This window comes from Emydura macquarii, unplaced genomic scaffold (assembly GCF_026122565.2).
Source record: "Emydura macquarii macquarii isolate MOO-44397 ecotype Brisbane River unplaced genomic scaffold, CSIRO-AGI_Emac_v2 contig_2975, whole genome shotgun sequence".
Lineage (NCBI taxonomy): Eukaryota > Metazoa > Chordata > Testudines > Chelidae > Emydura > Emydura macquarii.
In genome coordinates, this window is record NW_027133112.1 from 773,296 (window position 1) to 1,061,653 (window position 288,358).

Consider the following 288,358-nt stretch of genomic DNA (forward strand, 5'->3'; position numbering starts at 1 on the left):
CAGGGTTCTTGATGAAGGGAGGTACATAAATGAAATTCTAAAGGTAATGGACCGGATGATGAACTGACAGCACATACGGGGAGTAGGCACACGCAAGAAATTTGGCAAACCAGGACCAAAATTGGATGGAAAAAAAGATGGTGTTAAAAGACAGCCAGAGGAATTAAAGAATCAAATTTACCGGCACTGGTTTTTAAAAGTTCCTGAATGTTGCTTAAATTGCCAGCTAATTAATCTCTTCCCTTGGCCTCTAGCTACTGCCTGATCACACAGGAGGTGAATAAAGGGAAGCATGAGGATCAGACAAGGAGTTATTACTTTCACAGATCAGACAACAGTAGGCATGGAAGTATTCAACAAAATGTTTTTCTGTTACCTGGGAATTCACCAGCTTACGCAGAAGCCAAAACAGCTGCTGAAGCTTCATATTTGGTCACGGAGGAGTATATGAAAGGTACATTTTCAAAAATTTTCAATGTTTGCATACATATGAATTTAATCCTTCCACTTATACTGACACGTTGTATTGTTCCAACAGGCATAATGGATCTTCAGTTCTTTGAATAGAAAATTATCTGTAGTACTGTGGTGTTCTCCATGTGGGGTATTCGATCCACACAGCTTTTTCCAAGGTTGGGCTCAACAATAATATGTAGTTTCACTAATACAGTAATTCTGTGTGTCTGTCATGTTACAAATTTATTTTTCATTTGTGTTCCTGCAATGAGCTGAAGCGCATACCTGCCACAGATTTACTGAGGGGGATGAACTGGGTTTGGACTTTGCCTGAGTGAGTATTGGTATCCAATAAGCTATTTCCATTCAAAATCCGCAGATGCTGTATTGCACTGTGATGGACATTACATGTTTGTCTTTGCATTTTCTAGATCACCAGATAGCTTCCCTCATTGGAGCTGTATGGCACCAAATGAAGAATTACAGTAAAACAGCTTCAAATCCCAGAGAGGATGAGGAGGATCTCATCACTTATCTTGGAAGGAGGTATTGACAGTCAGTTAGTGCAATAGGTCCATAAACCACCTTCATGAAGTCACACCGAAGGTCAGTCAGTACTAGGGTATGCTAACAGCACGTAAACAGGTAACTTGGGTCCCTGATCCCTTCTGCTGAGCTGAATACACACTGGCCTCTCCACACTGTGTTGCATGTGGCCCCTTATCACCATAGATACGATGTTACCTAGTCCATGTGTTTCTGAAATACAGCTTTACAAAATACTGCTCTGGCCATTGTGCACATTGAGACCTATATTTGTGAAAGTGTATCATGTGGTAGAAGTTCTGCTTCCGCTAGCAGATTCCTGTGCATACTGGCATTATTTGAGCTAGAACTTTATCTTACATCTGGAGACCATCTGGCTCAGTATAAATAAATGGTGACATTGCACACCAGTTGGGAATACATGCTTTTCCTAAGATACTACAAGGGCCTTGAACCGTAATGTGTTGGGTGCAAGTGAACTCAAGTGAAAAACAGCAAGTCTGTGCTCATGAGACAGAATATAAAATGTTTCCAGATCTCTGTACAGGGAAAAGAGAGTGATGCCAAGTCAATGGATATACAGTGCTGTCAGTTACCGTCTCGCCTCGAAAATACAGAAGAGCAGAATAAAACAAGATCAGTGTTCCTGAGAGTGGTAATTTTGTCATGGCAGAGATCCTTGTGATAATTCCATCTGCTGGAAATAGTTATAGTTAATTTCATATGCACAGTTCCTTTTATTCAGAGTTTAAACTATATTCAAAAAGACTTTTTGCATGCATTTGAAGAAAAGGGGAAGATCAAAAAAGAATGACACTTCCCTCTTCTCTCTTTTCTTTTGCTCATCCTTTGTTTTTCTCCTCACTTCCCCCTTGCAATGAAAACATCATGGCAAAATGGGCATTGATAATTCTTTGCGGCTCTGGAAGAGATCATTTTATGACAAGATACAACTAATGATACAGCAAGCAGCTTCCATGCTGAAAGGAATGTGCTCACATCTCTAGGAAAGATTATCCACAGAGAATCACAATTCTGCTTATTTTTCTTCAAAAGCAATGTAGTTATTCTGCTGTGTAACAGATTTTCAAATGAATCCCCTTGAAGTTTACCAGAAAGTGGACTTCTCTTCAGAATGTGTTGGTTAACTTTATTTGGGCTCCTGGTCTCATTTAGTAAGAGCTTTCTAAAATCTAGCAAATTATTGATTCAACAAACTAAATATTCTAGATGAGGAGGACATGTTTGCTGAAGGTACTTTAGCTATGGTAATTCAGTCATACCTCTCAAATTCCAAACTGCTAGTGTGTGAGACGAGCTATCAGAACGTGAGACAAATGGCCAAAATGTGGAACACCTGTATTTTGTGGCGTGTTATATAATAAAAGCCATTTTAACTGGACAATTAATTATTAAAGAAACTATTTTTAACCAGATTGCAAAACTGGCTTGTCTCTCACAGTGAGAAAAACATCCTGAAGAACAGGTTTTATCATTTAAAGGCATCATAATATGTCAGCTACGGGGTGGCATGCAATAAAAACCATCAGCCCTTTTTGTCCTTCCTCCCACACTCTCAATCCATCTGTCCCTGATAACATAGCTCTGAAGAAAAGTAAGGAAGCTATCTGAAGCTTTCAGCAATGGACTCGCTGGGGGAAATGGGGACAGCTTCACTTAATCCACCTTGGCTCCACTCTTCTTTCTGTCTCATTCTCAAAGCAGGCAACAGATGGTCTCTCACACCAGGTCGTTCCTCTGGGAACAGGCCATATTCAAGGGTTTCCTTCTTTGCTCATTCCCTACAGTGGCCACCACTGCTGATTGCTGTTGTCTATAGTACACTTCCAGGCTTGTTGGAAATTCAGAACAGGGGAATCAACATGGGCTCCTAGGCAAAATGTATGGTCGAGAGCTCTGAATGCAATTCTACCTTACCCCTGGTCTTACACTTACCTGGCGATTTGGTGGCATTCAACGGGAGTTACACAAACTACGCAGAGTAGCCTGCGTAACTCCCGTTGACTGCTATGCTTTCATTCTGCATGGTGTCTTCATTGCACAGTGCCAACGGAAACTGCGTTCCCCTCAATGCAGCACTACGCCACTTGAGGAGGTGGTTTAACTAGGTCGACTTCTGGATCAATTGAGTGGGTCTTCACTGACTGCTCAATCAATCCAGAAAGGTCAATCTGACGGCGGCAACTTTGCCACAGTCAGTATAAACATACCCTTAGTTAGCCAATTTCTTCACTAGTATTCCTCATGTTTATTATAATATGTTAACAGCTTAACTGCACCTGGATATAAAAAGAGGCTCTAGGAAATAACAACTAGCTCTTCTATAGCACTTTTCATCAATAGATCTCAAAGCACTTTACAGAAGAGGTCAGTATCATTACCCCACTGGCAGTTGGGGAAATGCAGATTACCTTTTTATCAGGCTATCTGGGGCACCCTACCTATTTTGCAGACCAGAACAACCAAACCAATTACAGATAAAGGGGGGGGAAAGCCTCTAGCCATTGCAAACAAGACAGTGTGAGCTCCCTCCTTCCACACCAACTGTGGGAGAATTCTCAGCAGTGTTCTTAGCCAGGCACAGTTTGGGTGAATGAGTATATGCTTCTAGTTATGTAAAACTTCTCAGAAAAAAAAGGAATGAGGGAGACAAAAGGATTGGACTGTGGGAAAGTGGGCAGAATGGCTTCGCTTTCTGGCTCATAAATGCTGCACAAGTATGAGTTTTTCATGCGTTAGTTGTTGTTCTGGGTTTAAACTTGATTGATGCGTGGAAGTGGTGGCTTGTGGACCAGAAAAATCTTTTCATTTTGCTTGCTTGGAATTCTCTGTCCTCAGATTAAATAAACACAATTCCAGGAAAGGGACATTTGTGTTTGAAATTAAATCAGATGAACTGATATTAGCTGTGTATTGACACACAATTTGGGCCTCCAACGTGTACACAGATTAAGTAGCTGACTTTAGAAGATTCTTTGTTCCACATCACTGTGTAAGTGTGTAATCCAGGCCAACATCTCTAATGTGCTTCTAGTCAATACTCTCAATAAGCTCTTGAATAATGTTTGCATCATTCTTCGTCTCCGTTTTCAGTAACTAAACTTTGTTCTCTTAATGAGCCCAATCTACAAAATTAGAGAAATTTGGGTTGCTGCTTATCGCACTGAGGTCAGGTATGAGTGGCGGATTTTAGATTTGTATAATACACTTTGACTTTGGCTACAGTGTTGTATTATAATGCAGTGCTCTGGATCTTATTCTCAAACACTGAAATGTAAATACTTCATAAATCTAGAATGACAAGATTGTCTCCTGGGTATGTATTGTCTCAAAAAGACAGAGCCTGTTCAGAATTATTCATATTATACTGGCAGATTTGGATATCAATATAACATGACAGACTTGCTAAGCAATACAATGCATATGTTGTTGTGACCCGTCCGTGCCTAGGGTAGCCACCTGAAAATGCCAAGGTCAAGACAGGCTGTAAAAGGAGACCAGATTCTCCCAGCTGGTGGGTGACACTGAAGTTGGACTTCCCAACCAGCCACAGACAGTGCTTCTGATTCCCCACACTGGTTATCAAGAAGCCAAAATAAAAACTTACACAGCCACCTTCACTGCATTTCAGTCTCTGGCTCCCAATCAGTCACTAGGTCCAGTAAAGAGATCAGTTATTTAAAACTCTATGCTCTTTACCAAAAAGGTTTCTCCTGACCCCAAAAGGTCAGCCACAGTACCAGATCAATATATGTTTAGATCTTACCCAAAATACCATGCTGCCAGCCAATCCTTTAGTAAATAAAACTAAAGGTTTATTATAAAAAGAAAGAAACAAACTATAAGAGAAGTGTTAAAGGATTAAAGCAATCACATACATACAAATAACTGGAAAGTCCATATATATCAGGTTTCTAGTAGAATTGTGGAGTTTGCAGGCTTGTATAGTCCCTCTGGTATACATCCAGTACCTGGATGGGTCTCAGTCCTTTGTTTTACAACTTCAGGTCAGTTCAGTTGTAGATGAGTTGATCCAGAGGTAGGTAGGTAGCTGAAGACGGCTGAAGACAGACTGAAGACAAAATGGATATGGTGCAGTTGCCTTTTATGTACTTTGGCCTTTGCCATACTGCTTGTGGAAATTTACAGAAATAAGATGGAGTTCAGGGTCACATGGGTGACTGGTGACTCATCAGAAATATCCCTGGCTTCTCACCCTGGCCCATCATACTTGTGAGTTTCCTTAATGGACCATTAAGCAGGAGCTTTTTCTTCAGCCATCCTGTCAGGGGTGTCTCCCAGACACAGCACAGTTTGAAATACAGATATATCACCCATATCCATAACTTCCATTACACATATAACACATGAACATAAACATTATCATCTTACTTAGCACATTATAGCCTTTCTAACAGTACCTGACACGGCATATCTTATATGAATTATTTTGATTTTGACATACTGATGTTAAATAATATAATAAATGCCTCCCCCCAATCCAGCCAACGTGACAGTTGTATTGTAATGAGTGCCAATAATTGCACATAGTAACTCAAAATCAAGTTGACTGATAGAATGTATGTATATCAATATTTATGAAAAGTCTGAAATGCTCTTCTTCCTTGATATCGCTACACAGGTATGGTCATGGTTTAAGGGAATTGTTTTCTAGTTCCGTGACCTGTTCAAATACATCTACATGCTTGATTTCCAGTGATCCATATTCTGTTAAACAGGTGTTCACACACTTGAGTGTCTTTGTCCTTGTATGAATGTTGGGCCACAGTTGGATCTGAATTTTAAATGGCATATTTATAAACAAAATGTGTTTCTGGTGTTTTGTTTACAAAATGAATGATATTATGCATTTTCTTGATTACTTTTGACCTCGTAATTTTAAGGAGTCCATTTCTCCGGCAACCGGGTCAGTACCTGAATGTGTTTCTTGTTTATTAGCAGATACCAAACATAATGCACTAATACTGTTATAAGACATGCATAATAAACACACATTAAAAAGTTTTTCCATGAAAGTGATAAATACAACTTTACAGTATATAATACATTTTCCCCAAGCAGAAAATATGAAGTGCAGTTTGCAATCAATACTTTTAGTTGATGAATACTTTTTTACTTGAATGGATTAAGGACACATCTGCATTCAAGAAAGGAGGGTAATGAGATGCATACCACCTATAATAAAAAGAGACAACGCTTGTTTGCTATTTGTTTAATTTATTTTTCTTCATTTAATGTTCAAGATGGTGCTAAGCCCAGAAATAGTTTCCACCAAAGCCTTAACTACACAGAGGATAAAATCCTGGACCCAATGAAATCACTGGGAGTTTTGCCATTGACTTCAATGAGACCAGGATTTTGCACCAACAAGTTTGAAAATTCTCAGTACAGACACAACCCAGTGGTCTCTAATATGTATTTTCAACATTCCTTTAATCAATGCCTCCTGAGATGTAGCTTTATCCTTGGAACACCGATTGAATGGGTAAAATTACCGGAGACGATGATTACCAATCAGTTACCCAGAGTGATTCTTTTTGTGCTTTCTTCTGGTCCTGTTTTCTGTAACATTCCATTTCCAGTATTCAGAATATTGGGCTAGCTATATCTAACTGAAAATCAGGATGTGTTAAATCCATAAAGCACAAGTTCTTTAGCTGAAGTTCCTGACCACAGCTAATGCTGTGTAAGGATTGCTATCATTAAGCTTTGTATTATCAATTAGAAAATGTACGGTGTTCACTACACCAACTCAAATAATTACATATCATGACTAGTTACAGAGCTGAAGAAATATTGTATGCAGTCAGTTCAGAATAAACTTATATATGAGCTATTTCACAATAGATTTAATTACATGGATAAAAATTCAGTCAGGTCTTATCCTTTGAATACTCCTCACTAATTAATGTATGTGGTTTGAGATGGTCTTCTTTTGAGCTGGTTTATTTGAGTGATGCTGAACCAGTCGAGTCTGTCAGATGTTGCTCTAGATGCAGTGCTTTGCTTTTTTATTTTTGTTTTTCATTTTTATGCTCTGAAAGTAACATCTTTTTCTTTATCTTTTTTAAAGATAAAGACATTCCCTGCTGATACATCTAATCCTTTTTTCGATCCTTTTACAACAGTACCACAGTTTTCTGTAAGTAGAACATGCAACTGAAAAACTGTGTATTTAACACAACGCTTGTAACTCCAGATTATTTTTTTAACAATGTCAGAAATTTGTGCTTTTAGCAGTGCTAATAAAGATACTTTCCAAATATGACTTAGACTGCAAATCAATCAAATGTGGCCAATACTTATGTCAATCCACTTGTCTGCACTGGTGTGTTGGAGATTACTAGAAGCAGAAATAAGGATTAAAGGTGAAATACTTCAGGGCAGCATGTCACAAAATATGGCTGAACTCCCACAGTTCTACTCTAGAGGGCGTCGGTGAGGCTGCACAGACTCTTTTCGAATGAACAAGAAGGGCAGGGAATGGTGTGGGCATAGCCACCGACCTTAAATTGTATGGAAACCTTGCTGAATTGGCCTGAGTCTCCTTTACAAAGCCTGCCTTTGTCTTCCAGGACAGTGGTTCTCAACCTTTTTGATACCAGGGACCAGCTTGCTGCCTTTCTCAACTGTGTCAAGGAGATCTCAGGGATTAGCACCAGTCCATGGACTGGTTGTTGAGAAATGCTGTTCTAGGAAACCTAATTTTCATGACATTGCATTCTGAATTGAAACGAGGAGTTACAATTAATATCAATATAGTTGTATGTGGATGACTACAATCGCATGCTGCTATAAACTCCCGTGTTAATTAACAGCCTAGAGCTGAATCTTGGAGCCCTTAGTTCTTATTTGAGCCAATCTCCCATTAAACTTCCATGGAAATTTTGCTTGAGAAAGAAGTGAGTTGGGGGCATTAGGACAAATCCCTTTGCATAAGACACATTGCACACAGTACCACATAAACAAGACTAATAACTGAATAACAATGTAAAAATAAGTCTGACAGCTGTGATAGTACCGTGCCCTGAATGCCCAACCTTAGAGCAGCAGTGTCAGTGTGATGGGTAGAAGAAATTAGATATTTAGGCAATTTGGGGACTTGTTAAAATTAGCGTTCAAACTTGAAACAACTAGATATTGTGTATGGGTCTCTGACTGAAACTCTCTGCATGTCCTTCCCAACGTGTGATATGGCTTAACAGCCACAGAGTGGAAACCAACTCACAATTACTAACCTGAAGTTTCTAAATTAAGCTCATAAAATGAAGTCATTCAGAATTAAACCTTAACTTCTGTCCTGAGCCCCAATCTGTTTCTGGTTATAGATATGTAACCTCATTCACAACTGGGACATCTATAATATCTGTCTGCATTTAGTGAGGTAAAGAGGGTTAGTCTTGATGATAAGCCCCATTACTTTGGGATGCTTTCATTTTTCTGTGTATATCTATTTTATAAACTAGATTTTAATGAGAGAAGTTGAAAATTCACCCATCTATTTGTTGCTTTAATTAAAAATATCCAGACAGATGTATCGACACATTTCAAGCCCATCAAAATAGGATTGTTGAAAAAGATATAGCGACAAGTCATCCAGGCTAGATGGTACCACTTTAAATTGTTTTCCCCCTGTAAAGAATGTCAATGAAAATGAAATTTTGGTAGGTTTCACTGAAAACCAAACTGAAAATTTTTGGCTATGGAATGAAAACTTGAAAAATTCCAATGAAAGCTGAAATTTTTTAATAAAAATTTCCATTTAGTGAAAAAGCCATTTTACCATGGAAAAGTTGATGGAAAATGTTTGACCACCTCTACTAATTAGGTTTTGTTGCGTGGTTGAAGAAGGAGGGATATTCAGCATATAAATAAATTCTAACTAACCTTTCCAAAATTCTTCTTTCCCTCTACATAGTATTGGTTCACTGAAAAAACCATAATGCAACATCACAAATATCTGGAATTATATTGCAACCTTGGCAGTCCATGGTATTTGTTTTGTCAAAGACTTATGCATTGTGGGAAATCTTTATGAACCAGAAAGTACGAAGAGGTTTGCAGGGAAGGGAAAAGCAATTAAAGAGGCTGATTACAACTCATTTCTATGCTATGCAATGATCCCTGTCCCACAGCCTGAATAATGGGGATCATTCAACAAAGAAATATCTGCTTCAAGTCCATAGCTTTTCAGTTCACCTTAACACACCAGTTGCGCTAGGTGTCACTCAGTGTTTGGCCTCAACAAAACAACACAAAAAATGCATTGGGAGAAAATTTCCAGGACAGAGCCAAATCTAACTCTGAATGTACCTTAGTCACGCATGTTATGTGGCCGCAAATGTGTTTTGTTCATTTTCCTTTCCCTTCGTTTTCCTTTTCCTTGCTTTCCTTTCATGTTATGAACAGCCTGCAAAGTTGTTGTTTTTATTTTGTTTGTTTTGTTTTTAAGATAGGTTTTTCTTTGAAAATGCTTATTAGAGCCAAAAAGGTCTGTCTTTTTTTTATTTGATAGAAAAACAAAAAATATTACTAAACAGTAAGCCTTGGAGCGTTTTTTTCTGGTTTTGTAATTCTGCAGTTTATAAAGAGCTAAACTGATTTTCTTTAGGGAGGGAAAAGCAAACCTCGCTGATTAAATTTTATCTGAACTGGCTGGTGTAAATCATAAATCTATTGACCCTAGTGGAGCTACTTTGATTCATACCAGGTAAAAATCTGGCACAATATATATAAACATAAGTATGTAAATATATACTGTAGAGAAAAACAGTAATACTACATGTACATCTAAAATAACTATTAAAAATGGGGCGGATCCTCAGATGGTGTCAATTGTCCTAGCTCCATTAACTTCAGTCGGGTTTTGACAATTCATTCCCGCTGAAGATTTGCGCCATGGTGCCCGTATTTCATGATTTAAAGCCTGATCTGACAGTCCTTATGAGATAAAATGCCTGCATCAGGACTGCAAAATTTGCTTACATCTGGACTGTGACATTGAGCTTTATAAGGTAAATGCCAGAGAAGTTTGACAGCTTACCTTTTTTAATGTTTAGGACTATAATTGGTCAGGATTAGATGGGGGGGGGGGGTTGTTTTTTGGTTTTTTCTTGTCAGTTTGTTTGGTTTTGTTTTACGATTTTTCATTTTACTAATTTCATAGAATGACTGGAAAGACTCATCCTTAGTATGTTCATCTGGAATGTACTTTATGCTTTCAGTTAAAAGGTCAGCTGGGAAATGTAAAAAAAGGCACAACAACAGCTTCTTCCTGGATCACCCACTCATTTAACCAATACATTGTATCTAAGGCCATATTTGCACAAGTTTCTACATTCAGTGTTAATTAATTATAAGTGGCTCACATAATTTGAAAAGTGATGAAAAAAGACAAATAGTCAAACAGTTGGATAACAATTCTCTGCTTCACTCTTGTGCTGACTTTTCTTCCTAATGTTATGAAGACTGAATCAAGCTTGAAAGAAAAGGTTGTCAAGAAAGAAACTCCACTGATAATAGTATGAACACTCCTGAAGTACTGAAAAATTGCAGTTTCTATACATTCCTATCAACTCAGTAACACACATACAAGCTGTTCCCTGTTTGCCATTAAATGGTCTTGTGCAAACAGTGGTCAGTATAATTATTTTGCAACGATAGAATGTCCCAGCCTTTGATGTTGCAGGACTTGTGACACTGTAGCCTCAGATGTGCAGTACAGAGGGAGAGTCTGTTATGTTTCTGTACATTTTATACCAATGTGTCAGCTGTATTGTCTGTTGCTAGTTGCCAGGGGGTATTTCTTTTAGGGCATGTTCCATGTCATAGACTTCTTAGATGCAAACTCATGCACACCTGCCTTTAATAAAATGCACAGTTGTCAAGGGACCAATGAGCTAATTTTGACAGGGCTCCATCTAAGAGGACCCTTCTGGTCAGCTCCCCACATTGGGTTTAGACAAAATGAAATAGTGATAAACAGCATTTCATGGTTTATGGCTGCATATTTCATCCAAATGCGCTTGGTGTGGAATGCACTGTGAATTAAGTTCAGTCTCTAAAAGTGGGCTGTATAGTAAGACTTGTCATCAATGTGCAACAGTTGAATCTCTTTCAAAAGAAAAAGTGTCTATTTCATAATCTATGAGGGCTACTGCCTGGTTCTTAAGCCACTGGTAACTAGAATAGCAGTCTCTCATTTTCCTTCTTTATTAGAGGAAAGTTCCTGATTGTAAGTGTTTGAGGGAAAGAGGGCATAAAGTCAAGACTAACTTATCCTTTTTGGTTATTTTCTTCATAGGCAGAATTTATAGACAGCAAATTAGTGTGCTGTGCTGTGCAGTCATCTCCAAAGATGTTACCACCAGCATCTCCATCACCTGCAATGAGGTCCATGGCAGAGACAGTCCCAACCCCAACAGTGCAGACGATATATACATCACACAAACCTATTTCTCTGGCAGACAGGTATTGTGCAGTTCATAGAAATACTATGGGTCTCTCTCTAGGTTCCCAAGAGTTTGATTTCTTTTATTCTCTCATAATTGTAATGGGAAAGAACCCACTTAGCCTGTCATCCTAAACCACGATTTCCATCAATGTCGAAAGTCAGCTGCCATTTGGTACTTACCTCAGGTCAGGTGGACGGCATAAGACACTTCCTCTGATCTTCTCTGAATTGAAAGCCACTCTTAATTGGCAATGCAGCCAGCAGTTGCCCTCCTATAAAGGCCAAATACACCACCTCCATGACCACTAGCCTGGAGAGAAAAGGCTGGGCAGTTTCTTCTGAGCCAGCCACCTTCCCTGAGTTACTAGGTTTGTTTTTAATAACTGCTGTTCCAGTCTGTTTTTCTAAATTCAGTGTCAACTGGGAAGGGCTGAGAAATAGGTACTCTTTCAGATGAATACCAGGCACTGATTTTTCAAAGTAATGTCAGGTTCTTCTTGTAGAGTGAAATAGCAAAAAAGTTCATTCCAGCTTCCCACAGGCAACCTCTTTTTCAGTTCTTTAATTTTACACTTTTTTCTAATGGTAATGATTTCAATCTAATTTCATTTGGCCATTTATTCATATTGCTAGACCACCTAAAAATTTACATTTATGGGCAATCTGTGTTCACAAAACTCCTAACAGTTGTAGAGCAGATGTAACACCAGAGGGTGTGATCCAGCTCCCATTAAATCAATGGAAAGACTCCCATTGACTTCAGTAGGAAATAAATCGTGTCCTTAAATAGCACTTTTGATCTTCATACTGCTTCATAAACATGAACTCATTAATCCTCTAAGCACCCCAATAAAGTGTATGTTTTTCTCCCACTTTAGAAATCAAAAAACTGAGCCACAAAATCTGTGACTCTCTCAGAGCCTCCAAGGTTGTGACTCATCCCCAAAACCAGTTGTCGGAGCTGAGATTAGAACTAAGGAGTCGCAAATTGCAAATCAATAAAACCATGCTTTGTTGATGTATTGCATCTTGTAGGAATACTGGCAGAGCTATGCTGGGATTCTTGTAGTGTCTGCCTGTCAGCACCACATTTAGTGCTAGGGGCCAGTGCTAGCATTCTCTTATTTTCATAAAAATGAACTAAATTCACACACTAAAATTTGTACAAAATGCTTAATCTGAAGAAGAAAAATCCTAACCACTGTGTCTTTCTCCTGCACTGCTAACCAGCTTTACTTCCCAGCGTGCACTTGTGCCGCTTCATAGACTCATGTCAAGGTGTAGAGAATTTATAAATAAATCTATTCATGTGCTGTTAGCGTCTCTAAAGTTACTAGCCATTAACAATGAAAGAATGTGACAGATGCGTCAGACTTAGGGCAGGGCTGGCTCAGGGAGTGCAAGCAGTTTGTGGACTGTGTTTTTTGGGTAGCCCACAAAATATTCAGCAAATGGGTGAGAGAGAGAAACCTTCGTCGAGAGACTCCGAAGCATCCTTTCCTGAGTGAAGGGTTTGAAATTACTAGCCATTTGGTGAAATCTGGTCCAATCCAAAGGCAAACAAATGATCTGGGGCCAGTTTTGCACCAGATAGCTATAAACCTGACACATTCTGAAGGGTAAACTGCAGACATGCCCTCTTCTCTTCTCTCTCCTTCTGCTTGCCCCATTCCTTTCCCTCTCCCCCGTTTCCTTCTCTTCTTATCTCCAGCAATGCCCCTATTTCTCAAATGGGGGTGGTGGCAGAGCCACAGCATGTCTGTATTGGGGTGTGTCATGGCAGCAGTTCCACAAGAGCACTGCAACCCCTGAGACAAAGCTACCCCACAGAGCTCTGGAGAGAGGGTCCCCTCACACACCCCCTATGATCCCTTTGGTGGGTCAGTGCTCAGCCTGGGCTCAGCCATAGTCTCTTTGAGTCTCTTGTCCTTGGGTCCCCTACAGGTGCCTCTCTGTTCCTGCCAGGAGTTCAGTTCACTTGGCCCTTTCTGAGTCCGATTGCTTCTAGTCCCTGGCGATGCTCCCCAGGTACCACCACAGATCACAGTCTGGGAGCAGCTCTCCCAGGCCCTTTGCCCATATCAGGCTTGTAGTGTCAATCTGGCCCCAAAAAAGGGTGTGGGGGAAGGAAAGGCTAGTCACCGCCTCAGGATGGGCTGCCCTTGCTACTGCAATTCACTAACAATCCCGAGCAGCCTCTCTTCCTGGGCTAACTTCCTTCTTCTCAAGGGCAAGTTTCACCTTCCCTTCTTCAAGTGGAGCACGTTCTGCAGGTGCGTCTAACTGGTGCTGCTTGGGTGCAAAAATGCTCACTAGCCTTTCTATCAGCAGGATGCAGGCGTGTCCCATCACAGACCCCTCTAGGGCCTGCCATAAATGTAGAGAAGCAGGAGACTTGGTGGGTCATCAGAGAAGATGGTAACAAAGCTCTCTCCCTCCTTGGCCACAGATAAGAGGCTGCAGTAGCCGTGGGCTACATGGGCACTAGCGCAGTCAAACACTAGGAGCAGTAGTGGACTAAGGGAAAAGACAGGGAGGGGCATGGCTCATCTGAAGGTACAGAGCAGCAGCAGGAGACGGGGGGAAAAGCCTGAGCCCTCTCCAAGACCAAAAGTGGCAGCGGTTTGCGGCCACTTCCCTGTATCTGCTATGTAAAGAGCAGCAGCATCCATCCTTCCTTCCCCATCAGGTCTGGCTGAGCAGGCGGAGTAGCAGTAGGGTGACCAGATAGCAAGTGTAAAAAATCGGGATGGGGGTAGGGAGTAATAGGCACCTATATATCACAAAGCCCCGAAGATTGGGACTGTCCCTATAAAATTGGGACATCAGGTCACCCTAAGTAGCAGTGGTAGCATGACTGGCCAGTCTCCATCCGCAACTGCTCTACCCACCAAAGATCTCCACTTGCGATGGGGGCGTGGTGGGATTTGGGTAGCCTCTTCCTCCGATTCCCCATGTACTGGGGTATGCTTAGCTGCTTTACAGCTGCTCTTTCCTGCTCAGTTCCTCTTCTGGACCGGAATGCTTTATGGAGAAGTCTGCTCCTAGCACTTCCTGACCAGTGTGTGATGACATCACAGCGGCATGATCCGAGGCAGGGCCCCTAGCCCAGCTCGGCTTCCCATTCACCTGTGGGCACATTAAATAATATTGTAGCTGCTGTAGAAACCACCTCTAGGACCACACCACACAGGGAAGCTGAGAACTAAAAGGCGATCTGGGCCCTGAGGAGCAGAGAGCTGCAAAACAAGTCTTTTAAAATGTTTTTTTACATCAGTTAACAAGAAATGGAGCTTCTAATCTTGCTTTCATTGAAGTCAATTGGAACTTTGTCAGTAACTTTGTTGGGAGAAGGAGTAAGCCCTGAAATGTCTCATTATGTCTCATTTGCCCACCCCACCACCACCAGCACCAGTTGCTTTTCTTTACTACTCAAAATCTTAAACAATTTTTCTTCTGACTCAATTATCTATTTTCAGCCTTTTGACTGAATCAAACTGAACCTTTCTCCCTCCCTTCGTACTTTAAAAATGTTAATTATTTTTAATTGAAATAAGTGGCTTTTTGTTGTTCCCATAATTGGCTGTTTGTGCATTAATTACACAGTGCTGAGACTCTGAGGCGTGAACTCGAGAGAGAGAAGATGATGAAAAGACTCCTGATGACTGAATTATGAAATTCTCACTTGGTCACATGGAGACTGGATCGGGGCCTTTCATGTGCCTTCTGTCTGTTTACATTCCTCCACTTCTGTGTACTCAACATAATGCATCATGAAAATGTGTTATGTTCCCAGCTCGCTCAGATTCACCACAGTTGGTTAAAATTAAGTCTCGGATTGACTTTAACTTGGAGGAGTTCCTTTATTCATTGCTGCTGGGAAATGAGCCTACAGTCCTTTCTTTCTCCTGAGTATTAGGATTTTCTACTATTATAAAATGAATTTTAGGTTTGGTTTTGGTAAATCTAAGGTAAAAACGATCAGCAAGGAACATACTGATTTCTACTGAGAAACACTGTTCTGTATATATGTTAATAACTGCACAGAGATTAATGTTATGCAGAATATTTTGATAGTAACATAGAAAATGTCATTTTGTATAACTGAAAATTGCACCAAGTTGCTGCTGTTTGTTAAAGAATCATTTTTAAAGCAGAAGAATGATTATTATATCTAAATCCTAGGACTGTTTGTCTCTGCTGAAAAATAAGTGGCTGTCTTATCAAATTCCAAACTTTAACCTCTACTCAGAGATATGTAAATATATCAGTACTGCCTAAAATCTTGTCATCTTGATTTGACAATAAAATAAATCATATTGTATTCCTGGTAAAGAAAAGCTTCAATAGTTCAAAGTTGTTTGCTGGTGATACCCTTATCATTAAACCAAACCATTGAATCAGAAATCAATTTTAAATAAGGCTCTGATACTACAAACATTTTAATGCATGTATATATACATGTGTACATCAAGCAAGTAGTTCCACTGAAAGTAATAGGACTACTCCCATGCTTAATGATAAGCATGTAATTGTGTGCAGGATTAGAGCCTTAAACAATTGATTTATGGTGTTAAGCTCATACTGTAACAATATAGATCATATTTCCTATAAAACTGTTCTATAGTTTCCCTTTTTCAGTAGTGCAGAATAGTAAATTATTTAAAAAGCTGACAACTGATCATCAGTTACAACACACAATTTTGAACAGAAACCTTGTATGTGTTTTATATGACCTAAGATCTATATTTTTCTGTTGCTCTGTACAGTATTCTCCTGTTTTAAGTATTGTTAAAAATCAAAAGATGCCCTTAATTTGATACCAATGACCATAGATTTATCTAAACTTAACCAGCTGTTTGGCTTCAAAGCGAGGAACTGTGTATAGTAAGATTCAATTTTCTTCAGCGCTAGTTATGGTCATTTAATATGAAAAATCTTGAGTGCATTTTAAGGCTCTTGATTGCAACTTGGAGACAGAAAATTACTTGTCTATTTTATATTCATTGAGGCAGGAAATAAACAGAAGACTCTTCAATTAAAGCCCAATAACTCTCAACCTTTTCTATAGCTATAAAATGTAGCTAAAGTAAATGGCATAAGTGTCAGAAAGAAACCAGTGATGCACCATGTAATGAAATGGCTCAACCCATGGAACTGTACAAGGGCCCAGATGTATAGATTGTGGGTATGTCTTCACTGACGGTGGCAAATTCGCCACCGTCAGATCAATCTATCTGGATTGATTGAGTGAAGACCTGCTCAATCGATCCGGAAGTCGATGCGTTAAAACCACCCCCTCAAGTGGCGCAGCGCAGTGAAGATGCCGTGTAGAAAAGGAGTTACGAAGTCGACGGGAGTTACGCAAGCAACCCTGTGGAGCTTGCATAACTCCCATCAACTGCCGCTGAATTTCAAGGTAATTAGACCAGGCCTGTATGTTTGAGTACTCGACAGACTTCGCTGCATAATTAAATGCAACTGCAACACTGTACAGCTCACTTCCAGTTACAGTGTCAACAAATGTGGTGTCACGCTTTCTGTACAACCATTTCCGTCAATCTGAGGTTACTTAAAAACAATTGGGAACATTAACTCCCTCTAAAGAAATCACAGAGACAAAGAATGCCGCAGGTGTAAGAAAGAGACTGTTCCTTCATTCTGCCGCTATCCTCACCTCCTTCAGAGGTTTTGGGGAGGAAGAAGAGCTACAGTCTAAGGCACGATGGATTAAAATAATTTTTGCCTGGTCGCTAATAGAAGAGAGCAACTTCCAGACCAATAAGAAAACATTCCTATAGCAGCCACCATTTTTGGAAACAGGAAGCAAAAATAATTGAGAATGGTTACCTTTAAACTGCCCGGTTAGCTGCTTCTGGCCTGCCTCCTCTTAGGCAACCATCAGTTGCATGTGAAGTAATCTCAAAGAATGTGTGGCTGGCCACTTCCCAAAAGTGATCAAGGAGAAAGGACCTGCGACAATAGTTCAGTGTTTCAACACTCCTCTGGTTTTTCAGCTGTGCTGATTGCTGTGCGCTCCTTCAAGAGTGCTATCATGGGAACCGGAAATCCTGGAACCTGCTTTGATTGGGGCTACCTGCTCCTGGTGAGCTGCATTAAGCCATGCACACACGAGGGCCAAAGTATTCAGAGAGAATGACGGCCAGACTGGGAATAGCCCGTCAGTTTTTCTGTCACATATTGTAAAGAACAGTCTGGTACTCCTAGTGTATAAGAATTCTCAAGCTGAAACTTTCCAAATGGGAAAACTGAAAACGTGCACTAAGATGCCCTGTCATCATTCTACATCTGAACTGACTGGGCATGCTTTGGAATAGCTGAGAACAGAACAAGGACACCTTCATTTTTAGACTTCTGAAAATTAGAGATGGAATAGACTTACCAGGTCACTGAGCCCCACCCAAAAGCATTTAGGTGTCTAACTCCCATTTATTTCAATGGGAGCTAGGCTCCTAAATGGCTTTGAAAATTGAGGCCTCAGTCCCTACTGATGCAGGATTGTTCTCCATAGTATATTCTCAAGTGCTGTCTAGTCTAATTTTAAACATTTTAAGCAATGCGGCTTCCACACACACAACCCCAGGAGACTGTTCCACAGGCTGTTAGGAATGTTTTCCTGACATTAAACCTCAATTTCCATTTGCACAATTCCATCATATTGATCTTAGCTCCTGCACACTCCATTTAGCCATACTCAGCAATTCCTTGCCCATGTGGGGTCTATCCCTTGACTACACAGCCTTGTCTGGACTAGGATTGAGAGGCGTGTTGTTAGAATGTATTAGCTAAAGCTCTAGTGTAAACGAGGCAGTGAACATGTACTAAACTGGTCCAGTTGAAACCTAGGCTTCCCTGTAGCCTGTAACTCCATGTTTAGCAGGTGTTGAAGTATACCCTATCTTCTCTACACTGCACTTTTAGAACATGTAAGCTAGCACATATTGGCTAACATTTTTGAACAACACACCTTGAAATCCTAGTCTAGGCCAACGCCGTGGTGGTGATAGAGAAAAGTTTGTAGCTGAAGGTTGATTTAATCTCAAATCTCAGTTTTACCAAATGATACTACGGCTTTGTTGTCAGAGCTCAGTTAAGCTTTGAGACCTTACGAGTTTTCCTTGTTTAGGAGCGACCTACAGCTTTCATGTTTGGATGATTGCAGCAAAAGTAAGATTAGTTATTTCAAAAACCAGGCAGTGGCTATGTAATGGCTAAACAAGTATTTTCCCATGTTGCAAACTCTCACAGAGCCCAAATAGGGTGTTTTTATTTTTCTGTGTAGTTCCCCATCTGACCACTCAAAACAAACTGTATATTTCAGGGAGAATGGCCAAAGTGTTCTTTGGAAGCATCGTTTAAGGCCCTCAATCTGTATCAGAAGATACAGTATGTATAGACTTTGACATTACAACCATATTTACTTCCTTAGATCCAATGTTTAAAAAATCAAGACCCCCTTAAAGTCTTCAGTTCAAGAGTTTGTATTTCCCTTGAAAAAAATTTGCCAATTCAGCCACTTCAAACAGTGCAGGCAGCCGGGTGAAATGCTTTGCTGGAGGCAGAATCACGTTTTATTTGTACTGTTTATGGAAATCCTTCGTTTTCATTTTTTTCCCCTGGATATATCTCTGGTCCATTGGTTACTGAAATCTACTCTTTATAATTATACACTGGAATATTGTTATTTCATTTTTGATGTCCTGATGTTCAAGGCGTTTGCAATAAATATACGGAGACTGATCTGTTGATTGCATGTAAGATCAGCACTACAACTGTGTTTTGTAAAGTTAAGTGCCGTAAAGGAATTCTCAGATGACGGGGGGGCGGGGGGAAGGGGACGTTTCTCTGACAGCTGCTACTGTTGCTCCAGTCCAAGGTTGCTGACACACCTTGTTACAGCTGAGCAGCAGCCTGTATCAAGAGACAGAGTAGGATGACATTTTAGTTGAAACAGGGCTTGTGGGAGGCTTTTACGGCTCAGCTGTTTACCTGTTCCTGTATTCATGCCTGCAATAAAAGAAAGAAAAAAATAAATCACCGAGTCCGAGCAATCTGTATTCAAATCAAGGATTTGAATGGCATGCTGTACTGTTCATATTCAAAGAAAACATCTAGTTGCTAATGAAGTGGCTCCACCTCAATTAGGGAACACCTATCTTAAGCAACCATTGAAAAATATCTCCAAGAAATACAGAACCATTTTGTTCAACCTTTTAGTCAAAGATCACCTCTACTGGGCAACAGATATTTGCAAGTCCCTTGGGCTGTTGCTTAAGTCAGACTTTGCTGAATTACCAAAACTGGAACCACTGCCAGAAATGGAGAGGAAAACATAAATCATGGATTTCTGTCTTCCTCAACTTTCATCTCGCAGGGTGACAGATGTCCGTTTGAAAGGATAAATCACAGAACTGTGCCGAGGCTGGAAGTTTCATTTTCCAAAGAATTTTGAAATCTGGCTTCATTCCAAATAGAACAAAGTCCAAACATTTTGAAATTCTCCACAAAGGATAATTCTGAGGGAGAAAATCATTTTGAGTTGAGCTCAATGTTTCAGTTTTGACAAGATTGAAATGTTTCATTTTGATTTCAATTTCTTAAATGTTGTATTCTATCCTAGTATATAATAGATTACAAAATAAAAACAAAAAGTGAAAAATTAAATGTTTCATTCAGAACATGTCAAAATGGGATGTGTCGACATGGTTAGAACTTTTTTTCCCTGTTTTCTTCCAAAAGGAAATTCTGGCAAAACTGAAACACATCCATCTTCGTGGAACTGCATGTTCCAATGAATTATGGTTCCATCAAAATTTCTCTGATCAACTCAAATTTGAAGAGTTCATGTGGGTTTAATCTCTGTTTTGGGAAAATAGACAGTAAAATAATAATCAGCTGCTTCAATTGGCTGGAACTTTGGACCAGGTGGGCTTCAAAGGGATTTAAAGATGAACATTTTTTGAGTTTTTGTTACAAGATGACCGTGACCTATGTGAACGGACAAGGGAGTGCCAAGAAACATTCTGCAACTCAGGAAACACTCTTTCTCCTTTCTGGATCAGAAAATATTCTTCTTTTCTTGTGGGCATTGTACCTTCAGGGAAACAACAAGGTGATAGTTGCAAGATAGTAGATTGGCTGAGCTGCAGAAATCTACTATCAGAATGGAAAGTGAATGACTAGATGTATGGACTTTTTTTTTATAGACACTTGGGGTGAAAGCCAGCCTTCATTCATTGGGGTTGTCCAATGTTGGGTGGAATTTACAACGGTCCTGAAGTGATGTAGCAGCACAAATCCCACTGCAATTCAATGAGATTTGTGCTGACAAACCACCTGGATGCTATTGAAAAATCCCACACATTATTATTATTTGTTTCTGGTTACCATGGTATGCTAGGTGCTGCACAAATACAAAAGTAGTCACAGTATCTGCCACAAAAAACGTACTCTTTACAGAATAAAATAATAAAGAACAAAGAGAGGTTATGGAGAAAGGAACAATAAACAAGTAAGATGGTCAGCTGTTTTTTGACCTCATGCTGGCATTACAGCTCCCTTCAAAGATCTCTGGTCTCAGAGTCCTGCCTCGGTAGAGCACACAGGGAGTGGAAGTTAAATGGAGTGGAATGTAGGTAACAGAACTGAGTGATCTCTCTAACATAACCTTGAATCAGCTTCTTGGCCTTTGTTACCAAGTATCTGGTTCAATCTATGTGCATCGCTCATTATGAGCTAGGCTTAAGGATTTAATTGGATGAAGCTTTTGTTCACTGACTACTTCATGTGTTAATACAGGAGGAGGACCCCTTTTCCTCTAGCACTCTGCTATTTTCAGCTAATTTTAATAGTCCAGATTAATGGCAGTCATCTGAAAAGGCTCGGTTACAGTTTTACCGAGAATGGGATTGGTCATTGATTTTCCTTTCTCTCAATCCATTTCATTAACTCTCCTTGTGCCTAATTCATGTTCTGAATAATATTTCTGTGACTATGGGCACACATTAGGCATGAGATAAATAAAAATAAATAAATTAGCCCCCATATATCTATATTACAGAAAGGTGCTCTTGAGTGAAGTTGTAATCTTCAGCTACATTCATTGCTTCCATGATTTCTTCAGTTATAATTAATGGTCCCAGCTCCACCTGGTTTACCAGGAAATAATTGATCCTGGTCATTATTTAAGTTGCTGCCATAATCATATTGGTACAGTACATAAACTATTTGTATGGGCAAGTTATTCCATAACTACCTCCAATGCATGATTTCTGGCACCCTCCTCTAAAGGAGCAGGTGCTGGCCACTCTCAGAAACAGAACTCTAACCAGATGGACACTGGGTCTGTCTGATCTGGTAGTGCAACTCCTACGTTCCTACCATTTTTTTTCTTTTGGGAGCTAAGTCCTTAATTACTATCGTTTTTTTATCCACACATTCAAAATGAAACAAAAATCTGAAGCAGCTGTAAATCAAGAATATTACTGAAGTAAAAAATATTGAGAGATATTGCTATTTAATAATAAAAAAACTCCATTAATTATGCACCTGTCACTTGCCACTTACTGTAGCAATAGAGACTCAAGTTTTTATGATGTGCAAGTCTTCTAGATACCTCATGGACCACATGGCTGGTTAATCACTCACTCAGAGGCTTAACATCTCTCCTGTGTATTTTAAATATGTATGCAGCAACAATCCATGCTAAGGGCTCCATTTGGCATATGCACCATCAGGTGCTTCACAAGGAAAGTGGAAAGGTTGCACTGCCGGTAGAGTCCCCCGATGGAATTCTGGCGCACTCATTTGGAATTCCTCAGGCGTGCTCCCAGGCAGCACGTCCTCTGCACTGATTCTGAAAAAGGGAGCAGCATACACTCCTGCTCTGAATTCGCGCCACTCTGCTGGTTAAGGGGAGTGGATGGAGCCATGATCTATCTTCATGCTATCCTTGGCTTTGCCCTCGTTCAATACCAATTATAGCAATAGGGAGCACTAAAAGTAAGCCTGCGCCCTGTTGAAATTCTTGCCAGCCCACCAGCAATACAAGATGACGTGGAAGCTTCCTGGGCCCTTTCTTCAGCCCCCTCCTGGTGCAGCTGTATAGGAGCTCACTAGAATCTGGCCAAATGTTTTCTCCTGAGAGGTGCAGCTCGCCGGAGCAGGCCCAGCAATTGGAATTGCATCGCTTAATGCTAGGGTCAGATGTTTAAAAATGTACGGTCAGCATTCAATACATTTACTGTAAGTCATTTCATTAATACTGAAAAGCTTTCGTTTACAAATACTTTATCATCCTTAAGGGGGAAGCTGGGCTTTTGAAAATCTCAGCACTCATGGCAGGAAATTGGTTCAGACACCTTTACACACTACAGCAGAGTATGCTTAGTCTGTTTTTTTAAAGCCATGATGTGCTCATCTCCCAGCTACGATAGGGCTGGCCCACATGAGCTACAACAGCTCCAACTGTTGTTAACAGAAAATTCAAACCCTCCATTATGATATCCGAAAAGGAAATGACGTGAGGGGGGAAAAAAATGGTTGTTTCACTAAGCGTGGTAAAGAAAGAGGCCCATACTATAGCTAATATAGATAATAAATCTGACCCTGCTCGTTAAATATTCATTTATAGCTAAGCTACAGCTGATTCGGAGCTAAAGCTCGTTGAGTCGGGGCATTTCTGTTCTGCAGGAAATTCCAACATTTTGAAAAGGGTTTTTTGGATCCAATTTCATCAGAACCCTGCCTGTGTTTTCAAGGACAGCCATTAAAACCAAAACATTTCAGATTTAACAAATCAGCATTTTCCAATGAAAAAACATTTCATTGAAAAAATTCCTGACCAGCTCTATTTGTATCTTATATTCAGTCTTGAGCATTATCAAGAAATGCTCTTACCCTGATGTGACTTGTGTGTACCTTTTTCTTCTTGGTAAACAAAGGAGGCTCACACAGAAGCAGAAAATTCTGCCAGTCCCCTTTCCTCACCACTATCCAGACCTACTGCTCACCCGGTTTGATGAATTGAGACCCAGCTAAAGGAAAATCATAAAATAAATGTATTATAGTAAGTCTAATATAAAACACTATAGGATGAATGAAAGCTGAGCGATATAAGCTGTAATAGATGGAAAACACCCTATGTATACAAGAAAGAGCTATCAAAAAATACCTTATCAGCCCAGAGTCATTGCTTCTTTCATCCCGGAGCATCTCTGCAGACACAGGAAGCAGCACAGTGTCACCATTCATTCCTGTCCCTTGCTTGTTTCTCCACTAAGCCCAGCCTGCTCATGCTTGCGTACAATATTCCACCATTCAGTTAGTGGTGAACCTCTAGGTCAGACAACTTTGCTTGTGTTGGCATTATTTTCATTTGTTTGTCATCTGCAGTGTCCCATCAGCATAATCTCTTCAATTATAGCCAATCCCGTACCCTGATTTCACATCCTACTCTCCTAATTAATTGAAATTAATATCTCGACTGAGCTAAACCTAGTTCTCTAAAAAGTATCTTGCAAACTTAGTGTGCATTGGTGACAGCCTCTGGGTGTCTTTACAGCATTAATTCTGGCATTTCTAAAGCTTCTCCTTTAGCCTTTCAAGTAGGCCAATGAACGAGTGGTTTACATTGTAATTCCAACGTCTTTTTCCTAGGGTCATTAGTATATCACAGCTTTGTCCTTTTCCTTTCTTCCACCAAGTAGTGAAACTGAGCATGCATATACACTCTTTCTTTGTGGCTGCCAGCTCTAAATTGAACTGGGAAACTGTTGATCTTCAGCTAAAAAAACAATTGCAGGGAATGTGCATGAGCATGTTGCTGCTGCACTTCAGCATGGACCATTCTTTGAGCTCTACAGAAGCCAAATTAAATATGCTTTACATCACAGCAGCATGGAAGTTGCGGGGCAAATTTATCCAGGCAAAGAAAAAGCCCCATTTCTCCTCACAAACCTGATACCGATAGAAGTTTTGCTACAGCCTGAGCGGAGCCTTCATGTTCTCTGTTTGTTTTGTGAGATAGTTCATTTTGTTTTTCCTGTTGTTAAAAACCTGTTGAACTCAAAGTTAGACATGAAACATTTAGGGCTTGTCTTCACTTACCCCGGAGATTCGGTGGCAGTTGACCGGAGTTATGCGGACTACACAAAAAACTTGCATAACTCCCGTCGACTTCTGTGTTTCTGTTCTGCGCGCCATCTTCACTGCATTGCGCTGATGGGAGCTGCGTTCCCGTCAATGCAGCACTACGCCACTTGCGAAGGTGGTCTTAATACGTTGATTTCTGAATCGACTGAGTGGGTCTTCACTGACCGCTCAGTCGATCCAGATAAGTCTATCTGCTGCCGTCAGTGAGGACATAGCCTTAGAAAACAAGTTTCCTCTGAGAAAGATATTCGTATTTGGACTGCTTTGGCTGGTTTTGCCAGCTCAGAGATCAGGAGAAAATCAACGACACCATCTACTAAAGCTTAGTATTTTCTTGCTGGAACATGTCTCATGTCATCTTCTTAAACAAAGTATTATAGACATGTGAAACTGCTGTTCTCATCATGCCCCGAAAAGGAATCCCTCCTGTTTACTTTCAGGGGAAATTAAACTGACTTCCACGGTTATTCAGCCTCTCTGCTACCTGTATAGAGAAAAGGGAGAAAAGTATTATCAAAAGGGGCTCTCCAACTATGAACCATGGGGACTTTAGGCAGACCACAGGGCTGCTGACGTAAGCCCCAGGTGTTCCTGATGGCTCTTTTGACCAGCGAAACAAAAATAAACAGCCCATCTGTGCACAAAGAGTAGCTGCCTCCTGCCTTCCTTTTTCTGGTGGAAATTCAGTCATGATCTAATACGTAAACAGCAAAGGCAGCAGCAAATATAATGAAGGAGAAAGATTAAACTGCCTATCGTCTTTTAGAGACAGCAGCTTTAATATTGTCCTAACACCACTTTTTTCATGTAACCAAGCACTATAGTTGCTATACAGAAGATGTGTGATCAGGGTTGGGACGTGGAAGGGCAGGTATTAAGATCCCTTTCCTAAGAATGACCCCTGGGTTGAAAAATCACTGAGTTGTCCAAATCTCCTGCACCTGAAGGATTTAATGATAGTTTGTTCAGCATCAAATATATGTAAAATACTATATTTTTATCTTAGTAAGGAAATATGTGTATCTAAAAGAACAGCAAAGTATCCCTGAGTTTCTACCAATGGCCCTTTAGAGTCCATTATAACCATGGCAACTGGGGCAAAAACTATCTCTATGGACCTTGACAACAGAGAGACGTGAGTCATAGTAATTATATGCAACAAAACCATATCACAGCAACACAATCAGATGAGTAATCTTGTATCTTGCCTGAAGGCAGCTATCTAGCTGATCTCACATATCAAACTGCAACAAAATGTCAATACTTCAAAACCTTTGACATTTCTTTAATATCAGGAGGCAGTAAATGAATCTTTCTAAGCTAGGAAGCAATGATTATATCAGAAAAAGCATATAATGCTTTTTATCTGCAGAACTAATGCTGGAAGTAATCTCAGCTGCATGGAATTTGAGAATAACCGACATCAAGTGAAAACCTGGCCATTAACTATAGTAACTTAAGAACACTTCAATGGATTTAGTGTCTAATAGCAATTGATAACACTGAAACAGATGTCTGATCTAGGAAAGCCAGGTATGGTCTTAGAGGCAAGTCCTGCCTTGTCAGTTAGAAAAAAAAAAAGCATCCTCAAAGAAGGGCCCACTATAGGCATAAAAAAACAGAGCAAGGTATGCATTAGTGCTGGTAAGTCACATAAGAATGTATGCACCAGAACCTCAGCTGACAGAGTTCCATTGAAGTCCATCCCAGGCACACTATCAAAGAAATGTGGGCAGAGGTGGACAAAATAGAATACAGAAACTAGCAAAACGGGTTCATCAGAAACCTGATTGAGTAAGCAATGCCAGTAAAAGGAGTATGTGGACATCTGTCAGGTAGGCAGAGAAGGTGACTGTGTGATAGGTGTACTTTAAAAGCTCGTATTTATTTTGGGGATACCACAATTTTCAGTGGTATTCCCTATATTTAAAATGGGTCATACTGTTAGAACCAGTAATATCTTTAAAACAAAAATGAACCTTTTAGATGCATCCACTGTACAATCAATTAACAGTCACATCATGCATATACAGTTGCGTAATAACAATGTGTATAATGACTGTAGGAGCATGACCATGTAGCAGTTCCCTGTGATGACTTAGGGAATCTGTCTACATACAATTTATTAATGCTGTATGCGATTATGAACTCTCTGTATATATCTTTATAAAGCTGCAAGCTCCATTTTGAATGTTAGTCTGGTCTTTGCCTTTCTGCTGTCTTTTTCCCCTCTGTCTTGGACTAAAAGTTCCACAGGATTAACAATGGAGGACTGTTCAACTTCCATGATTGTCCCTTTAAATGGCGCACACTTGAACAAAGGGATGGTTAACATTGAGGGAAAACAAGTTATACATATCTGAAAACTCAGGGTGGTAAGTATGCAATGGCTCACCTAGTTGGGGACTTTCATCACTTGATGAGGCCGATCAGGGAATCATCGGACAAAAGGGACTGGAGGTTATAAAAGAAAGTGCCTCTCACCAGCTGGTTAAGAGAGAATGGGAGAAGACACCAGATAACTCAATGTTCCTGAGGAGAAGCCAAAGTGCAGGAGGGCAGAGTGGAGTGGAAGGAAGATCCTGATCTAACCCCAGAGAAGGTTCCAGAGCGGTGAGCAAACTGAAGCAGGGAAGTGCATGTAGGGTGGTGTTATTTTCATCTGGCTCCGTATCTCTTGTGTTAAGTAAAGAGTAATTGTGTTTAGAAACCTTGGCAAAGCCTATCTGTGTGTCTGTTTGCCTCACCTATCATGTGCCTCTGAAGAGTTAAACTAAACCCAGAGCACCCACAGGAATGGAGTTCTGAGACAGAGTGTGCTTAAGCTTCTGAGGTGTCAGCACTGGTCCTGGGGCTGCCTGGTTCCATGTCCGTGTAGGGGTAACAGACAGAGTCTGTACGAACAAAGTGTTCTAGATAGTCCAAGAAGAGAGAGAGGGCTTCAGCCTAATGAGACTCAGGGAGGAGCACATGGGCCCAGTATGTGAGGCCCAAACCCAGCAGCTTTGTAAGTGTCCCGCTGAGGAGCTCGTCTAGGGCTTTGTGTGACAATCTCCAAATAGCCAAACCCACAGAGCATTGGTGGAAGGCATCCCTAGACTGCACAACAAGCCCTGAGAACTCATGTACATCCATCTGAACAGGAAATAAAACTAGCAAATTACAACAAAACATTGTTGATATGGCTAGGGAAGGGAAGTGCAGCTGGAAGGTAGCGTTTGATGCTAATGTTACGTTCATTTGTTCCATGCCATGTGTGGTAATGCTGATGGGCACAGAGAGGAGCCCACAATTATGAGTGCTAGAGCAAGCTCTGAGGTCTCTACTCCTGCAGGCAAGTCACTGTTTCTTCCACTTCTTCTTAAATGACGCAGCTCTGAAAATAGGTTCTCTGCTTACTTAGGGCAGTCTCGTAGAGTTAGCTAACAGTGAGAAGGTTCTTAGACTGCATACCACAAGACACCAAAGTAAGGCACAAAGTTTGGCACATGCTAGGCCATTTTTATTCCGTCTCAAGACTAACACAGGCCAGTAACAGAAGGCTTTTTGATTCAGATGATCCAATAAGACTCAGGGAGAATAAAGAGAGGGGCGAGTTTGTAAAGGGGCTCACCATCTCCTGATCTGGAAACACCCAATGGGGCATGACCTTAATTTCACCCTTGCCCCAATGAAAGTTTTCAATACGGAATGTATGGCATTATTTGTTGCTGGTACAATTCTGTCACATGATTGCATTTTTACAGCTAATGTAGATGTCTCAACTGTACTGCCAGTAGTAGGTTGGTGTGGGAGTCAGTTTTTTTTTACTGAGAATGATAGCATGTCCCATACACCTTACCTCCCTCTATAACCATTAGGTTCTGCAAAGCAGGTTGAAGATAAGCTGGAGAACAGCCATTGTGGTCTATCAATATGCTTGTAGGGAAGAGTGTGTTTCCATTCACACATCATGAGCTTTTTTTTTTTTTTTTTAAAGGTTTGTAATAAAGCCCCAGTGTGAAATCTCTCTGCAGGCTATGCTCAGTACATGTAACAATAAAACAGCATGAACCTTGTTGGCTAACTTCCTCCAACCACCATCACAGTACATCCCACACATTCACTCTTGCTAAGTAAGCAGATGAACCTGGGGTCTAAAAACTCAGGTTATTTTGAATTCAAAATGGAGTGAATTCCAAAGTCAAAGGCCCTTCACCAAGAATGCCAGTCCTCCAGAATTCAAAGTCTTAAGGGCTCCTAGTGGAAGTTCCCCAGCTATTCATTCTCATTTGCTGCAGTGGTATACAGGGGGAAGGTGCTACTTGATCTATGACTCAAAATCTGTAACACTTTATAGATTAAAAATGACACATCTTGAATCACATCTGGAAACAAACTGGATGCCAGTGTGCACTTTGAAGAACACATGTCATGCACTCTGCCTGATTAGCACTGATGTATAAGTGGGTAGCAACATTTTTGCACTAGCCAAAGACTGTGATTATTTTTGACTCAGATCAGGCTAATTTTTACTACCTTCCCCAGCTATGCACTCTCAAGCAGCCATGACTGAGCATGCATTTTTTGGTGTGCTAGGTAATGGTACACCACTTGCCCAGTCTGCTGCTTTTTCCCCTCATAGGCGTATGCATGCATTAAGCAATCCTGATCCTGGAGTGACACCGTTAAAATTAATGGATTTACTCAAGAAATAAACTTCTACTTACAAATGTTCGCATTAATGTAGCCAAATTACATGTAAGCAGGGTGTGATGCTGTTTAAAAGAAAGGTGACCATTTATATTACTGGTGTTACTACTGTTGCGCAATTATAATAAATCTTGTACAAAATATGTCATGCTAAGTATGATAATCCTGTTTATAGGCATGTATCATCTTTGAGATACAAATACATAGCCAATATTCATTACTTCATATACAAATATATGTTGTGTTCTTGGGTGATGCCCCCCTGGACAGATTTACATCAGCCCTTTGCCCAGTGAACCCCTCCCAAGGATGCCTCAGAAGGAATATGGACAATGGAGGCCCAATGACTCATCATGGCATTTAAGGACATGTGATGAGGTCGTGTGATATACAACTCCATCTTGGGCCAGTAACTTTCCATGCTTTTGGGCTAAAGGTATAAAAGTGGAGACTGACATCATGCCTTTGTCTTCATTTCCTGCTACATTTCTCTGGACTGCTTTCTAACAAGGAAGCTTTGAACAAGAGACTGATGACCCACAACGAGTTTGAGTAATCCAGAGAGACTTTTTACAAGCTAGCAGATTTATATCACTGCTATGATCCTGACCTGCATCTTTGAAAATCAATTGTAATATGTATGATTCCTTAGCCATTTAATACATTTCTTTTCTTCCTTTTATATTATTAAACTTTTAATTTTTAGTTACTAAAGGATTGGCTATCAGCATGGTTTTTGGGTAAGATATACATTTATGTAGTGACCTGGTGAGGCGTCTGACCATTTGAGATTGGAAGAACTTTATGTGTGATGAATCTGGTTTTCAGTAATCTCTCATTATAAAGCTCAGTTGTCTGGGTGGTGAACCAGGGGCTGGAATGCATGTAGGAGACTGTTAATGGCTTCTTGTTGATCAGTGCAGTGATACAGAAGTCTATTTTTGCTACTGGTTTGGTAAACTCTGACAGAATAGCCACCAGTGTGGGTGTGTCTGTCCTGCTTCTCAGCAGTCTATCCTGAGTTGGCATTCTCAGCTATGACCCACGTAGGCATGGCGACACGGGGTGTGAATGAACTCTCCCCTGACATCTACTGACAAACGGGGGTGGGGAGAAGACTTCAGGAGCAGACTATATGTGCCTTGACACACCTTCTCTGCCTAGGTGCTCAGCAGATGGAGCTGCTTGCCAAAGTGATCAATTTTGGCTGGTTTGGGGTTACAATTCACTTTGGCATCGAATGCAGCAGTATTGAAATGTTGTTACCCTTATTGTATGAATAAAGGGCAGCAGAACTGTACTGAGCATGCCTTGACTGAAGGGCTCACCCTAAACTGAACCTCGCTTGCTAAGCAGGGGTAGGGATGCCAAATCCTACTGAAAGAGACGTGGGTGGGAGCAGGTGTTCCTAGGTGGTAGAGTAGGCTGTGCTTGAAGGGTCCTAGATGCCCTTTGATCTTCTTGTCTCTAGCACTGAAAGACAGAGTTGATTAGACTCAATTGAGAGACTTTGTTTCTGTTCTGTGAATATTAGAGCTGAATCATTGATGAAGAGGTTCAGGGACTAAGCCTTAGACTGGTGTGGGGCAGTGTTACAGTGAAAGGTCAGGACAGAGACTGTGTTAGTAGTGAGGTTCCCTGCCGCCTAGTGAAACCCTTAGGAGCTCAGCTAAGCAGTGGAACCTCGGAATGCGGCATCGCAAAAGTGGCAGCAAACATCAAGCAGCAGCAGCAATAGCGGTGGCAGAGATAGCAGCAGCAGCAGTGATGAGCCACAGCAGAGAAAATAGCGACGGCAGTGGCAAACAGCAGCCGCAGCGGTGAGCCAGTTGCAGAGGTGCGCAGCAGAGACATTGCTCCAGGGGTGGGAGGTGAATCCAGGTGAATGCACCTCTGTACTTTGGGTCTTTGCTGACCAAGGACAACCAACTGTGAATGGGGTGCAGGAATAGGGAGTGACACATTAAAGGGACATTCATTCATTGTACTTTAAGGTGAGAAAGCAAGGCAAAGGACACTGTTCAGTGTACTCAGGGCTGGGTGTTCGCTTGCAGTCCTATGCTTTCGAATCGTGGTTGTGGTGTTTTCCCCAGTTAATGCAGGGATCCCTTTTAATACAAGTTTTCTTTTGTTACACAGACTCAGTGCTTACAAGTGAGGAAGTTTCGCTTCTTAGAGGCCCCCAGGAATAGTGTTTAGTTTTCCCAGATTATTGGGTAGGTGCTCACACTGGTGCTGTTTTGTACTGTTAAGAGGAACCCCTAGATATTGAACCAGCCCCTTGCTGCTGCCAACTTCACCTGGCAGAAGGATTATACCTACGTAGATCTTTAGTTTTTGTTGAAATAGATCCCTGTTCCATGGCACATTTCAGTCTGATTCTAATTCTTAACAATGATCAGAAAGTGGGACCTAGAACCTAAAGGAAACACTGACTACCTCTGAAACAACTAACATGGGCTATTATCATTAATTAGTGAAGACTGATTGCCTGAAAAGTCAAAATATAAAAAACTTTGGCATTTTTCATAAGGAGAAGACTCAAGCTAAAAAGGCAGGTGTCATATTATAGGCTGACCTCTGTTAGACCAGAACTTTAAGGTCTTGATTTAACGTAGCAGGTGCTTATGGGCCATTGACATGAATTCAGCAACTGCTTAAACACCTGCTTAAGTGCTTTGCTGAATCACTGCCTAGGGTAATATCATTGCCACATAAAGAAAACGGTTGGTTAGCCTCTCCTTTTTAACTTGTGTGATGCTAGGTTGGAAAAAACTAAGCAACTTTGCAAGTACATGGCCCAAATCTGACCTTTACAGACATATTATACAAAAAAAATACAATGGTAGTGAGGATGATTCCTTATAAGTAGATTAGAGCTTTGATATGCAAGTGTATGTTGGTACTTATTTGATGTTATTTACATATCTCTTGTTAGAGGTTAGCAATGTAGATAAATTGCTTTCTTGTCTGTCACTGTTCTATTGATTAAGAGTTCAAAAGGAACATATGAACATTTAGATAGACCTTGAATGTAACAATACTATTGTTTTTATTTCTCTTTGAAGTTTAGGTAGTAAATATCTGTGAATGGTTGTAAATGGCCAATTACCTTGTGCTAATGTAACTAGTTATGGGTGTGCTCAGGACATAGGAGATGATACTTCAAAACCAAAAGCAATCATCTATTAATTGTTCAAGGAGATACCTGCTGTCAAAAAGATACTGGTCAGGCTGCCTGGATCTGTAAAAGACTCTAGTAGATTGATCCTTTTTATCTCAAAACTGTGTCAGGGAAAGATTGCAAGATTGGGATCCCAGCACCAGCCTGGAATCACCCTGCTAATTCTCATGGGAGAATTTGAACAAACACTGCATATGGACTATTTAGTCTTCATTTCTCTGGCCTGAATTTCTTACAAAGAGGCTCTAAACAAGGACTGATGACCCCCAAGCTGTTAGGGTAATTTCAGAGACTTTGCAATTTAAGAACTTTGCAACTCAGTTATCATCTCTACTTTGAAACTGACCTAAAAGCTTTATTTTCATCTGTGAATGTATACTGAGCTTTTAACCATTACTCTCTTTCCTTTTTTAATAAATATTAGTTTAGTTAATAAGCATTGGCATTAAGCGTGTATTTGGGTAAGATCTCAACTGTTCACTGACCTGTTTGGTAATGTGTCTGATCCTTTGGGATTCGTAGAACATTTTTACTTGTGATGGGTAAAGATTTTCAGTAATCCCAGCTCTCTCAGCATGGCTCCCCTGGAGGCACAACTTAGTTCTCTCCCAGATATTTAAAGTAACACAAAGATGGATTTTTACTTGCTTCCTATAATCTTCTCTTCTCCCCAGAAAGTTACTGATGGCTAAGACTTTTAGACTGTTTTAGTCTTTCTCTGTACCATAAGCAATAATTAAACATTAGTGAAGCTGGGAAGTATATCTTCAGTTAAAAGTAGTTAGTAGAACAGTTTATTTCAGGTTAAAATTTGAACAGTGGGATGAATGAAATTACTGAAACCAAAGATAACTTTTTATGAAATACAGTGATTCCCTACAAGGAAATACTTTTAATATTCTTCTTGAAAACAGCTTTTCAAAACGAAAAACAAATTATATTCAGTATCATTTTCTCTTGGTAGAGGTTTCTAATTAAGACAAAGATCATCTGTATGTTCATGTTCATGATTAAAGGGGTTTTTCATTAATGCTGCCTCCTGGTTATATTCCAGTCTATCATTCTGTGGAAAACAACATCCTTCATGTGGAATTTAAATTCTCATTCTCTGAACTTTTACTGTCAGTCCAGATATTTGGATTCTTCCCCTCCAGCAGAGAAGTTGACATCAACAAAATATTTCAGTGAATTGAGTCCAACTATATTGGGATCTTGTCAGCTCACCTAATTCATTGGAATCTTCCAAAGCAGCAATATATTAATACTTCCTATAAATGATAGCTAATGAGTGGCTTGTTCCATGGTATAATTGGAAGTACTGAATCCATGGTCCAGCAATCAAATACCAGTGGGACTTCACAGCATATCTTCTTGAGAGGAAGGATGGTTTTGTGGTTAAGGCATTAAATTAGGATTCCATAGATCTGGATTAAATTCGTGCCTCTGACATGAACTGCCTATGTGACCTTGGGCAAGTCATTTAATGTCACTGCCTTCCCCCCCATCTGTAAAATAGGCATGATTTACTTTGTTTTGTCACTTTTGCTTGTAAATTCTTCAGGACAGGGTCTCTCTCTCTCTTACCATGTATACATACAGCACCGAGCACAATGGGGCCCTGAGCTCAGCTGTGGTTTTTGGTGACTATTATAATATAAATAATTAATAATAGCAATAATGAGTTTTGAATTCTGGAATGCTGAACATTCAGAATTTTAATTATGTATATGACAGGATAATCTAAAAGAGACTGTCACAGAAGATCTTGAAGATAGAATTATCAGGTAGGAAATTTTTCCAGTTCCGTTTTTTATTGCTATGTGCACTCATTTCAGAGAGAGCCCATGACAGAAATACCCACCCTGGCTGAACATCTATGAATATCTCCAAAATATGTATAGACATAGAGGTAATCCAGCCCACCTACTACAAACAGAGAGGTATATATTAAGAAGTTGTAATCAAAAGAAATTATCCAAAAAGGTAATGCCTAGAGTATGTTATATTTTCTCATTGACAGTTAGCATTATTGCCATAGCCGCAGGCAAACATCAGAAAAGGGAAAAAAAAAAAATTAAAATAGAAACCTAAGAATGTGAAGATGAAAGAAAAGAAATGAGGAATAAGTGCAGCCCTAACTGTGCTGTGGACTTTCTCTCTCACACTTATCTGCGCTGTACTTCAAGCATCTAGCAATGTAGCATGATATGCAGATGGCTCAGCTATCGTACATACAGCTGTGTAAATATGGAACACAGGTGTCTATTTATATTTGCTATTTTGCCAGCGGACAGATTTCAGGGGCTGACTCACTCATCATTTCAGAGCGAGAAATGAACTTAGTCAGTACTAATGAATGGTTCTGCCCTCTCTGGTCAGTTTCATCCTCCAGTGTGTAAATTCAGCCAGGTGGATATGAAATTCCAGAAGTTTAAAGATTTAAACAAGAGCTGGCATAAGCAAATGGGAACTTTTATTTAATAAAACACAGTGGACACAGATTTGTTTTCTTTGCTGAATATTATTGTCTCACCTGCCCTGAAATGGGAATTTTGAAATACATTTTCTAGTTTCACTGTAGCTTACCGAAGTAAAATATCTTTTCTCAATTGTTAATTGTTTAATGTATCATTTCCTTTCACTAGAGGTTTGTAAACTTCGTTGCTTCTGGTGGCTGAGCTATATTCCCAGTGACAGAAAGCAGCATATTAAACTGCTGCTTATGATACATGTAGGCAGCAGCAGGGGGCATCAGAGACATTCAAAATGAAAGTAGAAAGTCAAAATGATTGCTTTTGACTTTTTCCTTTTGCAAATTTCATCAGCATTGACATGTTTGCACAAAGTGTTTCCATTTTTGACGAAACTGCGTTTCTGATGGAAAACTGTTCTGTTGGCGTTTATTTTTTCACCAGCTCTATTTCTAAGTTTCACTTTGCAACCTTAAAGGATTTTTATTCTTTTAATTGATTTTTGAAATATTTCCTGAAACCATGTGCTGTTTGATATGTACTGAAAAGGCTGTTCCACTTCTTGCACAGTTCAGTCACCCCACCTTAACTCTCCCAATGGGGGATGATAACAGGAATTGGGAACATGATAGCACCTTGCCTCGCCCCCAACAAAATCTGCCATTCTCTCTGTGTGCACCACAACCCCAGATCAACAGTCCTATTCTCACAGTCTAACAGATCTTCCTCTGTGCTCTGTGCAGCACCATTAATCTGGGGATACTGACTGCTGACACACTTCACCAGCATGCTGAGGAAGGGATAAGGTACTGTAATTTCTCTGAGGGATTCCTTAGGACAGAATTCAACGATGACAGAGTTAAGGTTGTGTGGCTGTGCTGTGCAAGAGATGTTGCCTTAACTCTGCATCTCCTGACTTTTCCATGTTTGCGTGTTTGTGTTTTATGTGAAGAGGCACCATTAACTGTGCTTTTCCTGGAGTTTGTGGGTGTCCTTTCTGATAACAGTAATATAGTTTGCACTTCTGTTTGGGAGTTTTACGTTTCACATATTGGAATATCATGGGGAACAGAGGTCCCTCTTCAGAGTTAGCAACCTTTGTCCATTATCGTGAATACCAAACTGGTGATGTCTGAGCCATTTTTCCAATTGCCCTATCTGAACACTGATTAAAAACATGTTCTCATCAGGCTGGAAAAAGCATGTTGCTGGCTTCGATTGGCATAACAACATCTGAACAGAACACACAGATTTCATGGTAAAATATCAAACATAGCTTCAAAGTTGCTAATATTCTTTCATTTTTCTGGAATGTAAGGGGAAGGATTATTGCACAGTGCATATCATAGGCAGCTTCAAGTCCTTGTTCCATACAGAACATTTTCTATAAAGTAATTTGAGTTTGCTTAAAGTACTGATAGAAAAGAAGATTTTCCAAGGCACAAATACCAGTTAGGCACCTAACTCCCTTTGAATTACTTGTGCTTAATTGGTATTTGTGCTTTGGAAATTCTCCTCTAGAATCTATTTCTTACACATCAGTAACCAAAATAGTAAAAACAGAACAAATTCTGTCTTTAGCACAACACCCTATGTATACAATGTAGCTTGAAATGAATGCAAGAATCTTGGTTACCATGGTTCTTTAGTGCTTTGGAAACATGCCCTTTACTACAACACTCACTGTACTTTGGTTTCATTTTAAGTGTTGAAAGTTGTTTTAATCCATTGATTTACAGTGATTTGTTTGTAGCTATTTTGCTGAGTCTCAGATTGCTAGAAACCTCCTTCTCTCATGGCTGACCATGTTTTGTACTGCTTTGAGTTTGCGTTGTTATGAGCTAGGTGAAACCTTTCTTATAGGTTGAGTTAAAACCCCATTGAGATTGGTAGGTGTGAACCTGCCCAGGAGCTTTTGGCTGAGTATTGTTTTGGGTGCACAGGGGTGGGGGGAAGAGATCTCATGTGAGGTCAGCAAGAATGGAGGGAGTGAGAGAGACAGCCTGAAGTAGCAGCTGAAAGTGTGTAGCTAATCCTGCAAGAAACTTGGGGGGAAGCTTCTGAGTCAGGGGTGCAGGCTGAAAAGAGTTCTCCTGGTGTTGTGAGCAAGAGAAGCAGTTACCTGCTACTTGATTCTGTCTGTGTTCAGAGACACAGGACTTTGAACATTGTTTGTAAACAAAATTGCATCAAAGAAATACCCGACTTCCACCTATTTCTACCCTCTACTGGACCACAGATAAGGCCCCAAACTGACTAGCTGCTCAGATCAGAAAGAGGCAACAATAAATTTGCTGAAAACAAGAATTCTTCATGTAGGGACATATCCTGTAATCTTTGACCAATTAAAATCCCCATTGAATTGCTGCAGGATTTAGTCCTTAGGTTAAAAGCAGATTCAGTAACATTGTTTTACCTGGACAGGACTATTCCTAGCTTCTCTTGTGCACACAACCTGTTAAACATAGACTGAGTACAATTCCTGTTTGCTTTAGTTCTCTGTTTGCTTTAGTTCTGAGAACATGTATTTAATTCACACTGTAAATTTTGGTTGCTTGCTGCCTCACTGTGGCCTACCATTGTTACTACCACAATTCCTGCAATTGCTTAAACTTGGTTAACCATTGACAACTGTGCTTGAAACATTCCCATTAAAGGCGTAGATCACCGCCTCCTGCAGAAATACCCAGGTGAAGAATTTGGAGTGTATGGGGGCAGAAGAGGAACCCCAATGGATCCCTTGACTCTAGTGTGGAATTTTTTTTTTCAGTGTGCTGAAAAAGTTTTTGTTTCAGATCAATCCAAAATGAAAATGGTTCCGTTTTCTCAGTGAAACAAAAAAATTGAGAAAAAACAACCAACTAAACAAACAAAAAAAAAACCCTCAACCATCTTTTCAGGTTGAACAAAATGAAAACGAAATGTTTCATTTTGATTGTAGGCATTTTTAACTGCTTTTCTTTATTAAAAGCAAATAAATTTTGGAAACACCATTCACAAAACTACCACTCTCCTCCTCCCTCCTTAAAACCTATAGAGCCCCATAGTAGGTTGAGTAGTCACCTGGGTTATGGGAGACCCTGGTTCAAACCCCCACCCTGCCTGATTCAGAGTAGGGACTTGTACTTGACTCGCCATATTGTGGATGCTCTAACCACTTGGCTATAGGGTATTCTGAGGTGAGTATCTCAATCTGTCCTACTAAAGCTGTTCCCATTTTGTAAAACTGAATATTTATTGAGCTAGAGAGTGAGAATGAGAGTGACTCTGTAGGCTTCTGATTAGGAGATTCACCAGTGGGCACCTGGATTCCAGTCTTGCTCCAGTTAATATTTAGTTATTCACCCCCCATGTTCCTGACAATGCCACACTACCATAGCTTTCCTCAGCCACTGCTGCCTTCTGAGGTCAGTTTCCCAAGGCTGAGGGAACCATGAAAATGTTAAAGTGGCCGTTGGCTAACACAGGCCAGATTAGCTGGCCCCGAGTAACTGTCTAATCTCTTTTTCTGTCTCATGAAAAAGATACAGTTGCAACATGCTAAAAATAATTCACATAAGTAATAGCCTGTTTGAAACATTCATTCCACAGCAGTTTAGTAAACCACGTGTTTTTAAAATGTTAGGCTCATTTATTATCACATACGCTGTTGTTAAATACATACAGACACAGTATGTCTCTCAGACTACACCGGGATCGTGTCACGTTCACGCTGAATGCAGACTCCACTACCTCCACAATTAGCCCCCACTTTCTTGGCTCCTACAGATGATCTCTAGCTGTGCAGGGATGGAAGAGAGTCATTCAGTGAAGGTATGGGTGCGCCAGAGACTTCACAACATCTGCATCCCCCACTGCACTCTGGGAGTTAAACCCCAGACTGTATATAGACTCAGACTGAATTAATTTGTAGATGGGATCCAAAACCTGGCTGTGTAGCTTCATTGGAATTATGCTGGTCAGGAGCCAGCAGGGCACTGAAGGCTACATCTGACACAACCGTTCAGGGTTTCTGTGTAGACAGCCGTAGTCTTCCGTGGATCCCCTAGGATTTGGGAGTAATGTGAATGGACCTGGTTTCTCATAGATCCCATGGGTTTGGGAGTAGCTTTTCCGTGGGAGGCAAACCTCACCTTCCTGATAAGACTGGTTGCAGTAATCACAATGAGGAATCCATTGCTGAGTTTTCCAAGTAAAATGTTCCTTCCTACAGTTTGTAACCTGGAAGGGGACAATCTGGTCCAGTGTTCCTGCTAGGTTTGGGGCAGTACATTGGCTAGGATATTCAAGATACTGCTCAAAATAACATTACCACAGAGAAGTGCAAGTTTGGTAGAATTTTTTTTTTTTGAAAGAACGGCAACCTTTTGTGTCGCTCTTCACCTTTTTTCTTTCATTTTTTTTAATTGCTGCCTTGTTTTGGTCTCACTTAGACCTGGTGTTTTTAATGAATGCTTCTCACCTTATATGCAAAATTGTGGAAGTGCTGTCATTATTCTTTTTTTTTTAGAGGTGAATTCTTTTAAAAACATTATTTACCAGATTTTGGAAATGACATTGTCACACATGGAACTAACTGAATTCTGCCGGCTCTAGTTACATTCTCTAAAACATTCCTACCTCAGTCAGTTCTTTGCTAATAGAGTTGAATTTTCAGGTCTCCTAGCCAATCTTGCACAATAAGTAAGTAAATGGTATTTATGCACAGTAAGTCCTCATTTTAATGCTCTCTGTGACAGATTCTGATAAAACGTTGCTGTGTTTTGGCTTCTTATTAGAATAACACGATGAATAGCCTCTTTGTAACAAGGACTTGATAAAAATGCAAAAAGTTTGGCTTTGAAATGTGTTGGTGAACACTGAACTATTATCCAGAAGATCAGGCTTTAGGGGTAGGCCGTCCAGCTACTTCAATTCATGCTGGGTGGCATAAGGTATGTCTACACAGGGATGAGAAACCTGCAGCTGGCCAGCTGGTAGCTGACTTGGACTTGCACAGCACGGGCTCGGGGGCTGAAACCTTATTTGGCAGACGTTCACACTCGGGCTGGAGCCCAAGATCTGGGACCCTGCGAGGGTGGAGGGGTGTGGGGGCTGGACACAGAAAGGGTCACAGAGCTGGTTCACTCCCTGGAAGTAAAAACAAATACATCTGGTGCATGCCCAGCAAGGCAGGATCTCAGGAGACCTCGAGGGCAGTGATTTCCAGATGCATTTCAGTGCTGACTGGTCAAGCGGAGTGGAGGTGCTACCACTGGAAGTCACACCTGTGTCCCCACAGCTCATGATCAGAGGGCAGGACCTATGCCATGCCCCTTAGCACTGAATGGCCAGGGGCCGGCACTAAGAGGGGTGTGGCCAAGGGTTTACCATGTAGGGTGTGAAAAGTTTTCTGGGTGGGGTGTGAAATGTTTGCTTTGGTTTGTGAAATTTTGACAGCTTGTGTACCCCATAACTATGCTAATGCAGAGCAGAAGTTGCTCCATAGTATGTCGTCCCCTTACACAATGTGGAGTTGAGCAAACTTCAAAGTTCTGAAAACCAGGAAATGCAGAGTTAAGGTTGTCCAGTGTGCCCCACTAGCACACATGCATTTACTTTGCCAACCCCACAGTTGCTAAAATGTACAAGCTTTTCACCTCCTTTTACAACCCATTCATTCTCACCCACAGGATTCCATCTAACACTATTAAAGAACACCTTTCCCCACCCCCAAAAAAGGTTGCCCTACAGCTGACACTAGCCAATGGTAATTGTTTGGATACCCTCCAGGTGTGGTGAGGGTGTTAGGTGTGCCTAGGTTAAATAGTGGAGGCCGTAGTTAGGCCTGCTTGGTAAAGGTGTATTTGTGATATGAGGACTTGTCGATTACTTAAAGGTGTGCGACACAGCTGTGATTATGATATGAAGAGAGGTATGCTTTGCACCCTCTGATGTTTGTGAGGACTAGGAAGAGCTGCATGTGTAACTTCAAGATCCAGTATGCATCATTTCAATGCAAAGTTGTGTATGTTATATAATTAGCAGGGCACAGGTGTTTTATTACAGAATATTGTCAGTAGCAAGCTGGGAGAGGAGAGCAGTCTAAACATTTATTATCTGCATGCACTCCAGATAAAGTGCGCATGCCCGGTGTCATGTGTAGCTGATCTGAATGGTGGAGGCAGTAGTTTAGCGCTCCTTGGTAGAGATGTGTTTGAGATCTGTGGATTACTTTGAGGTGGGTGACAGAGCTGTGACGGATGAGATCTATGTTTTCCATAAAGAAAAGGGAAAAGGTGCATGTGTTCCTTCAGGATGTCATATGCATCACTTCTATGAAAAATTGCATAGGTTATGTCTCTAGCAGAGTGTAGGGCCTTTATTATAAAAGATATTGTCAGCAATGAGGTGGAATGGGAGAGAATTCTAATGCTTTGATGGCTAAATGAAATGTTATACTGTGAATAAGCATAAGGGAGTTGTAAAAGGCTGTGAAATCGTTCTTAAATTGTACACCTGCGGTATTCTTTCGAAAGAGTTGGCTAAAGTCTGCTCTATGCTACAAAGTTAGGTTGATGTACGTTGCCTTGCATTGACCTAGCCATGCCTGTGGCTACACACAAATTTGTCTCACTGATGTAAACGCCCTGTTACTGTGATGCAATAACACCACCTCCCCAAATGGCACTGAGTCATGGATGACATACTGTGGTTGACATAGTGCAAGTGTGAACACTGCATAACCTATGTTGACCCTAACAGTCCTTCAGCAGCTCCACAATGCCCAACAGTGACCCCTCTGGTCACACTTGTGAACTTCACTGCCCAGAAGTGACAGAGACTGGAAGCCACACACCCAACCTCCCCCCCATTAAAATCCCTATATGTGTCTTTGAAATGCCTTTTCCTGATTGCCCAGCTTGGAGAGCACACATTGGAGAGTCCCTTATTGTGTGCAAATGGCCCAGCTGACCATGCCAGCTACATGCTCTAGATGCACACCGGCCTGGATTAGACAGGACATATTGGATCTCCTGGTTCTGGGGGGAGAAGACTTTGTGCAGACACAGCTATGGGCCATCCATAGAAATGTGGGCATTTATGAGAAGATTGCACGGGGGGATGCATGAGATGGGGTACAACAAGGATCAGCAGCAGTGCCATGTGAAAGTGCTCCCAGCCCCCTCCCTCCACAATTTGTGTGTGTTTCACAATACATTGTGAAAAGTCCCCAAAAATCTTTGCACTGGAGGGTAATGCGTGATGCACTGGGATACCTACCTGTGGTGCATTGCACTTTGCATCAACACAAGCAATCCTGGTGAATATGCAAAGTGCTGATGCAAGCAGCCAGGTATGCCCACAGATGAGCAATATACTAAATGTGGCAGCTTTATGCTGATGTAGCTTGCATTGACCAATGTTTGTAGTATAGACATGGCCAAAGTGTATGAATGTATTCCAAGATCTGGAACCTCCTGAATGTTTAAGAGTCAGTCTGACTATGTACTATGTGCATATTGAGGCATTGCTCGTAGAGGAAAAGGTGGCACAGGTAACTTTTTCCCTTTCTCCCCCTTATGTCATTTAACAGTGCTAGATGGAATCCTGTGGGTGAGAGTGAATGGGTTGTAACAAGAGTTGAAGAGCTTGTACATTTCAGCAATGGTGCGATTGGCAGAGTAAAGGTATGTGTATTAACGTGGCATATTGGGGCATTGCTGAAAGAGGGCATAGTTAAGGTTGCATAGGCAACCTTAACTATGTATTTCCTGGTTTTCAGAAGTTTGAGTTTTGCTCAACTCAACATTCTGTAAGGAGATAACATACCACCAAGCAACTTTAACACTGCATTACCGTAATTTTTTGCTACTAAATATATAAAACATAAATGTTAAGGTTGCAAAGTCAAAAAATTCTGTAGTTAGGAAATGCCAGAATGAAGGCTGCTTGTGCCACCTAAATTCGGCCCCCTTGTGCATTTGCATTATGATAATCTTATATTACATGATCTATTTTTTCCACAGCACTCCCTCATTCAGTTCACAGGAACTGCTACTTTAACACAACGATTTCCTTGTTGGCTGAACACAATTGTATCTGTTCTTAATGTGAAAAAACAGAGCACACAGTACACCACTCAGCACCCAAAGTGGAAGGCAGTTCAGATATCCCAGTGTTTATTTCAAAATGCAGATGGTACATCTCCTCTGATCCATTGTCTAGATACTTTAACAAAACATATTAAAGACCAACAGGAAGCTGCTACCCTTCCAGGAGAGCATGTTAGTGCCTTCTCCTGCCTGCCTTTCCCTGCTTCCCAAAAACAGAGCTTCAGGCCATTCTACTCCAACTTCCTCTGAGAGAAGGTCTGGTGGGTCAGTTTTAGATCATTAGGATTGCCTTTTGGCAGGCTCAGGAAAGCCACTGAACTCCTCTTTATGGGGAAAATAGAGACAAACCAAACATGGAGCAGGAAGACAAAATGGCAGATGGACACACTAAACAGCTGGAAAATGGGAGCTTTTGTGGATTTAGATGGCAAACAGATTATGTAACAATAGTAAATAGGTAAATGATGTAATCATTTGCACATCCACATAATAGAATTCTACTCCGACCCCTGGGCACACTTCACAACCCCCTTGTGAATTTATACTCTTTATAGATGGAGAAAATGAGCACAGTATCCAGGTCTCCTGGCTCCTACATCTATAAAAGACAAGGTGGGTGAGGTAGTATTGGATTTAGTAGTATTTTTACATCAGCATACATCCGCCGCAGTAATTACATCACTTGTGCACGTCTACATTTTGTTCCCTATGTTGGTGGTGCATATTCTGTATTTATTAGTAGTATTTAGTAGTATTTTTATTGGATTAACTTCTGTTGCTGAGAGAGACAAGCTTACACAGAGCTCTTCTTCATATCTGGGGAACTTAATCAGAGTGTCACAGCTAAATACAATGTGGAAGAGATTACTTAGCATAAGTAGTTACATATTTCAAGGGATCATTCAAGGTGAAGTGGCCTATTAACTACTTATGCTAAACAATCTGTTCCACGTTGTGTTTAGCTGTGACACTCTGAGTAAAGGCTTGTCTAAACTTACAGCACTGCAGCTGCATTGGTGCAGCTATGCCGTTGCAGCCTTTATGAAGATCTTGCCTATGCTGACAGGACAACTCCCATCAGCGTAGGTACTCCACTTCCCTGGGAGGCGATAGCTGTGTTGATGGGAGAAGCCCTCCCTTTGACATAGCGCTGTCTATGCCAGGGGTTAGGTAAGTATCACTGCTTTACTCCGGGAGTGAAGAAGTGATACCAATGTAAGTTAGTAGTGTAGATCAAGCCCAAGTTTCCCAGACCTGAACAAGAGCTCTCTGTGAACTTGCAGGCTGGTCTCTCTCACCAAGAGAAGTTGATCCAATAAAAGATATTATCTCACCCACCTTGTCTGTCTAATATCCTGGGATTGACATGGCTACAACAACACTGCATCCTACATCTATAGTTTACTAAGTAGACTGGTGCTGGGCCTATACTGCAGAGTTAGGTCGATGCAAGGCAGTTTGTCCACCTAACTATGTAAGCATCTACACTAAAATTTTGTTCCCACTGACATGATTCCCCCACTATGCTGCCTTAATATCTCCATCTCCAGAGTCAGTGTTGATGTAATTAGGATGACACAGTGTCGGTGTAGACAATGCGTTGCTTACATCAAGTGTTACTGGCTTTCAGAAACTGTACCATAATGCCCCACACTGACGGTATAAATGGTATAAGTGCTCATGGTCAGAATGTGCACCACCAACATAGGGAACAAAATGTAGACGTGCACAAGTGATGTAATTACTGTGGCGGATGTATGCTGAGGTAAATTAGTTTGACTTAATTTTGTAGTGTAGACATGCCCTGTGGAACCTTCCACTTTGATTGTAAACTCACTAAAGGCTTGTCTACATGGGAGGTTTAAACCAGATTAAGTATAGTTAATCTGGTTTGAAAAGGCTTGCGTACACACAACACCATTAATTGTAGCACCTACTGCATCTATCACAAACTCTGGAGCCCTCGTTCAAAGTGAACTTAACATTTGATGCAAATTGAGTTAGTTTGATCAATTGTTCACATGCACGTAAAGCTGCTGTGAACTACTTGATCAGTCCTCCAGCTGCTATCTGACAGTGCTTTGGAGGTAGTCGTTACTGACCTGTCTGTTTACCTGTGTGTGCTCCATTGCTCTGGTGTAAAGTTGACAAGATGTCTCCTTCCCCATTTAAAAACTAGCCTAGGGCCAGAATTTGCCTATTTGCTCCTGGATTTCAGTATCTGTGTTGCTGCAGAAGCCCTACAACATGCCTCAAGCAGCTGCTTGGAGCCATGTTGAGACCCCAGATCTCATTATCTGGGAAGAAGCGTTGGTGCAGGAAGCTTTTGGGGCCAGCCACCATAATAAAAATCTTTTTGTGGACATTGTTAAGGAGATGTTAAGCGAAGCTGGTGGGATGCCAAACAATGCAAGCTAAAGAGCAAACAACGCAGGAGAACGTACATTAAAACCAAGGAAGCCAGGCAAAGGTACAGAAATGGAAATATGACCTATCCATTTTTTGAGGTGTTGGACAGGATTTTGTTAATTACATCACTACTGATCTTAAGACCATGTTGCCTGCTACGCTGTGCATCCCTCCCTCCAAGAACAAGCATCAAGAGTGATCAGAAGATGAACACAAGGACGCCAGTGAAGAGCTGTTCTCTGAAAGCCGGGACTCAGCACCCTGATGATAGCCAGTAGAAGCCAGACAGGGCAGGAACAAACCTAGTTCCCAGCCAGAAACCCCGGGGCAGTACTGAGGAGACATCCTATTGAGGAAACCTCAGTATGTAAGTCTATATCCTTATATTTATTTATTTATTTATTCATTTTACTGTGTTAACATCTGTTCTGGGTGACCCCCAGCCACAGGCATTTTGAAGGACATGAGATGGGAGCCTTTTCATTGACGGACACCAGGTTCTTGTGTTATGTGAAGGGGTAAATTATTCACTTTCTCCACTCTGGTCATGATTTTATAGACCTCTATCCTAGCCCCCTCTTATTCATCTCTTTTCCATGCTGAACAGTCCCATTTTTTTAGTCTCTCCAACTATGGAAGCTGTTCCATACCCCTATCATTTTAGTTGCTTTTCTCTGTACCTTTTCCAGTTCCAATATATCTCTTTTGAGATGGGACTGTGACACTATAAAAAAAAAAAAAAAGAAAGAAAGAAATCATCTGCACTGTTGTTGTCCCCAGTGATACACATTAACAATACATCTTGTACAAAGTACACCTTGTAAGGTATCATTGAAAAAGTTATAATCTGCTAAGTGTTATTAGCCTATTGAAATGTGTGTATCATCATTGTGTATGAAATTTTACTGTATGCTTGTTACTAAACGTGTGTTCCTGGGTATTACCCACAAGACAGATTTACAGCAAGACTAGCCAGCCTTGTGTTGATGGGCCATTAAGGACAATCAACTCTTCCCGTGGGTCCCTCCCGAGGACACCTCCAAGAACATATGAGGCCCAGTGACTCAGCCCATGTGATGCTTGACTCCATGTTTGAGACATTAACTTTCCATGCACATGGACTGCGGGGTATAAATGTCATCTCCTTGCCTCTTTCCTGTGCCACATCTCTGGACTGTGATTTCTAACAAAGGGAGCTTTGAACAATGGACTGAGGACTCCAATCTTTTGGATGTACCAGAGAGATTTATTACAAGCTAGCAGATTTAACATCACTAATCTACAAACTCTGAAATCAACTGTAATGTATATGTTCATTTTAACTTATTAATAACACTCTTCTCTTTTTTATATATTAATAACCTTTAGTTTTAGTTACTAAAGGATTGACTACCAGTGTGGTTTTTGGCTGAGATCCTGAAGTATATTTTCACTTGGAGTAAGTGGCTGGCTCTCTGGAGCTGGAAGAGCCTAATAGATGTGATTTAATAATCATTTATCACAAAAGTCTGGTTTGTCTGGGTGGTGCATGAAGGGCTAGGATGCCTGGAGAAGACTGTCTGGGCTTCATAATAACTGGTACAGTATTTTGGAAGCACAAATCTGTTACTGTCTTGGGGAAGTCTTATGATAGAGTATACGACCAGTCTGATGCATATGCCCAGTATCTGGCAGTCTAATCTGAAACTGGCACTCGTAGCAGTATTAGACCAGGTAGCGTGACAAGGGTGACTCAAATTGCACACATTTTTCAATGTATGGGCCTACCATGGACTTATATAGTAGTACTGTGATATTTACTGTCTTATTATCTATCCCTTTCCTAATGGTTCCTAACTTTGTTAGCATGTTTCCTTACAATGTGCCATTGCACACTGAGCAGATGTTTTCAGAGTGCTATCCACAACAAATCCAAGAACCCTTTCTTGAATAGTAACAGCTAATTTAGACCCCACCATTTTATACATACAGTTGTGATTATATTTTCCAATGTGTATTACTTTGCTTTTATCAACACTGAATTTCATCTGCCATTTTGTTGCCCAGTCACCCAGTTTTGTGAGATCCCTTTGCAATTCTTCGCAGTCTGCTTTGGACTTAACGGTCTTGAGTAATTTTGTATAATCTGCAAATTTTGCCACCTCCCTGTTTGCCCCTTTTCCCATTGACTGTTTTTGAAACCCATGCCATGGAGCGCACATGGCCATCTAACTATTTTCATTTCCCCTCCCCACCTGGTGAATGCCCCAACTTGTTCACCAGCCCAAAATGGCGGCCAGCAGCCTGGCAGAACCACATCTTATTCCCCACCCCACCTCCCACAGCGGATCTGAATAATGAAAACATTCAATTGTAAAAAGTACAACAGTTTATTAAGGCAGTGGTTACAAAGAAAAGAAGTCTGGTTAGTATTCTCGGTTTATATGAGTAGACGTGGATATTGCATGCCTGTAAAGATACTAAGACTGAAGCTCGTCGTTGATGTATAATTTCTCTGTAACACACATTCTTACAAGCAAAGAGCTTTTCTGTTGGGATAGCAAAACTCTTAATGGCTTTTCACAAGCTTACATACAGAAAGATTGGGAACAGGGAATGCTTCAGACAATCAGTGCAGAACCCTATCTATTTTTCTCTGCACTTTCACCATGTCTGCAGAGGAGTTAAAGCAGAATCTAAAACCAAGAAATTGCTCAATTTTTGGTCTGGACGTTATGGGGGATAGCTGCACTCATTGCCCCCAGTATAGCTTGCAGTTGCCTTCTACTCCTGCAGCACTTTGGGGCAGAGAAGGGGGGAAGGACCAGCTTGGTGAATAACTTCACAATGTAGCTCATTGGTCTGCTCTTTCCCTTTTTGAATACGGCCATTCTCTGCCTCTTAGTCAACTGCCTTAGTGTAACTTCACTGAGAGTCAGGACAGCTTAAAGGAGATGTAGAAGGGATAACTATCCAGTTTTCCTGTAGAGGTCCCCTGCTAGCCCCTCAAAGACAGTACAAGCACCTCCCAAGCACAGCAGAACTGCAATGTGGGAACATAATTTCCACAGCCTCCAAGACACAACAGCAAACAGCATGACTGCAAACAAAAATCCCAGGATAGAAATGCATTTTTTTAAATAAAAAAAAGCTATCGTAGCCTCCCTGCAATATAAATAACAACTGTTTGTAGGGTTTTCTTCCCTCCCCCCCACTCCTACTCCCACAGCAACTGCACATTCAGTGACCAGACCTTCAAGGACAGGGTCTCCCAGGATAACTGGCGCAATCTCTACACTGTTAATAGTGATCCTGGGGGCAAACTTCATTAAGGAAAATAGAGCTGAGTTCCTAATGATCCTACTATAGGGAACCTTTCCAGACCATGCTGCATTTGTGTGCATAAACCTGCCATTGGGTCAACCAGCCACTGGCGCACTATGGGGAAATACCCCTGTCTGCTTATAAACTCTGCATGCTGGGGAGGGAGGCAAATAATAGGCATATGGGGTCCACCAACTGCCCCAATACAGTTTGGGAACCTCATGCATGCAAAGCCATCAAATAATTGCCTGAGTATTACCAAACTTTATAACCCAGTGCAACAGTACCTTATCCATGGCATCACACTCCTGTACAACAAGGGCCCCAACAATCGATCTCCCCATGCCAAAATGGTTGGCTACAGACCGGTAGCATTTGGGGTGACCAGCTTCTAGATGGCAATGGTGACCTGCTTGTCCATGGGTACGTGGCACTGCATGTTGGCAGGCTGCCGCTCAAATATGGTTGCCTTTACCACCCTAAAATTCTCTTGTTATTGCTGGTCAACCCGGGCTGCAGAAAGAACCTTTCCCATCAATCCATGCTGGTTTCTGGAGCCCAGAAACAGTGCTGCATGGTGTAAAGCTGCTCCAGGATCAGCTCTACTAGTAGCAGTTGCTCAATGTCCTCTTCTTCCTTGTCCTGCTTCCTCCACCATCACTAAAGCTCCTGCTGCTGTTTGAGGAGTTGCTGCTGCTGCTGCCAAATCATCTGCTCAGCGATGAGATGGGCAAAGTCCAAAACTGAAACCCATTAGCTTAGAGACCTGAAATACAGCCCAAGCAGCCTCTGCATATTCACGGTTGTCAGCACAGTGGTCCAGAGCACTGTTGGGTCCATGCTCACTGACAGCAATTCAACAATGGTACTAGCCTACCCAGAAAGGAAGCATGGGGTGGAGACTGTGGAAACTTCGGATTTTTTAAAATATGAACCCGACTGGCTTCTGCTATGCACCCCACAATGCATAATGAGAAAAATCAATTCCAGAATGCATGCTGCTTAGCAGTGAAATAAGGACTATGGGATATCCTCTGGCAATGTCAAATGCTTAGTACAGGGCAAGCTGCCATCATGTGTATACAATGATGCAGTCTCAGAGATGATGCAGCCACCCCATGCGTGCACTTGTAGTATAGCTTGCTTATTGCGAGTTAAATAACGTGTGCCAAATCAATCTGGTTTAAAAAACCTAGTGTAAACAAGCCAAAGAGAGGGACTTTGTCTCCTTTCAATGTCTGTAAAGCACCTCAAAAATGTCCCAAACTGCCATTGAATTTTCTCAAGACTGTAAATCCTGATGCTCTAAGAAGCCATTAATTTTGAACTGGAGAATCTTTGAGCTCAAATGAACATAATAGATTATAAGATCTTTGGGGAAAGTACTGTCTTTTTTAAAGTACTATCTTTTTGGTTCTGTGTTTGTAGCACATCTTACCAGATGACTGGAGCTCCTAAGCATTACTGCAACACAAATAATTAATAATAGAAAAGGGAGTGTCCTAGACTAGTTTCCCACTTGAAATATTTTTTTAAAGATGAAAAACTAAACTTTCAAGGAGTTGAAGAGGGAAGTACTGGACAAAATTGCAGCCAGATGGATAATTCATGTGTTATACATAGATAGGATAGGCAATATATACATATACTATGAGATTCTTGTATAAGAAATGCTTTCATGTGAGAAATGCTTTACAAAGTGGGAAAATACCACTAACCCCATTTAACAGATAGAGTAACTGAGACTTGGGGATAAAATGACATTCTCAGTCATGAGTCATTGTCTAAAATGACGTTAGAACCCAAGACTCCTAATTCCATATCCTCTAACCACTCGATCACACTGCATCTCATATGCAGCCTTTTTTGTGGTATTGGCAACCAACCAGCACATGAGACATTTTGGTGAAGAATATCAGGGGAAACCTTTACTCTTAGGCGACATGGCCGGGCATGTTTAATGTCTGCACAACAGCCAGGTCCTTGGCTGGTGTAAATCAGCACAGCTCCACTGAAGTCAAGGACAGTGAATTGACACTAAGTATCATTGTGATGGGTGCCATATAAATACCTGTAATAAATAAGAAAGATCCTAAAAATATATATAAATGTAACAGCGTAATCCAGTATTTACTGTGCAGAATCCTCCCTGTCAAAGTGCCTTAAGGTCTGTTTGTAGGGATGGAAACAGAGTATGCAGCTGACAGCTGGTCCATTGCTGAGTAAATGCTTCTTCACAGACATTACAGAAGTTGATGAGCCATCTTTAAAGAGGAAAGTCTTCATCAGACTTAATTTTTGTCAAAAAGAATATGATGTAGCATTAGTTATCTTCCTGTTAGTCTGATTTACATGTTTCTCTCTGGCAATACAAAGTTTGGCTAACTCAACAAGTGGGTCACTCAATATTTCATGTTTTAGTCTGATGTTGCTCCCCTATAACTTTCTGCAGGTTACCAGGAAGTGTGGTACGTTCGCATGAGCCCCAAACTGCTTTTGCAGATTTTTCTTTACTTTTTTTCTCAGTGACTGCTTCTCCACTCAGCTAACATATTGCCCATCCACCGACTTCTACTTCTGCGACCAACTGTCCTCTAGTGAAGTGGCTCTCAAACCTCTCCAGACTACTGTACGCCTTTCAGGAGTCAGGGGTACGCATGGCAAAACAAAGTTTCACCTCACTTAAAAACTACTTGCTTACAAAGTCAGACTTAAAAATACAGACGTCACAGAACCCTGTTACTGAAAAATTGCTCTCTCCTTTTCACCAAATAATTATAAAATAAATCAATTGGAATAGAAATATGGTACTTACATTTCAGTGTCTAGTATCTAGAAAAGTATAAACAAGGCATTAGCTGTAGGAAATTTTAGTTTCTGCTGCCTTCACGAGTGCTTTTGCTGTAGCCTGTGGTAAAACTTGGCAAATATCTAGATGAGGTGATGTACCCCCTGGAAGACCTATGCATCCCCCTAGGGCGAGACCCACTGCTGGTGTGGCTATTCAAATGTTTATTCTGAACAAGTCCAGAGGGCAGAAGCCTGGGTGGCCTTTGTAGCCAGAGCATAAATAGTCAGGCATAGGAGTGGCTCATAGACTAGCATTTTAAAAATTAATATTCATGAACAAAAGCCATTAACGGAGGGTTTTACTTTTAAATCTAGCTAGCTAGGGCCTGCTAGCGTCTTTGGCGCTTCTCAGGGCCTGGTTTACTTGAAAGTCCCCTTACAAACGATTTGCTAGCCTGGGAAGGAGCATGTAACGGTAACACCACTGCGTGAAGACACGAGAAGAGGCCCGGGGAGGAGTCGCTCCCCCATTCACACTCGTGCGCAGGACCCACAAGTCCGGAAGCACTAACACGGCGGGCGGCGGCGGAGGGCGCTGCACGAAGCGCGCTGTGGGGGACCGCCCGCCGCCTGGCTTTGCGCCTCTCCCGGCTGCGGTGCGGAGCCGCCATGTCTCCGCTGCGCTGGGGCGCTTGGCTGCTGCTGCTCGCCGGCCCCGCAGCCTCCTCCGCCAGCCCGGCCGACGAGGGCGGCGGGGCGCGGGGAGGGGGAAGCCGCGGGGACGGGGAGCGCGGGGCCCGGGACGAGCCGCAGCGGCAGCACCACGACTCCTCGTACGGCACCTTCGCCAGCGAGTTCTACGACCTGCGCTACCTCTCCGAGGAGGGTGAGGGGGGCCGGCCGGGGTGGCGGGGATCGGAGGAAGCTGCAACCCCCGGCTCGGTGACATGCTCCGAGGCCGGTGGAGGATGCACCGGGACTGGGGGGAGGGGAATGGAGCATGCACCAAGGCGAGCGGGAGGATGGGGCTGGATGCACGGGGGAGGATGAAGCATGTATCGGAGGAGCTGGACGCACTAGGACGCTGGGCAGGGTGGGGAGCATGCATCAGGGGGAGTGGGAGAATGGAGCTGGATACATGGGGAGGATGCACTGGGACCCGGGGGGGGGAGGGGGGAGAAATGGACGGAGCATGCACCGAGGAGATGGGGAGAATTGAACTGGAAGCACTGGGGGGTGGGGTGGAATGGAGCATGCACGGAGGAGATGGGGAGAATGGAGCTGGTTGCATGGGGGGAGGAGAGGGGAATGGAGCATGCACAGAGAAGATGGGGAGAATGGAGCTGGATGCATTGGGGGAGGAGAGGGGAACGGAGCATGCACGGAGGAGATGGGGAGAATGGAGCTGGATGCATTGGGGGAGGAGAGGGGAATGGAGCATGCACAGAGAAGATGGGGAGAATGGAGCTGGTTGCATTGAGGGGCAATGGAATGGAGCATGCACGGAGGAGATGGGGAGAGTGGAACTGGATGTACTGGGACAGGGGGAGGGACATGGGGGAGGAGACTGGATGCACCGAGCGGGGGACTTTGCACCGCGGCCGGGCGCGGGGAGGATGCCTGGGGGTAAGGGGAAGCCACGACCACGGGGTGATTGAGATGGAGCGGCGGCGGGGAGGCGAGGGGATGCTCTGGGGCATTGGGAAGATGGATTTGCCTGGCCCCGGAGTGGGCAGCTGCCCCAAGGCCGGCGGATGGTCCATGGAGGGGGGATGGGCTGCTCCCTTCTTAGCCCCGCACCGACCGGGTCTCCGCCCGCCTAGCCCTGCTTCCCTGCCCTGTCTCAGTGCGGTGCGGCCTGTGCCGTGGAGCCCCCGGGCCCTCCGAGGGCTTCTCCGGCAGTAGCTGGTGCCGGAGGGCGGGAGGCCGGGGCGGCCCCTGGCCTGCTCAGGCTCGTTTCAGCACGATGGCCAGCAACTCGGCGGCGGCGCTTCCCTGCCGTGGCCGGGCGAGCGGGGCGCCCTGCGAGCTGCTGCGGTGGGACCGGGACTCTCTGGAGCACGTTTGGAGCCAGCCCCGTGCCCGGTGTGCGCGGCCTGTGGGGCTCCGACTGCGGGCTCCGTCGGGGGCGGGCGCGGAAGGGGGAGCGTCAGAGGCTCCCGGCAAACTAGAGAGAGCGAGCGAGCTGCCCGTCGCTGGGTCGAAGCTGTGTCTGGGTGTCAGACATGTTTGCTATTGACAAATGCTCTTCCTCATGGGGAAGAGGACCGGCAAAATGAGCACAGCTCCCCCTCCACCAGCTGGCGTGGGCCCCCCACAGCTCCTTTTCCTTTCGGCTGGGGTGCTGAGAGCTCTGCCTCCTGTTTCCGTTGACAATTACCACTGCTGGCGTCTCCTGTCCTGGGAGCAACACTTGGAATCGGGCTGGGCCACAGTGCTGGGCTCCCAGAGATGCCTCATGCTGCGCTCTGCTCTTTTGCAGGGAATACAACCTGCACTCTCCTGGAGCACACTCAAGTGGCGACCTCCTCCATACACTGCCTTTCAGGCTGAATGTGCCAAGTCTCTATTACCACTACTTGCAATTTGAAATGAGGGCTCACATGTATTCCCATTGGGGCAGGAGACCTGTTGCACGGGATCTCATGCAGAGATTGGAAGACCCAGTTAGGTATTAGATTGGGTTTAGCAAAATATTCTGCTCTCTGTGGCCCATTTTATCCTTGGTTCTGTAGTGCAGTCTATCTTCTGTGCTCAACCGTCTATGCTTGGCAGCCAAGCGTTCTCTTCTCACACAGTGGCTTCACATGTTACCTTTACCCTGGTATAAAGATGCCTTGAGACAGACGAAGCATATAGGGGGAGACTTCATTGGCAGAAATCTTTCTGAGAGTCACGCTGATTGTAACATTGTTTAAAGTGATGATGGTGAAGAAAGATTTTTTTCTCCTGTCTGTGAAATCCATTTATCAGAGCTTTTCCGGGTGTTTTATGGATTGATTATGCCTGGTTGCTCCCACGCAGATAGAGTCAGTTCTTTCTCACCATGAGAAATTTTCCAGTTGCTATGCTGACAAGACTGATGTGATTTAGACCAAAAATTGGCTGCTTTTGTGGTTGCAAAACCATTTCTGGAGAGGATAAATACATCATCTTCTCTGGTACATTCCTGAACAGTTTCAGTCACAGAGTTTCTAGCTTCAGCCTGTGAGTTGGATCCCTTACCTCCTTGGCTAGTAAAATTAAGTAGTGAGGTATTATCAGTTGATACTGCTAGTGACTTCTTAAAGGACGGTTGATTGCCAACATCCCTCAGACGTACAGTTGTTTGGGTTTTGTTTAAAGAAGCCATCTCCTGACCATAACAATCTAACCAGTTATTGTCCTGTTCCTAATCTTATCTTTTGAGGAGAGATTATTGATAGAAGTTGTGGCAAGACAATTTGGAAACCTCAGGCACTTCACATTTCTCTTATCCCTTTCTTTCAGTCCGGCATTAGGCCTGGATTTGGTTTGGAAGCTGTACTAGTCACACTGATCTCTTAGCAATGGAAAACAAGAAGTATTCTTGCTGATTATTAGATCAGATTAGAAGCCTTCCATTCACTGACCTGTTTGCAGACCATAGCTAGCTTAGACAGTGCTGCACTTGAGTAGTTCTTTCTTTCCTCTCTGAGAAACCCCAATAGATGATTTGGAGCAATTGCCTGTTTGCCCTGAAGACTTCCCCTTCCAGGATTCCACAGATCCCATATAGTAGTTGAGATCAACCAATGAGGTAAAGCTATGAACAATCCCTAAGATTGAAACCCATGGATATTGAGGAAGGACATTCTACTGAAGGACCGTCAATTTAGAGCATCACTTCCCTTACTGGTTGCATAGAATCTGAGTTGTTGATCTTTGGGGCACGCTGCAAGGCCCATCTTGTTTTTTCAGGCTTTTGACTGAGCAGGGAGGGAAGTGGCTATGCTGGTGTATAATTTCATATGACATGAAGAAGTCTTTGTTTTTTAACTTTTAAAAAGCCTTGTGTTATATTAAATGTCATATATGTGCCTAGAAATGTACTAAGCATATTTTATATATTTTAAAATAAATAAATGGGAGTGATCTTTAAAACTTCAAACTTGTGTGGCTGAACATCTTTGAAAAATAGCTGCTTGAAAAAATAGAGGAATGGAGGGGGTTAAAAAACTAGGTTTTAAGAAATGAAAAATGTCTTTTGCTTGTGTATAGTAAAAGCTTTGAGATACATTACTGCCTGCAGCACTGTGGAGTGCTGCAATAGTACACAACTCCAATAGTGTTAGAGTGATGTGTGTGTTTCTGTGGAGTGCACAGCTTAAAACTTCAATGGATGTGAAAATACAGTTGTAAAACTTCTTAATGCCACACCTAGTTCTTTCTTTTTCTCTTTCTGTCAGTTGAAGAAAAGAATATCGAATTCAAATACCAACATAAAGGCTGAAAACCTGAACCCAGAAAGCGCAGGAAATTCAAAATGTAAGGTTCCAAAAACAATGTTCACTCAGCCTCATTTCACAAAGTATACTGGTGCCAAGTGGACAAGTGAACATTGATTTTGGAGCCCTGACTTTTTCATTATCTGGTTGTTTTGTGTTCAGATTTATGTAGTGTTCTTTAGCTTTAATACTGTCTTTTATCTTTTAACATTAATTTAGTATTAAATCAATTCTTAATGCCAAATTCATCAAAAATACTTTAATGTAGCCCTGTACATATCTGGGTTGGTGAACTGAAACTATATATTTTTAACATTCTTTAACATTCATTTATGGACCAGAGACTCAGGAAACCTGGGCTCACTCCTTGGTTCTGCCACAGACTTCTTGTGTGATCTTAGGCAAGTCACTTATTCTCTCCTAGTGGGATTTTTAGAAATGCCTAAGGGAGTTAGGAGGCTAATTCCCATTGAAAATTAATAGGAGTTAGGTGCCTTTACATGCTTTTGAAAATCCAGTCCTCTCTGCCTCAGTGCCCCATCTTTAAAATGGAAGTAATGGACTCAGTTCTTCACTGCATACAAAGCTCAAGTGCAGTGGAGGAGGGATTAGGAAGGAGCTGATTACAGATCTCTGATTCTTAGCTGACCTGTGGAAAGACCTTCTGCCAACAGAGAATCAGGTGTAGCGGCACCTGGCTCTGCAACACCCCCATCCCTCAAAATTCGTTTAGCAAACAAGAGAATCCAGCCCAATAATAATTTCTCTTATCCACTCTTTTCTTGTTTTGTCTAGTTAGATTGTGAGAACTTCAGGGTGGGACTCTCTTTTACAAAGTTCATGTTCAGTGCCTAGCACAACGAAGCCCTGATCCTGGTTGGGGCCTCTTAGATACTATTCTAATATAGATAAATAATAATTATGGCAATATTTGGATGTATTACACTGCATTCATTATTTCATGATGGTTTATTCTGATTATACAGGTTACCCTTTCCCTACTGCTCCTCCTGTGGATCCATTTGCAAAAATTAGAGTGGATGATTGTGGAAAAACCAAGGGATGCTTTAGGTTGGTGTAGAATAAAAATGTGGATATCTTTCGATTTATAAACATTACTTGACTTCACTTGGGACACTAATAAATCTCCCACATTCATTTTACTAAATGTTTGTTGTCTGCAGTTTTTCACCATGATCAGGGACTATGTTGATGAGCACCTACAGAAATAGTCCCAGTGAGCTCAATGGACTACACCTCTGAATAAGTGCTCACTGTAATGAGCCAACATTGCTCAATCTTACCCTAACGGGATAATTATTGTTAACACTGTAATTTAGAGTATTATATTTAAAATGCAGTATAGTATAGAAATGATATATGTTCTACTAATAGCTGTTGAAAATTGTATTTATGTAACCACCACCATTAACAGTAAGAAATCATGCTGTCTTCAAGTTTTTGATGTAGAAACACAGGTAAGCTATAACAAAAAAGTTGTTCATATTCTGAATGCTAGAAAAAGACACATGTTTTGTTTTCCTGTTTCATTCAGGTATGGTAAACCTGGATGTAATGCAGAAACTTGTGACTATTTTCTCAGTTATCGTAGAATAGGAGCTGATGTAGAGTTTGAGTTGAGTGCTGACACTGATGGTTGGGTGGCAGTAGGATTTTCTTCAGACAAGAAAATGGTAAGACACCTAAAAGTTAATGTTGTTTCATGTTAACAAAGTATACAATCTTTTATGTATTAAAATAGGCACAATTTATATTGGATTTGAAAAGTATGTGGCAGATGTAGAAAAAGATACACTTTACAATGAGAAATAATATTTAATGCTTACATAGTGCTTTTCATCCCAAGTTTGCAAAGCCGTTTACCAAGGAGGGGGAGTATTATTAACCCCAATTTTACAGGTTAGGAAGCAGAGGTGTAAAGAGATGAAGTGAAAGTCAGACAGCAGATCAGGGAATAGAACCCAGGCCTGCTGATGCTTGGTCAAATTGCCCCATCTACTGGATCATCCCACCTCCCTTCAGAATGAAAGACAACAGTGATCTTTGGCTGCTGTTGTTGAATATAAGATTGTTAATGAGGTTGCACCATTTAATTTTTAAAAAAATCATTCAAGAACAATAAGTCTTCTAAGGGTTCTGTATCAGTGTTTAATGGAGCAAAGTATACAGAAGCTAATGAAGTGTAAAGTTTTCTTGAATAAGCGGATTATTTTTCCCACTGTAGAAATCTGCACTTACCCATTAAACTCTCAAAGGGATACCCACTTCCTCTTTCTTCCACCACCACCCCATATTCCTTAAAAGCTAGGTGAATTTAGAGAGAAAATTATTATTACTAATTTAAATACACATGCTATATAAAGCAAGCTTATTTAGATTTGTTCTTTTGCTTTTTAAAAAGGTTTTAAACCGGGCTGGCTCATTTATTCTTGTTCCTGTGATTTTTATATTTCAGATGCATTCTTTTTATTGCGGTTTTATGAGGAAAGCAAGAATTGAACAATAGAATTTTGTTATACAAATCGTGATTCTCATTAACATATTTAAGCTTAGAGCACAGTTTATAATGTTATCTATAAATGATTGCATATTAAAACATACCCATCTACAACAGAAAATACATTTATGTAAAACATCCCAAGTCAGAGGGCAAGAGTATTTAGAGTGAAATTAGAAAGTTGCATGTGGACGCTATAAACTGAAAAATATGATAGTGTTTAATGGTCCTTAACTAGAGTCCATTGAAGCAATAGAAAGACTCCCACTGATATCAGCCGTTGGCTTTGGATCAGGCCCAAAATGAGGAGCACAAAGAAAATGTGAGGGGAGATGCTTTCCCATCCTACCCATGTAAACGGTATTATGTTGTAAATAAAAATATTAATCTCCAGTATGCTTCATGTAGTCTTAAGAAATAGTTCTAGGGCCAAATTTTTAAAGGTATTTAAGAGCCTCAAGATAAAGAGAGCGGGATTTTCAAAAGCACCTAGGCACCTAACTTTCCTAGGCACCTGTCTGTACCTTTAAAAATCTGGCCTCTCGTCTATATCAGGTTAACAGTGGTAACATGCAGCCTTATCCAGTAGATGGTGCTCCCACACAATCAGAATTTCAAAATGAATGATTTGGTTTTTAACCTGCTATGTATGAGATGCTGTACATCACTGAGTCAGGCTAAAATGCCATTTATCATTTCAGGCTTTATTGCTGCTTGTATCTGTTAATTTTATCTATTTTCCCAGTAATTTCCCAGCCAAATGAGTGTCCTAGAATATGTAGGATTTGTTATTGTAAATTACGCTGAGCTTTGTGGCAACAGAGCTGCAACAATCCTTCCTTCATTGTCAAAATTCTGTCTTAGTGGAATCAAGCCCCTGCTTCTGGCCTGAGTAGCCAGCAGAGTTTGGGGAAGAAAAGCATCTTGATTCTTTGATGGATTATTTTTTCATTGCCCTGTGTGGTTTTCAGTATTCTTTGTCTTGAATAGCATAATTCTTGTTCCATTTTTGTGCTCTGTTTCTTATTAGGATTTTGTACTCCTCTTCTATTCATTTAGGTTCAGATTTTATTATTCTTATTTGTTGATTTAGAATTATAATCTGATATGCTTGCTCATGCTGAATAGAACATTACTACTGAATAGAACTATTGAATAGAACATCCACTATTTGTACAGTTGAGGTCATGGAGTGCGGTACCACTCTTTGTGAGCAAAGGTGTCAGAATCTGGCCCTTATTTATTCAATGTCAACAATGTGCTTGTCACTGTAGTATGTTCAGAAATAAGGACAATCCCTGTCTTGAAGCATTTACAGGCTAAAAGACATAGAAGTGGGACCCGAACTCCAGAGGAGGGGATAATTTAAAGGACTTTATTTGTTTTTGTTTGTTTGTTTCACCTATAATTATTATAAATTAACTTGTGGGTATAATGCAAGAAGTCAGTTTTTAGGAGGGATTTGAATGAGGAGAAAGTGATTTATGGTGAACTGAGGTTGAGAAGTCATTCCATACAAAGGGGGCACTGTAGAAAAAATGCAGAGATATGGGTGTAGATTAAGAAGGAAATGAATGGGGCATCATGGCTGACATAATAGCCAGAATTGTGGGCTGGGGAGGACTTGATAGGAGAAAATATGCAAAGTGTAGGGCAGGGCGGATTTCTGCAGAACCTTACCAACAAAGACCTAGGAAGTTGAAATTCAACATGGCATGTAAAGGAGAACTATTAGAAGGATTCCAGATGACTGCTGGATGACTGAGGATGACATGGCAAGAACAGCTAGGCAAGGAAAATACTTTAACATCCATTGTTTTAAAAATTGATTGGGTTGAAGAGTTTTGGCTACAGAATAGTTCAAAACAACATTTTAACTTGGTTTTGTTTTTTTAATGTGGAAGGTGCTATTTTTTAAAACTCTCCTTGTCCTTAGACAGCAGTGAAGAATTTTTGCTCAAACCTATACAAAAAAAATTAAACCTTTAAGCACAAATTAAGCCTGAGGTGAAAGTTTTTGAGAACAGTGTAAATGAAAACAGGAGGTTAGAATGGAAGCATTTATATAACCTCAATCGTAGCAGTCACCACCTCTCCCATAATAATACCAAGCACCTGGAGCTTTTCAAGTGCATGTCATACCTAATCCTCCCATTTTTCAACCTTTTTATAAGAAGACTTTTACACATTATTGGCTGCTAAATTAATGTACCACTCCTTACTTTGTCCACATCCTTAATTGTCCATATCCATTTTGTTCCCCAAAGCATTGTGTGCTACCAGGACTAGGTGAGAAAAGAAAGTTATGAATCTTTTGCAACCTTCATAAAAGAACAGACTTGCTTAAGGATAAAGTCAGCAAGCATTATTTCCTCCTTCAATGTGATATATTGGTGACATTAGTACTACAGCTGTGGGGTATGTTGTTACCCAGTACTCACATCTACACCACTGGTATTAACTTACTTACCGACAACGTACAAAACTTAAGGTTTATTCCTGATACTAATGCCTCTGGAAGGGTGTACATTTGGAAGTAATATTTATTCCTTGAATGATTAAGTGTCTTTGCTGCTTCAGCAGTGTTTTTGAATAACTGTTTTAGGAACATAGTACTTTTGTGAATAGCCTACACAGATAACACTTTTTTTCATCCATTTGTTTGTTTCTCTGATTGTGTTTCTGTGTCATTGTCTACAATATGTGCAGATGCAAATTTGCCCTTGTTCCTTTAGTATTTCATAGTATTCCATTTGTTTAACTGAATTCCGACTTTGCGCTTAGGTGATATGTAATATGGGAAGGAATTCGGAAAAGCACTACTGAATTAAAGTGGATTCTTTGCAGTTATGCAATTATCCCTTCAGATTTTTTAGATTTGTTTCTTGCTGCTGATTAGATTATTTAGCATTTAATGTATCCCAAAAGTGTGGTAAGTTTGCATATTATGAACAACAACAAAAAAATGGCCCTCCATTCTAGTTACTTAAATTATGTCAGGGAGTTGCCATCCTATGAGAATTTAGTATACTTCTTGGGGACAATCAGAAAGTGGCCTGCATATCCATAAATAGATAGAAAGTGTAAATATTACCATTGACTTTTCGCTGCACAACCTGCAGGAGGGATTTGAACCAAGAAAAGTGGAACTAGAGCCTTTAATATAGTCAGATTTTACAGTGAAAATTATGTAATGTGAATACTCTTATTGATATTAAAACATTTATTGCCTATTATTGTTTTTTTTCTAAAAATAAAACTTTCAAAAGGTAGAACTCTGACTCATTTCTTTCTTGCCATATAGGGTGGAGATGACGTCATGGCTTGTGTTCATGATGACAATGGAAGGGTCCGAATACAGCACTTTTATAATGTTGGTCAGTGGGCTAAAGAGATTCAGAGAAATCCAGCTAGAGATGAAGAAGGGGTTTTTGAAAGCAACCGTGTGACTTGTCGTTTTAAACGTCCTGTGTATGTTCCCAGAGATGAAACTATCGTAGATCTTCACTTGAGCTGGTACTATTTGTTTGCTTGGGGTCCAGCAATTCAGGGTAAGTTGATGGTATGTGACCACGACTACATGCTTCAATCTATTCCATCACTATAAAAGGAATTAAAATAGTTTGCAAAAGATGTTCAGATTTCTGTTTACAATAGCTGTGTGTGTATATGTAAATTAAGGGGACACTGTCAAGCTAAATCACACAAAAATTCCTTACCTACTCTTTTTGGATTATTTCTATTTCCAAAAGCTAAAATTGATTGTAGATACTTCAAAACTATCAGTTCATGATTCTTCTGAAGGATAATGTTCATGGTTTGTTATTCAAGTTTCGTATGATTTATTCAGAGTTTTATCTTCTGGCACTATGTTAACTGTTTATGTAATGCTGTGTTTTTGTGAAGATTTCCTATTTGGCTAGAAACACCTTTTTTAAACTTATGAAAATCTTTCTTTGATATAGTAACTAGCAATAAGAGGAGGTGAGGTTATCTAGCGGGGGAAAAAAGAGAAATCAGACTTGGTTTAATTCACATGCTATGCTCATCACTTTTTCTATTCTTTGCTTATTAAAGGTTCTATAACTCGGCATGACATAGACTCACCACCTGTATCAGAGCGTGTTGTCAGTATTTACAAGTATGAAGACATTTTTATGCCATCAGCTGCCTATCAGACCTTTTCTTCTCCATTCTGTTTGCTTCTTATTGTTGCACTTACCTTTTATTTACTGATGGGAACCCCATGATCACAGGTGGATATGAATGGAAGATAGTGAGGATTTGTTAGTGAGAGCTCCTCAAGATGGATGCATTTTCTGTTGGAATTCATATCACATTATAGTCTAGCTGCTGTGTTGAAAATTTCATCTTCTCAGCAAAGAAATAACATCTCCTTTGAGCAGTAAAGATGTGCCAAATAATTAAGAATAATCAAGGAACAAGTAACAAACCACTTCCAATGTAACTACTAGTTGTTTAATTAACAATACTTTTATAAATTGTGTGTGTGTGTGTGTGTATGTTGGGGGAATTTAGTGATGGACATATAGAATCAAATTATTTAATATGCAATTTCATTCAAGTAAAGAAATAAAAATTGGAGAAATATTGTCTGTTAAATACTTGTGGTGCAGATAGCACACCTGTAAGTGCAGTTCCTGAACTCAAAGTCAGGGTATTGTCACAGCACTGCTGTTTAATAAGGACTGCTCTCCAATAATGGGCTGTTCAACTCTTAAAATACTTTGAATTTGAAAAAACAACTCACAAGCCTAAATGGTCCTGGTGCTTTCCAAAACCAGAAAATGCTTCAAATTCCCTGTACAAACAAAATTAAGCTTTCCATTACAGAAGGCTAATAATTATCTGAACTATAAAAATAATTCTTAGACACAGCCCTACTTAAGAAAAATTGGCTAAACTTTTTCATTAATGAGAGATGATGCTGTTTAAACAAGGAAGAAGAAAATTAATGGTGGTATAAATTCTTCATGATACAGAGAAACTCCTAAAATTACATAGAATATAGAAGCCCCTGTAAGCCATAAGACATCTTCCCAATATATAAAGTAAGTATTTTTTTAATGAAAAAAATGTTACTTAGATGTAAATATGTTTTTAAACAACTGTTTTGCATTAACCCTAAGGTGTCCGTTCTCCCCTTGTTATGTGCCCATAAATCCAATTCATGTTAAAAATGAAAAGGAGCAGCAGCTCATTGTTTCCAGAGGAATGCAAACATGATCTATGGTACTAATGTGAAAATATGGGAATAAATAAGAAGAGCTTTAACTTCAGTTTCATTAGAACCACAGGTAAATCATATTTATCCAATGAGGAAAAAGACAAACCAAGCAGGAAAATAGATCTGAATTTTCTATCTTTGAAAAGTATTACAAAAATGGAAAGAAAATAGTTAAGTGTTATTGGGAATGGGAGTTGCAGAAATGTATCAAATGAAGAATAGACCACAACGAATTCTAAAATATTTTGTGTTATTGCTGTACATTTTCACTGTTTACATGATAGGGAATTTATGATTACCTGAAGCAGGGAAGGAACTGTATCTTTAAACACCTGGTCTTACAGATAGCACATGCACAAATCTTCCATCCACCCAAGTGGGAGTTCTGCAAGCTTAAGGTTTGCAGGTTCAGAAACTAATTTATACGACAGAATTACGCTGTTGTGTCAAGAATACACAGGCTTTGACGTGTCTGAGAACTCTTTAGCTCTGTGTACTTGTAGAGTGTTTTAGAGATGCTGTTTCCATCTTAGTTACTGCATGGTCAGGCAATAAGAAAAAATTTAACTGAAGTTCTGTAATTTGTGCATCATTACCCGCATTCTGAAATTTGCAGGTTGAATTCTTTTTAAGGTTTTGGATTCCACAGAACTATGTGCTTAAAATATGAAAATTTTTGGTTTAAATGATTATTTACCAATCTAGCAAGTATTTTATCCATATTTCAAATTGCAACATTGGGTTCAAAAAAGGAGTTTGAATTAGAAAAAGAAGTTTATACTTTAAAGTGCTTCATACACTAAGATAAAGTCATTATTTATTTCAGCAAGCGAACCCTCTGTGCCTGATTAACCAACTAATTAAATATTTGATTAAGTATAGTTGTAGTGGGCCAGATCTTTGTCCCTGATAAGGTCTGCTTTGTGCAACTCTGGGAGTAAATCATAGCCTAATGTTTCGTAAGCAGACGAGCTTCTTCAGGTTTAGAGGAATCCTTAGGTGGCATAGATCTGGGGTAGCTGGTTCTATGCCACAGTCCCAAACACTGGGGAGGAAAATGGTCAGAGCGTGCTGCGTGTCCCATGTGCTGCTTAAGTTACAGAAAGGAGCGTCGTTAAGCTCCCAGGCAGGGGCCAGTTTGACTGCCAGCTTAAGTTAAAGCAGCTGCAGGCCTGCTCTAATGAAGTCACTTGCAACAGCACCCAAGGGGCTGTTCTAACAGTTGTAAGTTACTGGAGCGTAACTTAACCCCACCTTTGGCTCTCCTGCCTCCCCTTGAGTCCTGGCTGACCCTCAAAATTGGGGTCAGTCTATACAAAGACAGTAAAAATAACACTAAGGTAGAGAGAGAGTTTTAATCAACCTTACAAAAGTAACCATATTCAGAGCTGAGGTGAAACCTTTGCACTTAATTCATTCCTTTATGTCGTGCTAGTGCAGAATACACACTATTTCAGATTGCAGAGTTTTCAGGGCTGGTGGCTGAGCCTATGTTGTACATTAGGGCAAAAGTTTGCCTTCACTTTCTGACTCTGCTTTTGTGGATTAAAGGTTCACCTTTTACCTGACATTAATGTATTTTTTTTCTGTTGTACTTTCCTTTTGTTCAGATATTAGTAGCAGTTTGCACTTCTATAGCACCTTTCATCCAAGGATTTCAAAGTGCTTAGCAGGTCCTACCTAACCTTAATAATAGGGAAAAATACAGCAAGTCCATATTAAAAAAAAAAAAAAAAGAGAGAGAGAGAGAGAGAGAGAAACTATATTATTCTTTAGCTTTTCAGTTGATGTTTGAGTCTGGATCTATTATTAATTATTATTATTCTACTATACCATAATTTTACATGGTACTTTATTGACATTAGAAAGGCACAATCCCCACCCCAAATAATTTAAAATTAAAGATGGAATGGAAGAGAGTTTAAGGAGAGTAGAAGGCTGCAAACAGCTATTGAGGATTAGAGGTATGAGAGTGAATAATAGTGGAAAAGTAGAACTGCTTGGCCAAGAACAGAGCAGAAGGAAGAGAGAACAAGCCTATAGGGAACAAAGTTGGAACTTTCTCCATGAGCAGGAGAACAGAGAAGGAACAAAGATAAAAAAGCTGAGGAGAGAAATAAGGCTGGAAACTTAATATTTATTCTGTATTGGAAAATCTTCTTTTCCTTATAGAATCACTGCAATCTTCTTCCTAACAAATTTGGCATTTTAAAATGTTTAGAAGGTGTCTCCTATCATCTAGAATAACAAAAACTTCTGGAAATGCCTATCACCAAAAATAAATGTCAGAATTGGGTACATGGTAGATAAAGTAGCACTGAGTTAGAAATGAAACATCAGAAGCAGCCCAGTTTCAGAATTTTCACCAAAGAAGATAAAATTGTTTGGGCTGCTAGTATTTGGAGAGGACAGGAAGAGGGTGAAACTGCAGCAACTCTATAATTAGGTTTGGAAGGATTAGATATTTACTGGTAAATGTCAATAAACATTGATTTCACCGTATATGCACAAACCAACAAAAAATATTTCCATCAATGATAACTGAAATTTACAGATAGGCAAAGTAAGAAAAATTCAGCTTGAGCACTTACTAGAATGTGATTTAAGGATATGTACTTTTTATATTTTGAAGTGTGATGCTGAAATTAGTGTTAATGGTTGTAAAGCATTAACTTTTTGAATCTCTATATCTACTGCCGTTAAATAATTGTCCGTCCCCCCAGTTTTCAACTGTGACTATTTATATCAAATAAAAATTGAAAAAAATGCTTAAACTTTAAAATTTTGCACAAGTGTGAAAATTGTAACCGATAATTGAAAAAAATACTTCAGAATAAACGTTGATGTAGTCGGTCAGTTGTGATAAAAAATTGAATTCTGCCAAGCCTAACTATAACAGAGAGGAAGGGTCTGGGTTTTAGTGAAATTTGACTCTTCGTTAGTAGTAACTCAGCATGGTCGGTAACTCCTTCTTATATGTTGTTGTTTTAAATACTAAAAAGCAGTAGTTAGTCCCTGTTATGATGAAGTACCCATAAACCTGCTTTACATTTAATTTATTGCTTGTGGAGGGTGCCCTGGAAACTAAAGTCCTCTTTACCCACAGAAGTTGTATGCAGCTGTGTTCTTCATACTTCCCATCCTAGGTATTTAGTGGTTGTCTTGTGCACTGAAGAATGAAGTTTTTTGTGTGTCTTACATATTTTCACCCTCTTTTGCATAACTGGATGATATCCTTATTATTCATATAAATGTCTAGTCTTTTTCTGAAACCTGCTATGCTCTTTGCTTATATCTGGTGGCAGTACATTCTATGGCTTCCTTTTATGTTGTCTAAAGGCAAGAATGTCAGAAGCCATAACATGGCTCTGAAGGAGAGGGGGGGATTGCGGGGAGGGTGGGTAACAAGGACTGTGCGCCTCTCTGCATGGCCATGTTAAGGCTACCCAGATCATGGTCTGAAGTCCTTGCCAGATCTCAGCCCTGTGCTGCTTATGTTACTCCCAATCATTGTAAACAAGTGAGTGGAGAGAGTGTGGGGAAATTATCCTCTTTCCCTGCAATGTACCAGACTTGGCTGGGTGCAAGACAGAATGTATCTCTTTCAGAGCTCTCTGATCTTCTCAGACCTCTTCCAGAGGTGGTGCAGGTAACCACCCCTTATTCAGGACGGAGGCTAAAATATTATAAATAAAGCCCTACATTTTTTAAAATTTATGTTGTCTTTTAATGTCATTGAATGCTCTCTTGTTTTGGCACTATGAAATGGGGTAAACAGGAGTTCCTATCTGATTACCTTTATACCATTCATTATTTTATATATCTCTGTCATATCTTCTCTTATTTGTCACCTCCAGATAATTTCCCAAAATAGAAGAAACATGGTTCGGTTCTGTATGAACTGTGTCAGAAGGAACCATGTGTTTTTCCTTCCCTAGAAGCAGGTTGCAAATACCACTGTAAAATTACAGAAATGCAATATCAATTTTTTTCACAGATATCCATGATATCCACTACACATACACTGTGTAATTAGTCTAGAAGCTGGAATAGCTGGCATAAACAAACAACTAAATGAAACCTAAATACTATAAACTTATACATTCTATATGGATAACATGGATACAATCAACAACATCCATTTAGACCCTGATCTTGTAATGTGTAGACAGTAGGGGCAAGCAGTCTGCTCGCATGCTATCATTGCAGGATTCAAGCATCAGTAAGTATTTTTAGAATAAAATGGGTAAACTGATTTATTAAGTATAATCATAAGATATTGTTTAAACAAAAATGAGGTTAATAATTTCTTATACTTATTGCTTTCTCTTAAGTGTTTGAGGTATTTACTTAAGACAGATTGTGCCAGCCTTAATCACATTAACTAAAGAACTACTCAATATGTGTAAGAGAGACAGAATCTGACCCTAATGAAAATTCAGCTTTTATGTAGATTCTATCCAGGCCGATGTAGACTAAAGACCACATTCTTCCCTAAATTGCATATTCACATAAATCTAGAATTTGACCCTAAAGGCTTGACTCTGCCCTTTGAGATATGGAAACACATCACCTGGTACAGGATCTTGACAAATCAGCTGCTGGCCATGCAGAAGCATACTAGTCATTTCACAGGGGACACAGCTATATATGCTTGAGTATCAGGGTGGAACTGAGCTCTATTTTTGTGCTTAAGGGCTTTCATTGTAGATCAAGCCTTTACCCTACCCTAATTTAATCTCATTGTTAGTGGCATTTCTGCTGTGTTGTATCAGAGTTGCATTAGACTCTGATACAACATTAAACTATGCCTAGCTTCCGTGTGGATACTTCTGACAGGCTGTGGAAGCTTTAAAAAACTGTCAGATTTCCACTGTAGAAGGCAGTCAAGGGAAATAAAGATTATATATTTGTGTATTATGTGCCAGATTTTTAAAACCTGCCCTCCGTTTCTGCATTCACAATTATTTGTGTGTGCAATTTAGATGTCTAAGCATCTGATTTTGCACAAAAATAAGGTATAGATAAACCCCAATTTTTTCTGAAACCATTTTCTCTATATGTGTTATTGGTAATTTATTTTAGCTACACACACACACATTAAATAAATAAATACCAAAACTGAGTTTTTACATAGATTAGTTTTTGGATATCTACTAAGACATTTGTAAAAATCAGCTATATTTGTACTTACATGTCTAAATGATCTAAATTAAGTCACTGCTAAACTGCCAGTCACATAACAGACCAGAGTACCAACATAAGATGAGTGGATGATAGGTGTGAGGAAGCACTTTGAAAATGTAGTAACATTACTTTCTTTTAAAGTGCATGAATGAGTTACATATATTAACCAAATCACCATAATAAATAGTATGGAATGTTTTTATTTTGGGTTCATGTTACACTCCTTCAGAAATATAGTCCCTTCCCTTATTTTACTAGAGTATGAGAAGGGGAACATTCTTCCAATTTGGTGTGTTCAGCATAACCTAACAACTTCTTTAAAAGTGGCACTGCTGAGTTTTTAAGGCTAAATGTGGCTTAGGCTGGTCTTTGTTGATAAAAGTCAGCTTTGGTCGACAAAACAGTGGAGGTGTACACCCTGAAATGCTCCTCCCACTGATGTAACTCCCCTGCTATGCTGACATAATAAAACAACCTCCACGAGAGGTGTAGGACTTTTGTCAGTGTAGTTAGAGCAATGCAGTGTCAGTGTAGACACTACATTCCTTACATTGGCTGTTGGCTGTCATTCTTGTCAATTTTAAATTGACAAGAAAGCTGGGCAGCTAGAGCCCAGCTGGCCTTCTGCTTTCCTGGAGAGCTGAGCAGCTGGATCCTGCTCCCATCTGGGAGCGGGGCAAGAAGCCCTGGGTGGCGGGACTCTGCTCCAGGCTTGGGCGGGGCGAGAGGCCCGAGCGGATGGACCCCACTCCCGGAGGGGAACAGGGAGGGGAGAAGACTGGGCTGCTTTGTCAATTTCATGGCTGAGCCGAAATTGACATGGCTGCTTAGCTTCCACAGGGAGGGACCCCACTCACTGGGGCTGAGAAGCCCTGGGCAGCTTCCCCCAGCTCCTGGTGGGGAACAGAGAGGGGAGAAGCCCCGGGCAGCTTTTCCCTGTTCCTGGCGGGGAGTGGGGAGAGCAACCCTCTGGAGGCCTGTGGGGAAGGCAGCTCTCCACACTGCCCCTCTTAGATTGGTGAAAGCGCTCCTGGTGAGCAACCCAAGGAGAGTAGTGTGGACATCAGCCACCACAGTAATTAATGTGGTGGCTGAAAGTCTAATATTGTAGTGTAGACAAGGCCTTCGCTTAAAAATTCGAATAGCTGGTTAGGAATGTCTTTGGTTTTAGGATTCTAAATCCATTACCCTGATGTTGAGAATTTTTTAAGAAACGTTCTGCAAGACTACTGTTAATGCATTGTGCTGTGATGCTCCATAGACCAGCTCTACAGCAGCAGTTAGCTGTTAGCAGCCAGCTTTTTCAATCTTGAAATCTAAAATTACTCACTCAAATCCATATTTACACTCCTAAATTAGTCGTATTTGTCAAAAGTGCTGAGCGACTGCAACTCCCATTTGACTTCAGTGGCTATTCATGATAAACACTATGCGGGCAGAGGTGGATGCTAAGGCAGTATGATAGACTCTTTATTGTTAGATCATTCAGGTTCAATAATACAAGATATTTCAGATTCTTAAAATGGAAACATTAAATGAATAGTTAAACAAGTCTTTGATTCCGTGGAAAAGTATAAAAATATTCTTGCATCTTTTCCTTGTAATGCTCTTCTATACAAAGGTTAGAAAAATAAAAAATGAAAGCAACTTCCCTGTCAAAATGAATTTTTAGATAAAGTAATTTTGCTTTAGACTTTTTGTTTTTGTAGAAATCAGAGCATCCAGTAAGATGGTTTTAGAATGAAAAGTAACTGGGAGCATGCCCTGGAGATCACAATAAAACAAACCACTTTTCAGCACAGGTTCCTTAACTCTTTTTGTCTTATTTTCAACGTTTTTTTATTCCCCACACTGAAGGGAAAAAAAGAAGTCCGGGGATAAGAATAACATTGATGTATATAAAATTAGAAGAATTGGAGATGAAATGCAGATGCCCCATTAAAATCAAGGAATATCAAAGTTTATATTATCAATTATGGTATAATAAATTCTTTAAGCCAAAAATATGGACAACTACATGGCAATACTAGAGTGATTTTTTTTCTGGTTTCACATGTGATGATAAAGTAGTAATAAAAAAATACAACTACCATGGATTCTTTTCAAAGCTGAAAATAACACCATGTCTATTGAAAGAAAATCATATTGACTTTAGTGGGGCCGGGATTACACCCTAAAGATGTTTCCAGCCTTGACTAAAGATGGAAAGTTTTTTGTTCCCATATATTAAGTATTATCAGTTCTGTTTAGATTAGGACACATGTCTGGTTGTACTCAGTATTTCTGGTTAGCACATTCTGAGGTCTGGTTTGCTTCAACCTTTTGTGATAGACTGTAAAAAGTTGCTAACTCTTGCCAGTTTGTTCAGTATTACATGAACTGTAAAGAATATATCTATTATGTCAACATTAAAATTTAATTTTGTACAATGTTTGTGCTAAAAATGAAATTTCAGTCTAAATCATTGATATTCACATGAAACGTGTAACTACAGTACTTAATATTAGAGACTGAGGATCATCTTTATCTTGATCATTTCACACTAGGCCCAATCCTCCACTCCTTTCCAGCTCCTGTTTGAAGTCAATGAGTATTTAGTTCCGTGGGAGTGTAGGAACGGGCTCACTGAGGTTTGGTTGTCAAATATCTGGAACGAAGTTCTTAAAAATAAACTTTTATGTTAATGCATTGGAATTTTCAGAAAGATAAATCTGAATAAATAATGAAATTGTTTTGACCAACAGGACTATTTTATAATCAGCGCATGCTCTAAAACATTGCTTTGTAATATTTGTTTTATACTTATTGCATTGTTGATTTTTTGGTGGGCTTGATTAACTGTCTGACAATAACATATGCAAATATTTATAAACCTGTTAATAAATTCCTTTTTACTGTAAGAAAATATGTGGTATGACATTTATAAAAAATCATACATTTTAAAGCTAAAATTGTAGTAGTTTCCCTTGTCATCTGCCAGTGTATATTAAGTTAGCACTTCCATGCTAATGTATAAATCCTGCAAACACTTAGTCATGTGCTTAACTTTTACTACCATGAGTAGTCATTGAAGTCAAGTGTTAGATTGTACGACTAGATAAGTAACTTTTGAGAATCCCAGATGTCAAAGCCAAGATGCTCCTCCTACTCATGTTCCCTGAGTTGGTGAGATGCCTTCCTGCTGAAGGGAATCGGTAATTCCTACTCCCATGTTCCTTTTCCTGAGAGAGAGGTAACAGAGCGAGGGAGGTGGGGCTATGAGAGGATACCCTGCCGTGGGCATTTTGGAAGGAATATAGCTTTAAGGAAGTGAGCTAATTTGATGTGACTTGGAGCCGAGTTGCTCAACAATGTCCACCAGCACCTTAGATCATCAGGTGCTAGACAGAACCTCCTTCCAAACCTGCTACAGGAGTACCCACGTAGTAATACTTTGTTCTGAACATTGCAAGGGCACTGGAAAAAAGGGTAAGTCAGAGCTGGCCACCCACACAATGAAGCAGCCAATGATCACACTCCTCACCTTGGGCCTTTCAGAAGTGCTGAGTGATGAGCGTGAATGATACTTATCTTTTTTTAAAAGGTGCTGTACAAAATAGTGAGCTTTACTTCAGAGCCAGGCACATCAGGTAAAATGATCATTAAGAACAGAATTACAAAATATCTGCATGAACTTGTGCTGGGCTATCCCCCTCATACAGGCTACATAACATCTTTCATCTACTAGGCTTTGTTGAGTTTGTCAGCAAAAGAGTAGGTAAAGGAGAGCAAGCTGCCAATCCATTTGGACACTCAGAAAGTCTCTGACAAAGTCTCTTACTTTGTCATGAGGAAATCATGGAAAATAAGTAATCACGGGGTGAAAGGTAAAGTGGATTAGAAACCATCCAAGAAACAGAAAACATGAATAAAGGGTCAATTTTCATCACAGCATCACAGTAAAGGTTCCTAAGGTTCTGTACTAGTAACAAAACAGTATTTTTATTAATCATCTGGAAGGTGAGACAAACAAGGTGACAAAATTTAGATCCAGTGGAAAAAAAATTTTAGGCTAATCAAGACGATTGAGGAATTACAGAGACGTTTAACAAAACTGAGTGAATGGGCAGCATAGTAGTAGATGAAATTCAATATTAAAAATGCAATTAATGCACCTTGGAACAAAAATGTAACCCATGTAAAATTTGCTGGGTTGTACATTAGCTGTACAGGAGAAGGCCTGGCTCAGTGTGGAAAACTTAATGAAAGCCTCTCTTCAGTGTACAGACGCCTTATAAGTGTTAGGATGTGTCAAGATTGGGATGGAAAAGAATACCAAAAATGCAATTATATAAATCAATGGTACATCTTCATTTGGGATGCCATGTTCAGACCTGATCACCTTAGTTAGTGATCAGACACAATATGTTTGAGTTTCTGGGTAAAATGTTCAAAACTATCAAAGAGACTTAGGTGTTTAAGTCCCATAGACTTGCATTATTTCAGGGTATAATCTTCCCCTGCCCACCTCCTATCTCCTATGCAGGTAACCTAATCCCCACCCCACTCTGTGTGGGAGGTGGCAGGAAAGGCTGAAGCAGTGCAGGATGGCTAGGACAGGCGAGGCCCTGACCTTTACAGTTTTGCTTCCACAGGCATCATCTCAGGGATTCTGTTGCTGTCTTTGCTGCTTAGTCACTGTGAGTTTTTGGTTTTCCCATTTGTAATATGGGGCCTGTAATACTGACTGTCACTCCCTTTAGGAAAATGCTTTAACAATTCTAATAATTATAATCAGGACTATATAAGTATGTGTTTATCATGTCACAGTGTCTGTTCATTTACCTGTCACTATTCTGAAGCCAAAGGATAACAAAGAAAAAAATCATACTGTTGGAGATCTCGGTTTCAAGAGTAATCTAGGTAAGGACTTGTGCTTTTGGCAGTGTTGGAGGCCCAGTACAATTGTAGATTCAGAGACTTTAAGGCCAGAAGGGACCTTTATGATGATGTTGTCTGAAATTCTGCATAACACAGAGCACAGAATTTAACCAAATGATTCCTGCATCTAGCTAACAATTTCCGGTTGAGCCAAAGCATGTTTTTATGAAGACATCCAATTTTGTATTTAAAGTGATGGAGAATCCATCTCATCTGTACATAAACTGTTACAGTGGGTTAACAGATCTCATTATTAAAATAATTGGTACCCTATTTCCACTCTGAATTTGTCCAGCTTCAGCATCCAACTAGTGGATCTTTTAATATGGCCATAATGGAACTCCTGATCTTTCCTCCCTAACCCACTCCACTTCCCACAGCGAGAAGCCATTAGTTGGCTGGGAAGTGTGTGGGATCCAAATGGCATTTAGCTCTTCAGCACAAAATGCACAACATTAACCTTCAGAGACACTTTTTTTTAACATGTAACAAGTATAAGTTCAGTCTTGTGACCACATTTTGTCATTGAGACCCCACAACCTCACTCACCTCAACCCCTCTAAAATGAGGGGGTAGGTCTCAAATCCTGGGCTCCAGCTTGAGCTTGAATGTCTATACTGCTATTTTAAGTCCCGCAGCCTGGGCCCTGTGAACCCGAATAAATTGACCCAGGCTCTAAGACTCAGTGCTGTGGGTTTATTATTGCAGTTTAGAGGTACCCTAAGATGCTAAGGCCAACATTTTCAAGTGTCACTGATTTGAACCAGTGCCGTGTTCTGAGCCTAGTTTGAAAACTCAAATCTGGGCTACCCCATCCCTAGACCTCTCCACCCTGGCTGCAAAAACAACAACAACAAAAATCCACACTCACCATCAAGTACTTTTACAAAGAGACCTTTCCTAGCCTTTTCTGAAGCAAGCTCATGAATTAGCTCTTCCAGTCTATCCACCTTGCTTCGTAGTTCTCTGTAGAAATAACTGCTGGAGCATTTAACCTTTCCTGCCCCATGGATGTCTTTAGGTAGGTCTTGATTACTTTTAGCATGCTGAAACTCCTTTCATTAGCAATCATGGTTACAGAAAGATAGCAAAAATTCGTATTGCAATCAGCCATAGCTAAACTGTCTGGTTTTTTTTCAGCTTCCCTAAAATAACCTTCAGGCCAGAATACCTTCTCCTGTTTTGGTGTGGATATCAGCAAAATCTACAAAGCTCTCAATAACCTTCAGTCTGTACTTTACTGGTGTGGACTGCAGCCCTTATAAGATTTACTCAGAGCTAGTGTATTTGTAAAGATACTGTACTTGGAACACGTGTAACTTTACAAGTGCTTTTGTGTGTAGATGCAAAAGCCTGGGCTACACCAAGGATATTAAACCAGTTACAGTCTCTAGACCCTTTGTAGAATACTTTTTGTCCATACACAACAACACTTCAAATTGTTTACAAATAGTATAATAACCAAGTAGAACAAACTACTTTTCATCAGGCTAAATACACAGTGAAAGCTTGATTAGTTCAATTCAAACTACTTTAGTGCCAGATGAAATGAGAGGAAATGGTATAAGTCCACCCACTCCTGGCTCCAAGTGTTTGAGTGGCTATATGAAATCCCCCAAAATGGACTGCTTCTGGAAACGTGGCCAGGAATTGTGGGAATGCAATCACTATGTGTTAGGACTATGCTAGTGTAGATGGGAGACAAAACTTAAACCACCTCAGTTAGTGTGGATGCACTGAATTGTTTCTGTTTTAGCCAATTTAATTACAATTGAGTCAGAGAAGAGTCTAGCTGAGTCTTCCTGATGAAACAGGACCTGTGAATGTATATCTATCATCTATCTATCGCTATATACACACATACAGAGAAATAAAATAATCTTACCCCTCCCCCCCACCCATTCCAGCCACATTTAATATATTGTCAAGGAGAGAAAATTTCACCCATGCCCGGTATTGCTCTCCTTTGCCGGTCACCTTTAATAGTGTGTGAGAGAAAGAACTTCTGCTCCGAGCTGTGAATGCACGAGAAACTACAACTCCCACCATCCCCTGCTTCATCCCCGCTAGTGATGCTCAGGCTCCTCCCCTCCCCCCGCCCCGAGCACGTGCAGTCCTCGTCATCCTCTGCACGCCCTCGTCCCAGCACCACATCACAACGCCCTGGCGAAGGGGAATGAAAAGAGACTACATTTCCCAGCATCCTCCGCGAGCCATTCCTCCGGCGACGGCGGGTAGGAGACGGACGACAGACTACGTTTCCCACCATCCCCGGCGGCTCACGTGCAGCGCCGGCGGTTGTGCCTGTCTGCCGCTCTTCCAAGTCCCTCCTCCCCCCCCTCCGGCGGCGGTTAACGGCTGGGCGTCGGTGTGGCCGAGGCGTGACCGAGGCATGGCAGACAGCGGGGCCTCCGCGGCGGCTCCCCACGCGCCGTCCCCTCCCGCTTCCCCGCTGCAGGGGCGGAGGCGGCCGGGCTCCCCCTCGGCTCCAGGGGGGGGCCGCAGCCCGTCTCCGGAGCGCAGCGCCGCTGGTCCCCCCGGGGCGGCGGAGGGCGCGGCGCCGCGGCTGCATCTGCTGCCGCCGCCGCCGGGCCCGGGCGGCATGTCGCTGCCGCGGCTGGAGAAGCCCATCAAGCAGGCCTTCTACAACACCGGCGCGCTGCTGTTCGCCGGGCTGTGCTGCGGCGCCGCCGTGCTGGTCTACTTCATCCTGGAGGCCTTCCTGCGGCCGCTGCTTTGGGCCGTGCTCTGCGGCACCTTCCTGCACCCCTTCAAGAGCTCGCTCACCGCGCTGGGCCGCCGCTGGCTCGGCCGCCTGCACCGCTCCCGCACCCCGGTGCTGCTGGCCGCCCTGCTGCTGCCCGTCTGCTTCGCCAACTACGGCGCCGAGGCGCTGGGCGAGCGGGTGCTGCGCAGGCGGCGCCTCCTGCTGCTGCTGGCCGCCGGCGGCCCCCTGCTCTACGGGCTCTACTGCCTCGGCAGCTCCCTGGGCGTCCAGGTGCTGCTGGCCCAGGCCGGGCTCCTCATCTGCCAGGGGCTCGACTTCTTCAGCAGCCTATGGGTGAGTCTGGGGGACTTGGCCTCCCCCCGTCCCCCCCCCGGCTGGCGGGGTCTGGGGTGGCCTTGCGCTCGCCTCTGTCACCCTGGGGATGGCCCGGAGCTGACTGAGGAGGCGCGATCTGCCTCTCAGCATCACCCAGGTGGCTCAGCATCTCTCCTCAACCCTGCCTTGGTTCCAGTCTCCTCCTCCTCAGCATGCCTGTCTCAGGTGTCTGGAGAGGCTTAGCTCAGGTCACTGTGCAATGCCCTTTAGCTGCTTTAATAACCAGGGTGGCATTCCCAACGTGGAAATTGGTGTGCATGAGGCACCTAAGTAACTTGGAGGTGTTACCCGCAAACTCTGGGTTTGCAGACCCCCGAGTAACTTTACTTTGTGCGAGGTGGGGGGTGGGTCAGGAAATAAGCCAAATGGAGCCATGGCCATCCAGCCGATTGATGGACTGGGAGAAACAGTATAACACAAAAGTGCTCTTACTACAAAGCTGTACTTTACTTATGCTCAAGCACAACATGACAGTGTTCTTACTTTAAAGCTATACTTTTGCTTAGGCTCAAGTACTTACAGACATCTGCAACAGGTTAGTAAAATACTTAATAATGACTTAAAACACTTAATACACACCCTCAACCCTTAATAATTACTGAAGTCTGGGGTGGATTTAAGTGGAAATAGCGACAGCTTGCCGATTGGCCTGATCTTTCAGCTGCCGTTGGAGGATCCAGAAGCTGTGTCTAAGAAGAGGTCCCGAAGAGTCTAAGTGTCTCACACTCTTCCCCCTCCCCTTCCCCCATTTATCCTTAGTTAACAGGTCAAGAAAGAGAAAAAAAATTTCAAAAGCTAGACCTAAGGTCGTCAGAGTACTTAACTAACTAGGTGTGTTCCTACAGAGTCTGCCTATCTTGAGGCCCGGACAAACATCTCCCAGAGGGCATGCATAAACTTATTGGTCTTTTCCTTAAACAGATCTCATCACATCCACCAGAGCATGGGGTGGTGGGGGGGGAGAGGGCAGGGTCAGGCAAAGGCTGAGCAAGTGGCTCCCCTCATCTCCTGTCTTAGTTATGCCAAGGCTGCACAGGCCTGCAGAAAGGCCTACCAAGTTTGGCTGCTGTTAGTAACAAATATGATAGTTAATATTACACTATCATGTGGTCCTTGGTCCTTGTACTGGTCTATCAAAATCTCCTCATACAGAGGGTTTTACAAAGGTATTTATTTAGGCACCTGACTCCTCCTGATTTTTATTGGGGAGTTATGCATCTAAACACATGTGGAATCCTGTCCTTAAAGCTCTATCTGGAATGTTTGAAAAAGGACCAGAACCAGCCTTACTATGAAATCACTGTTGGTATTGCTCAGAGAGGCATGGGGAAGGTTAGCATCACTTTCACTTCACCTGTAAAAACTTTTTCTGGTATTGCAACATCCCCTAGTGTGATTTTGTATTTTGGATTGACAAAAGCCCTTGTGTAGATGCAGTTATAGCAATATAAACATACTTTTGCCAGATTATTTTGCTCGCTGAACTGGTGGTATAAGCTTAAGCATGCTTTGTGATGGTTTGTTGGTAGAGACCTACCTTAAACATTACAGGTACACCACGCTGCCCAGCTACTGCTAAAGTAACCACAATTTTAGCTACCTGGGTGTTGGATGGGAGTAATGGAATGCTTAAGGGATGGCATGGTGCTTTTAATAATTAGAATACTAAAAATCATATTGCTCTACAAAGAATATTCCTTATTGACAAATGTTAAATTTGTGTAGTGGTTTTGCAGTCTGCAAGTACTTCTCAAAATGTGTGCGTGCAGCTTAGACTAGGATGTTATAGACAGGGGTTTTCAAACTTTTTTTGCTGGGACCCTCTTTGAAAATATTTCAGGCTGTGACGACCCCCTCCGCAATAAAAGTGATGCCTGCCTCCCATGTATGCCATCCTTTCTGGCATGCACAGGGGCTTCCCAGTTTGAGAGCCCCCTGTTCCACAGAATACTGCGCAACATTGGCGGGAAAAGGAAATTTTAGGGACACTGAAGTAAACTTTACTGCTACATAGAATTTCATGCAATCTCTTGTGCTCAGTTAGAGCGGATGTGATTTTGACATTCTCATCCATAGCAAATACATTAAATATCTTTAAATATGTGACTTGAGGCTTAAAGTACCACACCCTTGAGTACTAAACAGTTTATATAAAATTGAACCAAAGTGTGTGTTGTAGTAGCACATGTGCTTAAGCCTGATATTTTAGCCATATACCAATTTCAATGATTACTTTTTACCTAATTATTCTTCCAGTCCTAAATTGTGAACAAAGATGCTCTGTAATCTTAAATAGCTACTATGTTCTACCCAGTCTGTTTTTACCATTGAGACAAGGTGGGTGAGGTAATATCTTTTACTGGTGAAAGACACAAGTTTTCAAGCTACACAGAACTCTTTTTCAGGTTTGGAATTTTACCACACTTGATTGGGAGAAGTGATCCCTCTAAGTTTTTTTTTGTAATTTATATCAAAGCTGCTTACAGTGTTAATAGGCATCTTTGTTTCCATTTTTATTATAAATTATATAGTTGGCCAATCCTGTCAGCACTTAAGCATGCATGTAACTTACTCACATGAATGAAATTACATGCCTCTTTATGATCTGCCATAGTTTGTAAAGTGTTTTGGGATGAAAGGCACTATAAATGTAAGATTTATTAAAATATTATTTTATAATGTCAGTCCACGGAGTTAAGTAGGTCATTTCTTTTGTGCATTCATGTTTTTTGGGGAAATCTAGACCTGCGTTGGCATCCCCTTGGACTCAATGGAGTTCTGTGAGGGGATCTTTGCAAACCAAGCCCATACACTCACCCATAAAACAAAATTCAGCTGTATCAGTTCCTTTAATTTTTTTCCCTTTTGTGGGGAATGTTGTGTTAGATATAGAAAAATTCTTTTTTTGCATCTTTTTCATAGATTTTTTTTTTTTTAAGGCCTGAAAGGGACCATGATTATGATCTAATCTTGCATAATATGAGCCATAGAACTTCATCCATTCTTTTCTATATCAAGCCCTCATACTTTTGCTCAAAGAGAACATTATCTTTTAGAAAGATAGGTTTTAAAAAAAAATCAGTTGTAAATGTGTATTCGAATTGTAAATGTTTGTAAGGGAATGGAAGGCTGAATGATCAGCTTAAGATACATCAATGGAAGTTTGGGATTTTTAGGGCATGACTAACTTCCTGAACAAAAATGTGGTGAATTGAGATCAACTTTTTTGTTTAAAAAATGAGAAATAGAATTTTGGCTTCACAGTATTGACTGTATGGTATGACAGTTGTAGGTATATACACAAATGTAATATTTTAAATGTTGACAGAATTATTCAAAGAACTTTATTAATTTGGTCACTCTTTGAACTCCAAGAGCTTCCCATATTTTAACTCCTGTCGATTAAGCCATCTATTGCAGTCTTGGTTTTCCATTAGTGTGACATTTAGTGAAGATATAGCTGAAAAGGTCCATGTTCTTTAGACCAGTGGGGCTCAACTATGGGTATGCCTATCCCCGGGATAAGCAGAGGCTTTCCAGGGGTACATGAACTCATCTAGATACCTGCCTAGTTTTACAACAGGCTATATAAAAAGCACCAGCGAAGTCAGTACAAACTAAAACTTCATACAGACAATGACTTGTTTATTCTGCTCTATATACTATACACTGAACATAAGTACCATATTTATATGGTAAAAATGGGATAGTAAGCAATTTTTCAGTAAGTGTGCTGTGACACTCTTGTATTTTTATGTCTGATTTTGTAAACAAGTAGTTCTTAAGGGAGTTGAAACTTGGGGGTATGCAAGAGAAATTAGACTGCTGAAAGGGGTACAGTAATCTGGAAAGATTGAGAGCCACTGCTTTAGACAATATATTATCTTCTTGCATGAATTAAAAAGAAAAAAGGCTTCACTCTGCTACTAAGCTGTGAATTTGAATAGAACTGTTTGTAGTTATCTCTATAATTGAATATACAAATAATAATACTATTCAGGTTTAAGCACATTATTTTAAAATGTCCATAATTTATTGTAGTTTCAAAATCCTGTTCATACACCTGAAAATTGTCAGGTTTACTCAGAAGTCCTAAGAAAACTTTCTGCTAAGTTTGAACAAAATTGGCCAAATGTCTTTGATGTTGAATGTGATTACTCTTATTTGAAGTTTTGAATTGTCTAAAAGTTGTCTCCTTGAAGGGGGAAAAAACAGGCTTACTATTCATTGACCTTTATATGCACAAAGTTTCAAGGAAATTTAACTAAACTATATGTAGACAAACTGTTGTTGGTTTTTATCAATTTTTTATTGTTGTACTATCTCAAATAAGGTTACAAAATGCAGTTCTGCTCTGAAAGTGACACCGAAAAAGGGCATCCTGTAAGTTATATCTCAGTGCTTGGGAGAAGTGGGGGGAATCTGCCAACCTTGCAAACTCAACTTGGAGCTTTGATAGTAAAGCTGGGTTCTTTACCAAAAGTAACATATAAAAGTTAATAAAGATTTTACAGGACAAATTAGCTTTCAGTTACATCTATTTAATCCTATTGTCTTAATTGAGTAGGCCCTGTAATGAAAATTTATGATGGAGCACAATAAGACATTGGATTGGAATCTATTTCACTCACAGCTGTTTTGGGTCTGAATGATGATGAGCAAAAATATTTTGTCATTAAAATAAACATATCTTTGAAAACACTCAGGGCACAGGTTTCAGTAAAATATAATATTTATGTAGTCAGCTAAAATAGAATGATACTATCCATCTGTAAAAATTCTTTTCTGGAAGTTTTACTCAGTGTCTTATGCTTTTAGGGTCCTCTAACTTAAATAGCTTGATTGTAAAACTTTGCATGTAGTTAATCTATATGTTAATATTAATGATTAATTTAAAAAAAAAAAAAAGTAAAGGCTACTTACCAGAAGGGTTCTGATGTGCAGGAAGGAGGGAAATAAATAGCTAGGGAATGTCAAATACAAGTTTACACAGATTCTAAAAATTAGTTGTCACAGCTCCAGTCAAATGCCCCGTCTTGGTCATTCATCAGGCTGCTGTGAGGGGATCCAGCCACCCAGGTTTTTTAAGCCTCCAGAGTCTGAACAGAGTGCACTTGGTGTCCCTATCTTAGGGCTTTCTAGCCATTCTGTTGGGGTTCAGATCCTCTATCTAGCACCCCTTCCTGAAAACTGCAGTCAAGCAGCCCAGTGCCTAGCCCTTGGAAACAGTGGTCACTGCTCAGGGTTATGTAGTAGCTTAAATACATCCTCTTCCAGAACTGCAGCAGTGTGGATATTTTGGGTCCATATTTTCTCTTTAAATGGCATGTGTAGCACCTGTTGCACACAAACTTTGCACAGGATTCTAAAATGCAAGTGCTTTTTCTTTAATAGCATGAGAAATATGGATTATATATAGCACAGCAAACAAACATCCTGAATATGCTTACCCTTCCTTTTGGAATCCTTATGGGACTGTCTGAATTCAGAAAGGCAGGATTCATCCTTCAGATTTATTAGAGGAGGTGCTCAACTGGAGTTGTGACTTGTACTTCATCAGACTCCTGCAGCTGCTTCCCTCAGCTTCACCTGGTGGAAAAAGGTTGAAGACCCTGAATAAATAATCTCCTGCTGTTTTATGACTTTCCAGTTCCTTTTTCAGATGATGCCTGAATGAGTTTCTTCAGGTGACCCCAGACCCTTACTAGGTGACTTTGCTGCCGAACAAGCCCTCTCTCCCCTGACAAACCAGCTGCATGAGTATGAGTCAGTCTGTTGCCTAGGTTTGGGATGTTTGTATTTGAATCAAGGACCATCCTAATATAGCAACCCTTTGTCAGCTCTGTATCATTTCCCCATTGAATTTTAATCCAGTGGAGGTGGAAGCACAACAGAGAAGACAAACGGCTGCATCTTCAAAATGGAGTTTGCAGCTTGATAAAGATACATACAGAGAGTTCATAATCTCTCACATAATTCATAAATTCTATAGACAGATTCCCCAAATTGTTACAGTATAGGTGTGAAATACCACATTGGTGTTTCAGAAACCACCTTAACTATGCCCCTGTTACTTGGCTCACTAATAGGAATATGTTTATATGCAAAACAGTTTTAGAAACTTTGAAATCATAGAGTACAAATGAAAATGAAATATTTTCCATAAGCATACTGATGAATGGGGTATTCTGATATCTAGTTCCTATACATGTAGAATGGATTAAATAGTCTATCTCTGGAAGGTGAGCTCTCTGATTTACAATAGGATGGTGAATAGGAAAAATGTACTTGGATTTCCAGGCTGAAGGAGTTTTGTCACATACTGGAACTGAATTGGATGAACCTTGTTTCTGGGATGATTATGAAGAATAAAATGTGATATGTTCTGATCTCCTAACCACAATATGTGGTGGGGAAGGGTTAAGTTTCTGGTTTATAAAGGGAGGATAAAAAGGCAAGATGTGTCAAGCTAATAAATGGTGGGTGAACTAGACAGTGGTCATGTAGTGGATGGTGGCTTGAGGTTATAAAACAATGTATTACAGGGGAGTTGGCAGTGTCCCCTTTATTTTGGTTGCCTAACACTTTCCATTATGAACAATTCTTGTAACATTTTCTTTGAGCTGGTTTACTTATCAGTTTACAAACAGATATAAATCAGTGTAACTGCCTACTCTGGAGATAGTTATACCAATGTAAAGGTGCTTATATCAATGTAGCTCATTTCTGTAATAAGCACCTTACACCAGCGTAACTGCATCCACATTAGGGGTTTGCAGTGAGTGAACTATTTGTACTGATTTATCTAGTGTAGTCAAGTTCTTAGAGAATCTCTTGACCATGACTATTGACAGCAGACCTTTTGATATTTGGCAGGGGGAATGCCAGTGGGCTACAGGAATGCCTTTTCTTTGTCTCATGAAATTCTGTTAATCTTTTGCTGAGATATAATCTAATAAAATTGCCATTTCCCTTATGACTTGTTCCTCAGGAAAATGTTAGGAGCATGCAAAAATGTTCATATATTTCATTACTCTAAAGGTGGGCTCACACTGCAGTAGTAGAAGCAGGTGCTCTACTGTGTGGCCTGGCACATGACCCACACTTCCCTCTGGGTGCACAGCATGGGGTAATCTGGGCTTGGTTACTTCACCTGCAGAGACCCCTGCCCAACCCAGCAACATGTATGTATCTACTTTGCCTACACTATTTTTGCATTTTGTAATGCCTAGGCATTTTAACTTTTGTGTTTCTTGCTATACATTCATAATAGTAACTTTAACTCTAAGTTAAACATTTTTAATCTGTTCATTATTACTTTATTTTGCAAGTTTTACACTGTAAATTAAGTCCTAAAAAAGTAAAGTATATTATAAAAATTAAACACCTGTGCAAAACAAGAAGTGAAATAATTCTGTAATGTTGAAGCAGTTATACAGATTGTGAAATAGACGCTAGTATTCCTGAGTCCCAACATTGCCTTACTGTCAGTAAAGATCTATGAAATCTGTTTGCAAAGTGTCCCTCTCCTCTTCCTTAAGTGCTTGTTCCACATACTGCTACCATACCCTGTTACTCTATTAGCTTATGTGTAGTGCTGTTCAGTTTTTATATATTTAAAAAAAAAAAAAATCCAGGAATTTTTCAGTGTTTATTTTCCAAACGTTAAAACAGGGATGAAATCAGATTAAAAATAAAAAAGGGGAAAAAATCTGGCAGGAAAAGAAAAAACAAAAAAACTCTTGAAACATACACATTTTACTATATTAAAACTTTTTTTTAATGTACAAAAGGATATTTTGTGTCTCTGACCTAGTAGTTTTTCCAGAAATTCTGGTTTGTGTACACTTGCATAATTTTCTTCAAAGTATTTTTACTCATGCTGAGCCTCTTGTTGTCTTGGAAGTAGTTCAACTTTGAAAATATGCATTCTGCATCATTAGGTCCAGGAGATGCACTTAAAACTCACTGTGCCACTTTGCTGAAGTTGGAAAGTGTGTCTTGATGACTGTTCCAAAGAGCCAGCACATAGTTTCTCATTGTCAGGGTTAGGCAAGTTGATGTAAATAGATTTAAAATTTCTTGTTTAGTGGCAAATGGTTGAAACACTTTGGCATAACGGTCGTCGTCGGCTGCAAAATTCACCATGAGAAAGGGGTGCAATACCTGATGATATTCCAAAAAGAATTTTCAGCACCAAACACTTTGCGGTTCAGATTACAGGACACGGCTGTCTCCCATTTCTCACTGAGTATTGTGTTGAAGGTTTTGAACAATTTTTTGGTTTTCTTGTGTTCCGGGTTCAGAAAAATTTCCAGAAACAACTGGGTTTTCTTGCTGTATGTTTCTCTTGCAGCTTTTATACTCAGTTCAGCTGAGATTTTGGTTGTCAGGATCTGGTAAACATCTGCACTGGCAAACGTGTTGGCAGTAATTGGAGAAAACTCTAGTGTTTTCTGTGTCACAATGATTCCAAGTTTTCAATAAGGAATTACCTTGGTGCACATAACCTAAATGACCACCAGATTATTTGCCAGTCTCTTCAGAGTTTCTGCTTTAGAACCAACAAACTGAGGATGATCTAGGAGATGCGTTAGCACAGTCCACGTGTTATTTACATGGCAGGCAGCAAAATACAAGTTCATCCACCGATGTGGCACAACAGGGATAGGTAATTGGCAGTTGGCTCTGCCCTTGTCTTGCACTGTGTAAAACAATGTCTTAAAATTGTTGGCATGCTTGAAAATGGCCCTGAATCCAATGATGAAAGATTTCACGTCTTTCATTTCTTCTGTAGCGGCTGCTGTGACAGTGCAACGTTAATCAGATGAGCAGGATAGTAATACGAAGCCACTCCGGTTTCTGATTGAGTTTAATCTCCCTTGCAAACTTAGTCATGTAGAAAGCAGCATCTGTGTTAGTTGTGGCCACTTTTTCCTACGGTACAGTCTTGCTAATTAGAGTATGCATATGTGCACACTCGTGTGTGTGCGTCCCTGATCTGAAATGTCTCTGTTTTGTGTATGTATTAGGTTGACAGAGGTGGATACACATAACTGGGTCAATCAGGCCCAAAGCATTAACAGACGTAATCTAGGCTAACTTTATTAAAGTGTACTTCATTCACATCCATCCCTCTAGTGAACTTCTGGTGTGGAATTTGCATCCATACTAGGATTGGAACAATAATCACGGAGGGAACTAGGGATGTAAATATTGGTGTCTAAAGGTAACCATTTAAACTATGAGCATTATGTCAGTTAACTATTTAACCTCACACCCCGCTTGATCCCCTCAGCCTTGGGGTAGTGCCCCCAGCCTGGCTCTGAGGGGGACCCACTGTCTTGGATCCATGGTCCCCAATGTTTTTGCAGCGGGGCGCTCCGCAGCAACTGCAGCAGAGACTCGGCTTCCCTGGGCAGCAGCAGCGTGGCTGCCTCTGCCATGGTCTGATGCCATTACCATGGAGACAGAGAGGCCGCATCTCTGGCTACCCCTGTGCTATCAGTTAACCAATAAGTGTTAGTCTTAACGGTAAGACTAATACTTACAGTTAACAGTTTAACCGTTCACTATTTTACATCCCTATTGGGAACTAGAATTTCCCCAAAAGCAACTATTAATGTTCTTTCTCTTCCATGTCTATCCATTATCACTCTTCCACCAAACTATATTCTTCAAACTGTTTAGTGTTGTGAAAATAATCATCCAGATTACTGGTTCTGTGACTAATATGCAGCAGTCACTCATGTTCTCACTGATTGGTTAGTAGCTAAAATTTATGGAAAACCATTCAGCAATATGTGTATATTTTATAAATGTAGGAAATTATTTGCTAGTTATGATTCAATTCTCATCATCCCACATCAGCCCACATTAAGATTCAAGTACAATAGAAACCCCGTTTATACGTCCTTCCATTATCCATCTCTCCGTGTTAATCAGACAACCAGCGCAGAGAGGTCATGAAGGGGGTGATCATTCTGTGACTATTAAATGGAGCTGCAGCATGGCAATTTCCTATTCTTTGGTTTATCTGGGTTATTGTTTATCTGATTTGGCCCTCGTCCCAATTAGATCAGGTAAATGGGGTTCTGCTGCTGTTTTAGTCAGCAGAATTTTCAGCTATATTAGCAACTTCTAAAGTAGGTCACTCAAATTTTTAAAGAAGTTCATATTTCAAATATTGTGAATGTACTGCTCATTAGCAAATACTGTTACTTAAATTAGCTCTGATTCAGTTGATCCATAATGTCACTTGAATTGAGCCCCTCACACCTCTAGCGTCAACTGACAGCCGATTTCCATGGCCTTGTGGAAGGATATAGCTTTATTTTGGTTTCTAAAACAAGATTGCTGGCACCTGTTAAAACAGGAATTCCAATCTCCTTAGATAGCACACAAATATGAATGTATTCATTTAATCAACAGTTTATTATAAAATGTTGTTTAAGCCTTTGGAAATGAGGATTGAACAATGCTAAATATTTATATAACTATCATTTTTGTTTTGTTTGAAATTATTTGAAAACTTGAAGTGTTATGATTTGAGAGCTGAATGTACTACATGAACAGTGGAGCATATTTTACTTTAATGTTAGCTGTGATATCCAAGTTTATGCCCTGCTAACAATCTGCTGCTGACAAAACAATGGCAAGAAATGTTTTAATGAGAAGTTAGATCTGTTTTTGAAACACTCTGTTCTTATTAATAAGGGAGCATTAAAAAAAATAAGAAAGAATACTAAAAACCAGATCTCTCATCAGCTTTTACAACCTGATGAGCAAAATTGACTAGATACTGTGCTAGTCAGCATCTGATGTTTGGTTAATGTCAAGGGCTAGATTGATACCTTTTACTCATGCTGATCAATACTTTTACTTCACATGCCAGTCCACTGAACTTCATTGGGCTGCTTGTGTTATAAGGTAATATTTAGCAGGAGTTTCTTTTCTGTGTAACCCACTGACCACCTGCTGCAGCACTGTCCCCTCAAGCAGTGCAAGCCTAATCCTACCCCAGAGTGGAAGGGAGGCACAGGGGCGAGAAGGGGTGTTAGAGAATGAGCCCACCCACTTTGTAGCAGTGTCTCCTGTCCTGCGAGGTTGGGCCTGTCTCCCCACTCAGGGCATTGTGAGCTTCCTAAATCTGAGTGGTGCTGCTATCTTGTGTGCCAGGCCACATTGCCCAGAGTAAGAACCTAGCCCCAGCACTGTGGGTCAGGATCCACAGCTGTGGGGTGAATGCAAGGCGGGCTTGGGCTTCATCCTCCTCATGCCTCTCTTCTCGGCCAGTTCTGCAACCCATTTGGAAAATATAATATATATGGTGGGTAATGAATAGGCAGCTGAGCTTTTTTATATTCCCTCTTCAGTGACTTAGTCCCTGACCTGGCTCACATGCTGTCCATTCTGTGCTTTGAGGCTCTGACTAAATATAAAACTTTTAAGCAAATGCTTAAATCCTAGTGATTTCAGTGGGATTTAAACACCTGTTTAAAATAAAGCATCTGTTTAAGTGCTTTCATGAGTAGGGATGCTTTCCTGATTCTGGATCTGAGATCAAATCTACTCTTAAAATATAAATTTGAAATTTGTTTTTGGTTTTCTATTTTTTTTCTATTCCCTTCCTATCCAATGACTCTTTTTCCTCTTCTTGGATCTGTTCTTTTTCTGATCCAGGTGGCTTTTTAATCTCCCTCTCATATCTTCCTATTTCCTTCTATCCAGTGGTGTTTCAGTAAAGCTGTAGAGCTTAAAAGTTTGTTGTTTTCTGTTCCTGTTATCAGGGGAATAGAGCTGCAAAAGGCTGATTTAAGCAGACAAAAATAAGTTAATGTTACAGCACTGGCCTACTACAACCTGCCAGTACAGAGAGAGGATAGAAAGAGCTAACAAAAAAGGCTCGTATTTGTTCTCTCCATTCCTATTGCATTTTAAATGGGTAACAAAGTGCTACATCGCATTAATGCATGGGACATGGTTTATTACAAGCTCACATTTGTTTGAATGTGGTAATAAAACATAACTTTTACTTTCCCTGTCAATATTGACTATCATGGAGATAGTAAGAAAAATACTTCCATGTGTGCATAAAGCAGAAATGGATGGGGCTACTGACTGTTTACCTGTGCACCAACATTAAAGATGATTTTACCAGAAAAACATGCAAGTCTTAGTTAACAGAAGGTCACATTTTTGTCATGTTACACAGGTGGTAGCTACTTCTACTTTGGCAAAGGAAGTGGAGAATGGTTGGGAATAGTTATTTAGAGCTAGAGAGCTTCCCCTTCAGAATTAAACCAAGTTTAAAGCACATCAGAGTTTAGACCTAAACTTCAGAAAAGCTTGAAATAGGAATATAGCGGGCAATCTAATACTTGTTGGTATAGAAAAAAGAAATTAATAGTTGCAAATATTCTAACTACAGATTTATCCACATTTTTTCCAAGTGGGGCTTAACACAATAGACAACTCTAAGGTGAAGGAGTTTATATATGAAAAAAATCCTAAAAATTGGTTGATGTCTGTATGTATTGATGTATTTGTAATTGATATGTATGCCCATAAGTATCTTCCTCTTTTAAAGATATGGACTTTGGTTGTGGGTTATCTGTTGACCATTTCATTCAAGTGGAATGCAAGCACTGAGCGTTACTTAAGAGCGATCTCCATTCCTGTCTGGATAATCCTGCTCTTTCACTTAGGTGGGTAACCCATCATTGTGCTTATGTATAAAAACTGAATTTGGTAGCCTAACAAAAAAAAACCTTGAGCTAGGTTCTCAACTGAGATGCAGCCCCTTTGTCCTCCTCAGATGGTGCAAAGGATCTGGATTCTTAATCAGCAGAGAATTTCTCTTGGAGCAGAACTCTTCGCTGGTGTAAAGTTTTCAGGAGGTGGCTTCTGTGCCGCCATCCACTTGGAGTACTGAACAGGGAGGGGATATGGATGAATGCTGCAGCACTGCCTGCCTTTTTTCACTGGTGTAAGTTAGAGCAGCTCCTCACTGCTTTAACTCTGCCTGGGGCCAAGTGCTGACTGACCCTCAGAATCAAAAAGCAGAAACCAGCTCCTTGACATCATTTTCCTTTCCCTGCAGAGGTTGGCCAGATGAGAGAATTTGACCCTTCATCCGTAACTTTTTACTTCTGTGGTGTTTTGGGTTTTTTAAAGCGAATCGTTGTAACAAAGATCAAAGATCTAAAAGACAACTGGCAGAATTAAGATGAAAATAAACTCTTCCTTCTATGGCCAGTCTGAGCATAGTGATGATATCAAGGATGTTTTAATATAATCTTAATTAAAAAATTAATGTTTTATTTCTGCTTTTCTAATATCATAACTGTCACTAGCCATTACAATAGTTAGTTAATACATTAATTAATAATAAGCTAATATCTTTATAAGAGCTCACAGTTTATTTCTTCATGTTTACTGCACTGGCATTTCTTACGCACTGTTGCACAAGCTTGCCTATACACACACTACTTTGTGGTTTAAGATCTCATGTAGTGGCTGTGTGAGTTAGTTTTCAACTAAACAAATATTGCTCTTCAAATTTTGAAGCATTAACAAAAAAAACAAGCAAGCAGGAACTGCTTGGTCTCAGTCTTTATAGAAAGTCTGCTAAGAGCAAGATGTTTCCTGGTTTAGTTTACTTTTAGTTATCCTGAAATGTAAACTAATTTAGAAAAATAACTTTTAAAACTTTAAAACTTTAGAAAAATAACTTTTAAAACTTTAAAATATCCAGTATAATGTAATTCTAATTGAATAAAAACAGCACTGACTAATAGATATTAGAATGAGTATTGAGAAATAGAAAGGTCATGTATAAGAATGGAAAGAAAATATTTAGACATTTTACACATTTTTCTTAAATGTAGAAAAATTTCTCATACGGGATATATAGATTGTTTCTGTTGTGGCTGTCCTCTTCAATATAGCTGCATTACTTAAATATTTTTGTTGAATGTGAAGTTAATTAAATTCAGAAAAACTTGGCTGAAAAAATCTTATTGTTTTCAGCTTCTGTGGCTGGCTCCTGGAGGATTCCAGTATTTCTGGTTGTAGTTTTTCTGATGACTGTGGGTATGCTGCATGAACAACAGAGTGGAAAAAAGTCTTCTGGTAAGAAATAAGTCTGTTTTCTTTCACTGTCAACCAAGGTAAACTTATCAGAAATGGAGGCATTGAAATCTTAAAACTGCTCTGGTTACTCATGAGTTTATTTTTAATATTTGGCTTGTGTATGTGTACTCTCTACTATAGAGAAACTGGGAATTCTTGCTAGTTAAAATATCATAGATTATGCTTTTAAAAACTGAAGTCTGATTGGTTCTAGCAAACATTTTGCATTGTACTCATGTTAGGCTTCTGAAGTGACTGTATAGTTAGAGGAATCCAGGCTTCTGTTCTAAACTCTAATTTCAGTTCCATATGTAACTTTGCATTGGTGTGACCAATATACTTGAAGATTGGTTTCCTTAAACAAGGACACGAGAAATACTTTGAGAATTCTGGACAATACAGGATTAAAGATGTTTATTTCCCACTAATTCAGATACTCCAATTCAGTGTTTTCCCAGCATGTTAAACTTTTTTGGCACAAATGTTCATTTTCAGAGTTCCGGTCTTGGCACAAAGGCATTCATCAGTGGGTAGAGTTAAATCCTAGGAGACTTTCTAGAGAAGTATTCTTTAGGAGTCTTAATTCTTATACTGAGGCCAGAGAGAGCATGATGGGATCAGGCCAAACAAATCAGTTTCATTATACTGGGCAGTGTTGTGCCTGTTTGTCCCTGTGCTCTGATTCTAGAGGACTAAAAATCCTCCAGGATCAAAGATAAAGGGAGGGCACTGAAGAAGAGAATTTAAGCTTGCAGAGAAAATGTGGAAAGGAGAGGGGAATCCCTGAGTTGTGATGAGGACCGGAGAAGAGAACCTGGAAGAAAAAAATGGGATCTTGAGAAATAAAGAACACTTTCCTTTTCTGCTCGTCGTAATGCACTCTGGCCCCCATCAAGGGATTCTGAAAAACAAAGAGTCCTTGCCATCCGATTGGTGGTCCCTGGGAAGTATGCATTAGGTGCCTGGAAGTAAAGAACTTCTGCACTCTCCCCCGGTGTCCTAGGGAATAAAGAAGATCACAGGAAGGTGTTCATATTTAAAATAATTTGAAGAACCTAAGAAAATTCCGAAACTTTGTTAAAATGGAGTTATGGTTGAGAATACATATTGGTAAGTTAAGATGAAAACATTTCAGGCCTTGTGTAGTTAGTTAGTTTTTTGGGGTATGCAAGAAGCATTGGAAACCCATGAAATTCACAGTTCAGATTAAATTTAAAAGCAACACACATGATGGTATGGAATACACAGTTAAAGTATGTCAACAAGTTTAACTGCTGTAATGATGTTGGGGGAGGGAGGCAGTGGGGAGACTCTGGGCTTCACTGCTAAGTGTTTGAATCTGCAGCACACAGATTGCTGTGCAGTTGTGTGCCATCTGGATGAAGCTACAGCACCATGAACGTCCTTGTGTGACTTTAAATAGCAGAATGCCAAGCTGCATTCCAGAACTTACACGGTGCTGTAGCAGTGTCCGTACAGGATACTGGTGTGCTGTAGATTCACACCTGTCTTGCTTTGCAGTAATTTATTGAGACCATTTTACCAATCTGTAATTTTCTCATCGGTAGCTACAAATGTTTAGAATCCTTTTACTCTACGTTTTTCATTAAGATTTAGGTGTGGATTTCATAAAGATTTCAGATTAATCAGATTGTCTACCACTTGGAACAGTTTGGGCTGGGTTTCACAGATGTTATGGCTGACAAAAAGAGATCTCTCTTCCTAGATCACAGCCATGGCATAAAATGCATACATTTTCCTTTGAGACTAGATTTTGAATAGTGCTCAGTACGAGATGATCATATTGGGTCTATGTAATATATGTAAATGTTGAAGTGAATATTCATCTATTTCAATTTCACTGTACAATTTCAATGGATGTTAAGCAACAGAAATAAAAATAGTATTGATAAGAATAAACCTCTTCCCAACTCTTTATTTACTTGTGTGTATTTATTTTTTATAGGGACAGAACTTCCTGGTCAAATGATTTCCATTGCTGCTTCTACAATTGCTATGGCAATATCTGTCACAGGATATGAGTCAAGTAATGGGGAACATTCATCACAACCCTCAGGTGACTGAACACTCTGTAAGAAAATATTTCAATTTGTTCTAAAAACATGAAATAAGAGGAAACTAGAAACAAAATTTAAAACATTCTCCGAACCACGAATTATCACACTTATTTCTGTGGAATTGGTGTACCTGGTTTAAAAGTTGGTAAAAAGGCAGCACTATTAACACGTAGATGACTTTTAAATACAATTTTTATAACCTACTCATTTAAACTGTTACCTACAGAGCAGAAGTGGTGCCTGGAAAAAGTTAATTAGTGTTCTAGTGAAAATTGCACTTTTTCTGAGTGGATTACCTGCTGTGCTGTACTTTCCCTGGATACCTTTGTGGTGGCAAGAAAAAGTTAGGTTTTGTGACTGACTGAGAAGCAGTCTTGAACAAGCTTTATAGTGCAAGTCTTTGTGGACAGTACAGGGGAGGCAAAAGTCTGCCTTTTGATCTCCTGCTCAACTATGGCATAAGACTAAAAGTTCTTTCTTGCAATTAGCATAACAGCATGCAGTTCAAAGATGGTGTGTCTGGCTTCAGTTGCAAGTAATCTGTAAACAGCAACTTGAGAGGATGTAGATTCAATAAAGATGTTTGGGGGTGGAAAGCCTGTTTGGTTATGGGCAAAAGATCACTGTAAAGACCAAATAGGTCTGTGATAGAATGTTTTGCGAGTAAAATAATAATCCTCCAGAGCTCCCTGGAACCTAGAATGTTCCATTGACCTTTGAGGATGAGCAAAACAGGTCCATCGACTTGACAGGACTAGAATGCTCTAATCTCAAACTTGAACGTCCTAAATAAAAAAGCCCCAAACAATCAAGCTACTGCAAAAATAAGTGTGTTTAAAATATAATCTTGGCTTCAACACCTAAACAGTGCTCCGTATATGGAACATACAGTATAAGATTATTTCAAGCACACAGAATTAAAAATAACGTTTCTTCTAGCTAAAGATTGGCTTCCTTGACATTAAAAAGTTTTTCCACTCCAGGTAGTAACTGATGTGCAGATATCTCTTCAGATATGTGACTAGAAGAGAGATGGAAACCCAAATGTACTCAGAAACACATTTACTAATTTAAGTGCTCCAATGAAAATAGCACTCAAGCAAGATTTAGGTTTGAAACATTTAGCAACACTCTCATTTTTAAAATAAAGAAGGCAACTTGGAGCAAATCTTCTTGCTCATAGTGTTTCACGCTGTTCCAAATGAAACTAACCTTGTCATTCACTCAGACTGCCATGCTGAAATTTCAAAGATAAGCACTTCTTCAGTTGAATAAATTGAAAAATATGTCTGAAGAAATATCTTAAAATTTCAAGGTTGAGCAATATGAGTACAATTTTCTTCTTAGTATTTTTTTTTTTTTTTTTTTGGCTGCTGTTTCCTTTGAGCATGGGGTGTGTATTTTGCTGGGGTTTTTTTGGGACGGGGGAAGGTAGCTAAGCAGGAAATGTATGCTGTCTCTGGAAGTATGAGAGGTGATTTAACTAGATTTTGGATTGCCTGCTGGTCATGTGACAAACAGTTGCCAATAAATGCTATACATTCCCATACTCCAATCTGATTTTTTTTCTTCTGCGAAACCAGATTGGAAATACGTTCTCTCTAAGGCAGATTCTTTTTATTCTTAACGTTTCCGCTATTCCTCTTACTGGAGATTCTATATTTATAAATATACCTTCTATAGGTGTGCTGTGGTAACTTTTTTGGGAACATAACTCCATTTTTTAGTCTGGGTTTTGTAGTCAACTTTCATAGTTTAGAAGGGAAAGAAAATGGGACTCCCTGTCTTCTTTTCATGGAAGCAATTCTCCAGACTGTTCCCAAGAGAGACTGCTGGATCATTCTTTTTTATTGATCAACTTTTGAGTGTTCTCAAAATTGTCTTGGTTTTGATCTGCCATGCTTATGGTTGATGAGGCTCAGAAATCTGAAACTGCAAATCTTAAACACTTAACTTTATTTTGTTGTTCCAAGGTGACATAGTGTTTTCATCCTACTTTGGAACTCTGTTTTTCATGAAAGGTTAAAGATTCTACAAAAGTTTTCAGGCATTCTTCAAACTTAGCTGCCTGGTATACATCAGTTTTCAGAATGAAGACTCCTGTATGCCTACTCTGCAAATACATCACTGGTGCTAAGTGTTGTTTGTTAGTTGCAGAAAAATTGATTATTCCTGAATTTTGCTACTATTTTTTTCATTAGCTGGTCAAAGATCAATGCTTCAAACTTTTGCCTAGTGTTTGGACTTATCTACAATGTTAATTAAAAAAAATGTTACAACACTATAAGGCAGTTTGGTTATACAGATTTGTATTTGTGCTTCCCTTGTTTTGTTATTGAATATTATGGAAATTCTATTCTGTTAATTATATCTGGTATTGGGTCCTTCCCAATGGTGTGAAATATTCCGGGATTGTATCTAAAATGTCTGGCAAGTAATAACTGCTAATTAAAGAAAGCAAATGTTGCTTCAGGATTTTGATAGCTTTTTTATGAGCAGTATAATATTGCACCAGAGGTCCTGAGCATGCTGGATATTTGGAACTCTTTCATGTAATCCACTAGATTTTTCCCAAAAGTTGTGTGTGTTCTAGAAAACTGAATAGGAAAGCTATCTCCTCTAACAGACATAGCTTCCAGTGAAATTGGAAGTAGATCCTAAACATAGCCGTAGATGTCTTTATTAACCAGCCTGCACAATAGAAAGGGGCTCAACTTTTCCCATCACCCAACTGTGAGGAGTCTATATATTGATACTCAGCCCCATGACCTTCCTCTTATTCCTTCGTTTTTACTGAGTGTAGGGGGTGAGAAGATTTCAATTGTTATTTCTTATTGGCCCAGGAAGAATCTGTTTCTTGCAGTTGGCAGCAGGTGTTTGTGAAAAAAGATCTGTGCCTGGGCAAGTTGACAAATTTGTGCTCCTTTTTTAGGACTTACACTAGCTCTCCAGATTCTGTCCTTTTGTTTATTATAGACTTCATTCTATTTTATTTAACTCAGAGTTCCAGATTAAAATTCTTAGAGTTAATTTGTCATTGACTACTGTACTTCACCATTAGGAGGAGGGTTGAGAATTCTCATCCTTGTCATGAGAGCCCTTAAGGCACTTCAAGAAATAACTCACTTTGGGATCTTATTAATGTCTTCAGGCCTTGGCTCTCTCTTTTGGGTTCCTTTATGTCTGCCTGCTCTTTATCTTCTACCTTGTAAGTTAGCTTCATTATTGACTACTACTTCTGCTATATTATTTGGGAGAGTTTACAGCAATTGGGACTCTTTATAATGGCAATTTACTTGTTTAAAAAATGTAGTTTTTGAAGCTGGAACCAGCTGCTTCCTTTTTTCTCTGTTTCCTAAAGACATTGAGATTGCACATCACCCCTTTAAGAGGAAGTTCCTTTTTTTCTTTAATAAAATACTCTATTCCATATGGTCATTTTTGGCCAAAAATGGATAAGTTAATTAGCCATGTGGCTGGATATTTAGGAGCCATCATCTTTGCCTTTTTTCCCCCATTTGCTTAGCACTTTCTTCCCTTTGACATAGATTTGGGATTTTGCTCACTACTATGATTTGCTTAGAGTTACCATGTTGTGTTTGGGAATGAAAGTAAGAGGAAAGGAGTTGTGTACATGCAGTATGCTATAAAATAACATGATTCCTAGAGCTTTTTTGGATGTTAAACGCCTGATGGCGATAATTATGATTTAACAGAATGTCCAGCAGAGGAGTTACATTATCTTTGCCTGAGTGATACACTATGTAACAAAGTCGGAAACTCTCACTTACTATTCAGCATGAGATATATAGCTTTTCAGATGAACTGTGGCTTGGTCTTCCTGCATGATCACAAGTGTTCTTCAGATAATGTCAGTCCTGGTTACAGTGATGTGTATAAAATCAGGTTTGAAGGTAACCAAGAACCCTACTGTGCTTTTCTCAAAGAAAACAAGGCACCCCATGCTAATGAAACTTAATAAAATCTATTCCCAACATCTCTAGGGTAGGTTCTGTTGAGCACCAAGTTGGGGAATGAAGACAGAACCATGTAATGGGCCAACTAGGGTAGGATGTAGTTTTGTTGCCTGGATCTTATGCAGATATCTATAACCAAAACAGCCACCCGCAAATTTCACTGACAGTAATATTTATCTATATAAAGTAGGGCTGCAGGTTTGTCATGGCATTTTTATCAAAAATCATGTAGCAGTTATGATTAGCTTAGTAAAAGTCACAGGTTTTGTGAATTTTTTTTTAATTTTAAAAAATAAATGCTGTCCCACAAGCCCTCCGCACACTTATCCTGCAGCTCTTGTCTCCTGCCCCAAGAGACTCGATCCAGCTCCTCACTCCGGCCATTGCAACCTGTTTCAGGGGATTGCAGCATCATTCAGGTTTGGCCCAGCAACCCCTTCGTTGATGGCACTTGGGAACCCCTGCATCAGGTTGCAACAGCCTGAGTGGGGAGTTGGGTCCAGCTCTGTGGGACAGGAGTCGCTGCTGTGGAGTAAGTTTACTAAACTATGGACAAAAAGATAAGTCACAGATAAACAGGAAAATCACAGTACCCATGTCATTTTTCCCCACCGTGACAAACCTGCAGTCCTAATATCAAGATTCTACAATTGTCCCTCTGAAGATTAGAATGTCTGTTGTGTCGGTATGAACTGATGGATACTGCTACAATCATAGTTGAGAGCTTTTTTGTTCAGAGTATTACCAGGTTGAATCATCCCTAGGATTCACAGTCTTTTGCCATCTGATTTTTTATGTTCTCAGCCATTTTGGGCTGTTTTACAAATATGAATTTACAGATCACACTCATGCAAGTCAAAGAATAAAAATGAGCCACCTAAGTGCTTTTGTAGAATATTAGTATACTGATAACAGTAATGTCTTTTTGGGGTGTGGGAATGGAATGCATGCTAATTTTTTGTAGACTGGCATTTTGACTTGGCATGAAATATTATACATGAGTTTAATAATCAGTACTTGCTAAATGTAATTTTCAATGTGTTCATCTTTAGCTTACAAGCTAATGAAGATGAAGCTTAATCGAAACATTTAGCATCATCATAGTCATACAATGACATTTGTTATCTACTAATTTTTAAAGTTGCTTGCCTTCTGTATGGTATTGTTTTCCAAGGATATTAAAGTATGACATGCAGGGTAATATCATTGAATCATAGCACGAATATTGTATAATTGTAATGTGATCGTATCTGAAAAGAACACCACACATTATACTTTAATGATTTGTAAGATGGGAGCATTTACTTCAAAATATGTTGGGTGCACTTTGAAGTGTAGGGCTTTGATTTAAAAATAGCCTGGAGCATGCATTTGGATTTTATGGAACTCATAGACAAAATACATTATTCATCTTTGCCATAAGGATAATACAGTATATTCATATTTTGTAGCTAACAATTTAATAGATATCTTAGATTTTGTTTTCCTCTGGAAAAGTAACACATTCTCAATATTTTTTACGGGTTATATGCTGAAGAAAGATTGCATTGCCATGCATTTAGCTATTAAAGAGCGTACGACAGGGTTAGTCATAAGCGGACTGCGGACCAAATCCAGACTGCCAGACACCTTTGAACGGACCCGTAAATAAAACTATTTCAATTATTATTATTATAATTGTTGTTGGTTTTTTAATTATTTTCTCTGGAGTCTGGACCTTGACTATACCTTGACCAAGAAATTTGGACCTTGACAAAAATACACTATTCTTCCCTAGGGTATTTGGTGAACTACTAGGTAACCTTTTTCTGTTCAGTGGTAAAAATTAATGTGGTAACTTCCTCTTCTTTTTTTTCTAGAAACAGCAGAAAGTGGGCAACCCTCTCAAGCATCAACCTCTTTTTCCTCCTCTTCATCCACTTCCAGGGGCAGACAAAGGCCTGAAATTGGATCTTTTCTTAGAAAGAAGAAAACTAGTGATATCTACTTTGTTACACTTTTATGGGCCATTTTCGTAGTCCAGATCTGGCTGAATCTCTGGATTGTGCAGTTATTGCCGGTGCCTGTTGCAGGTCATTGTCTAGTTCTTAATAATGCCAGTTAAAATATGACTTAAACATTGTTGGATTTTTAGAACTTCTTACTTATCTTACATTTAGGCAAACGAATCATCCACACCTAACTTCAAACTATTATGAAAATACCATGTATGGTTGTAGCACAGGTTCACTTAATTTATAATTCTAAGCAGTTACAGAAAGTCCATTGCTGTACTGTCTGGATAATTTTATAAGTCTTAATATGTGATGATAGTTAGAGAGAAAATGCTTCTCTGCTGCCTTCATCTCTTAATCAGACAAATCTATTAGGAGTTCAGTCAGTTGGCAAAGTATGAGCAAAAAGGTGCCTCTTCCAACTGTTTCTAAAAATGATAGGTTTTGCTTCAGCATATTTTTGTGGACATCCACTCTCAGAAATGTTGCCTGTTACCAAGAATGATCTTCCTCCATCACCTAGATGTTTCACCCCTTGGTACACACATTGGACGAGAAGAGCAGTTTATAGTTTCCTGTCTGAAAATAGCCAAGATCAGATATCTTCAAGAGCATATAAGAAACTCCACAGTGAAGAGTTATGAAATAACCTGTTCATAATGGAATTTTTCCCTAACCCTTGTAAGTTAAGGTTATCTTTTGAGCCATGAACATTTGTTCCCTTTAGAAATGGGTAGCTCACATGCAGTTTAATTGTGTGTGTTCTTATATTTTTGGTCCTATGCTATTTAAAATTTTTAACAATGACCTGGAAGAAAACAAAATAAGTTTTGAATGTTTGCGGATGACACAAAGACAGAGGGGAATAAGTAATGAAAGGTGACAGGTAAATTGGATGCAAGAAAACAATGTGTTCTAATATATGACCAAATGTAAAGTCTCCAGTCTCCTTCATTGTAATATGCTTTTAAATCATGTGAAGTAAGTTACAAGGGAATGTTTCTCAAGGAAAATTTTGTTTTATAGCATTCTTTCCAGTCAATGTAAAGTTACTGTTTATTTTTTTAAAACCTCTTACTTTGACAGCCCTGTTAGTTCTAGTTTACCCTATAATACTTAATGATCCACTGTTCTAGATTTGGTGTGGTTTATAATTGTTACCTGTTTATAATTTAATCAGTATGATTAATAAATAAGGCTAGAAGGAACCATTGTTATTTTAGTCTGGCCTTATGATTTTAAAGGAAAAATGTTCTTGTAACAAAAGATATTTATGTAGAGAGGGCTTGATATTCCTGAAGTAGACAGGGCTATGGCTAAACGCCACTCCATGTTTCAGAAATGTCTTGGTACTGTTAACACTTGCCATTTAATTCATTTACACTTTAGCAGAATGATGTTCTCTTAGAATTACTTTGTTCAGGGGATGGGAATTTTTTAATAGAACATGTAGGGGCAAGAAGAATTTTAGTTTAAAACTTAAACAAGACCAGTCATGGACCATCTGAAACCTTTAAACAGTGCAGCATGTGTGTGAAAGCAGGCTGCCTCTTCTATTTATTTGTTCCCTTGTTCTGCTGTTTTTTCCTTTCGTTCTATCGCTTTTGCAGCTCACGTTCACTTTCTTTATACTATTTTAACTTTCTTGCTATACCCTGCAAATAGCTATTTTTCCTCATCTCTTTTCCTGATTAGGATTCTTCTACTTTCACTAGATTTACTTCAATTTTTTCTCTTTAAGAAAAGATAAGACTACCATACTGCAAATAGGTATGGCGCCCTTTGATACCAACTTACCTACAGTTTTTCTAGTGTATTGCACAAGATCATGTGCTTCCTGTTCAAATAATAGAATACCAGAAAATAACTCCACTTGTATCACAGCAGTGAAAGGAAAGCTGCACGTTTATTGCTGAGCAGCACTTGTGCAGTTTATACTTTTTTGTCAGTTGCATTATGAACTAATATTTTTGTTGTAAAATGTAGAGTTTTGGAATGTGTGGAATATATTCTTTATTTTTGGACTTTACTGGTACTTACACCTAGCAAGATACTTAAATGTTAGTACTGCAGTACACAAGTTTGCCACATGGTGGTGCTAATAGTAAGTAAAAGCAAAGCTGGGGAAAAATAGTAAAATGTTACTCTATTTGTGAGCAAGAGCATAAACTTACAGAAATGGTTTACAGATAAGTCTTTTGTTGAACTTTTTAATGTCTACAGGGAGTTTATCAATCTGACCTTTAGGGCAATGACATTTTATGTATCTAGATATTTCCAAACGAAGGCTCGTTGTGAATGTTAAAGATTTCTTTTTTTGTAGTGTTTGTCAATAGATACTGCATCTAATATGGCGTTTTGAATGAACAATAGAAAAGATGTATTAAATGTTAGTGTGACCGGATCCTTGGAGGGATTACAATGAGAATGTTTACTCAGGGCAAACTACAAGGAATAGGGCAGACAGTCCCAAAATTGGTGGTTTATTCTATAATTTCTCCAAGCCAGTAACAGAACAGTTTCTGTAATACCAGCTGGTTACCAAGAAGCCAAATACAGTCCCCTTTGACCATTTCAGCCCTTGACCGCCCCATCTAGATAACCTCTCACTATATTAGACTTGGCTATTGAAAACCTGATTGACCATATGTGAGGTTCACCAGTCCCAAAGGACTGGACACTGTTCCTCAGGTCAATATGTGTCTCAGATCTTACCGAATAATCACACAGATACCAGTGAAAGGTGACAGGTAAATTTTAGTTACTAAAAGACTAAAGATTTAATAATAAAAGGAAAAAGCGCTGCAGTGGTTAAGAGATCAATATGCATTCAGATATGTGTGAAGTCCTTAGGTCAGTTTCATAGCAGAGATGGTGAGGAGGCTGCTAATTGGTAAAAATCTTTCTGGAATCAGTTAAAAAGGTCATAGTCCAATAGGCAATTCAGGAGTAGAGTTCTTTCCAATTCTTCCATGAGACTTCCAGGGTAAATCCAGAGTAAATCTGGAGACCTCAGTCTTGTGGCTTAGACTTTCCCTGTCCAAAGTTTAAGCAGACTTGAGATAAAAAGGATTGGGCCCAAAGCTTCCTTTGTAGTTGAAGCAAGAAGGGCACTCACAGATAACTTCACCATGTGGGTTTGGATAAAAGTCAGTCGACAGTTTTATCTCTAATTATTGGGTCCTTTCTCAGAAAATATAGTTACCAATAGCTATACTAAACTATCAAGACAGTTCACAGGTAGTTTACTGTGTGGAATTACAAGTTTCAAAGAGAAATGAGGACAATAATATTACTGTACCGTAAGTCCTATGTAAATGAATATATCCACTTTTGATCTCTGAATCAATAGAATAATGAAGATTATAAAGTAGGAACAGGATTTAGCATCTACAAGTTAATTAGCTCACATTGTTAGAGTTCTAATAGGATATAGGTAAATACAGACAAATATACTTCACACTTACAGGCAAACATGTTAAAGATTCTACTCTAATTAACATAGCTTTGATAATTATCTACCAGGAATGGTCCTGGTCATCATTTCAATACTCTTTTGATATGTACTTAAGGGTTTCTTATCCAGCTTGCTGATAGTCCAGTGAAGGGTAAACAAGCATCACAGTTAACATATGATTTGTCAGAATAACAGATGCAGCAGTATGGAAGTGAATAAGTTTTAATGTTCTCATAGGGTGCTGTGTTGCTACCTGTTACCTTTAGGATATTGAGTTCCACACAAACATTGTTTACCTCATAAAGGACTTTCTGTTTGGTGCATTATTAAGTGAACAAATTTAAACAAAAATGTTAGCTTTCATTTTAATTCATTTTATGACATCCTGCATTGTGACAAAAATAATCTACAATAAGAAATAGTGCACCAGGTGATAGTTCTGTTCATGACTTGTTTTTAAAAATATAATTGTATGTCTTTTTTTTTTTTTTTTTTTTAAATTAATGGTTCCTGAATATTAGTCACAGCAATGAGTTGGGTTTTTAAATGGGGTGTTTTAAATGCAAAAACCTGTTAATGCAGTGTTTGAGTTTGCAGAGTGAAGTAATCAGGAATACAAAACATATCAATGTTAACTCACATGGTATAATTTTTAAAAGTGATATTTAATAAAAGCAGAGACTAAGCACAAATCACTGTTTTATCTACCATGTGAATTAGCATTCCGTGAGAGTAAAATAGTGCAAGTCAAATAGTTCCAAAATTCAAATTGCCAAATTAAATTTGTACTTTATAAATATTTGGTTTTTAACTTATTTTATAAGAGAAACACAGAGCGTTGCAGCTGATGCATGATGTAATTGAGCAAAAGGAATATTGAAGATTTGCACAGTTATAAATTATTTTTGGAATTCTCAAACTGTACATCCGTAATTTTTCCCCTGCCTCTGTCTTAGTTTTTAAATTTCTTTGGTAAAAGAAAAACTTAGTATTAGCACTATGGATTTACAGAACTCTGTAGTATCACAAGTCATGATTAAAATCCTAATCAAATGTTTTTACTTTACATGAAGTGATCATTTATTTCTGAACTGTAACTGTACATTTTTTTCTAAGTTACCTACCAGCTTGAGACATATTTGATGTTATAAATCATCTTTGTGTGCACAATATGTACTTACTGATTTCCATAAAGAAGTATTTCTTGTATTTGCCTAAGTCAAACAGTGTATGGATTTTACTGAAAGTTGCCATAATCATCTTTGAGTTGAGATGCAGTTTCAGTCTCGAAGGAGAACTTATTTTAGAGGATTAAGAGCAAATGAAATGGTTATAATGAAAGTTCAGTTGCAAGCTTACATACGGTATAGCTATTGTGAACATTATATGTATAAATAGATGTATACTTCTATTTTGCCTAAGAGAAAGAAATCGAACATTATGGAAGGCCTAAAGTTTTAATAATTCTGAGAGAGAAAAGTTTACTTTATATCTAAGGGTATGTCTTCACTCACAGTGGCACTATCAGCGCCACTGGATCGATTCTTCGGGATTGATTGAGTGGCAGTGGAGACCCGCTCAATCAATTCGGAAGTCAACAGCATTAATCCACCCCCACAAAAAGATTAACATTGCGTCGATGATAGGGCATTTCCTGTCAGCTCAGCACAGTGCAGATGCCATGCTATTTAGAAGTTAGGAAATCGACTGCAGGATAATTCTGTGTAGCTTGTGTATCTCCTGTCGACTGCTGCCAAATTTTGCCGTGAGTGTACACCATGTCTAAGATTTTATTATACACATATTACATTATGTATAGCTATACTATTCGGTGCCATGCATGTAATCAGTGGAATAACACCTATTTATGTCAGGCCTTGATATGGACTGTAATGTCCATAAGGATGCTATATGGAGGTGCCATCCATCTGGATTTAAAACTTCAGATGACTGAACATGTTTTCTCACAAGGGAATGACCAGCTATTTTTAAAAATGTTGAAGACATTTAGTACTATCTTTGGTGAGGAGTTTTAATTTAAACTAGTGCTTCTCAAACTTAACTGCACCTTCGGACAACAAAAATTACTACGTGACCTCAGGAGGGGGAACTGAAGCCCGAGCCCTGCCACTCTGGCGGGGGGAAGGGGAGGACTATAACCTGAGCCCCATCACCCAAGGCTAAAGCCCTTGGGCTTTGTCTTCAGCCCTGGGTAGTGGGGCTTGGGCTTCAGCTTTAGCCCTTGGCCCCAGCAGGTTTAATGCCAGCCCTGACAACCCCATTAAAATGGTGTCGAGATCCACTTTGGGATCCTGACCCACAGTTTGAGAACCACTGATTTAAACACATTGATTCCACTAACTCCACTGGAGTGAAGAAATACTTATGTGATGCATGTCTGAAATCTCTAATTCTTATTCCCTGTTTTTTATTACAGTTTGGGTTCTTAAAAAGCTTGTGGTCCACTTTGGAGTTGTAAACTTCATGGCAAAACGTTGTAGTAGTTGGTGGTATGTTCTGGAAAACTTTGTGAAAGAGCGGCAGGAGGCTCTCGCTCCACGGCCAATCAGAGGACTTGGAAGGGTCATGCTAAAACTTGACAGTAAGGTATTTCAGTTTTATTTTCTTAATCCATAATTTTGAATCAAATTTTCTTTATTCATTATAAGTTGTGCTGAGGAAAACTATAACTCTAAAATAAGTGTCACTGTGAACATATTATTTTTTATATAAGTGTATCTTAGGCCTTGATTATGCTTTTTCAGGCTATAGCACGTTTTTAAACCTTGTTATAATAAGGTTGACACTAAGATGATGTCTATGTATTGAAAACATTTTTAAAGTTGAGTTAGCTTAACAGGATTGTCTACTTGTATATTAACGGGGATTTCCCACAGTTTTAAAATTCTGTTAATTGATTGTAAAGGTGATAAACTGAGGGTACACAGGTGTTTGGGGAGGACCCAGGTTAGTTCAGCTACATTTGTATTTAAACTGCAAAAGCATGGTGGTTAAACACAACTGTTTGATATGTAGAATGTACTAGTGTCTCATTGGCAAAAAATATGTGGGGGTGAGGGTGGGTTCTCTTGGGAAACTATTGAATAAGACGTTGCCTATTTTCTTTTGATTTCCTAAGTCAGTGATTAAGCCATGCTTAATTTATTCTTTGATATAGTGGCGTAGTTAAATCAAGGACATAGAAATCCACATAAGTTACTAGATGAATCTTTATAGAGAATTTAGTTTTTAATCATTCTTAATTACAATGACCATTACTAAAACTATTCTAAATAAAATATCAAGACTTTTCTTTTTTAATGAAATTGTGCCATTGAAGTGTGTTGTAGTTTATTTAACAGTTCTTGTCTTGAACAGTTTGATTCACCAAGGCACAGTCCATGCAGATCTGTTCAGAGGATCTAGCCCTAAATGAAGGCAAGAACAGAAGAGACAGATTTTGGTGGGCATAGCGAGATGGAGAAAGTAGATAAGGTAGTTCCTTGAGAAGTTACAGCCATGTGTTCCACTGAAGTGTGTGTGCACCTGGTGCACTGGAGCTGGACAAATTTGCCTATTAGTACTGGTAGGGGGTGGCATTCATGCCTTGTGGCTGTAGCCCCTTCCCTGGTTACATGAGGTGACGCTGCTTCAGTCCCCTCTTACCCATGGCTGGAGTTGAAACTCTGCGTGGTCTTACCCTCTCAACTCCTCAACTATTTCAGTTTTTCTCTTGTTGTATGTACTTAGTAATACCTTTAGAGTAGTGTTGGTTTTATTAGTTTAGTTTTCCTTGGTACTGCTCTTACCGGAGTTGAAACATTGTCCTTCGTCTGGGGAGCGATTCCCTTCAGTGATTCCCCACACACGGTGCTTGCTTTGTCTCGGGAAGGCCCACATTGGAGAGCATTCTGCAATCTGTAGATTGTTCAAGAAATGGTCTCAAGTGACATGGGACCGTCGCCTAAAACAGCATCTGCTCGAATAGATGACGTAGCCTACTTTTGGCACTGAGGCCCTTGCAAGTCAAAGATTGCCCTCGGGTTCTGAGAGTGTTGCTGCTTCATGTTCCAGAGTAGACGCCTCTCTGAAGAAATGGAGGAGCTGTTTGCCATTGACTGCACCAACGAAAAGGTTGAATAAGATCACTCGAGACTGCTCCAGGTCTTGGAGGGACTCTTCTGCTTCCGCTAGGAAAAGCATGAACCAGCGTATAGACTGGTACCAAGTACATAAGTTAGAAACCCTGTACTGTTGACTCTGGTTCTGGCTCCAGAGCATCAGCTGAGTCCAGTATCGACAAGGGAGATGCTGGTACCATCTATTTCCACATCAGTGGCATACCAGGCAGCTACAGACCTACTCTGCCTTTCGGTCCCAACCTCTCCTTTGGTACAGGACTGCACCAGGGCTTTGTCATCAGTAGCCACTTTGACTGAACAAGCTGCTGAACCCTCAGATCTGTTGGCACCACATCTCCATGTTCCCTTTTGACAGGTTGTGTAAACAGGACTGGTACCAGGATCAGTACGGAAGAGCTCAGCACCGCAAATGTTACGGTGGTAGCTTTACCCACATTCAGTGTTGGTACTGTCAGGCACTCTGGTACCATTGCTGACTTCGGTATCGATGCCACTTCTGGCACTTGAATGCCCAGTACCAGCGGAACCCCTTCTGTCGGCAGCACTGCTTTCTGCCTCATTCTAGGCGATGGATGTGTCGGAATGATTTCTTGTTCCCTCTGGTCTCACTCCGCCTTTATCCCTGGGATCCCGAGGTTTCTCAGCATTTGAGTTGGAGTCATCACACTCCCGCTCCCAATCATCTGACCAGCATCGGAGGTAGTTGAAGGACCATTATGGGTACTTGGATTGGCGTTCATCTTGTGGTTGGGATGAGGCTTCTGGCCCAGCACCTATTGGCTACTAATGCCTTAGCCATGCCAGTGGTCTCTATGAAATGCTCTGTGGTCGCAGAGGTCCCACTCTGTCTTGCTCGAATGTGAGATTGCCAGTCAGGTCTGTGGTGGTGTCTGTTGATCTGTCTCCGGCCCAGGCACCAGTGGTCCTTCTCCCTGCAGCACCTCCAGAGGTGTCCCATCTGGGTCCATCAGCATTGGAACAAGATTGGGCTTTAGTCCAGTTAAGGGCCTGGTCTTCATCTCTGGATGTCTTTGCTCTTGGTTCATCCCTCCCTTTGATGCTGGAGGATTAAAGGCACACCAAGACCCTTTGCGTTGTGTAGCTGCTTTCCTTGGTATCCAAGTGGAGCTCTTGCAAGAGAACATACAAGTTAGTGAATATCTTGCAGCCATCTGCCCCTGGCAGATTCACCCTTGCTATCCATGATGTGCTCCTTGAACCAGCGAAAGCCCTCTGGAGCATGCTGGCTTTCGTACCGCTTGTGGCTAAGCCGCTGGAAAAGTGCTGTTTAATTCCTCTGCAAGGATTTGAGGGATTTTACTCCCATCTGGCCTCAATTCCATCTTTGTAGCTGTAGCGAACGACAGAGCCCTGCAGGGCAGGTTTAAGTCCACCCATGAAGATAGGGACTCTAAACAAATGGACCTCAGGGGCAGGAAGATTTACATTTCCTCATCCTTACAGATGTGAATTGCTAACCAGCAAGCCTTGTGGTCCAAGAATGATTTTGTTAATTGATCAGCTATATCAAAGTTTGCAGAGCAGCTGCCTGAGGAATTTTGGGAATTGGCCACTGAGGGCTGCTTGGTGACTGACATCCTTGCAGTCCACTCTTGACGCTCACCTCGGCTGGGGTGATGGCCTCTCTGGTCACCCATGAGAAGGGCTTCTTGACTGCAAATTTCAGGCATTGCCCTGATGTCCATCAAGCCATTGAGGATTTGCCTTTCGACAACAAAACACTGTTCTAGGACAAAACTGAGATACTGCACTCCTTCAAGGACTGCAGGGCTACCCTGGGGACTCTGAAAGTACAGGGGCTGTGGTTGGAGCAGGAAGCCTCACTCCCTATCAATGTGCTGGAGCTTCAGGCAATCTGCATGTCATGCTTTTCAGGGCCATATCAGAGACTCAGTAGTTCACATACTTACTGGTAATACCACCACGATGGACTATGTGACCAAACAAGGGGTTTTGTCTAGAGGTGATCAGAGAAAGTTATTCCGATAGCCATTCACTTGCTCAGTGTTCAGAATCATCTTGCAGACCATTTCAGCAGATATTTTTCTGAGAGTCATGAGAGGTCCCTTAAGACACATGTCGTCTGGGTCATCTTCACAACTTGGGGCATCCTGATCGACCTATTTGCTACAGGGGACAACAGAAAAATGTTGTCTGTTCTGCCTTCGGTAGGGCCTCAGTCCAGGCTCCCTGTCCGACACTTTCCATCTCTGCTGGCAGGCTGCTTTTCTGTATGCCTTCCCCTGATGAGGATGATCCCTCAGGTCATCCTTAATCTCAAGGCGGAACGGGTGAAGCTCATTCTGATTGTCCCAGTGTGGCCGAGGCAGTGCTTGTTCTCCAACCTTCTCTCACTCCATTCAGCCTCCCATACTGTTTCTTCCTCATCCCGACTTATTCACGCAGAACCAAGACCACACCTTGCATCCCGCACTCAACTCCCTGCATCTCATGGCATGGCTGCTGCCTGGCTGAATGAAGAGGAAGAGCAGTGTTTGATGACTGTCCAGTAAGTCCTCCTTAACAGTAGAAAATCCTCCACCAGGACAGCCCATTCAGCAAAATGGAAGTGATTTTCAGTGTGGTAGTTAGCTTGAAGAATCCAACAGACACTGGCCTTTATCCAGGACATTTTGGAATCCCTGCTGCACCTTCAGTCACTGGGGCTTCTGTTTAGCTCATTGAAAGTGCATGTGGCAGTGATATATCAACATTTCATTCCCCCCCCTTCAGGGAAGATCACTCTTCTCCATTGCCATGGTAGCAAGGTTCTTAAAAGGGCTCCATCTACATTCTCTGGTCTGAGAACTTGTTCCTCTGTGGGACCTTAACTCAGTCATAGTGGCCTTAATTGTGCCCATATCAGCTTGTCTGTTTCCTCTTGAGTTAGAAAACAACATTCCTGATAGCAATAACATTCTCAAAGAGAGTGTGTGACTTGCAGACTCTGACAGTAGAACCTCCTTATACACAATTATGCAAAGACAAAGAGACTTTATGACCACAGCCAAGATTTTTATCTAAGATGGTTTCTCGTTTTCATTTGAATCAGGCACTGTATTTAATTCTGTTCTTTCCTGAGCGGCATTCACCTCCAGAGGAGAGCGTCTCCATACATCAGATGTCAGGCAATGTCTAGCCTTTTTTATCTACATATCTACATAAACTATTTCATGCTTCACTTCATGCGATCTGCATATGACGCAAACAGACGAAGGGTCCAGCAGTCCCCTTGCAGACAAATTTCCAAATGGATAATGTCATACATCAAGACTTCATATAAAATAGCTTAGGCTATGCCCCCCTCAGTGGGTGTGAGCTCATTCTACAAGGAAGCAAGCAATGTCCATAGCGTTCCTTGGTGATGTTTCCATATTGGATGTTTGCATGGCTGCTATGTGGTCATTGCATACATTCGTGAACCATTGTTATAACTGCTTGTTTTAGGGTAGATTTGAACTTTGGTAGAGCAGTCTTGCAGTCTTTTTAGGTAGATTCCGAGCCCTGCCTTTTGGGGAGGATACTGCTTGTGAGTCACCTAACTGAGATACATGGCTGCATCTACTCGAAGAGGAAACATTTACTTTAACTGTGGCTCTTCGAGATGTGATACAGACATGTTCCACAATCCACTCTCTATCCTCTCTACATCGGAGTCCTGCATCCGGATGTTCGGTGCAAAGAAATTGAGGGATGGTCGGGGAGGCACTGCTTCATGTAGCCGGGGAGGGCTTTAGGCCACGAGGTGTGAATGCTTCTCTTCAGGTACTGCTAGGCAAACTTCTCCAGCTCTGGTGTGCTGCGTGAACACACACATAGGTGGAATATATATTTGCATCACATCTCAAAGAACTACAGTTACAGTAAATACGTTTTTTTGGGGGGGCGGTGTGGCAAGGGTTAGGTTTTATAAGCTTTAAGTGGGTATTGAGAGAGGATTTAAAGGAAGAGGGTCTTGAGACATGGCTAAGGGAGGGGCTTCCAGGAGTAGGGGCCAACATGAAAATGGCACAGATGGTGTGGAAGATGATGAAAGAGGAGTTGTGAGAGCCTAGGAGACACATTCAATGAGGGAAGGAGAATCTAAATTGTGGGGGACTTTGAAAGAGACTGAGGAGCTTGAATCTGATTTAGGGATGTGAGACCCAGTAAAGAGATTTGAAGATGAGTTAAGTGTTGGGGTGACTAAAGCAGATAATTTTTGCAACAGAGTTTTGGATAGGTTGGAGGTGGGAGGGTTTTTATTTCAGAGACTAGAAGGGAGTAAGTTGTAGTACTTAAGCCCTGGATGAAGGCTTTTTGCAGTGGAAATGAAGAGAAATCTTAGAGAAGTTGCGGAAATAAAACCAGCACAATTATAATGATATTTATATTGAGTGCAGGGGAAAAAGAAGTAAAAGGAGCAAAAATTAGAGCAAATTTGCGAGCTTGTGAGAAGGATAGTGGAGTTATTGGCAGTAATAGAGAGAGGAGAAAGGGAATCAGTTTCTGATGTACTGAATTTGTGTTGAAATGCATAAGACACTGAAAAATTACAGATTTTGGGTTGAGCACTACTGAAACAATTGATTCTGTGGTGGGAGATGGGAATAAGTGTTATGAAAAATGAAAGCATGCAATATAAGTTAAAGGTGTTAAGTTTTTTTTCAACACTTTTGATAGTGTCATTCTTTAATAAGAACAATGGAATATCAAAGGCTGAGCTCACGATGTGGCTTGATTTTTTTTTTTTTTAAATCCTCATTTTCTTTAAAAGTAAAAGTCAAGGAGATTAACCATTTAAAATCTGTTCAGCAGTATGTTTAGTTTTGGGCCTCCTTTCCCTGAAAGCCATGCACAGTTCTGTTAGCACACTTCAGTTATGTCAGCAAGAGGAGTGTTCTGAGCTTCAGCACCAGGAAGCAGCAGAGACTCTAACGTGACGACAACAGGCTGCTGCTGCTGTTTGAAACATAAACAGCTGTCTAAAATGTACAGTGGTGATGCTTGCTCCTAACAATCTGGCATATAGTGGGGCCAGAAAGAAATCCCACTACTAAAAGCAAGAGATGCTTAGAGTGGGAAGGTATGCTTGGAAGAGCAGATGTCTTACCCCATCAAAAAGATTTTGTCCAGTTGGGCAGGGACCTAGGGAAGAATGTTTAATTCCCCTTCTTAAATTAAAGTAATAAAAATTGAGAGAGTGTGAGGGAGAGAGCTTTTAGTGAGCTTCAGAATGTTTTCAGCTCTGAGCAGCTCCCTCTTGAAGCATCCTTTTGATCTACCAAGGGGGAGCTATAAGAAAGTAGTCTGTTAAGCTTTCCCCCTACTCCAGCGCTTCTTTCCCTCCTACAGAGAAGACGGGGGCAAACCCCATCCTGGGAGAAGTCCTGTGTGAGGAAAGGGATCACAAGCATTGCTGCTTATTCTCTTAGCAACAGATCAAATAGACTGTTTGGGGCAGGGACTCTGTTGTTCTGTTTGCTGGAGCAGCAAATAAAACAGTGCGTTTCCCCCGCACCGAAGAGGGATAAGAAGGCAGGGTGGGGCAAAAGACCCGCATTGGGCCAATCACCTCCTTTGAAGCGGCTAGAACCAGCCTCCTCCCAGAGTGGAAAGCCCTCTGGGGCCACCCCTGACTCCTGAGAGCAGAAGTGGGCCCCTCTGCTTAACGGTGCCCTTGATGCCAGAGGCCTTTCAAGCAGTCAGGGACTTTATGGCCCTCCCGTGCCTTTCACTCTCTTGGCCTTACCCTCAGCTCCGGAGCTGGGAAAGGCACCTGTCTCCAGGAGTAAACCTGCCATGGGGCCACTGCAGTGGTCAGTTGAGCAGTCCACAACACCTTGGCCAAGATCTCCAGCGCCATGGTGAAGGTCTCTGCTGTCTTGACTCTGGCACCGCACTCCCAGTCCCCAACCTGGAAGAGAGACTCACCGGCTACGTATAGTTGATACCAGTCTCCCCAGCACCAGTCACCGGCAGCATGGTGACAGTTGCCGGACCTTCGGCACCCATCACCGGCACCACGCTGCCTGACACCTAGTTGTACACTGCCATTTTGGCACTATTTCCCTCCAACACAGCACTGCTCGGGAATTCCGTCGCTGGTCACCATCTTCCCGGCATCGCTTCCTGATTCCACACTGCAGCCAACAGGAAGAGCCACCGTCAGTTCCACCTTGGTCCCTGAGGAGGGAAACTATCCTCAGAGTCATAGGGAAAGCCCAGTCACTGGCCCCAAAAATGCAGGTTGCCAGGTGTACCATCCTTGGGTGCTGGCCTGGCAGTGGGTGCCTGGCCTTTAGGACAGTGGCCTGTCCAGTGGCCATATTGGAACCCATGGGGGAGCCCGGTGGCACTAGGACCCTATTCCTCCAGTCCTCCGTAGCTATGTCTGGAAAATGATCTGCGGCACCGACTGGCCTGATGAGGGACCCAGACTTGAGATCTGATACCGGCACCAAACCGTGGGACCTGGAGGTAGAGACTGTTCCCCTTGAATAGGAGGAGGCACCACTCCCTCCCCCGGCATTACAATCGTCGTCCTCATCCCCGGATAAGGCAGTGGCTGGCCCTGCTCCCTCAATACCGCCAGATGATTTTTGGGCCCACCAAGAACTACCTAAAAGTATCAAGTCCAACCTGGGCTTGGAGGCTGAGGAGCTCACAGAGGCTACGGATGCCCTCTTTGACATCATAGTGACTGTGACACTGGCTAAATTTGCATTGCAGGTGCACAAAGAAGTGCTGAAGATTATCAAAGTTCTATGCAGACCCCCTCTTCCATGCCGCCAATATACAAAAGGGCCAAGAAGAAATATTATGTTCTGGCCAATGAGTATGAATGCTTGTTCTCCCACCCATCTCCTGGATACCTGGTGATGGTTGTGGCGAACGAGCGGAACAGGCAGGGTCAGGCAAGTTTGACGCTGAAGGACAAGGATGCTAAGCAGCTGGACTTATTTGGAGGAAAGATTTATTCCACAGTTAGAATCTTAGAATCAACTTAGAATCTCCAACCAGCAAGTATTGCCGGGGAGATACAATTATAACATATGGGACTCCGTAGCTAAATTCAAGGAGATTCTGCCACAGGATACCAGGCAGGAGTTTGCATCCATCTTGGAGAAGGGCAAGACGGTGGCTAGAGCTTCCTTCCAAACGGTGCTGGACGCTGTTGATTCCATGGCCAGGTCAGTGGCTTTGGCGGTATCTGTGCAACGGTGTTCATGGCTGCAATCCTCAGGATTATCTCAGGAGGTGCAGCAATCTATACAGTACCTCCCATTCGAGGAGAACACCCTATTTTTGGAGCAGACTGATACCAGGCTTCACAGCCTGAAAGACTCCAGGGCCACTCCACAATCCCTTGGCCTGTATATAGCACAGGGGTCTAGGAGACAGTTCCGACCACCACAGCCACTGCCTAGATATTTGGATCAGCTATGGCAAGGAACCTATAAGGGAAAGGGCTGAGGGTAAAGGTTTTAAGCGCTGCCATCCTGGTTCTTCCTCCTCTGCTGCCCAATTGGGGCCTGTGTGCCATCAGTATGGCCCACGGCAGGCATTTTGAGGGTGCACCCAAGGAGAGTGCCCCGGTTGTGGCCTCTGGATCAATCCCCCATTTATTTTTTTTAATCAACTGTTCCCCTTCCTTTGTGCCCAGATTACATTGGACCGTTGCGTCCTCAACACTATATCAGATGGCTACACCCTCCAGTTTTCTTCAGTTCCACCCTCCCTCCCAGTCCCTCTTCAGGGACCCTTCTCACGAGCAACTTCTTGTTCAAGAGCTGGAAACCCTCCTATGGGTAGGTGTTGTGGAGGAATTCCTCAAGACATAAGAAGGAAAGGGTTTTATTCCCAATACTTGCTTATATCAATAGCCAAAGGAGGTCTCTCATCCATCCTGGACCTGTGTTGCCTCAACAGATATCTTAAGAAGTTAGTCGTGCATGGTCTCTCTAGCCTCCATCATTCGTTCTTTGGATCCAGGGAACTCGTACGCCACCCTTGACTTGAAGGATGCATGTTTCCATTTTCCAAGTCCACAGGAGATTCCTCTGGTTTGTGTTGGGCCAGTGACACTACCAATTCACGGTGCTGCTCTTCTGCCTTTCTTCCGCCCCGAAGAGTCTTCACAAAATGTTTGGCAGTAGCGGCCACCTATCTGAGGTATTTGGAGGTGCAAATTTACCCATACCTTGACGACTGGCTCATCAAAGGCAAGTTGCAGTCTCAGGTCCAGCACCACCTCAGTCTTGTGAGATCCACCTGTCAAAATCTGAGCCTGCTTGTGAATGAGCAAAAATCAGCTGTCCCCTGTTGAACGGATAGAGTTCATAGGATCAATTCTTGACTGTACACAGGTCAGGGCCTTCCTTCTGGAGTCCTGGTTCCAAGTCATGTTTGGGCTCTTTACAGACATACAGTCCCATCTGATCACGACCTCTCGATCATGCCTCAGACTGCTGGGATATGTGGCAATGTGTATGTTCATGGTCTGGCATGCTAGTCTGTCTCTGACCCCCTCCAGTTGTGGCTAGCATTAGTCTACACTCCCAGCAGGCACAGTCTGGACCTTGTGGTCACAGTACCCGTGCATGTCCTGTCATCCCTAACTAGGTGGACAAACCCTCGTTCAGTGTTACAGGGTTTTTCCCTCCTCAGAGAGGCTGGTCTCCAATGCTTCACAGCTGGGTTGGGGAGCCCACTTCAATGACCTCAGCACACAGGTACTGTACGCAGGAAGATCATTCCCTCAACATAAATGTCAGGGAACTCAGGGCAGTAGGCTGGACTGTCAGGCATTCTTTTCCTACCTGGCTGGCAAGATAGTCCAAATTCTAATGGACAATACCACCGAGATGTGTTATATCAACAAGCAAAGCAGTGCTCATTTGTCACCCCTGTGCCAAGAGGCTATCTGCTTATGGAACTTCTGCAGAATGCCATCCGCATTGTAGTGTCACATCTCCTGGGCATCAGAAATGCACTAGCAGACCTCCTGAGCGGGACATTTTCATCTCTTCACCAGTGGTCACACCACTTAGAGGTTGCCAGCATGATTTTCCAAAGGTGGAGGACTCCCCAAGTGGATCTGTTCATGTCCAGAAGAAAGTGTCACCACTTCTGCTCCGTCTGTGGGACATTGCTGAACGCCTTCCTGCTGGTACCACTGCTCCTCAGGGTCCTGTTGGAGATCAAGCGGGAGAAGGCGAAAGTGATACTGATGGCCCAGGCATGGCTGCGACACCACTGGTTCAGCATCTTGCTGGAGCTCTTAACAGCAAACCTGCTGGAGCTGCCACTTTGGCCAATATACCTGGCCAAATAGAGGAGGTTTTCCTGTTGGGCTTCAGACTGGAACCTTTCTCCTCCCCAAACCTCAATACAGTCCATATTGGGCTACCTATTACATCTCAAACATCAAGACCTAGCCCTTTTGTCTCTTAAGCTTCACCTGTCGGTTATCTCAGCCTTCCATCCAGAGTAGATCAGTTTTCTCCCATGACATGGTGATCAGGTTCTTAAAAGCCTGGAGAAACTTTACCCAGAAGTCAGAGATCCTATTTCCTCCCTGCAACCTGAATCTAGTCCTTTGAAGACTCACCCGCTTTCGAGCCAATAGCGTCCTACTCTCTGCTGCCCCTCTCTTAGAAGGTTTCCTTCCTGGTGGCAATCACCTCAGCACAAAGGGTTTCCAAGATCAGAGCTCTTATCTCGGAACTGCCTTACATAGTGTTTTATAGAGACAAATGCCACTCAGCCTTCTTTCCAAAGGTGGTGTCACAGTTCCACAATAACCAGGATATATTCCTGCCTGCATTCTTCCCCAAACCGATTACTAACATGGAACTGACATGAGCAAAAGCACTCAAAGAAAAATGGTTACTAACCTTCCATAATGGTTGTTCTTAAAGATGTGTTGCTCATGTCCATTCCATGACCCGTCCTCCATCCCTGCTGTTAGTTGACGGCAGGAAGGAACTGAAGGGATGCAGGGCCGGCAGCGTCTCATACACCCGTGGCAAGAGTGTGGGGTTCCAGAAGATGCTGGAGCCGATCCCATGGATACCACTAAGGCAAAAAATTTCCAACATCCATGCATCAGGGCACACATATGCCTAACATGGCATGGACATGAGCAACACATCTCGAAGAACAACAGTTATGGAAGGTTAGTAACTGTTTTTTCCGTAGTGCTTTTTTTATTAACTGCAGTAAAGATTGTTTTTAGTATATTTGAATGCATATAGTTATTTAACTATTCTAGATATAGTATGCTAGTACCTGATGTATGGATGATACAAACAGGTTGGGCAGCATTTTTACCATACGGAGTCGAGAGTTGGTGTACATGAGGCACTGTACTAGTCTTACACTTCAAACACATCTTAGTGGAACATAGGCAATACATCTAGCAGAGTACATCTTGCCATGAAAAATCTTCTTTAGAGAGATGTCAGCATGAATATAAAGAGCTTCCTAAAAAGTAATGAAAAAAGTAATGCAGTTTTATTAAATTTTACTTCCTCAAATATTTGGGTTAAACCAAAAAAGGGCCATGTTTTTTTTTAATTATTTGCTGAGGTAGAAGCAACAACATTTTTGGGTGCACTTGTCAATATTGCAGTGGGAAATAAAGCATGTGGTATATAATCCACCTGTAATTTTGAGTTTTAGTGTAGAACAATATGCTTCACACCAGTGGTTTTCAACCCGGGGACCATGGACCTCTGGGGGTCTGCAGACTACATCTAACATATCAAAGGGGTCCACACTTCCATTTGAATTTTTTTAGCGGTCTGCAAATGAAGAAAGGTTGAGAACCATTGCTTTATGCTAGTGACATTTTTCTGCATATCAGTGTTGAAAACTGGAAGCCCTGTTTGCAGGTTGTTGTATCTATCATTTGTAATATTAATTTTAGAAGGGAGAAGATGTAAAACAGAATCTGAACAAGGAGAGTTATGCTAGTATCATATCAATTGCCCAGGCTTGAGTTAAAAGGCTAATTTTCCTTCTGTGATATTTCCTTCTTATAATTATTGGGGGTGGGAGGGTGGGAGGAAGTAGTTGATCAAAATATCCTATTTGAACTGCATGGTACTTAATAATGTACACTGCATGGTACTTACACTCGTATTGGAATTTTTCCACCCAGTTTCCATGAAAGTAAGATAAGACAAGGTTTTTTGTTTAAATCTATAAAACCTCCTTACCTTTATTTTTTCACTGATACAGTATCCTATTTCCTGGGAATAAGGAGAGGAAACTAATCTGGGAGCTCAGACTTTTGAAGCTCTTTTGCACCTTCTCATTTTTGTGCCTGTTTGCATAGAAACAGGTGTACCCTAAGCCACACAAGTATGTGGGATAGCGGAATACCTTGAGCTGTATATAGTTAATTTGAAATCTTTGAATGCTCATGTTTAATTGTAAGCCTCTTGCTTGCTCAGCCATGCTTTAATTTTACATTCTGAAATTTTGGTTTTATTTGAAACATTTTCTCATGTCTTGTTGACGTTAGGAATTGGTCCTAATTCTGGCTATTAGTCACCAGCCACTGGTGCAAACCCCTGTAGACAAGAAAAGCCACGATTTGTACTGCTGGAGTGTTGGTATTATTATTTGAAATTATTTATATGGGAAACCACCATTCTTTTATTAAATCAAAAGGCCCAACGGCACTTCTGAGTATTTGATCAAGATAATTATTTAGGGTATGTCTATACTGATGGCAGCAAAGTCACCACCGTCAGATCGACCTATCTGTATTGATTGAGCGGTTAGTGAAGACCCGCTCAATCAATCCAGAAGTCAATGCTGGTAAACCATCCTCTCAAGTGATGCAGTGGAGTGAAGACGCCATGCAGAAGGGAAGCACAGCTGCTGACTGGAGTTACGCAAGCTACTCTGCGTAGCTTGCGTAACTCCCGTCGATTGTCACTGAATCGCCAGGTAAGTGTCGACCAGGGCAAAGAGGCTAAAGCCAGGGGTGCTTACACACATATTGATGGGCTCCAATTTGGTCAGGCAGGTATTAGCAATGAACCCTTTAAGAGTTTACTTTTTATACCCTTTAACAAACAAGTGATGTCATTGCCAATTACTGGTTTCACTTAAAAACCAATTTGAGATGATTCACCCTTATTTCCAGTCTCAATCCAATAAGATTTACAACCACCTTTCTTCCAAAGACCTTTCCTCCTCTCCTTCTTGCTTTCCAACAGTTCTTCGAGTGATTGCTCATGTCCATTCCACTATAGGTGAGTGCACGCCACTGTGCACAGTTCCCAGAACTTTTCCCCCTAGCAGACCCCATAGGGCCGGCTCTGGTGCCCCCTGGAGTCCCGCACGCATGCCACAGTCTGAGGCACTGCCAGCCCCACGCCCCCTCAGTTCCTTCTTTCTGCCAGTGACGGTTGCTGGAACTAGCCTTGCTCTCTGCAAGCACTATTCCTCTTCTTTGAACTCTTTGTTATTCAAAGTAGTTTAGTTAGTTTTAAGTAGTTACGTAGTGTTAAGTGTAGTTAGATAAGTCCTTGAGGGACTTAGAGCAGCTGGGCCGTGTCCCGGTCGCCTAGATTTAAGCCGTGTGCTTCCTGCAGGAAGGCTTTCCCGCTCAGCGACTCCCACAATCAGTGTCTTAAGTGCTTGGGGGGAGAGCACAGGAAAGACCAATGTAAGATCTGCAGGGCTTTTAAACCGCGGACTCAGAAGGACCGAGAGATCCAGTTAAAAGCCCTGCTCATGGAGGCAGGGCTCTGCCCAGCATCAGAGCCGTCCCACTCCATCTCAGCACCGAGCATCACCTCGGTGCAGAGTGCACAGCTGGCACAGGGCTCGACTCAGCACCGAGCAATATCCCCGGTGCCGAAGAAGAAGAGACAGTGTGCGGAGTGCAGACATTCCCCTGCACCATCGGTACAGAGAGGGTCAAGTGCGGAGATGCACCGGCCATGGCCCGTCGAGTCTTCTCCAGTGCCTGCATCTCCAAGCAGGGAGCCTCCCCCAACTCCTAGAAGTGGGAGAATGCCCCTGCCGACGCCGTCAACCCTGGCGGCTTTTCAGGTGGCAAGAGCCTTGTTGGTCTTGCCCACGCCACCTCCACCCCCTTCCCCCTGCCCGCCGAGGGAGAAGGAGCCGGTGTCCTGGGGCAAGCCCGCGTTGGGTCCCCCCGAAAGGCGGTGGAAATCCCTGGTAGAGGGAGGAAGATCTCCCGCCAGATGGCCACTGGGGGTAGAGCGAGAACGCCACTAGTAGTCGCTCCAAGTCAGCGTTGTCGAGCCGGCCTGCTTCGACTCAGGATGCGTAGTCTCTCTCTCGGCGCCAACGTCAGTCCCCGGCACCAGGGGCAGCGCAGGCCAGGAGGTGGCACCGATCGAGGTCCACCAGGCGGCGCTTGTACACCTCCTGCAGATTCCCGGCACCGAGGAGTTCGCCCACACAGAGGCAACACAGAACCTGGTGACCGTCAGAGTACTTGGCACTGAGGTGTTCGCCCGCACTGAGGCGGTACAGAACCCGGTTGCCATATGAAAACCCCCACCGCACAGTCCCCGACGTGGAACCGGGTCGCTGGCATCAGGTTTCGATTACCAAGAGTCAGGCAGCACTGCAAGTCCTCGGTACCAAGATGGCGCTCCGCTGCAGAGAGCTCTTCGGAGCGCGACTCCGTCCTTTCGTACCGCTTGTGGCGACGGAGGCAATCCTTGTTGTCTTCCACATCGGAGGCATCAAGAGGACGGTCCCCGGCAGGGCACCCGGGACCGAGGATGGCCACAGTCTAGTGGCTCGGGGTCCCTCAGGGGGGACAGTCATCGGGATAGCTGGCGCCCCACAAGGCCCCAGAGACAATGACTGCAACAATGACCTTATTGGGCCACATAGGGCATCTAGATGGGACCGGGACCCCAATCCACGCTGTCAGCAGGGGTGCAGTCCATGCCCCCAGCACAGGAAAAGGCCCATAGACACCGCTCCTCGGACGAGGAGTCAGACCCCATGGAGGGACCCTCTATGGGTGCATCCCTTCAGCAGGCAGGGGAGCACCCGCAGGACGCACCTTGGCAGTTCTCTTCCTCCTCCCCGGACGAGGCAGTCTCCCGGGACAACATGGTGCCACTGGAGGATTTCAGGGCGCACCAGAAGCTGCTCAAGATGATGGCCTCTAACTTGGGGCTGGAGGTCAAGGAGTCAGTGGAGGCCGATGATACCCTCTTCAGTGTGCTGGCGGCTGCCCCAGCGAGAGTGGCCCTACCAGTCCACGACAGGGTCCTCAAAATTGTAAAGGCCTTGTAGCAAACCCCTTCCTCGGTTGCCCCTATGTCGAAGGTGGCTGAGAAAAAGTATTATGTCCCGGCCGAAGGGTTCGAGTATCTGTTCACTCATCCGGCCCCGGGAATCCTGGTGGTAGACGCAGCCAAGCAGTGGGACAGGCAAGGTCAGCCTGGTTCCACTCCCAAGAACAAAAACAACAAAAAGCTGGATTTGTTTGGGAGAAAAATGTATTCCACGGCAGCCCTGCAGTTCAGGATTCCCAACCATCAGGCCCTCCTGGGGAAATATAATTTTAATTTGTGGCTGGCTCCCACTATGAATTTACAACCCTGCCCTTTGGCCTATCTTCGGCTCAAAGGGTGTTTATCAAATGCATGGCAGTAGTGGTGGCCCACCTGAGGCGAAAGGGTGTGCAAATCTTCCCTTACCTGGACGATTGGCTGATCAGGGGCAGGTCCATGTCCCAAGTGCAGGAGAACGTGACCCTCACTTGCTCCACATAAATGAGCAGAAGTCCACATTAACCCCAGTGCAACATATTGAATTCATCGGGGCCACCCTGGACACTTCCCAGGCCAGAGCCTTCCTGCCTCAGCCACATTTTGAGGCAATGGTCTCTATCATCTCCCAGCTGCACCGATGCTCCACGACAACAGCCAGGAACTGCCTACAGCTGTTAGTCCACATGGCAGCCTGCATGTACGTAGTGAGACTAGCTCGCCTGAGGCTCAGATGGCTTCTCAGGCATGGTTGACCTCGGTGTATGTGCCGAGCAGACACCCACTGAATTTGGGTGGTCACAGTTCCCCCACCCATCCTAGTCTCCTTAGACTGGTGGAGGTCTCCCAGGGCAGTGTAAAGGGTGTTCCGTTCAAGGAACTGGTCCCATCGGTCATCCTAATCTCCGACGCCTTGGATGTGTGAAGGGGAGCCCACGTCAATGCCAACCTGAGCACTCAAGGGCATGACTTCCACTTAACTGCCTCTCACCTCCCGGGAGTGAGGAACGATGAGGCAGATCGCCTCAGCAGGTCATTTCTACCCTGCCACGACTGGTCGCTGCACCCGGAGGTAGTGACTACGATCTTCCAAAAGTGGGCCATTCCCCAACTGGACCTATTCACGTCTGCCTGGAACGTGAAGTGCCCGAGGTTCTGCTCGCTCCAGGGTCATGAGATCAGGTCGATTTCCAACGCGTTCCTCATCGACTGGACGGGGACCCTCATGTACGTGTTCCCGCCCATTCCGCTCCTGCCCAAGGTCCTACTGAAAATAAAGAGGGACAGGGTGGGCGTCATACTCATTGCTCCGGCCTGGCCAAGACAGCACTGATTCAGCATGCTGCTGAACCTTTTGATCGCCCTGCCCATGGAGCTCCCGAGGCTGCACAACCTTCTCTGCCAGGACCATGGTCGCCTGTAGTACCCGGACCTGGACTCCCTGCACCTCATGGCCTGGAGGCTCTGTGGCTGACAGAGGGAGAGAGTGCCTGCTTGGCAGTAGGAAACCTTCTACACAAGTCGTGTATCGGGCTACGTGGAAACGGTTTACTCTTGGGCGGAGTCCTGGAGCATTCTGCCCAAACTCTCGCCTCTGCAGGCGATCCTGGAGTACCTGCTCCAGCTAAAGCTCCAGGGTCTGGCGCTGGCCTCGTTGAAGGCTCACTTGGCAGCCATTTCATCCTTCCATCAGCCGGTAGAGGGGAGATCCCTGTTCTCCCATCCCATGTTGATCAGGTTTCTCAAGGGGGTGGAGAGGCTTTATCCGCAGGTCCGTGACCCAGTGCCTCCCTGGGGCCTCAACCTGGTCGTCTTGAGACTCATGGGTCCCCCCTTTGAACCCATGGCTTCATGCCCTCTGCTCATGCTTTCATGGAAGGTAGCCTGCCTGGGGGCCATTATCTCAGCTAGGAGGGTCTCCAGAATTAGGGCCTTGACCTCGGAGCGCCCTTATACAGTATTCTATAAGGATAAGGTGCAGTTGAAGCCGCACCCAGCCTTCCTGCCCAAGGTGGTCTCCCCATTTCATTATAACCAAGGTATTTTTCTTCCTGTGTTTTTTCCCAAACCACACTGTTTGGAGAAGAGGAGATGGCATTCGCTGGATGTGAGACGAGCCCTGGCCTTCTACATGGAGCGTACAAAGCCATTCCGGAAATCGACGCAGTTCTTCATGGGAGTGGTGGACCGCATGAAAGGCTCACCTGTCTCCACCCAGCGCATCTTCTCGTGGATTACATTGTGCATCAAGTTCTGCTATGAGCAGGCGAGGGTGCCACTTCCGGGAACCATCACAGCGCACTCAACCAGAGCTCAAGCCTCGTTTACAGCCTTCCTGGAGAGAGTGCCCCTGCAGGACATCTGCAAAGCCGCCACCTGGTCGTCGGTGCATACCTTCATGTTCCACTACGCCATCGTCCAGCGGGCGAGAGAGGACGCGGGATTCGGCAGAGCAGTGCTGAGGGCAGCTCACCGGTAACTCCTCCCCATCACCAGGTATTGCTTGTTAGTCACCTATAGTGGAATGGACATGAGCAATCACTCGAAGAAGAAAACAAGGTTACTTGCCAATAACTGATGTTCTTGAAGATGTGTTGCTCATGTCCATTCCACAACCCGCCCCCTGTCCCCACTGTCGGAGTTGGCAGAAAGAAGGGACTGAGGGGGCGTAGGGCCGGCAGTGCCTCGTATACCGCGGCATGCTCATGGCACTCCAGGGGGCACCAGAGCCAGCCCTACAGGGTCTGCTAAAGGGAAAAAAAGTTCCAGGAACTGTGCATAGTGGCGTGTGCTCACCTATAGTGGAATGGACATGAGCAACACATCTTGAAGAACATCAGTTACTGGTAAGTAACCTTGTTGTTTCCCATTGCGCTGAGTTCACATAGGCTTTAACACCAGTATGTGGGTTGGAGAAAGGCCATGGCATATTTTAAGACTATTTTCTTTCTTTTGTTTTATTTAAACCATCTGCAGTCACCCAATCAGTCAGAGACCGCCTTTTGAGACGTTTCTCCTTATCTCGTTAGTTATTCTTTGAACCAGACATACTCCCTACTTTATTCTTTATGGCCTTATTGCTTATTATTTTCAAGGCCTTCCTTCTCTTTGATAGTCAGGGCTTTTCTTTACAACACACACACATTTCCTTAAGCTAACTTTATTTCTTTAATTTTATGCTTCTCCTGTATGGGGTTTATCCTGGTTTCCAGCTTCACTAGTGCAAGCTGCAGCTTTCGTTGTCTACATTTGGGATTTGCATTGATGTAGTTGCAAGTTGTCACCAATAGCTGGAATTGAGGTAAAGCCTTGAAGAGTAGGCCATAGAGCGGGTGTGTCTCTGAGTAGTTTGAGTGAGAACTAGGTGAGTAAAATTCCTCTCAGTACAAAAGTAGACAGAGAAGGGCTTAGCACCTGAGCTTATAATATGGTCTGGCTGGCTGATTGCAGACAGCACATATAAATAAGTGATCTCGTGGTCTGTATATCATGCATATTAATGTGTGCATGTATTTTACATTACTTTTCATGTTGATTCTTAGTGGGTGCGAAACACAATAGTTAACATAAAGGACACTTTGCATGTGTACAAAACTAAATATTGGTCAAAGTTGGAACCTCATTGCAATAAACTAGTGTTTTGAGGTGCTGATTCTTGATATTACAGTAGTATTACACTGTTTTTGGATAAGTTACTTTCACAAGTGTTGCACTGATTTTTAAAATTTTGGCTTGCTACTGTTAATCTGTAAACATTCAAGGTATAGTGATGCTGATTTATAGTTGTCTTATTACTTTTAAATTATGCTAGCTAAATATGCTGGTAAATTTTATATTCATTCACTGTATTTCTCTTTTTATAAAGATGCAGTTATTTTGGAAAGATTAGATTGTTGGAAATGTCGGTAAATATCGATTTCACCATGCATAAGAACAGAAAACTATTTTCATATATAATCAACATTTACAATTAGGCAAAATAAGAATGTTGCCTGAGAACTTTAATGTTTATTTTAAGGATATTTGTTTTGTCTATTTAGACTTGTAATATGGACAATTTGTGTTTTCAGTGGTTATAAAGCTTTTAGCTTTTTGAATCTCAATGTCTGCTGTCATTAAATAATTGCTGTCTTACCTCCCCATAATTTCCCACAACTGTGAAAATATAAATAGATAAAAGTAGGAGAAAAGCTTTAAAATATTCATCTGTTGAAATTGTATATTTAAAAAAAATCTAATTCTGCCATGCCTATGGATTTTACTGGTAAATCCTGGATTATTGTAATACAGATTTCACTATTTCTTTCCTGCTGTAGTTTACCTTTTGGGTCTGGAATTATTTAATTTTCATTCTGTGGATGACTTTGTCTGCCTTCATTTCTTTTCACAACTATTACTGCATTCTTCAATAATCTTCCACTGTCTTGTCTTTTTTCCTCTCCTCTGTCTCCCTTCCCTCTCCTCCTCCACAAGCTGTGGCACTGGCTTAATAAGAAGGTAAATAAACAGATTGTGATTCCAATTAAAGGATTGTGTCCTTTTGCAGCATGAACACTTTTAACATGTTTTGCTCTTTAGTTGTCTCTCCCAATTGTCTTTTTTCCCGTCTAAGCTACTGGAGGTCATATAATACCATCTGATCTATCTCATTTAAATAAAATGAATTCATTTAGTTAAATGTCTTATACAGCAGGATACAGCCTTTCTCCTTTGTGGACTTGGGTTCAAATCATTTTAAGATTTAAGACAAATTAGATCTCTGCCTAATCCCCATTTGTACACATCACAAAACCAACACATAATTTGACTCAGTAGGCATTTTCTGTTCAAGGGAATTTAAGGGTGTTGAAGGTCAGGGCTAGGTTAAGTTTACAAAGATGTGAATAGAAACTTGCATAACTTCTGCATTATAACTGGCTCTAGTCGGTGCTATTAGGCTTTTTTACCTTCAAAAGCACCAATTTAACCCACACATTTGTTTTCTTAAGGGAAAAATAAAACACCAAATTAGTAATGATTCAATATTGAGTAAAGGAAATGAGAAACACCCAAAGCAGTGAGTGGGAGGAATGTCCAAAAAAACTACTATAGTGAAAAGAAAATAATTTCCCCTTTATGAACTTCATAGGAAAAAAAAGCCGTGTAATCCAGATGACACAAATCTCATCCTTAATTCACCCTGTGTTGCCGAGGTACATTAAAATTGAAATAAATGAGTTGAACAGGATTAAGCTGCTATACTCCTGCAGATTGCAACTTTCCTTGTTTATAGTAGCAAGTTTACCCTAGTGCAGCTACAGTGGCTGGAATCTGGGCAAATCCTCATTTTAACAAAAACCTTTGACTCTGGTGGAGAATATCAGCTCTGTAGGAGCAGCAAGAAAGCTGGAGCGGGATATCAGTGGAAGTTGTATGAAAATCAAGGCAGGAGATCTTACATCAAAAGTATTAAAATACAAATCTCAAACATAAAATTCCCCAACAGAAAAAAATTAAGATAAACTAATGGTTGTAGATACATATTGATTTAAATTTGTTATTTAAATGTTCAAACACAATATGTGAAAGACAGGAAGTTAGAAGGTTGCATCTTCAAAAAACCAAACAAAACCATGTAACTAGAAATCAGCTACATTTCTAGCACCAACCTTTATCCTCTTCATTTGTCTCAGTATTGGTGGGAGAATCCAGCTAGCTGCCATTACATAGAAACTAGGAGTTTACTGTTGCCTGACAAAGTATTGTAGTATAGTTTTTTGAGCAGTCACATTACCTACAGCTGCCTTCGTAGCCTGTAGTAGGTATCTGGAACGTGGTGGCTCTGGCCAGTGACGGGAGGGTGAAAGGGATAGAGTTGTGTACCCAGTCCAAAGTGGAGCAGTGGATGGTGAAGGAGATATAAAGGTGTTTTGTTTTTTCTTTAACAACTCTAGTAACAAAGTAAAATTGAGATTATAGTTGGGGTCTTCTGTGGACGATGTGTGGAGAATAATACATGAGTTGTGGTCATTTTAGCCTGAACCACGAGGGCTGTAGAGTTTCATCTCCAGCATTCAGCTAGTGGGTGAGTTAATTGTATGCAGAGGTTTTGCTGTGTGTGTGCAGTGGGGTGGAGAGGAAGCAGGGAGAGGAAGATTTGTGGGGCTCGTGATTGAAAGATGGAAGGGGAGAGCAGTTGGTCAAACTCTGTTCTTTTACTCTATCTTCTGACCTTTTGACATTTAGACTTTTTAATTTCGTCCATTTTCTGACACTGAAAGGGTTGTGTTTATACTACAACATGCCATTGTATTAAATAAATATGTATGTGCAAACCATAAGTTGTCTTAAAGAAGAATTTTTGTTTTGGAATGATATATTACTCCTCTGCAGTATATCCACACAGTGAAGTTAGCTACTAATGGAATTTTGGTCTTAACTGTACGTTTTCTTGATTCTGTGGTTTTAGATTCTTAATGTTTGAAAATAGATTTATGGGTTGGTTTACCTAATTTTTACCACAGTATAAAAGTTGCTAACACTAGTATTGATATTAAAACACTTCTGAAAAATCTAGATCCATCACATGCAGAATATAACTTTTAAAAATTGAGTTGTTTTTGAATTACTTGTAAAAGCTACTTGAAACTACTCATCTTTCATTTCTTGCACCTACACAGATATTTATATATCTATATTTATATCAAAATATTTTATTGTATAATATGCTGAGACTCCTACATATGCTGAGCAAATAATACATTTGTAGAACTGAAATACAAAATCCAAAAATAAAATATAAATTGACAGGTTTTTAATTGTATCAAATCTACAATTCACAAAATGCTAAGAAAGGGGGAGGATTGAAGCACAAAAGATTGGACTGCAGTTCTAAAGGCTGCTTTCCTTTTTATAAATGTTACCTTTTCTTCTTCTTCTCAAAGAAAGTACTTATGAGGATACCAAAATAAACTTCTCTGTATGCTATGTGAAACTAAAAATATGACTCATGGAGGGAAGGCAGAGTTTGAAATGGTTATTGGTAACTCTGATTATTAGGACAGGTGGGAGGATAAGAGCAAAGGCCTTTTATATTAAGAGCTTTCTGTTAGGGACTGTTTTCAAACTGTGACTTGTGTGATTCTTACTCACTAAACATAATTACTTACTGAGCCCAAAATATAGAAGAGATTCTGATGGGCTAGCGAGACTTGCTCTTTATGGCATTGAATCTTTAAAAAATAACTAACTTTTGCTAAAGCCAGTGCTTCTACGCCAGTGTTGGCAACCTTGGGGGGAACCTAATGTAGACAGTCATTAGACCTGGCTAGTCATCTGCACTTTCACCATACACCTCACACATCTGAATAACTGACTTCCATTTAACTGCTTCACTGGTGCTAACTGATCCTTTTTTAACAGTCCCAAAATAATTGAAGATGAAGTCCTTACCAGAAAATATATTCAACTTGAGATATATATATTGGGAGGGGGGAGGATTAAAATAAGCACTGAAACAACTCTGATTGTCGAAAAGGAATAAGACACTCATACTGTTTATATTTTACCACAAATAAATATATATATATTCGGAGATTTGTATCAATATACCCACTTTGCATGTATAATCTATAGTTTAGTATATAAATATATTAATGAGAAAATGAGCACTCAGATATATGTAGGTGTTCTTTTAAGATGAGTTGTTTGATTTAAATTTTTTTGTGAATAATGTACAGTGCAGTATAAGACGCATAATCAATACAATCTCCCAATTACAATAAATCTAGATATCAGTTAATCTTTTCCTAATATAAACTGTCATTTAAAAAGGCTCAGTTACAATGTTCATCCCAGTTACTTATTTTCCAGATATTTCTCACAGTAAACTCATGAATATCTATATTCTGACCCTGCTTTACTTTGGAGGCATAATTCAATTGTTTGTAATTTATTTGTTTTATTTTTGAAATGTAAAGATAAGTTTATACCCTTCAAAACCCTGACATTTTAAGATAATTTTCATTGACTGCGTATCATAAATCCACATTCCTTTTTAAAGAGTGACTGACCTTCTGTAGCTTAGGAGCCTTGTTTTTCTACCACTTGACTGTCTTGGATGTTATGGCAACATCTGCTTGTGGCTATTGACTAACAAATTAGAAGCTAAAACTTTAAAATACCAGCATAGTTGCTGACTAGTGTTTAAAAAGTGTGTGTGTGTGTGTGTGTGTGTGTGTTTCCGTGTGTATGCATGTATTTAGGGGAAGGGCATAGAAAGGGAAGTCTGTAAGGATGACCTAGACAAATATGGACCAGATTCAGTGGTAAGTTTCAACTGGTGTAACTTATTTTTCTAGCTCCCTGAGCATGTAACTTGAACCAACAGAGACTGAGATTTTTAAAAATGGGAGCTTAGAGTCAAGCATGTATCGGACCTGCTGGGTGCTCAGCATTTTTGAAAAACCGGCCACTTATTAGATGACTGAATATGGATTTAGCAGCCTACTTTTAGGCACCCATGTCTTGAAAATCTTTCCGACCCCCCTCTTAAGTAACTGACACCCCTTTTTTCAATCTTTGAATTTGGCTTACTGACAATAAGCTAGTCTAAACTAGTGTTACTTCTATATTGAGGGTGAAGGGGGTACAGCAAGAATTCAGAGGCAGCCAGGGGGATGGAAGTTCAGTGCTTTCCTTCCTCTGACTCCAGCAGGGACCCCAGCCACAAGGGACCCAGGTAGAGTGCTTTGCCATCCTCCCTGCTACAGCTAAGGGGAGGGAAGCTCTGATCTCCCCTTCCCTTGGCTGCAGCAAGGAGCCTCCACCATCTTTCAGCCCTGTGGCAATGCACTCTGCCTAGGTCCTCAGGCAGCGACAGCTGCCTTCTGCAGCCAGCAGGAGGGGAGCACAGGTCATTTTGAAAGCCCCTATGGGCCACTTTCGGTCTGCGGGTCCCGGGTTGGAAACCGCTGCCCTAGAGGTTTCCAGATCAATCTAACAGATTGTCTATGCTGAGACTCTAGTTGCTATCATTGGTGCTGCTGGATCAGTGTTGGCATTGGTGGAAATCTTTTTCATACGGTTCCCTAATGTAGATATGGCCATGGACTCAATAGCCAGTGGGACAGGTTCAGAGGTGATATGTAAGCTTACATGTTAAGTGGGTGTATATCTCTCTCAAACAGAGTCTAAAGTTTAGCGTACCTGCTGAGGATGCATGAAATAAGAGAGAAATTACATTTTAGTTTAGACTTCCTTAGGTTCGCTTACACTGGTCTCTGAATTTGGACCTGTGAGGAGAAGCCACAACTTATTTTAAACTGAAAAAGAAATAGCAAAGAAAGTTACATAAGTGAAAGTGAACATTTGACTTGTGTATACCACTATTTTTAAGGTACTGTATCCTTCTTATTTTCTATGGCTGTGTTCTCAAAATCCTTAAATGTATGAGAACTTCGGAAGGGCAAAATTGAAACAGGATTTTCTATAGTTTTGTAGATAGTAAATAGTTTGGAATTCAAGCTGGTTGGTGTTTTTCAGATAACTGCCCTTCTCCTGCAGGCAGCTGACCTCTCCACTATTACTGGTGAGAGAACTTTAATGATTGCTCAAGTGTTTCAGGTTATCGTAGCAAACACTGAAAATTTCCATGTACTCTCTGAGATTTTTGCAGGGTACAGGTTTTTGAGATTCCTTTCTGCAGGTCATAATATAATGCAGGTTTTTATTGCAGGAACTTGCAGAACTCAGCAATTACTTGCAGAACTTAGCTACCACACTGTATTCTGAATGGTTGTTCTGAAATGCTAACTGTCTTGTGACCATGTGTGTTAAACAAGAGGTCAATTGTAGTAGAGTCTGAGAGTAAAATCATTAATGTATATTAGGTGCTTAGATGCCATGGTGATCCACATATAATTAGAGATTTAACAAATATAAGTATGAGTAATGAACCCATAAATCAATTTTATATGCAGGGATAGGGACCAGTAAGAGAGGAAGATCTCATATTACTTTAGATTTTGATATTTCGTGACACTGAGGAAAAGAATAGTAACTAAAATTATCAGCACAACCACTAAATATATACCCACTTGACATTTGGAAAAATTGAGTCTTCTGCATGTTGCCTTTGAACTCAGTTCTGTTTTAAAGTAAAATTTTAGGGCACAGATAGATTTCCCTTGTTAGGTTTTCTTTTACTAGAATGCTTTTTCTGATTTTTTTGTACCATGAAAGCTGCTCATGGTGAACTTCTGAAATCTTTTTATTTAATGAGACTCATTTCATATTAGATTAAGTGTGGTTTACTCTTTTCTAAAGTGATCTCTATTCAGCCATGTAGTTAAGAATCCCCCCCTCTCCCCCAGCCCTGACTGAACCAACAGAATTTAATGAACTTAAAGTGGTATGATTACTAGTTAGTTGTGGTGCGTGCATGTGTGTGTGTTCAGGCCTTCTGGATTGATTTCAGGTAAGGCTTGAGGGTGCTTAGTAGCTTTAAAATCAGGCCACTTATGGTAGGTACCTTATTTGAGGTGTAGGTGATTAACTTCAGCCATCCAAGCTTGATGATTATGGTTGTACAGTCCACAATGGTAACTTGACTAGTTTTGTGCAGATGATACTGACCATAAGTTTCTTTGTTGCCTGAAGACAAGAAATTAAGCAAGAATCGAAGTTCAGAATTAAAATGAGTGCTAGCTTCTTTGGGTCCGATAACAAAATAATGTTAAATTACTGATTGCTTTGCTGAGAGCTTGCTATGTGACTCACAGTAACGTTTAAATTTAATTTGCAAAATCACTTGCATTGTAACATTTTTGTTAGTTGTTGTCATGCTAAACATTGCTTGTTAATTGTTTGTATTTAAGCTTGGGCATAAACATACTCTCTTAGGGCCTGATGTTGCAGTCTTTTTGTAAAGAAAACGCTTGTTGAAATCCAGGATTGTCATATTGGGCCAATATAATTTTAATAAACTGATTTTTTATATGCCATGATTTGTTTTTTCTTTTTTCTACACAGATGATCGTGTGGCTGGAGAAAATGCTTGATAAAATAATTAGTATTTTCATAATATTTTTGCTAGTGATAGGAACCCTTCTCTTAGCCCTGCTTCTTACGGCAAAGGTACAGTGCACCAAGAAACATAATCATAAAGTTTTTTAATTTCTTTTTAATGAAAAAGTTACTGATGTTTATGCAGCACTATAAAGCTGAAATATTTTTTGGAATACTGAATAACCAAATGTTCTTCAGTCTATCCTGTTAATACTATGTAGATGAACAAAAAATATTTGTATATGCAAAGTGTATTACCCATATAAACCTTGAAGTAGGAGAATTGTGAGCCATATTGTAATTTTATAATACTAGTACTAACATATTTTGCAACCTCTAGCTGCTTGGTTTCAGTGAGTAAATAGAACACTTCAGATTCTTTAGCATCAGTGTTATGCTGGAGTAACTTATTGCAGTAGTATATTATTGTGAATTTACTTCCCAATTGGTACATCTGAAGGATGCTATTCAAATTCACTGAAGCTCACGTTCAGCATAAATATGTGAAAGTGAGGGAAGAACATACATTTCTATAGAATCATCTGCATATTACCCTCATAAATATTTGTGAGGTGTGCAGGTACACATGCCCATATGAAACTGCCAGTTTTGACTTCATGATCCCACATTCTTAAGGTTAAGATAAATCAAGATTCATGATCAGATTTCCTCTGAAACTGGTTTTCACTGTGCAGCTACTTTTTCTTGTCAATAGAGGTCATTCATTTAATGTGAACTCTTTTGATAATCTTTGTTTATATCACGTTTGTTTTTATTAGAGCTCCTATGGTCATTCAGTCTGCAACTGATGTCAGTTTCCTTTTTCATCTAATGTAGAATTTTTAAAGAATATTGGGTATATGAAATCATACATTTTAGCAGAGTTGTAAAAATTTAACACTAAAGTGTGTGCCTAAATCTGTTTTAAAATATTTACAAGTAACATCTTTCATAAGACATATACTTTTAATATTCTACAATTAACATAGTAATGCATTTTGTAGCATAGTTGATTATTGTAGAACACAACATGGAGTGATTTTTTCACATTTCTTTTCTCCATGGTTCAAAATTTAAATCTGGCACTATGCTTTGCATCTCAGAACTTGATATTACAATTTACACCTACTTTAGGATTACGCAGACTCTCTGTGACTTAAGTATCTTATCTCACCAGTGTGTCTACATCACAGTTGGGAAAATAATTAGCAACTTCTGGGTAGTTTGCCACTTGTGTATGGCCCAAATTTACAAAAGCGACTGGTAATTATGGATTCATGAATTTTTGGGTGCGGGAATGGAGACCTCTTAAAGAAGCCCCACTTTCAAAAAGTGCTAAGTATCTTTCTACCTTGAAATACTCTAAAGGCCTGATTTTTCACAAGTTGAGCACCAGAAATCACTAATCATTCTTGAAAATTTAGATTTAAAAGTCTGGTTCTGTTAATTTTAGGGTGGGTACTAGTTTGTATTACACAACACTTCATGTTTTCTCTTGTCTCTGTTTAACTCAGGTGCATCAAGAGAGCGTTCACTTGATTCAAGTCACAAGCAGCTTGATCAATGAGACTGTAGCCAATCACCCAGAATGGGCAAAGTAAGAGTGCTGAAATTAAGATCCTAGAGTAGATAAATAATTTCAAGGTGCTCTTTCATGCAGTTTTTTTTAATTTAATTTTTTTTTTTTTTAAAAGAAGACTTCTGTGCGTTAAGAAATGAGGGTGACTGTTTCAGGCATGTGCATGAACACTGCTTCTGCTTCCCTTCCCATAAACCTGGTGGTAAACTGCCTTCCAGTTCACCCCGTGGAGTAGTGATCTCTCTTGGAGCTGAAAGGGCAGATGGGAACTGAGCCTAATGGTTTCATTGTGGACCCAGTGGTGGCAGAGTTGTGTAACTTCCTTCCTGGTAGCTGTTTTGAAGAGGCTTGTCTTCCCTGACTAGTGCAGGAGGGCAAAGGGGCAGTAGCCACATAGCCTGGTTCAGAAAATTAACTGGGAAGCCCCTTTATAGGATTGATGGAATGAAAGCAGAGCAAACACCTTTAAAGATAGGGTGCTCTTGCACGAATAGTAAGATTGGGGAAATCCCCTTTTTTGAGTGGGTTAGAAAAGAAAGGAATTGGTCTGGAGAACTCCTTTTTGAGGGGAATTATTAGTGAGAATAAGTGTCAATGGAATGGGAGGAGAATGTAGTATCTACATGTAAATGAAGAATATGCAAGTGTAGGAGGTAGTGGGAAGATTGGAGGGAATAGTATGTGTGGTAAGGAGCAAATAAGAAGGGAAATGAAGAGAAAATCAATGGAGAGAGATGAAAAGGGGCAGTTAAGGAGAAAGGGAGGGAATGAACCAGTGTATGAAGGGGGAGCTCACAGTGGATTGGGTGAATAGTGGCGGGAGAAAAGATCAATCTTGGAGTGGTTTCCAGGTGTTATGGTTACAGAGGTATTTTTCACCCTTTTTTATGCTGGACTTGAGCAAGTGAATGGGTACACTTTTTTTGTTCAGATTGTGTGGATCAGTGATATTCAGACTAAAGCTTGCAAGCTGCAAGTGGCTCTTCAGTATATCTCCTGTGGCTCTTTATAGCCCATGATATAAGAACATGGTGTGATTTATTTTTTTAACCAATCTAAGCTATTAACCAATCAGGATGCTTTTACTATGTTAACCAATTGTAGTTGATACAATAATAATACTTGGTCAGTCATTTTGCTGTGAGAATAATATATAAAACTAAATATTTCCCCATTATACTGTTTAAATATGAATATATAATACTATAGTAAATGAAACAATGAATTTGTATTACTGTGGCTCTTTTGGGTAATTTTGATCACTAATTTGGCTCATGAACCAACTGCTGAACCTGATGTCTGAGTATAACTGGTGTAGACCTGCTGGCATGCACTTAAGGTTCCCCAGCATATTTTAATGTAGTACTATTTAAAGTATGCACCAGCAAGGTCTACACAGATCAATTAATGTTCAACACATTGCTTTGTTTAGAAATTACACCCTCTGTAGAGCGCATTACCCATCATGTAGACGAGCCGCTTGTTGGCATCTGTTGTGTGATTCAGCCCTTGCATTCTGTAGAGAAGATAGAAATGTGACAAAAAAATAAGACTGATAAAAACTGTTAGCTGTAGTGACCAGCTAAATTACTCAAGAAATAAAAATGTTTGAGAAATAGTAGAATCACTAATATCAGTTTGAATTGGACTGCTTATTTATCAGGATTTTTTTCTTGAATAAAAGATAGCATGTTACTTGGTTTCAGAGTTTAATACAAGTAGGTTCAAGCCTTGTCAAATATCCAGCAGGCTCTTGCCAAAAGACTTACTCTATTGTCTTTCAGAGCTTGAAGTGTACATATGTTTAAAATTGGGCAAGAAAGGGACAGTTAAAACTTCTTGTAAACTTCAGATATATTGCATTTTTGAGGAGTCATACTGTGAAGCTGCTGTCAATCAGAAGCTCATTGAGATGAATGAAGGCAATTCACCCCTCTTTTGCTTCAAACATTGCTCCTTCCAGTGTCTGTGATTAGAACTCTGTGGTTCTTTTCTGCATTAATGGGGCAAGATTTGGGGAGCTGATGTAGAAAGTAAATATCCCTGGTGCAACCATAAGGGCTTGAAAGATAAGGCCTCCAAATTATATTTCTAACAAATCAGCAACTCTAAGAACCCAACAAGTGGCTAAACAATTATAGCATATGTACAGATGGACACGATCTCTTCTAAAAAGTTAAATTTAGTAAGATTAAGACCTCTTGCTAATCAGCCTTAGAGTGAAATGTAAATGTAGTAATCTGTATCCTAAACTGAGTTATGCTTTGTATATTTAAGTCTTCATCTTGTCATTAAGATAAAGCATTCTAATTTTAACACAGGTATTAGTTGATATCTATTTAAACTATAGTTGTTTGGAAACCTTTTGTTACTTTTAGTATTTCAGGCACTGTAATGAAATGGTTGAGAAGTATTGGGGATAATTTTATGTATACTTTCCTTCCTTAAAAATATCAGCTGGCTTCCTGAAGCTCAGGTCATTCAAAAGGCTCTCAATTCAGCTGCTAACAATGTGTATCAGTATGGCCGAGAATGGATTACACACAAGGTAAGGATGAAAACAACCTTCTTAATATATTTTTAACTAGTTTTAGTGTTTTGTTCCTTTCCAAAATCAGGGAATAATCTATATAGTTTTGCCTTCTTGTAGATGTCAAATGGTATTTCTTGGATTTCCTTTGTGCTTTAGTTATTTTAAATGCTGTCTTGGTGCAGATTTTATTCATTGCAATTTGCTATTTATCAGAGTTAAAACCTGTTTTTGGGAATGATTTTAATAGTCTTGCTCCCCATGGCTGCTGTTAACTGCTTCCTTTTAAGAGCTTGAAAATAAAAGTATCTCTTACCCTTGTGACTATTCATGTGAGGCCTCTGTAGAAAATGTAATTTGTTTCAGAAACTGGCCTTAGTTAAGCTTTTTCAGATAGTAGAATGCATTGTCCTGAAAATGACCATTTTCAGCCAGTCCATGACCACCTGGGGTTCCAGCCTCTAAAGCACAGAGTACATTGTAGATTGAGAGTTAAACATCCCTTGGGAGGAGGCATGATCTTACATGGTCCTTACATAAGCATTTTGACATCTAGCAAACCTCAAATATATTTGGGAGTATTTACTGTACATAAGGATCTTACAATATTTGTGCTTAGAGTTTAAAGATGCCTGTTTTTCCACTAGGGAGGAGTCTCATCTCTGTGCAATTTAATGTAGTAAAAGGGTTTGTTTGACTTAAGATGTTACGTGCTGTCAGCCACAATATCTCAAACATATACTGTATATCTACAGACGCTGTTGACCTTTCTGGTATTTTTGGACATGAGTCAAACCCTTAGTGAAAATCTAATATGGATGTTCTGGGTTTGAGTTCAGTCAGGGCTGCTACCTTCAAGTTGTTTTATTTAATAAATAAGCATTTCTGTATGTTATAGCTCCATAAGATATTAGGAGACAAAGTGAACAACACTGCTGTGATTGAAAAGCAAGTGCTAGAACTCTGGGACAGACTTTATCACTCTTGGTTTGTGAAGGTGAGTAACTGTTACCTATTGTACATATCACTTTTCTTTTTTACTGGTTCAAGATAACTGTTTTAAAAACATACTTTCTAAGAAAGAAATAGGTTTTCAAAAGCTTGTAATGTTTAGTAAAAGAAATTAATAAAGAGTTAGTTGAGATTTCAAATGCACAAGTCAGGTCACTCTAGAATTAGATTTCCAGTTCATCCAGAACTCTTCTCCTTTGCACATGCATAGTTAGTTACATGCTTCTTTATATGTGCTACTTAATTTATGCTTAATATATATGTGCTGGTGTGTGTGTGTGTGTGTGTGTGTGTGTGTGTGTCTGTTTAGTATGTCAGAGATAAACTTCTGCATTGAATTTTTGTTCTTTGGAAGTAAAAAGGGAGCTATATTTGTGCAACTTCAGACTTAAATATTCATCTGAATTTATGACAAGGCAATTTTAGTTTAGTGTATTTCACTGTTGCTTTGAATAACATTAAGTATGTGCTAGCATGCATATTATCGGAGATTCTACTCGCTGGAGTCTCATAGAACACATCAGAGTGAACTTAATTTCATGGGCAGTCAATACTAGTTTTACTTAAAACAAGGAAAATAAGTAAAGAAAAATCCATTAGGCAATGTTATGATTGATTTTTTTTTTAAATTGTCTAATTTGGCAATTAACTGATCTTTGACTACTAGCGGTAAATATGCCTAATGGCTTGTGATGGGTTATTAGATGGGGTTCTGAGTTACTACAGAGAATTCTTTCCAGGTGTCTGGCTGGTGAGTCTTGCCCACATGCTCAGGGTTTAGCTGATTGCCATATTTGGGTTCAGGAAGGAATTTTCCCCCAAAACAGATTGTCACCTTTTTTCATCTTCCTCTGCAGCATGGAGCATGGCTCACTTGCTGGTAGATTCTCTGTACCTTGAAGTCTTTAAACCATTATTTGAGGACTTCAGTACCTCAGTCATAGGCTAGGAGTCTATTATAGAAGTGGGTGGGCAAGGTTCTGTGGCCTGCATTGTGCAGGAGGTCAGACTAGATGATCTTAATGGTCCCTTCTGACCTTAAAGTCTGAGATCTACATACATTTAAAAATTACACCTAGTCAAGTTGCTCTTTGTTTTGTTTCGTTTTTTTCTCTCTCTCTACCCCTCTATCTATAAATGCATGTATGCACACCCTCTGTATCAGTGCTACATCAGTTTGGACAACAGGCTTATTCGAATTACTTGACATTTGTGTATTTAAATTTTCAAGGACTCTGTTGTATTAAATTTATATAAATAGATATAAACACTTCTAAGATGTTTGTAACTTACCAAGAAGATCTCTGTTTATTTCGGGTAATATTATCTTAGTGTAACTGTCAAAATGGAAAAGAAAATCAAGGCTACTTTTTTTGCCAAGGTGATGTAGTGTGAGGTTTTATGTCTGTGTAAGTAAGATATCAACAAGTAAGAAACGCTAAACATGAGAAAGGGAGACTTCAATAAAATGAAAAGTCTAGTAAAAAATGTCCTAAAGTGAAGCATAAAGGAAGTAAAGTCCTTAGAGGTGGAAAATGGTATGTATGTGACTTAAAAAACAACATAAAAAAAACTACTGAATTTCAGAGGGGTAACCGTGTTAGTCTGTATACAGCAAAAACAACAAGAGTTCCTGCTGCCTGCTGAAATTAAATTTGTTAGTCTTTAAAGTGCTGCAGAACTCTCGTTGTTTTTACTGAATTTCAGAAGATGTGCATACTGCTGAACTAGAAAGGGAACCACAAGGCAAGAAATAAACCTATATGGATAAATAGCGTGTTTCAAGAGGTTATTTTAAGCCAAACAGTAATCCAGTGAAGCCAATAAACAGGAACATAAATTACAATAATATGTGAGAGGGAAATAAGGGCCAAAGTGGATTTTGAAGAATCAAGAGCTAAAGGCATAAAAACTAAAGAAGATATTCTTAAAGCATATCAGAAGTAGGAAATCTGTGGAAGAGTCATTGGGTTGACTGAATCACCATATGTTAAACAGAGCAGTTAAGGAGTAGAAGGACATAGATGAAAATGTACATGATTTCTTTGCATCAGTCTTCAGTACAGGGGATGTTAGGGATACTTACCTGGACATGCTCATTACCGAGATAAAGAAAGAAAGATACAGCACAAATTCTTCATTGGCCCAGACAGTGTAAATCCAAGAGCTCTGAAAGAGCTTAAATATGAAATGATGAACAATCTTCCATTAAAAACAGCTACTGGGCCAGAGGATTGGAGGATAAAAAATGTACATCTATTTAAAAAAGACTAGCGGTGATCCAAGTTGTTAAAGCGCAGTAAGGCCTGCATTTATACCTGGCAGATTGCTTGGAACTAATTGCAAACAAAGTAATAACACTTTGGAGATCATGATTTTACTAGGTGTTACGCATTTCGTAGTGTACATTGACTGAGTTTACTGCATGCAGCAGGGTTCCTTGCATTCTTCTGTTCCATCCCACAAGCTTTCTATATGACATCCTCCTCTACTTCAGGCACTCTCTGCCAATGCCTCCAATCTCCCCTGGCAGGTTTCTCTGGCCCCCTATTCTCTACGCTGCCTTTACCAGGGCCCCCCATTCTCTCCAGTGCCAGGGGTTCTGTGTGCACCCTATTCTCATCCCCAGTATTCTTCTCCAGTTCTTGGTGTACCCCCATTCTTCCACCATGGCAGGGAGTCTGTGTGCTCCCTTGTTGCTGTTCCCAATCTCCCCACACTAATAGTACTTTGTGTATCCCTGTGGCAGGGGTTCTGTGTGTACCCCATTCCTCCGGTCTCCCCCCATTCTAGGGGCTGTGTGTGCCCACATTACTCCTTTCCCCCATGTCAATGGCTGTGAGCATGCCTCTATAACCCCCTCTTCACTTCCATCCCACTCCCACCATTATTTCTCTTCTGACTGGAAGATTACTTATCTTCCGGGCTGTCAACATGTTCGCTGTCGGGAGAATGAGCAGGGGTATGGTTATGCTAGAAGGGGTTTAAAGGTGTCATCAACAGATGACAGTGGCTTCATGGAATCTGACTAAGCATGTCCATTTTAGAGGACTTAGAAAGCCTGACCTTTAAAGAGATGTGATGCAACCTTAAATATAGTGTTATCACTGCATCAGTACAATTAATGATCTGGAATGGTGGGCAAATATTGAGAGAGCAAAATTTGCAGTTGATAGCAAGTTTTGATTAATCAAGACCAGAGAGGACTCTCAGGAACTTTAGAAACCTAACCGAACTAGGTGTATGGGCAACAAGATGGCAAACTTAAGTTTTTTGATAAAAGTAAAACAGTGCACATTATTAAAAAAAATTAAAGTACTCATACACATTACAGGGCTCTAAATTAACTGTATTAATTCAAGAAAGAGACTTGTGTGTAACTGAAAACAGTTCAAGGAAGACCTTTGCTCATTGTACAACTACGGTCAAAAAGCAAACAAGATATTAGGAAGCAGACTGGATTGAGTATAAAACAGAAAATATTATGCCATTATATGAATCAGTGTTAACGCTTCAGTTGGAATACTTGTGGTAACTACTTATTAAAAAGGGTACTGCAGGATTAGAGTGGATTCAGAGAAGGCCAACAAAAAATTATTAGAAGCATTGAAAAGTTGACATGAAAACAGATTCAGAAGATTGGGATTGTTCAATTTAAAATGGAAATGAATAAGAGGGGACATGTTTAAAAAAAAAAAAAAAAAAAAAAAAAAAAAAAAGTGTTAAAAGAGGAGGTAGGTAACAGGGATGCTACTTGAAGAAGAAACTGAGTCTGTCTGCTGCTGATCGGAGAACTTTGGTAGCAGTGACTGTTGGGCCTGCACATGCGCCCTATCTCCTTGTGCTGCGTGACAAGGCTAGCCAATGCATGCAGGTTAATTTCAGTTTCTTCTCAACTGCCCCTGGCTAGAGACAGCCGTTATCTATCCGTTAGTGGATTGTTAACTCTTTCGTTTATTAAATTTATCTTCTTTGGAAACTTTTTAGCCTTTTGTCTGACTGTTTGTTTGGCCTTTTGGGAGGTGGGGGGAAAGGACTTTGTTCTTGTCTACCCCTGGTGGAAGTGACCCTCCTTGTCAAGGGTATGCCCGGCTCTCCAGGCTTCAAGAAATGTCTCACTTGCAGCAGACAAGCACTCTCAGTGCATCTGCTGCCTCGGCAAGGGCCGCATCAAACAAAAGCGTTCCCTCTGCCAGCATCTCGGATGGAGATCCTGCAAGGACAGAGAGCTCTGCCAGAAAATAATCTTTATGGAGGCAGCTCTCTAACTCCGGCCCTCTAGCAGGCATGAGCTTTCTTCTCAACCTTTGACTTTGAAGGATAGTAGGTCGAAGAAACGGTCTGGAGATTCCTCTCATAAGTCAAAAAGAAAGCAGAAAGTCCCCTCAGCGAGCCCAGTGATAGCTGAAAGCAGTTGTCATCTTACTTGGTATCCTTGGCACTGCCGGCACTGAGGTCATCCGGCAGCCATGCTTCGTGCTCAGTATCTGTCACCTTTAATAAGTCCACGGACACTTTGGGAACGAGCACCGAATCTTCAGTACCAAGAGATAAGGGCAAACGCCCTAAGTCACTCCCAGTAAGTGAGTCAACATTGGTACTGCAAGCGATATTGGCCCACCTGGCACCGGAGAGATGGGTGCAGGGTAGATCTCCATCTCTCCCAGCACCAATGCCAGGACACTTGGTACCGGCGGAATTCCATCAAATCAGTGACCTAGGCATGTTGGAGGATCCCGACTCTCCACCCCTCATTATCAAGATCACGGCACTGAGCCATGGCCAACTATAGGGTATCTCCCCACTATCATGCGATACCCCTCCACTGTCAAGTGAGGGATTGGATAGTGAGCCAAAGGGGGTTTTGCAGTTCTCCTACCAAGCTCCTTATTGGATCTGCTACCAACAGGGAATGTACCACCAGATGGGCACTGCCACCATCTTTGTGCGGTCACCGCGGGCACCTCCACCAGGCCCTATACCCCTACCGTGGTCATATGATGACCCCTGGACGGCACACGGACATCATGTCTCAGAGGCACTAAGCATTGCCCGAGACCCCTCCAGGCATGCTTCCTTGGCCATGGTGTCAAGGGTCTCAGAGCCTCAAGAAATGGAGGAATAGGAAGGGGACATGGAGGAGGGGAGAACACCTAAAGCCATATCCTCCTCTTCACGGGATGAAGCAGTCATGACTTCACCACCTTCCATGGCATATGACTTCTACTTGTTCCTACTTAACCAAGACATACCTGGTACCCTTACCTGATGCAGCTCGCAATGTGCCCACCTATCTCCCTTCTAGCAACTCTATACCACCTGTCCCAGGACAAAGGGTGTACCATACATCCCAACTTGGGGATCCTCTGCCTCAAAGCATGGATCCTAGAAGGACATGCAAGAGGTCCTACTACACAGTAGAAAGTCCTCCATACAATGCACTTATTTGCAGAAATGGTCCAGATTTTGGATTTGGTGCACGTCCCAATAAATCTCTGCAGTATCAACTACTCTTCTCATATTCTGGAATATGCTCTGATTCTTTAAAAAATCAGGGTTATCCCTGAACTCTCTCAGGGTCCACCTAGCAGCTATCACAGCATTTGACCAACCCATAGAGGGGTGCTCAGTATTATCGTACCATACCCAAACATTAAGAGGTTCCTTAAGGGATTAACAAACCTCTTCCCTCAACCTTGACTTTCTACCCCCTCATGGGACCGAAACCTAGTACTGAAAGGACTGATCAGGCCCTCCTTCGAACCTATGGCCACCTGTTAGCTAGCATACCTGTTGATGAAATCGGTTTTTCTGATAGCAATAACCTCGGCTAGAAGAGTAGGGGAGATAGCAATTTTGATGGTGAATCTCCCATCAGTTCTTCAAAGATAAGGTTACACTCAGGCTGCATCCAAGATTCACCCTTAAAGAAACCTCCTCTAGTAACATAAATCAGTCTGTCCACCTTCCTGCCTTTTACCCCAAGCATCACTGAGACAATAGGAAGGCCATACTAAACACCTTAAATGTTAGGGGAGCCCTTGCATTCTACCTCGATAGGACAAAAGCCTTTAGGAAGTCCCCTATACTGTTGTTTTCTGTGATGGAAAGGTCTAAGAGAGCCTTTGAGATGACATTGCTAAGCCCTAAATGGGTCTTGAATTGCATCAGCCAGTGCTACCAAATTTGTAACATGACTCCTCCAGACTCAATCAATACACATTCCACGAAATTGGTTTAATCTATTGCCTTCTTTGAGGATGTCCCTATCTCAGAGATATGAAGGATTATAATGTGGGTGTCAGTCCACACCTTTGCAGAACATTATGCGATCATTGGGGACTCTGCTTCTGTTACCATCTTTGGCTCCACAATACTATTTGAGTAGCCCGATTTCGAAATCCCAGCACTCCAAGAGGGGCACTGCTCAGGAGTCACCTAGAATAGAGCATCCATGGGGACACTGCTCGAAGAAGTTTATTTACACTGGACAGTAACGATGGTTCTTTGAGATGTGTGTCCCTATGGGTGCTCCACTAACCTCCCTCCTCCACTCTACTTTGGCGTTCTTGCTTATGACTCTGTGGTAGAAAAGAAGCTGAGGACTGCTAGCCCATGCACATTGGCTAGCCTTGTGCCAAAGCACAAGGAGAAAGTGCATGTGCAGTCCCAACATATACTGCTATTGAAGTTCTCTGATCTGCAGTATAGGGACGCAGACATACCTACAGTGCATTTTCTCTCCATCTGTCTCAATACAACAGGACATTCAGTGAAAGGTAGTAAATTCAAAATCAATAAAAAGAAATACTATTTCACACATGTGACAATGAGTTCAAAGTCTAATCACAGGATTTCATTGAGGCCAAGATTCTGGCAAGATTCAAAAAGGGATTGGACATTTATATGAAGGTTTAATATGGTCTCTAATTGTCAGATTAAGATGAGACCTAATGTAGTAGACTGATTGTCCTACATCTGTGTACTATGGTGTGCTTGCATCTTCCTCTGAAACATTTGGTGCTGGCCACTGTTGGAGATAGGACAGACCTCAGGTGTGACCCAATAGGGCAATTTCTAGGCTCCTGACATTATCCAGGTCCATAACTTGGTTAAAATTTCTGTAAGGAGCTCATCTAGTTACAGTTTACAGAACGCATTTCTTCTGGTCTTAATACTGTAATTATTAGCGTTGCGTATATCAAACTACATCCTCTGGAATTGCTAAATATGTGCACGCAGTATACAAATTGTAGTAGTAGTTCAGTATGCGTACCTTTAAAGCATTAAATACTACATACATTAGCAGCATTTTCAAATGTTTGCTTTGGATTTGGGTGTGCAAAATGGATTATGCTCTATTAGCAGTGTCTACAGTTAATTTTTGTAAAGTGATGATGATGATAATGATTGAAGGTTCAGTTCAGTACCATTAGATGTCTATGGGAGACACTCATCTGACTTCAGAAATCATTGGATCAGTCCCAACGTGCCCAAAAATCTTTCATGACCAAACTAAAACTGCAAAAAAAGGGCACCTCTGGAGGAATGGTCAATTGTTTAAGCTCGCACTTGCATTTCCACCTGGGGTTATATTGGGAAAAATAGTATGCCATTCAAATTAAATTGTGTAGTTATTCATGTACAAATTGTGTAGTTATTCAAGTAGCAAAATAGCTAAAATGAATCCTAGCTAGACTTTAACATCCAGTTGAGATGCAGTTCACACTTCTCAAATTATTCGAGGTTGTCCTCTGGAAGATATTATTGTTTTGAGTCAGTTACTTCACATTTTGAAGGTTTTCTTCTCAACCATATGGTCTGGAGACTTGATATGTTTTTTAGATTAAAGCTTAGATTCTGGAGCACAGCAGTTGTGCTCCGGGGAAAGGACTTCTTGCCAGGCTGCTGAGAATCAGTCCAATTATATTCATTTTCCATATAGGAGAAACTCTTTTCCTCCTAAATATATTTGACAGATTTATATATTTAAGGAATTTTTAATTATTAAAAGGCATTCTGGGTTAGATTTTCAATGTACATGTTTGACAGCTAACTAGGGGGAACATAAATACATAAAAATGTATGTATTTGTGAAAGTACAGTTGGAAGTACCTTGTGCAAATGAAAATAGATTTAAGCTACATAATGGACATGCGCTCTCTAAAGTCCCAGTGGTTTTCTCATTTCTATAAATTGCTAAGATTTAATTTCTATCTTAAATTCATGCATCCGTCGAAGTGGGTTTCTGCCCACGAAAGCTTATACCCAAATAAATTTGTTAGTCTTTAAAGTGCCACAGGATTCTCACTGTTTTACCTTAAATCTGTTGCTTTATTTTTCAGAATGTAACACATTCTGGAAGACACAAAGGACACAAACTGCATATAAATCGTCAGAACAGCTGGCTGGGTGACATTCTGGACTGGCAGGATATTGCTTCGTTTGTTCATGAGAACATTGAGACATTTCTTTCAGTATGTATCTTTTTTATCAATTAAACTACTCATTAATAGTCTCTTTGTAAACTCATCTGAACATCTAATGTGATTTTTCACCCTTTATGATAACAAAGTACTCAAGAATGCGTGAAAAGTTCTACTGTTACAGAGGCAAAATGAGCTATTCAACTATTATCTGAACATCTGTTCACAAGCTGTGACTGTGGAGGGGCCACACTGAGAATGCTCAATCAGGGCAAACTGCAAAGAACAGGACAGATGATGCCCAAAACTAAAGGTTTTTTCTTATAATTAGATTCACCGAGCCAGTAACAAAATAGCTTTGTTAAAATCTTACTGGCTACTAAGAAGCTAAAATACAGTTCCCTTTAAGCAATCCAGCCTTTGGCTCCCACCCAGAGAGCCAAATCTATATTATAGTGAGGATTACTTAAAATCTTGTTCACCATATATAAAGTTCTTCTTTGAGTGCTTGCTCATGTCAATTCCATTCTAGGTGTGTGCATGCGTGCGTGCATGTGCGTGCATTCATAGTACGTTCATGGTCACTGGAATTTTTTTTCCCTTAGTATCCGTAGAGCCAGCTCTGACGTCCTCTGGAGCTCCACGCTCATGATGAATATATGAGGCACTGCCGGCCCTGCGCCCCTTTAGTTCCTTCTTTCCTCCAGTGACAGTTGCTGGAACCCATATCGCTCTTGCTGTCGCAAATACCCCGTTATCCTTATCGCTCCTTTTATGGAAAGTGGCTTTCCTGATAGCTATTACGTTAGCACATAGGGTCTCTAAGATAAGGGCACTCATTGCAGGTTCGCCATGCACAATATTCTACGAGGACAAGGTGCAGCTGCGATCTTATCTGGCATTCCTGCCCAAGGTAGTATCCCATTTTCAGAACAACCAGGATATATTCCTGCCAGTTGTCTATCTTAAATTGCATAATTCCATTGAGGAGCGTAGATGGCATACCCTAAATGTCAGGTGGGCACTAGCCTTCCACATCAAGAGGCCCAAACCCTTTTGCAGGACCACCCAACTCTTCGTTGCAGTGGCGGAGAGGATGAAAGGGCTACCTGTCTCCTCTGAGAGGATCTCTTTGTAGATATCTTCCTGCATAAGGCTCTGCTATGAGCAGGCGAACTTACCTCCATCAGAGATTTACGTCTCACTCCACCAGGGTTCAAACCTAGTCAGCGGCGTTCCTAGCACAGGCCTAATACAGGACATTTGTAAAGCTGCTGCCTGAGCATCGGTCCATACCTTTACATCCCATTATGCCATTGTTCAGCAGGCATGAGATAACGCCAGCTTCAGAAGGGCAGTGCTTCAGACGGCACATCCATGAACTCCAAGCCCGCCTCAGAGTACTGCTGGTAAGTCACCTAGAATGGAATCAACATGAGCAATCATTCGAAGAAAAGATGGTTACTAACCTTCTGTAACTGTTCTTCGAGATGTGTTGCTCATGTCTATTCCATGACCCACCCTCCATCCCTGCTGTTGGAGTTGACAGCAAGAAGGACCTGAGGAGACGCAGGGCCAGCAGTGCCTCATATACTGCAACATGAACGCGGGGCACCAGAGCTGGCTTTACGGATACTGCTAAGGAAAAATATCTGACAACTGCCCATAGGCATGCACATAACTAGAATGGAATGGACATGAGCTACACATCTCAAAAAACAACAGTTACAAAAGTTTAGTAACCGTCTTTTCTACCAATCCCAAGAGATCCGATACAATATCCACAAGTTCAATGAATATTTCAGATCTAACCTAAATACATGCTTACAGGCAATTAACTATTATGTAAGATTTATTAAAGAAGGCTTACTGTGGCTAAAAGATCATTATACATACATATATGTTCTTAAGTCAGTTTCACAGCAGAGATGGTGAGCTGATAATTTGTAAAAGTCCTTCTAGAATCAATTTGATAGATTAGTCCAATAGGCTGCCCATGTGCAGAGTTTGTTCAAATTCTTCCATCAGAATTTACAGGTGTAAGCTAGGGTCACTGTGGAGACCTCAGTCTTGCAACTTGAACGTCCCCTGACAAATTTTAAGCAGATCTGAGATAAAACAGGATTAGGCCGAAAGCTTCCTGTGTAGTTCTCCAGCATGCTATGATAGCCTTTTCACAGCAGAAATCACAACAGGCGTTCTTTGGCTGTAGAATAGATAATGCACACTGTTGCTTTGAAATAAATCCCTATTTCCTAGGCACACTACTGGTAATTAGCTGCATTCATTAACATAAGACAATTAACCATTCAAGCAGTTCACAGGTAGTTTTACAATGTGGAGTCACAACTTTCAAAAAGAAATAGAAACGATATTATTATACCACAAGTTTCATCTAAATGTTAATATCCCCTTTTGATCTCTGAATCAATAGAATATAGTAATGAAACATTACAAATAACTGAAATTTAGCATCTACAAGCTAATTAGATCATATTGTTAAACTTCTAACAAGATATAGATAAACACAGATAAATACAATTAATATCTACCTTTTAAATGTAGGCCTGTATTGATAGCGAATTAAAGACTCTAATCTATTAACATGGCTTTGAGAACTGTCTACAAGGAATGGTCCTGTATATCGTTTCAGTACTTTTCAAATATGTCCTTAAAGCTTAGTTTTCAGGTCACACAGCCTGCTGGTTGTTTAACCCTTTCTGGCTCTTTTCACACAAGTCAATTGTGAATCTTCCACATCAGCAAAGTGGCAAACATAATGGATTATCATCAATAAACACTTTCCTACTCACAGTATCCACATTAATATAATTTCTCCAACCTTCAACTTGTCCCCTCCCAATAACTATCATTGTTGCAAGATTACTGTGTGGCCTACACGTTCGTTTTGAATGTTTTTGTTTTTGTAAAGCTGAATCTTTACTCTTTCTTAGAGATAATTAGTATGACTCTCCATTTGGCCAGACATTGTGATTCTTTCCTGTCAAATGTTGATTTGCTTCACCCCCTTTACAATAAATTTGTACTGCTCCATTTTCATGGCATGGGTACTTTCCTTTTTTTTTATCATTACAATTTTTGTTTGAACTAAATTTTACTACTTGCCTATCACTGAGAAGAAAGCAAGGAATTTGAATTAAAATTGGCCTCTATCTTAGTTTCAAACACTTGAAACAACAACAAAAATCATGTATAGTTACAAAACTAAATATTTGTCGCTTAGTTGAAAAATTCTGATGTGGCAAGAGCAGAGTTAAAAGGTTTTTTGATAAAACTAACAATTTAATGTTTGACCCAAAGCAACTATTTATTTTTTGTTCATGAATTCAGTCTATTTAGATCATAGTTGAGGGAAATATCGATCAGGAGGTTGAGAGGCTGGTTCTTTAGCCTAGATTTTCCAAATTATTATTCAGTGTTTTGAAAGCAGCTTATTCTTTCTTTATGAAAGTTCCGTGGAGAATGAAATTAATATTTTACACTATGTGGTTCCCTGAATTAATGCACTGGTCCTCTCACCTCCTTGAAGAAGAAAAAATAGCACTGAAACCAGTCTAAACTGAAGCAACTGAATTACATTCAAATGGTCTGTTAGGTCAAGAATGGTTAATGTTCAGAATCCCTACTACAATGCAGGCATTTTTTAAGTTCTTGACTTGATCACTATAAAACAAAAAATAAATCTTTACATTATTGTTTTTCTATCACAGAAAATAATTTCTTTACTAACCTTCAGCATTTCTTGTGGCGGTAACTTAAACTAACGCTTCCCCTGAGGCAATTCTTGCCATGGACTAGTAGATATGTATTCATTCCTTATGCCTTGTGCTTCTAAAGATGTTACAGTTTTGACTCCTGAATATGAAGCAGAATGAAATAACTCAAGGGAAACTTACTTCAGGGAACCTTTTTTCACTTTACGGAAATGATTTGTTTAACCCTTTCTTTAAATTGATTTACGCATCCGGGTGGCACACTTTTTGATCTTGCCCTTCATAAATTAAAAATCCATGGCAGTATTTTGTTTCTTTTTTTGTTTATTTTAAATTCACATGAAACGTCCCACCTAGCAGGAGTGGAGAAAGAAACATATTTGAAGGTGCTAGTCATGTCACTTAATGCATTGCTGGAAAGTGGTTGGATACCAGGGTTATTGGTGTGCTATAATAACCTGAATAGAATGACAATGAATTTCATGAAGAGGATAAATATTTTCAAGGTCTGAAACTAAAAATATTTTTTTTAGAAAACATCCATACAACTTACAGCTACATCAATTTATTTTCTTTACGGTTTCGGTTTAGCAATAGGAAAAAAGAAAAACCCTCAATTGACTTGTTTTCCTGTTTGTAGCCATGAACTCACAGTTTATCATCAGTTATAGAAAACACCTGTCCCTTCTCTACACACTCATGTCCTTTATGATGTCCTGTAGACTGTTCAGCATAGTGTGAAGCTGTAATTTCTGAATCCGTGTCCTTTCTTCGCTGCATTCCCATGCTGGCTCCTGTGTACAAGACCCCTTGCATAAATATTACTCACTCTGATGTTGCAAATTAAAATAGTTGAAAATCTAATTGTACTACTAGGGCATTGATACTTGGACATTTTTGTTTCTTAAGGCCAGTATTACTGAGGTAAGGATGTTGGCTTAACCTAGCATGCAGTAGTACTTTTGAGGTATTAGAGTTTGAGACAGGTAATGAAACCTTTATTTAACTGGTGATTAATATATTCAGAAGAGTTTTGCTAGGAAAGCTAGGAACTCATTAGTAGACTGAGTCACCAAGGAGCAGCAGCAGTAGCTTAAACTTTTTCTTCTTTGAGATGGTCTCTGCATTTTCAAACTTTTAGGCTACAGCTCACCTTTGAAAATTTATGGAAAGCCAGCACTAACCTGGGACTCTTAAGTGTGCAGTAGGGCACTAATGCTAAAAGTAACAGTAAATTTTGACGCAACAAAATGATTTGTATACAATAAGAACTAAGGTTTAAGAAAAAATTTGAATTGGCTTTCTATGGGTATGTCTACCCTGCAGTTAGATACCCATGGCTGGCACATGCCAGCTGACGTGGGCTCACGGGGCTTGGGCTACAGAGCTGTTAAATTGTGGTGTAGATGGACCCTCCCACCTCACAGGGTCCTAGAGCCCAAGCTCCAGCCCAAGTCCCCAATGTCTACAACATAATTAAACAGCCCTTAGCCCAAGCCTCAGGGGCCTAATTCAGCAGACACGGATTTTTAATTGCTGTGTAGACATACCCTGGTCCCAAATCTCTGCAGATATGACTGGGCACATCCTAAAGGTGTGACTATGCAGATGCGATGCAATGCTGTCAAATTCTATTTGGTAGTAAGTAACCTCTTTCTCTCTCATTGGAGTGATAGAAGAGCAAGTGATAGAAGAGAGACAGTCATAGGGTATGTAAATGAGCTCATTCTGTTACTTGCTGAGAAGACTACCATAATAGGCCCCCAAATGTACAATTTAGAGGGAGAGAGATACTATAATTGGAAGTTTAGTATGCTTTATTTATAATGTACGTTGCTATAACATCAACTTGTTAGGTAAATGCCAGTATAATACTAAATGTAGCTCAAAAGGACTAGTATACTTTATGTAGTATACTTAATGACATTTCATGTGCTTGGCTTAATTTGACATTTATAGGCATTTATTACACTTTAAATATAGAGAGCTGTTAAATGTTGAACAAAAAGGTTCTCTTTTTAAAGAGAGAACTTGCTATTTTAATCTATATTACTAAAATGTTTAAGATAAAGGATAAAATTTACATGATGGCCAAAGTCTCCATTTTTCAAAAGCAGCTTAAGTGCTTGGGAGCCTGAGTTTCCATTGCATTTCAAGCTTCAGCTGTACCTTGTATTTAAGTAAGAGAAGTAGTAGCACAGACCCATTTTCCAATCACCTGTTTGTTGTAAGGTAAGCAAGCATAACAGCCTGTAGCCCTATCCCTTCCCACCATTGGGAGAGGTTCCGATTCTTGCATTGGGCTCTGCACGTCATTTCTCTAAGATAGTCTATCAGATAAAATGGTCACTGCTTATGAAATAGATAGCCAGATCCTTAATATTTAATTTCTGGAAAAGGGAAATCTTCCCTCCTTTTTTCTGAATTATTCAGAAGCAAGAGACACTCCTGGTGTGTTACCTTTATTTATTTATTTATTTATTTATTTATTTATTTTAAAAAGTTTGTGCTGGGGTCCTTGAAAATAAAATGACCCTTCCTAAACCTATGAATAAACACTAGAAGCTTTCCAGATGATGAGAGACCTGGCTCATATCTCCTTAGATTGATCTTCTGGCTGCTTTCACAAAGGCATCCATCATTACACTAGCAGTTAGTATCTTCTTCAAAGGTATCCTGGTCAGGAAGACACAGGGCATACTCTATTTAAAACTCTCATGAGGATGCACCTATATAGGATTCTTTAGCTGTGCTTTTTGCAGTTTAAGGGCCTGAGTGGTTTAGATGTTGTTAGACTCTATCATCCAATACTAGTTGTCCAAAGGGGGCCTCAAGTTGTTAAATATCCTGACATCCTGAATTGTCCGGTTTTACAGTTAATATAGTCTGTTCTTCAGTAGTAATTCAAATGGACCTTTGGCTTTGTCAGTGGCAAAGTGATTTTTCGAAGTGCTAATGTTTATCTCTTCTATTAAGGGATGTCATGTTTTGTGGGGTAAGCTAGATACAGCTCCTCAGCATAACTCTGAAGTGGGAGACAGGTAAAAAATCCCTCTCCCATCATAATTGTCAAAGGACCTGATGCTGAAGGATTGGTTTACTTTTGTATCTCAATTTCTCCATTCAAATTTTGAGTCAAGCACAGACAATCTAAATCTCACGGTCAAAACTGTGTTTTAACCATCCCAGTCAGTAACCCAGACCTCACAGAATAGGGAAGTCTTCATTCTCCTGTCATAATAAAACCAGCTCAACAAGTGGCACTAGCTATGTCGTCAGGAGAGAATCTCCCATCGACACCACACTGTGCACATAAGTGCTTATGCCTGCAAAACTGATGTCGCTCGGGGATTTTTTTTTTCCCCGCACCCCTGCGTGACAAAAGTGTTGCCAATGTAAGGGCTATTGTAGACATGGCCTTAGATATCCCGGGCCCAAGCCATTGAACACGTTGAAGATAAGAACTGAGACCTTGAACTTAATTTGATACTCTATGGGAAATCAGTGTAGGAAGCAAAGGACAGGTTGGATGTGTTCGTGGTAGCCAGTGTTGGTGAGGTGACATTCTGCAGCAGACTGTGTACCAGTTAGTTTGTTCTGAAAGCTTCATGTCCAGGTGTATTGTATTGCTGTGGCCCAGCCAAGAATTGATGAAGTTGTGAATAACTTCATGTACTGTGTATAACCATTGAGAGTAGACCAATTGCATATCTTAATTTTTTCATTTTGACTAATCAGTTCACACATAGGTGAATGAAAATTATTAATGCTGAAACCACTAAAAACATTTTCTAATAAATATTACTTGCGTTTTAAAATCTGTTTGTTCTATCCTATTTGTTTCTTTCGTCACGTGACTTGTAATTTCATCATACTGCAAAAAGTTTTATGTAGTTTTGGATCAGAATATGACAGTCTTCAATACCACCACAACCACTACTCTGCACTTCTTGACCCTTTTATCAGTGTCCTTCTTTTCTTACTGACACTTCCTCTAATTTCCAACATCCTTGCCGTCATCACATCTGACCTTATTGTAGGCAAGGCAAAAGAAACCATTGTCCAACAGTCAGACAACCAAAAATTTGCTGTTTAATACAGGTACTTAATTTTCTTTGCATTGATGAACTAATGCCTCTGACCTACAAATGAAAATCGACCTGCCACTTAAGTTCCCTGTTACCAAATACGTGTTAACTGGGTACTTTTCTTGACTAGTCTTCTGCTTTGTTGAATGGCTTCTGTCTTAACATTCTGTGCTCTGACATTCTATTTACCTCTGAGGTCTATAGTGTTGAAGTAATCTTTCAGTATAAACTCATTTGCACCTTTATGATGGTAAACTCAGTCTGCTTTCTTTAACCTCTGTGGCATATCCTGCATCTTTCGCTATCTCAGCACTGCTCATTCTTGCATTTGACAGTTCTTACCTTGATTACTGCAGTGCCTTCTCTAGGGCCTCTGAAAAACTATCTAAAAAGTGAATATTATAGCCTTTCCACACCTTGTGTACAAATGACACTCTATACATCACTGTATTCTTACCAACTTCAGTATCCACTGAAAAATTCCTGTCCTCATCTTCAAGATCCTGACCTTTGTGATAGCTCTTCCTCCTACTACTTCAGTTTATTTCTGCTCAGTATTACCTTCCCTACTTCCCTGCTCTGTACTATCCTTTTTTGGACTTCACTGCCGCTGAGCAAGCTAATTGGAACAACCTATCACTTCTTTGTTTTTGAGATGATTTAATCTTTCCCATGCTACCTGCAACTAGTAAGCAGTCAAACAGTTCCCCAAAACAGCACTTATCAATTTTGTTAGATTAGGTGTGGACAGTAAACTAACTTATTAATGTACCTTTACATAAATTCATATCTTCTGTATTGCGTTAATTGTATGAATAAGTTAGAAAATTAAATAGGCCCAATTAATATAAAACTTACTTCAGTTTGTGTTGAAGAAAATTATAATATTTAATTTGAATTCAGCTTAAGTTTTAAATCTGCTTCCTAAAATCACTGCAGCATGTTTTATGAGTTAACTGCCATACCCACTTTTGAGGAAAGGATGAGATATTTTCCTAGCACCAAGTTCACTGCAGGTAATTAAACTAGTCACAATAAACCGTAAATAACACTGCCTCTCTAGTAAGAATTGATGTCTTCACACAGACATGTGTTATGTTATTTATTATGTTTGTTTATTTTATTTACTTATTATGTTTGTTTTATCAGAATTTTTTAAATAGTCCATTAAAACATTTTGATGGAAAATGGCTTTTTGACAAAATGGATGTTTTTATGAAAAATTTGTTATAAGTGGAAACATTAAATTTTTGTCAAACCAATCACTGTCTTGTTTAAAACAGAATTATTCTTTGCACGTATGTTGCAGAGAGAAGTCATTTTTGACCAGGTCTATATTTTAGATACCTGAAGTCACCAGTGGTGACTTAAAGTTATCTGATTTTCTTTTACTTCTCAGATCCTGGAGTCCTTGTGGATAGTAATGAGTCGTAATGTGAGCCTGCTCTTTACCACAGTAACAACACTAGTGACAATCCTCTTCTACAGTGGGACGGCCCTTCTCAATTTTGTGCTCTCACTGGTAAGTAGCATGGAGTGTACTGCTTATGCTATTCATTTTATTTCCCTGCAAGATGGAGCTTTCACCAAGGATTTTAGGAATATCCATTCATCTTTAGAACACAGAATGAAAGATTTAAAGGAACACATTTAAATATTAGTGAATGCTTATTCACAGATCAGACTGGGGTTTTTAAAGTGCTTTTGTTTTGTATATATGCGTATGTGGATGGCAACTATGTGGTGTAATACAGCATAAAGGTTTTATCAGTATGAGTTTGGAATAATAATTTTGCCCGTTCATAAATAATGTAGGTCATCTTATACTCACAGTAATAAATGGCTACATCCTCAGCTGCAGTTAAAATACACTGAACATGGAGATAGAGTGGCTTTGAATTATCCTGCCTACTTGCCTGGAACTGGGAACTAGTTCAGTCATTGGCACTACTTAAAGCACCTTGGAAGCTACTGATAATTACACTAAAGGTGTTCATAGCTCTAACTTTTGAACTTTAAGGGTAATTATGTACTGGAGTAGGCTTCCAAAGGAGGTTTCAGAATCCCCGTCACTGAAGGATTTTAAGAACTGGTTAGATAAATACCTGTCAGGGATGGTCTAGATATACTTGGTCCTGCCTCAGCTCTAGGGGCTGGACTTGATGACAGCTCAAAGTCCCTTCCAGCTGTACATTCTATAATTCGATTATATTACCTCCATGTATGTGGATAGGGTGACGTGTAAAGTTTTTATTGGTATGAGTTTAGGGAGGCCATTTTACTTACGTAAGCATGTTATATGTAGGTCATTCTAAATGAGTATGTCTAATGTAATTTATATACACATAGTGTAATCTTTCAGAATCCTTTTAGCTTTGTTGAAAAACTTTGACAGTGTGTCCACTTATTTTGCTTATAGTTCTTTCTGAAAGCTAGTATTGTTAGTTTTTCCGAAGTATATCTCCAAACAAAGGCATTGTTCTAAGTAGGGAAAATTATTGTAGGGAATTGTAAGCAAAACTGCTGATTACACAATTACTGTATTACGTTGCATTCATTAAGGAAGTGCTTTCAATAAATCAGTTTTATTTACCAAATTGAGTTTTTCATAAGATGCTTTTTAGACTTGTGTATTTTTTTTTAATTAGCACTAGTGCACATACTAAGAGTGGTCTGATACTTTTTACTTAAAAACAAGGGCTTTTTTGAAGAATGTGTTTGTTTTAGTGTGTGTGGCTTAACTTTTAAAGATCTTTTTAATTCTAAATCTGATAGCCACAGGTATGTGGAGTAGTTAATGTTAGAGGTGATTTCCTTCTTTCCATTGCAGCTGTGTGTTGACAGCTGCAACTTTTAAATAACTTAATGGCTGGAACAGAGCCTGAGGCTTGTGATCACCTATATCTCAGACACTGAGCTGGCTTGTGTAAAGGACCCTGGCCTGAGTGGGTGTTTTTAATCTAAACAAACACTGACCTGGGAAGTGTGATTGAAATCCTGATAGTGTTTTTGTTGTGTTTTTGTTTCAAAATATCTGTTTTGAATAATTGGAAGAAAATAAAGGCCTGCTGCCAGATTAACTTTAGCAATTGTTAATGGAGACTGTGAGGAGAGGGGATGAGATCTTTTCCCATTTATTTGGTTAACTAAAACTGCATAATTTAAATGCTACTTCAGGACAGTTGTGTGGGTTCTAAATCACACTTGAGTAAAAAATAAGAGTAGGCCATGAGGATCTCTTAGCTGTTTTGCTATCTTAAGTTCCAGAAAAATTACTTTTCCATTGATTTATAGCTATGCCATTCTGCAGTTATCCCTTACTTCAGTTGGGGGAGAAAAGCATAGAAAATAGATGTTCTGTGTATAAATATTTATATTTATTATTAATTAAACTGCATGTAACCTTAAGTTCTCCTAAAGGTTTTTACTGTGTCCTTTTACCATCTTCTTATAACTATAAACAACTTTTAAAAGAAGAGGGGAAAAAAGGCATTCTTAAGATCAACATTAAATCTGTTCACTGAGCCTGGTATACAGATAGCCAAACAGTCTGTTCCTTGGGACAGTGATTAAAATGCACATGTTAATCGTTGTTCTGAGAACTCTGGAGAGCTGGCTTTTTGTCGAGTGCTTGCTCATGTCCATCCCGTGTCATGTCAGGTGTGCGTGTGCTACATGCACTGGTGCTGGAGATTTTTCCCTCACTGGTATTCGTAGGCCCAGCTGTAGTGCCCTCTGAGCTGCGTGCACATGTGCCAGTATAAGGGGTGCCACCGGCCCCTCTCCCTCTCAGTTCCTCCTTAAGGTCCTTTTGCCTTGGCTCTACTAACCAGTAGTTTCTCTTAGACACATTGTATATAATTGTGTACAAGTTAGTCAGTTCAGTTTGTTAGTAGTAGGTTATAGTCCTAGTCCTGCAGGCTTCAAACCATGTGTGGTGTGCAAGAAGCCCATGTCCGTAAGTGATCCCCACCAGAGCTTCCTGAAGTGCCTTGCAGAGACTCACGTGGAAGATGAGTCACAATCTGTAAAGGGTTCAGACCATGCACTAAAAAGAATGGGGCATTCAATTGCAAGCGATTCTGATGGAGTCGGCTCTTTAACCGGCCTCCAAGCCGGGCCATTCAGACTCTGGACCAAGTACATCAGTATCTGTGCAGCGTGCCCCTCCGGCACTGAGCTCTTCCCAGTACCAATTTCCATCCCCAGTGCCAAAGAAAAGGCAGAAGAAATTGCATATCAGAAGAGAGCACTCTCTGAAACCAAGAATGGCAAAAAGGAAGCAGGGGATGAGTGGAGACCCACGCTGGGCCGCTCGTCTTCCCCGGAACTTGGGTTAGCAACAGCCATGCCCTTTAGAGTTCAAAGTCTGATCTGGAACCCATTACCAACTCCTGAGAGCTTGGCAGTTCTGGAACCTGTGGAGGTTTCCTCCCATCCCGAGTTCACAGGTGCAGCACTTGCTCTCTGGGGCACCAGAGAGATGGTCAGCAGCAGTTTCACACCCAGCACCTGATTTAGAAGAGGAGTCAGACCAAGGTGTGGAGGCACCAGCAGTAGCACCAGATGAGGCTACTCCAGCCAGGGAGTAAGAACTGATTCCTTTACTGGCCACATCCTCTTCCTTGCCAGATGAGGCAGTGGCTGGGCCGTCAACTGTGGTCTTGCAGGATGACTTCAGAGCACATGAAGAACTGTTCAAGTGGGTAGCCTCCAATCTCTGCTTGGAGGCAGAGGAGCTGACACTCTTTGACATCCTGGAGGCAGCAGCTTCATCTAAGGTCGCCCTCCAGGTCCATGAAGGGGTCGTGAAATTTATGAAAGCCTTGTGGCAGATTGCTTCCACTCTGCCCCCTACATCTCTGAGGGCCGAGGAAAAAATACTATGTGCCCTGCCAAAGGCTTCAAGTATTTGTATTCACACCCCTCTCCAGGATCATTGGTGGTATCGGCCACCAACGAGAGGGACCAACAAGGGCAGGCTAGTTCAACACCAAAAAATTAAGAGTCAGACACTCTACATTTTTGGAAGAAAAGTTTATTCGACTACTAGCCTGATTCATGAAATCAGAATCTTTTGGCCTGCAATGTCCATTGGGACATAGCTTGCATGTCCTCATTACCACCCCCCCCCCTTCCCTAAGAGCATAAAGGGCAGAGCAGATCCAACTGAACCTCAGTTCCCTTTTGCCACTTGTGGGCTATGAGATTGAACTGAAAGTAACCATCTCTCGCATTTGCATTTCTGTACTAGTATTTATATGTAGGTCTCTTTCGCTGGTTTAAGATTACTTAATTCAATAGTTTGTATAAGTTTACTTTTTGTAAGTTTTAGTTGGGTGAATTTCCTTAAATTTTCTATTCACCCAGTGTTGGGTTTTCAGATTCTTGGCTGATGAAAAACCTGGTTTTAAATACTGTTTGCCATGGGAGGCAGCTATTCCCCTCAGTGACTGACACTGAGTGTTTATTTCCTCTCTGAGATGGGGCACATCATCCAGAAATTTACTTTCCATTTGTTTTCAAAACACATGTTAAAAGCAAGAGATGTTTGGTTAAAGCTCATCCTCCTAGATAAGTCTAAGGCCCGCCTAAGACCCTGGAAAGCTGGTTCCTTTTGGGTCCAAGTAGTTCTTTGTAATAAGTGCCTCAGCAGTAACTGCCTGTGTCTCAGCTTCTAGGGCTTCTGCTTCATCAAAGCCATCTTTTGATCCTTTTGTCATTCCTTCCTGCCATCCAGAAAGGGGGAGATTTCAGCGCCTCTTATCCAGGGAGCATAGACTCAAATCTCCATCTAAATTGAAAGAGACATCTCCTCTTTCAACTTGAAAAAAGAACAGCTGAAGGCCTCACCAAGGGTCTCTCTGTCACTTGGGAAGACAGAAGCTAGACATCTGGTGCTGACGAAGTCATTCTATCTCTGACTTGGATATAGAGTCTGAAGGATCACCCCATGGGTTTGCTCTTATGCTGATAAGACTATTGGTCCTGGTCCCCATCACACTGGCACTATCCAGCCTGATATGAACTATATATAGTTTCCTCTCGGCAACTATGCCATTAGGACCAGGATATACAGTGCCAGGGGATTTGGTTATATTGGCCTTACGTGGATCATCTTTGCTTTCTACCTCAGTTAAGATTACTGAGCTTCTAATGCAAGTTTTGGTACTGGGTCCATCCTATCCCCTGGTGTGGCAACTCCCATCCTGCATCCCTCAGACTTTTATTAGAGCTTTTCCTCCTCTGCAAGAATAGTATTCCTACTCTTCTTCCTTTGATATTGGTGGGGGTGGGTCACCTTCCTTTTCCTCCCTGTCTCCCCTCCCCTACCCCCCCCCCCCGCCCCCCAGAGTGCAATCCTATTCTTCTTAGTATTCTGATAAAGGGGGTTCCAGGGCTAGGAGTTGTGGCATACATAGGGAATGGCCTCTTTCCTGGTACATGCTACTGTCATAATTCTGCTTCTTGACCTTGCTGAATACCTTGCAGTGTTCATAGGGCAAGGATACCCAGCTTTGGCTTCTAGAATTTCACCACAGGAATTGCTCAGAACTCCACTACAGTAGCCTTCTCAACTCTCCATGGCCCAGACTATGGAGCTTTCAGAACTTTCGGAAGAGGTAGTAACAACAGGAGTCCTCTGATGTGATTCCAGCACACATTATCTTTGTTGCCAAGCAAAGCTATTACACTATCTACTCTTTCATCACCTGACGTGAGAACATTTTAATATGACCTTTGCAGGATGGCAGAAGCACTGGAGATTCCTGTAGAGCATCCAGACTTTCAAATTTGGGGATATTTTTGCACTTTTCTTTACCTGAAAGAAATGCAATGTCTGTCATAGAGGCCTTTTAGAACCTACTTATCTATTCTGGCAAATGCCAGCATCTATATTATAGTTGCCATTGACTTAACTGTGGTATCTGATGAGTCATAGCAACCTACTAAACAATCTTTGCTGTAAATTGACCCTCCTTGATCAATGATAGTTCCTCTTTAGATTTTAGAGGAACTTAACCTAAAAACTCTGATACCTTGTACCAGTTAAGATAATCACATTTTGAAAGGAGAGCTTGGTAATTGACTTTTGAGTTGCACACTAAGCAAAGAGTAGCACTTCCAAGTCTCCCTTGGCTCAGTTTCTTTGGTTACAGCAGCTCGGAGAGAATGAGAAAACAGGCCTCAAAGCCAACTCTGAGTATCCAGTGAAAGATGTAAGTAGCCATACTCAAACCTCACAGAAGGAAACTAGGTATCTTATCTGCCTTTTAGAAGTCAGGACTCCCATGCCTCATGTATCCTGGCTGCAGTCATCTAGGTTTACCAGAGAAATCCAGAATATAATAGAGGATTTCACCTGTGACAAGAATCAGTGTTTCTTTCTGTTGCACCTGATGATGCAGTATGTAATTTAAGGTTCTGGAGCTTTATTGAGATCTTTAGGCTTTTACACTGCTCAGGTGGGGGGGGGAGGGGGGAACAGCTAAGTCAGATGTGAGTCCCATTTTCAACTGTATTAGAGACCAGCCAGATCATCCAGGAAGAGGTAGAAATTCCAGATGAGGAGTCTGCCTTCTACTGTTACTGCCACCACAACAAGAACAATGCTGTTTTCCAGGCAGTCAGTTTGCTAAATCATGTTAAGAGCAGTTGGGAACCACTATTTCTTCCTTACCCCCATTTGGCGATTATTTGATTATTTTCAGGAAGCCTGGAACAAGACCATCTCGGACCAATGGGTTCTGCATACTATACAAAAAGGTTAATCAATCCAGTTCAATCCCTTTCAGGGACTGCTCTCATGAAACACTATCATGTCAAGATGCACAATTCTGCCTTACACTCTGAGTAATGGAAGAGATTTCTTAATTAGGGAAGGGTATTTACTCCTGTTACTGGCTAATTCCCAAGAATGTATGCAGTGTTGCTGTAGGTGTATTGGTCCCTAGATATGAGCGAGACACGGTGTGTGAGGTAATGTCTTTTATTGGTTCAACTTCTGTTGGTAGACAGATGAGCTTACACAGAGATCTTCTTCAGGTCTGGGAAACTAACTCAAGATAATTAGTTCCCAAGAAGTCAGGTTGGTGCCCCATTTTGGATTTAAGATACCTGAACACCTTTGTCTGCTGGTTCATATTCATAATGGTGACCCTAGCTAAAATAATCCCTACCTTGGGTCTTCTAGACTGAATTGCAGCTCTCAATCTGCAGGATGCATATTTATATTTACCCAGCACACAGGAAATAATTGCAATTTGTAGTTGGAAAGGCACACTATCAGTCTGCACCCCCAAGAGTATTCACAAAAGTGTCATTGAATTTGCCTTTGTTTACAAGATTGGTAAGTGGACATCAACCAATCTGAGCAGACATCATATACACATGGAAATACAAATTCCACAAGAAATCCTCTTATCTTGTGATAAACTGATGGAATAATCAATCAGTTTGTTTGTGCTAGGTTGAATAGCTGATACACCCAGATGAATATTGAGTTAAATGAAGATAATTGGTCATTTTGGACATACATACATAGAGTTTTTATTTAAAACAAAGGTGTTAATCTGACTTCAAGTGAATTCTCGTGCAAAATAATTCAAACTCATGCCTCATGTATCCTAGCTGCAGTCGTCTAGGTTTACCAGAGAAATCCAGAATACAGTAGAGGATTTCCCCTGTGACAGGAATCAGTGTTTCTTTCTGTTGCCACTGATGATGCTGGTAGAAGAATCAATATCAAGTATACAAGGACATTACCTTTTCTCCACCTCCTCCAACAAAGACCCCAATGACAGATACTTCTGATTGTCTAGATGAGCCGCCCCCCCCCTCCCCCCCTTCCCCTCCAATTACAAGCTTTAAGATTTGTGGTCCCAAAAGGAGACTTGCCTTGCACATCAGTAGTCTAGAACTCAGAGTGGTCTATCTGTTTTATGTAAACAGATAGGGAGGAGCCAGATCTACTCCCTCTGTGCAAAGAAGCTATCGTTTTGTGGAACTGGAGCATACAATATCAAATGACAATTTCAGTCCTTCAGTCTACCAGAGTGACAGAATGTGCTGTCAGACCACTTGAGCAAACAGTTTTCACAGAACCATGAATGATCAATCAAGGATCCAGTCATCAGATCAGTATTCAAGCAATGGGGATTTCCAGACATGGGCTTGTTTGCTACCCAAGAGAATGTGAAATGCAAAAACTGGGCTGAAGTCTGAGATCTTGAGTGGATGCATTCCATAGGCATTTGTATGTACCTGCCAATTCCTCGCATTCAAAGAGCACTGAAGAAATCAAGCAAGAATCAGCACTGATGAGCCTCCTAGGTCCAGCCTGGCTGAGACAATACTAGTTTCTGGAATTGATAATGCTTTCCAGTAACACTACCTCTACCTCTCCTGATCAAGGAAAGATTCTGCATCCAGATGCAGCATCACTGCATCTCACTGCCTGGATGCTATCAGGTTGACTGACTTAGAAAGGACTTGTTCTAGAGATGAGCAGAATATCTTATACAAAGTAGAAAAGATTCATCAAGATTTATTTATGCTAAGAGGAAAATGTTTTCAGTCTGGTCGTCTCAGTGCATTTTGTCTCCAGCTCACACTGTTTCTTCATATCCTCATGTAGCAATTGGTACACTTAAGGATTCAGGTCCCTATCTGTTCACTCCAGATTCACTCAGCAGCCATATCTGTATATCATCCACATATTCAAGACCATAACATTTTTTCCCATCCAACAGCCTTAAGTTTCTCAAGGCTCTGACTCATGTATTTTCATCTGTGTGGGAACCCCCCCTCCTCTCTCTGGGATTTGAATATTGCCCTTCAGAAGTTAATGGATCTTCCATTTGAACCCTTAACTACCCCTTCTATGTTGCATCCCTTTATGAAGATGGCTTTCTTAGTAAGATTCTCTTCAGAAATGAGTTGACCAGGACACTATATCATAAGGCAACTTATTAATAAATATTTACTCCTACAGATTTAAATGATGAAACTGAAGTGAATCTTGTAACTCGCAAGTAGCACACCACTTTGAGAAATCGAGCAAGCAGCTCTGCATTCAAGTTCTCAACAAGACTGTAGTTTTGTCTCAAACACTAACATTGTTGGTATAAAAACTTCTAGTCCTTCATGTTGCTATCTGACATGCCCTTCCTCTTTTGCACGAGAATTCACTTGAAGTCAGATTAACACCTTCATTTTAAATAAAAATCTCTAATATTTATGTCCAAAATGACCAATTATCTTCATTTAACTCAATATTCATCTGGTGTATCAGCTATTCAACATAGCACAAACAGGAACAGCTCTCTGTAGTTGTATTCTCTTAAACCAAGTCAAACCTTGAATCTATCCCTGTAATTAGTGACATAGGCCAGCTCTGTTTTACTAGTGTTTTAAGTAGAATTGATCTGGTCACCAGATAAGTCAATCTTGTAAACATTCCCTGGTGAGGGTGGGGTTGGTGACGCTCCCTCACCGTCAATCTCCAAGGAAGGCCACACATCCCGGCCCATCTGCCCTGTGGGGAATTCTAGCAAAAAGGGAGGGAGTTAGTGGTTCCGGGCCTCTTCAGCCCCGCTGGGCAATCCCACCATCCTGGGTCCCTCAGGCGGGGTGATCCAGTAGGCCTCCCTCTTTTTGTTGATCCATAGTTGAAGTCAGTAGAGCCTTATGTTGTTTCCTCAATAGTGGCTAAAGTGATTCTGAAATTCTGTGAAACAAATCCTCAAACTTACTTAAGATCTAGTAATGGGCAAAGGAGAAGGCATGTATTGATGTTGCATGTAATAGTGGGACTCTTCAGCTTGTGGGAGGAAAGGGCAAGTCAGTTATATCAAATATTATATATATGTTGTGATTCCTGGCACTGCTTTGCATAATATATGTTCTTTCAAACTGTAACTGCATATTCATATAAATGGAGTTGTTGGAGTGTGATGCTTTAATTACATGCATTTGCACTTAATATTAATTAAATGATCAGCAAAAATAAATGAGCTATATGTTTGTGTGTCTCTAATTCAGCTAACCCCCTGCTGCCACTTCTTCTTCTCCCAAATAAGAGAAGTTCACCACATGCTGCTGCATTGTTGCTCTCTAGGAAAGGGCATCCCCTTCTGCCATCCCAAAGGAAGATGCCATGGTGTGAGTGTGGTGCTATGCAGACTAAGCAAAAATTGTCCTCTGTGGCTCTACACCTAAGGCTTCAGACTGCCTTAATCCAGTCCTACACACTTCGCATTTCCAGATGGGAATAAATTCTGCTGGTGCTGGCAGCTCATCAGTTCAGCCTTGTGCTGCCCTATTATATTCCCATGGCTCTTGCTTTCAAAGAGAAGCAACGGCAGTCCTAATCATCCGGGAGAGCTCCTGTCCTGCTTTTTGATTCCCCCTTTTGTGAGCAGTAGTGTTAGAGAATGTGCTGCTTATGTAATGTACTCCTCTTTATGGTGAAGGTAGCACAGAAAGAGGAGCTCCCAGCATGACGATGTGGCCAAAAAAAAGGCTAATGCGATCCTTGGATGTATAAATGGAGGAGTAGCGAAGAGGACTGGGGTGGTGATTTAATCTCTGAGTACAGCATTGGTGATACCATTGCTGGAATACAGCAACCAGTTCTGATGTCCACGGTTGAAAAGGGATGTTGAAAAATGAGAGTGTGTAGAAAAGAGCCACAAAAATAATTGAGATCTGGAAAAAATGCCTTATAGTCGCCATAAAATCCCTAAATTTATCCTTCTTCCAAATGGTGCTGCCCCATAACTTCTCCATAACCAGCTCCCTCAGCCTTAAATTGTAGTTTTTGTCACTTTATCGTTGGGGTTAGCCGTTCATTTTCTCTATATGTTTGTTCTTAGGCATATATCTAAGTGTTCTATGATGACTATAGTGAGACTCTTTCCTACAATCACCTTGCAGTCCTTTTATATCTTTTGTTTTCTCCTGGGAAACAAGAAAAATAGTCCGTGTGGCTCCCATTCTTCTTGGTACTAAGTTAATTTCTTTTTGTAAAGAATGTTTTGGATACTACTAGGTCATGAGCTTGTCAGATGCAATATACTTTATCTTTTATCATGTAAAGTTCCATAGCCCTGGCCACTCTGTTCTCTGCTATATCCATGCCTGTTTTTTCCAACATGTCCATTTAAATTGGTGCTGATAGCTATTTTCTCATTTCCTGGAATTTGCTGAAGAGCTTTCTTGAACATTTTCCGAAAGTTGGCTTCTCATACTCACCATAGCCAGTGTGGGCAGCATTTAGCAAGCCACTTCAAAACCCACCTTGACCATCATTAACCTGTCACTGATTCTATTTACTGCCATCAGTCTTTCCTTTATTTTATTATTTAGCTATGCCTACTCTGTTTCTTGAGTTGGGAGGCCCCACAGTAAATTACTTTGTATCCTTCCCCAATCTCTTTTGCCTTCTCCCCTTTCCACTTTGTTTCCCAGATACATGTTCTCTCTACCTTCCTCCTCTTAAGTGCTTACTAGCTCAATGCTACAGCTACTTAGTGTGCCAGCATTTGAGTGTGCCAATCTGATCTTATTTTTCTGGGCTGGCTTCATTAACTGCACGCTTCTGAAGTTATATACATTGGTATTGCCTATTGAGGCAACACTTGGATGGGGGCATTGTGCATCATTTCTAGAGAATAGCCTCTTATTTTCTTGATTTATTTGAGGACTCAGTGTCAGTTTATGGCAAATTTTTATGTCCGGCTGCCAATCTGACTCCAACCCTCCTCCTTTTTCAACCAGGCTTGGTACTAGCAGTGGTGACAGATATTGGAGAGTGCTAAACTAGTTGTGGGTGAATCAAAAGAGAAAGCTTTTACTAAAAAAAAAAAAAAAAAAAAACCAGCCTTGCTGGTGGAGTAAAGTAGACGTGAAGTGATAGGATGAGAGAAAAAAATTAAACTCTGGCAAAGTAGGAGCAAACAAAAGCTGGGGAAATAAAGTAAAGAAATTGCCCAGGAATATATTTACGGAAGTGAAAGCAAAGGTCTTGGAAAAATATTATGCAAGACTTAGAGCAAAGGAAGGGGAAAAGGGAGAGTGTGGATTGGTGAAAGCATGGGACAGAAGTACCAAGATATAGAGGAAGTGAGGTTCATCAAAGATGAAACTGGTGTGGTGTTGACTGATAGTCACATAAAGGATATCTGGAAAAGATATTTTGAACAGCTTTTAAATGAAAAAAATCAGAGAGCAATGTGACTTTAGAATGATGAACTTTTGCATAGTAGAGCCTATCAGACCAAATTTAGTCACAACTGCTCTAAAAGATATGAAAAATAAGGCCGTAGGCCCAAACGGAATCCCTATTGAGGCATGGCGAAAGCTTAGAGTAGAAGATGTCCATCTGCTGACATTCTTGTTCAATTCAGTTGTGAGATGGGAAAAGATTCCAAACGTAGAGGAAAAAGACCTTCGTGCCAAGGGAAAAGGGGATTCTGGCAACTTCACAAGTGATTGAGGTACACAACTGATGACTCATTTGAAACTGGGAGAGTATCACTGATAAGACATTAAGAAGTGAAGTGGATATCAACACAAAACAATATGGCTACATGACAGGAAGGTCAACAATAGATGCTGTTTTTGCACTGAGGCAGCTAGTGGAAAAACGTAGAGAAAAGGGAAAATATTCATATGGTTGCTATTAATCTGGAGAAGACCTTTGACTGAATTCCAAGAAAAATCATCTGGTGGTGTATGAGGGAGAAAATGATACCAGAACTTTGTGAGGATTGTTCAAGCCACATATGTAGCTGCTGTGTCAATATTCAGAACTTCTGGTAATGAAACAGACAAACTCTTGGTAAAGGTGGGAGTGCATCAGGGATCAACACTGAGATCTTACTTGTTAATCCTTGTCCTGGATACTCTCTAAGGAATATACAGAAGGAGGCAGCATGGTGCATGCTGTGTGCAGATATCATTCTGTGCAGTGAGGCGAAAGATAGGTAGTCTAGAATTGGATCCTGAGAAACGTCTCTCCAACACATCTCTCCATGAGCTCAAAATAAGCCGCGGAATAACAGAGTATATGGTATATAATTTCAGTGATGTGAACGCTGAAGACTTAGCCTTGAAATTAGATGGGCAGACAGTATGGAAAACAGTTTCAAATATCTGGGTTCCAGAACCCTGGAAACTAGGGAAAACAGAGGACAAAATTAGAGCTGGGATAATAAATGCCTCACTCAAATGGAGAGAGATAAGTGTTGTTATATGTGACAGTAAGATTAAAAGGGAAAGTCTGACTGATTCTCTAGGAGCGCTTCCAAACTTTGTTGTCGTAAAGGACTGGAGCCTCTGTGTACAGGGGAAAAAATTAAAAACGATTGTTTGGAACGCTTATAGGTAACTATCAAATGCCTTTCAAAGGCAAGATTTACTTTCAGTTGTGCCATCTGTATGACCTGCAGTTCATTTCTCCAAGTCTTTGTGTCCCAATAGGATTTTGTGCCTTTCCCAATGATGTTAAATGAACTGAAGCATATATGCATGTTGTTATCTGCATAGTGTTTAATGCTTTTTTATTTCAAATTGTGATTATTTTTTTTAAACAGGTAATTTTCCTGACCACGCTGTTTTATCTGTTAAGTTCCAGTGATGAGTACTATAAACCAGTGAAGTGGGTGATTAGCTTGACACCTTTGTCACAGCCAGGCCCATCCTCAAATATAGTTGGCCAATCTGTGGAGGAGGCCATAAGGTATGTTGTTGTTTTCTCACTACTTGTGGAAAACAATTGCTTTGTGAGACTGGCATATTTTTGTTGTATTAATATTGAATAATTTTAGTTTAGTTTAATTTTATCTGTTTCTTCATGTTAAGGGTGTGCAGCTTTGGCTGCTCATATCAAGGATTTAGTGTATATTAATAACAGACCAGTGTGTGTCTGTTTTGATGAGGCAGAGAAGAAAATCTTGATCCAGATTGTTCCACACTCAAACTTGTCACCTCTGTGTCCCTCCCCTGCCTCATCTCCCGCCCCCCCGCCCCCAAAACCACAAAACACTTAATTGTTGGAACTTCTGAAAAATGTTTTACGGAGACATTTTACAATATAAGTGTTTTTAATGACAGTTACATATTTTGTCATAACTCACTAAAGATGTTTCTAGGTATCCTCTTACAGTAGCAGCTTACAAACATTAGCATGGTTGATTAGTATTTAAAATCAGTTCATTAGGTTACTAAGGTGAGCTGCACTAAATAAACTCATCCTATTTGCAATCCTGCCTTTGTTTCATTGCCCAGCCAGTTTCTCCTATGTTGTCTATCCATGATCCCATACATTTATATAACAACTTTCATCCCAAAATGTACCAAACCACTTTACAAATGTGGTATATCAAATGTATGTCACTGGTATTGTTTTTAACCTATACACGAGGATTGTCTTCCATTACTGAAATACAGCAATCTATGGGGTGGGTCATTGCAGCTGTCTAACAGCTCACAACAATGCTACACAACATTTTAGGACAATAAACAAAGGCTATTGTATAAAATTGAAACTGAAGAGGCAATTTAGGTAGCAGAAAGTATTTAACTTAGATGGCATTTTTTTTGGAAGTTAACAGCCTTTCTTTTTGACAGTGTACTTTTCCATGACCACAAGTGGTTAGTAATTCAGTTTTGTCTCCTCTGAAAGATGAGCAGACCTACAAAGTGAAACTTTACTTTTTCTAACTTTTACTTTTTATCCCATGGTATGAAGGAACAGAGCAACCCATGGCATGGAGGAAAGAAGCAATCACCATGGTAGAGATTAGCTTCTTTGCTTTGTTGATTTGGGCTGTGTGCATACTCTCAGCTGCAAAGTGCCATTCACCAAAGAATTTGTCACCTTGTAGGTCCATATCACAGATAATGCAATGGATTGGATCAGTATGTAGGAGAACAATGAAGTGGAGTGGATGGAAACTGAGGGAGAAGAGAAGCAAGATGTAGGGAAGGAAATAGCCAACAGGCACCAGTACAGCAGTGGATAAAAGAGACAACAATCGGAGCGTATAAAGGGATACTGGCCTGCCTCTTTAGTCTAGCTTTATTCCCCAATCCCTGCAAGCTTTTCTTTTCCTAACTTCATTAATCTGTTAATATAAATTCTTCCCTGAATGTTAAATTCCACACACGTTTACAGAATTTGCCATAACTCTGTACCCTTTTATACAATTGTACAGCTACAGCACTGCAGCTGTGCCAATATAGTGCTGTAGTGTAGCTGCTACTTACATTAATGGAAAGGGTTTTTCTATTGATACTGTTAATCCACCTTTCCAAGGGGCAGAAGCTAAGTTGACAAAAGAACTCTTCCATCAACCTAGCTGCGTCTACACAGGGTGGTAGGTCAACCTAACTACGGTGCTCAGGGCATGAAATTCTCCACAGCCCTGAGCAACATAGCTATGTCAATCTAATTTTTAAATGTAGACTAAGCATGATATGTGATCTTCATGCCAATACACATGCTCTAGGAATTATTTTGGGAAGTTCTATGGCCTGTGTTATACAGATCAGACTTGATGATCACAATGGTCCCTTCAGGCCTTGGAATCAATGGATGGGATACATTATCTGCAGCCTTGAGAGGGAAGAAAATTCAGTGGATTATGTAGGGCAGCAGAAAGGAAAATGAAAGAATATACTTTTTTTTGTGATGATGATCCAATTTCCATAAAGTAGTTTTGGTCGAACTTAATGACCAATTTCTTGAGGACTAATTATCAAAAATAGACTAATGGTTATGACTTCTTATCTTGAATTATTACTCCTAGTGTGGTTTGGTGCTTAGTGTTATATGTAGATCTGATTGTTCATTGTCAGATGATATGCCATTTGGAAAATAATTATGGTTCTGTCAGTTCATCAGGCTGTCTGCAGGAAAATTGCTTTTTTGTCATTGTGTAGCAAGTATCTTTTAAAAAAAAAAAGAAAAGAAAAGAAAAAACAGCCAGTTGTTGACCTTAAAGGAAAATAGTAAGCTAAAAACTGTGTGTGCATCTGATATGGCTTATATATTAAATCTGTGGATTTCTGATTTTGTCATAGTAAAATTTTGCATAAGTCACAGCACAGTCATGGTAAGAAATAGATAATTTCACGCTATGATAGTGGGAAGTTTGTGGACCCTGCTGCCGCATGTAAACTGTTAGTTTGCTTTGATCTAGTCCTCTTTGAAATGTGATTAGATCAGTGTGAACTAGCAAATCATTAATGTGTGGCAACTGATCAAAGTTCACCAACAAACTTGTTGAATGGCAGCACATAAGTTCACAGTTCTGTGACAGTGATGACCTTTCATAGTTGAGTTGTTATAAATGGCAAAATACACGGGTTCCATGATAGTGGTGACATGATGTAATTTTATCCTTTAGTTAAATCACATCCTGATGAATAGTAGGCTGGGATGTACAATAATGGGATCAAGATACTCTACTGGTATGAATTGTAATATAATAATGGCACTCTTCTAGTTCCCTTTATCTTAGGCTGTCATAGCATTTTACAACCATTAACTCAACCTCAAAACATCTCTGTGCCCCAACCTGCCAGGTGACCTAGAGGGATTAGTGCAATGGGGGCTACCAGAAAGGAAGGTTATAATCTTCTCTAAAGGTGCCATCAGTGCATAATTCTCACTTTTGCTTCTCATATATCTAAATCAGGTGTGAGCGAACTTTTTGGCCTGAGGACCACATCTGCATATAGAAATTATATGATGGGCCATACGGGGTGGGGAGAGTGGCTGCTGCACAGCACTGCTCAGGGCCGAAAGCGGCTCCAGTCAGGGCACCGCTGGGTCAACATGGTGAGAAGAGTCGGGGAAGGGAAAGGGCAAGGCAGGGTGGGTGAAGCAGCTGGCATGCTCCTGCCAGGGCGCCACTAGACCCATGTGGTGTAAGGGAAGGTTGGGAGGGGGGAGCAGCCACCACGCTCCAGCCAGAGTGCCGTTGGGCCCACATGGTGGGAGAGGGGTGGGAAGAAAGTGTGGGGTTGGAAGGGGCAGTGGCCACTGCCATGCCACACAGCTTGTTCTATAACTTTTCCGTGGACCACAGGTTGAGCTGGAGGGCCTGATTAAAAAGCTCAGACGGACTGTATGTGGCCTGCAGGTTGTAGTTTGCCCACCCCTGCTCTAAATACTACCATACAGGGTATGTTTCAGGCACCTGAGTTGAGACCCCAGAATATTTCAACCAGTCCTTTTCCGATAGTAGTCAGTGAAGAAGCCGCCTCAGAAATGTTACCCAGTCATTCTAACCGCTTCAGCTGTGGCTCCAGCTGCTTACAGTTCTTCAAACAAAATTCAAGGTATCATTTGTCCAGACTTCTGGTCAGTACCAACAATTGTAGTTGGTACATTTGTGTTCTTTCAACAAGGCAGAACTATGCAGCTGATTTACTTACTATTTATTATTTAAAACGTGTTAGTGTCCATAAAGTGTAAAATACTTTCCAGATGCTGGGTAAGATGCACCCATCAGGACAGGGAAAGTACAACCTAAAATGTTTCATGCTTTGAGGATTCTGCCTAGATTTTTGGGTCAGTGAGAGGCTTCAATAACCTGATCTGTGCCTTTGCTTTTAGCAGTTATTTAGCAAAGATTTGGCGAACCAGTCCCCTGCACCAATTGCAGTTTAGTCTCCCTTGGAAAGTCTGCAGTGGTTTTTATTCTATGTTCCATTGATGCCAGGTCTGTGAAGTTGATGATACCTTATCAACACAGGTTCATAACTCAATCAGTGTCCCTTCACTTGAGGATGGGAGTGGGGAGCTAGACCCACAACTGGGTAGTGCTACAGTTCATAGAATAGACTAAGTACTTGGAGCATACATTCATGTGGATCCCATTTTGGATCATGCTTCTGAGGGTATGTCTTCACTGCAGTGTAAACCCAAGGTTAATAGAACTTGGGTTAGCAGACCCTGCCATTACCTGTTGAACCCTGGGCCCTAGTGTAATGGTATGCAGAACCCCTGGAGTACAACCTGGGAAACTACTGAGCCCTCTGTCTGACAAGCTTGGGTCCCTATCATTCTGATACTGTCACAAACTCCTGGCAAGTATGGTCCTTACACAGGCCTCCAAGGCAGGAAGCACACCCAGGTTAGTTCAATGAATGCTTTCCAGCCACTCATGAACCAACACTAGAAACTCCAGCTGGCTTTTCAACCCAGGACTACACAGTCTACCCTGGTCAAAAAGCCTGACCAGTGGAGATTATTATCCAGTCCACTCTTCCCTCAAAGAGGAAGGAAAATGCACCAGCTTTTGTTATTAAGCAGTTTGTCTAAACACTTCACTCAAAGACACACTGGTTAAGATAAAACATTAAACAAGTTTATTAACTACAGGAAAATATATTTTAAGTGATTATAAGTGGCAAATATAAAGAGATTAAAAAGTTACCAAATGAAATAAACATAAGATCGCAGTCTAAGGCCCGATCCACACTAGAGAGTTTTGTCCTCAAAACAGACGTGGTACACACGCTGCAATCAACCCCCCGCCAACAAAACTGCTGTGTGTTTGGGTGGGTTTTTTTTGACAAAATAAACCACCTCGATGAGAGGTGTAGGGCTTTTGTCAGCTTAGTTAGGGTGGTAGTGTCAATGTAGAAACTGCATCCCTTTACATCGGAGGTAGGGCTGTCATTCCAGCAGAGCAGTGAAATTGACAAAGTCCAAGCCTGGTATGCTGCAAACTCAGGCAGCTGGTCTCTGCTCTTGTTTAGGAGCTGGGGGGAGAGGTCCAAGTGCTTCCCACCAGGCAGCCTTGTCAGTTGCACAGCTGAGCTGTGAAATTGTCATGGTTGCCTGTTCCTATGTAGAACAGGGAATGGAGAAGCCCCTGGCAGCTTCCCCCGGTGCCCAGCTGGAACCAGGGAGTGGGGGTCTCGTGGCAGGAAGCTGAGAGACAGGGCTTTTAGCTCCCCACACTGCCCCTTAAGCCAGTGGAAGTGATCCTGGTGAGGACACTGACCCAAGGAGGGCCACCATTGTAATTACAGCAGTGGCTGTAAGTCGACCTATGTTAGGTGGACTTAAAAAATAAGTGTAGACAGGGTCTAAGTTCTGCACACTATCAATATTTGAATTAGCAATGTCTCACCCTTGTTAGTTGGTACAGCAGTTTCTTAAACACAGACTGGGCAACTTTCCCTGCCTGGGACTACCCTCCCCGCTTTCAAAGTCAGTTTGTCTTCTAGACAACTCTTCAGGTGTTCAAATGAATGGAAGTGGAGCCCAATAATGTCATGTGCCCCTTTTTGTAATCTGTTTCAGCTTGCTAGAACAGTCCATGCATGTGACTTGGTGGCTGCAAACATGCATCCTACAGTAAAGCCTCGCTGTAGGCAATCCCCAGTAGTGGAATCTTTCCTTGATGGGCCATTAGCACATCTGGCCACTTCAGCGTTGTACCTGAAAGGCTGTTCATGGGAGTTTCCCACCTTGCAACATGTTCTGGTAGTATTTAAAACAGTATTTTATAACTTCACATACTATGGTAGCGCACACAGTCCAACAGGATATTAATGTTTAGCAGATCAGGACTTTTAAAATAAAACGAAACAAAGTGTACCTTGTATATCATAATTACATGACATTGGTGAAAATGGAGTTTCTGGGGTAGTGTTTTCCGACAGTGTGTCACACCCAACCAGGGGCTCCAGCGTCTACGCTACATTATGCAGGCTTGAGTCCAACCACTCCTATCCCAGGCTTCCTAGCACCTTTCCAAAAATATGGTTGCTCTAGCCCTTTGTTTGTGATGCACTGTGGGAAAATTTGAAGGGCCACCAAGCTTGACTGTCCAGAGGACAGAGTGAACCCATGGGACTTTGGAATACTGTTTGCAGATTCCCAAAGCACGAGTCCAGTGGGACTTCATCTACACTGCAGAGCAATAGGGTCTCAGACATTACAGTTCAGTGGTTTCTTTGTTTTTGTTGATACCAGTCCCCTGCATAATACTGTCACTTAAAGAATTGTGTTGAAATGACTGATTTTATTTCTCACTGCTATCACCTGGCAGGCCTGTCAAGTGAATGTGAAGATTTATTCTATCCAACACTGAATAGCTTCCTTTATCAGTCACAGGAATGTTTAAATCATAGCTATATGCAAAGCCACACATCGGCTTTGCTCCATACTTGTACAAAATGTGCACAGATTCAGTCTCTAAGGAAGGATACTGCTTATGTAGTCCCCTTACCTTACAGAACCTGTTTCTGAAATACATATTCCATAAGATCTCTCCCTATTCGAGTTTTTTAGCTGCAGAATGTTCCTTTAATGGAAGCCAACAAAATTGATGGAAAGTTTTAGTTGGCATGTGTTCTGAAAGTTTTGTTCATGCCTCATGATGTTGGAGGTATCTTACCACCTTTATTTAAAATAAATAAATAAATCATACTTGTGGGTAGTTGTCATTTCATTTATGATTATACTCTTTAATTAGGGTCAACTCTCATGGTCCTCTCTAGATCTGAGAATCTGGCACAGGGATGGTATATTTACTTACCTTGTGATTTTAATTCTCTGCCAAGATTGCTTGCAGGTTTCCCTCACGTTCCTTCAGAGTTTGGAAGGCAGCTTTTTTGTCTGTTGTTCTTTCCTATCTGGTATTATTGATTCCTTTCTTTAATTCTTTTTTTAATGTAATTAGAAATTAGGGGGGATCTTATTTTCTGCTCTTTAAAAAAGATGACTGGGCATGTCCTGGGGCCTATGATGTACTTGAAATCGGTGCATGCTAAGCAGGACAGAGCTCTTAAACCAAGTTTGGGGTGTTTTTTAGGAGGTCAAAAATGTTAAGTAAATTCACTGTAGGCATGAGATCCAAGTGTGAAACCTGGCCAAATATCTTCAGAAAAGTCGAATAACAAGAAGTCATTATTCCTTACAGGGATTTCCCTACTCCCCCTCCCCTTCTCCCCGACAGGGAGCGTGGTTGTTCAACTCCCCCATCTCGCTCCAGTGGTCTGTTGCCAATTTAGTCATTTTCCAGCCCCTCTTGTAAATTCGAACACCCCCTCAAATTTTAATTCCTGGGGAAAGTTACTGACTTACACCAAGGCTTGGTCTACAGAGTTGGGTCGACATAAGGCAGCCCTACATCAACTTAACTCTGTAAGTGTCTACACTACAACGTTGCTCCTGCCAATGTAAGTCGCTCACTATACTGACTTAATAACTCCACCTCCATGAGAAGTTAGCACTTAGGTCGATGTAGTTAGGGTGACGTAATTTCTGTATAGACACTGCATTACATAAATTGCCTGTTGGCGGTCAGCCTCACCACCCCAGGGCCAACAGCAAAGTCAGTGTAAGCGCTTCTTGTGGAGAAGTGCACCACCAGTAGAGGCAGCGTAGTGTGGACATGAACGACCACAGTAATTACTGCAATGGCTGTACCGAAGGTTGACTTAATATTGTAGAACTTAGGTCAACTTAATATTGTAGTGTAGACAAGGACCCAATCTGAAAATAGCATGGGGAGGAGGGTGCATAGCCAAGTAGGAATAACTGTCTCACTATGGAGAACTTATTTTAATCTTGTCTCCCTAGTTTTATCCTAATGTTGGGGTTTTTTCATATAATCAACTACTTCTGTTACCACACAGAAAATCTGGGATCTGGATTGAGAATAGAGAGCATAGCTACATCAGAACTCCAATATTTTGTGGGCTTGAACCAGAGCTGGAGTATTAGAAAAATAACAGAAAATACTTTTCCAGCTATATTCAGTCTGAATTATAATGCAGTCAGTCTCTTTTTGAGGAGCGGAGCAGAGCCAACTGTGTGTTTTCGCTACCTTCTCCAAATTTGGTGGAAGCTTCAGAGATTATTTTATTCTTTTGTAAGCATGAAAGATTCTTTATAAACACTATGACTAAGGCAAGGGTCTCGTAACATTAGTAACCACTCAGAAAGAAGGGCACTTGGAGAGTGCAAGAGAAAAGACGCATCATTTTAACTGCACAAGCAGCCAGATCAGGCTCAGACTACTCAAGCTTCTGGAAAATACCCAGTTCAGGGGCTTGAAATAGACGTTAGAGTAATCATTTATAAGTCATGCCATTACCTAGCCTCACAGAACCTATCCCAAGAAGCTTACAATCATGCTCATACATACATAATGTACCAGAATAGAAGTTTAAAAAAAACTCTGCAGGAGTGGAAGATAAATGTCGAGGAGCCTCTGTGGAAAAAATTATTTCAGAAGGAGATACGAAGAAAGAAACCTCTCCTCCGGAAGTTTTTTTTTTAAATCAGTGATTATTTTAATATTTAAAGTGATTATCTTTCCCTTTGCTTTTATTTTTTAATTTTTTCTTCATTATCTTCATTTGTCCCCATTGTTGTTCTTCCCTTACACCAATTCTCTGTCCTTTTAATACTTTTTTTCATCCATGGTCCTTTCTGTCATCTTATCCTCCTTTCTTCTCTCTTCTGTTTTCTGACACCCTTTTCCCCTTCTTCACAAAAAATAATTTGATATCTTCCCCACTCTCTTGAATATCTTGTTCTGGCCATTCTTTACCTTCTCTTTTCCTTCTTGATTTATGCTCCATTTTACCCGTGCTCTGTTTTCTGTCCTCCTTGTTTTTTCTTTACTTCCCATTTTCTCCAACCCTCAAACCTAGTAACAAATTCAAAAACTAACTAGTTAGAAGGGCACTAATTCAAGCTAATTTTAGGATGCAAGAATCTACATCAGTCAACTGGATTCTTTGGCAGTCCATGGGTGTAATAAACAATACTTCAGTAGTGAAGTATATTTCTTAAAATTCAGCCAGATTCAACGGTGGAAGAGGGGCAATGGGGTCTGTTAATCTTCCATGAAATAGCATACGTTTGGCAAACTTTCAGGATTCAATTAGCATGCAATGCTAGAGCAACCATCATTCCTGAAATAATCCATTCAGTGAACTGAGTCATTTACTACCAATAACAGTGACTGGTCCCCTTGGTCTTGCCTAATAAATGGAAATTTCAATCTTTAATTGTTTGAAGAAATAAACCAAGATTTGCCATGTCTTAATACTAAAGCGACATTTGCTTACATTTCATAATTAATCCAAGTAATGAGAATATAATCAGATCAATTCTACATCTGTAGACTAGTTGTTTATTATTTCCTTAATAATTCATTCACATGAGGGTCCAACTAAATTGGCATTATTGTAAGTTAATGTTTGGTTTTCAGAGTACCCCAAGAGATTTAGAAGTATTATGTATTTAATAGAATTGTTAAAAATATATTGATGAATTTTGCTAGCATAAGAGGCTTGTCCTGCATAGTTTAAAGTGATCAGCTCTACAGAATTATGTGCATATGAGATACGATTAAAAATATAATTAAAAATACTGTTTTAGGCTGATCCAGTCATTCATTAATTAGTGCTTTGCACTGCAACTTGAGATTTCATTCCCTAGGCCAGGAGGCCTTGGGGATTCAGCAGAGGCAAATGCTTTGCTGTTAGGAGAGACCATACCTTCCATTACTCCATAGAGAACTTTATATGACCTAGCTAGCAGCCATGTTGGTAAATTTTGGAAAAAGAAACATGCAGTGTTTGTTGGCCAAAGAAGGTTGTGATGACCAGTACCTTGAGTTTATGGAAATATTTGCTGAGGCTTTCATTCAGGACTAAAAAGAGAACTTGTTTCAGATATGAAACTAGCATTATTAGATTTTACAGGACTTTTAGCCTTTAATACTTCAGTAAGTGAAAATACTCAATGTAATTTGTTTTAAAATAAAGCAGTACTTTGAGGGGTGGGGTGTAAATTACCAGATAACTGCTTTCCCAGGGCACCACTAAAGGCTGTAAATTGTGATCCAGGCTTTAAAGTCCTTTGTATTAAGTTAATTCAGAATAATCCAACTACCTCACTGTGTCTTTGAGTTAAACTATTGATACAAGTAAACTTTGATACAAACTTTGATATAAGTATCCCTAAAAGTAGAGGGGTAGTGCTTTTGTCCTTCGTTTTCCGATTGGATGAAGTGGTGATTCTCAAATTCATGGATCTCTTTAGTAGCAGCATGCACATCTTTGCCTGAACCATTTTCCTTTCCCTTAGCAGCATGTCGTTCTCTTCCTGAATGCACCATACCCTTCTTCCCTGAAGCTCCCATTCTGCTTGCTCTGGTGGAGATATTGCACATTACTAAGTTGCATGTTGTCACGGCCTCAGTGCAATTTAGTGTGTGCGATATTTTCACATGAGTGCATGCACACGGGTATGGCTGTGGCTTACAGCTTTCCATTTTTGGTGGGGGCTAAGCAATGTTATTAAAGTTGTAAGACCAGTTCAGTATTTTGGCTGGATTCTTGAAACATACTTATTAGCAAAGCTTAAGTTTTGTAACATTAGAAAGATGAGTAGTGTTTATTTTCCATTTGAGAAGTGTTATCATTATTTTCATCCATTTTTAATACATTTCAAAATATTCAGATTATTGATTGGTTATAGAAAATTCTCCTAAGTGATCAGTTTTTCCTAAAAAGCTAATGGAAAAGTGGCCTTCAGATTTTTAAGAAAAGGTTCTCCTAGCAAAATAAGGGGCTAAATCAAAGTTGCCTAAAATGAAAAGGCGATACAGAGAGCGACAGTGCCTTGGTTGCTCAATCAGGTTCCTATTAACTCTTTTAAACTTGTATTTAGTAACTTAGAAGATGTAGAGAGCTGTCTTGTGCAAAAGTTATATCAATCACCTAAATGTATACAGGCTATTGCTCTCACAGAATAGTCAAATAATGGAGAAAATGAGATGGTAATACAGTTTCCAGAGAAAACAATTATCTTCCAGCATATTAAGGGTAAAAGTATACAAAATGCTCAGGAAAGTTAGAATGTGTGAATTTTTTACCACAGTGTTAATAGTGTATCTTTTTAATTGAGTGAGGTTTTTATGAAACAAATGTTAAACTAAATCTCGAAAGAAATCTGCATGTACTGTATGGCCTTTCAGTACCAAAAGTATCTTTTGCAGAGACTTATATTCACAGGAATGCATTTGTGTATTACATTTTCACAATTTATCATTCCTGTCTGTGTGCATGTGTGTATACAGTGTTCATTTGCTTTCATTGGGTATAAAGTATGAATAGGGTGTGGGTGGAAGGTTAAAAATTACATTTCCAAAATTTTTCTTCCTGCCTTCCCTCTGCCTTTCTGAAATCAGGACAATAGAATTGAACTTTCTAATATCAAGATTAGGAGTAGCAGAATAAAAGTTAGGAAAACTTTACATTTTACATCATGTTTAAATTAGAGGACCAAGCCATAAAAGCAAAAAATATAGCTGCTGTGTGGTTCCCTTAACTCAGCCTCAGTATGCCAAGACATGTTACCTCAACTGCTAAGACTGTAATGCAGTATAATACGTAGAGTTGTGTGTAAATAAGTATTGAGTAAATAAAGTGGGGGATAGTTCAGGCTTTTGGAACATATCAAAGTGTGGGAGGCTATTTGAAGTTGTGAAGTAAGCAAGTTAGCTGGTTCTGTATCTTGTGAAATCTGCCACAGAATCCACCTTTTGAATCAGATGTTGCGTGCCAGAATCTATGCTTTGGCCTTGGTGGTGAAACCTTTCAGACTCTCATTGTAAATTAATTCATTGGTGTTTCAGGCTGTGTGCAGAGTGAGGCAGCCAGTAGCTCTCAGGAAAGGGTGATGTACCTGATGATCACAGTGGGATGTTAATTTTGAAACCTAATATTGACATTTGAATTATCATTAACTTTTCACTGCTGGTAATTTTAACAGAAATAACCAGCTACCTTGCTTATTTCACAACTTAAAATAGCCTCCCACACCTTCCTATGTTCCAAAAGCCTAAACTATCCCCTACTTTATTTACTCAAATCTCCAGTTTTCCCCAAATGGCTGCAGTGGCTGGACTAATACCATTCTGTGAGTGTGGACAGAGCATAGGACTGAGACTCCAGAGACCTGGGTTTTATTCCCAGCTCTGCCACTGACTTGCTGGTTGACCTTAAGCAAGTAACTTCCCCTTTCTGTGACTCAGTTTCTCCATCTGTAAAATGGGATAATGATATTGATCACCTTTCTGAAGGTGCTTAGAGATCTACTAATGAAAAGTACTAGATAAGAGCCAGTTATTGTTGAAAATTAAAGTTCAGGGTGAATATAAATTTAATTTTAATACAATATTAAATAATAAAAAGCATACTTCAATTGATTCATTCATTGTACTCTGTACATTTATCCAGAGCTACTACAGAATTTCTAATCTTTTGTAACACTCCAGTGCAGCATTTAGGTCAGGCTTGCAAAAAGTACATGGGATTTCAGTAATATACTACTCTGTGCCCAAAATAATGTATCGGCATGATCCGATGCTGAGTAAATGCTGTCTTCTTCTAGGTGCTCTCTAGACTAGGGAAACGAGGTGTATTTAGCAAACATTAGCTGGTCGTGTAAGGGCTTTGATATTGTTTTCTACCAAACATAGTCAGTATTGCATCTGACCTAGAGTTTGTTCTGTTTTTGTGGGTACCATCTACCTTATATGCCTGACCTTTTACCTTAAATGAATTTACCTTGTTATCTTTCAATCAGATAATATCAACTAGCATTATATGGGTGGCAGTAATTTAAAAAGCTAAAACTTTTTTCTCCAAACAATGTTGATAGCAGGTTTCTAGAAAGTGCTATTTGTGCATTTCTGTATTTCCATTCTCATCCAATTCTCCTCTGGGTTGTACATAAATAGGCATATATAATATATAAATATCTGTATGGTGTATATGTTTATAAGAATATATAAACATGTTTACATACAATTTCTCATACCTTAATTGTATGAAGAATATTATGTAATTATATATAGTGTAAAAGATGTATTAAAATTACATGAATAAATACAAGCATATTTAAATACCATGTACTATATAGATGTTTAATTATATATTATATAAAACTATATACAGTTGTGTTCATACATATGCACAGCTTTTTTCTACAACATTAAATACGCCACATCTTCTAATACTGCATGCTATTCTCCAATGCCAAAATCCATTAAATTAATTTATATGAAAATTAAACTGTTGCGTGACATGCCGTACATAAAGAACAAGGGTAGTGAAAATTTGCTGACATGTAGGTGGCCAGCTCAGTTAGCCTTGTAATTAGTTATGTTCCCTAAATTGTTTCTAAGGCAGGCTGTGCAGATGGTTGAAGAAAATTGTAAACTACCTGAGTGCTGACAAAATTATTAAAATGTGCACCTTGTGACAGAACTCATACTGCACATCTTTGTGAATAAGAAGCTAATGGTCTGACAGTGAATGTGTTAATAAAAAAATGACCGCATCCTACACATGCATATTTAAGATTGTAGAATAATTATATAGTGTATTTGAGAAACTATATGTGGTCATGTAATTAGACCAGTGGTTCTCAACCTATTGCCATTGTGGGCTGCATCCAATACTACCTGTATGGCCCAGAGGATGTCATATGGGCCGCAACTGTGTGCTGATTGGGTGCAGGTTGAGAACGACTGAATTAGACTGTATTGTAACACATACATATGAGGAGGCAGTTTTAAAGTTGAGTGTGCAACTTTCACTATGCCATTTGAGTGATTAACTATGTAACTTTAACTTTCTCCTCATTACGTTGCCTCTGTAGATCCACATGTTAATAGTAACAAGCACTGTCTTACAAATTGCTGGCCCTCTCAATACAGTAAACTATCAGTGTCATGCATGTGCATGCTCCTTGGATGCAAAGTAAAATCTCTGTGACAACAGTCCCTCATTTCCTCTCTTCACTAGCCTGAGCAGTCACAATCCTAACCCTGTTCTGCACAGGATTAGTATTACTCTTTTTTTTTTTGTTTAGTAATATTGTGGCAGGGTATTACTTGAATAGGCAGGGAGGATCTGGCTGTGACAAGAGGCAGTAAATCTCAGGAATGGTGCACCATGAACAGGGTAATGCTTTGGCAGTACAAAACCTGAGTGATCCTGTTCATGTGCTTCTGGAGGAGTGAAAACCACTTTAAGTTGCTATTATGAACAGGTCTGAGTGGTCTTTGAGAGATTCAATTGTTAGATATACCAGGCCAGCCACAGATGTCTATTTGCAATGTAGAGAGACTCTGTGTTTCTTTGGTCAATCACATCTTTGCTATTGAAATTACGTGAAACATCTTCTAAGGAGCCATGTTGGAGTAAGTCTTTTCAGGCTGATAGAGAATCTAAATTTTAAAGGTGGTCCAATTCTATTCCACTGATTTGTTTTGGAACATTTTAAGTCTCTTCAACACAGGATTGTCTTAATCTACAATTACAGCTAAAGTATACATAACTATCTCTGCTTACCTTTTGACTGTGCTGGGGATGGAAGTAAGTCTTATTTTTCTCTACTCACTTATTAAAATGGCTTCTCAAAGTTATGATAGTTTATTATTTTGATCCTCTCCTAAAGACTAAAGTGTAGTGTTGTTCTCATCTCAATTTGTTTAGTAGAGTGCTCTCTGAATTTTACTGAATCAGTCAATTGCTTTACCATAATTTTTCCTTCCACATCTTCATGGTGGAATTGGCTATGTAAAGAAATACTATTAGTTTGTATCTTGTTAAGGCAAACCTCCTTAAGAAGGTTAAAAGATTTTGTGGCTTTTCACAAAAAATCTAAAGGACAAGCTGTTTCAGTTCTGCTACTTGCAACTCATTTCTTTGTTGGACAAAACATTATTCTCTCAAAACTCAGTCTAAATCAGATCTTCAGTTTTGAAGAGTCGTGCTTCAGTCTTTTAAATTAGCAGCTCTCCTTCGGGATTTTCACGGCTAGCTAGTCATCTCCTACTGCAGGCTTCTTGCTCAGGCAGTGTGATAAAGGAGAGAAGTTACTTATCAGTAACTTTTTTCTGAATGTATCACCTCTGCAGATCTATCCTGACCTCTCTTGTTCAGAGAATTAAGAAATCTATCCAAAACTGGAAGTTGATAGGTATCTGGGATTTGAGAGCATCAGTTTAAATCATTCAGTTCCTTTGCAGTTTCGGTGTCCATGCTCCCATGCATTTACAATTGCTAGTTTTATATATTACTTGTGTTTAAACAGTTGCTGTCCCTTTATAGCATTAAAATGCAAGAAGTGTTAAACACCCACCGGTAGTTCCATTATTTAAACATTATTTAAGTAGTGGTAGTTTTCCTCAGTGATTAACAGAAGTGTGTAAAGTTTGTTTTTTGTTAGCTTGTCTCTCCTGAGTTCGTATGAGGCAGAATATTGGCGTTCTGCTGTTTCAAACAGTCTCCCCATTCTCTCCAGTACAACTGATAGTAAAAGAAATTCTTTTTTTTTTTTCTTTCTTTTTTTTTTTTTTTAAACTCCACAGATGTGCTTTTCCCCCTCCTGTCCCTAACTTCATACTTATAATTTAGGGTTACTAGCTGTTGTCCCAGTGTACTTGCTCCCTTCCCCAAGTTATCTGCCTGTGATGCGTTTACTTTGCCTTTCCTGTGGGTCCTGCTGTTCCCAAATGGCACTCTATTAAGAGGCATTTTCAGTTTGCAGTCTTTCAGCCAATTTAAATACAAAGGCAAGGATTTCTGCTGAAGTGGGGAGACAGGTCTGGAAAGTTGTCTTCTCTTCCTCTTGTGTATCTCCTGAACATCTCTTAAAGAGAGGAAAAGTAAACCAAATATTTTAAGTTGACTGAGCTTCCTTATCCCTATTACAGTGATATGTGGCCTTTGGGCTGTGGCAGGCCACCAACTGGCTTCTGACATGCTATTCACTGTATTCGGAAGAATACGATATTTCACAAATAGTTGGAACAACATATTTTTTTTTCCATTTTTTAATTATGCCCATCTGCTGTCCAGAATACATATACCTTTACTATAAAAACATGTTGATAGTTTAGGATAGTGTCCCATGGATTGATCCCTCACAGGCCCACTCTAATCCCTCAGATGAAAATTCTCCCACCAGCCTAGTCCACTTGCTCTTTTTTCCCTAGTGCTCAAGAAATATTTGAGAAAACAAATGAGCCTTGCAGAGAGCACTGGAAGTCAAATAAATGCTTTGAGATGACACACAAAGTAGATTCCGCAGTTCGGAAACCTTCACTTGTGACCATCATCCTTCCATCTTTCCTTTGTTAGACTAGCGGCTGTTTGCCTGGGCCGATATCTGAAGTATCTCATGGGGGAAGGGTAGTGTGAGGTAACCAGGGACCAACTCATTTAAGGCCTAATTAGAAAAAACGATCACCTTAAATTTCACTAAGAAATTAACAGGAAACTCTAGCTTCATTGCAGTAATCCTAATCCAGTACTAACTGAAAAAGTCAGGGATCATTATAGTGGAATCTACAAGAAAATTCCACAACTTCATGATTAAGTACAAATGATAAATATATGTTTCTGGCCACTGCCACTATGTTGCTATTCAGAGGTAGGTGGGTATCCAACATGATCCGCCGGATTTTGATCTTCAGTAACACAAAGTGAGCACTCTTTTGTTTTCTCATATATGTGCCTTTTGCCATTAAATAAAATCAAGAATATCAAGGTATGCCATATACTGTTTGTTCTGGAATTTCTGTAATCCCATTTACAGACCACAGCTCCTCCAAGTGATTTTTCATCCACGCAATGGTCCAAATTTTGCATAAATTTCCGTACATTTTGCATTTGGCTTTCTGACTTTGTTGAAACATGTAAAGATGAAGGGACAGTCACAGCTCCCTATTGAGCTACACATCTTAGCATGTTCAAAAGCTCAAATTTATCCTTCCCATGTTAGTGAAAATGTTAGCTTGCTAAATTGGCTCAAAAAGGTCTGCCTCTTTTTATGGTACAGTAGAACACCAGAGTTACAAACTGACCAGTCAAACATATACCTCATTTGGAACCAGAAGTACACAATCAGGCAGCCGCAGAGAAAGAGGGAAAAGCAAAGCAAATATAGTACAGTACTGTGTTAAATCTAAACTACTAAAAAAAATAAAGGGAAAGCAACATTTTTTTTCTTCTGCATTATAGTGTTTCAAAGCTGTATTAAGTTAATGCTAGCTGTAAAATGTTGAAAGAACCATAACATTTTATTCAGAGTTGTGAACATTTCAGTTACGAACAAACTCCATTCCCGAGGTGTTCGTAACTCTTGAGGGTCCACTGAAATACAGAACTTTAATTTTTTTGCCAAATCACTTCAGGAGTCTGTCAGCACAAAGATGGAGGAGATAATGCATAATGTTAATATTGGTTATTAAAATGACTAACTGGGCTCACATTCAGAGATCTGCTTCATGGTTATGTTAGCAGAAATTAGATCCAAACTTTGAGACGTTTTGAGTGAAATGAATTTAAGCCTGTCCAGTCAATTTCCTGGTATTTGTTGTTCTAATGGCATATGCATAATGAATATCTGTCTTAACAGGGTAAACACTATTAAACTTACTTCAAAGCTCTGCCTACTGCATTATCAATAATTAATTAACAAAAATAACTAAAGTAAATATGCAGCTAAGTAGATATGTAGTGGTAACTTATGTTTTCATGAGATCTGTGCAAGTTATTCATTGAAACTATAGTACACTAAGAAAATATATTAGCTATTGCTAGTTATAAAAGACATCTGAAACCTTTAAGTTCTGAGTGCATGGCATAAGTGGATGCAGTTCTTACAGATTTATCTGTTTCTATAATGAATTTGATTCTCGTATTTCAAATGCTTTCTTGTGTGCCAAAAGCAAATTTGCAATTGTTTTCTGATACATAGTTATATTTAGAAATCTAGAGGGTTTTTTGGCTCAGAGTTTTCTGTTTACTGTTGCATTTATCATAGTAGGACAGTCCTCTCTTTCATATGCTATGGGGAAATTTTCAATGAGTGAATACCTCAAAATCTCTTTCAAGTAGTTGTCAATGGAACAATTTAATTTCAAGTGAAGTTGGTACCTCAGACACCTGCCTTAAGTCAGAGCTCATAACTGAAAACTAATATCCATCCACTCTCAAAAATCTCTTTGGAGACCATATATCATGCTAACTGTGGCAAGCAATACAAACATCTTCTAAGAGGCAGTAAGCAGAGAGACAGTATGGGAATACTTTTCAATGATTTTTGGCGACACATATTAACTTCAACTTTATTTGCGAATAGCAGCTCATATTCAGTTTCAATAGACCTTTTAAATCCTCAGATTTAAAAGTTTTTTTTATATTAACCATAATGAAACTTGGGTCCCCACAATGTTTAAGTATTAGAGTGTAATGGAATCTTCTGATTATGCTTTGTCTTATTTTTGGAGGTTTCTGGCAAGTGACATAGCAATTAAAAAAAAATTCACTTCCCTAATTAAGGGCCTCACTTAATGGTTGCAGACCTTCTCCTTGTTATATAGGAGAAGGAAGAGCAGCAGTAGCAGAAGGGAACACCGTGCGGTAGTTTCAAGGCCTAGAAGAGCCTGGCAGAGATGAGGAAACTGCTTTGGCAAGATTTTTGGGATTAGGGGAAGATGGGAGGGAAGAGATGAATTCTTCTTACTGAGACCAGGAGGAGAGCCCTAAGTAGATATAGTTGAAATTGTTTTGGTTTTTTTAATTCCTTCTGGGCTTGTTGGTGCATATGTATCACTTCCTCTTTGTAAGCAGCTTTGAAGACTTTCCTCACCAAATCTTCATTGTGACTAAAAATCACTGCTTTAAAGATCTTGGAAATGGAAATCAACTACAAATGAACTTGTATACACGGTTTAAACTGACACTTGCTGCACTATTTTTGAGAAGCTAGTGGATAGAAAGAATGGGAATTTCAGTTAATCAGAACAGAACTTACATTTTTTTTCTAACAGATCAGATATGATTTAATTTGATAGTGTGTAAGTAATTAAAAACAAATAGTTCTGTAAATACTCATTACAAGAAAATTACATTCTTTAAACTTTTGGAGAGAGAACTGGCATATTGAGTTCAATGTAATAGAAAAAGAGCGTGCAGAAATAATGCTGTTTTCTCATCTAATCATTGAAATTTAATAGTATTTTATCATTTTGATGTTTTTATACAATCTGACGTTTTGCTTGCTTACTGTAATTGTCTTTCCTTATAAAGATTTGAGCTGTTTTCTTCTAGCCTGACTAAAATGTATTACATATTTTGCATTAACAGGACGTAAAGTATTTCATCTTAGAATATGCTTTCCCCATGTGGCAGTTGAGATCAGCTATATGTGCTCAGCGTGTTTTCAGTGAAGTATCAACAACTTTGCAAACTCCCCCTGCTGTCCCCATATTGATCTGAATTTGCTGATTTTTTCAGGTCACTCTGCAAAGCTTTCCTCCCTCCTTCCCCATTTATTTTCTGGGCGAGTGGCTGAGTGGTTTGTTTTGGATAATGAGAGCTGCTAGTTTTAGGTCTGTTTGTGAGGATTTCATATTTAGGACATTAGTCCTAATTTTTAAGTTGTATATATGCATCCACAACTTCAAATATATGCATTTTTAATTGTTAGATATATATAAATTCCTACAAAAGCATTTGATAAGTTCTACAGATCCTAAAGATGTAGGAGTATGGTGGCAGCAGGGAGAGGCTAAAAGGAGGAAGTTGAAATCAGGAAGGTTCTTAGGCCCCAGCAGAGAGAATCTCATCTCCTACAATATGTAGATGATGATTAGCAAGGGAAGGCATGTAAAGCTAATAAGTAGAGCTGTGTGAATAACTGAATTTTCAGCTCGCTGGCAGTTTAGGGAAAAAATCATTTTGGGTTGAACCAAATCTGACAATTGTGTGCAAGTTTTTTGGCAAATCAAAAAATGCACTTTGTGTTGAATGAGACCTGTTTTGGTTCAATCATAATCTTTTTTTATTCCTTATAAAGGATTATATTCACAAAACGGCAGTATTGAGCCTTATATTATCATAGTGCCCAGGATCTATTGGGGTCTCTGTGGTCCAGTACTAGTCAACGTTTTCATTAATAATTTGTTTAATCGATTAGAAACCGTGCTTATAAAATTTGTGGATGACACCAAATTAGAAGGGTTTAGCTAGCACTTTGGAGGTCAGAATTAGAATTCAAAATGACCTTGCCAAGTTGGAGAATTGGTCTGAAATCAAGAAGATGAAATTAATTGAAGACCAAGTGCAAAGAACTGCTTAGGGGAAGGATCAATCACATCCACAGCTATAAAATGGGGAATAACTGACTAGACAGTAGTACCATTGAAAAGAATTTGTGGGTTACTGTGGATCACAAATTGAATGAGTCAATAGTGTGATGCAGCTGCAAAAAAGTCTAATATGTCATTCTGGCGTACATTAACAGGAATGTCATATGTAAGACCTGCGAGGTAATTGTTCCACACTATTCAGCACTGGCGAGGCCTCAGCTGGAGTACTGTAACCAGTTTTGAGCACCACACTTTAGGAATGAACTGGACAAATGGGAGAGAGTTGAGAGGAGAGCAATAAAGATGACGGGTTAGGAAAAATTGACCCATGAGGAAAGTTTAAAAAACAAAACAAAACTGGGCATATGTATAGTTTTGAGAAAAGTAACTGAGCGAGGACCTGATAGTCTTCAAATATGTTAAGGGCTGTTATAAAGAGGACTGTAATCAGTTGTTCTCCAGGTCCACTGGATGTAAGATACGTAGTAACGGGCTTAATGCAGTAAGAGAGATCTGGGTTAGATGATATGAGAAGTTTCTAACGATAAGCATAGTTAAGTTCTGCATTAGGCTTGCAAGGGAGGTTGTGGAATACCCATCACTGGAGGTTTTTAAGAATGACAGAAAAACACCCATCCAGGTGGTCTAGGTGTACTTGGTCCCCCTCAGCATGAGGGGCTTGACCTAAATGACCTGTTGAGGTCCTTTCCACACGTACATTTCTGTGATTCTATGGACCAGGACTTGATTGTGCTATAGGCTCTGTAAAAACACAGAACAAAAAGACACTCCTTGCCCGAAAGAGTTCCCTATAATCTTTAGCCCAGTGGTTAGGGCATTCACATAGGATGTGGGAGACCTGGGTTCAATTCCTTCCTCTGTCTGATTTGGAGAAAGGATTTGAACGCAGGTCTTCCACTGTTCAGGAGAGTCCTAACCTATGCTATGCTATCCTCTGATGTGGGGCATCTCTCTCCTGTTGAAGCTGTTCCACTTTAATCAATCACTGAAGCAGGTACTTGAACGTGGATGTCCTACATCCTAGGTGCCCTAACACCCCTTTAGAGTTATTCTGAGTCTAGCCCAATGACTGTTCATTGTTGTTCCTAATGGCAATTTTTACAGAGAGAATAGTGACTAGTCATGATGAATTGAACCTAAGTACCGTAACCACTGGTCTAAAGTTTACCACTAGTCTATAGGCAAGGCACCTCCTGTGCCCACCGTCACCCAGTTTTGTGAATGACATCTCAGTCCTGAAAAATATTTCTGTTTTGGCTGAAATCATTTGGTGAATTCGTATCACCAAAAAGTTTCAGGTTGCCAAAAAATTCATTTTCTTGGCACATTTTTCAATTTGCCGGAAAAAGTCACCAAGTTCTACTAATATGCCAGACAGAAGAGATGCTCCACTCATGCAGGGCTTAGCACCAGAAGTAGTTACCACTCTGCAGTTTCCTGTATTCTCCCTCCCAGCATCTATGCCCTTCTTGTCCCCCATCCAGCTGCATCTCTCTGTCCATTTCTTTTTTCCCTACTACCGTCATAGAGATTCTAAAATGGCAGATAGATGAGGTGAGGCACTGGAAAATAGGAAAATGATTTATGCAGCATCTTGACAGAAAGAGAAACTATGCTACAACTTGCACAACAATGTAACCGTATTATACATGGAGCTCTGTTCAGAGGAAATGATCTTGGGGTTGTTGTGGATAGTTTAATGAAGTTGCTTTTCCCCAATGTGTATCAGGAATGGTTTTAAAAAGGCAAATAAAATATTCTGATGCTTTTTTTAAAGGGATTAAGTATTGCCATTATATAACAGTGATATGTCTGTAGCTTGATTATCGTTTCAGTGTTGATCCATAGAACGAAGTGGCGAATGAGTAGAGGCATAAATACTGAATGCAGAAGAAAAGCCATAGAAACTAGGGTTATTTAGTTTGGAAAGAAGTCATACAAAGTAATAGAATGTATAATGTATTGTCTCATTAAGCAAGAGGACACCTGAAAAAAGGGAAAACTTAAATGAAAAGAAGTGATGCTTTATGTAGCATGTCATCAACTTGTGCAATGTACTTCTGCATGAAGTTGACAAATTTTTTATGAATTAAACAAACCTAGGTATAAATTTCTGTAATATTGGAAAGCTATGATACTAATTAAAGGGAAAATGAACCTTGTGTTTCAGAGAGTAAAATGCGAAAGCGGGGGGGCGGGAAGAATGGTGGCAGTGTGATCCATGCTTTAATTCTGCTACAATGTGTTTCAAGATTATGCTATTCATCTTCCTGTAGCACTGTAAAGTTGACTTGAGTTCAGTGTAGGAGAGTATGTGCTTTCCTCTACAGCACTAGCCATTGCTGGATAGAGGAACCAACAGATGGTTGTGGGACTCATTCATTGGACTGGGACCCAGGAAGCTTGGGTTCAGTTTCCAGGTCAGCCACAGACCTCCTTAGGTAGGTCAATTAATCTATTTCACAGTCTGTAAAATCAGGAGAACATTTCCCTATGTCACAGGGACATTGAGGATAGAATTCATTGACTGTGAGATGTTTAACTATTGAGATAATGGAAGTCATAAAGTACTTAGATAGGCGACGTGATGGACCAGTGATCTGATGTGAGTACATATACATGTGTGTGGATGGGTGGAAGAGTGTGGGCAGATGGAGAGGGGCAATAAAAGAACACAAGTGAACAAATAGAGGCAGAAGAAGAGAAAAGGATAAAGAAAATCTGGTAAGCTTGAAGCAGTATTTTTTGTCAGACAAGAGATTCTCCTTTTGGGAGAGATGAATCAGGCATTTGTAAGTGCTAAAGGAATATGTAAGGGGCGAAAGCACCTGACCAATAGTAGGAAATATGTGTAGTAAAGACAACGGGGATGAGAGGAGTTGGGTCACATTTTTATTAATTAGTAATATGTTTCCAGTCTGTTTTGCATCAGTGTTTTTTTTAAATCTGGGGAAAAGAGCTCCAGCATCCTTTCTTTTTACTACCTCAATTTAATTCTAAACAAGTCTGCAGTACCAGTTCCCACCCATATGTCCTGGCTATGGCTTTATTATGGGACCACATTGGGCCCTAAGCACCAGTAAGTGTTCCTTAGTACATTGAATTCCTTAATCATTGTTTTGCTTTAGTAGCAAACGACCAGATGGATGCTCATCCTTTGGTGTAAGGAAAAAATGGATAATATTTTCAACGTTAGAATTTGAACCAAGTAACTTACAACAGTAGTTGTATGATGCAGTTGTTCACAACACCTGGACATGTATTTTTATATTTCCCCCACTTTTGTAACCAGTAGTTTAATAGTGTTTCTTTGATCATTTCAGAGGTGTGTTTGATGCTTCTCTCAAAATGGCTGGGTTCTATGGACTGTACACCTGGCTGACTCACACCATATTTGGAATTAATATTGTCTTCATACCATCAGGTAAGAACTAAAGCAAACGTTGTTTATTTACAGATGGTAGCTGTGTATCCATATATTGGGCAGTGGCAGTACTGGTTAAATATTGCCTGTATGAAGACCTTCATTTGAAATATTAATAAAATTACACGTGCAAACTGTTAAAAGAATGTTGTTAAGGTTTCAAACTCAAGCACTCAGAAGTAAGGAAATGCCAGAGTTAAGACTGCTTGTATGGTCCCAGGCTTACCAGACTTTTTTGTCCTAATCTACTCCTTTCCCTCCATTCAGTCCACTTATTTGTCTCTTCTGTAATAAGACTGCTTCCTTTGCCACACTTTGGGAGTGTCATTTGGGGATTGTCATTGAGAACATGGAAGAGGGAGGCTCTTTGATCTTGGCACTATTGCCAGGCCAAATTTGGAACAGCTGTAACAGGAGAAGTCTGTCTTCGCCCCTATAGTCCTGGGCTAGAGAGCATGTGCTCTATGGGGATGGCATATGTGCAAGCCTGTTTTTATCTCTGTCACACATACATAAATTGTGAGGGGATGAAGCTTTCTCAACCTGTGGGATTGGCGCATTGCCAGTCTGATTGACATTAGGAGCTATAAGAGACTGGAGGATGCCCAGTGAGGACAGAATCTTTTTTTAGCACCTAAGTACTCTGAATTCTCTCTCAGTTCACACGTGTGAACTGACATATTTCAAAGGCTAATAAATCAGCCAGATTTGGGTAGACTTCCTAGAGACAGCAAAAGGCACATCCTGACATATTTCCAGTCCTGGCTCCAAAGCATGGGATGGTACTGCTGTTCAAAGAACAGGTTGCCATAATTTTTCAATGAAGGCAAATGTATTTTTTCCTAGCCTCTTCCTTGGAAATGGCTGAAGCGTGTTTTTAAAAAAAAAAAAAAAAAAAAGCCAGCCTGTAAAATTTCATGTAAAATTTCATTTTAAAAATGGCATGTAAAATTTCAATGGAAATGGTTAAAATTTAGAAAAGTTACAAGCAATTGAAAACAGGGCCTTGAAAAAAAGAGAAGTATTGGGCAACCTTAATAACAGATAGCTTTACGAGCCCTGTCTATAATTAAAAAATATACATTAATGTTATAAACGTTTTCATATTGCCAATCACAACTGTATTCATGTATAAACAGAAGTTTCTACCTTGGGTTGACATGGCTGCTGCTTCTGCTTGCTTTTTTTATCCCCATCCATTTTGATGTCAAAATCAAGTGTTTTTGATATGGAAAAAATTTAGGTATCAAAATTTTGGAGCTGTGACTTAATTTACCAAAAAAAAAAAGGAAGAGCTGTGTACTCCAAAAGCGTGATCCTCCCACCTTTTTAGTGCCTTAGCCCCATTTAAATTAGTGGGACCACTTGGAATATTTGCACAGTAAAGGTGACAGAGTCTGACCCGAAGTATTTTTTGTAAAATATTACGTTTTGTGATCTCTCCTTCCTAATTTCTGACTTACAATTACTCTGTTAGCATTGGCAGCAATCCTTGGAGCTGTTCCATTTCTGGGAACATACTGGGCAGCTATACCTGCAATTCTAGATCTGTGGCTCACCCAAGGAGAAGGATGCAAAGCCATTTTGCTCTTGGTTTTTCACCTGTTGCCAACGTACTTTGTAGACACAGCAATCTACTCAGATATATCAGGGTAAGTGTCTCACTGAAGACTTCTCGAAGCGTGATACTTTTATAATGTTGAATCACACTCTTGCCTAAATTAACTTATTTATCCAAAGGGTAGTGTGGTGTCGTTTTCAGTGTTTTTAAGCACAAGAACAGATTTCATGAGACCATATAATATATAATAATCTAACTTTTCAGAATGTCAGTACTACTACAAGACTCTTCTCTCAACCCATCCAATCAGAAGTAGTCTGCATATATAAGCCTTACATCATGCCTTGAAAGTCAGCCAACTCTGGCTTTGCTTGAGCAAGAATGGAAGCAAATACAGAAGCATAGGATTTGCCATATATTCTGTATCAGACCAATGGCCCATCTAGTGCATTATCTTCACTCTAGAGTGGCCAGTACAAGATGCTTCAGAGGACAGCACAATAAACGATGAAGTAGGCAAGTACGGATTAACCAGTCCAAAGTAAATGTTTCTTCCAAAATCCCTTCATGCAGAGGTTCAATTGTTTTCTGAGTACAAGAGTTTGGGGCTCTCCTTAAGAATGTTCTGGCTTCAGCCACCAGATGTAAAAATCTAGGGACTATAGGTCAGATTTTTTGTAAAGGTATTTAGGTGCCTAAAGATACAGATAGGCACCTAGCCCTCTTGTAGGAGTTTAGCACTTATGTGCTGATGAAAATCCAACCACGCACCTATTTGCATCTTTAGGCATTTAAATAACTTTAAAATTCCGGCCCTATTGGCTTGAGCTTCTCCTTGATTTCAATTGTTGAGAGAGAAGAGAAGCTCCAAAGCTATGTAGGGTCAAATCCAACCCCGTCAGTTGCACCCAGAATAAAAAGCAGGCAGCTGAAACTTTCAAGTGGCCTTCATATATGTATAACTCCAGTAAGAGCTCATTGTAATGATCTAGTCTGGAGGTGACAAAAATAACTCTGGTTGAGGTCCTCATCTGTGAGGAATGGTCAAAACTTTGTAGTGATGCAGAAATGCAAAAATATGCTCGTAGCCCATGCTCCTATCTCTGCCTTCCGGAGCAATTGTAAATCTAGTAGGATCCTTAAATTATTTTAGCTGGATGCTGGGACAGGTCCCTGAGTTGTTAATTTTTATTATAATGCACCTAGGAATATTCATCAAATCAGAGCATTAGATAGACTGTTTTATTCTATGGGAAGAAAAGATTTGCCATAGTTTTAAAATCATTTGGTCTCATCCGACTGGGCCAGGTAACAATACTATGCAGAGAGAACAGGTCCTTTAATTTCATGTGTTTCTTCAGACTATTGCATTAGTTGCTTTTCTCATGAATTTGTTCCAATAAATGAGGTATAAATTACTACTGTTATCCAATGATAAATTATTTATTCTTGTAGGGACATTGGTCATTAAAAAGCCAATCACTTCATTCTTCCATTTATTCATTAGAATTTTGTTTTTCACCTGCAATGAGATGGGTCTGTTGACTGCTCATAAAATGTCTGTGATAGAGATGAATTTACTAGGGGTCAGAGTAGGAAACCTTACTCTTTTTCCATTAAATAAAACAAACACTCTGATGTCTTGCAGATTAGATTGAGTGCATTAGAAATAGCTATAATTAGGTTATGCAGGGTTATCTAAATATATAAACTGATATTACTCATATCTCATCAAGCAACTGGTTGCAACAGCCGCCTATGTGATTTTTAACAAGCTGGACAGAATATTTTAAATTGACACAACAGTTGGAAAAATTTACAAAGAGTTAAAGAATTCAAGAATCAATCTCTAGTCCTCTTTTTTTTAGTGAGAAACCAAAAGATCTGCCTAAATCCCACCCTCTCAAAATGAAATTTACTTCTGCCTCCACTGTGTATTAGGTCTGATTTATGTCACAAGTGAAGCTGAGTTGTGTGTTTACATTTTGAGTTCCCACTCTGTGCAGTAGTGACAAAGGCCAGAACTACCATAATAGAGGTGGTATAAATCAGGGCTGTGGTGTGTCTTTGGTGTGTGACAGCAACTGCCAGAACTCTGCCTGACTAGCCAATATTCTCATTTCCTTATATTCAGTTCCAAAACCTAAAAATGTGTACTACTTATTTTAAACTACAAGCTTCTCCACACAATTCCTTATTTATTGTCAGTATGTTGGCTTATACACTGTAAGTATGCTGAGCAGGCTAGGTTTTGGTTTTTGCATAATGCTGTTGGTTGGATTTTAGTTTTGTGCCTCAGAACTGTTCCATTTAATTTGAACTGCTAAAGTACAGCAGTGGGGGAGAAGGAGGTACAGATAAAATATTTTCATTTTGACCTATTTTTAATCATCTTTTTAGGACACATCACTTAGGAATGGTTTCTGGATGCTAGATCAGTTAGTTCTTAGAGTGATGTCCCTGTGGGTGCTCCACTTCAGGTGTTGGCTCATCCTCAATCAGAGATTCTAACAGTAGTGCTCGTCCAGGTTGCACATGCATTGTCCCTGTCTCGCAGCGCCATTGGCGCCTCCCTCAGCGCGTGCACAACCCAACCCCCTCAGTTCCTTTCCAACTGTCTGCAGCCCATGACGGAGCTCTCAGCAGTTCAGATGGTTAGCTTGTTTTTAGCAGTTAAATGGTCTCTTTGTAGTATGTTTCATTTGTTATTTGGTTATTTACCTTTCCCTGTTTACCTAATTTAAAAACAAAATTCCTCATAGATTAGAATAAGTTTCCCCTCAGGAAACAAGCCCTTATGCCTGGTTCACCAGGATTTAAACAGTGCACATCCTGCAGGATGCAATGCCAGCATTGGATGGACACTCTCTCAATATGTCCGATGTCTGGGAGAGGTGCACATATCACAAAAGTGCACCCAATTGAAAAAAACTTAAAATCTAGAACCAAGAGATACAAGGACCTCCGACTTAAACTCCTACTAATGGAGAAATCATTGAGACCTACCTCAGACTCTGGCCAACGAACCCGCTCCACACAGAGGATCTCATCATCACAATCTAAAAGAGCTCAATCCTCAAGAAAAGCTTGGCAGAAACGAGCCACAAAACCTTTTTGCCTCAGTGAACTGGCATAAAAGAGGAGCCTGCTGCCAAAATCTCTCTAGTCAATATCAACTATGCCACGACTAAGCACATATGAGGCACTAGGATCCTTGGGTGTCACCTGTTCAGTGGCACTGAAAAACACACAACGCTCTAGTGTGGACTTGAGTCAAAAATAAACTGACCTCCTCTACGATGGCACCGAGATCATTAATACAGGTCATGCTGCCTCTGACCTGTTGCCTGACAACCATTTCAGCACCAGCCCCAACAATGGCGCCGATGAAACCCATGGTACCAACCTGGGCACCAGCAGAAACCTCGGCACACACACACACATCAAAGCGGCGCTATTGCCACCAGAGCAATATATACCTATAACTTAAAATCACAGTTGCCACTATTCAGCACGGTCCTTGCACCGGACCAGGCTTTCACATCTATACCATCCTTGAGTGACAAAGAGAATGAGGAAGAAGGGTCTTTTCCTCTCAATACTCCTCACCTGCCAGACCAACTCCTGAATCCATAAAATATAGATCCCACACCAGATGCAGCCATTGTATAGACCCACACCATGGTTGGGGCCACCCATACCTTTCCCAATGCAATGGCCCCACTGAGATGCCTGGTCTGTTTATACAAGACAGTATAGCAGACCCCCTACCTGTTATAGGGAAAGAATTAGAACACCCTCACAATCAATCCTACCCGCCTCAGAACCACCACCCGAAACATTTGAGGGGAGAGTATCGAGCAAGAACATCACTTCCAACTCATAACTCATCGTCCTCACTTGATGAGGCAATAATATCCTCCTATAACAGATGACTTCAAGCAGTTCCACAAACTATTCAAAAAGGTGGCAAAGAACCTGGAAATCCCACTTGAGGTTGTGTCGAAACACACCACTAACTGCTCCAGATCCTTTACATCTCTACCCCCTCAAAAATCACTTTACCGATTGACATGCTATTAGAACCAGCCAACATCATCTGGCAAACACAGCAACCATTTCACCTATGTATAAGAGGACAGACAAAAAATATTACATTCCATCAAAAGGTATGGACTTTCTTTTCACCTACCCTCTGTGAAGGGAAAACAAGATGGGGTCTCGGGTTTTGCTGAGAACTGATTTTAGAAATGGCTGTAAAAAGCCTGAGATAGAAAATGTTTTTTTAGCAGTTATTTAATCTTAGAATGTTTTGAAGTAATGAAATAGTTAAGAGGTCTAGACGCCAGTAGAGATGGAATGCAGAGAAAGACCTTGTAACTTAGATAAGGAAAGTTGCAAGTATTCAGTTAGAAAAATTCCTAGATAATATTTTTTTAGTATGTATGACCATGGAAACTGTGACATATAAAAACTTGTTTATACTACCCTTATAAATACGGTCAGTTTTTTGGAAGCAAGCGTCATTCCTTACATTTGAAGGGACCACCTTCTTTATGTAAAGAATAAACTCTGATTTTGCTTATCTGTTGTTTGGCTAATTCTGGACCATCCACTAAGGCAACAGACATATTAGTAAGGGCCCCTGAGTTTGGGTTCTTCCACACCTCCACCTAACTCTTTTGTTGTAGAGGCAGTGAATCAACAGGGCAAAAAGCCCTGATGTAGATCCATGCCACAAGATAAGGAATGGAAAAGACTAGACCTATTCAGTCGCAAAGTATATTCATCTGCTACTTGGCAACGCTGTGTGGCGAACTATGCCACATTACTATCAAATTGTGACCACAACTATTCCAAGATCATGGAATTTATTAATGATATCCCTGGGGACAGGAGAGAACAATTTAGATCACTTGTTAACAAAGGACATTTCATGGCCATAAGCACTCTACAGGCCTCTCTTGACATAGCCGACACAGCTGCAAGATCAACAGCTACTGCAGTAGTCATGCATAGGGTATCTTGGCTCCACTCAGTGGCCCTGCCAAAAGAATTACAAGCCACGATAGAGGATCTCCCTTTTGACAAGGAAAAACTTTTTGCCACAAAGACGAATGGGGCCCTCCACACAATGAAGGACTCTCAGACCACATTACGTACACTTGGCATATACACACCTGCAGCAAGGAGAAAACAATGTAGGTATCAGCCATATCAACGCAGGTACCACCAGTACACTCAACATTAAAGACATTACGAACCACAACGTAACAAAGACAACACAACCATCAACACTACCATCATCTATGAAACAACAATTTTGAGAACTTGGTCGAGGGTCTGAACGACCTCCCTCACCAATCAGTGCTGACAATATGAGCTTTGGACGTCCCACTTGGGACATCAACTACGCCCTTTTCAACAAAGGTGGGCTTCTGTGACAATGGACACATGGACATTGTACGCTCAGGATACTCAACCCCATTCACATCCTACTCAACTCCTACGCCATCCCTTTTCAGGGACCCCTTTCATGAACACTTAAGACAGCAGATGAATCACCTTCTACTTCTAGGTGCCATAGAACAAGTACTTCTACTACACAGAGGAAAGAGGTTTTATTCTCACTACTTTTTAACCCAAAAGAAGTTTGTGAGGATAAAACAATTCAAGATGGTCACACTATCTACCATAATACCAGCACTGGAACAGGGGTCACTGGTTTTCAGCCCTTGAATTACAGGATGCCTACTTCCATATAACAGTTCATCCAGCACACAGAACATTCTTCAGATTTATGTGTTGAGGAAAGGCCACTACCAATACAAATTACTACCCTTTGTCCTTTCCACAGCACTGAGGGTATTTTCAAAAATGCTTATTGTAGTAGCAGCACACCTACGCAAGCAAGAAGAAATAATATTTCCATACCTAAATGACAGCTTTTTTAAAAGCACAGAACCAGACAGAAGCCATTCAAGTCACTCAATGGACAATATCACTCTTTCAAGACCTAGGATTAAAATATTAAATGTACAAAAGTCCACTTTGAAACCAGTACAACAACTGGAATTTATAGGTGCTCATCTAGACACATTAAGAACCAAAGCATCATAGCCGGGTAAAAGGTTTATCACCATAACCAACTTAATATCATCGGTAATAAACAGCCTGAACATAACTGCACATACATGTCTCCAACATCTGGGACACATGGCAGCCACACATGCGACTACACGTGCTGCCTCCACGGCTGGCTTACAACCATCTACAAGCCACACAAACCCAGCTTAAACAAAAACTTTACAATGCCGAATAGGATCAAAAACTCCTTACAATGGTAGAAACAGCTCATCGACATGTGTTCAAGGATTCCATTCTCACAGGAACCACCCTCGATAATTACGACAGACATATTGTTGATAGGATGGGAAGCTAACCTACGGAATCATACGACCCAAGGTTGCTGGTCCCAAACTGCAACATATATCCACATAAATCTACTAGAACTCTATGTAGTACACAACCCACGCACTCATTTCCTCCCACTCATAAAAACAAGACAATAAGAATGACAGATAACATTGCATGCATGTTCTACATAAATGTCTAGGGAGGAGAACGATCCCAGACCTATGCACCAAAGCGATGAAACTATGGAATTGGTGCATTCAGAACAATATCAGCATATCAGCTGCCTACTTACCAGGATGCCAGAACATGACAGCGGATATCAGACAATTTGGTTGAAACCATGAGTGGGAACTGAATGAGATGATCCTACAAGACATATTTCAGCGATGGGGTCACCCAACCATGGACTATCTTGAGACAATACAATCACAAATGTCTTCGCGTCTGTTCAAGAGCAGGTCTGGGAACCTAATCAATGGGAGACACCTTTCTCCTCAAATGGGAGCCACCTCTCCTATACGCGTTCCCACCCATACCAATGATATCTAGAATAATACACAAAATATGCATCAACAGAGCAAAGGTGATAGTGATAGCGCCCACATGACCTATACAAACTTGGTATTCCTACCTGCTCCAGATCTCAGTATGCACAGCACTCTCCCACTACACAACGATCTTCTATCCCAAGGCAACGGGAGGATTCGCCACCCAAATGTGGACAAATTTCTCTTAAAGGCCTGGCTCTTACATGGTTCCGTCAGGAAGAACTAGAGTGCTCAGATCAAGTAAAACACCATTACTAAACAGCAGGAAAACAACAACATGGAAAAAGCCTTAAAGGGACAAACTGCAAAGGGCTTGTTGTGTGGCGGGGGATGATCGCAGCTTGGATTTTAAACCCATTCACCACATGGTGAGTGGGGGGGATGCTGGCTGCCTTGCTTGCAGAGAAGAATCCTACCATGCAGTGAGGGACAAGGTAGCCCTCCTCTGAAAACTTTTTTCAAGCGAGGGAGGGATAACAAATTACATACATTAAATTTTCAATTTTTATATCAACAGATGATACACAAAGTGTTTAACACACAAAACAAACATTGAGCCCTGCATAAGCACCCATAGCAGTCAACGAAACGCATGAGATCCCCCTCGCCTTCCCCCCGCCAAACAACGTGCAGGGACAGAAATGCTAATAAGAAAGAAAACTCACCAGATGTGCCTTCCACGGGATCATTTGTGCTGTCGTGTGTGCTGGTGGACTGCTTGGGGGTCAGGAATAACTCTAAGCCTCAGCTCGACTCCATCTGGAGCACATTTGGGCTTTGCAGTAGCCGTGATGAGAACAGTGGGAAAGCTCTCTCCACACTGGTAGCAAACACAGGAAATGAAGATTCAAATTTTCCTTGGGCTGCTTGAGGGGAGGGGACTTTGAAATGGGGCATTATGGGATAGCTTCTGGAGGCCAATTAATTCGAATTAAGACCAGTTGCGTCTACACTGACACTAATTCAAATTAACAGATTCTAATTAGGCGCTACACCACTTGCAGAGGTGGTCTTAATTCAATTTTAAAGGCTCCTTAATTCGAATTAACAATGTGCAAGTGTAGACATGGAAGTAATTAATTCGGATTAAGGGATTTTAATTCGACATAAGCCACCAGTGTAGACCAGGCCTAGGTGTTAGAGGCACACTAGTATTTTATCTAGATAGACCCAAACCCTTCAGAATATCTTCAAAACTCTTTGTATCCATTGTGGAATGATCCAAGGGCGCAGTCATCTGCACACAGAAACTATCGAAATGCATCTCTGTGTGCATTCCAACAAAAAGAATTTACAAATCCCACAAGGAGTCAGAACACATTCCACCAGAACAATGTCTACATCTATAGCATTCCTCAACAATGTACCACTCATAGACGTTGGTAGAGCAGCTAGTTGGGCTTCAGAACACATTCACAAAACATTATGTTGTCAATCAGATGTCAGTTTCAGATACATTGATAGGCCTAACAGTATTATCATCTATTACTCAAGCAACTCCAAAGTCCCTTCCATCCAATGAGGGATACTGCTCTAGAGCCACATAAAGTGGAGCACCCTCAGGGACACCACTCAAAGAGGAAGAGAAGGTTACTCACCCTGGGCAGTAATTGAGGCTCTTTGAGATGTGTACCCCTGTGGGTGCTTCACTACCCACCCTTCTCCCCTCTACTTTGGAGTTCAAGGCAGGGACTCTACGGTAGAGAAGAAACTGAGAGGTTGAATCATGCATGTGCTGAGCAAGGCACCAACGGCACCATGAGACTGGGACGATGAATATGTCATCTGGATGAGCACTGCCATTAGAAATCTCCAATTGAGGATGCATCAACACCTAAAGTAGAGCACCCACAGGGGGACACAGCTTGAAGAACCTCAGTTACTGCACCTCTTAATTTTTACTAGGGATGGTTGAAAGTTTTAAAAATGTGAATGTTTTTACCCTGTTTTTAGATTAAATGTTTGAAATTTTCCCTTCTCTTTTTAAACAACTATAGAGCAACTTTTAATTTCAAGTTTCAGCTTAATTTTGAATTTAAAAGGAAATTCAGCTATTTTTTCCTTTTTCCCCAACTAGTTGTACTCACAGATGCTGTTCCATTGTGCATTTGTGTGTGGGCTAGTGCCAAGTCTTTAATTATGTAGCTGCATCTTTCCAAGTGGCTCATTTGCTATCTTTTATTTGTAGTGTTGGCTTCTTCTGCTATAGGATTTCCTTAGTGAGGCAGGCAGGACGTGATAAAATGGCAGCTTTAGATTTTCTGTATCGAACAGCAATAGGGGTGATAGCCAGGCCTTCACACATAGACAGTTGCCACAATCTTAGAGAGCCGTTGTTGTTTGGCTGCTCCCAAACCTGTGTTTCCTAAATGGCTTTGTGATGCGTAAGACAGCTAAAATCAAATGTCTTTAGGTATTTCCATTAATTTATGTGTTACCATTCTGCAAACGAAAATTAATTCCAGTGAGAATATGAAACGTTTTGAATCTACAAACTACTTTTTTGTTAGCGTGCGCACTGTTTAGGGCACACGTGACGTGTCATCGTTTAGTAATTAGAGTTTACATGAAGACAAGTGTTGCTAGCCATCTTATAAATTGTAATTTAAAGATCTTTAGAAAGATTGTATTTTATGATTAGCCTTTAGCATTTCATTTTGAAATCTGAAGCCTGCCTAGAATCAACTACTTGGAACACAGGAACAGAGACTCTCCCTTCTTGAGTGAGTGGAAAGTGTCTGCTATATTGTGGAGATTACCAAAATCAAATGCTAATTAATAATACTAGAATGTTTGTACTCACAACATTTATAGCACTCTGTAGTTGTCAGTTTGATACACTAAATAACATTTGCTAATCAGTCCACACTTTCATAAATGATGCTATTTGCTATTATAAAATATTTCTCTATAGTAACTTATCCTCCTTATGCTGTAATTCCAGAGGTGGCCATCCCTACCTGACAGGCCTCGCAGTAGCTGGTGGAGCATATTACCTGGGATTGGAAGGAGCGATCATAGGACCAATACTACTTTGTATACTGGTGGTTGCCTCTAACATATACAGTGCCATGTTAGTGAGTCCAACAAATTCACTTCCCACGCCATCACAAACACCATGGCCTTTGCAGATATACCAGTAAGTGATAAAATAGTGTGGTGTAGAATGCATCAGACTACGTAAGAACAAACAAGCTTATTATAAACGGGTCTATTCGTTGTGAGGTTTGGGAAGAATTGGTTATTCTATAATATACTAGAAATAAAAACTGTGACGTGAATTGTTGTTTTCAAAGCGGCCTAAAGAATCTTACGGCAATCATTGATATAAATAAGGGGTAAGATTAATGATTGTGGGCTTGATCCTGTATTTTTTGCTCACACAAATAGTACCGATATTTCCAATGGGGACTACTCACGTGAAAAAAAGATTGGGCACCATGGTAAATTTCTAAAATGTCTAGTCTTATGTGATTAAATTATGTTCTAAAGCTTTCCATGTTTGTGCAGTCCTACAATATACAGTAATCTTGGAAATATGCATTTTATCATCCTCTTCCTTTTGTTGTGAAAAAGCGTTTGTTTGCTGTCCCTCAGTAACTGAATTTTTTTTTTTTCAGGCCATCTAGAGAGAGTCCTGAGGAGATGAAAATAGCCACAGAGTGAGATATATACTATGTTGCACCTGATCAGCATGAAGTTGTCACTCTCTTCTACCTGCATTGAGTCAGAACAGTCGTGGCCTTCTGTTCATCTTCCAGCTGTGCCTAGTGACAGCTCACAGTGAAGCACAGTTTAAAAAAAAAAAAAAAAAAAAACACCTCACATCTGCTGGCCTTACATTATTAAGCACTTTGCAAGAGAGACTGTCTGCTTCCCATCACTTTGCATATTAACATACAGACTGAGTTCAGATGCCTTGTTTGTAGACTTTTTTCTTCATAAAAAGACCGTAAGAAGGACAAGTCCTATCCACTGGAGTCAAGGTTAACTTCTGCTGAAATGACTAACATGACTTTTATTTCTTTGGATGTTTTCATTATTATATTTTTCATAGCTTTAAACAAGCTAAATCCCAAGTCCTTTGTTCCAGGAATCTTTAGTTGATCTAAGGGTGTATTTACCTGTAGAGATGCCAAAACTTTTAAAGGTGTGAAGCACCTGCTAATAAAAGAAAATATAGTGTAATTATCTGCTGATTCTCAAAGCATTTTGAGAGGTGTGAAAGTCAACATCTATTAATAACACTTTAAGCTTAATTTATTTATAAATTAATAGTGTTACGTTGTCATGGATAGATGCTTCCACTTGCACATTGTGTTAAGTGTACGTTATCCTCATGTGGAATAGGAGTGTTTGTAAAAACAATTTAATTCTTGAGCTCGCTTTTGCAGTTAAATTTAGTATTCTACTGTTTTGATTTGTAGATGAAACTTACTTAATGCATTACAGTCTCAGTAAGATGTACCCAAAGTCCCAATGGATTCTTGCCAAATTTAACCAAAGGACTTAAATTTTTCCAGGCAGAGGTAACATCAGATTACCATATCTAGTTACAGTATTTGGAGGATGCTGAATGATTGTGTTCATACTTTATTTTCATTTATTGAGAAAGTAATAATCAAGAGGATGTGAGATGATGGCGAGAAGGGAAAGGCGCAAGAAGGCAGAGATCTCAAATTTTAAAATGTGTTCTTGTGCTGAGCACCAAATTAAAGTACAATAGAGCTTGCTTTCCCAATCTGGAGTTGTCCTTAAATTGCAGATTAAGTGGCACCGAAAGCTTTTCATAACTTGGTTATTAATGTAGGTTTGAAACTGTGGTTTATTAGCACCAAAAAAAGTAATTAAATTTAGTTTTGTGAAAGTTCTTAGACTCAAATCAGACATGGTGAGCAAAAAAATTTTTACTGCAAATACTTGGTCAAAGAACACACTCAGATCGGATCAGGAACAAATACAAATAAGCTTCTATGTTGTGTTTCTTAAACCAGAGCAAAACCATAAAGTTACTGATTGAATCTACCTTGAATTTATGACGGTTTCTTCATTCTGATTTATACAAAAATAACAGGCCATGTCATACACTTCATCTCTGCATGCATTATAATACAGCTATAGTACAAATCTGTCCATGTCAGATTGGGTTGTTCAATAACCCAGGGGTCTGGCTCAACACAAGTAAGTGAGGGTGTAATAGATCTCTACTAGATTTTTGAATGACAGTGCGCACATTTATAGCTAAAATGTCAAAGACTGGAGTTTAGTTTTCCATCTAAACAGGGCTCTAAAGCAATCTAATACTTAGAGAAGTACAACTGTAGGTTTGCAAATAAACTGAAAAGCAATATGTATTAAGATTTTTAAAGAGGAGACCTTTGAAAAGTAGAGTCTAAATTAGTGTCTGCAGTTTTGCACATGAAACTTTTTATGCATAAATGTAGGGTTGTGTATGTAGCTTCTGCACTTGCAAAAATTCAGGTGCAAATTTGGAGGCTAGATTGATGCCCCTTTGTAAATTTGGCCTGTAGGCTTTGACTTATATTTGCTAAATAGAGAGGATTTCATATTTAAAGCCTTCTCTTGTACCTACGTATTGGAATTTTTATAGGTCATTTCAGTGTGTTGCAAAGCAGGGGCACAATACATGTAGTTGTGATTGGAGTAACTGCCCTAACTTTGAATTTCCTTGCTTTTGTGGAACCAAATTAGACCCTTTACATTATTTAACAACATTTTGTTTCATAAATGACAATTATGGAAAAAGTCAGGATCTCAGTAAGAGTATAAATATTGTTGTAGTACGCACACTAGCATATGTCTGATAGACTATAATGACTCTTGGGAAACGGCTACATTCTGTTATTTTAGTGTATTCTACAGTGCTGAGCAGTGTTACGATTTAGTTTTGGTTTATCAGATCATCGTGTACCTAGGCAGCTTTTGAAGAGAGTTGTCACTTGAGAGAAAAATGTTTAAAATGTATACAACTAACAAGAATCCATAAACTTTAATGTTTTTACACTTTTCCCTGGCTGATTTTTCCTCACTACTGAAGATGTATTAAGTGTTTTCTATATTATATAGCATGTTCACTTCTAACCTGATCTTTCATAACCCCATGTTACTGAATTTTTGATGTCACAGTCATTTCCATGCTACCAGATTGTGATGTCATAAACAAATGCTGATTACTTTACTAAAATCACGGAGGAAAATCTCTGATGTGAGGGGAGAGTTCTTTTTCAAACACAAATATCTTCAATAGTAGCAAAAAATTTAAACTAAGATGACATGTTTTTGCTATTCTGAAATGTTCCTTCCCCAGTGTGGAAAAAATCTCTGTGTATATGGCATTGATACGATATGCATTGTCTGTTTGTTTTTATGTATGCCTTTTTTAAAAACTAATACTTGAGGCTTCCAGTCTTCAACTCAAACTAATGTTTGCCATTAAGAACCCACTAATAAAGCTGTAAATTCCCAGTAAACCTAGATTTAAAATCCCATACTTTGTGCCATGTCTGTATCTGAGGAGCAAAGGCTTTGTTCCAGGTCCCTTTGAGGCATAAGACTCAATGGCAATACAGTAACAAGTAAAATCTGCTTTTAAAAACACCATGTCAAAATACTTAAATACTTACATTCTTAATAAATTTAAAGAAAACAGAATCTTTATGTATAGACTTCTTCTGGAAAAGTATACCAACTTTGTATATCCAGTATGCGTTTTTAACATGTCTGTTAGTGTTTAAAAAGAATTGTCACTAAGATCCTGCATATTTTCATTTTCAACAAATCCATTTTTATTTGTGGGAAACATACAGCATCTGAAATGTCTTTTTAAATCAACTTTCAAATTACCAAACTAATTTTATCCATGTTTTTCTTTTTGGGGGGAGGGGAGGAGAAGGGGGAGAGAGAGAGAGGAAGGAAGGAAAAAAAAAAACATTCTGAGTATGGCTCTTTGTATGAAAAGAAACATCTTTGAGTAATACTTTTGATCCAGCTGTAGATCCGAGAAAAAATTATCATTGATAGACCCTTTCATCTGGTGGCATTTTGAACAGGGACCTACCTCTTTTTACTCTGTGTTTATAAGCCCTAGAACGATACAGCCTTGATCTAGTCTGGGTCGTCTTGGCATTACTATAATAAGATGTTTCAAGGATAGTAGTCAGATTTAACAGTGTGTGTGCAAATAAAGAATCAGTCATTTTAATGAGTTGTTAAAGGGATGTTATTCATATTAGTCATCATGAGATGGTGCTCAGCAGTGGAATAAGGATGTCAATATAAGGTGTGTCAGCTATGGTGCTGTCATGCTTTTCTAGCACATTGTTAATCCCAAGTACAACATTATCAATAACTCTATTGTACTAACATACATTTCAGTAGAATTTCTTCCTTTTTTATTAAATTGGAGGGTTTAGGCACATGAATTTTAGTTAGTGATTGTTGAATTAGGAAATAATTCCTTACAAAACTGCAGACTGCAATAAAAAAATTGCAGAAAATGTAACTGTTTTCTCTATATTAAACATAATGCTAATTTCATTTCCAAAAAAATGTTAATACAGCAAAAATGTGAAATCCTCCCTTAAAAAGTCTGAACCTAAATGCATCAGAAACCCCTTTAAAAAAAAAAAAATTAAAGAAAATTCTGCCAGAGTTAGAGTTAACCTCCTTATTTTAAACAAAATTGATACAGTGCGAATCCTAGTTCTAGGGTCACTAGATTATTGATAAGGCTGCTGCTCCAGCAGACTTAATACAGTGAGGCTGGAAGGACACCAAGATGCAAGTGTCCAAGATGGCACTTCGCATCCCTGAGTGGCAGAATGGCCCACCACTGTGGCCTTCATACAAATGTTCACTGTTTGCATTATGAATATGTCTGCTTAGGCACAGTCACTTTCACTCCAAAGCACAATGCTTGATTTATAGTAACTACTGTGAAAATAGACTATACTTTTAAAAAATGGATTTGCATTAAAGATGTGTATTTTTTGGAATTAAAGTTAGCAGACATTGTTTAATATTGAAAGCAACATTTAATGTTCTGTAGACATAGTTTCAGGGAAAGTTTCATAGTTTCAAGAGAGAATAGTGGATTCCATTCTTCTAGTTACAATTTACATGCCTTAACCCAATAGATCAATCTTCTCCAGAACTCCCTTCTCTTATTTGGATTATTATGAAAGTAAAAACAGTATTTTCTCTTCCTCTTGGGTCATTCCAGTGAATTACAGAATATAGCAATGCAGTTCCCTTTCAGTCCCAATTCTCTGAAATAAAATGGCCTAAAGTTTTTAAATCATGCAGATTTAATCTTTAATCTGGTATTGTTCTTTACTGTTAGTTTTAGTGGTAAAGTGTATAAATATGAACAGAATGTCTTCAGATTATTTTTAACTGGCAAACTTTCTCTTAGGATTCCTACAACTAAAATTTGGTGTTGCCTGTACATAGTGGAAATAAACATTTTCTGAAACTGTCTATATATAGTAAACAATAATAGGCAGAGAGAGTGGGGAGAAGCTGGCAAATGTCTGTTCAGATGACTAAGTAAACTGTTCTGATGTAATAGTGGAACAAAACCAATAAACATCACTCTTTCTAGTAACGGCTCAAGAGTCAGAACTTGGAGCCAGTTAGTCCTGAAAGTATTTGCACTGGTCCACCAAAGCACTTGTTGCCTTAATAGATCATGAAATATCAGGCCTTCAAATCCCCAAATATTGTTACTGTTTTTTCTCCCCCAGTTATAATTTGACATTTTAGTATCTGGTATTTCATGGATTACTAGAATTGGAGATAATTGCTTTATGCCTTTTGTAAGATACCTTCCAAGATTCAAGAAGGCATGCTGCTACAGCAGTTGGCCTCTTTCAGAAAAGCATTTCTCTTTAGGACAACATTTAAGCAAACCCCATTCAAGTCAATATTAAAACCAAGTGAGTTCTGGTGTGCTGCCCTAAGTGCTTGTATTATAAAACTGAAGATGGCAGCATTTAGAATCATGTTGGAATTAAAGCTGGTGGGGGAGGAAAATATTGAGATTTTATATTTTTCTAGTAGAATACAGCATTCATTTTATAGCCCTGATGGGTTTTCAATATGTTGAAATTAAAAACTGTTTTACTCAGCCTAGCCTTGTGGGATTTTTTTGTTTTGGGGGGTTATTTTTTGTTCAATGGATGTGGGTAAGCGATAACAGGTCTTTGACTTCTGGTAAAAGTAATTTTCATTCACTGCGCAAGGCTCCGACATAGTCACAGTGTAACAGAAAGAATGATAGTTACATCAGAACAAATGTCTGTTAAGTGAAAAAACAAATGTAGTTCCAGGCTTAGTGCTGGAATAATAAACAAAACCACCACAGCTGGCCTCTTTGCTGCTAGTCTCAGCCCAGAATGCCTAGTCAAAGCAGTGTCAGTTAAGATTATTGCACTCTTATTGCCTATGACTGAATTGCTCTATGGATGGATGTCTTCAGTCTCCAGTGTCATCAGTTTGGTGTATTTCACATGCACTAAATTCAGTCAAATGTTCACCTTTTTAAAAAAGTAATAAAACGTCACTGTGCAGCATTCAGTGAAAGTTGAGACTTCTTGTGTTTGTGGGTTTTTGTTGTTTAGTTTTGATTTTACTGAGTAAGAGCTAAGTAATTAGCATATATGTACTAACCAATATTTGGTGTTTTAGTAGGGGGCAGTATAACTTTTTTTTTGTATATGTTTGGCTAAAATCAGATCCAAAGAAACTGTACGACATTGGATTCTAAGACTAAGTTTAGCTAAATGTCACCACAGACCTTTTGAATTAAAGCATCAGTTATTGTGCCTGACTTCAGGTGCGCATTTCTATTTCAAATTGTTTGTGGGGATTGGAGAAGTAACTTCCACTGTCCATTGTCATGATGATCTGTGTGTGTAAATTAACGTGGTACATCTTCAGAATAAAAATTGTATTCCAAATTAATAATACCTGAATTGGTATTTTATAGTAACTGTTAACTGCATGTATAATACCTTGAAAAGGTACCTGTGCCCATCTATGGTGGAACAAGACACATTGGGTGCTATTGATAAGAACTCTTGAGTAGACTGAATAATTATTTAAAAACTTATTTTATTTTTGACTATTCAAAACATTTTGTTTCCTAGTAAAGAGGTTTCTTGTAGCAGCTATTAAAAGCTTTTGACACAATATTGTATGCACATTGCAGTTCTTTGTAAACACAAAAGTTTAATATGTTTTGAAATAAAAATCTGTGCTGAATGTTTAAAAGAAGGCTGGGTTTTTGTTAATGGTTGAGTGACAGTATAGTTGAACTGAATAAGCATTATGGTAAATTTGAGTGGATTCCTGGATGTAATTGTTCAAACAGGTACAGTACAATAACACTACTGGACACCCTGGAGATTAATAGTTCATGCTTAGCAGCACTTTGTGCTCTCTAATGGTGTTTTCAGTACAATTTACTATGGGGAACAAAAATTATAGTAATCTGGTATCACAAAGCACAATTTTAGAGCATTTCAGATGACCACAAAACAGGAGTGGTCAAATACAGCCTACATGGCTGCTCTCTTCTTTAAAACAGATGTGATCTGTGGAGGCTGGAGTTCAAGTTTGCAGTAATCCAGCTTGGTCAGGCCAGTAGTGTATTGTTCTATGTATTTGATAGATGTTTTTAGCAAGTGTAACGTAACATCTTCTAATTAAGCCGTATTCAAAAGATTCCCAAAGTACAGTATGCAGTGAACAGAGTTGTGTGCTCAGTTACTGAGAGGATCTTAAAATAATTTTTTCAGATGACTAAAACATCTGTATTTTCTCAGTGTTCCCATCTGAGAGGAGTCTCCATGATCAGTGCAGAGCACTTTGTTAGAAACTAACCCTTGTATTATAGTAATGAGTTAGGAAAGGATCTTCAATGCTAACCCACCTCCTTTTCATTAGAAACCAATAGAAATAAATGTCCATATTCAATAATCAAAAATATATTATGCTGTTGTCAGACCTCTTTATATTACATTTGGAATCAGGTTCTATAGGAAGTGGATCACAAGGAAATTTTTTGCTGGGTGGAGGCCAATTTGCTAATATAAACAGGGATTTACTGACACAATAGCTCATGCTATAGTGAATTATACCACACGTTAATTTGGCCGAGTTGACAACCAGCCGTTTGGTGCCACAGGAATATGATCAACGCTGGATACCTGTGACCAAAAGATTCAGGAGGAAGACCCATTTTTGAGGACTTTGTCAAATGCTGAAAATAGTTTGCACCTCAGAAAACCTCCTTGGCCCGTTTCTCTTTTCAGTGGCCTTTCTTCTGTATTTGCTCTGCATGTTGCAATTTCTGACTTAAAATAAAAATAATTGTTCTCCAGGAAAGCCTCACCCAAGAGCTGGCCGCATTGAGCTAAATTACATAAGGAAAATGGGAAAAGGTGTCAAATGTAGCTTCTTGTGAGAATTACATCATCTTTTTTAAGAGATGCAAAGAGTTAAATTGGTGCATTCTTATTGGGCACCAGTCCTTTTTACGTTTACTATATCAGGACCTAGCACTTGAGAATCCTAAAGTTTTTTAAACTGACAATGGCTGTCCACGCACCCAGCACTGCACACATACAATCTGCATTTGAAATTACTTTTCTTATTGTTTTGCTGGGAACGTCATTGTGTACAGACTGGGGTGTAATAAAGTTAAACATTCCGTGCAAATGTCAGAGTAAATTTTAAAGCAGAGTAAATCATAAGCCTCTAATGGCTTTCGCTTCGGGTTCTACAAGAGGAAAAATTGCAGCTTTCAAAACATTTTATCCCTTTTTCTTGAAGGTGGAAACTAAAGAAGATTGTAGGGCAGCTTTTGCCCTGACTTGCACCATTCTCAACCCTTTTAGAGTTATTGCTGCTTAAGGTGTAAATCAGAACAAAATTTGATCCAAAATTGGGTTTAGCCCACATTTTACATTTTCTCGAGATGTTCAATATGGCCCGTGACTCCCTTCTCTCTGCAGGGTGAGAACAAAACTAATCGATGAGATTATTTGTACTGCTGTAATCCAAACTAGACATTTCTTGGAAGAAATACGCAAGTAAAGCATAATACTATGATCAAGATGCATTTATTTTTAATACATTTCTAGTAAGGATAGACCCAAATTAATTGCTGCCATCAGGTTCCTGACAAGTGGGCAAACATGGCTCTCATTTTGTAGTCGGACACCACCTGTTCCAAGAAATCAGCAGATAGGATAAATAAATACTTTGTGTTTACAAATTAGGACTGAAACTTGGTAGTAAACACTGATGATGAATTATTGAAGATTCTTTTCATCTGTTCAGATTCCCATTATTCTAAAGCTTAGACTGTCACCCTTATAATAGAGAAACATTCTGCTTTTCAAATATTAATATATTAATGTGCCAAAAGCTTTGCCTGATTAAAGGTGTATCTGTATGTTGTGCATTTTTTAAATTGCTGGTGTAACAATCACAAAATCCTTTGTTCACTTTTAAAACTGGCATTTAGCACTGAGCTTAAAAGAAACAAACCTCGAAACCACTACAACCAAAGCTCGCACTCATCCATTCAGGTTCATCTGATACTAATCCATACATGGAAATAATGACAATGAAAAAGAGAGGCCTGAGGCTAGCCAGTCCTGATTACAGAATGAGCTACACCTGAGAGGAATCAGGTGATTCCAGTAAAAAAGCAGTGGAAGTGGGGGAAGTCCAGTGAAATGCCTTTCCCTGCAGAGGCTGTAGGGAGCAAGAAGGCTCCTGCAGGGCCCTGAGTCTGTGGTGGGGGGTGACTTTTGTGGAGAAGGACAAACTCCAGGCTGGAGGTGCTGGGAAGCAGAAGAGACCGTCGGGGAGGAGAGGCTGTGCCCCCCCCGAAACTGGGTTGAGGACTGAGAGTTTGAAAGACTGTTGGATTATCAGAAGAGAGGCACTGAACTGGGGTTTGGACCTGGAGATCCTGAGGGGACACACTGGAGCCCATGTGAGTAATGTTTAATTTCCTCTGCACTGTGTAGAGTTTAAGATGCCCTGAAGAAGGGGAAAAAAGGCAGGATGCTCAGGAAGTACTTGATCCTATTACAGTATATTATTGCATTTTAGAAATAGCGTGATCATGAACTTACAGTATATGAAGGGGGAAGAAAAGTTTCCCTACTGAAACTTAACTTTGTTGTTCCTGACTTTAGGTTGCCTTTGCTAATTTTATTTGGAGTTCAGTTCTATACAAAATTGCTCTTTTGAAGAGTTCAAGTTGCACATTAGCAATAATAAATCTGGCCTTTTTATTGTGAGGTTAGTCAGACATTTGGAAATTAGCTTAATGTGTTGATTCATTATTTTGTGGTAGTGCCCAGATGCCCCCATGAGGGTGAGGGCTTACTCTACTTGACATTGTACAAACACACAGGTGAACAGGGTCCCTGCAGCAAGGGACGTTACCTTACAATCTAACTTCAGGCAGGACAACAGGTGAATGAGTCAGACACACTGCACTAGTAAGATATTTCCTGGCTTCAGTCACTTGACCATGGCCACTGAAATGAATGAGCAGTTCATTCAAGAGGTGAAATAAGTAAATAGTGTTATCAAAATTATGAACAATGAGGTGATGAAAAAGATGAACTTTAAAAGAGCAAAATTTTCTTGAGACCGTCAGTAAGAATAAGATCTTCCTGTGGGACACGTTACTCTGATTACAGAGTGTCTCCATTCTTGCACCTATGCTAATGGGCATGATTGCAGGCAAACCATGAAGAAGAAGAGAGCCAGCTATGTCAGAAAATGACTGGTATCCAAAAGAGAGAGAGAGTTTTACAGCTCTGTCATGACTGAAAAAGATGGAAGTGGTGGTCAACAACCTCCATATGAGATGTCACTTGAGGAATAGTAGTGTATCAAACAGAAGTTAGGGGCTTGACCCAAGAATTATTGGGTGAAATTCTATGGCCTATGTTATGCAGGAGGTTAGAGTAGATCATGATGGTTCCTTTGGTTTTCAAATCTATGGATCTATAATGTATGCCACTGTTTTATGTACATCTTGATCCTGCAGATGTCTTCATAAGGCTGGATCTCTGCAGCTGCTCAGAGTACCTTTGGTGTCCAGGGGTTCCACAGCCTGCTAGCTGAGATCCAGTTACAGCCAGCTTACATTACAACTTCTAACATGCCAGTGCTGGGATCTCTCACACTAAAGGATACTTTAACCATCTTTATATTGCAACTGAAATGTGGTGGTTGAATAAAGGGCATTTGACTTGTGGTTTTAGGCATAATAATAGGTCCACACATCTTGGTGTAACTAGGAGAAACTTCCAACTAAAAATAGTTTTGCTTTTAATTACTGGCTGTTGACTTTTTCTTTCCCCAAAGAAATAGAAGTGATGTTGATTAAACAAAGTAATTTTTTATAAAACTAATTTAAGTTTGTTTTCAGGAAAATATTATTCTGCCCATCTCTTTCTTTCTCTCAGCAGTAATGTCTCTTAGTTGGTTGTGGATAATGCTTCTCTTCTTGCTGGTTGGTTTAAGCACATGCCATTGTGTATTTTCTTCTCTTGCTCAGTGTCTTCTTCCGGAGAATGATAAAGTGAAAAATAATGAGATGCATTTGGAGTTTAAAAGATGTCTGAATGCACAGTTAACATCACACAGATGTACTGAGGGGCACATGTTATTTATAAAAACTAAAATATTTCCCAGTTCTCCACAGTAGGTACTTTGAGACTGTAATTGTCACCCCACAACCTGCTCATTCAGTTAAATAAATTGAGTTCCTTGAGTCTATCACTATAAAGCACATTTTCCAATCCTTTAATCATTCTCGTCATGGCTCTTCTCTGAACACTCTCCAATTTATCAACATCCTTCTTGAATTTTTGGCACCAGAACTGGACACACTATTCCAGCAGCAGTTGCACTGTGCCAAATACAGAGGTAAAATAACATCTCCCCTCCTAGTCAAGATTTCCCTGTTTATTTATCCCACAATCCCATTAGCCCTTTTGGCCACAGAATGACACTGGAAGCTCATGTTCAGCTGATTATCTGCCACAACCCCCAAATCTTTTTCAGTCACTGCTTTCCAGCACAGCCCTCCAGCCTCTAGGTATGGCCTTAATTCTTTCTTCCTAGATGTATGTATGACTTTGCATTTGGCTGTTTTGAAACACCTATTGTTAGCCTGCACTCATCTTACCAAGCAATCCAGCTCATGTATTAGTGTAGCTCATGTATCTGTATTAGTGACCTGTTGTCTTCACTATTTACCACTCCTCCAATCTTTATCTGAAAACTTAATCGGTGATTATTTTGTTTTCTCTCTCAGATCATGGATAAAAATGTTAAATAGTGGGGGAGTCCAAGAACCAATCCCTGCAGGACCTCATTTAAAATACACGGCTTAATGATGATTCCCCATTTAGAGTTTCACTTTCAGACTTGGGCTTTTGCCAGTTTTTAATCCATTTAATGTGTGTGCCATATTGGTTTTTAGTTTCTTAATCCAAATGTTACATCACCACAATTACCTCTGTCAACCAAATTTGTAATCTCATCAAAAAAGATATCAAGTTAGTTTGACAAGATCTATTTTCCATAAACCCGTGTTGATGGCATTAACTGTATTACCTTCTTTTAATTCTTTATTAAAGGAGTCTCATATCAGTTGCTCCATTATTTTCCCTGGGATCTATGTCTGATGGGCCTATAATTACCCAGGTTATCATATCCTCTGGAAGTTCCTCAGGGTTTCAAGACTTATTGAAAAACAACATTAATGTTCCAGAGAGCTTCTTGGCCAGCTCGTTTTAAAACTCTTAGATGCAAGTTATTCAGACCTGTTGATTTAAAAAATGTCTGGCGTTAGGCCTGGTCTATACTTATGGAGAAATTCAGCGGAAGTCGGCGGGAGTTACACAGAGTAGCTTACGTAACTTACAGCGACTTCCTAAATCCTCTTTTGCACGCCATCTCCACTACCCTGTGCCTTTTGAGGAGGTGGTTTAATTGAATAGACTTCCGGATCAATTGAGCAGGTCTTCACTGCCACTCAATCGATCCAGATAGATCGATCTGACGGCGGCAAATTTGCCGCCGTCATTGAAGACATACCCTCTATAACTGCTCTTTAACATCCTCCTTAGCTACTGTTGGCATGGAAAGTATTTCATCATCCTCATTTGATATGAATGGCCTGTGGCTTTTTCACACAGAACAGAATTATTAACAGTTCTATCTCTTCCATCTAGTAATGGACCAGTACAGTTGCTTGGATTCCTTTTGTTCCTAATATTCTTAAGAAGCGTCTTATTGTTCTTAAGTCTGCTGGCCATAGATTGTCCTTGTTCTATTGCTACCTTTTTCAATTTTCTATGGTTCCTAGCTTCTGATATATATTAATTACTGTCAATTTCCCCTTCCTTCCATTTGTTCTCTATGGTGGTGCAGTTTCTTGTTTTGTTAGTAGATGCTTTCATTCCCCTCTAAGCCAAGTTGGTTTTGTAACCAACATGGCCTTTTTTCTCAATTGTGGGATTGTGCTTTTTGGGTTATCTAGAAAAATTATTCTTAAACAGTTCCCAATTATCATTCATGTTTTGCTGTTTAAATTCTTTCTCCCGACTTATTTGACACCTCATTGTTTCCAGCTTTGTGAAATTGCCCTTTCTAATGCACCAAGATGGCTTAGTTCTCAGTAATTTGAAAATACAAATATCATGGTAATACATGTGAGCCTGTTGTCTAAAGTTTAATTTATGGAGAATATTAAATTTTTCCCCCGCAGAATTTGTTTACTTAATACTTTAATTTGCATTTGTTGCTGCCTTTTCCCCATCAAAAGACTGAAAAATAATCAAGGATCTGTTCTAGACAACCAGTGCTGCTGCATCTGAGACTGTACTAAGAATATCTATCTAAGGCACCAACCTTCATGCTGTGCTGCTTCTCTTCTTGTGCATCAAATCAAACTTAATTCCTGGCTTATTAATTCCTGTTTCTTTAGGTCATTTTATAATAGTCAATAATGGCAGAGAGTAAATATTATAAGTGTCAAGTTTTGAATGTTGCTCTCCCACCGACATAGCTACCGGTGCTGCTCATTTAGGTGGTTTTATTATGTTGGCAGGAGAGCTCTTTCCCTTCAACATAACGCGGCTACACAAGCTCTCCCAACAATGTAATAAAACCACCTAAAATGAGCGGTGGTAGCTATGTTGGTGGTAGAGCAACATAGTTCTGTCCATACAAGCGCTTATGCCGGCAAAACTTATCTCGCTCACGGAGGTGTTTTTTCACATCCCTGGGCAACAAAAGTTTTGCCAGAATAAGTACTAATGTAGACAAGGCCTAAGAAATGGGATTCTCTTCTCACATAGGACAAACATCCAAAAATGTGCATCTTAAGTCTTTGGGAGATGCTCTCTTGCCGACATAGCTACCTCCACTGATTTAGGTGGTTTTGTTATGTCGGGGGGAGAGCTCTCTCCTGTCAACATAATGTGGCTGTGCTACTGTAAGTTTTAAGTGTAGACTAGCCTTTAGAACAACGGTTCCCATCCTGGGATGCAGGACCTTCTTGGGAGGGGCGCCAAAGATTACAGGGGGTCTGTGAGGTTTCAGTAATATTAGTCATTTAGGCGTCCAAGCCCCGCGCTGGCCAGAGTGTAAGAGCAGCCCTCCTCACCCCCTAACCCCAAGGCAGCCTGTCGCCCGGCCAGAGCAGAGGAGCAGCTTCCCCCCAATCCCTACACTGGTCGGAGCCCCGCCGGCTGGAACAGAGCACCCCCCTATGCCAGTGGGGGCCTAGACCAGTACGTGAGCACTTGCCACCTCCATTACTCTCTGTCCATGGGGGACGGGCAGAGGTGGGGCTGCACGCAGCTGCACCAAGGAAGGTTTAGTTTCTTACTCAGGTAAGAGTAATTTATTATTATTTATTATTTTAATTATATGTGTGTGTTTGTGGCCGGTGAGGCAGTGGGATGCAGGGTGGGGGAGCACATGTTTTACCTGGTGTTAACTAGTGGGGCTTTCACTCAAAAACGTTGGGAAACACTGCTTTAGAAGACTTGTCACTTTCCGAAGCAAACTAATCAAAAGTTTAAAACATGGTCCTACTCTGAAAAGTTTATTCTAATAAGGGAGAGTTTATTAGACAGATTCCTTTTCTGTAGATCTTGCACATGCTTATTTGCATGTCCCTGCATCAGCGCTGTACCACCAATTGTCTCATTAGTTCCATGCGATGACATCAGTATCAGCCTTAGGGATATGGTAGCAGCAGCTGCTCTTCTCAGAAAATAGAGTGTTTGTATTATTTCACATGTAGATGACTGTACAATGAAACTAACATCTTGAAGCAGAAAGGGATTTTCAAAAGAGCATGTCTACATTTGCTATCCATTTTTGCCAGTAGTTCATCATTGGCCTCACGTTGGAGGCAGTTCTAAATACAGGAAAAGGTAAAGCCTTTCCGGCCAAAGAAAGGGCATGGAAGTTTTGCTCTTTGTGTTGATCACCATATCAGCTAAGTAAATAAATAATTTATGAACAACCTATGGGCTGAAATATGTTCATATAAAGTGTTAATAGAACATTGCTACAAATCAGCTTCTTTGTAGATAACTTATGAACAGAAAAAAAGGGCTAGGTTTGGATAAATTGTTTGCTACAAATATTCTGTCTATAAATGGTATCCAATCAAGCAATGCTTTCACTCTAGTCCCCTATTATAAAAGATGGATACAGAAAGAACCTCCCAAATGATTATTCTGCTTTAAGACCAGATAGCGCCTCAAAAAGTGCACTGACTGGAGATTAAACTTTTATCTGATCAGTCAATGCATTATGTGACTGTTGTCTAATTTAGGGCTTGTCTACACTTAAAAGCGGCACAGCTGCACCGCCGTAGTGCTTCATTGAAAATGCTATCTATGCTAATGTGAGGGTTCTGTTGGTGTAGGAAATTCACCTCCCCACGAGGTGTTAGCTAAGTCAATGGGAGAATTCTCCCATTGACCTAGTACTGTCTACACTGGGAGGTAGATCAATTTAACTGCATTAGTCAGGAGGTGGCTTTTTCACACCCTGAGGAGCATGGTTATATTGACCTAATTTCCTAGTGTTAGACCAGGCCTCATACTGTAAACTCCTGGGGTAGCGGTCTTGTGTTATGCATATTTTACAGCATTTTTTTTACATCGTTGATGCTCAGTAAATAATCACAATAATATCATCATATCCAATGTCAGCAGGCAGTCATTCAGTGATGATCTGAGTGCCCAAACACACATCAAGTGGAATTATTGGCTTAACTCTTAAGCAGACAATCCTGAAGAAAGTAAGTTTGTTCCAAAGGGGTATCTCAGTATTCATTGCACAATATGGTCAACAGTCTTACACTGACATAAAGGAAGCTATAATCACTGAAAAAAATCTCATGGCTCAGCAGTGAATTTTCCAAACGTAGACAATTGTATTGTCTAAGGGGTGAAATGCAGAATTAAAACCTAAAATTAAACCTCTCTGTCATCCATGGATTTCAACAGGCAATGCTATCATCCACTTGAATTTTTAGCTTGAAAGATGGTATTGTTTTAGGATCAACTATCGTTCACATGTAATTATTGTTCTTCTTCAAGTGATTGCTCATGTCCATTCCACTCTAGGGGTGTGCACACCTCCGTGCATGGTTCCCGGAACTTTTTTTTCCCTAAACAGCTCCCGTAAGGCCGGCTCTGGCGGCCCCTGGAGCCCTGCGCACATGCTACGATGTATTAGGCGCTTGTCTTACTCTCAGCAGATAACTATTTCTCTTCTTTGAACTTGTTTGTTATTCTAAGTAGTTCAGTTAGTTAAGTAGTTGTTAAGTGTTGTTAAAAAGAGTAGCTAGAGATAAGACAAGTCCCTGTGGGGACTTAGAGCGGCTGGGCTATGCCCCGGTCGCCGGGATTTAAGCTGTGTGTCTCCTGCGGGAAGGCCTTCCCACTCAGTGACCCCCACGACCGCTGCCTTACGTGCCTGGGGGAGGCACACAGAAAAGAAAAGTGCAAGATCTGCAGGGCTTTTAAACCGAGGACTCAGAAGGACCGAGAAATCCGGTTAAAAGCCCTGCTGATGGAGGCAGCGCTCCGCTCAGCATCCGAGCCGGCCCACTCCACCTCAGCACCAAGCGTGACCTCGGTGCAGAGCGCATCGCTGGCACCAGCCTTGACTTGGCACCATGCATCATCGCCAGCACCGAAGAAGAAGCAGCAGCACATGGAGCGCGGACACTCCCCTGTGCCGTCGTTACGGGCAGGGTTGAGTTCCAAGATGCAGCGGACCCAGCCCTTTGAGTCTTCTCCGGTGCCTGCATCTCTGGTCAGGTAGCCTCCCCCGACTCCTGGAAGTGAGAGAGTGCCCCTGCCGATGCCATCGACACCAGAGGCTTTTCAGGCGGCAAGAGCCTTGTTGGCCTTGCCTACGCCACCTCCGCCCCCCCTCCGCTGAGGGAGAAGGGGCCGGTGTCACGGGGGAAACCCACGTTGGGTCCCCCTGAAGGGCAGTGGAGATCCCCAGTACAGGGAGGAAGATCTCCCGCCAGCAGTTGCTCCAGGTCGGCGTCAAGCCGGCCTGCTTCAACTCGGGACGTGGAGTCTCTCTTTTGGCACTGATGTCGATCCCCGGCACCAGAGCAGTCGAGGTCTGCCAAGCGGCACTCGGACAGCTCCCATCCCAGTTCCCTGGCACCGAGGAGTTCGCCCATGCCGTGATGGCACAGAACCCGGTCGCCATCGGAGGACCCGGCACTGCGCAGTCCATGGCGTGGAACCCGGTTTCCGGAGTCTGGCTTGGCACCAAGGAGCTCGGAGTGGTGCCGACCTCGGTCACCGATCACCGGTCACTGCAGGGCCGCATAGCAAGTGGTACCGGAAGTCATCGGTACCGAGACAATGCTCCGGTACCTCTAGCTCTTCAGAGCGTCCCTCCGTTCGTTGGCACCAGTCTCGGCGATGGAGGCAGTCCTCGTTGTCCTCCAGGTCGGAGGCATTGAGAGGGCGGTCTCCGGCATGGAAGGGTGCCCGGGACTGAGGACATGCGCGGCACCGTTGGTCCAGTGACTCAGTCTCCCAGGGGGATAGCTGTCTGGAGAGATGATGCCCCCACTCAGCATCACAGCCTGTGGCGCAGTCAGACCCGGGTTGGCCCCAGGGTTAATGGCTAACCAGCGTGACAGGCAAGGTCAGCCAGGGTCCATTCCCAAGAACAAAGACAACAAAAAGCTGGATTTGTTCCAGAAAGATTTATTCCACGGCAAGCCTGAAGTTCAGGATTGCCAACCATCAGGCCCTCCTGGGTAGTTATAATTTCAACTTGTGGGACTCCCTCAGGCGATTCGTTGAGGCCCTGCCCCAGGAGCAGGCCGCAGACTTTACCACCATCGTGGAGGAAGGAACCACTGTGGCTAGGGCAGCGCTCCAGTCATCCAGTGATGCTGCTGACTCAGCGGGTAAGGTCATAGCCTCCGCCATCTCCATGAGAAGGTGCTCGTGGCTGCAATCCTCAGGCCTGTCCCAGGAGGTGCAGAAATCGATTCAGGACCTCCCCTTTGATGGGTTGGCCCTATTCTCCGACCAGACCGATGCGAAGCTGCATGGTCTGAAGGACTCCAGGGCCACACTTTGCTCCCTAGGCCTATACACGCCCCAGGTTTCCAGGCGTCAGTCACGGCCCTAGCACAGCAGTAGCCAAGGCCTCCGCCTAGGCTTTTTCAACCCTATAGGAATAGGGGCAGGAATAGGGGGTTTAGAAGGAGAAACCAGCCCCCCAGCTCATCCTCAGCCCCCCAGAGGAGACAGTTTTGATGGTGCGCCTGAGGGTAGCGCCCCGACTGCTCTCCTGGATCCGCCCTGCCCCTTCCTAAACAGGTTAAGGATCTTCTATCCCAAATGGGCAAAGATCACTTCGTACCGTTGGGTCCTTGGGATAGTCTCAGGGGGCTATGCCCTACAGTTTACATCTACCCTCCCCCAACAAACCTCCCCCTCCGTCCCTCTTCAGGGACCCCTCTCCCAAGCAACTCCTCTTGCAGGAAGTGGACACCCTCCTCAACATAGGAGTGGTGGAAATGATCCCTCAAGGCAGAAGGGGGAAGGGGTTCTATTCGAGGTACTTCCTCATCCCCAAGGCGAAGGGGGGTCTGAGACCCATATTAGACCTGCATCGTCTAAACAAATATGTCAAACAACTCAGATTTTGCATGGTCTCCCTAGCCTCCATAATCCCTTCCCTGGATCCAGGAGACTGGTATGCCGCCCTAGACCTCAAGGACGCATACTTTCATGTGTCTATCCTCCCCAGCCACAGGTGTTTTCTCTGTTTCACGGTGGCTGGCTCCCACTACCAGTTCACAGCCCTGCCCTTTGGCCTCTCTTCGGCTCCAAGAGTGTTCACCAAGTGTATGGCAGTAGTGGCTGCCCACCTGAGACGAAAGGGTGTGCAAATTTTTCCTTACCTAGACGATTGGCTGATCAGGTCCAGGTCCCAAATGCAGGAAAGCGTGACCCTCACTTGCTCCACGTGCAGCAGGCTGGGACTGCTCATAAATGAGCAGAAGTCCACACTAAGCCCAGTGCAACGCATAGAGTTCATTGGGGCCACTCTGGACTCCTCCCAGGCCAGAGCCTTCCTGCTTCAGCCACGTTTCGAGGCGATGGTCTCTATCATCTCCCAGCTGCACCGATGACCCATGACAACAGCCAGGCACTGCCTACAGACATTAGGCCACATGGTGGTCTGCATGTACGTAGTGAGACTAGCTCGCCTGAGGCTCAGACCGCTTCAGGCGTGGTTGGCCTCTGTATATGTGCCAAGCAGACACCCATTGCACCGGGTGGTCACAGTTCCCCCGCCTGTCTTAGCCTCCCTAAACTGGAGTGATGAAGGGCGTCCCGTTGAGGGAACTGGTCCCGTCGGTCACTCTAATTTGCAACACTTCAGATGTAGGATGGGGAGCCCACATCAGCGCCAACTTAGGCACTCAAAGGCTCTGGTCGGGGGAGGAGAGGCTCCTGCACATCAACATGAAGGAGCTGAGGGCCATTCACCTAGCGTGCAAGGTGTTCCTCCTATTCCTGACAGGCAGAGTGGTGCAGGTGCTGATGGACAACACCGCAGCCATGTTTTACATAAATAGGCAGTGGGGAGAGTGCTCCTCGGCACTCTGCAAGGAAGCTATCCATCTGTGGGACTTTGCTGTGAGACACGATTTCCACTTGACTGCCTCTCATCTCATGTATCAGGCTAAATGGAAATGGGTTACCTCTTGGGCGGAGTACCAGGGTATCCTGCCCAGCCTTTCGCCTATACAAGCGATCGTGAGGTACCTGCTCCAGCTAAAGCTCCAGGGTCTGGCGCTGGCCTCACTGAAGTTTCACCTGGTGGCTATTTTGGCCTTTCATCAGCCACTAGAGGGGAAATCGCTGTTCTCCCATCCCATGTCGGTCAGGTTCCTCAACGGAGTGGAGAGGCTTTATCTGCAAGTCCATGACCCGGTGCCTCCCTGGGATCTCAACCTGGTCCTCTTGAGACTCCCGGGGCCCCCCTTTGAACCCATGGCTTCATGCCCTCTGCTCATGCTTTCATGGAAAGTAGCCTTCCTGGTGGCCATTACCTCAGCTAGGAGGGTCTCCGAGATTAGGGCCTTGACCTCGGAGCGCCCTTATACAGTATTCTATAAGGATAAGGTGCAGTTGAGGCTGCACCCAGCCTTCCTGCCCAAGGTGGTTTCCCAATTTCATTGTAATCAAGGTATTTTTCTCCCCATGTTTTTTCCCAAACCTCACGGTTCGGAGGGGGAGAGGAGATGGCATTCCCTGGACATGAGATGAGCCCTGGCCTTCTACATCGAGCGTACAAAGCCGTTCCAGAAATTGATGCAGCTCTTTGTCGCAGTGGCTGACTGGATGAAAGACTCACCTGTCTCCACCCAGCACATTTCCTCGTGGATTACATCATGCATCAAGTTCTGCTACGAGCAGGCGAGGGTGCCGCTTCCAGGAACCATTACAGCACACTCAACCAGAGCTCAAGCCTCGTCTACAGCCTTCCTGGAGAGTGTGCCCCTGCAGGACATCTGCAAAGCTGCCACCTGGTCGTCGGTGCATATCTTCATGTCCCACTATGCCATTGTCCAGCAGTTGAGAGAGGATGCGGGATTTGGCAGAGCGGTGCTGAGGGCAGCTCATCGGTAACTCCTACCCACCTCCAAAGGTATTGCTTGTTAGTCACCTATAGTGGAATGGACATGAGCAATCACTTGAAGAAGAAAACAAGGTTACTTACCAGTAACTGATGTTCTATCTTCGAGTGATTGCTCATATGCATTCCAATGTAGGTGTGTGCGCGCCCCGTGCACAGATTCCCAGAACTTTTTCCCTAGCAAGCCCCGCATGGCCAGCTCAGGCGCCCCCTGGAGTGCCGCGCTCATATCGCGGTATAAAGGGCGCTGCTGGCACCGCGGGTCCCCAGTTCCTTCTTTCCGCCTGTGACAGTTGCTGGAACTATCGCCTCTTGCTGCGTGCAAGTAGCTCATTCCCTAGTGTTTTCTTACTGTTTCAGAGTTGTTGTTCATTAGTTGTTATATAGTTAGATAAGAGGGCTGCACCCAAGCCTATCCCCTATACAGGCTATCTTGGAGTACTTGCTGCAGCTTAAACTGCAGGGCCTGGCTTTGGCCTCCCTCAAGGTACACCTAGCGGCCATCTCGGCCTTCCACCAACCCATGGAGGGCCGCTCCCTATTCTCTCACCCCATGTCGGTAAGGTTCCTTAGAGGGGTGGAGAGGACTTTCCCTCAGGTGCGGGACCCGGTGCCACCCTGGGACCTCAACTTGGTCCTCAATGGGCTGATGGGCCACCCCTTCGAGCCCTTAGCTGCATGCTCCCTTCTCCTTTTATCATGGAAGGTAGCCTTCCTGGTGGCTATCACCTCGGCTAGAAGGGTCTCCGAACTGAGGGCGTTAACATCGGAGCCCCCGTACACGGTTTTTTACAAGGATAAGGTCCGGCTGAGGCCTCACCCGGCTTTTATGCCTAAGGTGGTGTCTCAGTTCCACTGTAATCAGGACATTTTCCTTCCTGTGTTCTTTCCAAAACCCCATGGGTCGGAGGAGGAAAGGAGAGGACATTCGCTGGATGTCAGACGAGCCTTGGCCTTCTATCTTGAGAGGACCAAGTCTTTCCGGAAGTCGACACAGCTCTTCGTAGCGGTGGCGGACAGGATGAAGGGCTCACCTGTCTCCACCCAGCGTATCTCCAAGTGGATTACTGCCTGCATTAAGGCATGCTATGAGCAGGCAGGGGTACCCCTCCCAGGTGCGGTAAGAGCACACTCCACTAGGGCCCAGGCCTCTTCCGCAGCCTTTTTGGAGCGGGTTCCCCTGCAGGACATCTGCAGGGCAGCGACCTGGTCGTCAGTCCATACGTTCACGTCGCATTACACCATCGTGGAACAAGCAAGGGAGGACGCAGGGTTCGGCAGAGCCGTGCTGTCAAGAGCAGGTCACCGATAATTCCTACCCTCCTCCAAGGTACGGCTACGCAATCACCTACATTGGAATGCATATGAGCAATCACTCGAAGATAGAAAACAAGGTTACTTACCAGTAACTGTTGTTCTTTGTGATGTGTTGCTCATATCCATTCCAAACCCACCCCCGTCCCCACTGTCGGAGTCGGCAGAAAGAAGGGACTGGGGACCCGCGGTGCCAGCAGTGCCCTTTATACCGCGATATGAGCGCGGCACTCCAGGGGGCGACTGAGCTGGCCCTGCGGGGCTTGCTAGGGAAAAAGTTCCGGGAATCTGTGCACGGGGCGCGCACACACCTACATTGGAATGGATATGAGCAATCACTCGAAGATAGAACATCAGTTACTGGTAAGTAACCTTGTTTTCTTCGAGATGTGTTGAGCATGTCCATTCCACAACCCACCCCACGACCCCACTGCCGGAGTTGGCAGAAAGAAGGAACTGAGGGGGCGTAGGGCAGGCTGCGCCTAAGATACTGCGGCATGTGCACAGGGCTCCAGGGGGTGCTGGAGCCAGCCCTACAGGATCTGCTAAGGGGAAAAAAGTTCCGGGAACCATGCACAGAGGTGTGCACACAGCTATATTGGAATGGACATGAGCAACACATCTCGAAGAACATCAGTTACTGGTATGTAACCTTGTTGCCGTAGCAGCTCTTCAGTCTACTCTTCATGATTTTTAATAAGAACAAAGCTATTCTCTAGAATCCTGGCTCTACAGTGGTCTTCAGATTTGGCCTTGCTGTGTAGTAGATTACACTGGTGCATAAAAAGTATCTCTGAATTTCCCTTCTCTTCTCTGTAGGAGAAAACCTTTGAGGGTTTCTCCAGAACTTCTCTCCTGCCTCAGGAGCTCTACTTTCCTTGTAAGGCGTGAACCCAGTCCTCACAAGCCCTATGTATTCCCTCATGCTTTCTGTGCCTCACCCTGTTGCCAGATGGTAAATAGCATGGCTCGTGTTTTATCGGAAACTATTTTTGAGGTGTGGAAGAGCAGCAAAGCATTTAAAAACAATAAGCTGTTTCTGCCTCTCTAATTTTAAATTGTTCAAATGAAATTTAGTTAATGAAATTTGCTTTGGAGTGAAGCTTTCCAATTTTTGGCCTGGAGCAAAATTTTATGGCTGAGTTATAAACCTGTGAAAAATGGGTTTTGTAATGGAACTGGTTACAGGAAAATAGCAAGAATTATAGCGATGCTTCTAGTATCTCTGTAGTTCATGCTTTCTCTTCTGCTACTTATTGTAATTTTTACATTGTTCCACAAATTTTAGTCATTTTTTTTTTATTTTACACACACACACACACACACACACACACACACACACAACCTCTCTCCCACCCCACATAGCTGATATCCTTCACTATGGACTGTTATTTCCAAAGCTGCATGTTACTTACACATTAAATATCAGATACTTTTAGCAATACTTTACTAATATTGCATTAAAAAAATTCCCTACTCATCAACTTTCCTTCCAAGATGCGGTTCAGTTGTCTTAATATTTTTCTGGTCATGGCTGCAATTAGTGGTCACTTAACCAATTGATATAGTCAGTTTTCAGAAAGTAAGAGTAAAACTAGTTACAATATTACAATAAGAGATGTTGCACTGGTTAGCTAGTGTAAAAACTTGTTTTCATTATGCTCTAGTCAAACTGTTGCAGAGCATCACAGATGAAGCATATATGAATTTAAGATAGGGTCCAGCCAAGGGAAAATAAAACTAGCAAATTTGTGCTTCCAAGTCCAGAAAGAACAGTAAAGCAGCAGACTTATAAACAATGTCACAAGACAATTTTACTTGTATTTCCCTCTGATGCTGTTTCTGCTACTGACAAAACAAGTGTCTGAAGCCAGTACTATAGAAATATACCCTGAATTCCATTATCAAGCTACATATCCCAACTTACTTTATGAATTTATGTAGCTTGGCTATAGATCAGTGGTTCATCTTTGCTGTTGTGAAGTTTGGTGTTACATTGTAGATATGGCTATTTAAAGGGCATTCTGAACCTTTCACAGTCTATAGTTTTGCACTTCATTCTAAAACACAGCACAGAGATATTATAAAGGATTGTAAAATTACAGTAAAGGACAAGGACCATTTGAAAAGAGAACAGTTTGGTGTATGGAAAAGAGTGGAATGTGTCTTTCATTAAGAATTAAATTTCCTTCTGAGATGAACAGCCTGCATTCATTTTCTACAAGCTCAGGATAGAGTAAATCAAGGTGGTTTAAACACTGTTTTATTCCCTTAAATAATGAATTTTGTATTGAGAAAATATCCAGTGATGAAATTTCTAATTGTTCTTTTCAATTATTTTATAATGATTTAAAGATAAGACTGTATAAAAATAACATACAGGTCAGCCATAATATTAAAAATAAGAAGGAAAAAAATACAATTTTTGGCCAGTCAGGAACTCTGTCATAGGATGTAGTAAACACATGCCACAGCAACAATAGTCTACAAGCTACTGTTCATTTAAAGGGTATATCAAATTAGCATGCAAAAGAAATCCTCATAAATATTGCATCATTCCCAAGTCACAATTTAAATCTAGTCATTAAACAATTCTAACCTTTAAAACTCACTCTGAAACAAATGCCTCAAACTACATGGTTTTGTGGAAGAGAAGGGAGCAAGATTTGGTTTTGATTAATTTTTTTCCCATTGATGTTTTTCTTCGAGTAGATTCAAAGGCTATAAAAATATATATAAATTAAAGCCCGATCCTACAAAAGCTTAAAGTTATGTAAATTTACTCACACAAATAATCCCATTCACCTGAATGGGCCTACTCCCATGAGTAAAGTCAGACACGTGTTCTCAGGAGTTAGGGCCTGACAAATGGCTCTAAGGAACAGAATGACACATTCTTAACACAGTGGTAACTTTTTCGTCATACTATTTAAAAAACATTTCTGAGAAAATGCTGACAAATGCACAGCCAGGAGCCCATACAGGAAAGACTTCTTGTAACATCATCTTCAAAAGGTGGTTCAGTGAAGAGGTGTGGGAAGAACTATATAATAACCTCTCTCCTGACCATTCTCTTCCTCATCCTCTCTCCATCCCCAGGCTTTCTTTCAGACTTTTTCCTAATACTCTGCTATCTTGGTAAAATCTTACTATTTTTACCCTACTCTTGTAGTTTTATCTTCTTCCTCGATGCCCACCTGCTCTGTGGTGCATGCCCACTACAGTGACCACCTGCCACTCCATTTCCGTACTGTACTGTGTTCTCATTTCGCCTCCCACGCAAGAAAGCCATCTGGAGCAGGGGACCTGCGGTTTGGTAGATCATTACACATGGCCATGTAGAAACACAAATGATGAGCTCTGTGCAAATTAGTCAATAACTCTTTTGTACCATGGAACTCAACTTGCTTTGCCCTTGTGATAAAATAGAAAATATTGAAGAGGCTTTACAGTGATTCTTCATTTCTTTTGTCCTTCTGGAACTGTTAATGTGTACCCCAGGGCTACAGCAGTAAATACGTTATTATTTAAAGAGGGTTCTTACACAGAGAGGTAGAATAGCCTGAAATTGTGTGTTTGTGTATATCCTGTCTTTGATTCCTCACTGCACACTGGGTCATTTTATTGCATGAATGTCAAAAATAACCCTCTCTGAGAAGGCTTCATACAATCCTGCTAGGTGCTGAGCATCCCATTGACTGCAGTGAGAGCTACTAGTTCTCAGCTCAAGCTCTTAAGGTCAAGTCTCTTCACTCAGATGATTACTGTTGTAAACATATGGATGTGTGTAAGAGCTAGGTATTATTTCATTTTATTGGTTATTACTATAACTAATCTTTTCTCTGGTAATGTATTAGTGTTAGCAACAGATGCAATAAAACCGCCTATAGGTTTTCATCCAATATATTCTAAAGAAAATGCAGTGAGACTAGACAAATTTAATAACTGCAAACAGGAGCCTCTCATAAAAACCTGGAAGCAGATATACAGTTTCATAAGTCTCTGATAAGATTTTTTTTCTTAATCTAAGATTGGGGGAAAGAGTGACATTTTAATAAAACCTAAGTCCCATTGCGATTTTCCTCTTCATTTGTTTCTCAAGTTTGAATAAGTCTGTGTTGATGTAATGAGCAGTTGTGATTTAGGTCTATTTGTGCCAAACTCTCAGAAGCAGAGACCAGCCTCAGGGAAAGGCAGAGGTTGGAGGGAGATGCTTAAAAGGATCTTCTTGAGGAAACAGACTATAATTACTAACTAAATAAAGCAATTTTCTGCCACACAGGGCTGCAGTCCACTGAAGCCTGCTAGGTAGCTGATGGTATTATAGAATAAACCTGCCAGAAAAATAAATTCATGTAGGTATCAATCTAACCAATGTTCACAAATCTTTTGCAAACAAATAACCAGTGAAAACATGTCTGTCTAGCAGAGTAGCTATCTTATCTAATATTAATAGTGGACATCCAGGCCTTTTAAATTGTTAAATCCACTTCAATGAATATTGATTTAGGTTATAAAGAAATCTTTCCTTAGGGGAATACTTGGTAAAAGAGCTAAAGTGGGGAAGAGAAGGGAGGAGTTCATGCTGGAGCTAACTTGAATAAAGAGAATGGTTAAACAAAAAGCTATCAACTTGATCTGCCATTTCTGCATTCCCTTTGCTACAGTTTATGTATTTGAGTTAAGTGCTGGTATCCTTAAAGCGCAGCTTCTTTTTCTGTGCTTAACATCAGAACAGGCTGGTGCTTACTGGGCCTGGTCCCAAATTCACCATTCTGATTTTTTCACAAGCTCAAATTGAGCAAAGGATCTGGGGGTGTGTAAACCCTTGTACAAACACACAGCTTTTCTAAAGAGCTCAGCTCCCAGTTAGACATCTGAGTAAGTGACCAGATTTTCAAAAGAATGAAAAGGACAGCTGATCTCTTTTGAAAATACTGCCCTTAATGTCAAGCCAAGAAAATGGAGCTGAATCTAAGGTGTGGCAAAAGAGTGGTGCTCCTTGTGGAGAATTAGTAAGAATTAAAGGAGGGTAATATAATTTATGCCAATCAACATGGGTTTATGGAAAATACATCCTGTCTAACTTGGCATTTTTTTTTAAATGCGATTACAGGTTTCGTTGATAAATGTAATAGTGCTGAGGTAATTATACTTAGACTTCTGTAAGGCGTTTGACTTGGTACTGCACAACATTTTTATTAAAAAACTAGAATGATGTAAAATTAACATGGCACATGTTAAGTGGATTAAAGGTGACTATCTCTAGGTCTCAAAATGTGTAATTGTAAACAGTGAATGATCATTGAGTGGGTGTGTTCTCAGTGGGATCCTACAGGAATCGGTTCTTGGCCTTAGGCTGTTTAACATTTTTATCAATGACCTGGAAGAAAACATAAAATCACTACTGATCAATCAAGATTGGATTTTTTTTTAAAAAAAGATATGCTCTAGTTCATAGGTGCTGGAGCTAGTAGTGCGGGGGGTGCTTCTGCTCCCCGTGCCTTGAAGTGGTTTCCATTACATACAGGATTTACAGTTTGGTTCAATGGTTCTCAGCACTCCCACTATTAAAAATTGTTCAGCACCTCTGCTCTAGTTCAAATAGGAATTAATTTAGGGAAGTCCTGTGGTCTGTGTTATACAAGAGATCAGACTAGGGTGATGAAAATGGTCCCTTCTGGGCCTGGAATCTATTAATCTGAAACCTGCTGTGGACCTTAGGGTCAGATTTTCAGACATGGCCGGTGTTAGCCTAACTTTGCTCCCTTTTGAAGCCAAGTGAGTTTTACCATTGACTTTGACAGGAGCAGACTTAAACCAATGCTGAGCACTTTTGAAAATAGCACCCCTTGTGCTTAGTTCAGGCCAAGATATTAAGGTGATGGGCATGGTTGAAATACCTGATGGGGGGAGATAGAGATTAGCAAATGGTGGGGGGGGGGAAGTTTGTTTAAATGTAATACATTTTAAATGTAACCCCCTTATTAAAGTCTTTGGCAGATTTCCTTTCAAAATTAAAATTATGAATGAAAAAAACCTACATATTTTCTACGAAGGCAATATTGTCATTAACTTGCATAGTGCCACTGGTATTCATGGTACTTTTCCTATACACAAGGCCCTTCCAGTCTAACTTATGCAACTAATGCAAGAGAAAACAATGATCTACTGGGACAGAGCAGGGCGCATAGAGGAAGCAAGGTCTTGGGGGAGCATTCTTTTTAATACATGATGTCTTTCTATTGCTCACTTACACTGCTGTGTTAACTTCCTGGTCTTTCTTGCTTTTGCTTTATTTTCTAGACCTATCACAAGCATGGCAGGTGTGGTAAAAGGAAAGGCTCCAACAGAAATTACTGGTGAAAGTCAGTGCACATACGGATCTGATGGCAGGTGAACTGAATGGAGGGAGGCACAAGATGTGGCAGGAAACAAGGCACGCATGTGAGGAGGAAATAGAGAATGAACAGAGGTGGGATGGAAGAAGAGTTCTAGAACTCTGATAGCCAGAGCATCACAGTGGAGTGTCTTGAAGATAAGGATAAAAGGTTTGATGAATGAATGCTGATGAAAGGTGCGGAAGGAGAAAGTGCTACTGAAGCGTTTCAAGGGGGCAGGAGGAGTGACATGGCCATTGGGCAGGAGAGTACAATAATTTTCAAATGGACATTTCCAATAGATTGGAGGGGGAGGAGTGGTGAGAAGCATGACGATGCAGTAGTCAAGGTAGTAGTCACAGGCATCTTAGTACTTTCTCCCACACTGCCCCTCACACTTAGGAAGAGCACCCCAGAAACATCCCCCAAAACTACCTCATTATCCACCTTCAAACTCTCCTCAAAACTCTCCTGTGCTGTGATACCTGCAAAAAGCTTGGCAAGGGTTAGGTTGCTGGTGTGCTGAGGCCACAGTCTGTTGTGCTGACACCACGAACTCCCCCATTGGTCTGTATCCACCTGTTGCCTCATGTCTTATATTTAGATTGTAAACTCCTTAGAGGAGGGACCATTTTTTTGTTCTGTGTTAGCCTCCCTCACCTATTCTACCCGCTGCCCATGATGAGATGTGATGTTTGTAGAGGTGTATAGTAATGCTTTCAGAATAAAATGTTCCATTTTTTCAGGTATTTTGCTTATATGGCATATAGAAAGATTTTGAGGAGGTCACAGTCTAGGCTCAATAAATGATCAGGTGTCTTCCTGAACTGTTGTGATTCCTGCTGTTTGTGTGAGAAGGTTGGTAAGGGGTGAGGGTGGAACAGTTCAACTTGTTCTGCCTACTTTCAGAATTGCTTACGCATCTTAGGTTCAAAGTTGTTTGCTCTCTCACATGACTAGGGTCATATTTGGGAGAGGAGAAATGTTTTTTTAAAAGGACTACAGGGCAAAATCGAATAAATATACAGTGAAAATTGAAACTGAGCATGAAAAAGAAATGAAGGCCAAAAAAAGGAATACAGAAAGATTCTACTAAATTACTGTTTGTAAGTTTATATACCATGTATAGGGTAGCCACTTATGCTAGCCTAATTTGGGGAGCATGTATCTTGAATCTCTAATAAATAGCATAGGCTCCCATTAACATATAGAGCTTTAAATGATGAGGGAACATAGGCTGGCCCCATTATACATTAGAAAAGGTGGGCTTTCCAGAAGCACTCAGCATTAGCCAAACTCTGTTCCCATTGAAGTCAATGGGAACATCACCCTTGTCTTCAACAGGAATTGAGTCAGGCCAGTTCTGAATGCTGTTGATAAACCCCACCAAGCATGAATGCTGTTAATAATAATACCTGGCTCTTAGATACTGCTTTTCATCAGTGGATCACAAAGTACTTTGCAAAGCCGGTCAATATCGTTATCCTCCTTTTACAGATGGGAAAACGGAGGGGCAGAGTGGTGGTGTGATGGAGGTGCTGGGGGACCAAACCTGAACACGACCATGATTGTCACGCACCCTGTTGTAAAGCTACTCGCTCAGTTTTGGCTCCGTCATGATGGAGGGGTTGGAGGGTCAAACCTGAGTGGGCAGTGGAGGCAGCGATTATTGCTGCTCCTCACTGCTGCTGTGAGGCTGACTCCTGCTCCCTGGGCACCTGCCCAGTCTTGCCTCCACTTCCAGCAGCCCGTCTCCCCTCTCAGGGCTGGGGAGTGACACCGTGCCTGGGTGGCCCAGGCTGGAAGGTGGGAGCTGAGCATGGCATGGATCTGGTGGGCAAGATGCTGGAGCCAGCAGCTGCAGCAGGGATGGCTCCACAGGAACTGACGCTACATCCCATGGGAAAAATTTCTGAGGGTGCCCCTAGATCCCAGATCTTCTGAGTCCCAGTCCAGTGCTCTAGAGCAGGGCCCAAGCATAGTTTTTTCAGGCCCAGTACAAACTTGTGACACAGGCCCCCTCCCCCACACACAGCACAATCCCTCAGCCCATACATACAATCTCATGAGCCATGAAAATTCTTTTTCCTCATGGTAATGGGGGTTGCAGCCTGAGCCAGGCCACCCAGGGCCTTCGGTCCCTGCTAAAGTGTACCCTTTCCCTCCTCCCCCCCCCATGTGAGGGCCCTGCTCTAGACATTAGGCAACTTTGCCCACAAGCCATCAAAAAAATCATGTGATTGTCTGGCTTAAAAAATCATGAATTTTTTTTTTAATATGATAAATTTTGGGTGGTTTTTCTTCGTCTAGTTTCTGGGGCATTAAGATGCCCTGAGATCGCTTTTGTCTACACCCCTGAGGGGCTAGAAACTGTTTTTTAATGAAAGTTGGAGATTCAAGAAAAACACCAAATACAGAAAAATTAAAATTACAAGAGTTGGTAACACAGCCACCGTTAGTATTAGAAGTAATGTGATCTAGTCTTGAAATGGCTGGATCATTCCTTTTAGATGAATTTTACTTTCCAAATGTTGCCTTTTTGCTGTTCCATCATTTATATTTGTATTTCTGTTGGTTGTATTCTAGAGCTTCTGGATGTGGGGGTGGATGTATATTTTACTATTAAAAGATTACACACTCAGTCTGATTCTGTGAACTCAAAACATGTTCTAAAACCCTCAAGCCCATCAGGTTCAAGCTTTTGTTGCCTTTGAATAGATCTATCAAATTTCATTCCGTAATATTCCTTAAGTCATCCTTATTCTCCTACTATGTGAAAGCATAACAATGAGGCAGTGATTCTTTTCACTATAGACATCACATTGGTTTCTGTCCCATTTTAAATGAATGCAAGCATCTTATTTGCCACCACATGCTTGAAAGATGTCTTCATTTAGGACCTAATCTTGCATGTGGCTCAGCATCTGTAACTCCATTTGAACAGGAAACTCAATATCAGGCACATTAAGTATCATACTAACTCCAAGTCTCATGTTTCAGGTGACTCCAAAAAAACGCAAGCTCATCAGCATGTATGAGAAGTTTGACTGTTTCTGCTCATGTGTTTTCCAGTAAATGTATCCAAGATGAAGTTCATCTGCCATCCTGCTGCCCAATCTCTTAAAATATCTTGTTGGATTTACTCATAGTTCCACATGGTTTTTACTAAGTGAAAAAACTTGGTACCATCAGAAAGCTTCATTAATTCGCTGTCTACTCCTCCAGTTCATTAGTAAATATAATACATAGCCCGTGTCTGAACACTAACCCCTTGGGCACCTTGTTATTAACCTTTCTACCCTCTGAGGAGCTAGGTATTCACCTGCTACTCTGTTTCCTGTCACTTTATCATTTTTAATCCATGACCATGAGGTAAATGGAAGCATCTTGGCTTGTTTATTTTCCCTGATGGTCTTTTATAAGAGATCTTATCAAAAGCTTTCAGAAAGTCCAAGTAAATGATATCCACCAGGTCACCTTCACAAAGTTTTTTTGTTTGGAGTTGTTGGTTTTGTTCTTTTTGTTTGTATTTTTTGCTACATGATGAAAAACCCAGAGATGTACTATACTGCTTCAATGCTTTCTTTGTACTGTATATAGTTCATTGGAACAGGGAAGCAAAACTCAGTTTGCACACTTATTTTTACTGTGCACAAAGTGTGTGTGAGTTCTGCTTATATGGTCTATTATTGTCACTGGATTTTTTTAACTTCTCACCAAAGAAATAAACATTTTTTGGTGAACCTAAATTGCCTTGTACATAATGCTCTGTGACACTGCTGTCCTCTTCACAAGGTCGGGAGGGGACATCGTGGATTGCAGTCCTACATATTTAAAGAGATGTGCAAAAGCGTTTGTTTCGGAGATTCAGCAAATTTGACAGACGAAGGCATAAGTTTTCATAAATGCTTTATAGAGATTCTGTACAATTTCTGTAGATATTTTTATGACAGTTTTATGAAGAATGACTTTGAGGAGATCAAGGTCATACATGTTTAAAGACACCTGCAGAGGTGATAAGGTCCATAATGAAGGAAATATACGTTTTATATTGCATGATTTTTATAAAATAAGTGCTTTTCACTAAAAAATGCCTAAGGGCTTACAGCCTTGCATTCCCAACCTACCATGCTATCTGTGCCTAAAGAAATGCGTTTCAAGGCTAATTACATGAAATTGATTCAATCAAAAAGATTCAAGACTTGTTTCTCTCTGCCCTTGATGGAAAGAAGTTGTTGAATTCAAATCAATATTGTTTACTTTCTCAATTATCCTGTGTACATTTGAGTTAATTCTGAGTTTTTTTTCAATTTGACAGCCTCAATCCTTAGTGAATCAAATGCCACTCGCCATAAAATACAGAGGTTTTCTGTTGCTCGTTATTTTAATTTTTAAGAGTCAAAATGGGAGGATGAACTTGATGCTATTTCTAAATTTCAACTATTTCAAAAGTTCCAGAGGAGTAGCTGTGTTAGTCTGTATGCGGCAAAAACAACGGGAGTCCTGTAGCACTTTAAAGACTAACACATTTAATTTCTGCAGGCATAAGCTTTCGTGGGCTGTAACCCACTGATGAAGTAACCCATCTGACGAAGTGGGTTACAGTCCAGGAAAGCTTATGCCTGCAGAAATTAAATGTGTTAGTCTTTAAAGTGCTACAGGACTCTCGTTGTTTTAACTATTTCAAAGCATGTTTTATGATACCTTGTATGTATCTAGATCCATTTGGACCTCTGAGAAATGTACAGGCCAATGTAACTTCTACTCTGCTTTCACAGACAGCTTAAAACGATAGATGAAAAAATAAACACAAAACAACTACCATCTATCCCAGGAGGCTTTGTATTTCAACCAGATTAAAGATCACAGATAGGGTGGCAAGTAGCCCAATTTATGATTAGGGACCATAGAAATCAGAAAGAAATGCAGCAGTTGCTGAAAATGTTCTTCACAATTTACAGTTTTCAAAAAAGTGTTTTCTAATTGCCACTGCTTTTTCAGACAGATGGATGAAGGGGTGTGACTGGGGGAAGTTTGTAGTGCTCGAGTCTATGCTGTATCTGTCCTGTGGAAATAGAGGACTTTAGTCTCTAAGGAGGTTAATCTAGTACACGTTATCAGTACTTTATTATTTACTTTAAAAAATCCTCTTGCATCAGTTTTGCAGGTAAGACGTGGGAAGCTGCACCAATGAAGCTCACTTTTACCATACATTGCATCTTTGATTCATATGGTCCCCTCCTGACCTCTTTGTTTTGGTTGTGGTTTTCTGTCTAATCAGTCATCCATGTACTTCCTGAAATCCTCTACGCTGCTGCCTGTTGACCTCAGGGTTAGTCTGTGGTACACAGGCTCTGCTGATACAGTTATAGCGGTAGAATTTTACAGGGGTGCTAGAACAATTTTTATGGTGGAGGTGCTGATGACGGAAACCATGTATTTGGTGGTGGTGTTACTACTTCAAGCCAGGGGTTACTACTTCAAGCCAGCACTCCTAGTTCCAGCACCACTGAAGCTATATAAACAGAGCCCCCTGGTATAGACACAGGCCTGGTCTACACTAGCAAGTGAGGTTGACGTAACACCACTTACGTTGATCCCCTAAAGCATGCATCTCCACTGGCATAGAAGTTCCATCAATTTAAAGCGCAGGAAAAGTCAATCTAATAAAACCACCTCTGCAAGTGGTGTAGCACTGAATTCGAATTCCATGGGTCAAATTTGCAACAGTGTAGACAGAGCGCAACATAAATCGATGCCATTGGCCTCGGGGAGGAATCCTATAATGCCCCATTGGGACAGCTCTGGACATTCACACACTGCTGTAACGTGGCCACGTACACAGGAAATAGCTCCTCCCCTCAATCTATGGGAAAATTTGAATTTCCATTTCCTGTTTAGAGAGAGAGAGAGAGAGAGCACATGGAGAGAGCTTTGTAGCTGAACTGCTCATAATGACTGCACAGCCCAAACGCGTTCCAGCTTGGAGTCGACCAGAGGTCTTGGATCTCATCCGGCTGTGGGGCGAAGAGTCTGTTCTGGCTCAGCTCCGAGCCAGCAAAAGAAATGTAGATATATATGAGAAGATATCTCGTGGCATGTTGGAGAAGGGGCACAACAGGGCCACGCAGCAGTGCCACGTTAAGATCAAAGAGCTGAGGCAGGCTTATCAGAAAACTAGGGGAGCTAACAGCTGTTCTGGCTCCTCATCCAAAACATGTCCCTTTTACGAGGAGCTACATGCAATTCTCGGCAGTGACCCCACCACAGTGCCACCCTGCAACATTGATACCTCCGAAGAATCCCAGCCAGGATGAATGAGGAGGACTCTGTGGATGAGGAGGATGAGGAGACCAGGGTGCAGGAGAGCAGGGTATCTATTCTCCCTGAGAGCCAGGGCCAGTTCATTAACCCAGAGCAGTCCAGCCACACACAAGAGAGCAAGACTGATGGAGATGCAGGGGAAGGCACATCGGGTGAGTGTGTGTGGCAAATCTTTTTTTTTTTTTTGCAGTTATGTCCCCAGTCCAGCTTCTTAAAAGGAGTTTGTATTTTTGAGGGAAGGTGGAAAACTTCAGTGGAGGGTTACTCCCAGAACAGACTATTTATGTGCAGAGATATGCTCCAAGAATCCTCTGTGGATATCTCAAGGAATCTTTCCTGTAGGTAATCTGTTAGCCTTTGCAGAAGGTTTCTGGAGAGGGCAGCCTTATTTCTTCCGCTACAGTAAGATACTTTTCCCTGCCATTCTGCTACTAAATAAGCAGGCATCATCACGGAACACAGCATAGCAACTTAAAGGCCAGGCCTGTACCCCAATGCTTGCAGCAAATCTTCCCCTTCTGCCTGCATTACCCTCAGGAGACTGATATCACACATGGTCACCTAAGGAAGATGGCACAAGTTTAAAGTACCTGACCAATACAGTCACTCTATTTTATTCCTCTGCCGTGGACTGGGTCCCTGGGCGCCTCCCCAAGACTATTCCTAGTCCTAGTACGGTTGCAATGGGCGTTATGGGTTGGGACACTCTTTGCCCTATGTTTTCTGCAGCTCCAATTCACCCGCAGCATCCTCTATTCTGCTCTGCCTACCTCCTTCCAAATCAGTCCTTGGCATGTTACAGGGGAGCCTGGTGATCCCTCTCCTTGCTCAAGTGTGGATTTTAGTGCTAATGAAGCCTCTCTGTAACAGATGCAAGGCCCCCTTGTTTGCCATGTCTGTAATGCCAGTCCAACCATTCTGAGATGTACAGAATGGAATGCAGATCTGGCTTAGCCTTGTGAACAGGAAGGGCACTACTTTTTACATTCTAACATTTCCTTTACTACTTTGGATCAGCTAACAATGGCAACTTTGTGCTCTTTTTATCTTACAATAGACACCTCAGCCTTTGGCTTCCCCCCCCCATGCAGAACTCCTGCTGCCTTTCTGAGATTAGGAAGCAGGGGGGCAGGGGGGAGCAAGGGGTAGGCAGGATCCCCCAGGATCACTATTTCCACATCCCCAGTGTCTATTTTTTGGTCAGGGAAGAAAGTGCCTGCCTGCATCTTATTGAACAGACCAGAGTTCCTAAAGATGCAGGCGTCATGCGCCTTTCCAGATCACCCCACATTGATGTCAGTGAAATGTCCCCTGTGATCCACAAGGGCCTGTAACTCCACTGAGAAGTATCCCTTCCGGTTTATGTACTGTGTGGCAAGGTGATCAGGTGCTAGGATAGGGATATGCCTGCCATCTATTCCCCCCACCACAGTTTGGGAACCCCATTGTGGCAAACCCGTCCATTATGTCCTGCACATTTCCCAAAGTCACTACCCTTCTAGCAAAAGTCTATTGATGGTCTTGCACACTTGCATCACAGCAGCTCCAACGGTGGATTTACCGACTCCGAATTGATTCCCAACTGACCGATAGCAGTCTGGGGTTGCCAGCTTCCACAGAGCGATGGTCACTCGCTTCTCCTCTGTCAGAGCTGGTCTCAAGCGAGTATTCATGTGCTTCAGGGCTGGGGACAGCTCCATGCAAAGTTCAAAGAAAGTGGCCTTTCACTTACAAAAGTTCTGCAGCCACTGATCATCATCCCACACCTTGATAACGATGCGGTCCCACCAGTCTGTGCTTGTTTCCCTGGACCAGAACTGGTGCTCCATGGACTGAAGATGATGCGTGACCGCCTGCAGCAAACAGGAATTGTTACACTCTATGGCTTGTAGCAGGGTGGCTGCAGTAACATCACCATTTTCTGTGCCGTGGCTTTTGTCTCGCCTTTGAAAATATCACAGGATAAGCTGTGAGGTACTTGTGATGCACACAATGATAGTGCAGAGCTGAGCGGGCTCCATGTCTCTCCAGCAACGGCATGCACGCGGCATAGAAAAGTGGCACAAAAACATTTGCAGTTTGTTTGGGACAAGAAGGGAGGGGGAGGGGAGCACGTTGCATCATGGGAGGATGACAAGGTTCCCAAAAGCCTCTGTGGCTAGTTGCACTGTGGGATAGCTACCCATAGTGTACTGTTTTAAAGGTCGACCCAAGAGTGGTGAGTGAGGATGCAAGAGCCCGGCGCAAGGAGCGTGATGTGATCACGCTCCTGCGACTTCTAAAATTCGGCGGGTGAAAGTAGATTTAAAGTAAATAAACTTCAGTCTGCAGCGTTGACATACCCACAGTGTATGCCGACAAAAGTGTTCTGCCCCTGACTAACGAGGCCAATAGCTGCTCCCTATTGGCCCAGTAAGTGCAGGCTTACTCAGCCAGCTCCAATTCTCCTTCCTTAATTGGGTTCACCTGACAGAGGGCTGGCTCAGCTTTCTTTTGCCTAGCACCCTGTCACACACTGCCTGTAATGGAAACGTGAAAGACTGAGCTTTTTATTTTGGCCAGTTTCCCCCACCTTCTCCTCTATTTGAATTTTTAATTCATATTTAGTTTTTTAATTAGGAAAACCTATCACCTACTGTGTGTAAATCCAGATAACAGTGGGAGTTGGACCGTCGCCATTAAGACAGTCTGTTCTCATGCTATTTTGAGATGCTCCCAAACGAAATGTAGATCAGATTCATCAAGTCACCTTGGAGACATCTGAGGGAGGAGAGCAGCCACTGGTCTCCCTGTCACCTCCCATGAGGTCATCAGCGGAGAGGAGATATTCAGGGCCTATTTGGGGCAGGAGGTTGTGGGGAGAAAGAGAGGGATAAAAACTTCTGTCAAGATTCAGACAAGCAACCATCCTTTTGGATGCTTATTTGAGTTGAACTTACTCACCAACCCCTAAGAGGTTTGCCCAGCATTAGTGATGGGTATCTTACTGCCAGACAGCTCAGTGGTAATGGGGGCGGAGGGGAGGAAGATGGGTTACCAACTTAAAAATTCCTTTGCTTGTAACCATAAGGCAAATCTAATGAGTACTGTGTTAATTACCACAGATAAAATTGCTGTACCAGTCAAATTACTTATATACCCTGTACAGTCATAGAATCTCATCTGACTCAAAGCTGTGTCAGGAACAAGGCATGGGCGACTAGTCTGCGCATCAGGGCTGGGAGCTAAGGATTCTTGAAATTGAATCTTGATTCTAATAGTTCCTAAGTGGCTTAGGCAAGTCACTTAAACTCTCTGTGCCTCAGTTTTTACATCTATAAAAATGGGCTAGGGCTTACTGATGTCACAGATCTGTTGGGGAGGATTAGGTAATATCTTTTAAAGGTTAATACTATTTAGCTGTTATGCACCACATTTATTACTGTGTTCAGGTCTGGTGTCCACACTTGAAAAAGGATGTTGAAAAATTAGAGAGAGTGCAGAGAAGAGCCACAAAAATGATTAACGAACTGGAAACTGTCTTAAAAAGATCAGTTTGATTAATTTATGAAAAAGATGATGGAAAGCTGACTTCACTACAGTGTAGAGGAACCTTCAATGGGAGAAAAAGTACCCACTATTAAATGGCTCCTGAATCTAGCAGAGAAAGGCATAAAAAGAACCAGATCTTAAATTCTCATAGATTTATTTCTCAGAGCCCCCGCCACCCTCCCCACATGCTGTAAAAACCCTGCGCGGGGGGGGGGGGGGGAGAGGGGAGAAGTGTGGAGGGGGGTTGGAGCTCCAAGCTTCAGCCACTGGGCTGGAGGTGAGAGGGAGCTTGGGGCTGCTGCCCTGCGGTGGGGTGATGAGGATAAGGGCTTTTGCCCTGTGGGGTGGCAGGGTTCCAGGTTTCAGCTGGGAGGGTGGGGAATGTCTCAGTCCTTAGCCCCATGGGGCGGGGGGGGGCAGCACCCAGGGCCCTGCCTCGTGGGTTTGAAAATATTTACTGGAGCTCTGCTCTGGACAACTCCGGCTGAATTTAAACTCTGACAAGAACCAATGGCTACATGCTGAAGCCAGACACATTCAGATTAGAAATAAAAAAATGTTAACAGTGAGGATGATAAACAGTCGGGACAAGCTACCAATGGAAGTGATGGATTCTGCATTTCTTGAAGTCTTCAGATTCAGACTGAGTGCCTTTCTGGACGATTCAATCACAAGTTGACTCAAGGCAGGGGCAAGTGTGTGAAATTCTATGGCATTTGTTACACAGGAAGTCAGGCTAGATGATAATGGTCCCTTCGTGCCTTAAATGCCATGGGTTTATTTATATATATATAAACTTTTTTTTTTTAATTGTGAATACTAAGCGATGACAGTAAGTGACACTGCTACCCCAATTTATAGTTTTTTAAAGTTAGCCAAAGGCCTGATTCCGAAGGAAGGCTAGCATATGCAACTCCCATTTACTTCATTTATAGTTGGAGTATAAATCATTTTTATTGGGTATAAAGTTCCTAGAATGGGAATCTCAGCAGGAGGTGTGGGCTCTTAATACCTCCCAAAATCAGCTAGTAAATTTGCACTATATTTAAGAGCTTGCACTTGCATTTTTGCCTGAGCTTTGTGTTCTTTGAGGCATTTTTTTGTTCCTTTATTTGTGTGTTATATAGCCTCAAGGACACTAACACCACTGACCAAATAATGTTTTTTGTAAAGCCTGGCTCGTAGATATCCTTTCCAAAACAACCCTAGGAAAATGATTTTTAAAATAGTGAGATGGCCACATGAAATCCCATGTTTTTGGCTTTGTACTAATATACAAAGGTACTAGTTTTTGGTAAGCATAATTTTGATTCATTACCAAATTTGACCTTGGAGTATAAAAGAACATGCCTGGCTGTGAAGCCCCTTCCTTGTTTATTTTCTGTTTGAGAAGCTTTTTCTAAGATTCACTTCCACACCTAATTGAGTAGCAGTGGCTGATTGTGCGGTGGTGGTGGGGGAATTTCTGATTTTTTTTAATTTTTAATAAAGGATTCTGGAGAGAGCAGGCACTATTCATTTACAGTTTCTTGGTTAAAGGATGAGGAAAGCTGAAGGATGGAGGTTATAGTGACCTCTATTTGTATATAATGCATTCCAGAAAGAATGATATTATACTTGTTGCCTAAAGTTTCCTCTAAATTACTCATCCACCCACGCTGCAAAAACTAAATTGCACCACAGCCTTGGTAACAGACATCAGTTACCTGGATAAAGAGTTCAGGATAAGTACACAGAATGATTGAAGAACACACGCCATGGCCATTGGACACTTTTCTGTCTTCAGTTGTCCACTCAGCCAAGAGCCACCCTCGACACTGATATCTGTGGAAAGTCCTAGAAGGATCTAGACAGTGCGTATAGCCTAGAACTTTTCCTTTCTCAGTATTTGCAATTGTCTGTGAGGAGCATATTCAGTAATGGCATTTGGTGTGTATAAATGGGGGAGGGGGGAAGGTTGCTTATGCAAATATTTGCAAGACTGCCTTGCTGTTCTCAGGCAAAAGCTTTTACATGATGTATCCTGCAGCCTCAAAAAGATGCTGCCTCTAATTTCACAGATGTCCTGTATGTTTTCAATATTAAAATATTGAAGCGGTCTTTCACTGGCACCATTCACTCGTAAAGGGGTAAAACTAAAAACATTGGTATAAAAGAAAGGCCAAGATTACATGAGTCCCTGAGAAACAATACTTTTACCACACATAATTATTATACAATGTGCTCGGCCCTATCCAAAAGGTTCCTGCAAAGGACATGTTATAACTGAAAAAAAAGCAGAGACCAGGGGATACATGGAGCAAACCCTAGGTTGGAATTTGTTTTCTATTAACGTGCAACTCCATGGAAGAGATGAGATATTAGGAGGGGCGTGAAGGTGGGGAGGTGCTGGCACTGGAAGATCATTCACTGCATAATGGACAATATTGACTTGCCACTTGCCTTGCCCCTGACTCATCAGCTCCTTTGTTTCCTTTTTCTTTCCTATCCTAACTTTTTCCTTGATCAAAGCTTTTTATTTTAATGTAAATATAATTCCTGTAAATGAGTGGAAGCTGTCCAGCACATCTGCACTAATGTTGGAGAGGGCTGGAACACAGAGCAAGGACAGAGGATGAATCACACATGGGGATGGGAGAGATGGAGGGTTCAAATAAGAAACTGCCACACTGTAAAGCTTGCCCCCTTCCAATTTGTTCTTAGGAAAACATGTTCGGGACAAGGATGTGAATACTCTTTTTTTTTTTTTTTTTTTTTTTTTTTTTGAAAGCTAAATCAAAATACAGCGCTTCATCCAAAGAAACAGCCTCCACACACAAGACTGAACTCAAAAGGTGTGAATTCAACCTGCTTTCAGTATATGTTTGAGTGTAGCCCAACCCAAAGGGAGCCAAAACCCATGCTGCTTAGGGCTATGTAACCAAACCCACAAACTTAACGTTTACCCAGCAATGTTAACCGGGCTGCACTGGAGAGGCACTTTCCTGCCAGTTTCCATGTAGTTGAAGGGAAAGAAGCACGGGAGGCTAGCCCATAGCCCCGCCTCTTCCACCTGAGGCCACATCCTCCCACCCCCAAGTCGAGCCGCCTATCACAGCTGATGGGGAGGAGCCCCACTCTAAGTCCAGCCAGCCCCAGCTCCAGGCAACCCAGGCCCCAGGCAGGTGTGGTCCCAGCTGTCCCAAGTCCTAACTGGGCCGCCCCAAGTCCTGGCTGAGCCTCACATGGCCCCAGCACCAGGCCGCCCTGGCTGGGCCGGAGCACCAACCTCCCCAAGTTCTGGCCAGGTGGCTTCAGTGCCGCATGACCGTGCAGCCACCCTGAGTCCCAGCCGGGCAGTGAGTCCCGGCCGCATGTGGCTCCAGCGATGGGTTGCCCCCACTGCCCCAAGTCCCAGTAGCACGTGGCCCAAGCCCATGTCCCCACCTGCTTCTGGGGATGCTGAGCAAGGGCGTGAAGAGCTGCTGCTGCAGAGCCCACCTGCTTGGGGGACACAGAAGGAAGGGCGGGGCCCCCTGGAGGCACATGGCTGCCGCCACGCCTGGCTGTTTGGGAAGGCTAAGCCTTCCCCCACCTATTGTGCATGCTGCCCATGGAAAGGAGGCTAAGCCTCCTTTTAACATATTCAACCTCCTCTGTCATTCTCAGCTTAAGCCTTGCTGTGCAACAATGGACAGAGCACTGGCCTAGGACCTCGGGTCTATTCTTGCTTCTGACATCCTGCGGGGTCTCAGACACAGCGTTTCACCTCTGAGCTGCAGTTTCCCTATTTGTAAAATGGTGACGATAAAAAGAGTGTCCTTCTTTGTGAAGTGCTTTGAGATCTGCTGAGGCGATTTAAAGGAACTCCCCACAAACAGTTCATCCTGTGTGCGGTAATCAAATGCAGGGGACAGATTTTTGAGCAACAAGGGCTGTATGCAGCAGCTCTTTCTTCCTAATTGAACTTTTCCCCCCTAACTCTAAACTACCTGTATTTCATTCTCTCTCTCTGTGCTTCCTTCTGCTAGCGCATTGTGCTGTTTAAAAAATGTATTCCAGCACTCGTTCTGGCCAGGGGAAAAGGGACTATTCACAGTAATGTTATCTGGAAACACAATAAATCCTGATTTTTTCAGCAGTGAGCTGCCGCTCAGAATGGGCAGTACTCACTAGTGTGTCATGTACTTTACACCTTAGTGTATCAGCTTTGTAGCAGAACCTGCTGTCCTTTTCTCAGGGACTCCTGAGTAAACCTAACCCTGGTGTGAGAGAGGAGAAGTTGGTACATTTACAGTGATGTTTATTAGAGTATGGAATTAGCCACCCTTAAATAAAAGAGACACTATCAACTTAAATCTAGGCCAACATGAACATCTCATATAAACAAGCTGTAAAACACTAACCCTGATTAACAATAATTGTTTACACTGAATTTTTTCTCACACACAAATAGTCCCCTGCACTGTCTGAAATCCAAATAGTTGAGTATGGAGAACCTGACAGTGAAAGTGAATGTAAACCAAAGTGAAAGTGAATCCATTGATTGTTTTTTATTGTCCAAAATGAAGAAGATGCAATAAATAAAAACTCTTTCCCTTTTAATAATCCCAGGGGACATTGGGGGGGAGGGGTGACCTCACCACCACTGCTGCTGTTCTGGCAGGGGGAAGGGAGAGCATTCATCATGCTGCTAGACAGGAGGGTTCCTGTGCCATTGTTTGGGCATAGCTGTCCCCACCTCTTGTAGCTGGGGATCCCCTATAAATTCTGTTGGGGTGGGGGCAGAATACTCACCCAATCCATATGATCACCCAGAGTCCCATTCCCCACTTTTAAAGAGCTGACAGATGTAATAACAATGCTGCTAGCCAACGGCTATGCTCAGCAACCTGTAGCCATTCTTCTTTGCTCAGTCTTTCTGAGCTTTCACTGTCTGTCAAAACTAAATGCACCCTGCCAGGAATCTCCTTCTCCCAGTTCCTGTCTTCCCCTTCCCCTTTTATGTTCCTTACAAGCTCACAGGTGTGTGCCTGCTCTGCCTGGCTGCTGGCATAGGCATATTAGGAGCATGTGAAGGTTGGGGACATGAAGCCATCACAGGTGAATGATGTGTGACAGGAGCTACAGGACAGATACTTAGCACAGGACCCTGCGAATACGTGACTGGCACCCATTGTTATAGTATAGTTGGCTAGAATACAACACGAAAGGAATATTCTCTGTACCTATGGGATGCTGTAGTGTAATGGACCACCAGCATAATCCTGTTATCAAATGCATTTTAAATAATGCTTAGTTCAATCTTTGATCATTCTGCTTTAACTCTACAGGTGTATTAAGGGGATTGGGAATGAGTGGCCTAGCCCAACGATCACTCTCATCATCTAAAACTAAAAGGCATAGTGATCAACATCTCCTGTAATTATTACCCAAACAGTGGCTATGACAATGTGTTAATTGCTTATTAGTTATCTGATCTGCAGGCATTCTACCCAGCCAAGGAGCTGGTCTAGAAGAACTTGCCTGTATGCCTCATGACATGATCCAGGGAGCCTGATGAAAACAGCTGACGTGTGAAACATGGCATTGTGTGTCACTTGCAAAGGATCACAGGGCTTTCTTGCTGGGAGATGCACTTGTTCCGTGTTGCTGCTCCTGTGTGCCTGCAGTTGATAGCACCAACATCTATGGCAATTGGGCCATTTAATAGGCACTGTGAATTGGTTTAAAGTGATGCTGCTTTTCTGTGAGAAATCAATCATATGGAACATCCTCAGAACAGCATCAGTGAAGTGTATCATTGCAAGCGTTAACCAGCCAATAAGTGTCTCCTCAAGAGAAGTGTCTGAAGTAATGCCTCTCTGTAGGGAGGAAGCCTAAGGCTGCTGTTACCTTGACAACTATAGATGGGACATGATTTATCCTGGTCTGAATCTAAATCCTATTGTAATTCCTGGCACAGATCACAAACTGGCAGTTTATCAAGTCTGGATCAGTGGAACACCTCTTCTTCAGTGATTATGAGAAACTAATGTTTTGGGTGGACTTCTGTCCAGGCCTGGCAGTGCAATGAAGGATGATAACCTTGTGTTTAGGGCATGAGACTGGGACTCAGCAGCTTTAAGTTCAATTCTCAGCTCTGCCACAGATGTCCTGTGTGACTTTTGGCAAGTCATCTTATCCTATCAGGGCCTCCAGTTCCCAGTCTATAAAATAGGGACAATAATACTTCCTCATGTCACAAGGGATAGTGTGAGGATAAATCAATGTTTGTGATACTTTGAGATACTATGGTAATGGTGCCTTGCAAGTACCTAGACAGGTGGAAGTAAGAAAGTGACTGATTTCTTTTTTAGAGTTTTCTCCACCCCTTCCACCACATCCAGAAGAATATTATGCTTCCCCCATCAGCATGTGAGAGGGTGGCTGCCTAGAAGGAAGTGTAGGCCTTACTGTTTAGTCATGATTTGCAGGTAAGGAAGACTGCCCTCACACTGCTTGATTAGTTACATTTTTAAATTTATTCCACCCCTTTTTAAATGGTTGAGGATCCATTATAACCAGACTCTTGTTGATAGTGGATGGCCATTGTGCAGTGTCTGGCAAGCTTAGGGTTAAAACCCTGACTGGTGCTTGCAGAAACCCCACAGCTGCAGCTAGTAGCCTTGGCAGCCCCTTCTCCTCAGGAAACTGGTGCTGGGTCATCAGAGTTAATTGCCAGGGGCACCTGAGTTCCTCCAAGGCTGGTGATACAAACCCAGTAGGGAGAGACTTGCAGAGGCCAGATAGGTGGGTTTTTTAGTAGACCTCCAGTAAACATGAGTTTCCGTGCCTCTGACTGAAGGAATCATTCATGTAATGTTGAAGATTAAACAAAGTAGGTGCACTTTCTTTCTTTCTTCTCTGAAAAGAACTTGTTGTTTTCTCAACAACTAATCTCTTATCCTTCCCTTTAAGAGACACCTCAGAAAACACAGGATAAGTGGATGTCCAGAGTTTACAAGAAAATGCAATCTATGGCTCTAGAAGGTAACTACCCTTTTCATTATAGATAGCTTCTCATTATAGATATAAATAGTGCATGTGGAGTACTGCTCCTTGAAGTTCTCTGTCTGTTGTGGATTGTGAGGGAATGGGGCTGTTTTCCTAGGTTTCCCTGTGACTTAAGTGAAATGTGAAGGTTGATACTGGAATTCTCTTCCTGTTATGTTGGGGTGCCTCACATGTCCATGTTCTGATAATTTCTGTACAACAGAAATTAACTGCTCTGAAAGATAATTCTGTAACTGCAGATGCTTTTCATGTAGAACTTTTCCATATTGTTTTCCTTAGGAAAAATATATGCAAGAGAGGTATACTACTGGTGCGTTTCTTACAGTCACATTTTATAATGGTCTCATGTTCACCTCCCTCTTCAGATTTGCTGTTGTGTGATTATATTCTCATTTTTGTGTCTCTCTGCTAAGCCACTGAGCCGTTTCAGAGAGAAAACATTAATTTTAATTTAGCTCCAATGTAGCTTCCTTCCTGGGTGTCAGCCCATTTTCATCATTACAGTGTGTGACCTATACCCTGTGAATGTGAGGATTAGCAAAATCAGAGGTGTTTCACCACTCAAGCTGTGTGAGAGCTTCCCATGCTCAGCACCAGTGTGAAAAAGATGCAAGGAATGGAACTGCAATTGTAGAAGCCAAATGTATATTTCAAATCATGTAATTAACGAATAGAAATAGTCTGGCTGTCTGAAATATATGAAAGGGGTATTCACAGAAGATCCATGTAGTACTAGCTTGTCAGTAACATGCACAATCACAATATTTTACTTAAAGAAAAAACAGCACCTTGAACCTCTGTATGCAGGTTTCTGCATATTCTAAAGCAGAATTTGCCACCTAATCTACCCGGTTACAGAACGGATTTCAGAAGGGAAGGTCTTGCTTTTCCCAATTCCCTAGCTAGTACCTTTCTGGCTTATAGGATTGCTCAAATCACCTTGAAAATATGAATGCGGAGCACAGGGCCAGCTGTCTGCTGGCAGCCTGAAACAATAGGTGGGTACTGACTGAATCTGAAAAAGGTAGCGCGGTCAACACTAACTCTTGCACTGGGGATCACTTTTTAGCAGCGAGCGAGTCTTTTGAGCCCCAAACTGTCTCCTCTTCTCCCCAGGGGCCAAACAGCTTCTCTCTGATGACTGCTCTAGGAGGCAGTCGGGCCTTGCTCACGCCCCCATTTTTGGCAGGGGGACACCTGCAGAGGAGAGCCATGGAAAACGGTGGAGGGATGGGCGTGGGGTGCCGCTGAGGGTAGCACTGATCCTCCCGTTCACCAGCCACCTCCTTTCTCGCTGGAAACCCTGCGAAGGGCTCCCTTGAAACGCGCGGGGTGGGTGCAGCTGTGCAGAGCGGCCGGGACGCGGGTGCTGCTCGCCGCGGAGCACTGGGGGGCGCTGCCCGGCTCTGGTCGGTGCGGGGAATCATCTCCCTCCCCCGGGAATCGCGGAGCGCGCCGAACCGGTTCGCTGCGCCATGCTCCGCCCGTGGAACGCCCGGCCAGCTGGTCGCCTGGCCCGGGGCGGGGAGTTCTTCGCGGGGCTGCGGTTCGGGGCGCGACTGACACGCCGGGGGTAGATTTCGGGAGGGGGGGAGGAGGCTTCTTGCTTGACTTCCCCGGGGGAGGGGGCTCCTAGGAAGACTGGCACTCCCTGGCGGCGGGCTCTGAACGTTGCGCGCACAGCCTCCTGTTGGCGGGGCAGGGCGATCCCCCTGTTGCGGTCTGTGTTCGTTGCATTTGTCGGAAAGCCTCCCACCCCCACGGGGCATGTACTTCAGCCAAGATTTTCCTCCCCCGCCTCATTCATCGGATCTCTGGGGGGGGGCATAGCGCGGACTTGTGTCAGAGACACTCATTGAAAGCTTCCCCCTGTGTGTGCTCTGCTGGCTGGGTGCTGTATGAGCGTCTGGTAGCCTAAGCAGAAGTTTTGCTAGTCCCCTCCATTGAAAAATCGGTCTTTCATTCAGTCATGGCAGTAGGTGCATCCCGGGTCTGCATTACGGTGAAGGGAGGCGCTGGGTGTCGCTAGTCACGTAAGAAAATCCTCCGGATCTGTTTTCTGCGTGTACTTTCATGCCGATCCTATTGGCAACTCTAGGATTGAATCTCCAGTTCCAAGAACTCGTGTGGGTGCATTACACTGCGCTCCTAGACATGCTAAGGTCTGATCTGACAGATATGTCATCACCCACTCTGCCCTCCTCCCCCCATTCAACTTGACTCTGTATGTTATTAAGGACAAGGTCACTTGTGCTCCCGCTGCTGCTGAGTGTGTGCGGGGGGGGGACCCCCTGCGATGGAGAAATTATCTATTTCGCATCTGTGCACACCCTTCTAGCCCCCCCTCCCCCCGCATTTAGGGATAGATGTAATTTTGGGATCCACCCGGCCACTGAAGTCACTTGATACGACAATTTCTGAGTGACTTAGTCTGCCTACTTTAGTTTTGGGAGGTGGGATTAACACTCCTGTGGCGCACAAACACTAATCAAAACTCAGTCCCTCCTGTTTATGCCCCTCTGATCCCATCACTGAAGTCCACTTCTTATGGCTCAGCTGTCACTCTCTTGCTCTTGTAGGACAGCCTCTTATGGATCAGCAAGCAGGCCTCCTTCTTTCACTAGAAGGGTGATGGCAGCTGAGACTTGATTGACCCACATTATGAAATGCCATTGAGCTAATGGAAGTGGAACTGAAGACCACTCAGTCTTTAGCTGCAGGCTACAGCAAGATCATTATAAACTTTTTCTTAAGTCCTTTTTAGTTGCATAGGCTGGAGGATGCTTGAGAATGGAGATGTGGGGAGAATGGGTTCAGGACAATGTGTTGGAAGGAAAGTGACAAAGAGAACTCTATTTAAAGACTGGAGTTGAACACCTCTAATGCTGAAGTAACTGTTTTAAAAGACATGGGGATGAGGTGGTGGACTACGCATAACAACGGGGCCAACAATATCTTGTGCTAGCTTCAGAAAGGACAAAACCAGCTCAAGAAGTGGGTGGTTTAATTAAGACCCAAAGTGTGCTGTTGTCATCAAATGATGGGAGGGAGGGGGAACAGGGGAATCAACTGTTCCAGGTAGCTAGGAGAAAAAGAAACCTCATGCTGAGATATTATGGCTGGAAAGCAATTAATCATGAGTATATATAACTTTGTTACAGGAAACTTGCGAAGACTTCCTGGTGCAAGCATGAGTCCAAAGTAGGAAATGAGGATGAAATATCTTACTAATAATAAAGAATTATTAATGAGCTGCTGAAGGCTGTGGCTATTTACCTTAATTAAAGATGTATAATAAGACCACTTAGGGAAGCCTAGTTTACCATCATGAGGAATATCAATTTAATTAAAGATAGACTTCTGCAAAATTTGGTCCAAGTGGTGAGTAAACTATTATAAAAGAGGAAGCCCAGAAGGGGGAAGAGGATCAAAGATGGTTGTGTGTTTGTCTTTCAGGCAGGCTAAAAACAAAGTTAATGAATTATTACACCGATTAACTAATTGGCTAATTTAATTACATGGCCCACTGACATCCGAGAAATGCATAAACTCAGGTTCAATGTAATCTTCACTAACCTTAAAATCACAATAGACAACTATCTGAAGTGAAACAAAAGGAATGTAAAACCTCCAGAAAATGGAAACTTAGTTAGCAAGCCTCCCTGTAACAATGTGGCTCAATTACAAGATGGGCACACCGGGTATCTTGTGTAAACCATTGCTCCAACTTGTGAAAAATCAAATAAGGAGGAAAAGTCAAGGGCAGAAGACTGATTAAACTTGCCTAAAATGAACTGCACATATATAACCACAACAACTTGAGAGACCTGTGTGAAATTCTTCTAAAAATGTAGCTGGTAGACCAGAGTGGTTATGATGGCTATGCTCAGACAGACCTAGTCAATTGAAGTTATCAGTAAAGCTACATTATTTAGCTTGTAATACTGATCTGGAATTGTATGGATGGCTTAGTTCAGTTCTCTGGAAGCATATGCTGCTAGATGTCTGCACCTTTTCCAAGGTGATCCTCAGCCCATGTAAATATGCATCCAGACAAAATCTTTGGCTCTTTAATCTCAAAATATACCAGTACTGGTGCCTTCATGACTCCCCCTCCCCGCCCACCCCCCCCCCCCCCACTCCAATGCCAAAACACTTTCCTCTTTCTAATCAGTCCGGTATCATTTTTCTGTCATTAAGCAGCCTTTTGAGTGGAGAACTTAACTGTGAAAAATTAAAGGTACATTTGTTTAGCTCTGTGGGTGGGTGAGGTTCAGTGGCCTGCGGTGTGTAGGCAGTCAAATTATATGATCATGATGGTCCCTTCTGACCTTAGTCTGATGTGAATCGATCTGTAAGGCCTTCTTGTTTTGTGATTGCTGCCACATTTCTGGGGCCCACTGGAACTCCTTTGTCACTGAGCCGTGGCTATTTCTTCGGCTGGCTGCACAACACTATGCAGTCTCATTGTGGTGTCAATCACTTGCATCTCTGATCAAAAGTGATCATTACTTCCCCTCCAGTCAGCTCCTCAAAGCTTTGCAATATGATGCTTGGTACATCGTGGTTACTGAGGCAGTCCTGGAAGCAAATCATTTAAATGTGTATCTACCAAAAGGGGAGAAGAAGAAACTGCTTTTCAATGTTGTCTGACCTGCCAAAACATTTGGCTTGCATCCAAAACTGAAAATACTATTGCATTTGGAAAGTTAAACATAAGATATAGGTTCTTTTAAAAATTGTGTGATTTAGAAAGCCGCCCCCCCCCCCCCCCCACACACACACACACAAGACCAGTCACGCAGTTAATACACACTCAAGTACATTTGAAAATGTTATCCATAACCTCCCAACTGTTTTTGTGTAGCACTTGTGTTTACTCTACACAAATCTTTAACTTGATGGGTTTTATTATGGTGGCTATTCTATTAACCAAGTCTGTTGCTATTTGACCTTGCTCAATAGTCTTCCTCTTTTACTATCCAGCCAAGTTCAGGTTTTATTTCTCAGTGCTAATAGAACTTTATATGGCACATATTTGTAATGTAACAGATTGAGAGACTCCTTGCAGATAAAAATAAACACCTTATGTCTTTTTTACATCCTGTTCCATGGATAAATTTGCACTTGCAGTTTGCCTTTCCATGGCTGCTTAGATTGGACTTTTGTGGTGCTTCATAGGGATATCCAGGATTATTCACTGTCACCTGCCCTGAGCATGAGGAAGCCTTGTCTGTGCCTGCCAGCAGTCAGCTCCCTATTTCCACCAGCCACAGGCAACACACATTCTCCTCTAGATATACACAGGCCTCGCTTTCTCTCTCTACAGATTAGCCATAGGCACTATCTAAGCCCCTGAGCGTCTCCCTGGAGTGTCCAGCCCCTGATCCACTGGACATTCACTGTATTCACAGATTCACTGCTCCCAAAGGAACAGCACCACTGCAGCTTATGAGTTCCAGTTCAGATCACTGCTCTGCTTAACACACGGCAGCTAGGTACTTGTTGTCACTATAAGTGTATCTGTTTACTTAACAAAGGATAGGGATTTGAGAGGAAGCAAGTAAAAGTACTCGAAACAAATGGTTACCATAAAATAATATCAAAACATGCATTGTAGAACCCAGACTTTATTAACAAGATATTCTTCTGTCTTGCATAGTATTGCTCACCAGCACTATTCAGCACAGGCCAGGCTGTGATCCCTCTTTCAGGACAATAGCACATTGTCAGCCTGCCTCATTGGTGAAGGGATACTCTGTGTCTTATTGCAACCCCAGGTGTATTAAAATAGTTCTTTGATTTTTATTCATAAACTGAACAGCCTTCTGCTGCATGGTCCATCTTGTAGACTTCATGATCTCTTGTTGATTTTGCAGTCTTGGCTGGTGGTGGCTCAATATCCAAATAGATTTACGTTGTAAGACACATAGTGACCAGACAGAGAAGTGTCTATTACCCACTTCTTGACTACAACCTCCTAGTGACCTGCCTTTAACTTCAAGGCTTTAAGAACATAATTTTCTGTATAGATATGTCACTTCTTAAATACGATCCATATATATGTTTCACAGTGATTATGGTGACCAGTGGGCTATTTGCTCTCGGTTGAGACTTTTCATGCTACCCTTTGAGTTATTTGTGCATGTACGTCACCCAAGGGATCCCTGTGAAACTCTGACCCCTTGTGCATTCTGCCCCTTGGCACAAAGGTTCCTGGGTCACAACTTCCTTTTCCATTATTTCTAACTCTGAATGGTATTTATATTTATAAAGTAACATTGGTGTAACTGTCATGTAGGCTCACGAGTCAAGGACATCTTTACGCTGCATTGAAAGAGCCTTCATTTGTTGCAAGCAAATCAAGTATCTGTTTTGAAGAGGATATTACCCTCTTTAATCTCTTTTGAATGCCACTTGCATCCAGAAAAACATGGAAGTGCCACATAACCGCCTCTTCCAGTCCTATTAGATTCTTTTTCAGAATGAGGGGTTTGGGTAGTTTTATTTGCTCTATTTAAAAAAAAAATAGAGCTTATTTTATTCCTGAAACCATTTAATAAAGACCATGACAAGCAGGAGTGCTGGTAAAAGACTGAACTTTATTTTCTGGTCCCTAGCCACATAATATTAATATTACCTCTTTTAAATATAGCCCTTTTCTTCAGCAGATCTCCATGTGCTTTACAAAGGAGGTCTGCTTAATTTAGCCCCATTTTTTTACAGATGGTGAAATAGAGGCATAGAGAGATGACTTCTTTGAGGTCACCGAGCAGAGCAATCCAAGAGCTAGGAATGCAATCCAGATTTCCTGGGTCCAAATCTAGTGTAGTGAATAGAGCACAACATTGCCTCCCTGACATGTAACCCTGAAACATCAAAAGGTTAATATCAATATTGCTTGTTAAGGGTTACTAGCCATTGATTCCAGGGGCTATGGTTATAGAGGGAACCTACTTTCTTAGAAACAGTTTGCTAATTTGTTATGATAGATAACTGTATTAAAGTTAAGCGGTTACTGGTTCGTATAAAGTTGTAAGACTTATAGCGTGGCATAGTGTTTGAGGCACTTCTGAGTGGCAAAAATACATGTATGGTATCATTTAAAGGTGTACTCTGAGGGCAAAGCAGATCCAGAAAGCTGTAAAATTCAGCAACCTAGCTTTAAAAAGCACAAACCCTAAATGTATTTTAAGGAACCAAAGATTAATAATTGAAACAGGAATTGATCCTGGTTCCTGTTTTGTGACACCAAAACATAATGGAGCATTCTGTTTGGTTGTCAGTGAAATCTTACTAAACTCAGGAGCAATAATATGCACTGAAGGCAGAGGTTTACCTTCCTGCATATAAATGCCATTTTTAAATGGCAGAAGAGGCTCTGCAGTGTATTGAACTGTGAGTAGTTGAAGTCTTTCTTTGACCTCCTGCTTTATAATGCACACGGTGGTCCCTTACCTCCCAGAAATGCATTGCAAGAAGCCAGGCTATGCTTAAGTAAGAAAATGGATTCTAAGGTCAAATGAAGACATGAGGAAATATCATTTTCTCTGTTGCCCTATTTTTCCTTCAGGGGTTATGGGGGATATTTGTGAGGTTACAGTTATAAGCGCTGTTGAAGTGCACCGCCAAAGAGCAAAAGAAACAGGGGAGGAAGATCTTGATAGAAACTGTTTTTTCTGAGGGAAGAGAAACCCAGTGATTCCAGTATCTGAGAGGCTTTTCGTAGGCTTTAACTTTTAGTTGTATCTTACACATACACAACTTAAGGGTAATCAGGCCTTGTTGTACATTGCTTCTGTAATTACAGTCACTGCCTTGAACATAGTCCCTAGCTCTTGGTGCCTGTATACAGTGGTGTTGTGCATATTCCTCACTGTGGTGTGATACTAGCTCTGGGCAATGTATAACAGCTTGGAAGAGCGAGTTAAAGAGCTGTAGTATTTTGGGGTGGACCTGGGAAACCATTTCAGTATGCTCCTCAAGATTTAGCTGATTTAGAGTCTCTTCTCTTTAATGACCCAGCAATCAATATTTTGGAGCCCCTGTCATTGCGATTCAGGTACAATTCCTGGTCAGGTGAGGCTAGGGTATGAAGGATGGCCTACCAGATAGGGCACTGGAGTGACACTTGGGAGACTTTGGTTAACTTCCCATGTGACCTTGGACGAGTCACTTAATCAGCATTACCAACCCCCCACACACTCAAAAATCATGAGTTGGATACCCCCAATCATATATTTTTAAAAAAAACCCAATAAATGGCAAGGGGAGGTTGGTTGTTTTGGCTTTTGAGACCTTAGGATTCACTTTTTTCAACGTCCCTGTGCAACTGAAGGCTAGAAACTTCCTTTTTCTTTTTTTAAAGAAAGTTGTCTCATAGAATTGCATGATTGTAGGAGCTAGGGATTTATGAAACCCCCAAATATCACAAAAGTTGGCAACACTGCTTAATCTACCCTGTGCCTTAGTTCCCCATCTGTAAAATGGGGCTAATGCTAGCTGGTAGATATCATTTTATAGATATTGGGGGAAACTGAAGCATGTATCAACTGACTTGCTCAAGATCGTATAGGAAGACTGGCAGAACTGGGAATAAAATCCTAATCTGGGATTCTGAGTCTGGGGGGCTTTCATTATAACCATTCATTCTTGCTCTGAAATATAGTTTTTTGCATTAACCTATTACTCCAGTCCTGCAGGATGGAGACAATTAAATTGTGAGCATATCTAGTAATGAGTACTTTGTGACAATATTAAGAGTTTTTTTTTGTCCACCCACATCAAAGGATATATGTGAAAATGAATTATATGCTATTGATGTACTGATAGATACAAAGATTGCTCTATTACATTATTTCAAACGCATCTATTAAAGGTTGCTGGGATCTAACAAATAGAGATAATTTTAAAGTTCTTAAGAAAGCTGAAAACCTACTAATTAAAGACACAGCTATTTGTCCCTTACTGTCCTTTTTTGAGACTAATTACAAGCTTGAGCATTAATGCATCTCAGTAGCGCATATTGATAACCTGTTAGTTTGTGCATTTGGTATGAACCTGAACAATCACTTAAATGTTTTCAGACTTTAGGGAGTTCTGCCCATCTCCCCTCCCTATGAGGGTAAGGATGCCTGTGGTTCTTCTCTACTTGAAAAATATTTTGACATCTTGCAGCAGGACATAATAAGCTTTTATTTAGTACTTCTTTCTCATCAGTAGATATCAAACCACCCCTGTGAGGTAGGTAAGTACTACTATCTCCTTTTTTTATTACATGTGGGGAACAGAGGCGCACACGGGCTGAGTGACTTGCTCAAAGTCCCACAGGAAATCTGTGGTAGCATACAACTGTGGTCTCCCATGTCCTAGGCTAGCTCCTCAGCCATAGGACCATCCATCCTCTCATAGAACCTACCCTGGGCAGCTACTTGATGACTGGAAGATATTCGTTTCCTAGCAGCAAAGTCCTTGAACTGAATTACAATAAAATAGTACTGGAAACCCTCAAGGTTCTTTAAAGCAGAGCTTAATTTGTGCTGGGGATCAGCTCAGATGCACCTTTTTGTGCCCAGGCACAGCCTTAGCTCCCCTTCTGTCAGTGGCGTGCAAGGCAAGACCTTGCACATACAATGCATGAGAGGTTCTGCTGCATGGAGGACACTACAGCTATTGCTTGAGTCATGGCACTTCCTTTCTTTACAAATTAAACACTGCTTTAATGGACTGGCTTGTGACAGTAATTTGCTTTTTGAAGGTGTTGTCTAGTCTCGCGCCCTTTCTGATTGTATCAAAAACCCTTACTCCTTGGAAGTAACTTGATTCACTAGCTCCTACGAAGGGGAGGGTCACTTATCCGGTAGCTTTGCACTTAGGTACAATATGACACTGTGTGCGCTATATAAAAATCTTAGATCCTGAATTATCTAATAGTGTTTGATGGAGTTGTTTAAAGGATCTGTTTGGCACTAATCTACAGAGAGTGAAGATGTAGTCAGCACCCAATCCTATCTTTACCTTCCCAGTCACCGCCAGCTGCTGCCTGAGCCCAAATCCTCAGGTACCTTTCAAGGAGACACCCAGGCTGTTGGAAGCTAGGGTCAGGCCTTTGTGCTGTGAGCAAGCTGCTGGTGTCAGGGCTCTGAGCCAAAGCTGCACAGCATGGGTCTGAGTGAACCCCCAGAGCATCACCACTCCAACGTGGTCTGATCCAGTCCCCACAAACAAGATGACGCACCTTCACCATTTTTTCTAATCCTGAAAACTGAGACTGTAAATACTGCTGTGTACACAGGTCATAAAATGACCTCTTCTGTGGTGATATTCTATCTGCAGCAAGGGCTGTCTCAGATCCACTAGTTTTTCTCCTGAGTGTAGGCCAACATATCTTCCAAATCTTGGGTGCTCTCCGGTCTCTACTGGTCAGACACCCCAAAATGCAATTTCGCGCCACGTGGAATGCCCAGAACTCCAAAAATTTGGACGTCTGGCTTGGATTAGCAATGGAGAAAGTCGAAGTCCCCACATGGATTTCAGCAACAATGAGTGCAGCCTGCTGGATGCCAGGTACTTAACCAGAAAGCATTAGAGCAGATTAATTGTTGGTTAAAGAACAAAGCTGAGGTGCAGGTTCCTGATCTCATTGAAGACACTGGGAATCTTTATATTGGCTTCAGAGGGAACTGAATCAAACTCCAGGTGCATCGTTTTTGTTTGTTTTTTTTCCCCTTCTCTTAATAGGTTTGGCCATTTCTAATAATACCCTTTTCCTGTTCCCATAATAAAGATGTAATAGAAATGGCCAGGAGAAATCAAGTGTCCGACTGCTAAGGATGTCACAGCTGTTACTAGAACAGGCAGTTTGGAACGTCATGGCTTCTAAGATGTAAATTGTGCTGATTTTGTGTCTCAGCCCTGTGTCTGCGTGTACAATAATTCATCATTACTTAATAAAGATTAAAGCTTGTTTTTAACAACAACAAGACACACAAATGATTGTATAATTATTCAGAGTGATACATTACATTAATGAATGATGTCAAACCCAGCCCACTTCTTTTAATACAAGCCAGTTTACAACTGTGGTATCTTACTTCAAAGGTAGAAAATTAAAATTAAGCCCACCTGTAAGAGGTAGTCATTAAAGTATAGTAGTAGTGTTTGTATAACTATCAAGCGTTATAGAAACCTAGTGCTAACATTCTTGAAAGAAAAGCTCAGAATGAAATATTAAACGGTATTAAGCCAGAGATTTTTCTCTTTGACTTTGTGGAATTTTTTTGAGCTTTGGGGATTAGATTCTGAGTTTAAGCGTATAGCAAAGTAATTCTTGCTTTCCATGTTTTGAATGGATGCTGGTTATCTTGAAATAAGATTTTTGTTTCTCACACACACTCACAATGGAGATGGCTAATAATTCAGCAGTTAAACGCAATTCTGTTCAGGTGTTAAGAAGCAAAGCTAGATGGATGAGCTACACTGAAATACTAGAAAATGAAATAAAGGGATAGAGAGGTTCCAGGGATATTCTAAAACATGAGCGTAATGCCAATCAAATGGTTAGCCAAGACCTGAGCTGGAATTACCTTTATGCATTAATTTATTTTTTAATATATGGAATGGAGGTGGTCTTTAAGGTTCAACATATTAAACAACATTTACTTTAACATGACGGCTTAACACTTTAATACTAATGAAAGGTGTTAGGTAAAGGACTGGTCTCCAGGACTTTCAATTTAAGTTTCCAGTCACTCCGTCTGCCCATAAGAGGGACCAGGATTCTGACTTGTATAGCAAAATAAGAAGTACAGAGGTTGATAGATCCTGAACTTTGTCTCAGCCAAAGATGTTTTTGCATCCATGAGCAAAACCTATTCATCAAAAAATGTCTGATTTACTGTCGTCATTTGAACTCTGCTTTCAGCTTAAGTAAATGAACTTGTCAATGCTCTCTACAATACTCAAACATATCTGTGCCAGTTCTAGTGGCCCAGCTCTGAAATTCTGGACCTTGGTCTTCTGCCATGAGATGTTCAAACCCATAATGCAGGCAGTGTATAGGGCTTGGTCTACACTTACCTCGGCAATTCGGTGGCAGTCGACTGGAGTTACACAAAGTACGCAAAGAACTTGCATAACTCCTGTTGACTGCTGTGCTTCTCTTCTGTGCGCTGTCTTCACTGCACTGACAGGAACCGTGTTCCCGTTGATACAGCACTACGCCAATTGAGGAGGAGGTTTTAGTACATTGACTTCTGGATTGACCTGAGCGGGTCTTCACTGACTGCTCAGTCGATCAAGATAAGTCTATCTGATGGCGACAACTTTGCTGCTGTCAGTGTAGACCTAGTCTAGTAGACATTGGCGGGCAGGGTGAAATTCTGACTCCTTCACAAGCAAGGCATAGCTATTTAAAGAAATCAAATTCAGAGATACAAAAATGAATTGGCAAAACCTACAGTACAGAGTTGTTAGTGCAAAGTCCCTAAATTCTGATGTGCTGCTTTTATTGACTTTCAAGAATGAGCATGATGCCATAGTAGAAGCCAGTTAGACGTGTGTGCCATGGCCTACAATTTTTCATTTCCTTTGAGTTCTGCTGCATATTGTGTTAGACAAAATTCTTGTTCTTCATTAGGGTGTTTTATAAAGCACTGGTAGAACTTTGAGTTCTCCAACTCTGTTCACACTGATAATGATTTAGTAGTCTCTTGTGAACACCACTCTTCTGTTTTTGCAGTTACATAACATCCTCATGGCAACTACAGCAATTGCTTGCATGAAAAAGTAGTCCTACATCTCAAGTGTCCCTCAGACCAAGAGATGTTTCTTATTTTACTCCCAAAGTTATCTTTGTTGCCTACAAATCTGGAGTCCCCCTCACTTCTGTTATTGAAAATTTACTTTGGAAAGGTAGATTTATGAAACCGAGATTATAGAATGTGGCAGTTGCACTAAAATTTTAATCCCAATTTATTTAAAGTTTCTTGCCTGAATCATATGTTTTTGTCCCCTTTTATGAGTCTTTGTCTCACATGATGCCTAAATTTGACAGGTTGAAAGGTATGGAGGTAATAGGAAATTCATACTATATCCTTTTGCTGACTTTAAATGTGATTTAACAGATAGAAACAAGGACAGCTGGTCTGTGTGACTAGCCATTTCTCCATGGCAATTGTTCTGTGTGCTGTCACTGCTCCATGGACACAGTTTGAGAATTGTCTCTGATTTCTCCTCTAACTAGAAGCTGACCTGCAGGGGACTCACTTCTCAACTGAGGGGCAACATTGCACTGTTGCCAAATCATGATTTTTACCATCAGTCTTGTGATAGAATTTGGTGGCCCTGTGTCATTGGAGCTATGAGAGTACATAAGAATCTTGGCTTTTACTTAAAAGGAAGTAAGTTTCTCATTCTAATGGTCATTGAGAGAAGCTGGAAAATCTAAAGGCTAGAGTGGGTGATGAATCTTCTGGCTAGACACTTCTCTAGGAACCTGCATTTCCTGACACTGAATTTATGAAGGAAAGGGTTGGTTTTCACAAGTCTTCCAATTTGGCGGGGGGGGGAATTGAAATTGCTGAAATGTCATTTTGACCCTCTAAAAATGAGAAGTTTGTTGTTTTGAAATAACTATTTTAAACATTTTTGTTTAATGTGTATTTTTAAAAGCTTACAAACTAAAGGTTGAAAAGTTTTATTTTGAAATTATTGAAACAAAAATGCTTCAATTGATCCCATATGACTTATTTGGTTGGTGAACATTTAAGAGTTTCAAGAAAACTTTCAAAAGCTTTACATCCCAATTCACGATGGGAAAAATTTTAAGAAATCCGAAACTCTCATAGGATAAGGAACATTTCCAGCCCAGATCTACAAAAAGCTCGAAAATCAAAAGAATCCTAAATTTATTTTTTACAGTCTCAGGATTTTCTACAAGTTGACTCGTGATTTTGGAATGTTTGGGGTTGGCAGTAATGCTAACACCTTCTGTGGCCTTTGCCAATTCCCTAATCACACTTTCCAATTTTTGTCCCTTCCTAAAGTGTGGTGATTAGTACTACTTTACTGGCCTTGCAGAAGATTAGTTAATGTTTGTAAAGTGATTTGAAGGTGAAAAGTATTACATATCGTGTATTTTAAATATTATTCATGAGAACATCTCTTTGATCCATTGGTTTTATTCTTCATGCTTGCAGATAAAGCTAGCATGAATAAAGCTAAATTGTCATCTAATTAAAGATTTAACTATTGTGCACCAAAGAACTTTTTCTTCATGCATATTAAGACCTTGCCAACTTCCTTTCAAAATAACTCTTAAATTACTTTTAACGTTTGGAAATGCATTTTGGATCTAAAATTTACGAGGCAAGCTACGTGGTACACTTCTGGGTGCATAACTAAATTGAAATGGAGGTAGGAAATGAAATCAGCAGTACCATGAAGACAGGCATGGCTTGTTTAGTTTCAGCAAAGGATTTTGATAGGATCCTAGGCTGTACCAAAAGGAGAATTGTAGCCAGGATATGGAAAATTATTATAAGGGAATTCAATTCATGGTGAGGCCTCCTGTTGTACCGTAGAGCCTCATACTGCTTCAACTCCACTAACTTCAACAAAGTTCGTCTTGACTTTCACTGGCATGAGGTGTAATCAAAATCAGGCCCATATTTTGTGTGGATTTTCTTTTTTACAGTAGTATGTTCAGACATAGGGTTAGATCTCCAGCTGTATCCATTGTTTGGGGCACCCCAAAGAATCAGGTTGTAGCCCCCTGATTCTGGGGTCATCTCTCTGCTAACTTGGGTTAAATGTAGAGCAGCCTTGAATCTACTTGAAAGTACACAGCCCTTTGACTGCTTAATCATTGCACAGTAGCACTCTGGACCTGCCTCCTTCTGCACCCAACATACACTCTATGCCAGGATTGTAGGGTGGGAAATGGAAGAGCTGGTTATGCCAGATCTATGCCAATTGGGGATTGCCTCCATGCTGAGAGAAGATGCAGCTGGGGAGATCCAACAGCTTTATAGCCCTCTGGTTCCCCAAGAAAGAGGCAAAGAGAGAATCTAGCCCTTAATCATTATGATGGTTTGTCAATAAAACTGACTACATAGGTGAGCCAGTAGATGATCTTTAATTTAACACATGCCCTTTTTACAATGTTCTTGGTCTTTTTGTTTTTGTTTTTAGATGTCCTGACCTAGACCAGATTGTGGTTCAAACCTGCTATAAAATAGTTTTAAAAAATTCAGTGTTTAGACATTTTTCTATGGTTAAACTCAAACTCTGAAATCAGTAAATTTTCCCTGTGCATACTGACTTAAAAATGGCCACCCTATTTAGCAGTGGATTATTATTTTTAATGTATTCCTGGACTGATATCTTTTACTCCAAGTCTAAAACAAGATTTATGGAATCCTGAAGGATTTTGTTTTCCAGCAAAGGGGCCGATATAATCCTAAATATGGAGATACAACGGGCAATGTTACATTTTGGCAAACCCTCTGGGTTATTGCATTTCTATTCAAGTTTCTCTCCTCTTAGCTGACCATTTCAGGATACTGTGTCCAAAGATAAGTGACACGTAATGTCCAAAACATCTAAAAGGATCACTTGTGATTTTTTTTAAGAGAATTTTAATTTATCAATAATAAGGCTCCAAGACCTTGAATTACAGCTCTCAGGAGAACTCTCCTTAAAATGCTGTCGTTTCCCATGACTGTTACATATCTCTGGCATCTGCATCAGTTTTAGTCTTTCGTTGATAAGATTATTCTCTGAACCATGAGCTGTGTACCAGCTTCTAGTCTACAGGCAGGACTTTCCAGAATGCTAGGCAATTTCAGGAAAAGGGGGGGGGGGGACTAGCATCATCTGGACAAGCAACTGTTATGCCTCCTCTGGCATAGACCATCTTCATATAAGATTTTGGAGTTAGCATGTTTTAAAAAGTAATTTCTCAGGGCAACAAGTGATGACAAACCAATTTAGAGACTAGGGAGTGCATGATCCCATGTTCAGAAAATTAAGGAGCAAAATTCTAGAGCTGGTTGAAAATTTCCTGTTGGAAAAAGCTGATTTGATTAAATTTGATAAATCTCCAAAAATGTTTAACTTTTTTTTTCAAAATTTTCACAGGAAATTGACACTGATATATTTCCCCCCCTCCCCCCAAAAAAAGTATTTCATTTAGACTTTATCAGTTCTTTTTTCATATATTATATGAATATAGTAGTCAAAACAACAGCTAAAATGTCTCAACCTTATTGAAATGTTTTCCCTGCAATATTTCATTTCATGAAAAAAAATCTGAGATTTTAACTTTTTGTGTGGATTTGGGATGGAACCAAATTTAAGCATCTCAGAATTTCCTGATGCAAGGAAATTCCAAATTTCAAACAGCTGTAACTCTCTCTTAAAATCTGTGAATGTGTGAGAGATGATGGGGAACCTTTTGGCTTGTACATTATTGCCAACATCAAAAAATCCTGAGTCAGTTTTGAAAAGTCATGAGACCAACTTTAAAAAAATGTAAAAAGAAAAATACAGTAAAAATTGTGTTTTTTAAATTATCTTCTTTTTTTAAAGCATTTAGGTTGCATTCAGGTCACATTTTCAGGTGGGTGTTTTTTGCAACCTCAGGAACTAGAAACTTACATTTTCTCCCCCCCTTTTTTTTTTTAAATGGACAATTAGATTCTCACATAACCACTGGTCTCCAGAAGCTGGGGCTTCAAGTACAACATCAAATATCATATAAGTCTCAACAGAATCCTAAGCAATGTTGCCAACTTGTCAAATATAACCAAATCTGGCCAGACTTCCATGAGGACTGCAAAAGGCACCTATCTGACATCAGGGTGAACCCCTTCTAAATTTCAAATTCCTGCTCCAACCCCTTGAGGCCTTAGACTACTTAATAAATTTACTTAGTTTTGTCAGTTAAAAATACTTCATTCTCAAAAATGCCTGAACTATTTTTGCTGATCCATTCAAAACAAAAATGGAAATCATTCCCTGACTGCTTAAAGTTTGCCAAGATAAGGTACTGAAAATAGAGGTTTACAAGAAAGTTGGTGGGTAATCTTAATAGAGGACTTGTTACTGGGTCCCCATATAATTTAGTCTTCTGATTTTTTAAAAAAATCAAATGTTTATATATTCTTGGTGCCCTGACAGCAATTAGTGCTGTCTACACTGCAGCACTAATTTGAATTAGCTTAATTCGAATTACAGAAAGCGATTTATAGAAAGCGCTGCAGACTGTCCACACTACAGTGTTTTGTGTTGGTTTCTTGCATCCACACTGGCCAGCCTTAATTCGAACTAGAAAGCAGTGCAATGTGGGAAGCTATCCCACAGTGCAACTAACCATAGAGGCTGTTGTGACGAGTGTCATTGTCCCAGGATGCAGCGCTGCTTCCCCCACCCCCAAACAAACAGGAAAAGGATTTTCATGCTGTTTTTTTACTCCCCGGTTGCCATTGCTGCAGGCACATGAAGCCATCTGAACTATACTCTCATTTTGACTGTGACAAATACATCGCAGCTTATCCTGGATTACTTTAGAACTGTATGCTGTTTGCCTTTTATGCTCCCCCCACCACCCCCTGTATATTGCTTGCCTTTGATTTTGATTCTACAGGTGTCTGTAGAATGTAAGGTAAATAACAATGGAGTCAGTTAGTATATTTAATAGAGTGATACAAATGTTTCCATTTCAATGATGGAAAGCATGATATAATGTATCCACATGTAGCACTGTGAATAAACTCTTAGGCAAGTATCAATTTCCATGATTGGCCTTGAAACAATGTAGCAAAGCATTTCCTCTCACTGCCGGCATTTAAAACGCATTCACCACGCAGGGAGAGGGGCGGGTGGTGAAATCTTTCAATGGGACAAACTTCAAAGGGCTAAACTTTCAAAGGGACAAACTGGAAAGGGCTTGCTGGGCAGTTAAAATGCATTCACCGCGAGGGGAGATGTGGGGTGAAATTTTCAAACCCTTAAAGGAACAAACTGCAAAGGGCTTGGGGTGTGTGTGGGGGGGGGGGAGGGGTGATCGCAGCTTGGATTTTAAACCCATTCACCACAGGAAATGAAGATTTAAATCTTCCTGGGGCTGCTTTGGGGGAGGGTACTGAAATGGGTCATCATGGGATACAGTCTGGAGGCCAATTAATTTGAATTAAGTCCCATTGTGTCCACACTCTCACTAATGTGAATTAACTGATGCGCTTCAGGTGCTAATCCACTTGCAGAGGTGGTTTTATTAATTTGATTTTAAAAGCTCCTTAATTCAAATTAACAATGTGCAAGTGTAGATGCAGGAGTAATTAATTCGAGTTAAGGGATTTTAATTCGAATTAAGCCACCAGTGTAGACCAGGCCTAAGTAGTAAAAATATCACCCAGCAGACAATATTAGAAGTTCACATCCCATTCAGTAAATACACAACAAGAAATTAGACTCTGTGCAGTCCCATCACCTTCAGACCGTCACACTTTTGTTGACATCCATGCAATGCCATTTACCTTCGGAAAGAATTATATTGATAGTGCCTCAGAAATAATAGAATGCAGTGCTCTCTCTCTCTCTCTCAGCTTTGTTAACTCTGCTGTGGCAAGAGGAGTAAAAAGCAATGAACACTTCTACCCCCCCTCCCTCTTAAAGTCAACAACTGTCATGTTATGCTGAATACACACAGGGAGCAGATACTGGTAAGAAGGTGCCATTTGATATAGTCGCTTTTCAGAGAAGAATCACTCTTGCAGGATTCTTTTAGATGAGCAATAGTGTCTGTTTTACACACACACAAGATATTTGTTTATTTTAATGAGTATCTAAAAAAAGTATCCACAAGTGCAATAAATGACTATGCTGAAATGTTGAGGTAAATTACTGAACAAAGTGCCTAAATTACTATTTATAGAAGAACAAAAGAGGATTGGTGTAAGTGGTGGGGAGTCATCCTGAGTTTATTCAAATCAAAATAAATGTTCCTTTTTATAGATTCAGGCAAGCTACCCTCCTTTAAAATGTGAACTTTTGGCAGTACTGCACATAGCTTGTTCTTAAAATGTTTGATTTCTGTAAGCCTTCCCATAGGCCTTTTACAAATTGCTTTATAAACACACAGATTTTTCTCCCCCCTCCACTCTCTCTTAATGTTAAACAAGCTCTGTATTCTAATGTCTTACTGGAAGCACAGACTCCAATCCAAACACTTTGTCTGGCAGACCTGCAGAGGGGAAGTAGATTAGACAATTGATGCATTTGTAGCCGGAGGAACAGATGGGAGCAGAGAGCTCTGATGCCACTGCTGTAGAATGTTGTCTGCACAGCCTTGTTCATCTGCTTCATACAGCCATGTTGGTATTGCAACTGGGGCAGCACCCTGGAAGACAGACTCTTTTACTGCCTTTTCTTTCTTTAAGAATCTATCTTTCATCCTCCACTGTTTTCGGCACAATCATTTGCAGATGTGCACCACTGGAAATCAAATGTGTGCAAAGTTAATTGATGTTATAATAGCAAAATGTGATGCATAAAGCTTCACACAACTGGTACCATCAACAGAGTTCTTTTAGGAAGAGACTGCAGTTTGAAGAGTGAAAAACTGGTGGTTTTGTGTGTGTTAATAATCGTGTATTTTTTCAGCTGAATTGCTCAGAGTTCATCTGTATATAAGCAATGGGTGGTCTTTTAATTGAGAATAAAAACTTCAGAATGCATGTAGCTTTTCCCACGAAAGCACCTGCACAATACTGAACTGTCTGAACAACTTCTGCAAAATTCTCATTACTCTCATGATCCTCTTGGAAAAGGAAGATTGGGTTTAACAGTACAGAAATAGCTGTTTATTGGAAGCTGACTTGCTGGCTGAAGTGGGTGTCAACTGTGTAAAGGATAAAGTATGTGAATGCTGAGCATGTGCTAAGTGCAGTACTGGGTCCTTTGGAGTCTGGTGATAAAACTGGATTAGGCCTGGCGAGGCACGGGGGTGTTGATTTAGCTGGCTGGTTAGGCCTGTGTTGCTGTAGTCATGTGACATAGGAGCCTGTATTAGGAGGTGGGGCTAGATGGGACAGGAAACAGAAGTTAACCCTGTACCCACACCAGCATATGTCAGTGAATAAATATGGTGGTTTTACTGTAGTTTTGCTGGCCAGTGGAGTTGGGAGCTGATCCTCAGGCGATGTAAATGGCCATAGGTCTATTGACTTCAATAGAACTGTGAACACTTGTGCCTCCAGAGGCCTGTCCCGATTCCTTTGTGTTGGTGTAATCCTGAGAAGGGTATTGCAGAGCGAGGGTTGTTCAAGGGATTCTATGCTTTTATCTGTGTTTGGATGTCAGTTATTTTAAGAAATGATCTTTGGAAACACTAAATAGTTGAGGCCAATTATATTGGATACCCCAAGTATTTGATTGTGAAAGGCAGCATGGCCAACCATAACATTCACATATCGTGAATTGGGCCCAAAACAATCATGGTACTGGCTTAAAAATGAGTTTTTTAAAAAAAATGAATCGCCTCATTGCTTTTAAGTTATTAGGATTCACTGGGGGAGAGAGGGTCATGTTTTCAATCTCTTCGCCACAAGCAGGAAGACAAGAAATATACTTAATTTAAAAAAAAAATTCTCACTTATTCATCACAATGCAGGAGCTGGCACTTTATGAAAGTTGCCAAGAGTCATGAAACTCAGCGACACTGAAGAGGTAGTGATTGACCTCTGTGTGTTTGTGCCGGAACACTGATACCTGCCCTGGGTTTTTGAAGTTGAAATACCCTGCCCTGGTGGTATGTCCAGAAGTTGGAGGCTTTGTCCTGGTTGGGAAGTACTGTGAGCTCTGACTCTAATCTCGGCTCAGCATTAATGTAGCTGAGGAGTCAGTTGGTCATTTTGTTCCAGGTGTCTGTAACTGGTAAAGGAATAACTCTTTAAAATTGAGTACTCAAATAGGATAAAGGGTTCCCAGTTTGCAACACACGAATGAGTTGGAAGGAAGGGCGGGGAGAGGATTATTTTGAAAAGCTTTTATTATTCTTAGCTGAGGGCTGATGGACAGATTCCTCCCATACCAATAAACTAAGGTGAATGGCAGGAAGGCATGCTGAGGAGCTTCTCCCTGGAGTGACTAGGTACTACTGGTATGCACTTAAGAGTAGTCAAAACCCTGGCTCCAAATTTAAGTGGGGGATTATAAGATTTTATGATGATGGCAGATAGACTATATGTATTTTCCTTATGGTAATTAGAGCTGGCTGGGAATTTGACAATGAAATATTCCTGTGAAAACTTTTGACAAATGAGCATTTTCCAACCAAAAAACCCCCCTGCCATTTCAACAAAACTTTTGTTGGGAAGGTGTCTGAGGTCTAGGATTGAATTCCAGGTCAAAATGAGAACACAGGAGGCAGACATTAACATGGGCACACCATGGAATAGCCCGTAGCCTGATGGTCAGGGTATTATGTGAGATGGAAGGACTTGAACCTGGGTCTCCCATGTCACAGGGTATTGGCTATTCTGGGGAAAAAAATCTGACTTTTTGTGAAAAATGTCAAAAGATCTTGGTTTTGTCCCAATGTGGAACCAAAAAAACTATCTTGCCCAGCTATATTGGTATTGCCTGAGGATTATATTATCTCTGAATCCTTCCCGTGCTATTAGATGTCTTCTGGCATGGACAAGGCTTTGCCATCTCTGCCTACCATGCTGTTTGCTGGAATGTCTACCTTATTGTTGTGTTTCCATAACTGAACCCTTTCACAAATAGGCTTTGGCCTATTGCTCAGCTCCCAACCTAGAAGAACTGTATTATGATTGGCTTCCACCTTCCTCTGGTCCAGCTAGGGTGGCCCTACCAGGAGTTAAAATTCACACTGATCTAGCTTTCAGGATCCTGAAACACAATTCTTCCCACCTTTTCAAGGTGCAGTCCCCAGGGAAGTTTATATTGAATAGTAAACAATAATTTGTGTTGAAGTGGCTTGTGATTTTATATATAGCTGAACTACTCCTTATAACTATATTTTTAAAGTAAAGGTAACTTTTTATAGATGCCTTCCCTGGTTCCTAGTGAGATTTCCATGGTCTCTGAGAAATTACACAGATCTTACCCAGTGCTCTCTGCCTTTTTAGACACCAATTTTGAGTGAAAAATGGACTTCCAGGTACTATGAGGCCTCTTCACTCAGTTGGCTTAGGATCTCAGGTTGCTCTGTCACCTGCTTGTTGTATGGTATGAACCCAGGATTTCCTTGTAATGATCAGTCCTGCCTTATCTCTTCCCACTCTCTGAAGATTCAGAAACACATTTCCTATCTAAAACATAAGTTGCAGGTTGTTTTTTCCCCCGGCAAATGTGACTTAATGTGGATATAACATCTTTACTTCAGAATTTAATTGTGTAGGTAATAGAAGTATCTCTTTTTATGTTAGCACTTGGAAATTTAGAGCAACTTTTGTGCGGTTCATGGAGACATGAAACATAAAATACAGTCTTAATAGTGATATGGTGTGACAGTCCCTTCTGCAGTCTGGACTGGTGTGTTGCTCTGTTACCAAATCTCTCACTCTTGGAGCCTGTCTCGCTCTGCTCTGCTGTGTGAACCCTCACTTCTGGGCAGTTAACACATAGCTTCCTGCAAGCAAGCTGATCTCAACGTACTGAGTGAGTGCTTCTGGCCAATTACTCATGGGATTATGTAATAGAATGAGCTCTGGCAACCCCCCTGAATCTCCCCCCCACCTCCCGCCTCACCCCCCAGTCCCAGATGCAGCCCTAGGAACTTCCATCTTACAGTCTTCAGTGCTGCTCACTGGACACTGCAAGCTCATAATTAGTTCATCAATTTAATGAAGAAATTGATGTGCACCAGCTTTGTCACTTTAAATGGAGTCTCTAATAAACCTTAACCAAATGCACTGCTTTAGATTAAACAAACAAATACACTTATAATCATTTTAAAATCTTTTTGTACTTAAGTCAGAGGAAAGCAGATCAGATTTAATGAAAAGTAAATAAAAGGCAAATTGTATTCTAAACTAAGCTTAACACTTTCAGCAACTTTGCAGTCTTAGATGATTCTCACCACAGGCTGACTGGTCTGCCTCCCACCAGGCCCTCACCCTATAATCAGTGCTTCAGTTGCTTGATGATGTTCGTATATGGGAATGGAAGAGAGAGCCCTCGTGACATTTGGGAAGAGTGAGGATTAGCAGCAGCACTGTCTTTCTTGAATCTTTCAGATAATTTTGAACTAACTTTACAGTAGTCAGAGAATCTTACTTTTCAGCAAAAAATAAATGGAAATAGTTGAGCCAAAAATATTAATAGCTTGATTTGGAAATGCCATCATGGTCCTTCATAGGAGTTGTAATTGTTTCTTACATTCCCATTCTCCTTTTAGAGGCTAGACTTGATGGTTGGACTAAATCTCCCATGATGCACCATGATGTCCCCTTTTATTCCTGAATCTACTAGTGGTTTCTTTACACCTCTTCCAGGTGGAGGTGGAAACAAACACTATGGGCCCAGTCCTATAATCCCTGTGTAACACAACTTGCATTCAAATCAATAAAGTTTCAGGTGCTCAATGACATGCTAAGAAAGTCCCACAAAGCGCTAGCACTTTCATTGTCAAGAAGGTTGTGTGGAGTTCAAAGGTATAAAGAACAGTTCATCCCCTTTATTTCAACAGATTAGCATCCTGTATAATATATTTACATAATAGCTGATCACTGATATAGAGGGGAGAATAGTGTGCATTATACTATGAATGTCTGATTTCATCATCTTACCTTGTTTATGTCATCTGCTGATCCATGCGTGTTACAGGTTCCCTTCTGCACTTGATCCACAGAGGCTAGGATCCTGTTACAGCCACAGCTACTAAATCTTGGTTCTTCAGCTCATGCTTTCAGGTCTTGGGTTCAATCCCTGGTGTTGTCAACCAAGATGGTGGCCCTCATGCTTATAAACTAAGAATGTGTCTATAGTAGACAAATGAACAGTTAATAGCTTGTGTTTGCCATGGGATTCCCAAGTCCTGGTCATGCAAGTAGCATTTGAAATAGTTTTGAAAACTTTGTAGAGGCTGGTGAAGAATGTGCCAAACCTTTCAACAGTGGCTATAGAACACAGATTCTAGATACATTTTTTTCAGACACGAGTTGAAAACACTTGGTTCCTATCTGTACTAGAGGACCGGTACCTGTCACCTGGGAACAGGTCACTTTTTATGGCTGTAATGTTAAGGTTGTCTTTGTCAAGTACATCTGCGCTTGAGCTGGAAGTGTAATTTCCATCTTGAGTAGTGTCTGTACATCTACCAGTGATGAAAATTACACCCTCTCAAGGAGTGTAGGTAAACCTTTTGAGACAGTTTATTTTGGAGTCTGAAGGAATTGTTCAATCAGGCTCTCCTTTTACTGTCTCTCAACCGGTATAACAGCCACGATTTGTTATAAGTTATGTAGGATCTCCCTTGGGACCTGTAACTAACTTTGTCATAGACTCTGCCAATGTCCTGTATGTTATGCCTGCTACATCAAGTATAACACCACGTGCCCACATTATGCTTAGGTTTGCTGTATACCTTTGTGTGCTGAAAAAGCAGCAAAGTTTGGGAGTAACAGAGGTATACATTTTCTATATATTGATTTTAAAAATAGGAAAACTAATATTGGCTCCTATCAAACCATTTGACAAATAGCAACTAATTCCACAGCGGGGTTGGGAGGATAAAGATTTGCTATCCCTATTTTTAGGCAGGGTGAAATGACTTGCCTAAGATGAGGGAGTAACCTGTGAGTTTTTAGCTCCCAGTCCAGTTTGCAAAGTGTTAGGTTATGCTTCTGTGCTCCAGAAATGTTTAATTCATATTGCTAAATTTAGGTTGACAGCAGTATGAAGAGAGCAGTAAGGTTACACAGGCACTAGGATTTTTGACACTTGGGCTGCTGCGTTTATTTCCAAGGTGATGTGCTCAGACATGAGACGTGAGAGGATACAGAATGTTCAGAAGAGCATTACAGCTGCTGAAGGGGGACCCAAGTGCCTTTCCAGCTAGACACCGATCTTGCAGACGGCTCCAAGGGAACGAAATGCAAGAGGGGTAATGCAATGAGATGGATACATAAATATATGATCAGGAACAAAATGCTCTTTCATAAGCTATGAACATGCATCGAGTTTGGTTTTTTTTAATCTTGACTTTTTTTTTTTTACCTAAATCCAGAGCTATAAGAAACAACTCTGTACTTTGTCTGGAAAATAGAACTTTGTGTGCAGCATATGGCATCAAACCACATATGCCTTAATAAAGCTCAAGAAATGGTTGAGCTCTTTTCTGCTGACCTAATACATACCACCACCTGCCACTGCTGCATGGGAAGAATACAGAATGAGGAACCAAGGTAATTTTCCATAATTATAGTGCTGGCTTTTTAAAGCAAACTTTAAAAAAAAACAAAAAAACTTTTCTCTGCAGCATATCATTCATCTGGCAGAAAAATCAAGCTTTTATTTAAAGTAAGTGTTTGCAAATAATTGACAAGTGAGCAAGGTATATTTTTGGATACAGTATATTTTTCACATACAGTGGACCTTAAACTGACCTAGAAAAATAGCGTCTGAATCCTGATTGCTGTTGGTCTGGGGAAAACATTCAAACAAGTCAAACATTCTTCCTATTTTATTTTATCAGGTGAAACTTTCAGTTATCAATGAAAGCTCTTCATCAATTTCTGCTATTTTTTTTAATTTATGAATTATATCAGTCTATAGAGGCCAGCCCTGCGTATCATTGACTAGAAGTAGTACAGGATGAAGCATTAGTGTTTCAAAATCATGTGCAAAATTGAAATTTACACTTTGAGGAAGAAAGCCATAGGCTCTAAGACCCTCATGCTAAAAAAAAATAAAAATAAAAAATTGCAACTCCTATAAATAAGCCTGATCTTCCTTCAGCAGCTGATCGTCTCTCTCCTTCCCATTTGTCATGACATTTAATCACATGAAGGAGCACTGTTAAGCTAAGTATTTTTATATGGCCATCATCACTATAGTCTTTGAGCATTTCCCAGGTACTGAAACCTAGAAATAACAATGGATCTCTTCTAAGTCTGCAGGAGAAGTATCTGGATTAGGATTTTTTAGCCTCTGTTCAAAGATGGAGGGAAATCGAAAATGAAGACACTAGATTAGTTCCAGGGTCATTCTTGTCTCCTGTGGCAGAGAGTTCCTTAGTCAAAGGCCAGCTCATATGAAATTCTGGCCTCCCTTGCTCATGAGCCCTACCCTCTTGCATTGCACAGAGCTTTTATTGAGGGGGTCATGATTGTGAAGGCAGAGGTAGCTAAGGGCAAGGACCATGTAGGGCTTTGACTATCTGTACAGAGAGCTGCAGTGGCTCCCATTGAATAGCGAGTGAAGCACCAGGATGAGGCAAGCATGGCTGCCTGTACTACTAAACCAGAGCTCTGTTGCCTTTTGTATCAGATGGACTTTCTCAGGATGTGTGGCTTCATTCCTCACTGTGGTGGCAAGAATGAAGCCCAGAAATAAGTGGATCTCTATGGCCTGAGCTATTGAACAGTATGGGGCACAATCTTCTGATTAGTCACAGATGGGAGTGGGTGACTTTTGCTGTCATGGCTATTTAGGTATCCAGTAGTACTGAGAAGTCCAAAAAGTTGCAGACAAGTTTAATAATCTAAGAGCAGATGCCCTGAATATTAGGATTTGTTACAGATTAGGACAATTGCTGGGAGCACTTCATTTCAATACTAGAATCAAGTTTGTTGCCTGGGTTCTGCTTTAGCCAGGTGCTTTAGCCTGATTTTTTTGGCTAGACACTGAAAGACTGGGAGATGGCGCAACTTATTTTTGATCTGAAAGAGAGGTAGAGCTGCTTATTACTTGTGTTCTGCAGACATATCAGCCAATGCTGTGTCTTGGCTTTCCCGACAACTGCGTATAGGCCTTGAGAAGAAAGGAGAGAGGACTACGTTTGTGGGAGCTGCTGTTTTTCCCCTCCATGGGCTTTACTTTTCTTGACCATTTTGAAAGGATCAATGCAGAACTGGCTTTAGAATTGAATATGAAGCATTCTTCCGTCTCCACCTTTATGCCACTATTCTGAGGAACAGTCTGCAAAGTAGGACTTTGGTCTGACCCTTGAAGATTTGTCTGCTCACCTTGATTCTGACAAAGGATCTTGTTGTTGTTGGTTGTTCCCTAGGCAGGTATGTCGGCCCCCATGTCGTCATGGGTACAGTGGATTTTTCTCTTCTTTTGTTAGTTTGAAGGCCTCTGGCTCCAGAAGCCTTCCACATCCCAACTCTATGGCTATCATAGAAGCATCGGAATTGCCATACCAGATCAGTCCCATGGTCCATCTAGCCCAATATCCTGTCTCCAGCAGTGGCCAGTTCCAGCTGCTTCAGAGGAAGCAAGAAATGGAGGAAGGCAATTATGAGAAAACCTGCCCCTTGTGAAAGTTTCCTCCATATCACAATAGTTAGTTTACTTTACGGCCTGAAGTATGAGACTTTGTATCCCTTCCAAAACTCTTCTGGTATTTTAAGATTTTATTCTTAACTCTAGACATTACAGTAATCCTTACAAATGTCTAATCCCTTTGTGAATCCTGCTAATCTCTTACTCTCAATGATATCTTGTGGCAGTGATATCTTGTGACTTCCACAGGCTAATTGCTGTGAAAAGGTATTTCTTCTTATCGTTCTTTATTTTTGCCACCTTTCAATTTCATTGAATTGGCCCCTTTGTTCAGACAGTGAATAGAATTCCCAATTGACCTTCTCTATAGCATTCATTTCCATTACTTTTAGCATGTCAACGCCTTACTTAGAAAGAAGATAAGGTAAATAATACCTGTCTTCATGTGAGAGTCTTTCCGTGCTTTCAATTATTCTTGTTGCCCATCTCTGAAAGCTCTTATTCTGCAATATCCTTTTTTGAGATGGGGTGATCTCAACTGATCACCACATCCTGGGGAGGGCAAATCATTGATTCGTTATAATAGTTTCCATATTACTCCCCACCCCATTCCAAAGCAGTCTAACCTTTTTGTTTACTTCTTTGACTGCTGCTCAACATTGGTGTTGAACAGAAGTGTTCATTGAGCTGTCACTGGTGATGACCAAGTCTCTTTTGCTGAACTGATGCAGTTAATTTTGAAAGTTTTTCTTAATGTCTACTGGTTCTCCTTTATCAACAGTTTTACTGATATGTTCTAAGAATTGCAATAGACTGGTCAGGCACAGTTTTTCTTGGCAGAAGATAGGCTACTAACAGTACATTATGTTGTGATTTAGGTGTGTTCAAGTAACTGTTACAAGCTTTTTGTTCTGTGATATCCTTTACTTCGCATCTTAGGAGATGGTGATTACCCCCATGTGATATGTCTTTCCCTCAGATAGAATTGTCTTCTTAAGACCAGACTTTTAAAAAAGGAAGAACTTGTCTCCCTTCCCCACTCCAGGACCACTTGTTCCTCTTTTTCTACTTCTAGTCAATGTTATCTGTTCCAGACAGGTAGAAGGACTTCTCTTAAGTCAGCTTCAGTTGTAGTGGGTGATCCACTGAATGGAGTGTAAGCACTGATCCTTAGTAATTGTAGTTCTGCTCCTTAGTGGGGTGAGAGAGAGAAGAGTATGCCTCCAATTCTTTGGTCTGATATGATCTATGAGACTGGCTTCTTAAGTTGCATTTCTAGGAGGACATTAGCAGTAGAACAATCCCATCTCAACTTGCTTCTGAGTTTCAGTAGATTTCAATTTAGATAATTGGGTGAAAATTAGATTCCTCCGCCCCCCTTATCTGTCTTAAGTTCACAAAACTGAATTATTTCTAAATCTTCAACAAAAATGCTCTTTGCTCCATGTGTTCCATACAGTTAAGAAAATATGGTATCTTGGTTTAAAAAAAAAACAGATCTCCATTTTCTATTTAAAAGTATTAGCAATAGCAACTTTCTGGTGATAGCAGCAGAGATTTATTTGTTTGAAATTGTTTGTTTGAGCAAGAAGGGCAAAAAGTTTCACTTTTGAATTGAGAACCTCATGGTAGCACGTTAATGGAAAACAAGTTGGTTAGTTTAAAACTTGGCAAGTTAATTACCAGTTGATATCTGCACTACTGACTTTTAGCAATTTTCAAGTCAACCTGGAGGAAAGAGAACCTGAAAAGATTGCTTGGCAAAATTTTATTTAAGAAGCCCATTTGGTTTAAATGTGACAAGATCGCTCACTGTTTTGTGTTTTGCTGTTAACCCCCCGCCCTCCTCCCAATTTCTTTGCATGTGTTGAAGTGAACAATAACATTTTAGGATTTTAAGCAGCTTTTTCTTTTTAAAGTATCACCGTACCCTAGAACAAACTGCTTAAAGTGCTCTGCTCATCTTCCTCTTTCCCTTGCACATGATTCCCTGCTATGTGCTGACATTCTTCCCTGAACATGCTACCTGGTCACCTGATTGTCTTCTCTCCTGAATATATTGTTACCACCAGACCCCTCACTTGTTTCTCCCCCGATGGCTTTCCTCCCCATTGCTGTGTCTGGTTTATGAATTAGATTTCCTCTCACCCTCTTGTTGAGGACAGGTGGCTATGCCAGCTTCTTTGTTTCCCATATACTGTCAAATTTTCAGGTTCTTGGCAGTGAAGAGCCTAGACACCTGTATAAATAGGCATAGACAAGGAAAGCCCGTTTTCTGTGACCACATAGCTATATATGGACCACCAGCAATTGGCGTATGGATCATTTTATGAAAGTCTCATCTAATGGATTATCCAAATACTACCTTTAAGGCCTGATTTTAGCAAAAGGACTCTGTCGTCAACTCCTATTGATTTCAGTGATGATTACGTGTGCTCTGATGGGGACTTCAGGAGGTGCTCAGCACTTTCAGAATTAGGTCCTTGATTATTTAACTCTATTTGGTCAGACTTTGCTGTATGCCTTGGGTTCCTGTTACCCCTAGTATTTCTAGACAAACACTTTTTGTTCCTTGCATTTATAGCTGTTTAAAAAACATTTATTACACTTAAATAAGAAAGTCAAGAACATTTAATCTGGGTAGACAAAACTGGGGAATCTGAATACTGTCATTCTTCCACTTTTGTAATACTCTTCTAAAGTGCTCTTCATCCAGAGATATTACTATGTCAGTTGGCATTCTATCAACGGAGAAACTGAAGGGCATTGTCTGTCATTCAGGTGACCAAGGGCACACAGTTGAGCAATGGAGAGCCAATGATAAGAGAGAGAGCCTGTCTCATTTGGTAACCATTCACTGGACAAACATAATCAGTGTCTTCCTATATAAACCTGCCAAGACAAAATGTGAAGCCCTTTTGGGACGTGAATGTTTTGCTCACCCATTTAGCTTTAATTGACAATTCCTCTCTTAGCATCAGGAACTTAGCCACAAAATCAGCATGCCTGTTTGTTTCATGCTGGCCATCTAGGGTATTTGAGGTGGCTTTTCTAAAAACTAATTGGGGGGGGGGGGTTGAGGGAAGGAAAGTAAAATGTATTAGCAAAACATTCATACTTTTTATAAATATATTTATAAAACTACCTATTTGCAATGGACTACTTTTTTCCCCCTCCTGTCAAATCTGGATGGGTTATACCTTAGCCAAAATGGAACTCCTGGCCCAAGAAATTGACACAGGTTATAGGGGTTATTCAAATTAGTAGCAGAGAAATCTGACAGATGTTGAGAAGCATACAAAGACATCAATAATACAAGGACATCTCTCTATCCAGCAAAGGAGAGACAGAAACTTACAGCTGAATTGGAGGATGAACAGATTGAGATCAGAGGTGATGTATCAGAGCACATCGGTAAAATACGTGTCAGACTAAACAGCTAAATAAAAATAGGCTGTCAGCCAAAGTAAGAACTATAAGTGTCTGTGCTACAATGCAAGATTCTTGAAAGCAAAAACAGGTAAACTAGAGTGCCTGGTGATTGTACAGGCTGTTGACATAACCGGCATTAGTGAAACATGGTGGCATGACAAAAATTGATAGGATGCTAGGATACTGGACTATGAACTATATAGGCAGAAGAGTATGTCATGGAGGTGGGGAGTAGTGCCACAAATAAGACTCCATGGTGTTTCAGGAGAACACGTATGAGATGGAGTGCCAGGTCTGGTTCCAAACTTAACGTTCAATTAGTATATTTTTCTCTATGGACTTAGTATGATTAGATTCTGCAGAAGGCTATACAGGAAGTCTGAGCTAGTGAATACAAGATTTTTCTAGTGTATGTATGAATAAACTGTTTGGTTTCATATCAACCAAGCGGTGGTGGTGTATAGAAGGCTTCTGTGTTCTGTGTCTTAGCTGAGCAGTTAAATCAATATTTTATTGTCCTAGGGAGCCACTCTATCACTGAGTTAATCAGGATGTTTTTATGCAAGACCTTTTTATCCTGCCGAAGGAACGGTAATGAGCTGTTCCAGTGGGAGTTGGGAAAAAGAAGTCCTGGCTGAACATATCCTTGCACAGGACTTGGTTACCTAGCAGTTAGTGAGAGAGGCGAGGCTGTCCCATACAAATTAACCAACCTTTATATGGATCTTGCATACACCACAGGTCTTCAGTTTTATAGAAGTTCTCCATTCTGGCTAGTGAACTTTTGCTGGAGCACCTTTTTGCTATCAAAGTGAAACCCTTTCTTTACCACTAAAAGACAATGAATGAAGGGAGAATTGTTAGGTACCTCTCAACCAGTCTTGGATGAGGAAAATGCAGATCTCATCTATCCCCTGCCTTGTATCAGAAATGGATGAGAATTTTAAAGTTCTCTGCCTACATCGGGCTAGTAGCTTCTTAATATTAACATTCCATAATTTTGGGTTTTTCTTTACAGCCCTAAAATATTCTTGTGACCAAAATGTTTGGATAAACTGTAGATAAAAAGTTAATCCTTGCTGTTGATGGCTGGGATTATAGAGAATGTCCTAGTTCCTTTGAAGACATGACTGTCATCAAAAAAGAATCTGCACTGCAAACCGAAGCAAGATCTCCTGCTATGTAAAATTATCCCTTTTTTAAGCTCCAGCCACACTATGGTTGAAAATGTGCAAGCAACAAAATACGGTTGAGGTGCATGCTAGTCATACTGCATTCCTAGCACATTTCTTCCATAATGTGGGCAGGATCTTATTTAAAATGTAGAGATACCATTGCACATCGGTATCCAGAATCCTCCCATGGGATAACTGTTGTCTGCTACTACATGGATACTTAAGTAAAGGTGAGATTAATATTAATTAATGAGCTATGTGATTATATAGCTATGAACTCCACTGAACATTGCCCCAAATAGTTGGAGTATATTGAGCAATTAATCTATGCCTATAATAGAGCTCAACTTCCTTACACAACCTGTTCTTTTTTTAAAAAAAAAAAAAAAAAAAAAAAAGGGGAATGGCCAGAGTAATTCTTGATATAGACCATCTAATATAATGTAGCTGACACTACAGGATATTTCAAGGTTGTGAGAGAGGGTATGATCTAGTTATTAGAAAAATAAAGATGTTGATTCAGCAGAATGTGGAAGTATGTAAAAGTGCTGGGTGAAATCAGGAGGGGGGAAAAAACAGAAAAGCAAATGACACTGAAGGGGAAATCGGAACAGAAAAATAAATTAATGTATGCCCAAAGGTTGTTCATGTCATCTAGCAGTAAGTACTCTGGGGAACTAAAAGGCCAAAATGAATTAACAAAGAACTGCAATGAATAATTAATGATGAGAATGAAACATATGTAAGCAATCAAACCATCTGCAGAAGACCAATTTAAAGAACAGGTAGGAGTTCAGGAAACATTAACAAAAGCAAGGCAGAAAATAAAAGCACAATTACACTAGAGGTTAAAAGTGTGTGTGTGTAATATGAATATGTTAATGCGGGAGTCTTAAGGGTGTTTGAGAGGGCAATGGTATCTTCCTGCCATTAGAAAAACTGCTAAACTCTCTGCTAAATACAAATTGCATCTCTCTGTTCACATAAAAGGATAGGAGACAGTATCAGAAGCAGACATAGGTCTGATTCTCCACTCTTTTACACAAGTGTGATTCCATTGGTTTCAATGGGGGCTATGCCAGGCTAAAACTACTAACAGAATTAAAGTTCAGCCCTCATACTTTCTTCCTCCTGTGAGAAGTATAAGAAAAAGCTGGAGAGTAGGATAAATCTAGAAATAATCCAGAAGAGTATTCAAACAGAGTGAACGCCCGGATGGACAAATTCCATCTCAAACTATCAAGTTCAAGTAGTGGGGTGGAGGGAGGGGGCATGTACTACCTAATGTATTTTTAAATACACTGTTCGGGGAAAAGTGGAGATGGCTGTGGACAGAAGAGAAAGTTGTACAACACCTGTATTCCTGAAAGGAAGCTTACCAGCCCCTCTTCAAGGGGGAGAACCCTCTAGTCCTTCACCTTCCCCTAGTGGTGGTAAAAGTTTTTTTAGGAAGGAGGGGCCATGCACCCTGTTTCCCAGCAGCAGTTGCCCTTGTTTCAAGTCCACCCCATGGGTGACAGGCCTGGCTCCCTGGGTGGAACCATGCTGTCCAACCACTCTGAGCCTGGCTCTCTGGGCTGCAATGCCCAATCATGCTCATGTGATAGGCCCACTTGTGTTTTAACCACCTTGCTTATCAAAGGCTTGTATAGGTGCCAAACAGCTTCTTTAACGTGCAGCGTTACTTATTCATTCACACACAGGTGCTAAGCATGTAGAGAGCGATTTGGGTAAAAACCATAAAGGAGCATGGGCACGTTTGAGCTAGCCCACTCACCTCCGTCGCTGGGTTGGGAGAAGCTAATTGCTTCTGCTGCAGTTTGACACTCGCTCTTTGACAGCCTGTTGTCTGATGCTTCTTGGGTAGTCTCTGGATGCTCACTCAACCCCCCACACCCTTTCTTAGCTGTGGGATCTGTTCACGGTTGGTATCTGTTTTTCCCTGGACTTAGCCTGGGGCTGAGTAAACCATTCTTGCCTGGCTGAGGCCAGGTAAGGGATATTCGCTAATTATCCTCATTATTCCCTCTAAGATTCTTCTCCGTGTCACTGTTTTATCTTTCCTGCGTGGTTCCTTTTAACAATCCCTTTGATCCAACTCCACGAACACAGCAGCATGTTAATAAAAATAATGCAGATGTTTTCCAGTTTGTCCCATTAAGCAAAGGTCAGATACAAGAAAATGGGGCATAAACTTAAGGAAAGAGCAGACCAAACGCTAAACTGATTTAGGTGGAATTTATGCAGGAAGCAGTTAATGTGTGAAACAGACTGCCAAGGACCGTAATAGGAATGGGTCTGGTATTATAAACAGAGTAAAAAATGAGTTGCAGAATCTGTGCCAGGAGATGGGAATGAAAAAGTAAAAAGGACCAAGGAAACATGAGCAAAGCTTGTATCAGCCAAACCCTTTGGGGGGAGAGGAGGGAAGAGATGTGGAGTGCCAATGTACTGGAGAGAAACTGATGTAGCAGTAAGAGCTGTATTTCACAAAAGATCCAGGAAAGAGACTCCTCTTCCCTCTGATGCCATTGTCCCTTCAGGTGAAGATCATCACTCAGACAATCTATAGACAGTGCAATCTTGATTAACTGACGCAATTAACTGATCCTGTGTTAAACAGGAGTTTGGGTTCTGTCCCTTGGGGTTGCACTTTCAATCCAGGTGTCTAGTATCTCTTCCTTTGTGCTCTGAGTCTTGTGACTTTGGAGCTTGGGTTCCTAGCAGGGACAGCCAGTCTCTTGGAAGTCTGCTGGCAATGGGATCCTCCTGACTGGGTTAAATTACTCCCTGCTTGGATCTCCCCTCTTGACGTTGCAGTGCAGGACCAAAAGATGACTTGTACTGGGAATGAATAAACAGTTATTCTGCAAGTGACCAGGTCTGAGGATCGTCAGGGACAATGGTGCCATTTCCCACCCTTATCCAGGTATGGAGAATAATCAATCTGACTGGCAGCTGTGCTTTTTAAGTCTGTGCTGTTCTTCCCCCACTTCTGTGGAATTAGGAATTCTCTGTGTTCTCCTGACATCCTTCCCAAATCCCTACTCCCTTTTCCTGGAGAAAATGTAGGAACAAATTAAGGCTACCTTCTGGCAATCCCTAGGGCTGTATGGGCATCCCCCTTTGGGGATGAACTTGCTCAAATTACCTCCGTGATGAAGAACTCAATGACGCAAGAACTGCCTGTAAGTAATATTTGAGAAAAGTAAATGGGCTGAATTCTTCTTTCAAAATCTTATGTAACAGGATAACTTAACCCATTATGTTTGTGTGTCAATATGTAGACTACATCACACATTTGTCTTTAAAATACTGGGTAACCATGAAGACGTACTCAGTGGAAAATAAAATAGAGATTGAATGGTAGTGGCAAGAGTGAACAGATCAAAAAGTCTTATTCTTGCAATATTCATATCCCTTTTAAGCCACCAAGAATAACTTGCTGTATGCATTTCCTCATTTATGGACAAATGCATAAGTAATGCAAAAACCACAGGCAAGTAGCTTGATACCTCTTGCTAGCTATTCAAACACAAAATAACTTCTGTCTTTATTTAATTGTAATTGAAGTATTTGCTAAAGGATTGTTCATTTGTTTTAATTCTTCTTGCTGATATCCAAGAAGGATCTACGTGGATATTAAGCAATATCACTCGCACTATTAATGCACAAAAATTACATAAGACAAATCAGAATTCATTTAACACATCAGTTCTATCATTTTAATGTGGCCACAAAAAGACAGGAGCAATAATTTAAAGATATGCTCCAAGTTTTTTCAACTTCACTTATTACTCAGTGGCTATGAAATTCTTGTGACTTCAGGAATTACTTTATAGTAAACTTCCCCAGCCTCAGATCCTAGAGAAGTCCTTGCATTGGTGGTTGAAAATAGTATTATTCAGTTGTCCAGTTAATACCACCTGTCTGACTGAAAAATGCATTTAAATGAACTTAAGACAGTTGAGCACAGTGTTGGGGTGTGTTTGAGGTGATGGGCATAACAGTATTTAGATTGTAAGAGGAGGTAGAGGAAGGATCTCTGGACTTTGAACTGATCCCTTCTGCTGGACTTCACTGTCTAGTGGTCATGGAGGACTTTACCTGTCACAGGACAGATGGTCATACCTGCCTGGCCAGCAGGGGAAATTCTTCTCTGAAGCAAATTCTCATCCATATCTGCAAGGAAGTAAGGCTGATGTGTATCTCTTTTGTAAAGTAGGTGAGGGGTGATGCTGTGTCTGCTCAGTTAGGGGCATGAAGGTGGGTGTTAAGTGCTTGTCCATAGGTAGGTGAGCAAGGAGCCGAAAAGACCATATATACATGAAGGAAATATAGTGGCTGCACATTGCAGAGTGGAACTGACTGCTCAGACAGGTTGCCAGCATGGCACGATCTCCAAGTCCCTCATGTATGGGAAGAGCAATTGGAACCTCAATAGCCACTGATTGAAGGATGAGATGTTGAGACAGGATCAGGTGGTGCTACAGAGAAGAGGGGCCTTTGGAAGATTGCAAGTGAATCAGGGGGAATGGGAGCTAGTTTTTAAGAAGTGGTGATAGGGATTTTTCCAGTGGGCATTTAGACAAACTCAGGCAGGATTCTAAGTTGTGTCCAGTACAGCAGTGACACCTGTAAGTTTTTCATGTTGGCAAACGGGCAGAGGAACTGATCAGTAAACAGAAAGTCTAAGCAGGTGAAGCAAAAACCGGCTCAGCTCTGGTGAAACAAGTTACAAGAGGCCCAATTTCAGATGGAACATCGAGTCTCAGGAGAGGTTCACTCTCTGGATGCTTTCATAGCTTGCAATGAAAGGAAGCAAAAGAGGCATATTCCAGGTCTTCAGAGGGAATCAAGAGGCCAGGGAGCCAATGAGTAGAGAGATGCTGGTAATCACTGAGAAGCTAGAGATGTTCCACATTCAGGACATTCTTTATCTGGACCGGAAGTAGTTTCTCTCCTTGGGCTGGAAATATTCTCAGCTGCTGCCTAAAGACTATCAGGAGACTTTGACTAGCCCTACAGAAAAGTGAGACAGGCGCTTCTTCTAGGTTGAGCAGCTTGCCCTCCCCTTGTTAACTGTATTTTACAGCACCTGTGGCCCTGACATTTTCATTGACCTATCGTGCCTCAAATGTCCTCTTGCAATCTCCATATGAAATGTTTTGGGGCTGCTGGCCGAGAGACAGAATTTAGCTGATGTCTGCAACTGGAGGGCTATAATCCAGCTGAACAATGAGTAACCTGGTGCAGGTGTTTGGAAGAAGGCTGGGATACATAGACCTGCTTCTGCATTTTAGTCACCTAATTCAGTGCTGGGACAGACAGTTCCACTGACTGGCCCTTTTGTAATAGCCAGAAGCTCTTGGGCAGAGTGGGAAGGGTACATTCTGGATCTAGATCAATCCAAACTATGTGATCAGGTCCATTTTCAGTATTGGTGAGTAGTGTTGAGGAAATGTGAGATCCATGAGGAATTCACCAGGTGGCTGCTGGTGCTCTATAAATGTGCCTCGACTACTTCTTTGACAAATCTTGGGCAGGAAGAAGATTAGAGTAGAGAAGAGTTGTCCCATAAGCACCCTATTGAATGTGTTCTCCCCGGTAAAAAGGAAAAGCAAAACTGATTGGGCAAAACAGAGGCTAACATTTTCCAGATTTTATTGAAAACTTAAAATTTGAGATCTGCAAATTTTTAACAAGTTTTTTTTAAAGTCCAGTTAAAAATGTCTGACCTGCTGTATTGCTGAGTAAGAAGCATAATGTAGTTCTGACAACCGATAGAGCTAGTTGAATATTAAAACCAAATGTAATTTCTTCTCTCCAGAAAGGAGCTAGTGCAGGATCTGGATTTATTTGAAAATTAAAAGATTTTGAATAGTAGGTCTCCACAAATACTACTCACAAATACTAGAAGTAGTAATTCTAGTGTACGTTAAATGTATTTTGGACCAACCTCATCAAATGACAAATGTTATAGCATCTCCGTCCAGGAGTAGAAGATTAGTTTGAGGCGGGGAAGAATACCTAGGACAATGTAGAAGCGCATTAATTTCTACTTAATATTGAGTATAAAATAAATGTGCCGACAGATTACTGCTCATTCTTCCCTAAAAAGATCTTGATTTGTCTCATTTTTTTTTCAGTTAGGGATCTATGGGGGAGCTTTTTTTTAAAATACGCTCTCAATCCTACTCCATCTTTATATGCCTTAAAACCTCAATGAACTGGATGTTTGGTACTTACAAGACAGTATCCTGAATGTTAGAGACCTAGTATCTCACCAGAAGACTTTGAGAAATAAATGAAACCTGTGAGTCATCTTTTTCTCCTGCATTTATTCTTTTTTTGTTACTAGTGCTTCATCCACACCAGAGTGACTTCCAACCATAATGCAAAAGGCTATAATTTAATTCACATAAGCTACTTTAAGATGTGTTCCAAAAATGCCTGGATGGTGAGTCTTCCTAAATGTAGGTCCTTTAAGCCAAACACTTCTTTGGTTCATATCTATTTTTTCTCCTGGACTATTGGTTCTGAATGTGCCACACTTGAAGCGGGGCCTCATAGTGATAGTGAGAAGAGAAATGAAGGTGGCGTTTGCCAGCTTTACATGCCCCGGTGCTGGAACCAGTATCAGTCAGAGCAACCTCTGGGCACCTT

The 288,358-nt window shown here is 40.9% G+C and overlaps 3 protein-coding genes across 3 annotated transcripts in view; all 3 read left to right on the forward strand.

Moving 5' to 3' along the window:
- The window catches only part of EPB41L4B (erythrocyte membrane protein band 4.1 like 4B), a 248,903-nt gene extending 233,730 nt beyond the window's left edge, over nucleotides 1–15,173 (forward strand). The window contains exons 23-25 of the mRNA XM_067569955.1: nucleotides 7,118–7,186; nucleotides 11,348–11,514; nucleotides 15,104–15,173. Of these exons, the coding sequence (XP_067426056.1) occupies nucleotides 7,118–7,186; nucleotides 11,348–11,514; nucleotides 15,104–15,173 (306 nt within the window). The remainder of the gene's footprint in view (nucleotides 1–7,117; nucleotides 7,187–11,347; nucleotides 11,515–15,103) is intronic.
- Nucleotides 15,174–52,284: 37,111 nt separating this feature from the next.
- On the forward strand, nucleotides 52,285–63,204 carry FRRS1L (ferric chelate reductase 1 like). The gene is made up of 5 exons (XM_067569953.1): nucleotides 52,285–52,501; nucleotides 57,068–57,152; nucleotides 57,637–57,775; nucleotides 61,904–62,150; nucleotides 62,677–63,204. The coding sequence occupies exons 1-5, from the start codon at nucleotides 52,285–52,287 to the stop codon at nucleotides 62,847–62,849; spliced, it is 861 nt and encodes a 286-aa protein (XP_067426054.1). The 3' UTR covers nucleotides 62,850–63,204.
- Nucleotides 63,205–76,207: 13,003 nt separating this feature from the next.
- Nucleotides 76,208–204,921, forward strand: TMEM245 (transmembrane protein 245). Its single transcript, XM_067569945.1, has 17 exons — nucleotides 76,208–77,015; nucleotides 89,647–89,764; nucleotides 91,089–91,190; nucleotides 93,157–93,267; nucleotides 99,105–99,317; nucleotides 105,134–105,303; nucleotides 132,134–132,238; nucleotides 133,684–133,766; nucleotides 136,206–136,296; nucleotides 137,177–137,275; nucleotides 145,635–145,766; nucleotides 154,937–155,059; nucleotides 168,135–168,280; nucleotides 192,104–192,204; nucleotides 193,682–193,856; nucleotides 203,675–203,869; nucleotides 204,351–204,921. The coding sequence occupies exons 1-17, from the start codon at nucleotides 76,347–76,349 to the stop codon at nucleotides 204,394–204,396; spliced, it is 2,679 nt and encodes an 892-aa protein (XP_067426046.1). The 5' UTR covers nucleotides 76,208–76,346; the 3' UTR covers nucleotides 204,397–204,921.
- Nucleotides 204,922–288,358: the final 83,437 nt, after the last annotated feature.

Coding starts and splice junctions, on each gene's coding strand:
- FRRS1L (XM_067569953.1), top strand. CDS start 52,285: ATGTCTCCGCTGCGCTGGGGCGCTTGGCTGCTGCTGCTCGCCGGCCCC. Junction 57,776..61,903: donor TTTCTTCAGACAAGAAAATG/GTAAGACACCTA, acceptor CTTGCCATATAG/GGTGGAGATGACGTCATGGC. Junction 62,151..62,676: donor TTGGGGTCCAGCAATTCAGG/GTAAGTTGATGG, acceptor TGCTTATTAAAG/GTTCTATAACTCGGCATGAC.
- TMEM245 (XM_067569945.1), top strand. CDS start 76,347: ATGGCAGACAGCGGGGCCTCCGCGGCGGCTCCCCACGCGCCGTCCCCT. Junction 132,239..133,683: donor CCCTGCTTCTTACGGCAAAG/GTACAGTGCACC, acceptor TGTTTAACTCAG/GTGCATCAAGAGAGCGTTCA. Junction 145,767..154,936: donor ACATTGAGACATTTCTTTCA/GTATGTATCTTT, acceptor TTTACTTCTCAG/ATCCTGGAGTCCTTGTGGAT.